General features: G+C 38.9%; 2 protein-coding genes across 2 annotated transcripts in view; one reads left to right on the top strand and one right to left on the bottom strand.

Annotated features, from left to right (window-relative positions):
- CHD7 (chromodomain helicase DNA binding protein 7) overlaps positions 1 to 55,938 on the bottom strand; it is a gene marked incomplete at its 5' end in the record, with an annotated part of 588,463 nt that extends 532,525 nt beyond the window's left edge. The window contains one exon of the mRNA XM_082499229.1: positions 55,756 to 55,938. Within this exon, the coding sequence (XP_082355355.1) occupies positions 55,756 to 55,938 (183 nt within the window). The remainder of the gene's footprint in view (positions 1 to 55,755) is intronic.
- Positions 55,939 to 59,735: 3,797 nt separating this feature from the next.
- TOX (thymocyte selection associated high mobility group box) lies at positions 59,736 to 278,685 on the top strand (the record flags this gene model as incomplete). The annotated part of the gene is made up of 9 exons (XM_082499039.1): positions 59,736 to 59,932; positions 170,925 to 170,990; positions 188,698 to 188,940; positions 233,618 to 233,896; positions 240,304 to 240,534; positions 253,362 to 253,442; positions 266,749 to 267,135; positions 276,206 to 276,357; positions 278,649 to 278,685. The coding sequence occupies exons 1-9, from the start codon at positions 59,831 to 59,833 to the stop codon at positions 278,683 to 278,685; spliced, it is 1,578 nt and encodes a 525-aa protein (XP_082355165.1). The 5' UTR covers positions 59,736 to 59,830.
- Between the last annotated feature and the right edge of the window lie 9,673 nt (positions 278,686 to 288,358).

Below are 288,358 nucleotides of genomic sequence, written 5' to 3'. Positions count from 1 at the left end.
TGTTCATTAACTCCAAGAGGAAAGTATCCTACTCTACACATCCTATCCTAAAGGAAGAAAAAAATAATAATAAAAAAGACTTCTATGCCATAGCCAATGAAGGCAGCTATTACAACAGCACTAGTAAGAGGTGCTTTCCTCCTCTCTCACTAAGCACAATCAACAGCGGGGATTTCTGGATAATCTCTCGGTTTCAGAAAAACAGATTCTTAGTCCATTAATCTACTGTCATCGTTATTGGCAGAAAATTATTTCAGTCCCTACTTGAGAGGGGGAGGGAGAGATTACCATGAAAATACCTTCGCATACAGGTCTTTTTCTTCTTTTTCTTAAACTGGTGATACGATGACATTTGAAGTAAATAACTTGTGTGCCTTTTAGCTGAAAGGTAACATTTCATAACAGACATTAATACTTCAGGTTCTTTGGGGCTAGGTATTAGTAGTTTGGTACCTGGTGGTATTTACAAAAGGTCCCCCTTCTCATTGAAGTGACGTATTTTAAGTGGCTTTTTTAGAAGCATTTGCACTTGATTAAGAGTTATCAGGGTGACCAGATTTGAAGTATTAGGCGGAAACTTGATTTCTTTTGTAAGAAAAACATGGGGAACCACGGTGATTATAGAGCTGCAAGGCTAATTACTGGAAAGATAATCTATCTGGACAGAGAATCGCCCAAAACACATATTGAGTGTAAAATTCCAGTTCCTCTATTATCTGTTTCACAAATTATGAGTCACTGGAACACAACCGATGTGGTCGACCCCAAGGAGACTGCAGAACTCAGCAGGGGTAAGTCAGGTTTCATAAGATATCTTTTAAGATGACATAGTAGGGGAAACAGTAAATAGCTCAGAGAGGAGAAATACAAGTAGAATTGTACGTGGACAATGAGACTCCCCAAAGACACTCAAAAGTCTGTCACCACCAGGTTTTTTTTTCTGACTAACACTGCAGTATATTATAACTCGATACTGGGATGACTTGTAATATGTATTCTTCAGAATAATCATATTTTCCCGAGGTGGCACCCTAGACTCCAAGAAACTAACTGAACACCAGAAAAAATACAACAGAGTGGTGAACTCAGTCAATGCAAAGGGTATTTACTATTGTATTTAATAATGTCAAAATATTTCAGGACACAGTAGTGCTTTCATCCAGTTAGTCTAGAAGTGAGAAAAAACCTTCCAAGTATCTATAAGGTTATTAAAAGAAATGGGAGTTCCTTATATTTGTATGAAGCATTTGAGAATTTACTAAGCATGTCCTCGGTATCTATAAATAGAAATATATATGTAGACTATACATAAATATATAATCTACATATATAAATATACTTGTACACTTATATATACTATTTAGTTTACATCACATATTGAGAAATAATTGATAGTCTAACACTTTTGTTCGATCCCTATGAATCTCACAGACATTAGTATTATTTTCCCAGAAAGTTATAATAGCCAAGAAAAGCAGAACTATCCAGCATATACTTTTTTCTAAACAAATTTTCTCCCAGGAGAAAGTAAAAATGTCCAAATAAGTCTTAGCATTAGTATCTCCCAAAAAAGAGAACTACACATCAAACTGCAAGGTGGAACGGGGTATGTAGAAGGTGAACTCCTTTTCTCAGCACTGACCTTTACATTTAGGTCATAATCACATCCATGATTTTGACAGGATGCTTTCAAAGAATTTTACGGTAGAGGTCAGAATTCTTCACCATTAACACCCAAGGCTACCAGTTACTGTAGCTTTGGCTTCAACCAACAAATAGAGGAGATCCTAGCAACAAAGCATATATTAGTAATGGCACCAGTACTGACACGTACAATTGAAATAGCTATGGAAAAGTACAGCTCTAAATTTATTTAGCAGGGAAAAAAATAGTTTGCACATGCACTTTGATGTGAAATAGAACTCTTCTGAGGTTGTCTTTCCTGGTTCTTTGGCATGTCGTTCTGAAAGACAACCTTTTAAGAAAAAAAAATTATTAATTACAGTGCTACTAGGCACCAGTAGACTTCTCAAAGCAATAATAGTCAGCACTGGAAAACAATCTGTGTTTAAGTATCTCACCAGAAATCGCATTGGACTTCATCCTTATGAATAAATAGTCTTTAAAATGGGAATCATATTCAAAAAAATTAATTGATACAAAGCATATTTGGTTTGTCTGTGTTCAAAGTACTCAACATAACCTGAGTAAGTTAACACTGGAGTAACAAAACACGCAGCCCATGCACAAAGATCTTAAACTCCAGGAGGGAGTAGGTACCATCCCCCACTGCTCCCCCCCATTTTATATTTTCTGAAAAAGCAAAACCTACTAGAAGACATATAAGAGCTACAGTCCTTTCCCAAAGCTAGGTTTCTTTTTTCCCACAGGACTGAGATGCTGGTGCTACAAAAGGTGTTGATGAACACAGAGGTACCAACACTTGTGCATCAGTCTACAATACACAAACCCCATGACAGTCCCTCAATAGTTCTTTCAAGTAATTTACATCACAAATATCAGCAGGTCTTCCACAAAATGACTGAGGGACAAAACCTAGAATATGCACTTGTATTTTTTCTGTACACATAACCAGAAGAAAACAAGGTATATGAAATAAGAAGTAGCATTCTAAGTTTAACTGATTTTTTATTTGATTGTACACGAGAAACATCCTGGGAGAAATATATTGTCCGTGTTTTGTTTTTTTTCCAAAAAGGTCAAGTGGTCTTTGAACAAAAACAGTGCAGAAACAGTTTCACATGACTTTCAAGAAGCTTTGGTAAGTATTTTTTTCCCAGTTGATCTAAACAAGGTATGGCACCAGCATAAGGTATGTTTTTCCCCGAGAAGCTTTCAAGTAGCTTTTCATAGCAGGGCTGTGCAGAACATGAAATGAAACATTAGCAGTCCAAAAAGCCTCTGTTAAGTCAATAAACTTCTTTTCTATGATGCATTTGTTCTTCTCACAGAAAACAGCTCATTCACCATTTTTTTGGTACTTTTGTTGTCTTTCCTACTGTAGATTCAACTGCTTGCAGTCTCCACTTAAGGAAGTATCTCTCACGATGTTCGTCACGGCTGGCTTTTTGTTTGAAATGAATGGTATCATTACTGCTGTACGAAAAAACCCCAAATAAATAAACAAAAATAAAAAGTAACATCACTTCATTGAAATGTCCCCTCTGGATACTTTTCACTTCTCTGCTTAACATTTGTAGATGCCACTTTGTTCACATCTGCCGACGTAATTTTTAACCTCTTTTTCAGCTCAACAGCATTTTCCCACCTTCCCTCATTCAAACATCATTGGCTGGTGAGCCTTCCACACATGCAAGTTTCCAACAGCTAAATTCCTGCGTTACCAGCTGAGAAACCTGCTGATTTGATTTGTCATGAGCACATGGCACATATTCATTTGTATTGAATGTGAATTAAACATGTTCTTATACACACTGCCAAGATTTCAATTTTAATTCAAAAGCACTGTGACTATCAGGGTAAGACTGTAGCTTTAGTTTCAAACGTGTCTCTATAAAATGCAATGGATTTGTCCTTAACTCCTCAACTAATGTATTAACAGTTAACAATTATCCAATGTAGCATACTGATGTCTTCACCCAAACATGTCTTTTATTTTAAATATTCCAAATTCAGACTTCCAAATCTCAGGTTTTTATTGATTCAATTTTGAAAACTTCCAAACACAGGGGAAAAAAATCAGGGGGTATCGGCAGTGTTATAATTAATGCTTATACTTAATAATCTTGACTTAATAAATTACAACTTCCCAACCTTCCTGAGCTTCATCCAGTATCAAAACCACTTTAGGAGGTGGTTTTACAGCTCTTTTGTACACCTCACTATGAAGCAGTGACTAGCAGCCACTTCATCTCCTATTGGAAAGTACAGCAGCCCTACATTCCTCCATAACTGCTCCAAACCGTTCACTCACTTAATAAATTACCTTGCCAAGCTTGCCTCTCGGGCGACTTCTAGGGAACTTCTAGGGACTTTGTATAGAGGTAACCTATCTAACCAGTTGTACTTTGTCTATGAAAGCTCATTTTAGAAAGAATCTGAATGGAAACCTCTGCAGTGTTTATTTGGGCTTCTTATACTGTGAGGTATGAATGTTGTACCTTTTATTTTTTGGACCGAAGAGAGAAGTGTTAATGGTCACAAAAAGAGGAGGCTACTACCATGTAGGACAGTACCTCTACTTCTATGACACTCAAATATGAAGGAGTGTAAGCCTGGCATTGGCGTGCATCAGATTTATTTCTTTTTTAGTGTGATAGAATACCCAATTAGATCTTACAGGCCTCAAGGCGTGATGTAGGAAAAAATTAGCAAGTTTGTTTCTCCGCTTTGTGAAAGCATTTAAACCACAAGTCTTCAAACATTCCCTGATCCTTCTGAAATGTTTTGTGGAAAATCCGCTTGATGCGCACCCACTTTATTTTATCATCTGCTATATTCTAGCTCAAAATGTCTCTTTCTAAATACTTAGTGGGACACCTGATGTGGAAATCTTAGTACAAAGCAGACCATATACACATTACAGTGTCGCACATAGCAGAAGGACTAAGAATTACTACTGTTCATCTTTAAAAAGAATAGTAAGACTTCCGTGTATAACTTCACAGCTGCATACAGCTTTGCCGTGCTTTGTTTCACCTTCATTGGTTAAGAGGGTTGAATAATTTTTATTTCTTGAGGCTTTCCTACTTTGTACGTAGGCTAGAATTTACTGCTGTACATCCACCAAAATCTTTCTCATTAGACATGTTAGAATGCTTCCTCTAAAGTGGAAGCTTTCATGATTTTCTTTGAAAAACCAGGTCTAAGCCTTCTGCACAGATCGTCGTTTGTGTTAGTCACACTTGCAAAAACTCAGTATCGTAGAATCACTTCTTTATCTTTCTTCCTGAGAGCTCTTTATTGGCAAGTCACAACAAACTGTAAAATTTGCTACATTTACCATGAACAGCTTGTGAAACATGTCAACTTTCTCTATAATTTTCACAGGGCTTTAATTATGAATCAATGTGATGTTATGAATAGGGGTATTCATAGCTAATGCTTTCAACATGCAGTAAGCAATATTTCTATTACTTAAACATTGCTCATATCCACAGGCACTTCATTCTGGATTACTTTTTTTGTGAATACCCAGGCATATGCATTTTACTCAATCTAATGGTCAAGTTAAAAATGAAATGATGCATTTTCCATGCAATTTTACATTGCAAATAAGGATGAATTTTCGAACTGGAGAGTTGCGATTCTCCTGGGACTGTTTGTGACTGACACTATATTTTATCTGCACATTGAAACAACACACTTATCAAATGGAAAAGAAGAAGAAAAATTACAAGAGATTTGATCTTCTTTACAGCTTCTAATAGTAAAATACACTGTATGATTAATGAACCTGTCAACTGTAATGGGAAGAATATGTAACAAGTAACTGTGCATTACTTGTTTGCGATTTTTATCTTTTATAAATGCAACCATGTGTAGGATGATAAGATTAACTCTTTGTGCTTTTAAGTGAACATTATATGCAAGAATAATACAACCTCTGCTGTTTCTTGTCTTTCTGTCAGTTCTCAGTCTTAAGAATTTGAATTTTCCCTAATTCCAAAATAACTATATTATTATTTCATTTGGCATATCTACACATCTACTGCTGGATAAATTATTCACAGGGATGAAAGGCAGAAAAGCACACGTAGCTCACCCGTCTCTTTCCATTTAGTTCCTTATACTTTGTATCCTCCAGCTTTTCTGTGTCAAACAAAAGGGTTGTAATCATTTCTTCAGGATTTTTATAGGGCCTACCAAAGGAGAGCCCTGGGCACACTCTGTAACCTGCTTGGCATCGAGGCAGCATGATATGAGGGGTACATGTCCTGCAGGTCTATATGATCTTTGAGACACCATCTATGTCATTGTCTATCCTTATGTTCTATAGTCCAGGTATAACATTGGGAAAAGCATCTTTCGTGTCCCACTCACTGACTCAAAACTTAACGAATCTTAATGTTGTTTAAACTTCGTTGCAGTAGTAAGGCCTTGGCATAGAAGCCAAGTCAGGGATTTCTGGCAGTTTTCTCACCAGCTATTGGGAGTGAATAGGAAGGGCAGAGTTTTTGCATCTAAAACGCAGAAACTTCATCATATGATAGTAGACAGTTATCTCTAAGGAGAACATGAAAAGTAAACGCTTATGAAATTTTCCTGTCCTCAGAACAATGTCCAGTGGCATTAAAATAAGAGGAAATTATTCATTGCCCTTAGTGCTGTGTCTAGTTCTTGACATTCAACTACCTCACTGCCTTTGATTGCCTTGGGTAACTTGTGCCACTGAAAGTAATACACGCACATTCCACATGTACAGAAATTCTGAATTAGAAATATGGGAAATGTTTGCAATTGGAATCAAATCTCAGTCTGTAACTTTGTTATTCACAAAACAAAATTTTCTAATGACCTGATCAGAAAGAAAAAAATTCATAAGGCTTTAATGTACTTGAAAATGGGCACACAATGCATGAAAACAGTCCATTTCCCTTTAATATTTGAGAATTGAGGTTTCAAATTTAAAAATAAAGTTCTAAATTGAAGTACATGGTGAAGTCAGACATGGGGATGGTTGAAAGCATTTCATGTGGTGTGGAAATCGGAAAAATTACCTGTGATTAAATTGTATGTTATTATGAAAATAGATTTGTCACAATATACACCATTTGTTGCAATGCATTATTTATTGTAATGTCATTTCATCAAGTTAGCCTAGTAACATTAACATTCCATATTCACTATTTAAAACATTATTTAAAAACAGTTCTTATTGTTTGCTGTCTTTACATTTTAATGGGGAAAAGTGCTGTCTTTACATTTTAATGGGGAAAAGTCCTATAAAGTGAATTATATGTTCAAGGTACAGTAATATTTATACAGAAAAAAGGTGAAATTTGCCTACTTCGTTAGCCCCATGATACCTCCATGACAGGTCTTTTGGAAACTTTCGCGGTGCAAAATAATCGTGCGATTTTCTGTACAGCTATCCCACGTCTCTTGAATTCAGGCAAGATGTTAAACAGAAGGGAATCATCAAATATGATTTCTACTGGCTATACTTACAGTATTGCAATCCGAAGAAGATTTTACAGTCCTTTAGAAGTCAAAGAAAAACACAGGCCAATTAGGTCCATTACTTAATAAAAAATTAACCATATGATGCAGTCGAGACTGAACTATCCAATGCCATTTTGCCCAAATGAAGTTAAATATGAAAAGACACTTAACACATTTTCAACAAGAGAATGGGTGCCAGAACAGAAAAGGAAATTAGTAGGTTAAAAATAGGCAAGTTTATGTTAAATAAATGCACTGAAGTTCTATACTTAGAATACTAAAGAATTGCAAGAAAAAAATTAACTATTAGAGATGCAGAGAGAATCCACAGGGGAGGAACTGTGGACAGTAAAATGAAGTACTTATCTTGAAAAGGGAATAAAAGCAGTTTTAGGGTGTTGCACATAAAATAAGCTAATGTCTGTAGTCATTAGAACATACTACAACCATTGTCGCTGTTATCATTCTCAAACAATCTATCTTTAAGTGTTGAAACGATAAGTTGACAAGAAACAATCAACACAGATTTTGAGGACGTAACATGTCAAGCCTGTATAATTTTCTCCTGTGAGAGAAAAATTGTTCTTTTGGTTAAGGGAAAGTAATAGATCTAAATTAGTTTGACATTAGTAAAGCTTTTAAACCTGTCTAAACAATATATTAATAAACAAACTAGAGAAACATAGCCCAGATGAAAAGACTACAAGACAGAAAGTAAAAAAAAAAAAAAAATTGGACTCAACAAATTACACTGGGAGGACAAACCAAAGATAATTCGGTAATCACATCTTTTAGAAAAGAAAATTAGTAGAATATGAACACAGCCACAAAGAATTATAAGAGATTTAGAAAGTATAATGTAAAGAAAAAATGAAAAAAATATGATTGGTTAGCCTGAAAAGGGACTTTTCTTGTAATACATATGAAAAAGACAACAATCAATATTCTCTGTATCCAGTGACAGCAGGAGAGGAATTAATTATCTTAATTCGTAACAGGAGACATTTATGCTAGCTATTAAGAAAAGCCAATCTAACTAGTGTTAGAACAGTTCTCTAGTCTTTAGCAGTGAAACACAGTGATTTTAAGTGACCCTTCATTCAAAGTTTTTTTAAAAATAGTATAAGTAAACATCTGTCAGGGATGATTTAGGTTTGAGTCCTCAGCCTGGTAGCAGGAGGAGGAAGTAGATGGTCTCTTCAAGGCAATTTCCAGGCACAATTTTTTTCATTCTCTGAAACTTATTTTTCTTCTAAGTCTAGCTTCTAGCAGGCTTCACATGGCTTCAAAGGAGAGGAAAGTGATCAGAGAGACTGTGAATCCAAGTACCAAAATATGCCCTCTCTTGATACTGTCTCTTACGAAGCAGCAGCTGGAGGATAAGGCAAGTCTTGGACAACCTTGAACAATGACTACACTGTGGTACTGGTACATTAAAGAAGGCAAAGTAGCATAATTCTTCATAGAATAAAGACCTATGAATTCTTCATAGAACAAAGACAATTGACCTTTACCAGCCTACTCATGCTCGCTTTAATTCAAAACAAATTGTCCAGTGCTTATCTAGCTCGCAGGTTTTGGTGCGGAGCTACATTTATATACCATTCCTTGCTGACAGAGTGGCCTCTTACATGGCACCAAGTGCAGTCTGCAGTAAAGGTATTATGTATATCAGGATCACTAACACCAGACCCCATAGCCTCATATAAGATATGAACAACAGAATCTGTGCCCCGTGGTCTAGGTCAATAGGAAGCAGCTCCACAAGTTACAGCCATCCTCTTCTTTCAACAGAACAGGCTGATGCCAGTTGCCTTCACAGGATGTTAAACTTGACAAGATATCAGTGACATGATTTGTCTGCTGTAAATGTCCTGTAGCCAAACTGTCCTCTTCTATGTAAATGCTTAGTGAAAGAAATGTCTCAAACTCTAGACTAAGTGTTGATGTAGCACTTCGAAGGCTGGAGAAATCAGACATTTACCAAGTTGTCTGAGTTGGTAAGTAGCAGTTTATTTTTAGTGCCTTCAGAATTGGCGTGAAATGCCTTCCCTGGCTAGCATTTCTGCTCTGACTATACGAGCAGTCAGTTAATATGTTAACATATTATACTTGCCAAAATAAAACTCCTAAACCGCACCCACTGACATTAATGATAGACTGTGGAAAGGTTATTAATAATCTGAGTTCAAGTTTTGCTACCAACTGTCAAATAAAGTGTTATGCTACTGAATTCATAATACAACACTGGAGTGAGGGAATTCTCTGCATTTAAAAGATTTATCGATGTAACTATATTAGTTTTCCATTGTGTATTTTATGTCAAACAGCATAAAGTTCTATTCTCATTTGTACCATTATTTGCCATTCTGTCTATTATCCCTGGAGGAAAAAAAAAAGGACTATGAACAACATCTAGTTATTCTTTCGGTATTTACACTTCAATATGTAAAGAAATTTTTTTTCCAAGGTCCTCAATTTACATGACCATTTTTCAAGCACTAGCATGTATAGAGCTGATTTTTTTTTCCCTGTGTTTGTTCATAATAAAGTTTACCCCTTAATTCCCAAGTAAAACTGGCTGGATTTTTTTTTTTTTTTTTTTTTGATGAATGGTGTTTAGCTAGAAAATGCAATTTTATAAAAAATGAAGAATTGGGGCAGAAATGCACCAGTTACCAAACATTTAGCTGGGAAATTCTTCAGTGGAATGCTTGACGTCTTAGCTTAGTCACTGAGAGATGAATCTGAATTTTCCATGTGTACCAGCAGCCCTCAGACACTAGCTTGTTCTGAAGTTGACAGTTAATTCTTCTCCAGCTCTCCTCTCCTCCACTTTAGAGACCACTGACCAAAGTGATCATCATTACAATTCAGGGATCACTATGGCACTGAATATTTGTCTTCATAGTTTGGTTTCCTGTTCACCAACTCTTCCATCTTTGGGACTAAGCATACAACCACTACTCTGTGGGGAATTCATTATCTTTTTTACCATCTGACAGTGTCAGTAAATGGGTTTATTTATATTTAGCAATAGGCTTCAGCATTCCTATGATGACTCGATATATTCTGGGAATAAAGCATGATGTTTAAAGAAGTCGCGAGCTATTTTGCGCATTAGAGGAAGGTTACAACAAATATTTTAAGACCCTTGGATTCCATTGGCTCATTCTTCTGTTGCATCAAAACCTTTGTCACTTTATGTTTGTTGTTTTATAGAAGATGTAGGCTAATTAATTGACTAAAGGCATCCTCTTCATTTTTCTCTGCAATTTACAGCTTGTGTCTCTGAGAAACTCCTTTGACGAAGCAACAGTAGACCTCTGTTGCAATTCTAGATACTGAGGCTATTGCAACCCATTTTTCTTATAGACACTCTTGGGAAATCCACCAACGCCTTTCAGAGAGCTGAAGTGCACCAGTTCCAAGAATGTCTCGGGTTTGTTTCTTACATGAAACAAAACCAAGCAGCCTATCCCATCTCCACAGTATGCCAGCAAAAAGGAATCTGTGAAGACATTTGTAAACCAGAACAAAATTAACAGAACATTAGCTAGAACAATGAGGATCCAAAATACTGTGATTTTGCAAAGTTTGTCACTACTAAATAATTTTCAGTACTGCAGCCCAGATGCAATAGGTGAAGGAGAAATCACTGCAGGGAAAATTCAAGCTCGCTAGTTTGGAATGAACCACTATTGCAGAAGATAATCATCATTTAAAAGTCTGCGACAGCATTCTTCACCTACTGCACTACAGACATTGTTAGTACTTGTGGATATTGGCAATTGTTTCATGCAATTACTCATATTACTTTATAAAGTGCTCTGTAACTGCACTCTAGTGATTCTGACAGCGTTTCTGTGTCCCTTGGCTGTTTGAGCGTCTCATTGTATAACCTCGTGATGTTGGTTTTGGAGTAAAGCTGTAAAACTGCAAAATGCACCAGAAATGTTCATGTACTTAAGGTGACTCTGATGAGTTTGTTTAACTTTCAACACATCCCTCTGAATACAAAACTCAGGTCCCACAGCTGAATACTCATCCACAGCCATTATAAATTAACGTATGCCCCTGATGACGGTCAAGGCTACAAATTAAAGCATCAGAGAAAGAAGTTATTTAATTGTTTTAGTAGCCTACTTTTAACCCCTCATTGTCATCTTATTTTCAAATTTATAAAAACATGGGATAAAGCAAGTTCATCATAGACCCATTCAAGAGCAGAACACTGGCACTCAAAGGCCAAAAATCATACCACGGGTAATAAATAAACTTATTGTTAATATAGAACAAGTATTGCTTTCACACCTTCGAAGGGATAAAACCATAAAATGTGAGTTTGAACAAATGGGCAATAAAACACTTCTGAAAAAAAGGTGCGTATAGGCTATATATTGCATATGATGAAGAGATGAGAGCATTCTGGTGCATGAAAATCTCCAGGTGTTTCCTAATTCTCTAAGTGGGCATTTTTGGAGCTTAAGAATTTCACACTTGACAGATGCAACTTCCTAAACCTTCTGGTAACACTGTAGATATACTAGGGAACCCCAAGAGGCAACGCTGGCTTTCGTTTTTCTTCTTTGCGCTTCACGCAAGGTCTTTCAGGTCAGCTGCCTGCTAAGTGCCTCCTCCAGACAGCCTACCAGGTCCGACGTTGTGTACATACAAAATGCAAAAATTATCTGGGGGTGGACAACAGTGTAAAATTGTAAAGGATCGTTATAGTTTCAGAGACACCAACTTTGAGCGGTAGGTTTTTGGTACAAAACACTGTTTAGTTGAATGGTAGTGACTGCTGACAATAGCTACCAAATTAAAACAGCATTACCCTCATTTATTTTTTTTTGCCCTGAGATGAAGATGCACTTTTCTGGAGATTTGATGTTGCAAGAATGGGCCTCTTAGTAAACATTATTCAGTAAAAATAAGGATCGTCACTGATACGGAACCTACCTAGTAGAAGCTCCCAAAAGCATCAAGCTCTTTACTCCACCAATGCAGTTACTCTTTCCTGCTAATGTAAATAGATCATTTGTAGAAGAAAAATCTGTAATTGTTTGGACTTTGGTTACGCTGGTACAGCAAAAAGACTTACAGGTTTGCATTTAAATTAAGGGGGGGGTTGATCCCAAATTTGCCCCTCAGTGGCAGAGACAACAAGAGATCAAGAGGAGAGTAATTTTTCTGTACTCTTCAGCTGAGAGAATATATGTTCCCTAATAAAACATAAACACAGCCCCTACTCTCATACCCTTGCTTTCTGACTTGGAGGCCAAGATGGGCGCACGTTCCAGGTTTGTCACTTAAGAATATTCCTTCACCTTTTTTTTCCAGTTTTATCACCTTCTCCTTTGCTTGTATGGATCCATTTCCTCTCCTCTAGTCAGTCATTTCAGTTTTTAGAGGGGGGTTGTGGGTCAGAATTAATATAGTTTTCAGCTCAGTAAACATAGCAGTTTAGGAATCGAGCAGCTAAAAAGCATTGAGTTCAGTCATAATCGAACCAAAGTCGTAAAAATGTGATCTCTCCAAAACTGTGCTTTGGAATATTGAAAATGCTCACGTTCTGTAGGAGCTATAGCAACGAGAGGACAGCACTTTTGTGACTGCGTTCCTCAGGGCCTTCAGCATTCTAGCAATAGGCCAAACACAGAAAACTGCTGCCGAGTACATCGAAAATATGATTCCCTCATACTAGTGCCTAAAATGTTAATATTTCAAGTAGAAACGGTGGCTGAATAGTAAAACTTTACACCACGCCCTCTTCATTTCTGAAAGTCTTACTCGTGGTAGCTGCATTGGGGAAGCAGGGAGTATGCAGCAAGATCTCTACCCTTTGTAATGTAGATGTCTTTTTAAAGAAGGTGTGATTATATTCTGAATAGGTCAGATTCTGTGCCTGGCATTTCTTCTCTCTTTCCTATGACCTTTTACTAAGTAAGTGGGGTTTCTGCACTCTTTTTGGAACTGTCCATCCATTTGAGGCAGTGAATATGAGAGGCACAGTTTGACCACATCAGAATTATTGCACTGGGTTATCGCAAGGGCAGTAACCACCTACTGCGGGGGGAACTGTTTCCTCCTTAACAGCATGTCTCCAATTCACTTTTAACTTTACTTTGTCTTCTGTTTGTTCATCCACATTTCTAAAGATTTAAATAAATGTGCAGTCACATTTGTTCATGGAAAGTAACAAATGAATAAAACTGCACTGGACAGATTTGAGTTTCACAATGTATGCCGAAACAGATGCCTTCTTTTGAATAGCTCTGGAAAGAATTATTAATATGGACCTTCCTTGGTTATGAAAGAGACAATTAGGAGCTTTAATCCAATCTCTAATATTTCAAAAATGTTATTTTTTATTAGATTTCAGCAGCAAGAATACCATTAGATAGATCACCGGAGTAATAAGCAACATGATGCTGGGTTCCACCCCATCTGTGATATTTTAAACATACAGTTTACCAGTGCCAACCTTCAGATTTCCCGTGGGAACATTTATAAGAATACAAAGCTCAATAGGCAGCACTGATGCTGCATTAAGGATTTCTGTCATTTTCACTACAGAATAAACATGCACTATAAAGTGGCATGTAGGATTTTATTAGTAGAGAACTGTAGTTTGGCTTATACGAAGAATTTGATTCTGTTCAACGCAGCACAGAGCTATCACATTTTCAGAACTTTTTCTGGTACCAAGGCAAAGGAGTGGCAAACACTTAAAACTTTTGTTAATGAACCAGCTTTTAACCCATGGAGAAATAGCTTTAAATATGGTTTATAATCTGTTCAATGAATTTGATAGCTTTAGCTTGGTCCCTACTGGATACTTCTCCATATTTCAAAAACCACTCTGCTTCCCAAATTTGGCACAGCTAGCAATTTTTGGTGATACAAAGCCAAGAACTGAAATCGTAGGGTGTTGGAGATTGGGTTTACGGACTATTGGAGAAGCTGTGAAGAGGAGAATATACAAGGTCTGTCACAGCCATCTGTCCTCACCCAAACAATTTAAGGCACAGAAAAGCTAAGTGATTTGCTCAAAAGGAGCGGGCCTATGCAGGCTGCCATATAGGGATGCTAGAACGAATCCTGACCTGAGAACGTGCACTCAGATAATTCAGCGGAGGACCATACTAAAGCACCATTATACCAGATAAACAATATTCCATATTCATTCTCCCATCAATAGGTCCAAACGCTTTACAGACAGTTCTTCGTGGACGCGCATCATATAGCTACAGTTAAGCCAATGGTTAGACGCTGATACTGGGGTTGTGGCTCAAGAGCTATACTGAAGTCTTACTCCTCAAAGCCATAGACCAAACTGCCAGCACAGTAAAGCACTTCATGACTTTTCTGCGGCTCCTTTGGATCAGTGAGTATCAGAAAATGCTATAGCTCGGTCTGTCGTGAAGAGTGTGCCAAATACAATGTGGTGTGTGAACAAATCCCGAGAAATCTTCAATGATAGAATCAGTGCTGCTCTTGATGGGAAACGTCACTTGAGAAGTGCTCTGGCAGAAGTGTCTCACTCCTGGGGCTAGGATGGAATAAGGACAAGGGTTTGAGAGACAGCAGAGACTATGGTCACTTTAATTACTTTCACTCTTACTTTTTAATGGTTGCATTATGGTTACAAACATGGGCCTTAACTAAATTCTAGCAATTTGTAACAACCCTAGCTCCAGCTCTCATCCTAGTCTCTTGGCTCATGACTACAAGGAGAGAAGTCTCTTAAATCTCTTGTTTGCCTGAAAGCTGGATCTAGTACAACTCCTGACAATGACCTATACATACCACTCATTTGAATGCAGGTCCTGAACAACGGCCACTACCAGCCAGGTTTCATGTTCAGAACAACAGACATCAAAGACTTTGGTTTACTGATGGATGGATGGGCTGGGACTGGGGCTGTGGTTAGTTTTCAGGAGGCCAGAGACTAAAGATCTGAGTCTACCATTACTTCTTTAAAAGACTAAAAGTTCAAATGCAGGCTAGAATAACCAAAAAAAAAAAAGGCTTATTGATTAATGCTTTGACAGGTGTGGGTGGCTCTAGCTTGTTAAGTTGTTAAATTAGGTGAGGGCTTGTGGCAAAATGGATTGAAGAACTGAGTTTGTAGCTGGATTCTTTCAACAGAACTACAAATGTTTCTGATGAGGACTGAGGAAAACATATTCATACAATATCTGCAGCAGGGAGGATTTTCTAGATCAAGGTAGGATTTGATTGGGATGCAAAAAAAAGTTGAAGACCTTGATTTTCTTAGGGCTCTTCTGGGCTAGGAAGAAGGCTGAGCTTAGTAAAGCTGAATAGCTTATCTGGGACGGAGCAAGTATCATGCAGTATAAGACTGGAGTTAGGCTGGGGTTCAGGCAGGTGCCAAATAGCTCTGAAATGCATCACTAGATCTTGAAAATAGACTGTTTTTAAGATGATCGTTCTTACTAACAAATAAAGATCATTCATTCTAAGAGGATTAGAAGATCCTTAATCAGAAGATCATTAATTCTGAGATCACAGGGCTACACCTTTATTTAGGACAAAGTTGATATCAGAGTGAGTGTTTGGGACACCATGTGAGATGAACTATATTTATTGATAGAAACTGATGTGAACTATGTAGAAATTAATTCAGAAGGAAAAGCTCACAAAGAGGCATGAAATACGGTTTTCTTAGATCAATGATAACGCACCTTTGACATAACTGCCAAATTTGGCATCACAAGTGGCCTAGACTTACCCCAGCTGGTCAGAATTGCCCCTTTACTCCTTTTATTGATTCGTCAATGATATCTCCACATATGGACATAATGAAATTTGATGGCAATATGTACAGTGCCTTTCTGGAACAGCAACAATAGCAAAACATTAAATAATGTAAGCCAGAAAAACAGTCATCCATGGCTTAGATTAGGTCTGTCTATCCCTCCTTACAGGAGTTGTAGCTACCCCCTCCTCCCCCAAAGGCTATACATCATTAATGTTGCAGTAAAATTATATAGGGTTAACAAAAGTAATCTGCCACCATGCACCAATATGCAGATAAAATAAAAGACAAAATCACTTCTCTCAGCTATCTGGCCTGCTAATTAATCTTGAATATGTGTATTAGGCATATTTCCATTTTGAAATCCCATTCTATATTTGCAAGCTTTTTTCTCAATGCACAATAGAAAATTGGCTGTGGGTACTGGGCTCATAAAGTAATTTTCTATGTACTTAGGACAACTGTAGTTGGTCTGCCTGTATGTTGCTTCTCTTCTCGCTTCTATTTAGTCTACAGCTAAACTGACTGTTTTTCTTCACATGCAAGTTCTAGTGCTTTCTGCACACTGCTGAATGTGTAATGTCCTGCAGGTTGGCTCCCAGAGTGAAGGCATTTCCCTGGAACACCTCTGGCAAAACCAGCTGGGAGCATTTGTAACAGGAAGGGTCTGAAGGCCATGGTCAGAACCAGGCTTCTGGTGGGCTCGGTTCTCAGCAACCTTGCCCTGTATCCCACACTGCACAGAAATGGATCTAAATTCCCTTTCCTAAAGCCCATTTAAGGATTTGTGCAAAATATTATAGACCCAGAAGACGTACCAGAGTTGGAAGGCCTCCAAAATATGAATTTTTGCCAGGACTGATCTATGGCAAGGATTATCAACTGTTCTGACGCTACCAGTCACTTCCCAAAGCTCACAAATGGACCAGAGCTATATCATGTATTTAAAAGTCAAGAGAAGAGATGGAACTGCAGATGTAGCGAATTGCCATAAAAAGGCAATTACAGCCATTCCCTAAGGAGTTCAGGGCTCCTCTCAAAGTGTCAGCCAGGAGCAGAGACAGCCATAGTACCAACAGGAGCCTCAGCCTCCCCCATGCAGGGGGGATTTGTGTTACACACACACCTATGCACAGATTGGTGAGCATCATATGCATACGATAGAGTCCCAGTTTGGGAACTGTACTTGGTCTGGGCCACATGCACTTTGTGAAAAGTAACTGTAACTATCAAGGGAGAGCAGTATACAACAGCGCTTGCTAGAAAACAAAAGACGAGGACAACGTGAAACTACGTCTCTTTTAAATCTCAATCTAGCAAGGAAACACTGTCCCCGAGCATGGGGAATTATGTGTGACCATGTGCATCGCCGCATAAAAAGCACAGTGAGGAATACAGAAACACACTTTTAATCTGATCTAATAAAACAGGGGTTTACTACAGCAAGAAGGACTTGAACCCTTGATCACTGTGTCCAGCAGGAAAGTGTATGCAAGGGCTGAGTTGTGGTTTGAAGGTAGTAAGTATGCTGATAATTAAAGGGAAGAAGCTTCCTGCATCCAAAGTGAAACTTATCAGGTGCCAATTAAAACTAAACACATTCAACGAATCAAAAACATCAGATTAAGATTTTTCTCTGTTCTCCATTTCAAACCATATACACGATTAGTATTTGGTTTAGGTATAGGGAGTATAGGTAGTCTCTGGTCTCTATTTTGCAGTTATTAAATGGTTCTAAGAAGGACATTGATTTATACTGGTATTATAGATGCAGCTCCTGATGAAACTTATACATATCAGCCACTAGTGAAGTATTTATTTTAAGTATATATTTCAACCTACTCAGAGATCTATCTGAATTTTTTTCAGAAGAGTACATTATACTCAGCACTTTACAGCAAAGTTATAGTTCAGTAGACACAATCGTTGATGTGGAGGTAAGTATTCAAAAGTAAAATAAGCTTTAAAAACATCTTTTCAAGAGTTGCAAGCTGTTTCCTGAAAATTTCTTGAATATGTAGCTATGTTTTCGCCTAATCTCCGTTTTCCCTTGCCTGACACTTGACTCAGAAGGGAGTTGTGGGTGTTTGGTGTTCCAGGAAAGAGCAACTGACAGGCTCTTGACTTTTGTAGCAAGAAAACAAAATTGAATGAACAATTTTGAAACAATTGAATGCTTTTAAAGTGTCAATCTGTAGAAAAAAAAAAAACAACATATATTATAGAATGTGAGTTGTGTTTATTTCAATACTATGCACACATTTTGGATGACCTTAATAATCTACCAGTGATTTAAGTTCTTAGCAGTAACCCTCTTTTTCAGAGTCAGGCTACTCAAACTTTTCAAAACAGACCCAGTAAAGCAAACAAAGTGGAAAAAGTATTAAAGGATATCCTTAGCTTGAAGCATTTTCCTGAATAGAATGAACCTAAAGACGCGCTTGAGGTTTTCCTTGAAATAGGACTTATATCACACCATGCAATCATGGAATCATGGTAAAAGGGTAGAGATATACAAAAAGAGACAAATTTCTACATTATTTAAATTAATGTAATAACCATATCTGCGCTTTAGAAGCATTGAACATTTCACCGTGTTTCAGACTTTCAGTCCACGAGTTTCATTTCTAAGCATATAATTGCATCTCTTTTCTTCATGCCCATCAGCTTATAAAGATTCCATGCCTTCATGAATTTAAAAAAGAAAGTAATGCACTGAAAGGAAGAAGAAATATGCTACATTCCACGCAGAACCTCATGTGTTTTCTACTATAAAACAAATAAGAACTGTATGGTAAACTGAAGGGAAGAGAAAGTTAGGATATAGCAGAAAACCTATAGTTGTGCCCAATGAGAAGAGTGGAGCGGGGCAAGTGACAATGACAGGGATCAGAAGATCACCAGACAGATCCGCAGTGATGAGGCAGGTCCAAGGTGCAGCCATAAAGTCATGTCAGCAAGTAGGGGCCGGGGTCAGAGGTCCCTGGCCAGGCACAGCCACAGCCACAGCACAGCTCAGGTGAGTACCATGGTCCAGGGCCTGAGTTTAAATGCAGTTAAATGCAGTTCCTGAGCAAAGTAGGGGAGGGCCCCGAGGAGGTTTCTGAGGGCTGTTTCCCAGCAGGCTGATGTGGGTCACAGAGCCCAGGAGCGGGAGCTGGTCCTCACACGGGCAGCCAGACTCCTGCCTGCAGGAGAGGCTGCTGAATTTGGGCGCTCAGGTTCCTTGCTGGGTGGATAAGGATGGTTTGGTGCCAAGGGAAGGGATTCACCTAACTACATCAGATGCCTCATCCAATCAAAAGGAAATGCCAATGACTGGATGAGTGTCTTAAGTCTTGCAGAGTAGGCATCTCTCTACAACTCTGAATTAAGACTGCTATATAAAATTGGGACTCACAGCCAGCCTCACGTCTTCTTTTCCCGGAAGGACCCACTTACGTTACTTTATAGCATGGTGGTGTTGGTGGTGCAATCTATCTCATGTCAAATTCTGCCTTACAACCTGATATTTCTTCCTTCATTTCCTTAAAATGTAGGCTATATCCTAACGGTGCCTTTACTGCTGGTTTAGCAGCACATCCCCTCTGCAGTCTAACTCTGGATTCTTAGACCTTGCAGTTTTGGCAGAAACTCTTCAATTTTGGCTGAAGGTCTTCCATTTGGACTGAAGAGAGACGGTAGACCATACTTTCACCTCTACTGCCTTTCTCATGGCCCAGGAGGTAACAGTGCAAGGTTTGAACTCCAGCAGGACACTCTCCCAAGTGAGGGGCAAGTATAAATGAACACCAGCGTGTCTCCTTCCAAAGCAAGGGCTGGAACCACAAAGCAACTGTATGAAAGGTGGTGACCACCATCATGAGTTTAGTTTGAAAAAGTAAAGAACAAGCAAATTTGCCTTGTTAAAAGAGACGGTTCAGTGACGGGGTTAGGAAATCAAAAGTAACAAAGGCACCCGACTCTGAGTGGCAGGAAACGATGAATTCCAGTCGCCAGCTGAGTTCCTTTTTTTACTGGAAAAGTCCAGGAAAACACAATCAGATGGGTGAATTCCGCAGTGAGTTAAACCTTGTGCAGTGTCCCTGACCCAGTGGCTTTCCTTCAGGCATAAATCTTTCACACAACTTTCAGATTATATGTTATTGTAAGAACAGTGACAAAGAAACCTCTTTATGTTACAAACAACTGCTAGGAAAAAAGCCACAAATGAATGATTGGTAATTAATGATATATGTTGAAGCCGATCTAATGAGTGTACAGAGAATGAACTGGGACACTAACAGAAAGGCTTTGGTAGGCCACTTAAAACAAAAGACGACATGTTCCCGAATGCAGGAGCTCACTGGAGACCATCGGAGATGGGCAAAACTACTGCTGTCAAAAGAGCAGAATGAAAGGAGTCGGGCACAGCTGGCGGAAATACACAGTAAAATTTCTTGAGGATAATTTTTAATTATATTACGATGGTCACGAGAGAGAGGCTGAACTCATGTCCTGATGGAAATTGATTACCCTCCACAAGGTGTCCCTAGGAGAGCCTCCAAACTGTGACAATGTTTCCAAAAGACAGTCTGGCTTCTAGTCATAGCAGGTTAGCAATGTCCTGTCCTTCTTGCAGTGTAAAAGCCAATCTAATCAGGTGTGAAGCATTTGATGTATGGAAAAATTAACCAGCATCTAGAGAGAAATCCTGGCACAAGATGAAGAAACCTGGCAGCTGAGACAATAGACCTGGCAAAATTTACAGGAGTTTAATTCCAGTTTTGTTGAAGGTAATTCTTTGCTGCTTTCTATTCTACATAGCCTTTCTTTTATTTTCATTCTAGGCTGTAAATCCAAATAAGTAAGGAAGGTAGTTTGCTGTGTGCCGTGACACCAATCTGCAGGAAAGAACAGAAAGAACTTTCCATTTATTTCTCTCTAAACTCTTTGTTTTAAAAATGCTCCTAAAACTAACTTTACAAGCATCTTTTTATGGAATACAAATAATATGAATTAGAATATCCGAGAGTACACGAATTACGAAGTAAATGCAAAGTAAAGTCTTACTGTAATCAGTAAGTTGTCTCACAAACCAGTGGAAAATAGTATTATTTTTTAATAAAGCCCTTCACTAAAATCAGTGTTTTGCAGACTGGAGGAGAATTGCTGATGGAGTCCAGCAGCTCTTTCATACAATTATTTGTCTAGACAGAGAATGTATGCAATGTTTTCTTTCAAAACAAAAACAAAAACAAGCTTCCACACTTAAGATTTATCTAGCACAGTGTTTCACCCAAAGACACTCTCTCTTAGCTCTTTCTGAAGATCACCCTTTTCTGGCTGTCCTTGGATTTCTTCTACCTTCCTCCTTGAAATGTCTATTGTTTTTGTCTCCTGTCTGCACAAAAGTCTCTCAGGAAAAAGGAAAAGAAATGACACCCATCTCTCTCTCTTCCCAAATTCTTCTCATACATTTCACCTTCCTACATGTAGCCAGAGTTTTGTGAAAGGGTTCCTATTGTTTTACCCACTTTCACCCCAAAAATGTAATTATAGTTTTCCTGACTGACCGGTGGCTGTACCATAGCTCAGCCTTACTGAGATTTTCACATAACTCCTACAATAACAGGCCACATTAAGAAAAAATAACCAACTATTTCTTCATTGCAAAGCTTACCTAGACCAAGGCACTCAATGATGAGCAATTCAGTTTTCCAAACTGAACATCCACACTGTAGACCAGCTTGATTTGTATCCATGTATTTTCCTCCTAGAACAGCATGGTAACCTGCAGTAGTAATTAACATCTTTAGCAGGATGGTTAGAGCTTCACTAGCATCATTTTTCACACTCTGCTGTAGAAGAAGCCGATGTCCTTTCTACAAAAGCAATAATATCAACCCCAAACTTAATTTGCTCAGGTACTGCTATCACAGAAAGAGAATTGCGTTGTACTGTATTGATCCTACACTGGCAGTAATTGCAGCAGCTGGAGCAACCGCTCCTACATGAGGTAAGTGTGCGTCCACATGTGCATGTCATCAACTTCCATTACACAGGAAATGTGGTGGCATATTTATGTCTATATATTGAAGATGTACAGTAATTTGAAGTAGCTTGCTTGTCACTGGGAATATATGTATGCCACTATCACTGGGTACTTGTAGTATAAGAATGCCAAGGCATGGATCCAGCACGGGGCAAAAGTACACAGGAGCAGACAAATATGTGGTAGACAAAAGATGTGGGACAGGTGGGAGGATATTCTGGTAGAGACCTTCTACAAGAAGCGCGGCTCTTATGCAAATTGAGTGCTGAGAAAGCTGAGTATATTGCAATCTGTGCAGCTTCTCTTTTCATAAGCTGGGAAAAAGTTGAGGCAGGACAATTAACAGCGTGATGATATCACAACATCATTTTGACTAATAAGCAGTAATAAGAAATGCTTTCAAAACTGCTGTGAGACAATTTTAATGAAGTTGTGTGAACAGCTGGCTCTGATCCTCTGGCATATTGGCATGTGAGTACACAAGGACATGTGCACCTACTCACGAGCTAGGGACTACTGACATCTGGAAACAAATTCTTCCAAACGACTACAAGTCAGCGGCTAACAAATTCTATACTGACAAGCAAAGTATCAGTCTTGAGGTAACAGAGGTTTGAAGACAATTGTTGATGTGATTTCATTATGAATGCTGAATTTAGTTCACTTTCCCCAAACCAAAAAACAAATTAGCAAATATCTGATTGCTGGGGTGAGGTTCAAAGGCAGGAAATAAGAACGAAGTACAATTCTTTTACTGGACTATACAGTCATGGGCATGGAGATGTGTGACATTCTGATGGGCCAAAATGATGCTATGCTTTGTTTCAGTAGGCATTGAATTAGATTATGTGCTTGCAATGGTTTGGAGGAGAAGCTCTTTTACAATTTATACATTTTCATTGATGTCATGGAATCCTTCTTTTGCTTTTTCTGTTCCTCCTGATTCTGATACATAGACCTGTGGTCTGAACTTCACCTAAATCACAAGATATTTTTGTGAATCTTTTCTTTCTTTCTGCCTGGACCACTATTCCCTTACATTATTGGCTGAGACAGAATGTCCTACCAAAGGTATAGTCACTTCTTCCACAGAAGAAAGAAAATTTCCTCCTTAAGCTCTTCATCTTGACAAAGGAAGACATTGATACTTTTTTTTTTTTTTTTTTTCGATTTGGTGTGCCTCTATTTCATCCCTGCACAGCAACCTTCTCAGATATCACTCTACAAAGAAGTATGGTAGATGCAATTAATTTAAAAGAGACTGGGACCTGCTGCATTTGGGGAGGGGGGGGGGGGGCAATTGTCAGGACAATGAGTCTTAGTCTGTTACACAGGTTACGTTGATTTTTAGTTATTTCAGGCCTGGGATGCTTCGTGAAGTGTTAAATAAGCTGGAGGACCCTGATCAGGTCAGGCAGCAGTTTCCAAGGCCTTTAATAAGAAGCTGTACAGCCACACTGTGAATGAATGAGCGAGAAAGCTATAGGAACAGCGGTAGGGAGTCTGCAAGAATCTCAGAAATCTTGAATTTAACCTGTAGGAAAATCCTGAGATTTGACAGCCAGGAGAAAAGACATTTTGTAGTGAAAAGAAATAGGGTATTGAACCAGCACATGGGGCTTGTGGATAATAATGCCTTCTCTTGCTTGTGCTCTGTATCCTGGACAATGTCATGAAATACAGTTATTGTGTTACCAACAGAAAGTGCCAAGAGGCCATGAAGGGACTTTTTCACTTGATACTGCCACTGGGATTTATAAGTCAACCCCTTATCCCACCTGCACAAGCAAACCCAAATTCCAAGCACATATAAGCCCAATTTTAAGGAGCTTGTGCCTGACAGGTACAATCGAAGGAAGATTCCAAGAGAAGCATGAAAAGAAGTCATAACAGAACAGAGCTTCCTTTCTTTCAAATTTCAACTTTGAATACAGTTTTTTAACCTGAATTTTCCTTGCTTACCCTTTTTACTCCTTCCTCTCCTAAGACTAAATGGGAATCTGTAGCATACCTCAACAGAAGTCAGTAAAATTACATCATACATATGGTTGGTGCAAAAGGGCTTTAAAACTCTACAAACTTCTACAACAGTATTTAATTAACATAAATCATACTTTATTACTGACTACAATGTCTATCCTAAATTTGGTAACAATAACTCAATGATATCTTCACAACTGCATTCATGTGAAGATCATGGCGTGTTAGGCGCACACCACGCAGTGAAGCTCACCAACACGGGAGGGAGGGCAGTGTCAGTCACTACCTTTCATGAAACAAATCAAAAGAAGCACATGCGGAGGCATAGGGCTGGTTTGGTTTGTTTTGTTTATATTTTCTGGGGAGTCAGTTTCTGGATAGAAACTCCTGGCATTTGAAACCTCACTTTCAGAAAACTGGAACTGTTGTTGAGGTACAATGAATTTGTAGCTCCACGAAGGCCTAAACGTGTCAGTCCGTATAAAGCAAAGCTGAGTATTGCCGCATCCTTGATGGAGAGGACCGCTGAATAGCACAGCCACTCCCTGTTGCTAGGATGGTGCTGTGTACAGCTATTTGGGCATGACATGGAGAGCAGAAGAAGGTGGTGCTGTTCCCCTTGTTAATTTTTTCACCTGGATTGTTTGGATCTGGAGGTGTCCTCTGTGCATATTACGTGTTTTGACCTTTTTGTCAGACAGCCGCAGTTCCTTCAGATGCTTGCAGAGCCCCAGAAGAGATAAGGAGCATCTCAGAGCCCCTGTCTTTGCCACACTCCTGCAACACGGGTACACCAGGGTGGGCCAAACAGGGGCAGGCAGCCCCACAGAGCTGAGGAATTATGTGTAAAGAAGCTCGAGCTTACACTGGGTTTGTGCTCTCCAGTCTCCTGCTGTGTGAGCTCCAGAGTGATTTTTAAGGGCTGCTTCATGGGAATTGTGTTGTCATGGCTGGAGTCAAGGTATGCAGCGCTCATCTGTTCGAAGAAACAACAGGGGAGAAATCTCTAGTAGATGAAGCCCTTGAGAGAGTTTCTTTTGACTCTTCCTAGGCTTTTTAGAACTGCGAAATCAAGCTTAATTGGAATTTAAAGACATTATATGGTAGGAATGACTGATGACACTTGATAGTTGAACCTGAATCAAAAGGACAAAACAAGTAATTTCCAGGCAATATTTCAAAACAGGGCATTTAAATATCTTTAAATATTTTCTATAAAATCCCTCGGCTCTTTAGATCGTTATTCAGAATGCATAATAATAGTGTAGTGCCCATTTAAAAGATATGCCAAAAAGTGTTTTTCCATGGAGTTGCAAAAGCTAATGTACTTTTACATCCAAGTACATTCCTAGAGCTAACCAAATGTTGCAAAATGCCCTTTAGTTTAATTGCACGTACAAACATACAGACAAAAAGAGAAAACAACTGAGTTTATTCATTCTCTTTTTCTTCATTATCTTCATCATGGCAGCTGTGGGCAAAAAGATCACATGAGGCTAAAGGGAGCCTGACTTCCTTCATCCCTACTGGTTTCTTTTCACACGTATAAACTATCTTCTAAACTATAAACAAGTAACTTTAAAATAATGCTTTTATTTTTAAATTTTATTTTCAGCCAGCCAGGCAATTTCTGGAAAGTAGTCTAAACACAGAAAATTGTTCTGTAAACTCAGAAATAGCCACACTAATAAAGTGCAGTCATGGTCTACAACTTACATCAGACTTCAACTGACAAAACTCACTTTCAAAAGGCTTAAACAATCATTACAACCTTGATGAGGTACTGACAAAAAGGTAAATAAAAAAGAGGCATCTCCACTGTGGATTATTTCATAAATTCTGTCAGTCCTCTATGAATTGTATGTTCTTCACAGATTACGACTGATCCATGACAGTCCTGCGACTGGCCATTGCAGTTGCAGTATTATGGCTTTAAATGTAATACCGGACATCACCATGAGAAAAGAATACCCCCAGGAGTCGAGGACAGAAGGTAATACAGTGGCTCTTTCAGTGGTGTGGGAGACACGGCAAACTGCTGCATAGCTGAACAGTTCCCCTTTGTTCTCCGTTCAGCTATGGATCCGATTTCTCTGAATTGGGCTTATTACAATAAATATAGATGCACAACATGATTATTTATGGGAAGAAAACAGACAAAAGAGGTTGAGTTGCTGGTACCTAAAACCTCATTTTCTGAGCTTCTCCCCTTGAGGCCCTTTTCATTTGTTGCACCATTGTATTCTCATTGTTGCTCAATGATACAAGCCTAAGCTGTTCATCAATTTACCCACTCCCCCAATCTCTTTCTCTCTCATGTGCGCTTCCTCTCTCTTCCCATGTTAATAGTTCCCCTGAAATCCTATCACTTTGCTGGAGGATTGATGTAAGTCTCCAGCAATTAACATAATTACAAGCCTGATTATCTTCTAATTGCATTATGAGTATTTGGTTATTCACTACACAAATTAGAGAAAATTAAAGAGGAGCAAGATCCTGTGGTGTGGGCGGTATGCTTTCTAAACTGTTATGAGCATCTGAATGCTGTGAGATAACAAGGTGAGGACGTTTTATATTCCTATTGGTTCACAGTTCTTCCTGTCACTGTATAATTTTTTTTCTTCTTTCAACGGTGTTTCATGTCACTGAAAGACGCACTAATATTTCTTCTGTTCATGCAAGTTGACTGACAACGTACAGTAAACTAAAGTAAATGCCATATTCTTCTATATAGATTTGGTAGAGTGAAATCATAGAAATTTGAACAAAAGGCATCTAGACGATAGGCTTCTGTAGTACTGAGAGACATCAATAATTCAAATACATAATTAAGGGATACTGTTTGCGGTGACAGTGGAACGTAACAGTAAACAAACATCAAGAATTACAAGTCCTTGCCTGTCTCTTTCTAGCATTTTCGAGGTTGCTGCATTATTATTTAAATAAGCAGGGATAAGTTTAAACAGTGAGCAATTAATAGAGGGCAATTTTAAACCTGAATAGCACTTTGATGGGGCATAACCAATATAGGACAGGAATCACTTTACTGTCGGCACAATGCCGGCAATGAAAAGGAGTGCTTGAAATGTACAGAATGGAAATTCACAGAGAGAAAATTAAGTAACTGGATATGTTTGAAAATTATATTTTTAAAAGGAAATATACGGAATTTGCCCAAAATATGGAGAGAAAAACTTATGACAGGGAAAGGTAGCAAAGACTTTGCTGCTGGAAAAAAAAAAATATCTCATGCCTCATGCAGGACTAATCACCCTGTTACCTACACTAGATAGCAAGTGAGGTAGGAGGTGGGGAACTCTGTTCAAAGAAAACGAACTGAACTCCCCTGAGCAGCGCTGTGAGCACCCTTTGCTGACTTCCACCCTAAGCAACTGCCTGCTCTTCTCGTGTTTTGGAATAACTCAGTACCTGCCTCGTTATGAGCCAAATCCTGCTAATGTTCTTTGTGGGCACCTTTTTCATCTTATAGACATATTTTAATAGAAGTCAACCTGCCAACAGTCGAAACTGGTGTCCCTGAACAAATTTACAGGATACAGCAACAGTTTAATATCAGTGAATATAACTTTGGCTTCCGTACCAAGCAACCCCTGGTCCCCTCCTGGTCTCAAGATTTCCAGTTAGTGTGACCGGCACCCAGCCACAAGGGAATAAATTGATGGCATTTGCTTATTTTAAAAGGGTCAGCAAACAGCCTTTGGTCAGGAATTTTGCCTTCTGACCTAGGAATTGGATAGTATGAAATTCAAATGTGTGACCTAAGGCTTTGCCGCTGTAAAGCGTCCACTGTGGAAAACCATATCCATTCACATCCTTTCCTTGTACCTGCCTGGTGCATTCAGCTGCATTCCCCTCCGTTTGTCTGGAGACTTAGAAGCTCATGGACATAACTTTCTCAAGCAAGGAATGTGTATACTGCAAAACCCACCGCTATTTGAACGCAAAGAGAAAGTGTAGCTGCGATCTCTTCCCTGTATCTCCTTACATATCACCATATGATTTGGTGTCCAGAATATTCCCAAAGACCTGTCATCGCAAAATTCACTAATAACACTCCTTGTCTCCAAATACCTCCCACTGCTTGAGCCAGTAGTTGCAAAAGTAGAAGTGTGGATCCTAAACAGGGCCACGATCCTACAAGTAGGTCTCACCTAAATAGGCTTACTTCTGGTGGGTGAAGTATCCACTGTAAATGTCCCAAGGGCATCCATGGGTACAGGCTCTACACTCAAACTGAAGTGGTGATACCAAAATATAGTCATTCTCTTTTCTGCTCTCATCAATATTGCATCCCCTGTTTAACACTCTGGTCCTAATTGTGAAGGAGGCTGCAACATCTCCAAGAGTTTTGATTCACCTCATATCTTAGAGCAAAGTAAATTTCAAACTCTGGATACAACTTCTGTTGAGTTCTCTAACCTGATCTCCCATTCAGTACTGTAATTCACAACTGAAGAATTATTATAGGGGACCAAAAGGAGTACCATTATTTTACACAAAGAAGACAACAGCACACATTTTGAAACAATGGCAGCAAATCTCCTGGACTTTACAGGCAGTAAGGCCCATTCCAGGCCTCCTGCTGGACAAGATTAAACTAAACTAAAGCAAGAAAACGTTCAGCCAAGTATCAAAGTCTCCTATGCAGAATTCAACCGGCTTGTTACTACATATATGTCCCAAAGTTTCTCTTAAAACAAAATGAGATCTGTCTTATGCCAACTTCTCTGTTCATACTTCCTTAAGATGGGCAGGAAAGGAATGCCATTTTTCCACATTCTCTATGACATAAAAGTATGTCTTGCTCAGTAGAGCTCTCAAGGTCCATGACTCCTGGACATTTACTGATGAAAGAAGCTGGCCATTATTAAAAAATCAATTTAATACAAATTTAAAGGGGAAAGGTGAGAACAATCTTAATTATGTACCATTCTAGCACAGCCATAAAAAATTCCCTCATCAACAGAAGAATTTTCTTAAATACAAATTGATCACGTATGCATATTTTCATTTGCTGCTCCCAAGGGTGTGTATAAAACTGTCTGGGAACCCATCACCATGTGCTTCAACTGATCCATCTAGACAGAAAATGAAGAGAGAAGCCATACACCATATGACTCCTTAACAGATAATTCAAAACTATTTTTCAAGTGGGTTTAAAATAGATTCAACATGAAATCGAATTTTTGCAAGTAGGTAAAATTTCATGTAACTTTTTAAAGCTGTATAACTTTAATAGCTGTAGACAGTGGGCCAAATTCAGCTTTAATGTAAAACACACTGAATTTAATGAAAAGCTTCATTGAATTTACTGGCAATTTGCCCAGTTGCCACAGGATTCCGTTTTGCACAGTCTTTCACTTTCCTCCCACTGTCTTCTCAAAGCTGTCAGATATACGTATTACAGAAGTTTTCAGAAGTCCAGGACTGGTAATGCAAGTGGATTTAATAGTCTAATATCGAAGAGCACGTGGAGGAAAGCCACCCCGCAATTCTGCCAGGGGAAGTAAACAACAGATCACCATTTTCACTGCTGCCTTTGTAAAAGGCCATTTTTTAAATGTTACAAATACTTTTCCTGAATGGCACCCCTGAAATTTAAACTGAAGACTGGACTCCCAAGTGAAAGAATGAATTGGAAGCAAATAAATGTGGATTTTTTTTCTTGTGCACTAGCACTTTACAGTCCCATTTTGCAAGCAGGTGAGAATTATGAGCATCTGATTATCAACAGAAGACACATATACCTCCTTTGAAAAAATCCTGTGCAGTACCTAGATAAAATTTCCACAACACGGTGTCTCTGAGACCCAAGTAAGTTGCCCAGGTGTGTTCTTTACAAGTTATGTTAGCAATTTCTAAGAGGCAATATTCATGACAGGACAGTCTAGAGCCATCTCAGATTGTTTTACAACAGAAGGCAGAACACGACTTAGGAGACAGGCCATAATACCCTGCCACAGCTCTCCTTACATTTGAAGTGTTATCTTCCTTTTTGATGTGAACCTCCTCCACCACAGTGAAAAGCAAACAAAATATTGTTTCCCTGCTTCATTACTTTAGTAAGAAGGATTGACGACATGCTTAGCTGGCAGGAAAAAATAATTTATTTCTCTGTCACCTTATTTGTTCACCTGCTGCAAGGTAAATAAAAGCTAAGTCACTTTTTATTTATTTAGCTTTTGCAAGACACCCGTACCGACATAGCTAGCATTATCTGTTATATACAACCACTCTATTATACTGATCACAGAAAACAAAAATAGTGCGAGATCATCTATAACAAACTTCACCCTTAATAGTTAATCTTTGTCAAAAACAACACTTCGCCTTTTAGATTGTTGAACACGCCGTAATTTTTTTTCACTCAACACTTTTCCAATTTAAATGTGCTTTGAAAATAACAGTAATTTAACTTATTTCATGTTCAAAATGTACTAGGAAACTAAATGGTCCACATGTAGGAGTTTTCAGTGTCTGGGTTTTATCTGTTGTCAAAGACTGATTACTATTATTAGTAAAATCTCTTTGTCATAACAGTACAAAAAATTTAACCGATAAATATATTTGAAAACGCAGTTAAGAGCCAATTCCCATGTTAATTTCTCAGAGAAATTTCCCGCTAGGGTGTGGCTGAAAGCAGAGAAAGTGAGTAGGGATTGTACAGAGATTACTATGTATTAGCGTAAAGCGTATCTTTTCCTGTGAAGTGAAGAATGGTATAAGCTCCACACTCAAAATGAGAGTATAAATTTGACTCAACAAAGCAGCCTGCCTGCAGGAGCTTGCTCTACTCTCTCATTTCATAGCACAAATAAAATGCTTTTTTACCCTGCCTTTGCAAATAGAGTCAAACATTCTAAGTAAAGTAAAATCTTATATCAAGGGGACGAGCAAAGAATTTACGTTCCAGGAGATTGCCTGATAGCAAAATGAGATGCAGGGTAAGAAGTTGTTAAGACAAGCAGATATAAGGCCACAGAAGTGGGTGCAGAGTGGGGGGTAGTGGGGGTTTGGCTTTTTTGTTGTTGTTGTTTCACATTGGCTTCGGCACATGCAGGACTGAGCTCTTCGTTGTCACTTTGGTGGATGAGGAATTGGCTGTGACGCTCAGCTGCCCTCTGCATGGGTGGACCTGCTGCAGCCCAGTCCCCACCAGCAGCCGGCTTAGTGGGGTGCAAGAAGAATTCTTAGCTGTAAGAAGAAGTTGTCACTGTCTCCACAGATTACAAATACGGGCAACATTCCTCTCTCTGCCATGTGAATTCTGGTACGGACCATCACTTTGCTTACAGTAAATAAAGAGGTTGCTTACTGCCACAGTGTTTGCCTATTGAAATATTACTATTTCAAGAATACATTAACATCTTCGAAATGTCACCCTTTTTATTACCTTCAAATTTGTCAGAACTGTTTTCTAATGAGGATTTCGGAAACGTGCAGAAGCTGTCTGAGAACATGATTACCTTTTACTCCCCTTGAGTTCCTGGGTCTCTGTGCTAGAGCTGGGCTGAGGCTCCATCTTCCAAAGGGTCACACGTGTCAAGAGACGGGAGCACATTCAGTGGGGGAAACTGAAACTACCAGCGAGAGGGAGGGCATTCACCTAAGTGGAAAATCCAGGTTCGAGCCTGTCATGTAAAGCAGACAGAAGAACAAACTGACCTTTGTGCTCTTGTAGTTCACACACAGCCGTGGGTATGCGAAGTTTTATTCAGCTTTAACCAGAAAATCTTTCTTGAAACTGAAGAAGTTGTGTTGAAATTGGTACATTGCTGGGAAAAGAAAAAAAAAGTTGCCATTTCAGCTAACCAACATTTTCACTGAGAGATTCTGACACAGTTCTCATGGTAAATAGATATTTTTAAATTTTTATTATGATTCAGTAATGCTATATTTATGTAGAGTACATTATGTTCTGTGTTTACTTAATCTCAGAAGATATAACAGTAATATATGGAACACTTACGTACAGTGGGAAGACTTTATGTACGCATTTGATATATTAACCTGCTATTGTTGTACGTTTATGGAACAACAATGGAAAAAATATAAAATATTATAACACTTGATCCTCAATGACAATATTATGATAATATATCACATTTTATGTATTCTGAAGAGACTTTTCCTTTCCGTTGTAAACAATCACCAGCTGCCAGGATTTTTTCAAGGTTTCAAGTCTGTTGCACGCTCAACTTGCCAACAGCAGATCCTGCATTTTCCCCACAGTTCTGGGACCATAAAGGCAAGAGACGTTCTTCATATCTTACGAGGCCATACGTACGTGTACACTGTGGAGAGATTTCAGCATCCTTAGCTTTTACCAGCTACGTTCGTTTGCCTGCTGGCCTTGCTATTATTTTGCAGCACCTGAGCAGCAGCCATGACTTCAGTCTCTGCTTTCAAGCTAAATCCAAAATGTAAAGAGCTCTCTCCCAAGTTTCTGTTAGATAAGTATACGAGCTCGTCATCAACTTTTTTAAGACACATTGGATTTTAATGTACCACAGTTCTGGACTTGCTGTGCTGTTTGGGGCTAATAGCAGAGGACAAAAGTAAAGAAAGTAAGAGCTAGTCTCACGTATTCTGCCAGGAGGTCCTTGCACGAGACACCAGGGGCTTTTAAGTGAGAATTTGATGTATTCCTCACACTCATCTCTTCTTTTCTTGTCAGCAGCTGAAGATCTGGCTAGCAGTCTCCAGAGTAGTTCCCTTGGAGAACATTTACAGTGTGACACCAATGAGCTAATAACGGCTGGGAAATAATATCCTGGCATCCACATTTTACCTCATGACTGCAGCAGGTGGCAGTCACTTTTAGGCCATAATTTTCCCTATTTCAGAGGGTTTCTCCAGCAATCTGGGCAGAATTCAACTTTAGAATCGGTAGTACTGAGCTGAAGTTTATTTTCTCTGTTCACTGCATGCTGCTGTTACCAAGTAATTTCCTATAGATTCAACCACGCATCTTGCATTAATGTAAGTTCTAAACCTCTTCAGGCATCTTATTTTTCCACATTTTCCTCATGTCCAGCTGCAAGTTGGAAAGGTTGGCCTGCAAGTGAAAGCCTGGGCAAAGAACTACTGACCCCTTTAAACTCTTTTCTAAATTTTTGTGTTATTTTAACATAAACGATAGCTGAAACTTTTTTTCAGAAGTTTGGATTTTCTGCCTTTTGTTTGGTTTTATCTTGCTTACAGCCTCATTTTCGGTACTTTAGTTGATTTTTGTCACCTTAGTTTAGGATGTTTAGAGCTGCCAAAACCCTGCAGAAAAGGCTTACGTAATCATGGCTGGCTCTTTACAGTTTGGTGAAGAAAGCACAAAAAGTTCTCACTTGTGAGATTCTGTTTTTCTGTTCCACCACTTCAGTGGACATACTTTCTTGCTGTGACACACTTGATCTTTAAGATGTTGAAAGAGATTAGATGAACTCATGGAGGTTATGGCTACCAGAAGCTACTGCTGACGGTACGTGGGCATATCAAATGAAAGACCATACCATACTTGCACTGTTTGTTATAACCTACTTGTACCCTTCGTGGGTTATTTTTAGAGATAAGAGGAAGTGTGTCCCAGTATAGTAATTCTTACAAACTATATTTAATCTCCAGAAATTTCTCTTCTGTATTTTGAAATTAACCAGTGTACTTTCTGTCTGACTAATTAGGCCAACATTCTTTTAAAGGGCATCAGTTTGCTTCATTTTCAAATTTACTTATGGAGAATTATCATCTGATGCAACCACTGCAGTACATTTAGCTGCCTGTTCCCTATCATTTCTTTCAAGTTATTTTGATAAATGGATGTACTGATGTTTGCTAACCACAGAACGTGATTTCAGACAACATCTTTGAGACATAGACCAGGACTATCCACACATGCTACAATTAAAGTGAAAAACACTGCATGGAATTCATTCACCCTCTGCAGAATACAACCTACAGGGACTCTGGGCTACAAAAATATAATGTTATATGGAAACACAAGTCACCAGCCCAATTCGCACCTGCCTCACTCTGGTAAACCACATCCTTTTAACAAGAACAAAACTTCATGGATTCTGCATTTACTGACAACAGCCAGCGATAGCGATTTCCACGCATTCTTTTCTTGTCCTCTAAATTTCAAAGCAATTTTAAAACTGCGTTGCTGCTTTCTTCTAGGTACTGTAGGCCTAAGGGAAACTTAAATAGAAAGATGCAGTGTACCCTCCTCCACCACACCCTCATCCTTATGCCTTTTCCACTCCTCTCCCCCTTCAAGTCAACCTTGCACAAGACTCATTAAATTCACTGGAGTCCATATTTTACTCAGATGTCTTCAAAGCATCCGTCTCTTCTCTCCTCTCCCAGAAATTAGGTTTGCCACTAAAACGTTTGTCTGTATTTTCTAAATCTATCCGTTTGCTTCATTTATCATAGCAATATGACTAACAGTAATCACACTAATATTTTAATAATTAATATTTAACTAATTACATTATCCCTGCTGATTATCCTTTTTAACTTCTCTGTCAAACAACTGCTCTGATGAAATATGTGAACTTAGTGACTTAGAATGAGGCATTATGATACAGTGTAGTCACTAATTTATCTAGATGAAATGGCATTGCAGGGTATCTTGTGTCTTTCCCATTTTGTTGGAGATAACAATGAGGGTTCTGTTAACACAGGACCTTAGGCTCCTTAAATGGCTGCTGGTCCATTACATTTGCAAACACTGCCTAAATGGGGTATGAAATCATATATTCATTTTTTACAGAGACAGTAATGAGGGCAAAAAATAAGCTGAACTTAACCCTACCCAACAGTTAAATTTAGCAGTGGAGTTTCCATCCTAAATACAGGAAATACCATCTTAAAGATAAACACTGAAATATGTTGAAGATGCATATTACACATGAAGTATTTTATTATTAACCTTGCCTGACATCTAGTACACACTTCAGAAAAGCTCTTTTGGGCTCTACTTCATTGATTTTAATGGAAACCAAAGGCCTGTTCTATAAAGCACATATAGAAGGCCATATACCACAATGCGAGTAATTTGGCATACATCCATAAGTCTTGAAAGGAGAGGCACTTAGAAGTGTGAATGTGAATTGCTTTGCAATCTGCAGTGTGGTAATATAGCTGTCAACCATATTTCATGTTGTGCAGGACTATGGATAGAAAACATCTCTGGAAAGACATACTTTTTAAATAGCAGAGACTGAACCACTGACATCCAAATACCCTTTTTTCTATAGGGGTCTAAAAAGTTCTATTAAGAGCTGCAGTAGAAAAGACTACCTTTCATAGAACATGGAAAACTTATCTAAAGTGTGCATGAAAAAAAAAAACGGATAAAATCCTTCTACAGATTATGCAGGTACTATTAAAGAGAGAGAGAGAGAATTCATATACTTGCATACAGCCAGAAATGTGAAAGTTGGTGGTTTTGGTTTGGAGGGTCTGTGAATCCTTATAGGGTTTCAATTCCTCCTAAGTTTGCACCATTGAGTTTTACTTTGGGTTATGGAGTGAAAAAAATAATACTCAAAACAATACCATTCAAGTTACAAAAATGCTCCTTTCTTCAAGATGAAATCATTAAAAACCACAAAGTCTTAGCAGCATTTCTCCCTGAAATTATCTGTTTTATAATATTCTCTGGCTATTTAGCTTCACTGAAAAGTTTAAAAACTTTGGCAAACCCATCTGAGTTCTAGTTTTGTAGCAGATAATGAAGACACGCAAGTGTCTTAATTGCTTCTGCTTTCATTATGAAAGCTTCCCCACCATTTATACGTGGCCACCTAAATCAGACAGCAGTGGATGAATTCATGCATTAGAGTCATCTGGGATCTAAAAAAGATGAATTTGACTTCTGTAGCACAATAACATGATTTATGTTAAACACTTTATTTTGTTGTTCAATTGGGTATCTCACATCACCCTATGATGTGCTATGTGTTCTAAGCGAGCCACCAGATTTCTCTATGGTGCAGTTTCTTCCAATTCTGTAATATCAGGATAACGTTTGCTCAGCTTTGTAAAGATGCTTAGACAATTTAGGATGAATGACTAAAACCCAATTATTACCATTGTGATCTAATAACTGTATGAGCCATATGCAGAAAAAAAAAAAAGGTATAGCGTTCACAGAGCAGGCAATTTAAAATGAAACAAGTTTTAAGCACTCAGAGTCTGGGGTGAGGGGAGGGTTTGAGTTATATACCCAGTAATATTGCATTCAATGCAGTATTGCTGCTTAGATGAAAGTAATCTTTTGAAAAGGTGTTCACCTCTAGAATAAGACTTAGAATGTAATAATCAGTTTAAACTGGTCCAATTAGGGATGTAATCCAAATAACTTTTCTCAAGAAATTATTAAGAATATATCCCTGCACGTTTGGTGTCCTGTAGCTTCTACACATGCAGTATATGTTTCACTTTATTTTAATAACTCCCTGATTTTCAGAAGCAGACTATAATTTAAAAAAAAAAAAAAAGTTTAAAATTTTTAAGACGGAAACCAAAGCTTTTGATAACAGACAAAACCAGGGTCAGTATCAATCTGATTCACTGGCGTTTTCCCAGGCACGAGACATGTTTTCCCCGGGGGTCATGGGGTCCAGGCAAGCTGCATTCTTTCTGCCAGGCACTTTGTAATGTGCAATGAACAGTGTCATTTATTTTCATTTCCTCATACTTAATTGCATGCTTCTTGCTTCCAATATTAAGCCAGAAGGCAGGTGGTAGAAGCAGTAAACTAAACTACTACTAGCTGTCGGAGTTACGGACCATGCTACTCTCCTCTTGAAACAACCCAATTGTTTACAATTCAGCAGAAACTGCTGAACTGGAAAAACGCTTGCTTCCATTGCACGTTCAATAGAGATTTTTCTCTTTTATTCTAAAAAAAAAAGAGAAAATAAAAAAAACTGATACATTGTGTTTAGCAAAAGTAAACAACTGAAATTGATCAACATTTTATCACAGTAATAGGAAGCAACATATCAAGTTATTGTTTTGGTAAATGTACCAAAAAATAATTTTAAGGTGTCGTGGGATGGCTGCTTTAGCCAAGAAACGTGTCAGTGATGCTACTTCAAGAATTCATGAATTCAGTACTAAGCTATTTAAAAATGTAATGATCATGCCTGAATATAGAAATAAGATGTTTATCAGGTATGCAAAATTTAAGCTTATCATATTTGGAATTCAATTATTTCATTCATTGTGGAAGTTTGCATTTCTTTCATTTTTTCCCTATTATAATAAATAAAATAAAGCTTTAGCAAAGATCCCCTTAAAGAACTTCCTTAATTTCATCTTCATGGTGCTTTATTTCTGGTGCATTTTATCAACAGTTATGTCACTTCTACAGACAAATCAGGCTTTATTGGCATATTTATATGTAATGCAAAGTTCCCATGCCCCTCACATTCGTGGATAGCACTTAATAAAGTATAAGAATTTTTTTAATAGTGACACTGTTGTGCCACAGTGTGCTGTTATTGTTGGAATATCCTGCTGAAAAAGATACTGGAAATCATACCATATTGCTGTTAAAAAATGACATAGGGGAAAAAGTAGAGTAACAGTAAATATACTCATGATCATTTAAAAAATATGAGTTCTCACTCCAGTGACTTTTAATTCTACTCAAGTGGTTTTAGATAAAAAGGTCCTGGTTATTCCTGCTGAAATTATCTATCAGTGATAAGCAACAAATACAGGATTTCTACAAATATTATTTGCTTATTTGCATAATAATACAAGTGTTAGTAACATACCTAGCAAAAAATCACTACATCAGAACAAACTCTCCATTTTAGTTCATAAATTTGCCACATTCATTTTCTAATATGTTAATTGATAACGGTCATGGAGAACAGGAGAGGTGCCTGAGGACTGGAGGAAGGCCGACATCACTCCAATCTTCAAAAAAGGCAAGAAGGAGGACCCAGGGAACTACAGACCGGTTAGTCTCACCTCTGTCCCTGGGAAGGTATTGGAGCGACTCATTCTGGATGTCATCTCCAATCACGTTGAGGAACAGGAAGTTATTGGAAGTGGTCAACATGGATTTACCAAGGGTAAATCGTGCTTGACCAATCTGATAGCTTTCTATGATGTTATAACTGGTTGGCTGGATGAGGGGAAAGTCGTGGACGTCATCTACCTTGACTTTAGCAAGGCTTTTGACACTGTCTCCCATGACATCCTCATTAGGAAGCTGAGGAAGTATGGGCTAGATGAGGTGACAGTGAGGTGGATTGAGAGTTGGCTGCGGGACAGGACTCAGAGGGTTGTGATCAGCGGCACAGAGTCTAGTTGGAGGCCTGTAACCAGTGGTGTCCCCCAGGGGTCAATACTCGGTCCTATTTTGTTTAATATATTCATTAATGACCTGGATGAGGGGACAGAGTGTATCCTCAGCAAGTTTGCTGATGATACCAAACTGGGTGGGGTGGCTGACACCCCAGAGGGCCGTGCTGCCATCCAGCGTGACCTGGACAGGCTGGAGAGCTGGGCAGAGAACAACCTAATGAGGTTCAACAAAAGCAAGTGCAAGGTCCTGCACCTGGGGAGGAAGAATGCTAGGCACCAGTACAGGTTAGGGGCTGACCTGCTGGGAGATAGCTTGGAGGAGAAGGATCTGGGGGTTGTGGTAGACAGTAAATTATCCATGGCCCAGCAATGTGCCCTTGTCGCCAAAAAGGCCAATGGAATCCTGGGCTGCATAGGGAAGAGTGTGGCCAGTAGGTCGAGGGAGGTCATTCTCCCCCTCTACTCGGCACTGGTGAGGCCACAACTGGAATACTGTGTCCAGTTTTGGGCTCCCCAGTTCAAGAGGGACAGGGAACTGCTGGAGCGAGTCCAGCGAAGGGCAACTAAGATGATTAAGGGCTTGGAGCACCTCCCTTATGAGGAAAGGCTGAGAGAGCTGGGACTCTTTAGCCTGGAGAAGAGAAGGCTGAGGGGAGACCTTATTATGGCATACAAGTATCTAAAGGGTGGGTTGAAGAAGGATGGAGCCAGGCTCTTTTCATTGGTTCCAAGTGACAGGACGAGGGGCAATGGGCACAAGTTAGAACACAGGAAGTTCCGTTCAAATACACGGAAACAGTTCTTTACGGTGAGGGTGACAGAGTACTGGAACAGGCTGCCCAGGGAGGTTGTGGAGTCCCCTTCCCTGGAGATTTTCAAGACCCGCCTGGATGCAGTCCTGAGTAATGTGCTCTGGGCAATCCTGCTTTAGCAGGAGAGTTGGACTAGATGATCTCTAGAGGTCCCTTCCAACTCTGATAATTCTGTGATTCTGTGTGATTCTGTGATAACTATAATAGTTAGTATATAATTGCTGTGTATCACGAACATATTGCTATTCGCTTTCTGTAAAGCAAATATTTATTTACTTAAAGATTACCGATGCTGTTATTTCAGGATAAATAGCATGTTTCAACTGCCAGAAAGACAAATACATGCAAGTTCAGGCTGAATCCTGCAAATTACTCTACACGGGAGCCTCTGCACCCTGACACTACACCCTCTGGATGCCAGTGGAGCTCTGAGCGAAGGAAGGATCATTTTGCTTGCACAATAAAATGGAATTGTGGAGCTCCATATTAAGAGGAATGAGACATCCCATTTAGAAATAGCAGTAACAGAAGAGCAGGCATACTTTATTAAACAAAAATCTAGTTCCAGTCCCCTGTGTCTGAAGAAAGAACATAGATTAAGAAAACAATATAAGCAGCTGGGCAAAAATTAAGTTATATTTGTTACCTTTCCCACTTCCACCGATCAGGTGTTGAGGAATTTCGTAGCTGAACTCGAATCTCTCTTCTTGTAGGTAATTCTCACCTGCAGTTCTATCACTGATGAATTTGTTTATTTGCATAAGTAATTTTATTTTTCATAAAATCCTGTGGTCCATCCAAAGCATCTTAATTAAACTAAAGATCCAATTGCCCTAAGAAGTGAGTGGGCAAAGGTTAAAGTTTGGAAAGCTACTAAACTGTCTAAAGCATCACATTTTTATTTTCTTGTATGACTTAGCTTTTAAGATATTAAATTCTATTTGTTTTCAGTGAAACTCAGGTTTGCAGACCTAGTTTCCAAAGGTGCTCAGGAACCTCAGTAGATTTCAAAGTCTTCACATAGTCCCATTAAAATCAGTGGAAGTTAAACGTCTTTTGGAAATCCTAATAGGTACTTTTTTCTCCATCCTTCAGCACTAAAATCTCTTAGGAAATATGATTTTTAAGGCCAGAGTTTTAGTAACATTAGAATACCTGGTTTCTAAGTGACAATCCACTTTGTTCTGGCTAACCTTATAATCAGTGCGAAAGGACCAAGAAAACCAGAGGTGGTTTGGACAATTTGGAGTTGCCCGTCACTGTCCATATCCAACCAGAAGAATTAAGAGTAACTGACTCCTTTTTTGCCCCTCACCGAGGTACCTGAAATTAGGTGAGATGCATCAGACCTTATAGACTAAAAATAGAATCATAGAATCATAGAATCATAGAATCAGTGAGGTTGGAAGGGACCTTTAAGATCATCAAGTCCAACCATTAACCTACCCTGATAAAAACACCACCACTCCTAAACCATGTCCCTAAGCACCTCATCTACCCTTTTCTTAAACACCTCCAGGGATGGTGAATCCACCACCTCTCTGGGCAGCTTATTCCAATGTTTAATAACCCTTTCAGTGAAAAAATGCTTCCTAACATCTAATCTAAACCTGCCCTGACATAACTTGAACCCATTTCCTCTTGTCCTATCACTTGTCGCCAGGGAGAAGAGGTCAGCTCCCATCTCTCTAAAACCTCCTTTCAGGTAGTTGTAGAGGGTGATAAGGTCTCCCCTCAGCCTCCTCTTCTCCAGGCTAAACAACCCCAGATCCCTCAGTCGTTCCTCATAAGGTTTGTCCTCCAGACCCTTCACCAGCTTTGTAGCCCTTCTCTGGACACGCTCCAACACCTCAATGTCCTTCTTGTAGTGAGGGGCCCAAAACTGAACACAGTACTCGAGTTGAGGCCTCACCAGTGCCGAGTACAGGGGGATGATTACTTCCCTAGTCCGGCTCACCACACTATTCCTGATGCAGGCCAGGATGGTGTTGGCCTTCTTGGCTGCCTGGGCACACTGCTGGCTCATGCTCAGCCGGTTGTCCACCAACACCCCCAGGTCCTTTTCTGCCAGGCAGCTTTCGAGCCACTCCGCCCCCAGTCTGTAGCGCTGCATGGGGTTGTTGTGACCCAAGTGCAGGACCCGACACTTGGCCTTGTTGAACCTCATACCATTGGCCTCAGCCCATCTGTCCAGCCTGTCCAGATCCCTCTGCAGAGCCAATCTACCCTCAAGCAGATCAACACGCCCCCCCAGTTTAGTGTCGTCTGCGAACTTACTGAGGGAGGATAGGTCCTTTTGGATGTAATTTCAAAAAACTGAATGCCTTTTCCCCTCACTCTGCCCAATATTTTTTGCTCCAACTCCCAACCTTTCTCTCTTGTGATCTGTTGTGGTGGGTTTTGCTTTTTTTTTTTTTTTTTAAGACAGAGGCAATTCCAGAAAAATGGAGAATCCCAAATGAATTTAAGCAAGGCTTTTGAATTCTGAAGAAGGGTTTGAGACGTGCCTCTGCCCTCAGGATTCCCTATTGCCGAGTTCTCGGTAACAGTACTTTTGAATCAAGTTACCGAAGTCCTCCCACATACTGAAAAATGAGTATACGGAGCAACTTCAGTCCTTCACCACTCCAGTAATGTACTGTATTTGAATTAAGTTTTTTAATTAACATAACAAAATTTCTTTTTTTTTGGGGGGGGAAGAGGGGGGAGCCCACCACTTAATAGAATTTCTGGCATCCAACTTAGACACCAAAATTTCTTAACAAGTCCTGGGCAGAGCTAGGAATAGCACATGAAAAGTCAGTGCACTTAGAAGACATTGGAAATACCAAAGGAAAGGGGCTAAAGTCCTTTAATCTATATAATTACACCATGTTAGCATGCACAGGGGGAGATACCTCCTTCTACTTAAAGCATGACAACATACAGTCGTCTTCTAAGCACTTTTTGGATGAACCAAAGGGGAATGAGTCTTTCTTCAGAGACTTTTTCCTCCTGAAGATAGCCAGATGCAGGAGTATTTTCCTGCTTCTTCCCTGCCAAAATTCCCTTTAGGAGAGATAGAGAAAGCAAGATGGTAGTAAAGTGGCTTACATCCCGCAGCAGGAAAGACCCAGGATTCATTGCTTGATTAAACAAACAATATATTAAATTTTAATTTTTTTTTAAAAAAAGAAATACCTAATGGAGCCCAAAAGACAACTAAGCCTTTCTTTCTGTAGAAGAACCCCCCAGTTACTAAGCCCTTAGCAGCCCCTTATCCCTGGATACTCAGGAAACCATTAGTTGGGAAACTTTTTAAAGTGGGAGTGCTGGAGGGCAAAATCTGCACACATATACTTGATAGACCAGTAACAGCTACCAGGCTAGGTTATACAGGTTACTTAAAGAAAAGAATACCTACTTCGTGAATCCCAATAGTGCTTGGACATGACGGAAGAGACCATACTGGTCTGCATGGTTAATGCACGCTTAAGACTGCATTTCTCCTGGCAATGTCCAAAAAAGACGTCTCTCTCTACTTCAGACATTGATAACTCAGGTTGCAAGTGCTCCTGGCCTTACCCTGTAGCTGATTTGGGGTATTTTGAAATTAGGCAAGATACGTACATACAGTACTGAGCATAAAAGTCCATCTGTAGAGTCCAGCTTGACAGGCTTTTGGAAATTAAAGGCCTTTGCCATTGGACTCCACTATTCATATTTTTAAAGCCAATGGAAAGTGTTGATTTGTGCAGACTGAAGACCAAAATTCTCACTGGAAAAATCATACCATTTAGAAAAATTAAGATCCCCCAAAGATATCTTTATTGGACTTCAGCCAAGAAGACTGCTGAACATGAGTACATTACAGCATTAGCAAAGACAGACTGGCCTGCCTGCAACACAGATTGCTATGGGCTAATAAAACAATAATAGCCTCCTAACTGCAAAATCCACTTCTTTATTCCTTGGTGGACTCACTCCATGATTGTTTGACTTCCATTGCGATACTGCATTATGGAAGCATTCCGAGGTGTTAGAGGGCTGGCTAGAACTGAGCACCTCAAACCTAAAAAGAGACATCTAATATTTATATACCGAAATGCCTTTTATGTTGCCATTTGAATCACATTCGGCGCATAATCTCGCAGATCACTCATTCACAGGTCATGTCTATGTATCTATAAATTCCCAAACTGCAGTGTTTGTTTTTCATCTATCCAGATGAATACCCCAAAAAATATCACTTACCCTTTGACATGATAAATGACTCTGTAGGGATTTTATTGCTGAGATGCAATACTCTGGAGAGTCATGCAATTGTGCAATCCAATTAGTGTTTTAGATGGTGCAACATCATTCAGGGAATGAACGGGTAGTGATACTTTACAAATAATATTGTCAGGATTGTCTTTTCCCTACCTCTTCCCTAAACCTCTCCACAGACATAGATGTGCACATATACACTGATACAGACTATGGAAATGACTGTCCTCGATAAGATAATTTCTGATTAGAGAGACCATTGTTTTTGTTGAATATCATTTATAAAGGCTTTTCAAATTTTAGACAAAATCTTTACATAGAGTACACATGATGAGTACATGTTGGTAACGACGAGAAAAATACTTGTAAGCTCTGTCCGTCCGTTCCATTTCAATTTCATTTTTACAAAGGCATTTGAAGCAATGGACTATCTAGTTTGAACTTCTATTTTTATTTCAGTTTTGTCATGTCCAAATTATAAAAGGCAGATCCCAATTCTTTAGGTACAGCAATTTAATTTACCTCCAAAGTTGTATTTATTTTTTTCTAGTTTTTGCTATATTGTTGCTCACAGCTGAAATTGCTCAGTCATAATGAAAACACGCTTACTGCATTCCAAATGCCTGCATAAGTATGCATTTGGGGGATAGTTTCCTTTTATTTAAAGTTATATCTGCAAGGGAAAATATTGGCAAAATATACCATTCTTGAGAGAGTTTTCAGCATAAGTTAAGCAAATAAAAAAAAATCCAGGTGCCTATTCCATTGAGCCCTAATTTGACTAACTCTAGTGTAATTCTGATGTCTAATTTTGCTATCATTTCTGCTCAGGGTTTTGCTCACACCTCCTATGGAAGCTTACCAGGCAGTTTCATAAGAGGGGTGGATATGTTAGGTTATCCTTAAATTTCTTACCCTTACCCCCAGTAAACGGACTCTAAATTAGATAAAGTAACTAGTCTTGGCATACTGTGATGCAGAACTCCACTTTTCAAGCCATTCACCCACTAGAAAAGAGCATGACTTCCCTGAGCTGCGTTATCAGAGCCGTATGTTTTATAAACTGCAAAATGGCGTGTTTATTCTGTTTGGGGTACTTCATTCTTAAATTGGCTCATTCATTCATGCCTAGCAGAAAAAATAGGTTATTGCCTCCTCAGTCAGGAGCACCAATTCAAAAATAATTACACTGTAGCAAAGACCTTGGTGCGCCTTCCAAAAAGTTATCATGAAGTTGTCAATTTTCTTCTTTCTTTATCCCCCCTAAAACCTTTTTTCAGTATTGCAAGCTCATTTACTAGCAAAATATAGCTGAATGGAAGCAAGCATTTATTTTTTATCAACACCTTTGCAGCTAGATCATACTGAGGGAAACTGTACTTATTAAAACATATATTGAACAAAATTCAAGTATTTTTCTGTAATCTTTAAAGTTATATAACTACAAAAGATAATGTCAGTAAAGGAAACATAGACTTGGCTAATTAATTCACCCAATTAAAACAAGGCACATAATTCTCTTTTCATTCCCATTTAGGCCCCTATTCAAAAAAGCACTTAAGAATATCCTGCTCTTTAATGTGCCTACCGTCCTCCTTTAGGCATATGCCCAACAAAATGTTTAAGGATGCACTTAGGCATGTGTTTAAGTGGTCTGCTGAAACCAGATGTTAGTCTAGAAGAGCATGCAAGGGAAAGCATTCATCATCCCTGGGTTGAAGAATCTATTAAAAAATGCTTCTGACTCAAAAAAGAAGCATAGTGAAACAGGGTAAATGTTCATCCCAACTGAAAGGAAAAGGAGAAAATGCTCTCAGAGGCTGACGCAACCTGCTCTCTCTATCACCAAGTCCAAAGCAGTAAGACAAAAGTAAGTCTTATTCACGGGAGTGAATACAGGAATTTACAGCACTTGCGGCACAGTCCTCTTCAGAGCTTCTTGAAATGAATGGTTAAAATCTGCTTTATAAGCTAGGAAGACAGGAAAGGCTGTCATTACACTAGCTGGTATCACATCTAACCTCTACATAATTAAAGCATTTTTTCATATTCACTTTGTTACTTAGAAGACACTGTCTGGTTAGTAAACTCATGATGCAGCATAGACCATTTGTTCATAGCTTTGTTTTTTTTCACTACCACAGCACCATAGCAACCTAAACACCAAATATTTATTTTCTTTCTCAAACACTGCAAGTTATTTTATGAAAATTTTTATGCAAATTGGGCAATGCGTTGACTCACTCTGTTTGTCTCTCTTGTATTTATCTCTAAGGCATCTATCACCATGGCGCCTAAATGCTGTGGTATCTTAGTGTTTGCCAGCTCTGTATATCATAAGAGTGGTATCATCATTTTTGTCCACTTTTACATAGCCTCATTATATAAACCATAAGGAAGTATTAGTTAGGACAGAACAGTCATGGATTAAATGCAAAGAGATGTTTTCTATACTACTATGCACAAATCAGCAGTAAAATTAAAAGTCCTTACTGTTTCCTTCAGTCTTCATTTACTTTGAAAATACAGCTTCTGCTAGAAGGTGCTCTGTTGACGAAGGCTTCTCTGATTTCAGTAAACCCTGGACTCTACTTAAAATCACTTGCATTCTACCCCCTAACCAACTCAGACAACCACACCTGCCCACACAACACCAAACTGCCTTAACGATTTTTTGCAGTACTTAATTCAATTTACTTCCCTCCTTAGAACTCATTCAGACGGCATCTTCCCCCAAAACATACTCATGACACCATTTTAGACCCAGACCAATGTCTTCGCACAAACGAGTGGTGCTGTGGTGAGACCTGGGCTGTGTAAGCAAGCCTGCAGAGCTTCCACGCCGCTGCAAACTACACTAGGGATGAGTAACAGTGACAGCTGTAAAAAATACACCTGCTGCTGATGGTAAAAGTTAAGACCTTTTTTTCCCCTCCTCCTTCTTTAATAACAGTCAAATGGAAAACACAGGAAACTGTAAGTAAACTTTATATTTGAAAATACTAACTTGGGCCAAAACATTGTGACAGTGTATTTGGCTCACCTTCAAATAGAACGATTTTTCTCCCCAAATATTAAATGGAAAAAAGTATAACGAGAAAGAAGTGAAATGGAAAATTGCTAAAGCTGAAGAACATCACACACAGAAAGGCAGTATTTTTTCTAACAGCTCTGAGATGATATGAGAAAGAGAGAAAGGGTGTGGAGGAGGGGGAAAGGGAGGGAGAAGCAAGACAAGAGAACATGAAGCAGACTGAAAAAAGAATGTGAAATAACTGATATTGTTATGGAAAGACTGAAAAAAATTAAGGGGGGGCAAAATCTACAGGGGTACTTTCAATGCCGTAAATATCATCCTGTGGAGTAGATTTTCCATAAAATGCTTAAATGTAATTGGACTGGTCATCATTTAGAAAGCTGGATTTTTCATAGTTCATCTGGCCGTGGGCCAGACTGCCACTATTTTTTTTCCCTATAGCATGTTTTATTCTGTGGGGTTTATCCTACTCCCTGCAATGCTACATCATAGTCAAAATACAATTCTTAGCTGATGTTTCCATTTAAAACCTGTTTTTTTAAACCGTTGATAAGATAGGATTAATATTAGAAGGTAAGACCTTCCAAACATAGAAAAATGGGAAAATGTCTCACTTTGCAGCCGTTACTAAGGATGGCAACAAAGTTTGACCGCTGATATTTGGGGAAGTGAAAGAGTTTAAAATATTACATAAATAAAGCATACTTCATCTTTCTCAATGGAACATATATAGGAAAATACTCTTCTTTAAATTTAATATTCAGATTCTTCACCGATCAACATAAATTTGTACCAACAATGAAATGCAATGCATTTTTAGCACATCCATAAAAGTGATGATTTCTATATATATAGCACCTTACATCTTCAAAGAGTTTGTAAATAGCAACACCTTCATTCTCATCCTGTTTCACTAATGCAAAACCCAAGACTCCTGACATCAGAAATATGTAGAACAAGAGTATTTGGATTTTTCAAAGTTCAACTGATATTAGAGAGATCTAAAATTTCCACTTACTGTATGGGAAACTTTGCCTAGATAAAAACTAGGTCCCTGTGAATTTCCACTCTGTGGAGGTGGGCACAGACATGAAACCTCTTCCTTTGCAGAAAAGAAAGGAACATCACCATTTCTTTTCAGGATTACAAAATTCTTTGTTGACTGAAGTATTTACAATCTCTGCCTCCCAAGATATCCAATAATAACATTGATCAGCTATAAAGGAGCCAGCCAAATCTGCCCATCTCATAACTGACCTTTTTTCTACATTTTAAAGGACTCGAGAAGAAATCGGTGGTTGCATCCTGTATAGCCCACTGTTATGGCATAGCTTAAAATCCTTCCACGTTATATAGGTTCATATGACTGTATATGTCATATTTCAACACATTTTTGAAGTTACTTAATTTGATATACCTTCTTGCAGCTGACCTACTGAAGTTGAGGATTGCTAGCATGACCAGTTGCTATGAGAGTTCAACCCTTTTGTACAAAAGACTGATAACACAGTCACTGGTGTTAAAATCCTGGACAGATTAAATGAAGTTCATTCCCCCTCAGATCTGAAACCTCTTCAAGCTGCCTTTGTAAAGCCAAATAACAAGTCTTTACTCCTTATAATGCTGTTCCGCTTTTCGTTCCCTGTCTTAAAGGAATTTTCGTCCTACTAGTTCTCGTGGGAAATTGTGTTAAAATTCAAGAACCTGACCTTAGGTTGCATTGAATATTACCATTGACTTCAGGCCGTAAAAAAGGAAAACTGTGGAGAAGAGTTATATTCTGTCAGAAAGAATATGGCTCCAAACGCTGGAATCATCCTGACAGCTCTATTTCAGAAGTTAGCCAAGGAGAAAAAAGGGGCCAGGCATCTTGAAAATTACATACACATACCTCACACACATGTATACACGTACAAAGCATGAAGGAGAATAGAGGAGAGAACCTGGAAAGAAACCCTGCCAATTTATCAAGTGGCAGATGAATTATCCCCGAGAGTTTCATAGAAGCAGCAGCCACCCCATTTTAAGGTGAAATTTTATTTCAATCTCAGCTGCGGCATAATCTAGGATCCATCTGTTTCCCCCATTCCCCCTCCCTTCCCCTCGCAGTCCCCCTGCTCCCTTCCCAACTCACATGCCGATATAACTCAGAGGAATCACTTCATCTCCAGTACCACAGGTTTCACGGGCCCTACTGGGTGAGTAGGAATTGCAGGAAGAGGGATGGGATCGATAGGAAAAAAAAAAAGGGAAGTAACATATTTATTTCTATGAGTTTTCATCCCACTCAAAGCTTAGAAACTGTGCACAACTTCTTTCACAATTTTTGGTGTGTTTAAGACTATTTTGAAGACTCTCCCCACCAATAATATTTTAGGGAAAACTAGTGACCGGTGACTGGATCTATGTGAGCTGTCTAGCTCTTACCATTGTTTCCACTCAGTATCCATTCCTATTTATTTTTTTCTGTACGACAGCCCTGCTTCAAGTCCTCAGGATATTACACTACACAGAAAGTAAGTCTTGAAAAAAAAAAAAAAAAGAAAAAAGCATTGGAATTTTCCGATGTTTGGTCTTCCTTAACACCAGCAGCACATTTCACCTCTGAGTTTAGCAAGAGGACTCCTAGGTACAGTTTCATAGTTTCATTATTGGCTTAAGCTAACCTAAGTATGGAGCATGCCAAGAGGCAGGCGCACTCTCCCCACCTTCCCCTCCCTCCTTGCCTCAGACCTAGGTAAATACTCTTCTCCTCTTTTGTCGCTAGTTCTCAGGCTGCCACAGAGTCAGCTGGGTCAAAAAAAAACCCCAAATGATCCACCTGAGATCTGAGCCACGCACTAATTTTCAGGCAGCTCCTGACACAGCTGACCGTGCAGCCATGAGCATCCTCATCCTCCCCAGGGAGGCAGCGGAAAGCTGCAGCTGGAGGAGGGAGGAGAGGAGAGCAGTACCACCATTTGCAGCAGCAGCAGCATAGATTTAAATTTGCTGAAGCTGACTGCAAAACCACACCTTTGTTAAGCTAGGAACAAAAACTCCCAAACAAAGCAAACTGTACAAAAGAACAAAAAGCAGACCTGGACACTTGATTTTGAGTGTTCAAGGAAGACAAACAAATACAGAGATTCTCCTGAATCAGAAACACCAGATGGCACAGAGGCATATTTGAGTATGTTTCCAAAGCAGAACTCGCAATAATACCCTACACCTGGATGCTGTGCCCAGAATTACTCATGACTTACAAGCAGTGCTAATAATTACAGGAGTAGATCCTGTAATTTGCATGTGAGAACATGTGCACCTCTACAAATTTCTTCCCATTAGGGTTAAGGGAGAATTTGCCTGGCTTTTTTGGGAAGCCGCTGGAAGATACACAGTATTACACATGTGCTAAAGCCCAACTTTCAGCTATAGTGATCCCATGAGGTTGATTGCGTTAACACTGCTCGTTTATACCTTTCGACGGCCAGTCAACTCAAGCTTACCATGCTCGACTGTTTGCATCGGAGTGTTAGGAAATCACTTCTATTAAAATCTGAATAACCTTTGCAGCACAGTCAAAACTAAGAGATGCCTTTATATCATCTAAGAGGGGCAAACGGCTGGAGAAGCAGGGCAAACGCACGCCTACGGGCCCAGCCTGACTTTGCTGCTTTAAATTGTGCCAGTGGGCTGATTTGCTTCTGGGCGGGAGGAAAGTAGTGAATTGCCTTTGTGCAATCCCACTCCCCACGAACACCTTAGTCTGATGCAAAGCTACGCAGAGAATGTGAAATGCTACAGAAATATTTCCATTTTTAATGGTTGACAACAGCAACACGAAGTATTTGATTTATATTTCTGCTATGATACTTCAGAAGATCTTATCCTGGAACACTTGTGTCTGCTGACTAATTACATAAGTATTGTTAATTTTGTGTCCTTATTACCCTATGAGTGCGTTCACAAAGTCAGTCCTTTATCTGTGACGCACATCTGAAAAAGAAAAACAAAAATGCACAGAAGCCTGGGGATTTGATTAGTTTCTTCCAAGATATTTAATTGCTATTACAGTCAGAAATATGTAACAGAATAGAATATAATTTTCTTTTTTGAGGGAAAAACTTGGGTTAAACACTAGTGCAAATTCCATGTGATAGCAGTCTCAGGCATTTTAAAAAGCAGAAGATGGCAAGCTAGACTTTCACTGGTTATTTGTAGTTCCTTTTATAAATTTTGGGCACAGAATCAAACTTTAACATTCTACACAGAAAGACAGAATCTTTCTGAAAGATCTTTTACAAATCAGCAAGACTGGAAATAATTTGATAGAAGACTTACCGTGTATGCTCTTTCAGCCATTTCACTAGAAACTCATTTTGGCTTTCTCTGAGGCAGAGATAAACCACAGCTAAGAGACAGTTATTAAATCTTCTTTATACATTCTGTATGAAATATATTAAACTACAAAAATACTATATTCAAATAAGGTTAAGGGTCTGGCTTAAACCCACAAAGACATGGAAATTCAGAAATATTGTGTCTCCCTACCCTTTACTCTCCTCAGTGTGGCTACGCATTGTAGCACAAATGACTTGTGCTCAGATTCCTTAAACCTCTTAAAGGTGCTTTCTACTTGAAGGTTCTTTCAGCTTGCATCCTCTCCATGGGCCCAGGTTAAATTCTGCCCTGAACAGAATTTCAGGTTTTCTATACTTTCATTTTATAATGTCAATAGAAACATAAAAGTGAGAAAAATAAAGTAAAAGTACATAATTGCTAGTCTCAGCAACTGGCTAATTTTAGTTTTTAACACATAACTGACAAATCCCACATTAATGAGAGGGGCAGGCAGATGTAGGACATGCACCACTCTCAGCACGTGTAAACACATGCTTCAGCTCTCTCCCCACCCCATTACAGTTCTACTTATACATATGTAAATACTCATTACATATTTCTTCAGTGAACTAAAAAGGAACCTTGGAGTTGACACTGAATGAAGATTTTGTCCAACAAAATGGCATGGGACCTTCTTCCATGATGGACTTTTTCCCGTTTTCCTGAACACAGCAGCGACCAGTGGGGGTCACACTTTATTCAAAAGAAAGTCAGACTCTTTGCAGACCATTCTTCTGGAGGGACTCTCAGCTTTGAAACCACCTCCTACCCTGTGGTACAGTAGTTTGGGCCTGCTGACCTCTTAGGCAAATTGCAAATTGTGTCTTCTCAAGATAACTTCAAAGCAGGGAAATTCCACTGTGGGGAGGGGGAAGAGTATTTTAGGAGGATGGGTGGTTTTTTGCTACCTTTTACAACTGTGAACAAGTCTTCTTATTCTCTTCTATTTCTAGTTATTTGTTTTTACTTAATTATTGCCAGTGCATTATGCAGTAAGGCAACTGTCTCCATGCAGCTCTTACAAATCTATACGCATTCAACAAATAGAAACTTGATCATTTCAAATATGGCTTGGGGCTTCCCCTCCACATGCTTCATAGCATCTGATTAACATGGATGTTCAACTCTGCTGTACTTACACATGCTACTGAAGCGTCTGTTTTTAAAGATGAACAATCAATACTGACTATTCATTCTCTTCAACTGGTACTCCTGTAAGCAGCTAAAATAAAAAACAGAACAAGGGCCATTCCAATAAGAAAACAGCCTTGATTACCCTCTGATAGCCAGAGTAAAGGCAGATGATTTGGAGGACATCCACAAACATTAATCTTTGCAGTTTGACAGTGATAAGTAAAACATACAAAATCCTCAAACAAATTATCCTCAACAAAATAGTATAAGACTTTAAAATAACAACAATGATGTATTTTTATCTTAAGGACAAGACATTTTTATCGTAGGACAAGACACAGGATTTCAGGCATTAATAGAAATTAAGATATTCCTTAACCAGATAATATTAAACATGTCCCTATAACAGACAAATCTCTATGAAAGAAGAAGAGAAGCAGAAAGTAGTAGCCTTGATCCAGAAAAGGTACTTCTGCCTTATACAGCATAAAAGACAGACATTCAGGAATAGCTCATCCATGAGAAATGGTGATCTCCAATTGCTGCCAAGGTCAGTCAGACCTGTTGTGATATGTTCTGTAAATGCTGACTCTATCACTTATAGTTTTCCAAGGACTTCTTTAACACCTAGAGATTTTTTATTTTTATTGTGGAACAAAGCTATGACACGAAACTGTCAAACTAGAAAGCCCAGAAAAGGATGACAGAGAGTTTTTATTAGATTTGAGGGTGACAGCTCCATTGAGAAAAGAACCGTGTAGTTAGACAAAAGGTGGTCTGAACTTCCTGGAGATCCAGCAGGAAAATGCTGAGATCTCAGCAAAGAAGGAAATTTTGTTCTCAAGCCAGCAGTCCAACAATTTATCACACCCCTTAAAAACTGATGGCGGATGACATGTGGATGATGTATCTGTATCAGCCTATCAGGTGTGAACGGGACTGGATTTATTTGCTTCAACAGGAAGTTCTAATGGGAACTCCCAACACAGTTTTACTACGCCTCAGTCCTGACCTTCTGCACTTCAAATGCCAACTGTGCCCCCTTGTGTGGTACTTTTCTGATGGTAACCATAAGTCCCTAGGGAAATGGATTAAATTCAAACAAGCCATTTTGCTTTTTACTTTCTTTAGTTAAAAAATAAAATAATAATTAAAAAAAAAGATAAGCTGTAATACCTTCTAGCCCTAAAAATAAATTTTTACTCAGCGAACTCTCTACTATATTTATACGTACTTAGAGAGAATAGAGTTTGGATCTCTCTCTCTATTAGCATCTATAATTCTGGGCTTGAAGTGCTAATTAAAAGCACATAAAAGAAGGTACATAGATTACTTTTTAACATAATGGGGTGGGAGTCTCCTGTTGAAAGACCTACCTTGCTTGGAGCTTTAAGAAACATCCAAGGTATTGCTTCACAGAGATCTTGCGAATATAAAGGACAATGAAAACTGCTCTCTAGTAAAAGACATCTGAGCCAGATGAGACAGCAGAGCATAGAAAAAGAGGTTTTAAGTAAGCCTGTAAAGATCTCCTCATGCCAGGAGAGCTCATGCAGGGGAAATTCAGCTCTATTTGGGAGTTTTATCAAAAAAGAGAATTACGACATCATTGTTCTGAACTGAAAACTGATTAATCATCTGCTTGGCATCTGTCTTGGCAAATGAGAATTCCCTTTTCAATGCTATGAAAAAACTGGTGATACAGACTAGTCCTCATTTTGCCACCTGTCTCTGCTTGTGACCAGTCCTCTGTTCAGTCGACACATTCAGTTGATAATATGTACATTTGTAAAATATCTGCAAATATAGATGGGTATTTTTAATGGTATCAAACATTTGTACAGATTTGTTCTCAAGACATCTGTATATGACGCAATCCCCAGATAACATTTATATAACTTTTATGGATCCTCACTTTTTGGAGGAAAAATCAAAATGACTTTAGACAGGTTTTTTATATGCAAAATAAATCATCAAAACCACAATTTTCCTTCAAAAAAAGTTTCTGAAACCGCAGTACAGTCCTCCAGCACACTTCAGAAAAAAATAGCATGAAACCAAAAATTCCCAATCCCTTATACTTCTGGATGTTTCATGACTGATTTAACAAGATAAGTGGAAGAGTGGAAAATTGGCAACCTTAACACTTGGGTATATCTTGCAATTGAACACTAGCATACACCATACTGTGATATATTTTTGAGCCTTCCTGCATACCATGTGGACAGTGTATCTCACATAAAAACACTTGATAAGATAGGAAATATAGGAAGAGGAAAAAAGGAACTTTGTGTTTCCCTTTGTTTCTCTGACCATGAGAAATAATTTGATTCTAAGCCCCAGTGAAATGTTTTTTTTTCAAGACTGGCCTGACTTTAGTATGTCTGCGAGGCCACATTAAATTTGGTAACTTGAATTGAACCAGCTGGCAGTGCCTTTGAAACATATGGGAATGGATCGAAGCTGCAAATATGCAAGGTGAATTTTACATTTTTATATTTCTTTCATGGTTATTTAAGATCTTGATTCTGTGAGATGTCGTGTGCTTGTTTCCTACTGTAGGCAATGGCAGATGAGTGTGGAAGAACCTTTTGTGAGATGCAAAACACAGTTCAGGTTCAGCCCATGTGTCTGTTTCTCTGCTATCTGTTAAATCGTCTGCATATCATTTGTCTGGAATTAGAAGATATGGCAATACTGGGGTTTTCTCTTTGCTTTGTAACAAAGGGAAGTCAGGGGCTTTCCTTAACTAGAAGAGACCTTTACTTTCTTACAGAGATAAGAACAATTTATTTCCGTGCAAGTGTGATAATTTGGAGCTGGTCATTTTCACCACAAACCAATTAAAAAAGACTCGATCAGCGGCTAAAATAATAAAATAGCTGCCTGTTTCATTACAGGTTTGACAAAAGTTGATTTGACACACTATTAGGTAGCATTACAAACTGTCTAAATACTCTGAAACATATATCACTACTATTAAGCTTTGATACCATATTGCAAATATTCCTGTTTAAATACACTGATTTATGCTCACTTGTGAGTGTACACCCAGAATGTCAACACTACTTAAAATAAATCAACTTCTTAAAGGATTTGAGTTCATTCTGATGAAAAGGCCAGAATAATTACTTTGCTTTAAATATTCTGTAATCTTAATATCATTATCTTTTGCATCTTCCCAGATCCAAGTGTCATACCCAGTTTAAGGACATGAAACAGGACATCCACACAAAAGGGATAGGCCCTTCATCCTATTATTATTTAATTAACTACCCTCTAGAAATTGATGAGCGTTAGGCTTTGTTCTGAAAGCTAAATAGTCCTGTGCGTCAGTAAGTAAAGCAAACATTTCAGCAGGAAGGATTTTCTCAGCAAAATCTCACAGCTCCCCTTTTAGATTAATCTGGCCGTCCTGGCTCCCAAAGTACAGCACACAAAACAAGAAGCAAAATTATTTTCCTATCCACCTGTTCTTTAATATGCAAGAGAAAACACTTCTTTAAAGAAGCGCCAACCTCATGGAAAGGGTCTTGCGGCGCCTATGTATAATAAATCATAAGTCATGATCACAGTCTCACATTGCCTTCTTCCTAGGAAAATCAAGAAATCTTCTAATAGATGGTCAGAGATCTTTGTCTGGAGATCCCAAATAAAACTGGGTATAGGCGTGGGAGATTAAAACAAAAAGATGTACAGCTAGATTCCTTTTTAAACTAAGAGACTTTTACCACTCTTTGGCTGAGAACATGTTTTATGCCTGCTGATGGCCCCCAATATACTAGACAGAGCAGCTGGGTGAGACATTAGAGTAGACAAGAAAATGACCTGTCATCTCAAACATACTTACTTGTTCCTTTTCACTCTGGCGGTCTGACCATTGCAGAGCCTCCATGAGAACATGCAAATGGCTGGACTGGTTCAGACCGAGGGTCTGCCCTGCCAATACTCTGCCTCCAACGATGGCTCTAGGTGTCACAGCCCAAACTGAAGGCAAGCGTGTACAATACTTCCCCTCATCACCTAGCCCCATATTTCTACCTCCAGCTATTTTGAGCTCAAAGGAGTTGCTGATCCATTTATGGTTTGTCTATCGAATGACCTCCTTAGGTCTGCAGTCTGCTATGTTAACTTCTTGCATCCACAATGCTGATTGGCACAGAATGTCGCCCGCATTCTCCCTTGCATGGAGAACTTTCATACTACGTAGTCTCACTCCAGCAGACAGCATTTAAAATAACAACTTTTTTAGTATCAGCAGATACAGATCATGTTTCTCAAGGCATTTGTTCCTATTTATACGAGAAAAGCAATGACATGCTTCTCATATGCTGGTATAGGAACCTCTTTCAAGACTATTTTGGAGACATTCACCTGAATGCTGAATGGTTTTAAAAATTCGGTGCCCTTCTGAACAAATGTTCCTTCCTTTTAAGCTTCTAAAATCTGACTCATACCCTTTAATCGGTTGCCACTTTTTTTCCAGAAAAGGCACTTGCATGAGCTAAAGTGGCCAAGTTTGATATACCATTGAATTATCCTGGAAAGGGCCTTGTTTTCTCTGTCCATAGAGGCAGAACCTACAACAGCATTAACATTTGCAGTTCCAGTCTCCACAAATGCATTATCCTGGGAGAACCCCAGAGAAAATGTCCCCTGCAAAACAAAAGAACATTTAACAGATTAATACATATAGCTTTTTAATTTTTATAAACTGTACAGGTAACTGCCACAAATCTCAGGTGTTTTTACCATCTCGATGATTAAATCATCTCTGTAAGTAGCAGCAAAAATTTTATAACCTCTCAGGGCCTGCATCATTAAGTACTGAAAATAACTTGAAGTGCTGTGCAAAGCAAATGGTGTAGTTGTAAACTCGTACAGACTCCGAGGAACTTGAAGCCTTTCTTAAGGCAATAGTCAGTCATATTCCATATAAATAAAAAGCCAAATCTTTATTTTTTTGATCATCAGGTGTTCTATCATTCTGGTATCGACATCTCTGGCTCTGTGCTAGCATCGCTGTACCTGCAAACACCTCTATGCACCCCGCATACGCCGGTGGCCTAGATCAACTCTTCCAGAACCAGTCTATCTCTACCACCTTTCACCACAACAGGCTGAAAACTAATCCGTGGTCCATGAATAACAAGTTTCTCAACAGCAGCTTTTCAATACAGAGCTTGCAATCTGTCTCCCGCTCACTTTGTCAAATTATGGTCCACATATCAGCCATTTGCAGCAGTGATATATCTGTCAAGCGTCAAGTACATTTCTTGCAAAGGGAAGTCTTTTTTAGGATTTTTTAACTTTCAAAATGTCTAATCCCAAACATGCAAAATAATGAGTCAGACGCCAAAAAATCATGAGATTTTTTTTTTAAAATATGTTAATTTCTTTTCCTTTGGTTTCTGGAGCTTTTTCTGGGTCATGTTTTCAAGCTTTTCTCCAAGGCCATAAGGGTTTCAAACATTATTAAAAAGAAAGCAACTGAGATCCTTTTGTAATTGCATGTTTAAGGAAAACATTTATTGCCATCAGACTTAAATTGTGTTGAACTGACAACCAAGAATCTTCAGAGATATTTTTGATCAAATAATCCTGAAAAAGGATTATTGCTTCAAACCTGTTTTCTCTAGAGTTTTTGTTTACATTACTTATGTATATTTTCCAGATAATTAAGCTTTACTGAAAGCAGGTTGTTAGACGCGAAGGAAAGTCATGACTTAACACTATGTTGAAGGACTCTTTACAGGATCAAAATATCTGAGGTACGGGTTATAGATCCTCACACAAATGGTGATTTCTTCACCTGAAATTTGGGATTTTCTCCCCCTTAATACTGATTCCCCCCTTAAAATCTTTACTCTGGATTTTTTTTTTCCCCAGTGATGGGAAGCCAGTTTTGTGTGACAATGTGTACTACAGATCTTCTTAAAAGTTCTTCAGATTCCAGCTGGTTTATGATGGAAATGTTCATGAGTATTTGATAAGCGCAACCATTCCTGTTCATTGTCATCATCTCAGCTTATTTGTGTGGCACTCACTAATTTGTTTTTATTTAAATAGGAAAAGGCATTCCTTTCTTTTCATAATAAAGGTCCTCTGTAGGGCATTTTCTGGGCTGGGTATAGTGTCCTTCCAGTATCCTTTCTCTTCCATCCTTTCCATCCTGATTAAGACTACCAGATACTCGGCAGGAAACCCAGTGGGATTGCTCACGGTGTCTTGAAATCACCCTTTCTTTCGCTGTTTTTGCCTGTTAAACCTTGTTTTGCCCATCAATCCCTCTCCCGCATCCCATCAGATTCCCAACTTTCCATTGTCAGCACCCTGGTCTGCAGCTAATTGTGCTCCTCTTTGTTTTCCCTACCCCATTCCCTTTCCCCTTCCTTCCTCCCCTCTCAGTTTGCCCATCTCCTCAAGTTTCTCTCCTCCATCCTGCTGTGAGGAAGGCTGTGCCTGGTGTCAGGGCTGCCCACAGCATGCCCAGGCCCAAGCACTTTCATGGGTGGTTCTTTTTACTTTTCACTGGTTTCCTGGTTTCTGAGGCCTGCATGTGGGTCAGGGTTTATTCCTGCCACCACACACTCTGGGCGATGGCTTCCACTCAGCTGGGACAGAAGACGGAGGGCTCTCCTGACCCGCCGGGCCCTACTTGCCAGCTCCACCCTGGCCAACCTCACAGATCTTCCAGGGGAGTACAGGGCCTTTGCAAAATGGCTGTGGAGATGGGCCGGGAGCCGGTGGGGACGGGGGAGGGGCTGCTCTCACAGAGGCACCTCAAGGGACCTGCCCGCGGCTGCCCTGGCAGCCTGTGGCTGACCCATCACGGGCCGGCCCCCTCGCTCCCCTGCCGCCGCCGCCGCCACCCTGCCCTCAGCTCCCGGTCCGGGCCTAGGCCGCCGCGGCGGCAGGCCGCGGAGGGGTGCCATAGTAACCGGCGGGAGGCCGGGCGGCACCGGGGGGCCGGGCGGGGAAGGCGGGTGGGAGAGGGCGGGGACGGCGGCGGGATGCCGGGCGCGGCAGCGCCCCCTCTCCGCGACTCCCAGCCCCGTCCCCGGCGGCCGCAAATGGCTCTTCCCTCGCCGGCCCCTTTGTGTGAAGCTCACTCGGAGCAGCGACTCCGTCGGCGGAGCGCGCCGCGTCCGCCGCCGCCGCCGCCGCCGCCCGCCGAGCCGTGCCGAGCCGTGGCGAGCCGAGAGAGCCGGGCGGCGCGGGGCGGCCATTCCAGTGCGGGCGGGCTGCCTCGCCGCTCCCCCCGGGGGTGCGCGGGGGCCCCGGCCGCCGCCGCCGCCGCTGCCGCCTCCCTCCCCGGCCCCGCTCCTCACGGTGGAGGGCAAGCAAAACACCCCAACCCAACCAAATAAATAATAACAATAATAATCTTAAAAAAAAAAAAAAAAAAGAAAAGAACGGGAAAGGAACGGAGGGAGCGAGCGAGCGGGAGGGAGGGAGGGAGAAGCGAACCAACTCCGAGACTCCCATAAAGAGAGGCACACACGGAGGTAGCGCCCCGGTGCCGATGCGTGGGGGAAACAATAACTACTCGAAGTTACCTGCCCTGCCGTAGAAGAAGGAGGGTTTGTTGATTCTCTCGCAGACATCTGCAGACCGGTGCTTTTTTGGAAGAGATTTTTTTTTTTTTTTTTTTTTACCCCCCCTCTCCTCTCTCTCCTCTCTCTCTCTTTACAAACCACAAACGGATGTGAGGCAGGGAAGGTGTTTCTTTGACTACTGAAGTCAGGCACCTCTTTTTTATTCTTCTCGGTCTTGTTGTGTGTTTCCCCCCCCCCGCCCCTCACACACACACACACACACACACACTCACACACACCCCTTTTTGCACCAACAGTAACGACCAAAAAAAGAAAAAAAAAAAAAGAGAGAGAGAAGGAAAGGAGTTTGCTTGATGTTTTAGTGAAATGGACGTAAGATTTTATTCACCACCTCCTCAGCCTGCAGCCGCTCCTGATACGCCTTGTTTGGGACCTTCCCCCTGCCTGGACCCCTACTATTGCAACAAGGTGACTTCGTGTTTTGTGTCGTCCGAGGTGTTTATATCTGTGCTGTCGATGTGTGCGGCGGCGGCGGCGGCGCGTTTGCATGAGCGGGCGCTGCGCTCCGGCGATCCGCGCACCAAGTTCAGCGGGCGAGGCGGAGGGCAGCGGCACTTGCCGGGTTTTGGGGGGGGGGGGGGGGTGCTTGGGGTGCGCGGTGCTGGCCGCCGGGCAGAGGTGCCGCCGGGACACACGCCGTCCCCCCTGCAGGCACCCCCAAATTAAAACCCCGGAGTAGTTTTGGGGGCGGGCGGCTGGAACGGGGGGGGTGTGGGTGGGTAGGGGTGGGTGGGGGAGGCATTTTCCATAACATCTTTCCCTTTCGGAGAAGCGGCGTGGGCAAGGATGTTGGTTGCAGAGGGCTTGAGTTCGCAGGGCTCCTGTGAAGGAGAGGGATCGCGCCCGCCACAAACCGGCAGAAACTCTCTGCCCCGCCGCGTACCCTCCAGTTCATGTGTCAAAGCGGTACTCGGCGGTGCCGGGAGACGTGTGTGTGTGTGTGTGTGTGTGTGTGTGTGTGACGTGTGTATATATATACGCCACTCTGTGTGTATATATATATATATACACACATATACACACCTCTCTATATATGCACAGTAAGGGTGACAAGCCGGTTCAGAACATTGCCTCGACTTTGTCCCGGCTGTGCAACCGCCTTACCAATTTCTCAGTAACTTGGTTAAACCGCTGCCAATAGGGTCAGCGCCTGAGGAGAGCGAAGTTTTGAGGTGCCCCGAGACCCGGGGAAGAGGAATTGGAGAGGGGAGGCTCGCACAAGCCCAAATCCTGGGGTCGGTTGCCAGAGTTTGGTGCTGCGATCCCGGAGCACTCTGCATTACTTTTGCTGCCGAGGAAGGGGGGCGGGGGAGCTGGGGTTGCCTGCATTGTTACTTGCCTCCGTGGCCTGAGCCAGCTGGTGCTTTATGCATGAGCTGCACTTTCTCTGCTGTTACGGAATGGGCTTTGCACATGAATAAAACGCTGGCCCGAGGAAATAATCAGGAAGTGCTACCCAGAGCACTTCTCCAGCAGCACCCCCGCCCGGGGGGGGTGGGGGGTGGGGTGGGGAAGAAAAGCTGTGAGCCGGCGTTTCCCGAACGATGCGTTTAAACCTGTGCCGTGCCCCAAGGGCGTTTGTTTCGAACCCTGCCGTGGAAGTCTGTGGCAGGCTGCTGCGAGTGGCTTTTTATTATTTGGGGGGGGCGGGCTGGCCGCTGGTTCGGGGGGGGGGGGGGTGGCGGCTGGTGGGCGCGGGGCGCGGGTCGCAGTGGCCCGGTGGCCCTGCGGAGGGGCAGCCCCCGCCGGGGCCATCCCGGTTCCGCCGCGCTCGGGCTATTGTCACGGCGGTCTCACGTGTCAGAGAGATGTTCAGAGCCGTCTCTTTCATTCCGGGCAGCTGCCTCGATTCCGAGATAAACGGCAAAATCGCGCGTGTCGGTGCGCGGAGCGGGGGAGGCTGCAGCGCCGGGGTGAAGCCCTCTCAGTTTTCAGGGAAGATTTCCCACATGGTCTCATCTACCAATCACAACAGAAAGGACCAAATTCATCCTGGCTGCATTTCACATATACTCCATGGAGTTATAGAATTCAGGGATAAATCTGGCCCTTTGTGGTGGATGCCTAAGGATATTTCAAGAGAGATCCCAGAGGTATGACTGTTAGCGGTGTTTTGAGTAACTGTATTTTGCAGCGTCTGGCAAACCTGCCCGATAGATCGGAAGTTTGTGCCAGGAGTCAACTTTTTTTTCAGCGGGAAGAGTCCAGTTGTGTAGGAGCCTGTATGTGTGCATTAATTTTTTGTAAGTGCTCTGAGTAATCAGGAGGCTACTGCTACCTTTGCTCTGCCGTTATTTTCTCTATTGTCTGTTTTTGTAAATTGTAACCATAAAGTGTTGCCAAGTGAGAGGCTTGGGCTGATATTAACGACATAAGTACCAAAGTGTCTGAAGACCTATTTGGCAATGAAACTGGACAAACGTTATTAAACCTATCAGTGATTTAAAGCTTCAAAAAGAAGGTAATGACTTGAATACACATTTCACTCATCATTCTTGAGATAGTGGACCAGATTTAATTTAAAAGTTAAATGCTTTGGAAAATCAGGAATTACTTTAATATATTAAATCATTTTCCAATTAAGTTCCTTAAATCATTTTTGGTGGGTTGCACTGCAAATCGAATAAATTAATTTAGAAAGTCGTTTTCAGAATTTCTTTACTAGCTGGTTAAAGCTTCTTTTAAGTCATGCCATGTATGAGGGAGCAAACTGTTCTTTTTAAATGCAAATGAGACACTCATTCTGTAGACAAGTTGCAACTCTTCTATTTCACTTTGCCTGAACTGATAATGTGCTTAAAAGTGCACAGTCATAAGACATATGTTTTATGCTTGGAAAAGACTTAGTAGGAATGTTTCACTAGAAGATACTGAGTATAGGACAAATGTCTTTTTCAGATGTCTTCGCCACTGACCATTGATTACATTAAATGGCCAGAGTAGGTTTGCCGGGCCCCTTGGAGGCGTACATTTACTGAACATTTCATTTTTCACCCCCTTCACTCTCTCCCTTCGCCCAGCATGATTAACATTGCTGTGAAAACTTATCTGACTTGTTCTAAACATGTCGTCATGTTACAGTATTGCTCTGTCATTCATTTTCGTGCTGTGTATATTTAGGGAGTTTGAAGGGCAGGAGGCCTGCAGAATTTTTTGTTCAGTAAGTTTGGTTGAATGTTTCCTCCCAATCTCTCCCTGGGAAAGGAGATGATGGTTGGAGTGTGATGGATCCATGTTCTGGGTGGGAATGGTGGTCTTGATTAGGTCTTTACCTGCAAAACTCATTCAGAACTGGATCTTATTTCTTGTAAAGTTAGTTAAAACTTGCTTTGGATGCTTACTAGTGGATTTGGCCCTTGTTTTCATACCTGGGTTTGGGGGGTTGTTTTTTTTTTTTTTCTTTTTGACAAATATAGAAGAATTTGATTCTTTACGTTTTAAATCTGCTTGGGCCACTGGTAATTTAGAGTATATTCCACAAATACTTAGGCTTTTAAGTTTTCTAATTGTTCTGTTAGTGCTAGTTTTTTTCCTGATCAGATGATTGTTCGTAGCGTATGAGTGAGTTCCCAGGCACAGGCACGGGAGGTATTGACAGGGCATTTCTCTGTAGCCAAAGGAAAATGCAATAATGCAGATTCAAACAGCTGCCCCTTATCTTACAATTTTCAGTTGGCAGGCTTTGTTTCAGAAGACTGCTTAGATCTTTATTTTATAAACCTAAAATAGCATTCTAAGCATCTTAGTTTAATATTTCTCTATCTGCTGTGAAAGCTTATTATACTCTGCATATATTGTTATGCAGGCTTTTCCTTCTTTCTCTTGCATTACCCACAGAGAGAGAAAAGTGAAAGAACAATGCAAACAATGTTGGTTATGACAACTGTGTGAGGTATCTCTTATACAAACAGACAGAATGAACGTTATGCTGCGGTATATAGGTCAGCCTTTGAAATAACATAGTGGAGCTCTTACTCTGGACAGACAGATTTAGAGTTGGGGTTGTACTGTCCGCCTCTTGAAACTTGAAACATAATTGCATTTCAGACATTTACAGGCTAATATGCGTAGTCTGTTCAGTTGAAGTTTATTTTAAGAAACATCATGTTCCTTAATTGAGTTTAATGCTACAAAAGAAATAACTTTGATAATCTGAGTGTCTTAGTTTGACAGAAGAATAGGGTCAGGGACTTCAAACTGCTTGAAGAAGTCAGATCATAAGTTTAAATGTTTATGTAGAGAGCAGTAAGTAACATCCTTGTGGCTTTCTGTATTGAAGTGTCACCTCCAAAGACCCTTTCGATCAGTGCTGTAAGAAGGATTGGTATATTTTCATACTTGCAACTTTACAGTGTTTTCAGATATCTGCTCACATAAAGTGCAGTTATATAATTACAGTTTGACACAGCTGATGACAGGGACGCTGACCCCTGCCAACAGTAGGGAGGAAATAATTGTCTTTACTGCTCCCAATGGTTAGCCTTGCAGAATTATACACCTGTGATTTGCTACCTGGTTCAAAAATACAGGAGCCTACAACTCATCTCTCTTGTATTCACTGGTAGTTGTCAGTGCAGTGGAAAAATACAGCCAGACAGCAGAGGTAGAATGATAGACTGTAGTTGTTTTTGAAAAGAGGAACACAGAGGAAAAAAGAGAGAGGGAAGCAGAACCTTTAAAATGAAAACAGCGGCATGATGTTGGGTAGAAGAGGATAAGGAGATATAATACAGTGCTTTGTAAGCAGGTAACAATCCCGCTTGTAATCAGAATTCCACGGACCAAAAGTGCATATATTTATATACAGTGTTTAAAATAATTTATTGTGTAAGCTTAACCCCACCATAGAGACTACTCTAAGTAAAATGTTCCATGGCTGTTTACAAAGTGTACGTTATTTCCAGTGGCTTGCTTCTATCCACTCTCTATCTGAAACTCAGAAACAGAATTGTGGAAGGCTAGCACTGTGAAGGACAGCTCTAAAGCTCAAATGCTGTGTTAGTGTTTTGGCAGAACTGTAGATTACGCTCATCTAATAGATCACCATTTGCTTATTCTGGGCATTTTTTTTTTCCCTTAGACAACTGCCTTGTCCAGTACTGCATTAGAATCATACTTGAAATTTGTTGGTGCCTCTTAAAGAAAAGATTAAATAGTTACATTAGTGTTGTTGATTTTCAAGTGTTGTTTCAGTTAATTTCAAAAAATACCTCATAGGAAGAAGGGAAATGGACTTTTCTTTCCTGGGTTCCTAGACCTTAGAATGTAGTTTGAGAGTTATAGGCAAGCCTCAAGTGTGCCTGCTTAAATTCCAGTGTTTCAGAAAAGAAGTGATCCCAGTTTTAGTGTAATACAAAAAATGATTTATGTATGTGATTTTGAGAAATCTGTCTCAAAGATGTTCTATAAACCAAAGCATTCACAGTCATTCTTTTTTTTTTTTTTTTTTTTTTTTAATTTCTGCCAAACTTCAGTACCTTGGGAGAAATTATGTTTTATTTTCTTACCAGAGTGACATGTTTCATCTCTAGGGCATTACCCTCAACCAGCCTATCATGAGGTCTTCAGAAAAAAAGTGAAAACTGTAAACTATTAAGAATGCTGAATTAGCTAAATACTACAGTGCATGCAGTACCTTTGGTGTTTACATTAAACCAAAGAGCAGCTGGAGCTGCATTTAAGGACTTAAGGAGCTGATACTGTGGAGGACTGGGAGGTCTCAGCTCCTGTTGAATTCGGTGCCTGTTGGCGACAATCACATTTTACCAGAAGAACTGAGCACCCTCCTGTCCTCAGATTCCTATCTTAGCAGGACTTTTTAGTCTTGCTAACACCGTACCGAAGCATTCGAAAATGGACTATGTTTCAAGCATGACTTTATATTAAGCAGAGAAATGTCCTAATCATGGTAGGATTTAGATCAAACTTCTTGACTATTTAAATCCTGTATTGATGGCAGATACAACAAAACTTAGAAGGTGGAAGTAAAAAGCTTCTTTTGACTGCTCTCTCAGCACAGCTGAAGAGTGACCTGAAAGCACCACTTCTTGTGGTGAGAGGGTAGTCCCTGGATCAATGCAGACCTTGGTTTCTGGAACTGACAGCGGTGGCAATTAGTGGCAGCTTTGTTTATCTTTTTGAAGTGGACACATGCTCTGTGGATGTCTAGCATGGGCTGCATACACTAAAATACTTATTTTAAATGTAGCCTAACCAAATTTAAATGTTTTATTGTTGCAGTTGAACTAGATGATCATTGTAGGTCCCTCCCAACTGAAATAATTCTATTCTATTCTATTCTATTCTATTCTATTCTATTCTATTCTATTCTATTCTATTCTATTCTATTCTATTCTGTCCTATCCTATCCTACTGTTTTAGTTACGCAACTAGGTACTGATTTGCTGCCCAAGGAATGATTTCTCATTAAAAACGCCAAGTTATAAACTGCTCCAAAACATGGTTTATAGCAGAAGCGCCAAATGACTGTTAATTATAGCAGTGCTTCCAAAATACTTTCAGACATGGAATTCATATCAACCTGAATGAGATTGGTCATAACGTTTTTCCCTACTGCATTCAGTTGGAAAATGGCAGCATTGCATTATTCTATGGTTAGGCACAGATTACATAGCATTAGCAGCAGCAACAAGCATTGCCCTTCCACAGCAGCAAGTGCACAGAAAATGATCTCATCTCCCCTTCTCCTGGAATATCTGCATTTTATGTTCATTGGTTGTGATCAGTTTCAGGTTAGTCAGTCAGGGCATCAAATAAAATGTTTAGCTCTTGACTTAGATCTTCAAAGTTAAAATTGCTTTTCAGCAGAGATCTTGGTGCAACCGACATTTGTAATGTCTGTGGTTTTCTTTTGCTTCTTCTATTTGCAGTAAGTAGTTTATTTTTAGCATTTGAATTTCATATGGTTCTACTAATATTTATATCTTATCTTTCAATTGCTCATATGCTAACACTGTTCCTGAACTGTTCATTTAATATTTCTCACTGGGCTGCTATTTGATTTGCCATAGACCCTCGTAGTATGGTTACCTCCCAAGAAACACTGCTTTCTAAGTTGCAAAACATACTTGAATTACATGAGCAACTGACAAATCCAGGTTAGTGGAAATGTCAGAATGTTTTAACATTCACATTCTTGACTGTTAATCGCTCTCTACCAATCAGAAGTGGCATGAGTGGCTTTTTTTCAAAGGTACTGCTGGCTAAGCATGGAAATTGAGCTGCTGTGGTAGTACTTTTGTCTCCTGCTATTGTTATTGATGATTATATGGTCTTAAAGGTTGAATGGAAGTTACTGTAGCTGGTATATATTTTTGTTATATTAAGGAAATCTGCAGTGAACTCCACTTACTTATTCTATATGCAAGAAGAAATCAGAACTCTGAAATCAGACAGTGATAACCTGTACTTAAGGAAGTGGGTCAGTAAGGGAAGTATGGAGTCTGCGATGTGAAGGAAAAGATTTATCCAGACAGTTCCTGTCAGTAGAGTGAGAAGATTATGTGTAAATTCCTATTGTGTCAATGCTACTCTGTATGTATATACACATGTATGTTTCTGCTTCATTATATATTGCTCACTTTGAAGAAAGTGAACTTACTCTGAGAATCCATCATTTCTATCCTGTATTATAAGTAGCTGGCTACGAAGTCATATTCTAGTCGCAGCTGCCAAAAGTGCGTAGGTTTGTGTTCCTGAGTAAGAGAATACATTTGTTTCTTATGTGATCATTGTGTTTGCATCAACCCGAATTAATAATAAATAGTAAAAGGAAAAATAGTGGTGAAAAGGGATGATAACCTTTCAAAAAAGTATCATTTATCATTTGGCAGACACAGTTGTGAACATTAGTCATAGAAACCTGCAGATAGTAGAGGCTTAATATCAAAGCTAATGATTTATTTTATGTTAATGACTTTCTGCTAGGGCATAAAAGACTGCTCATAATGGACTCTCAGTGCTGTGTTCAGTTGCGAAGGCTAATGGGATAATCTTACCCAAAATTAAGCTTTTTGAAGTAAATCATGGTGTTATTTTTCAAGTTAACTCTTGAAACTGTATTGGCAAATGGACTTTTTTAAGAACTGCTTGTAATCTTCATAGGAAAATATAAGGCAAGTTTTTTTTCTTCATTAGCAGTTTTCTTAATTGTGTTGAAAATGTCTGTTTATGTTTTTTTACAGTTCTGAAGAATAATATTCATGATGTGGAAGTCATTCCCTTTGGTGGTTTTGTCATAGTGAAATAAGTTTTTGTGAGGCACAGTTGTTTTTGCAGGTTGAACAAAGGAAAAGAAGAATAATTTTTTTAGTGCCCTAGCCAGTAATTTGCTAAATGGTAGTAAAACTCTTAGTTTTGCATTGAGAAGTTTTAAAATTCATGTTTACAATTAGTTATAACCAACATTATATTTCAATAAGAGATAATTTGCCTACTAAAGTTCACATAATGTGCTAATCATGTCTAGTGGTTAATAAAGGCCTCCTATCTCACTCCCCTGATGGCTATAAAAGGCTATTATGTTCATGGCAGCAGTTCAGGTACAGCTGCTGTGTGTTAATAATGCATCATTGTCCCACTAATAAACACGGCAAAGGTCAGCAACCCTGAGCACCTAAAACACCTATTCTCTTTCCAAAATATTTATTAACACCTTAATGGCGTAGCTATTCATTTTGGTTAGGATTATATCAGTTAATGACCCTCGTGGAATCCTGTGTCTTCAGGTTTTGCAGCCTACATGCTGTTGTGGGCTGTTGCACTCATCTTTCCTCCTAAACATTTATTTTTCATTGCAACTATGTGTTGTTTCTTTAATTTAAGATTAGCATTCCATGGTCACTTTATGATTAACGTACTTTGTTACTTAGTTTGGCAATTTTCTTATTTTTCCTGTATTTAGAGGCTGAATTTTCATTAAGTCACTGTATCGAAATTGTAACTATGTGCTAAAAACTATGTAATTGTGTAACACGTATTCACACGTGCCCACATGCACGCACAGAGATGCGTGTATACATGTATGTATGTGTGAGCAGTACTTCTCTAGGTTTCATATGTAATTTTATACTAGTGACTTAAGTTTTCCTTTTTAGCATAGATTGCTGTATTCATAAAGGTTTTTTAAAATGCATTTTCTACAGACAAAGAACATATTCACATGGGATTTCCATTTTGCCAGGGAAACATGCAAATCAATAGGCCAGCACTTATCTGCATTAAAATTAGCTATACTGTAATTTATGGACGCAGTGATATTGTATTTGTCTTGCATAGCCTCAGATATTCTTTAAGGTAGCCTGGCTATGTGTCCTTAGAGAAAAGCAAAAGTGTTAATTGAACAAAATCTCATTTTCTCATCTTGTAGTATTGCCTTTTGTTTTCTGTTACTCATTTTGAAAACCTGATGTGTTTTTTTGTGCTGTGTGATTTACAAACAAATGTTCAGAGGGCAGAAAAATACCACTACAGTTCCATCAAGAGAAATGAAAAAGCTTAACTAGCTGATGGGTTTCTATTTGGCGTAGCACATAGCTTCAATGACACATTTGTCATGCTTTAAATATATAATACATACAATAAAATATGTACAGGCACAGTTGTGATATATGTAGTGTCTGGCTCCATTGCTATTGTTTGTAGTCTCTACGGTTGTCATACGTTGTTCTTTGCACATCATACCCTTACAGCGGAATTTGACACAATTTCTAGCTTTCAGTCCTGCACCATTTTCGTTGCACAATATACATGAGTTTGACAGGGTGTGTTGAGGACAACTCTGGCAAGCAATTGATATTTTGAAGTGGCAAGCGTTTCAGCAGCTGCCTGCTTGTGAAAAAGGAATGATAAGATATACTGTATTGTTAGTTTCAGGCAAAGCATTAAGGTTTAAGCTCTGTAAAAATGTACACATTATTCGCCAGTGGTGAAGCAAGCCTTTTATGTTTTTTAGAGCTTAGCTCTCTGGCTGATGTGAACTAGAATGACATTGGTTTAATGGTCAGTAAATGAATAGGAGTACTTTGAATTTGAACTGCTGCCAATTTTGCACCGACAAAGAGACTGACAAAAGAAAGATTTTATGTGAAAGCAAAGCACAAGCAATGTTTGGGGAGGTGGGGAGAGGGGTAGAGGAGCCCAACAGAAATATTCTCCACGCAGCCTTGTAATGATACTAAAATTGTTAAAACACATCCATTTTACACGGCTCATCGGCTATGAACCTAAGCGGTTTCGTCTAATGTTCTTTAAAACCTGTTGTATACACATAGTCTTTTAGAATATATTCATATGGAATTTACAGTGTGTTTTTCTAAATACCACACTGTGCCCTGAAGGCCTGTTGGCAGAACATCAGAGTTGTCCACTGCTGGAGTTCCCAAGTCTCTCTCTATCTGGTAGTGGGAAATTGTAGTTTAATCAGTTATGGCACTTTCAGTGTGTAACATTCATTAGTAAGGCAATTTGTCATGACTGTTAATAGTCAGGATGCATCTGCTCTCTCTTCAGTTACGGAGCATGATAAGCAAGAGGGCAAATATTTCAATATCTAGGAATATTAGCATGTTTGAAAACTGTAGTTCAAGGTTAGTGCTCAAAACACAAACAGCAGATTAATAATGACCTATTTATTTTTACTGGTTTTACCTTTACAGATTTCATTTTAAAGCACCCTAATGCTCTTATGAGCTGTACGTTATCTAACTGGGTATTAGAAAGTAAATGTTAACACCTTCAGTGTTTATCAAAGACTTTTCATCTACTGCCGTAAATTCAAAGTTCGGATGTTTTCAAAGAGTTGCAAATGCTTATAATCGAGCCACATCATTTTCCAGTGCATCAGTAATAAATTGTTCACAGTATCATTTTTTGGCAATAGCAGGCCTTTTACCATGTTAGTTTTGTGGCCAGGCAGCTTATAATGTTGTAAAAGATATGCGTTGCCTACCAAATAGACAACACGCAATTAGAAAAATGTTCTCTTCTAGCTAAAAACTGGCTTGTAATCATTGTTCATTGTTCTAAATATGAAAGGTTAAATTGTTTCCTACAACCAAGAAAGGTTAGAGGATTTTTTCACATATATCTGATAACCCTCCTGTCTTACATAATATGATAACTTCACACACAATAGCTTTGTGACACATTTTAATTTTTAATGAAAAGCCCCCCAAATTTTAACATGATGATTTCTTTAGAAGCCGAGCCCAATCTTGGTAAAAATCCGTTCTTGCTAGTAACAAAAGCTGTTACTGTTTAAGTTCCTGTTCAGCAGTTAGTTGGTACGCTTCACTGGATGTTGTCAAAAAGGCTTTTCTCTTGATTGACAACCCCGTAGGAATGTGAATGGAGATTTTAATTGCATATCATGTGTGCATATCAGAGTGAGTGGATTCAGTGACTCTGCTTAGCTCCATATCTCTACAGGTCAGCCATGCCAAAACACTACTTTTTTTTTAATAAGCAATTGATATATTTTCCAAAGAGAGAGAAAAGGGGCATGCAAGTGAAGAATGGACTGTAAAGCAAAAGATTCCAATGAATTTTGGAAGAAAAATGTGTGCAATAAGTTTTCAGAATGTTTTAACACAATTAAGAGGTATTTTGATGATGTAAATTCATTTCAAGTCTAAGTTGGCCAAAGACAGCTAGAGTATATTTTTCTTCTGGCATTTGCTAGCAGAAGTGTGTTTATCTTTTTACTTTTTTGTCCAAGAGTACTTTGAACAAAATCAGTCGAAAAAAAGAAGTAAAGTGAGTGGAAAAATTTACTGAGGCAGTCTGCCCTTGCGTCTTGCACCTTTATAGAAGACACGGGGAAATGATGGGGATTTCTTCATATGTGTGGGAGATAGTGGGCTTTCTCACTCATACTGCATTTGATCCACACTCTTTGGGGAACACTGTTACTTTATGGGGAGATTTATCTAGGTAAGGACTGGCAGAGACCTCAGGTTTGAGTCTGATAAAAATCCCGAGCTTTGATACCAACTGTAATGCAACTTAAATATATTTTTTTTTCTTAAGAACAGTAAATGATACATCATTGCAAAATGACACTGATAAATAGACCTCAACATTTTCCATAGCCAAGAACATTGCAGGTGAAAATGACAAGTCCAAAGATTCGTTATTATGAATAGTAATTAGATTTTATTGTCTCAAATTGGATTCCAGGTTTCGTTTTACATAAGAAACCACAACATTCACTGTATTATTTTTAAAGCTCATAAAGCATTGGCAACTGAAAGCACAGCTACGACACAGTTGTGGGGAACTTTTAGCTGAGTTAGTGTTTTGTGCCTGCACAGGGACATTGAAATCTAAAGGGGGGCGACAGTTGCATTTTTTCTGGGAGGACCCCTGGGAAGGAATTGTTACTTAGTCAAAAAGTTCCTTTCCTGGTTTGTCAGTGCACTGGGATGAAAAGCAAATTGACTGCCTGTTGCGCTTTTACCCTTTGTGTAGGGCCAACTCATACTTTCAGGTTGTATTTGTGTAAAGTGTGGGAATGGAGGATGCCAACCACTTGTTGAATCTTAAGGCTACAACAGCAAGGCATATTACCTTGTCTGACAACATGCGGTTTAACATTGGTATGGAGCCTATTAACTCCTGTGTTGGACTAACACATATCTTGCCCAATTATGTCTTGAACATCAGTAAACCCTTAGGAGTGCTTAAAAACTATGAATACCTTAAAAGAAAACCAACAAGACTTTGCTTTATTTCTGATGAAGCAACCCCCTTCTGACTTAATATATGGCATCAATGGATGGTTGGATCTATTAGGAACTGACACTTCCAGGAATTTTCAGGATTATTGAGTAGAAAATATAGAGAAGTGGGAAATGGCAAAGATAGTAATCTGAATGTATGATGCCCTCTGTACAGTGCTCATTCAAGTCCTATCGGCAAATGCATCAATATGGAGCCATAGCTTTCTGGAGACCCAAAGGTGCTTGTGTTTAGATTTGTCTGAGCTCACACCCGTGAAAGTTTCAGACCTTTGGCACTTTCACTTCTGATAAACCTTTTTTTTTTTTTTTTTTGAGAGAGAGAGAATTTCTAAAATTATTCCTGGTTTTGGGAGCTTTCCATCATAGCTACCAGGTGCACAAGGCTCCCAAAGCCAGGAAAAAATTGTAGGCTTTGAAAGTTGAAACCTTTAAGAAATGAAGAATTTTGAAGTGTTTTCTTCATTGTAGAGGAAAGAAAATATTTAGATTTTGCAACATGGTAAAGCTTGTAACTAAGGTTTTGATAAAAATGAGAGCAGACCTTGAAGCTGTAATTTTGGATTAACTCCAGGGCCATTTTTGTAAATCACCATAGTAGCTCTTGTAATAAAGATGAAAAGATTACAACATTGCTGTCACGAGGACTTAATTTGTTCAGTACTTAGTTAGGTTGTGAAGTCAAACACTTTAAGGCTGGGCGTACCAGATTTGAGGATGTCTTGATTTTGCTCTTTAGTATATTATTATTGGCAGGAATTGATGGAGTGAAACAGCGGATGTGGAATAAGTGATCATGCCATTGCAACTTTATCATTAATGCAGTTACAAATGGCACTGATTGAGGCTTTCAGGCAGCCTTAAATCTGGTGTTTTCCACATTTTGGCCTCTTGACTTTGTAACCCAAATAATATTCTTTCAAAAATATCTTTTTTTCATGTGTTACTGGTACATTGGATGGTATCCATGACATTCATTGCTGTTGTTATCAGGAGTGTTTGAGTCTCTTCAACATTGCTGCACAGCTTTTTCTGCTGCAGAATTAAGTCTTGTTAACAGCATGGAGGGCTTTGTCATGGTGAGTGAGGGGAGGACCAAGTCTTGCTGTGGCTAGGAAAATCTTGAGCTCTCTCTTACCAATCCTTTCCTCCTGTGGGTACTTTGACACAGGCTGTCCTGAGGCATGCTTACATTCTAAAGATTTGGGATCCAGCATGAGATTGCTTGTGTTATTTTTTGTCACAATACCCACATTCTGGGCTGAGGAGCTCAAGCGTAAGTTAAGGCTTTAGTAATTTCAACAGTTTACCTTTGAACAAAAGGCACTTTTCTATGTCAATATCTTTTCTTCTGCTGCGTTTGTAAGATGTGCTGCAAATAATGGAGCTGGTTGAGTTTCCTTAAGTTAAAAATACCACTTGACCTCCAAATACAGATATTGTGACTAAAATTACAGTAATATGTAGTATAGTTAAACCTGCAGTTGTGAAATAAGAGAAACCCTATTGTATGTATCTTTGTTATCATTTATAGATACTATGCTTATAGAACTAATTAAAGTAGCATCTGTTAAATGTGTGTTTATAGTAAACTCTCTAAACCTGTATAAATTATTTTAATTCTAGTAAACCTAGAGGATTTAGTACACAAATCCTTATGGTTTGTCTTATATTATTTTTCTTTGGAACTACAAGGGAGTCCATGTATATAATAATGAAAGCTCAGAGAGAAAATATTTTTGAAATGGAAAAAATATATTATTCAGCTGAATACATTGCCCTTTTAAGAGTGCTCTGATTTCAGAGGACTTTCGCAAACAGAACATTACAGTGGAAATATTAAAGCAGCAGTCTCTTAACTCAGCTTTGGTTTTATTCACTCTTTTCAGAAATTCAAAATGTAAATGTTAATATTTACTGCAGAATAAAATAGGTAAAGTTCTGAATGTAGAAGGTTTTGGTTGGAGGAGAAGACTGCAGACTTTCTAGGAACAAGTTAATTACAACAGAGGCAGCCCTTAACCTGCTGCTTCCTACATGGTTACCTGGGTTTCTAGCAATGTTGGAAGCTCTTTGCTTATATTAGAGCTGTAAGCACATTCTGAAGCAATGGGGCACAGTGATGTACCAGACTTGAAGTTGATTTTCTGCCATTCACTCATCAGAATCTTCCCTTATTTTTACTACTGAGCTTGGAATGGATCCGTACAAAGCTGAAAATAACAGTATTGGAATGCATATTTCTCTATTTATTAGGAGTTAAAAACAGAAGAGTATCACAATCATCAAGTCTTGTTATCCTGGGTCAGGATGAAACATGGGGTGAGGGAACACGGGTTTTCCATCCACTCTGGTAGCTGAGTGTTCGATGAAATGTGGGAAAGGAGGGCAGGGGAAGGAGGCACCTGGTCTTTAAGGAACTCATCTAAGGAAAAGAGCTGGGGCTGTGGTCTCTCAGCACTGGTTTGAGCATGTGTTTGCATTTTACCATAACTGAACATTATTCTCCTGTCAACCAGGAGACTCCTTTCTCCCTTTATGTTTCAAGTATTCTCCCCATACAGACACTGAGCTTTGAAAAGACAGATGAATTGCAACTTTACTCAGAGTAACTGTCACCCGGTGATTAGGAATTTGTGCTAGAACAGAAGAAAACATGAAAATATCCTGTAGAAAATAGATTTTCTGACTGGTCTTGGCCAAAACTGCACACCATTTCCACCAGGGTGGACACCTAAGCTATCTCCAAGGAAAAGCTGACCAGCTTTCTAGGTGAGAAGGGACACCACTGGAGGGTCCTGAAGTCCCTGTTCTGTCAGTGGAGAAGGGAAGGAGGGCATGGAGTGTGCCCAGCCAGACTAACTTTCACCTTCAGTTCTTTGGGGTGGTTCAGAAATGTCTAGTTCAAAGACCTAGTGTGACAGCATGCCTGTTTTAAGGAAAACAGCCAAATTCAGATTTACATGACAGCAGAGCTATTAGGATTAGGACTGATCAACTGAAGTAGTACTGGATGATGTTAAAAGATCCCTGAATGTGCGTTTACAGAAGTTTTTATGGTTCATTATGTTGCTCTTTCTGTGCACTTGCATGACTCTAGGCAATGTTTTCTGGCTCATGGAACAAGCTCCCTGAGCTGCAGGGGCTTCTCTGAGAAGTGCTTTCTGTCTTCAGTCCATGAAATGTCACGTTAGCTATTCCATTGCTGTCTTCTTCTGCAACTTTTCTCGCTCATGTTCCATAGAAGTCCTGACATCCTGCAACGGAGGTTGCCTCTTCAGCAGCTGATTTACCATCTCCTGCCAGGGAGCATCTTTTAAGGAGCTGGAGCCCAAAAATATCAGGAAATCCTTTTGTGACCATTACACTGATGAGGTCACATAAGAGAAATGGGGAGAAGTAGTCCCTCCAAAAATAGATTCTGGTGAGACAAAGAGCAGTCTCCAGCAATGGAGGGAGAGGTCCTTCAACACAAACTTAATGGTGGAGGAGGTCTAGAAAAACACTGGGATGCTATGCCATCTCACATCCCAGTCCTCATTCGACCTCTCTCCCTCATCTCTGATAAAATCACTCTTCTCCACATCTCAACTTGTTATCTCTTAACTTGGATGAGAAACTTGTTCTTCCTCAACAGCAGGTCTTAGTTCAGCCCTTATCTGGTGGTTCAATAACTTATGCCTGTAGCTCTTTAAAAAAAAAAAAAAAAAGTCTACAAGTTTGGAGTACAAGGAGCGGACAGCTCAATTATGTGAGTCCTTTTTCCTTTAGAACCACACCGCAGTACTTTGTAAAGAGAATTTTACTATATGGCTTTTGTTTTTTCCTCTTCTTCTCCACCTTTACAAAATGGTATGGTTGATTGCGTAGCTGAGAAGCTGGCAAATGAATTCCACTGCACAAAAATAGTTAAAAAATATTGCCTTAGGATTATTAACCACATCAGTGCTGGAGTAGTGAAAGGACCTGCTTATACCCACAAAAGCGGGGAAGAGAAAGGTCAGAATTAGAGCTGAAATTCTGTACTTAGTTTGAAATTTCTAGTTATGGCAGCATATTTTGTATATAGGATTATTAGTCTTTGGCAAGCCCTACTGTGTCTAAACACTTTTGGGTGGGCTAAGGATGAAGTTTCAATTTAACTCGGAATTTTCTTGCTTTGTGGTTTTAAACTTTAGATTATAATAACATTTCATGAGCATCAGTTTTTATGGTACAGTTCATTTGTAGAAGATGCTATTTTTACACAGTCCTAGTGCTAATAGAAGTCTGTTGCGTTAGATTTTAAAAGGTGAACTTCACTGTGTTTTTCCTGACAAAGAAATGTATCATCTAGGATACAGAACTGTGACAAGCTGTTTGTGAAATAATTCAACAAATCTTGTATTTTCTTACCATTTTCCCATTATCCTAAAAAGGAATGCAGCCATAAGCAAAACTTTACCCTCTCAGTGCTTTAGTATATGGGCTGAAATACACTGCTGAATATCTTACTACATTCTACATATACTACTTGTATAGGACTGCCAATGTCTGTCACCAGTCCTGTCTTAATACAGTCTCCTGTTCTTAGTATCTTGTGTTTAGACTCAGTGCAGCACAAGTACAAAGCTTCTGTCTTTTTAGTTTTGAATTTTTAATATGTTTTAGCATTTGTAATCATTTCGTTGCAGTACTGAATAGAAATGGACTTTATTTTTATGCAGATACCACTGTATTTGGAAAAGGAACCATTATTTCCTCCCTTGAAAAAGTGTGTACAGTACATTGCGTCCTCTGTTCTGTATGTATCTATGTTTCCAAATCAGTTTGTATCACCTCTGTTATAAAACTCCTTTTCTTCCACCACTACTCTGAAATTGCCTTTCATACTCAGTATAACCTATGAATTGGTCCTGCGAGTGAGTCATTCCAAGGTTGTTGTTCTTCCCTTATAACTACATTTAATATAAAATACTGTGCTCTATGTTATGTCCATCTTGCTCAGATGGAAAAGTGTCTGCTGAGATGGAAAAACAGAATGCAATATCAGAATACATTTAAATGTAATAATGTCTCTAGAATTTTTCTTTTTATGGTACAGAAATAACAGCTCTCCTGCCCTTATCACTGCTTTGGCTTTTAGAGCCTTGTGGTACCAGAGTATTTCAATCACAGGCTTGGCCTTGCAGCTCTTATCCTGGGAAAAACGCCACTGGTGTCCAGAGTAGTTTTGCTTTCCTCATGGACCCTGATTCAGCCCCAGGTCAGCTACATAACCCTGTCTTAGGTACCTCTTTTTCTTACTTTCAGATTTACATCAGCTTTATTGTTCTAGATATCCTGCACATTTCTTGTATTAACAAAATGATACACCTGGGGTTAGTTTTCAGGACTATTGAATTTTATACATACTGCCCCTAAAGAAACCTTAACAAGAATGCTACATGCATTTTCTATTAAATGTTGTTTTTCTTATAAGTACATGTGCATTCCAAGGTCCATCAAACACAAAGATTTTAAAGTATTAAAGCCAGTATTAGCCATCGCAGTTACAACGTCGCATTTTATCTGTCCCTCCTGCAGTTGCAAAACTGTGGCTGAGGTTCATTTGAGTTGCGCTTTCCTCAAAAAGTAATCGGTTAGTTTTACTTTTCCCTGTGTAGTGGATCAATCCAAAAGGTGTTTCTTTAGCAAGAGAGAGGCATGTGCAAGCTGTGAATCTGGGTTAAGAGACAAATGCACAAAGCCACTGATACCCTGCCTCTCTACAATACCACCTGCAAGATTCCCTGCAGGTCTTTTTCCCAGTTATCAGGATAAATAGTGCTGGGGGTTGGAAGGGAACTTCAGTGGCTGAGGGAGACTGTCATGCCAGGAAACTTGTTTTTGTTGTAAAAACATTGCATGGCTTTGCATCCTCATGCTCTCACTTGGGGCTTTCAGAAACGTGTGATGCATGGGAAGCTGTGATGCTCGCACCGTGTGATTCAGGCTGCTGCGTACAGGGGACATCTCCATAAATCCTTGAGGACCAGCTGTTACTACTTAAAAAATTTGCAATGTCTCTTTTAAACTGCCGTTTCAAATTCAAAACCCTCGCATAAGTAGATACAGGTAACTAAAGAATTCGTGTATTTTCCTGATGGAGGAAAGTTGTCCACTGTTGCCTTTGAGCTGTTTCTCGACCCAGTTCTATGTTACAGTTTCGTTGCTGTGATCTACAACAGGCTGTGTGTGTGGCTGAGTGCCGTGGGCCTGGCTGATGTGAATTTATGGGACACTGGCTGTTGTACAGTAGCATCCCGTGCAGACACTTCCATGCCCATACAAGATGCCTTTGTGTAAAGATACTCTGCTTTGAAAGCAGATGGACGTTATTGCTTCCTGGTCCTTCAGAATAAGTTGTCATCTCCATCGGTGAGCTGGTCTGGTTTGCCATGGGACTGCAGGAGGTCTACCAAGCAAAGAGGGGGCAGACTTCACCTTATAGTTGCAAACTTTAAATGGGTTTTAACCAGTTCTGAAATTGTGCCCTAAAATTACAAGGGCATTTTGCAAAATAGTGAATATACTTCAAATTGATGTAGGCGCTAATCTGTCCCCATGTGTACATCTACTTTAGGCATATTTGGGAAACAGCTTATAGGTGCTCTGTTAGTGCAGCTAATTCAAGAATGAAACGTGTCCCAAAACTCACCAGTGGATGTGATTCCAGTGGCGAACAGTTCTACTTAAAAAGAGATTGAATGTGATTTGGTGTTGGCAGCCCTGGCTAACTGAAGTATATAACAACCATTCTAGTTTGCAGTAGCTTTAAGTCTGTCTTTAAAAGTGTTTCAGGCATCATTTTGAAGTAGACATCTGAGAATATGAGATACACAGAAGGAAACGTTTCTGTCTGTCATGAAAAATCTGTATCTAGCTAGAGGCTGCAGTGATTGTGAAGAAGAATGATAGTATCTCAGCTATGCAGTATGCATTTTTGACTGTCAAAATTTGCATGTATTTAATGCATTGAACTGTTTTAAAAACATTGTTCTTAGGATACTTGTCAAAATATTTTCTATAATGGGTGAATTTAAATCTAATTAACATATTCATGTTTTAAACTTATGGGCATTTTTTTGTCCAAAGAAGTGCATAATTTATATTCATATATAAATGTCTGAGATACACTATATTCAGATGTAGTATATAGCTCAGGTTTAAATTGAACTTGGATGATATTCAGTTGTAATACGTCTTACTCATCAATACAAGTTTACACAGTTGTTCATTAATATTCTCCTAAAGGAGTGGATAAATGTTTTATACCTACAACCTATCTCTTATAATTGTTTTTTTTTTTAATGGTGGAATAACAAAATGGAGATAAAGCTCCATTGGATACTTGTTTTTTTGCAAAACTTGATCTGTGTATGTAATACTTATAAATAAAGGTGCAAGAGCAAATAGCCAAGATGTCAGGTAAGACGACATCTATATAAGCTCTCTGCTGAGTTCTGAGTAATCTTTTGTTAGTTCCTCCAATAACTCAGTCTAATCAAATACAGGAACGTAAGCGATATCATGTAATAGCTTTTTGGAATCAATAAATATGCCACGGTTTTGAATTACTAGTGGTGTAGATGTGGCTGATAAGCTCAATTGTTGGAAAACTGATCCCATAAAAGTGAAAAGTGAGATCTTTAAAAAAAATCGGATGAAAGCCAAACCTTTTATGAAACAGGAATAAAGTGTGTCTAAGTTCTACTTTGCATAAATTTGGACAAATAATTAATTATATGATAGAAAGAAATATGCAAGTTTAGCAGTGACATCATTCAGGATCAAGGTTGTTAACTATGGATAAACCAGAATTGTAGGTTAAAGAAATGCAATATCAGTTTTCTGAATCTTCAGAACATCCTCAGAAAACTGCCTTGGTATCGGGATTTAAATTAGAAACTTAGGTGTGATTGTGACAAAGGTCTATGCTGGTTGCTTTCTAAAACTTAAATACAGGTAAAGCTTTGGGATAAGAATCCTCCATAAAACTGGCATGGCCAGTTTAAAAGTAGAGGTAGGTAACAGAGATGATTCCTCAAAGTATCCTTTTCTTTGTTCATCTGGCTTGCCAGTGTGCTTTAGTGTGTCACTCCCAAGCATCTGAAATTAATGTAACATCTTATTAAAAAGATGGTGAAGCTTTTGCATGGTATGCTAAGCTTGTGCTTAACCACTCGTACATGAAATCTATGTTGAGGGCATTCCTAGGTAGGAAAGAGCTTTCTCATGTTGAACGGCAAGAATTGCTAGTGTGTGCTACTGGTCTTTCTTGACTGAAGTTCCTCCTGTGTTAGCCATCCCATTCGTCACTGGGTGTGGGCTGGACTGTGGTTTCTTTGCCCCACTGTTCACTAATGAATTTCAGACTTCTTGACAGACTTTGGTAGCATGGGAAATCTTGTTCAATTTGCATGGCCAAAGTACATTGAATTTCTATATATGATATCCAGCATATTTCAAATGGTATGTTTGTTTATTGAATAAGCTGGTCTTACCTGAGACCTTTGTGGAATTGGGATCTATTCATTTGAGACCTACCTGTGCAACAGGTGCTGATATTTCTGTGGTGTTGGTGTTATGTGCACCGGTGCACGGTGTGGAGGCTGACTGGGAGGGGAGCTGTTGGGATTGAGAGGCTGGTGTGTTGTCAGTGCACTTGTTAACTAACATTTTGATGCTTCCTCCCCCATGGTGTATGTTTTAATGGAAACTCTATGGAGAGTAGCATTTGTAGAGCTGAGATATATTTAATGAAGATAATATATTTTGTAACTTGGGCTGGTTTGGTTCAGTACTCACATTTATTTATATGCTGGTTGCATCCATATTTAGTGCTGTATAAATTAATAACACTATATTTAGTAAATATGAACTATAATCATTGTGCTATTTAATTTGGGTCTAATAAGTACTTGCCAGACTAATGTGTAGTCATGTAGTTGGGCAGATGTACAAAAATGTCATTAACTTGTTTTGATTTGCGGACAGTGATGTATGTGGCAATGTCTGTGAATACTCCTGCTTTTCTTACACCACAGCTACCTCATTTGCCAAATATGGCTATGATCCTTTGTCCATGTTAATTGAGAATGGCATCCTTATTCATCATGTGCAGGGTTTTTTTCAGCCGTTAAAATGCTGTCCAAAGACTACTCAACTGAGGAAAACTGCAGAATAATACAGAGTCCTTGTTTATCTGTTGTTGTAAGCCTTCTGTTTTATCCCATTGTAATGAATGGGAAAAGGAACTCTCACGTCTGAATGCAGTGCTGTTGCTAAAGAGCACAAATTCCTTTTGGAACATCAGCATTAATAATTGGACCAGGACTTGCCTTAGATATTTTCATCAGCAATGACTCTGTTCAATGTTTCTTCTTCTTTTCTTTGACCTTTTGAAAAATAAGTGAAAAATGCATTAAGATAATTTACATTAGTTGTCAAAAACTGTGTTTATTTCTTTGATAATAAAGGTTTCTATTCCTTTATTAAATTTATGTTTATATTTGACATTTTCCAGGGATGCATAAATTCGTATGACAGTTAAAGTCTACATACTCCCAGTACCTAGTGCCAGGTTGAGTTGAATTTGGACACATCACATAAATAAAAGTGGTTTTATGTTTCACCTTCATCTGGTAGGTGAGCACTCCACCTTTTCTTGTGAAACATAATCGGTTTTGACATGGCAAAATTAGATCCTGGCTATTTATTATCTGTTGAAATCAAAAACCATAACTGGGAAAGCATGTGGTAAGTCCATTGGAGCAGCTTGCATGCAGAGAAGAAAAGGGGAGGCATTCCAATTTTATAAGCTCAAGGTGATTTTCTCTAACACCTAGGCTGTTTTAATTAATTACCCTGAAAGATTGAGTAAATTATTATTTGAATACTTTATGGCATTACATGTTAACATTTCAAGGACAAAGTGCTGTACTTAGCTTTTCAACAATGCTTCATCTGTCAGAATATATCTTCTGAATTTATGTAGTATACTGCAGTGTAAAGGGTAGTCAGAACTTGAGTACTATGAATTATTACAAGGAACCTGAGTCAAATATGATCTACTGAAATGGGAGCCCTAATATTTATGGGCACCTGGAAGGGACTTCCAAATTAAGAAAACCACAGATCTTGCTTCTCAAGGATTAAGATTTTTTTAATCTTTTCCTTACACAATTTTTTGCGCTTTTTTTTTTTTTTTTTTTTTTTTTTTTTTACGTGAAAGTATTAACTGAATGCCATTAAAATGTTGGTTGTAATGTGAGTACAGGCTTTGCTGCTAATGGCATGTCCATGAAGTACAGCACTGCATATTTGCAGGGTGAGATGCTGCTTCACTTGCACTGCTTACACAATATGCAGAGCATCTCCCTTTTCTCTTCCTTTATGACTTTCAGTTTTGACACTTTAGCTTTGGGAAGAAGACTTAGGATATGAAACAGGTACCTGCTTGGTGGATGTACCTTCTTGGTGGACATACCTGTATGTTTCGTATAATCTGTTTACATCAGTGGTGTATGTGAAATGTGATAGGTTGTTTAGATGGTGTTTGTCACCAGAACATCAGCTGTACTCCAGCTTTACTGGATCTGTACTCAACAGATATAATCTTTCTTCCACTGGAAGAGCATACAACCTTTTAGTAACTTCATCCTACCATCAGTAGATTAGATTAAATCCCCATTTACTGCATTATATTAATATTTTCAATGGCACACTAATCCAAGAAATAAATGTGTCAGTTTCTATGGCTACCCTGTAATGGGCACAGCCATAAGACAGTGCCTTAAGGCCACATAAAAGACTTAATGTACAGATTGAATAGAAGCACATTATTTATTACTAAGCTATCAAGCTGAGAAAATTTAGTGATCTCATTTTTTAGATTTGCTCATTTGACCTGGGCCAATTTGCTTGGCTGATAATACTGAGTATTTAATACCACAATGTTTTCTCAGTTTTAAGGATGAAGTGATTCACACTAATTTCTTTCAGAACAGTTTTGTGGAATGAATGATTTTTATACTCTTGTGATACTTATTGATAGTTTCTTCCTTTTTTTGTGTGTCTTGAAAATTAAATAAGACTCCCTCATCCTCTGAACACATTAGAATTCAAGTGTATGGCTACACTAAATGAGGCAGACCCTCCTTTTTTCCTCCTCTCACATCTTCCCCCCAAACCCCAAGATATGTTGAGGCATTCTGAGCTGTGAATAACTTACCATGATGTAAGATGGGGTGGCCAAAATGAGTCTCAGGGACTCCTCTGACTCTGGAGAGTATTTGAGGCTGGTGCCAATTGTTCATTCAAAGATGGAGCTCATCAGCTTTGTCCGTGATGGGTTGCCCTTAGTGGAGCACTGGAACTGTAATGTGCTCTTATAATTTCTTATCTGAGGACCCGTATGTGGAGCTTAGTTCTCTGAGGTGTGTGGTACGTATCTCTTCACCTTTTGCCCTGTGATGACTTTAATATGTTGCTCATAGGGTAAGAAAACCAGCCACCTGTGATGTAGCTTAATCCCCACCACAACTCAGCTTCCAGCAGCAGTGATGGTGCTCGCAAGTGACGAGCTGGTGCGGTCCAGGGTATTTCTGTGCTCATTCATACTAGAAGAGGGATCAGTGTCCTTAGAGATGAATTACAGAAGGAAAACACTCAGGAGACCTGTTTGGCTGCAAGCTAACATAAAATGACTGGAGAGCCTGCTGATTAGAGACGGTCTGGGGTCAGACCCATCAAATACTTATCTACGGGATGAGAGATGGTGGGAGCAATGAGGCAGCAAACTGTGAGAGCAGGTTTCTTCTCACAGTGTTTCTCCCCTTTTTGAGAACCTAACGGTGCTTTGGAAAGTGGTGATTATATCATGACCTGAGTGCAGACTAGTGAGTCACCAAATAATGTAACTTTGCTAAAAATTTGTTTCTTGAATATGATTTGAGGAATCTGCAGGTTCTTTCTTTCCTGTACAGAACTTGTAGTTACCACATAATTTTCAAAAGGTTTGTTGAAAGACAAAATTGTTCCTACGAAACATTCTTTTACACTTCCTAAGAGAACTACTAATAACACTTTTAGACTGCAACACTTGCCAAGAGCTGACATTTTCAGAATTTCAGATGTCGATAAAACTGCTTAAAACATTGTAAGGAGGCTGAGTGAAGACAAGAGAGACTTAGCAGAACATATTAGTGGTTTTAACGCGGGTCTACTTAAGCCTTAAAATTTATGTTCTGGAAAAGCCTATTTCCAGTAAGTCAAAATAACCTTCACGACAACTTTTATCAACATAAATGCTAAAGACAAGTGACAGATATGTATAGTATATAGCTCATGTGGAATGCAAACATAAAGTTTTAACTCATTAGCTGGTTACCAAAAAAATACTCTGTCCGTGAAGTAGCACAGACCTAGGAAAGCACAGGGTAACATCTTTGTCACTTCAGGACTAGCATTTACATGTTTTATTCTTACATATTTGCCATTAACCAATGCTACATTTGCTCTTAAGTATGTTTGTCTATTCAGGCACATCTCGCATAACTAACAAATGGTTATTACACAGTCTCACTTGAGGTCAGAATAGCTGATAGGAAAATATCTAGAACTATTTACAGTGTAAATGTTAGAGGAAAGAGGAAGTTTGAGACTTCTGGGCCTGTACAAGTTGAGCAAAAAACCTGTTAACATAGATAGTTTGTGTTATAAACTGCCCCTGCACTGTGAGAGATGTAGTGTTTCCAAACACTAAATTTACTAGAGACATACGTTTTGTCCTTCCTGTGCAGCACCTTTATGCAATGTTTTCTGGTACATGGAAAGTACCTGATGTGCTGAGTACGTCGTTCTGTTGGGGACAAAGGCTTATGCAGCAATGCGGTTAAACTGCTGTAGCTTCTCAAATTTTGTTTTCTGTCTCAAGAGAAAAAAATTCAAGATTTCATCAGCTGCGTATAAAGAGCTAGTCTTTACATTCAGTCCCAGTAAAGTGCCATTATCGGGACAGCCTTTCTGAGAGAGTTCAGGGTACTGTACGAGTCACACGGTCACAGTCATTCTGGCAGTGCTTTTCACAATTAGTTCAGCTGCAGTCTTGTACTTTCTAGGTTAGCAATGTTAGTAAGGGAATGAATGGCAAGGAAAACAATCCCTGTTTAAGCCTTTTGTTTGAAAGAAATGTAACGTTGCTAGCAACAAAATTATTTTCCATGTGGACTAAGACATCTTGTTGTGTTTATTGTATTCTGCAAAATACTGAGCATAGCATTATTATAAGCAAATGAGACTTTCCAAGTAACAAGTGCCCTCTGTTTAAACAAATAATTTTCTATGCAAAGGTTAAACACTGAGAGATTTTTCTTGTTTGAGTCATGCTCATGACTTTGGAAAGTCACCAAGCAAGTATGCTTAAAAAAGAAAATATGAATGGAAAATTCTGAAGCATTTTGCCCTTTTGGTTCCTAAGAGTGAGCTATCGTTTCTCTCCACCGTGGTCATTAATAATGACAGATGTATGTGGTGCAGAGTTCACCTACATTATTGTCAGTAACAGGGATAGAGAGAGAATATTTATTACAGCAGAAGGAGGGAGGGGAAAGACATGATGTTGAACCAGAAGACAAGAGCAGAGTTCAGTGTTTTTCGTTTGGGTGGGGAGGAGGGTTAGCAGAGAGCATACATTAAGGTTTCTTAGAGACTGATGCAGCTCTCATTGAAATCAGTTGAAATACTGCTCCGGGCTGCTGTGAGAGGTGGATTGATTGGATCTTTAATATATTGTGTTTTACAGTACTTCAGTAATGCAGATTTATTTCACCTCAGCAAAAGCTCTTATTGGTTTGGATTTGCAAACAAGCATGGTAACAATCTCATTTTATTTATATATTTTTGTGAACCGGTCAAGCATTAAATCATGTTCATGAAATGATAAAAGGACACTCCCAGCTTGACACCTATTCATTTTGAAAATATGAGCAAGTATAGCTTTAGGTTGTGCACCTGTCTTGTAGCACAACTTGCCAATTTTTCTGATTTTTATTATTACATTGTCTTTTTTAAAGCAAAACAAAACAAAAAACCAAACAAAAATATCAATTTCCTCTCTTATTTTGCTGTGTGAAAAATAAACACAGCAACCCCCAGACTAGTAGGAAGACTGATGAACTGACAATATGTGGGCATCACTGAAGATTATGTACCCATTGGTCTACGTTTCATCCCACCTGTGTTTAGTCATCTAACTGTGTCATCAAGAACACTCTGAAGTCAAGGAAGAGACATAGCATATCCAAAGGGGCCATTTAAATATTAGGAGCCTGAGTCACTGACTGAGCTTGAAAGAATTCAGGCCTTCATTCTGTTTAAAAGTGCATTTCAGGAGATGGGCAGTAAGTCCAAAATTTCATTCAGTAGTGAATGATGTCTGGATAGAAGGTTTGGGAATATGAAAACATGGTGTAATTTATTCATCACCTGAAAAATTAGGTTCTACTTAAGAAATTATTCCCAGATGAACTTACATAGCATGAAAGAGAATTAGCTGGAACTGGGATGCCTGACTTCTTGCACAAGATTGGATCATTGCACCTCTGCCCCCCCCCCCCCCTTTAACCAATGCCAAGTGATCTGTAAATTACCTACTTTAAATATAGCCTGCAACTAGTCACTTTGTCATAGAGTTTTGTTATAATAAGTAGCAATATTAAGTTGCATTGAGTCTGGTGTTTTTTTGATCTACTGACATAGATTTTTGGACCCATGGATTATCCTGTTGATTCCTGTGAGACCTATGGGCTAACACAGAAGTATGAGAAAGTGGAATGTAATGCAATATTTGGGATCATTATTAACAAATTGTTGAAGTATCTGAATGAAAAGGTTCTCATTTGTACACCTGGGTTCCTGTTCTAAGCTACAGATACCCATTATTATGTGGAAGTATATAATCGTGCTAAAAATCATCACAACATGCTTTTAATCATTAAGGTTCATTGACTGTTCTGTAAGGAGAATGTATTAAGCCAAGCCAAGCCATCTCATTCCAGTTAGTGTTTACAGTCTCATTACCTAAAGGTTATAGAACAAAAAAGAGGCTTCATAAAATGCCTTGAGAAGTTAATAAATCCAGGTCTTGAAGGGGTAGAGAATTAGTACATTACTAGAGGAAAATAAAAATCCTAAGGAGCTGTTTACATGATGCTAGCTTTAACTCAATGTGTGATTCCTTCATCAGAATTAAAGCACTGAGGTGCAGGGCAGAAGATTGTCACTTGGTGGCCTGATCATTGAACAAGGGCCTGATTTTCACCATGGTGTTAGCAGACACCTGAAGTGTCCATGCCAGAGGCCCTTTGCATAATAGCCTGCTCAGCAAGCAAAAAAGTTCAATTCTCTGCTTGATTTTTGGCCAAAGGAACAGCCCCAGTGATACTGGAGGACCCTTTTGAGCACCTGACAATAGAAACAAGAGCCACCTTGTAAAGGGAAACTCTTTCTGCTAGTGAAAAAAAATTGCCAACATAACGTCAGTGCTTTTCCTGCTGTTATCTGCTAGTGCTTGCATAGCAGAGGCCCCTGGTGACATTAGCACAGATGTTTGTTCTTCAGCTGGTAACAAAAGGTGTAACTGTTCTGTTGTGCATTAGAAGTGTAGAAGTTTCTCTAAAGGGAACGTGTACCACGGGGCTGATCTTCACCTGCTGTTTTAAGACTTCCACCATCCTTTCTTTGGGCAATGAAATCGACCGTCTAAAAATCCTATTTCATCAGGTTTCTATTAGCTTTATGGGATTTTAGGGGCTGTTGTTTCTAGAATAACTACAATGAAGAAAAGAAATAAGTAACTAAACACCAGCAGATTTATACATTGCTATGTGATTTTCTTTCTGTAATAAAATGACAATACTCATCCTCTTAGACAGAAGGTGCTTCATTTTGTGTGTAAGGTAAACTATCCTGTTTCAACTTCTGTATGTCCTATTATTTTGGGATTTTGGCTTGGCTTTTATAAGAGTATATTATTTAAATTATAACTTTTTAACCTTTTAAACAAGAGCCTGAGACCTACTTCAGACTTTTTCCCCTTTCTCTAGGAAAATAACTTAGATCCTAGCGATCCTTTCCCATGTAGGACTGTCAGTTGAGGTGAATTTTATGTAGCGGCTGTCACTAATATAATTACTTCAGTGTGAGTATTTTTGCAAACTGTAGTAATACATAATTTCTGCCAAATGAATGAGTTTTGAATTTTCTAGTGACTATTTAACAGAGAATAAGAAAAGAAAATGAAATAATTATAGTGCCTCAACCTTTATTAATGACACTGTAAACAACATTATAATTGAAAACAACATTATAATTGAAAACAACATTCAGAATAAATACCAGAAAGGGGCTGCACAGGAAAAATAAGTATGTCTATTATGTAAGATCTTTCTGAGAAAAACTTTTGAACAATCATGAAATGTTGCTTACACTTCATGGCATTTGAAAGAACTGCAAGGTTCTAGAAGTGGAAGAAGAGTGGAGAAACGAACCATGCACTGCAGAGGTTGAATTGTGCTCTGGTGTGTAAGGAAGCAGTAAGAGGAGATCTTGCCTGTGGTACAGGTGAGAAGAGTTGGAGGTCTTGAGTCCCCAGGGTAGATAGATGGAAACATCCTAAAACCTGTCACTGACTGCTGTAGACCTTCTCCTTGTGAACAGTCTCACTAAAAATAGACTGGCGAGTGTGTGGGCTGGCAGATGGATTTGTCTTTCTGTACCCAACAGGGTCTGAGTAGCAAGTGTTAACCCATTCCTCCCTGTGTTGTTATCTGATACGTGGCTCCAGAAAGGACTTCTGCATTCAGTTCTGTAACTTGGTGCCGTACCAGCTCTATCTTCAGGTACCAGGGCAGCAATGAACCTCTGTCTTCTTTTGAGCCTTTTAGCCTGTGTTCAGTGTGTGGTTGAGCCCACCGCTTTTCGTTTATCTCAGTCATGTTTCACAATTTGAAATGTTTGCTTTTCTCTGCTGCTGCTTGACAATGGAAACGTTACTTTCTAAGCTAAGTGAATAATAAAATACCGAGTTGAGAGTTATGGTGGTGATATGAGCAAAGCTCATGATCTACAGTCATTACAGAATCAGCTTTGATATACTGAGCTTTGTCATTTGCATAGTCCTGATAATTTTGGAAACACATGAATCATGATTTCCTTTATTTTTGGAGAAAGATCTAATGTACAGGTAAGTTATCCTCTTTATAGTAAAGAGGCAGTAGAGAGGCCAAGTAATTCTTTGTCTGTATGATGTGTGTACATGTGTTCATATTTTTCTGAACTAAAGAGCAGTCATTTTCTTTAACTGTTGAGTTAAAACCTGCTCTGAGCTGCACTGCCAACTCCTACCAACTTTGCTGCTAGTTCTAAGAGACTATCACAGCGTTTTGCCAAGAGTAGGCATAGTAGAGATAGGACAAGTCCAAAGTAGTGAGCAGATCTTATCTTCAGGAACTTATAGATCAGAATAGATACAGAAGAAGAGGAAAGAGTTATTTGACCTTTTTTATGTTTACTTGGTAAAATTTGTGTACTGACATACATTTACATTGCATTCAATAGGAAGCATCTCCATAGTAATTTAATATATAGAAACACGTATAAACTGTAACCAAACATTGTGTTACATTATGTCTACAAGGGAAAGGTAGTGAGTTCCAATTCTGCAGGAGTCACCTTCTATTAGGGTTTCTTTCTATCCTTATTCTGTATGTCAGATGGATCGCTACATTTAATTAAGCAGTAACAATTGAGGTGCAGATTATTTCCTGGGGATTAATGACCAGCTGGACAGAGTTGATAGCCCAAGGTATTGGATAGATTATGCTGCACAGCCTCATGGATTAAGTATGAGCCCTTAATGTAGAGGTAGTCACTTTGAATAGTGTGAGAGAAAGCATCACATTGAAGATAAAGCCTATATTTTTTATCTTTTGTTCTTTCAGCACCAAGTAGATCGGTACACATCCAGTTCTTGATCATCCCTTTTTCCTGAAATAACCTGTGTTTAAAATGACGCTTTGTTCAGTAAGACAGACCACTCCTTGTTTTAGTTCCATGTTGTCCTGTTGTAGCTGGAATGGACTAAGGAAATGACACAGAGTTTTGTAGAGAGATATTATATCTTTTTTTTCAAAACATCACACAAGGTTTTTGGTGCAAAAGTTATTTGCCAGGTTTATTACAGTTTGCAGGTGGCTTATGAATAATTTTGTCCTTGTTCTGCACTAGGTAATGAATTTAATTTAAGCTTTGTAGACTTCATTTCATTACTTCTTCCAGTACATTTTGACATGGTTGTTTTTCATAACCATGTTGCATCTCAGCTGGAACTATACACATCTAGATTCTTTTTACTGGCCGCCAACATTCGAGGGTCAGATTTTATGGGGAGTCCTTCCATTTTTGTTCATGTTTTTACTTTGCTTGGAGTTTGGGAGAGGAGTCATTTTGAGCATATAAACTGGAGAACCAATGGCAAAATCACTACAAGCTGTTTTGAGCCTGCACACGCTAAACAAGAGAGCATATCTAAGGAGCACCCAAAGACCCAGTTTATACTCTAGGAATCTGTTGGGAGATCCACTCCCCACTTTTCAGTAGATTTCTCTACGAGATTATCCCCATGAGCTGGGGGTCGGTCACACTCAGCTGTCTTTCCATCTTGAAGTCAGGACATGTTCATGGGTCAGCACATGAGTAGAAGGTGAAGCACACATGGTTTTGTATTGTATTGTATTGTATTTTGTTGTATTGTATTGTATTGTATGTAGCCAAAATTAGCCTTCTCCTGTTTGTGGTTGAGTGTACCCAGATAAAACTACTCAGCTCTGGGATTTTCTTCTGGACTGTTTTTTCTCCGTGATGGGCTTGATCATCATCACTTGTCCTGAACCATACTTTCTTATTTATGTACATAGTTAGTTGGTTTTATTGTATTTCTTACTCCTAGGGAGAGCTAGCTGAAGTCTAAGGTTTGCTCATATCATAGTACATGTAATTTTGTGTCTGCTTTCTTGGTACAATTGACAGAAATGGGGGATATAATAAAATGTCAGAATGTTAATAAATACAATTTTTCCATGAGTGCTTCCCTCTCATTCCTTTCGTAATGGAGGTGTACCATCACCATGATACCAAGGCTCAAAATGCAATATGTAAGAGAAGCACATCAATCGCTGTCTGTAAATTAATGATTTTCTTCACCCATCCCTTGATAGAAAATGAAAAATTAATAATGTCCTAAATATGCCATAAAATATTTGCAGCATTTTTCTGGATTGAAAGAAGGAATACAGTATGTAGTAGTCCTTGTGGGCTGGGATCTCTCCTGGCCTTATGCACTTATGTTACTGTGGTAGCAGTGGCATTAAAGGCCTTACACGGTTCAAGCCAGGTTCAGCTGTAATTCTGGCTCTTCCTCTTGCAAGCTGCCTGGGATATCTCACATCCAGGGAGCTCTGGAGACGCTGCCATGGCCAGAACCCTTGGGTCATACCTCCCTCCCCAACTTACTGCTGACCACATTGCCATGAAACGGGGAGCGCCTTGTGCCCCTCTGAGTCTCAGTCTCTGAGCGCCCAAGAGCGGTTGAGAATACCAGTTCTCAGGGCACAAAGCAGTTTATCTTTTATTGTGCTTTCTGTAGAAAACACACTTGAGCCTATGTTACATTTGAGTAATTGGCTGCAAAGCGCAGGCTTCTAAATTGTGAAAACGTGAGAGCCTCCATCTTGCCAAGCAGTAGGGGTTGAACTGCAGGCTGCCAGAGCTGAAAACAAAATACAGCTTGAGTGAATCAGCCAGGATCCTATGCCACGCATAGACCAATATTCAGAAGAAAATTTCATTAAAGAAAAAATTTGAACAATGAAAGGAAAAGGCTTTATGTGGCTATAGCTTTAATGGTCTTCCCCCGTGCTTTTTCTCTTTCCCACATACTAGATTGTAAACCATTCTTTTTTTCTCTAACACATGGCAATTTCATTAACTGAGATCTTAATTTTAGTATGTTAAGTTCATACCTGTTGGAAAAAAAATATTTTTTTAAACCAAAATATTTCTGGTTTCTATGTAAAGTAAACATGGGACCTTACATTATTTACATTAATATAATGATAATTCATATAAATAAAAGAAGCAACCAAGCACATTATTTCTCTGGATAAAAATGGGAGGCAACTTGCTGTACACAGAATCTGAAGTATGCAGAATCTGAAGTATGCTTGTTCAGGCATTAAGAGACCTTATGCAATCATATTTAATTTTCGATGTGAATTTGTGTAACTTGGATTGTCTTTGTACTTTATACTATGCATTTCAACATCTGAAACACATTAGACATATCAGGTGAATGTATTGACTAATTAAAACATTTCTGTCTGAACATTTGGATATTTGGGAATGTTTGAATTTACCATTGAATGAATTAAACATTGCATTATGAAAAGCAAGGTCCAAAGGAATAAAAACTCCTATTTGTAAAACTTGTGGAAGAAAAGAGCTGGGGAGTGGAAGTGTGTGCCAGAGGGTCTTGGCACTTCAGATGAGGATGTGAAGGTGTAACGAAAAAAAAAAGGGAGAGAATAAGTTGCATAGGCATTTCCAGATCTGCATGTCTAATGGGCAAAACTCTCTGGAAAGGACCAGATTTTCTGGCTACAAAGAGTGATCCACTAGCAAAGAAGAGGAAGAAATCAAATAAGTGGGAAGAAATGAAACTTAGATAGGGACTTGGTGCACTGGAAATAAAGAAGAGAAACGGACAGTTAGAAGATAGCTGCTCTGCAGCAATTTTTTGATATACTATCTCCACAAAGCAAGAGAGAAATAATAGAGGGGCCAGGAGCCAGAAACAGCTAGAAATTGCATAAGATGATAGGAAACTGTGAGAAGATACAGACTGCTGGATGATCTGCATCAGCATCTGACAAAGGCATGACATGCAGTTGGACATTCCTCGTTGAAAAGAATCGATGTGCTTGGCACCAGAGAAGCTAAAAGCAATCTGCAGACTAGGGTTCATTTTGGGGCAGGTAATGCTGCCATCTGCTATAGATCCTGTCAAGGTCTGGGAACAAACTCAGAGAAGAGGAGGACATTTCAGTAGAACAGCAATATTGACTGGGTGATCATAAATTGAGTCAATTTAAATTTAATTGAGACTTTTTTTGAAGGAAACTTTGAAAAACCCAGCAAACCAATGAAATTTTACTGCAGAACAAGCTTAAACTACAAAGAAGCTGCATATATTTATGTACACAGTCATGTATATGTACACCTCTGTACACTTACTTTCATGCCTGAATTTAATTTTTCCAATTTGGAAATGGAAAGATCAAGAAGAAAAGAAATCAAACCATGGTTAGAGAATAGTTACAGCCAGGACCAATAAGTAAAATCCAAAGAAGCAGAAAGCAAGGCAGTGTGTTGAGCTGTTATAACCTGGTAAATTGAATTGCTTGGCTTTTTTTCTAAGGTAAGAAAAATATTATGTTGCTACAAGTGAGCATATATTTGAATAAGAGAAGCGTTGCATGGACAGGAATTCTCATTTCCCATTTTGATAGGAGGAGGAAAGTCTTTTGCAGTCTCTTTAAAAGAGATCTCAGGAAAAAGACCTGTGGATTGAAGAATTAAATATAAGAGAAATTATGAAAATTTTGCCGTCAAAGGTGGGCACATTGGATTTTATTTCTAAAGCAGCAGCTAAAAAAGTTTTTAAGTCCTGAGGGACTCTGGGCCTGAGTGAAGAACCAACTCAAGAAGAGCATTGAGACTAAGCGGAGAAGCTATAAGGATTAAAGCCTTATCAGGGAGGTGAAAATGGCCAAAAAGTAAAGCGTGTTAGATTTTGCAAATGATAGTAAGAGAAACAGTCAAGGTTTTTCAACTTTATAAATAAAAACAGGACAAGGAAAGAAGTACAGCAGCTGTGCAGTACAGATAGGTAGAGACTACAAATTTTCTGTAAGCATTTCAATACTTGAACTGAACATTATATTCAGTCGAGAAAAATGATGTTGAGTAGTTGGGAAGAGGTGTATGGATATGGAAATGACAGATGCTGATGTGCAAAATAATCTTAAGCCAGATAAAGGTACTGTACTCAAGGTGATAGGATTCTGAAAGGACTGGTGAAAGAAATCGCAGGACTTAGTGGGTTGGTTTTGAGATCTTATTTAATTTTTCTTATTGAATGCTATGATTAGCCATACAAATAAGAGTGCATTCATTTGCTGGCAACCAGAAATGGAGCAGCGCTGTTTCTACAAAGAGTCACAGCGTATCAAGAAAAGGTATTCGACCCTGATGGTTGAAGTGTCAGGGGTGCTAGAGAAGGATGAACGCATAAAGTCACTTGCACACAGCTAAAGAGCAGAGCTTGCTGCTCTATGCAGGGAGCAGAGCTTATCAGCTGCCGAAGACGGGAGCAACTGGAATAAGTATGAACTGCCAAGATGAATTGTGACAGTAACGACAGCAAATGTCCACAGATTTTTCTGGGCTGAGATTTCTGGTAGAGATAGGTAAAGTGTTATGTTGGACACTGGTGAGATCGCTGATGTCTGATCACCTTCTCTGATCACCTGTATTCATGGGACAATAATTCAGAATGAACCAGGTATAAGGAAGGGCTGTTAGGATGATCACAGGAACCAACAATGGCTATATCTATGTTGACTTAAGTCTAAAGACACCCCAGTTGTCTCTAAGAAGCATATTTTGATCCAGTCCTCAGCAGCAGGGGACATGCCGTTGTGTTCCCGAGCAAGGCAGTGTAGCCCGCCCAGGAGGTGGCTGAGGTGCTACCATGTCTAGATTGAGCCCGATACCCGAATTGGTGGGGCATGCAGGAAATGCTTTGGTTTGTTTAGTCTGCTAAAAAGAAGGATCAGTGAGGCGATTATTTCTCTTCATAATTATCTGAGGGAGAAAATCCCTAGGGAGGGAAAAGAGTGGTTTCAGTCAAAATGTTGGTATAAGAGCAAATGGTTATTGACTGCTGGTGTATAAATTTCCAGCCATCAGAACAAGGACTTTCCAGTACACCCAACCAGCAGGAGTAATGGTGAGCAAATGGCACAGGCCTTGACAGCTGAAACTGAGGTTGTTTGCTTCTGTGCCTCTGTGTTTTCCTGAGTTTTGCCCTACCTCCTCTTCCTTTCTGCAAGCAGTGAACTAGTTAAATTGCTGAGTAACTCTAGAAACAGTGCAAACAAGCAGCAGCTGCACTATTGTTTCCAAATAAACGTATATTTAAATGACCTGGTGAAGGATAAGATTGAAGTGATAAAGTAGTTGGATGGTGAACGTGTACAATAGAAAGTGTTACTGTAGACTGTGTCATTTTTTCCATTCCCAAAGTGTTCTTAATAAGTATTAAAACTAATCAATGACACATGCCTAAAACTGATCTGATACATTTTATCGCCATGATGAGGACCTCAGGGATGTAGGCATGGATTTTAAACTAAGGTAGCTTGCCAGCACATGGATTGAATGATCATGACCATTTCATGGAGGGATAATTAGCTTTTTGCTCTCTTTTGGTTTTAGCTGCTTTTATTATTTTATTTGTATGTCCACCCTTGTGTTCAGAGAGAAACCATGGCTACACAAAATGCTAAGTGAAAACCTTTGTAGTCATTCTGATTTCTAGGTTGTAACGGTGGGCGGCAGGGGTCTTCCAAGAAAGTATCTTCCCCTTCTTTCTCTTGATCGCTTTGAACAGCACAATGAGATAAATCTTCATTTCGAAGGATATTCCAGCACTTTTCATGAGAAGTGGACATAAAGAAAAAGCAACGTATGGTGACAGCAAGTAGCTTCATTCAGAAGGAAAAAATGCATCAAACACAACCACATTCTTAAATTGCGTACTGGTTACAGTGATTTCTAAACAGACAGAAATTAATTTCTTTGGGTTACTGTGGCTGCATTGCATAGACTTGTCCGGCACAAAAAATAGACTATCGTTTTTTCCTGACTCATGTCCCAAGTTAGTCAGACAGATTTATTCTCACAATTATATGTTTTCTCCATATACTTTAGGTTGCTGTGATTTTCATTGGTCTTTAAAAGGAATTGGTTATTTTTTCTTAATGATGAAAATGTTATTTCAGTAAATGCAATTTAATTAAAATAAGAATTTCTGCCAAAGTGTTTAAATAAATACAGTATTCTTTTACAAGTATGAAAGGAGTTACTATTTGCTGTTTCATTTCCTCACTAATATGCTGGCATGTTTGGTTTGAACCTGAGCTTGTGGAAGTTTATTCTTAACCAAAGCAGTTCCTTTTTCATGTAAGTAGGTTAAATGTGAGTTGTAGAGCCCTAGGGCTCTTTTTGTTCAGTTTTAAAGCCCCCTCAAGTGGGCCTCTTTTAGAAACCTGGAATCATATGTTTGTAAGGTTGATCCAAATTACCATTAGAATAGCTCTTTTCAACTTTTTATTTATACAAAGAATCGTAAAAAATGCACCAAACTGACAAGGTATTAAATCAAACTGAATAAAGACAGTTAATTTTCTTTTTGCTCAACAACTATTTTTTTTTAATGGAAACTCTCAAATTGAAAAAAATTGTCTGTAGAGTATGTTAAGGTGCCATGCAGTATAATAAAATGCTATTACTGTCAAAAAGGTACATGATAAAGTGCATTTGCACAAAAGGCACATATTAATGTCAATCATTTTTGGGTGATTTATATACTAACTGCAGTGTTTTAAGAAGATCAATATTCTTTGTTTTGACAACATTTCAGAGCCTTGTACTTTCCTGGCAGTATTAATTTTCTACCCCAGTATGGTACAATAATTTTAGTAATTAGTGAGTGGTCAGTTTGGTGAAAAGATATTCAGTAATAGTACATTTGAATATTACCAGGGAAAAAAAACATAATGCATCTTTGAGTAAGATAAACACAGTAATCTAATTTTTAGTGGAATATCGTGTTATGTAATTAATACAAAGTTCCTAAAGCGGTGATATTTTCACACATCCCCTAAAATGCCTTTTCTATGTATGTATAATAATTACTCCCATCACAATACTATCAAAGTGTCCCCTAAGATATAATAATAGACAGAATTACAATATTTTTTACACATAATTTTCTAATCTGCTTCTCAGAAGCCATCAGAAATACTTTAATGTTTTTCTTTATTTTCTTTCTGTTCCTCCTTTTCAACTTCTCTATGTTTTTCTCTTTTTATCCTTGTTTTATCCTCTTGTTTGTCATCCATTTGTTTTCCTAAAGGTTCTTACGTTATTTTTTTAGTGGTAGAATGGCTAAGCAAAAAAAAAACCAAAAAAAAACCCCAACTGCTATTTCTTCTCTCCTCTTGTGAAGAATTATGGGCTTTTACCTCTACTTGTAAAAAGCCATCTCTCATTCTTACTTGTTTAAGAAGTTACACAGCTCCTGGAGAGCTCAGGTCTGAGAAAGTTGCCTCCACAGAAGAAGAAATACTGGAGGTATTTTTGGAGACCTTCTGGAGAGGTTTCTGAAGAGTTACGCTTTTATGACAATCTGATTTTACCACTGCTTATGTGTAAGGGCCTGGCTCAGCTGTCCTCGCATCCTGTACTTCTAGTTTCTGTAGTTTGCTCAGTATCTGTACCACTAAGGCCATAACTTCAAAAGCTGGGAACAGAGCCGTAGTTTTCAAGGCTTTTCATGACTTTTAGTCATACGGGATTTTATAAACAACTGAGGCACCGTTTGGAAAGCATCTCCATTAATTCCTTATCTAAATAACTGAAGTGTAGTGTAGGAGGTAGCTGCTGTCCAGTGATAAGGTGTTTATGATAATAGCTGTAACAGCTTTGCAGAGGAGAGGTCTGTATTGCATAACTTAACTTTCACTTGCAGCATCCTAGATATCTTGTAAATCTTTACTCCAATAAAACTCATCATAAACTATAGTAAGAGTTATAGAGTTAATTACAGTGAACAATTATGCATTTCTCCCTCACACGTCTCCTCCGTTTAAAAATATTTACAAAGTAGATATCCAAAATACCAAAATGTACATATTTCATCAGAGCCCTGATGGCCGGGCTCAGATTGCCTGCCCTTGGTGTCGTGATGCCTGAAGAACAGGCTAAATCTTGTAGCTTGCAGCTGTTATGCCTGTACATTAACAGGGAAACAGCCGTATTTCAGGTGTTATCTTCAGCACATAAGTTCTCCACATTTAGGGACCCTCACTGTAAGCATTCCTCTTGAGGCTGGGTCAGAGTGGGTCTCGCTGCCTCAGCTGCAGCTACGGAGCCACAACGTAGAAGAGAGGGAGAGGGACCACAGAGAGCAAAGGGAGTCTGTGCGTTCTGGGAAGAAATGTGCTCCTGTGAGCTGAACTTAAGCTCGTGCTCAACAGCAATTTGTGTATTTGGCTAGTGACTTGTGAATGCAACTTCTGCCTATGATGGAAATTTCATGGGTGGAAAATTCATAGAGGAGAGTAACCAGTCATTACAAGTTAAATGTGAGCAAAGTGCTGCTTTTACAGCCCTGAGAACATAGCACAGCTTTCATGAAGCTGTGATGAGTATTGTAGATCCCTACCATGAGTCATGGGCTCAGGATGGGGACAACAAAGGCAGCAGAGTTTGTTTGTAGCGTGATGCTGCTCAGGGATACTCATAGGTTGTGCAGTTTATACCTAGATTACTCATGGTTGTGCCTAATAGCCTGATCTAACTCTACCCTATCGGGCTATTTTCTAAAGTTTTATTTCTCAACCTGGAGGAAGAATAGTTGTAGGATAATCTGTTCATTGTTCATAGTGAGTTTTATAGTGCTTCATATGATACAATGAACTGGTGGTGGTAATTCAAACTTTGAAAATGATTTGGGGGGAAAAAGAAAATATGAATACTTTCCACTGGCAACTAATGCCCTATCTCAAATAATTGGCTTTTATGTTGCAAAACTGGAAATATATCATGAACCATTAAACAATGGCATGCCTTTATAATTTTTCTTAAAATTCTGCTCATCAACTTTCATATGCCTGTGAACAAATGAAAGTTGATGAGGGTATTGCATTGCTAAATGTACTGGATAATATTCTTTTTAAACATCTGATCTGATAAGCAAAAATTCACTACATGGTAAAAGTCAATCACTGTAGAAATGTCTGGTTACAGTTAAAATCTCTGTCTTACATTTAGTTTATTTGTTTAGCTAAAGGAGATTAAAGGCTAAGTTTTAGACATTTTTATGACTGCATTCATGGAAGTTTTTCTTTCTTTTTTCTGTTTGCCATTCTGGCAAACAGAGCACATCCCTAAGAGCACTTACACAACCCTGCACCTGTTCATTTGTGTGGTTGTTGGGAAAAAATGGTTAAATTAGCATTGAACTCTTTGGGAGAGGGTTTTATTTTTAATTTGAGATTGTTTTCCTATGTATAGCAGTCATATTACTTAGATTTCCATACTCCTTTTTGCTGTCACATTATTTCTCAAGGTTATCCACTATCTTCTAGTAGTGCTTATGCCAACCTATTCAGTAATCCAGAAAAGGCTGTGATTTTATTGGATTCTGTAAAAAGAGCTTCCTGATGGCATTGTGATTCCTGGGTGCTGCAGAAGATCCCTGACTTTCTAGTTAGGCTTGTATCTTCTGTCCTTCAGAAGTTCTCCTATTTCAGTCCTTTGCAGGAAATGGGCATTAGATTCTTCTCTTTTAGAGAGGTATAAACACAGTGCCTTATTTTTACCTAGGCTGCAAGTCTTGGCTCTTTTCCTCTAAGGCTGCTACTGATTTTATCTACATTAAAGGCAGTGCTGAGGGTGAACAAGTGATTCATTAGGTCGACTTAGCTGATATGATCAGCAGAATTGTAGACAAAAGTCCTTGTGTTCTAGGTTCAGTACAGTCTGAAAGAACATTTTAAGTTAGGCTCCTTCTCCTCAGGGAAGAAAAACAGTGCTGGAAATTACCTGTAGGAATCATTGTGCTACCACTGAACTGTAGCCACATCTTGTACGATATTAGTACTGTATGATAATCTCATATAAAGACACGGATACCATCATGTGCATTTGAAGTTCACAGTTTGCAGTGCCAAAGCTGAAACTTTTCTGTTCGCTAATATGGACTATTCGTTTTACTAAAATTATTCATGTGAAGGAGTCTGGCTTAGCCCTTGGATTACGAGCTTTGTTAAGTCACACTTTGACAGTATCAGTTTAGCAGTGCTTAAGTAATAAGTACGTGAGGTGATGTTTCAGTGGTTTTCTTTGTTGAGCAGGAAATTAAATCACAATGTTCTGGTGAATTTAGAAAATTTTATTCTGTATTTCTAAAGCGATCAATATGTCTTCAAGTGAAGATGAAATTCTTTTTCATATTCATATAGATGGATTTCTTATTCATATGAAAATTCATAGGCATTCACATTATTCAAGCTTGACAAAACACATATGAGTCCAAGGATCTGCTGTAAGACTTGAAAAGTAGCTTGCCCAGATAGTATCAAGCCCCCATCTCCCTCATGTCTGCAGTTTACTTAATTTGCAGAGACACTAGTTAGTACACTATTTGAAACCTGCTTGCAGGACAAGAGGTTTTAAGATTGAGGCCCCAAACAAATCAAGTTCAGCTGTTAAATTCAATCACCAATTCAAGCAGCAGAGCCTTCATAATCCACTACCCTGCCATCAGGGCAACCATCAATGAAGGACAAAGTATTGAACAAAAAGGAAGAATGTCCCCATTTGAATCATTATTTCATGTAGCTCTGGCATTTTCCTGAGAAGTTATGCAAATTAAAAAGCCGTGATTAGTTTGTATGATTTGAAAGTCAGTGTTGGGAAAGGTAAATGCATTTAGATTGGTTTCATATTACTTGTTCATATTAGACTTTTTTTTTTAGAGTAAACCTTATCAGAAATTAGCTGCCTGAAGAGATATGCAGACACAGAAGAAATTAGTCATCAAAGACAAATGCCAGCCTGAAGCTGACCAGACCTGAGTCTCCATTATCGGGTTTAAAAGGGGCAGCAGACAACTAGAGAAAAAGTTCTTTGAAATGGAGCCCAGGTTCAGCCCGTCAGGGACCGCATTTAGATTTCCTGCGTTTTCTTAAGCATTCTAATTTGACATACTCTTAAAGATGACATGAGGGTGTGATTATATGTAATTCAGCTTCTGTTTTCTTCCTCTGCTTAAGTTTCTAAAAATTTCTCGCTCTAATTTAATTCTATGTATCCTAAATACATCCTCACATATATAGGTAATTTGCAGTGAGTAGTTCTTCAGTTTAATTTAATTTGAGGCGTTCTGTTTACCTTTGTTGTTTTTTGCCTACTCTTTTGTTCACATGCTACTTCACTTTGGGATATTTTATAGCATGAAGAAGGATGTTTTTGCTCGGGAGCAAACTGGGATTGTATGCATGAAGAAAGAGATGCAGTGTATTTCCTCCCATTTAACTGCATGACTAAAAGAAGCAGGGCACATATGGGTGTTTATCCGTTGCACGAGGGTGTATGTGAAAGCCATTGAAGTAGGTGAAAGCAAACTTACAAGAGCCATTGCGTCGCCCCATCCTGTTGGAAGGAACCAGAACTGCCCCACTACAGGGAACGAGAGCATTAAAAAGTTCAAGTCTGCCTCTCACTGATTTCTGTGCTGCTCTCAAACCGTGGGAGAAGCAGAAAGGAGATGCAACTCTTGAGTAAGCATTTCTTTCTTGGGCATTGCACAGCTATACAGTACCCTCCAAATGCAGAGAGAGGCCTTAATTTGAATTCAGTACTCATAAATTGCAGCAAATGTCAAATTCATAAAAAATACTTGGTAAACTTGGAAAAAAGAATAACATTGTCTCTGGTGTGTATTCACAATTTGTAATGAACAGGGGTGTTGATTGCTGTAGGTCTATTCACTCCATTTGCTCCTATAATTACGCCTATTTTAAAAAGACCCAATGTTTTTTCATGAAGCACATGCTAATACGTTAAGGTGCTGGATACCTTATGTGTGGAGTCACTAATTCTGGAAGACAAGAGAAGACAATTACTTAGGTGAAGTATTACCAATATTTTGAAGTCAGTGTAAAGACCCCAGCAGAGTTCAGAAACCTCGACTCAAATTTTAAAAGAGCGCCTCTCCAGCCTCCTGTGCAGGCAAGCTGCCTGCTGCCCGTGGTAATCGGTGGATGGAGCTGGGTTAGTTGGTTTTTAGATATCACAGCTGATAACAGTAAAATTCTCATGCTTGTACTTAATACTTCATGTTGCATGTAATTCTTGTCTTAGCAATGTCATGGATGCTACTTTTTTCAAAATTTAAAGCCATTTATAGTATTCAATACTAACAGACTGAAAACCTGAACTCCATATGTTTTTAAAATAAAACACGGTGAGAGCGAGCAGTTTTCATCGTGCCTTTCATTTGCTGTGCACAGTCCAACATTGCTCTTTTTCTTGTGCTATCATATTTTTGAAAGTATTTTTTGGTTTTGTGGTCATGGTGCTTCTTCCATTTTTAACGTGCTTCTCACTACTTTTTTTTAGACTTTTTCTTTTCTTAGAAATGACTCTCATCTTCCCCTCCCTCTCCTGAAAATATTACTGAGGTCTTTTACTGGAACAATAAGTCTTGCAGTGTCCTCCACTTAGCATAAAGAAGTTAATTAACTTTAGTTTTAGGCGATAAAACTTTGTAATAAATATGTTGATCTAATACTTGCCTGAGTTGCACTATGTAAACCAGAGAAACTTTGAAGTCAACAGAAATATTATCTGAGACAGTGGTAGCTGGGCTTTTTGAGATAACTTGAGACTGAAAATAGCTCATAGTATATCAAAGCAGGAATTATATGAGCTATAACGATAAGATTGCTAGTCGGGAAGCAAGACTATGTGAAATTGAAGGAATATCCTGATATCATTGTATTAGCTTTCATGAATCCCGAATGATATTGTGCATTTTGGTTTCAGCAGTTAAAAGTCTTGTTTGAGTGTATTTATAGACCAAAACTTGTAATGGTTTTTATATGCTAATGAATTTCAGTCTTTTATGTATTCATAAGAAATGTTTATAATTGCGTTAATTACATCTTAAATCATTTATTGCTATTATAATACAGCTATTTGATTAATTATTAAAATAAGCTTTTTGAATACTCAGTTTAAAATAACACTGGCATATCTGTGGAAGTATTTGTATTTTTATCTACTTTTTTGTCATTCTTTTCAATCTTTGATCCGTAATCGTGATGAATGGGCTATTACGCAGTATTCTAATAACCCAAAGACTTCAGAAGTAGAGTTTTTATTTTGTATACTCCTGTTTCAAAGGAGCCTAAAGAAATAATGTCCAAAGTGAGAGACATAAGATTAGAAGTGTTGGACATGTTCTTTCAGGGTCCTCCATGTAAAACTCAGTAACTCAGAAAATGCACAAAAGGAGTGCGTGTTGGCTTAGAGCATTTCTTACAGCTGAGTCCAAGATCATTTGTTACTCCATCTTTGGGAACATTTAGAAGTTCGAACCTGCAGAAACGCTTCTAATGCACGTGACTAAAGACTGTATGCTTGGGACCTACATCATGCTCTTAAGGCTTGAGTTAGAGAGGTCTTAGAGTAAACTCAATAAGGTGACGTTGTGTTGTTACAGATTTTATCCTTCTATAAGCCATTATGCTGGGGTTTTCTTTCAGTTGGTGGTTGTTGAGTTCCATATCTGAGAACTCCAAAGGTTAATCCACAAATACAAACAATCATGTTCCTTCTCTTATTACTACCTACGGATTGATCCATGTGCTTCATATCGTACTGAGGAAGTGCTTGTTCGAACACAGTAATTCATTCTTTAAAGCTGTTTGAGATACATGACACTTAAAGAAAAATGGTCAAAAAATCTCAGTACAAAGCAAACCATGTTATAAAGGCTGCATTGCCAGATATAAGAAAACTGAGTTATTGGTCAGTATAAAAGGAATGAAAACAACAGCCAAAATTATGGTTTATATTTTTTTCTAGTCAGGACAGGCCAATATATTTCCTAGACAAACCAGCTGAGATTCTGCAAGCAGTGCAGCAAGGCTGAGAGAATGGTTATTTTAGAGTGTGTGCAAACCTATACCATGTGCTTCATCAGTTTTTCTCCTGTTTGTTAGCCTAACAAAGGGAACTTTCAGACAAAAGATGCCTTGTTATCTTTATTAATCAAACGTATTAAGAAATGAGAAAGAACACGCGATTGCCCCAGTTTTTATGGAGAGTAGGTGATTGAATATTATTGCGTCTACGTTTCAGTAGAATTAATGTTACTCAGTATCGGAGTATTATGTACTTTAATTTAAACACTGTGGATAAATCCTCTTCAGTCTACAAAGCATTTTTCTTCAAGGCTTCTCTGTGGTTTGTTTGGGTTTTTTTTTTTTTTTTCTGACATCAATAGCAGTTATGTGTATGCAGCAAGAGCAAAACTTGTATCAGTAAAATCCTGTTTGCTCTTTGTTCAGAAAAATAGTGGTCTTTATATGGAAATACTGTACTCGTGCATACACAAATATGTTCCTTACACATACATCCTGTGCAAAAGTATCTTACATCATACTCAGTGGAGGAAGCACTAGTAAAATATTCACTACAGTTCCTTGAAAAGGAAAAATGTTGGTTATTGCAGTTTTGTGTTTTATATATTTCCATGGGATATAAAATGTAGAATTCAGGTCATGTAGCAAAGGTAGGTAGGAAATATTTTAATTCCTAGAGTTTCTCTGGAACTTTTGCTAAACCTGTCCTTTTCTATCTATTTCAAGTTTTTCATGTTACCATGTAAAAAAGAAAATTTATTGTCTGTGATGATGAAATAAAAAGCAAACCAAGATAGAATATCAGTTGTTATGTGCTATATAACATTTCATTTTAGATTTAAACAGCTGATATAGATTTTATTTTGAAAGGCTGACATCCTTCTTGGAACAGGTTATGGAATGTTCACATCATACAAAAATATATATATAACTTTCAGATTCACTGAGGGCTCCCTTACACCTATATAATATTTTTTGTTATGACTGTATCCACTGTAAGTTGGAAAAGTTACATTAAGTATCACTATAAGTATGGGAAATTCTGAATGCCTCTGGGTTTTTGTAAATATTTTGACAGAATTTAATAGTGAAGGGGCGGAATTACTGCAAAGAAAACCAATTGTTAAATATTTAGAAATAAGAGTAAGGTTTAAAAACTGTAACATAAGTTTCTTGATTTAGTGAGCTACGGCTCAGTTTATAGTCAATTTAGTGCACCTTTGTGTTTTCGTACACGGAAACGTGTGTATGTGTCCACGCATGTATATGTAAAATTGAGGCAGTACTGGACATTAATGGCTTGTTCACGACTAGGCAGAGCAGTTCCATGTATGAAATGAGAGTTTTAATGGGAAACACATTAGAAATACTTTTCGTAAGTTTTTTTAAACTGTGGTGTAAAGTACCTCAGAAATGCTTCAATGTGATCTCTGCAATAATGTACAGATTAAAGACACTGATAACTAAGTATGTTCTATTTCCCTGCTTTTTTCAGACAGCGCCAGGATTGCTTGGATACCAGTCTGCCTTGGTCATTTACTCAGATTTTATCTGCGATGGGGTACACTGACTAATAGAGGTTTTCATTCTCAAATCCAAACACATTGTCAATGCATGGAGTTCTCTACTCCGTGTCAAAAAGGGAGAAGGATACATTTTTGAGCATTATACTGAAGAGAAAAGAGTTTTCCGTGAAGAAAACTCACTTTCAGTGAAGAGTTCTCACTCCTCCTGTTTAGTTTTAGCAACTGGACCAGTATTTTGAAGCTTTGTACACATTGAAAAGGTGCCTGTATTGATCAGCTACTTAATTACCATTGATTCTCAGTGTGAGTACATAATCTCATGGCACAGCCGAGTAACAATTGTTAACATTTGACTAATCAATTAACTATTTCAGTATTCATGAAGGCAACAGATAAGACTGATTCTTGTGTGAAAATTAGCAGTGCAGAAGAAATACCAGTTTTCCTTATTTAATAGTAAACATTTAAGTTTCTTCAACTGAAATGTATTAGACATTTTGATTTTCTGTGTCCCGTATATAAATATATCTAATACTCCAATCCTCAGAGGGAGACTATGGCACAGAGGAAATGTTAAACAGCAACATATGCTTACTGTGGTCTTTCCATGTGTTTATAATCTTCATTATTTCACCCTTGTGTTCAAAATCTTGCATCAGTTCAGCATTTCTGATGAAGTAAATTTAGGACTTGTAAGAAATACCACATTGACAGAAATGGAAATTTAGTCTTCCTGCTTATCTGCTAAATGCACGACCACGGGCAGACACAGATGAGAACATCAACATGTTTCTACCAGTGGCGTGGTGGCTCTGGAGAAACTCTGCAAAGGTCTAGATCGTAATTCAGCTCCTTGGCCAACTGCTGCTTGACATGTGTTTAGGGCAGATGACAGATGCTGTTCAGGATGAGTGTTTCTGCAGCTTTGTTGTCTGTCTCTGCAAAGTGGTTTTCTGGGCAGATGTGTATTTCACACATCTCTTTCTGCACTGTGGAAGGGGAGAAGAGCCACGGCTGAGGTCTAGCTGGGGATGCTACAGTGATCTTACTGGGGGGCCTGGTACCACTTTATTGGTGTGAGCTGTGCAGTTGCACACAACGCTGGCTTTGATATGAGAGCTTGTGCTGGCCAGTGCTGATGGGGGCAAAAGCCTCTTATTCCCCTGTCAATTCACAGGAAAACTTCCCTTTCATCTGTTAACCTTTTGGGACTGGTGACCTAGAGATGGATATGCCTGCAGTTTGTTACCGGGTTCTTTATTTAGTTTTTCTTATTAATGAGTTCTGTAATAATGCATTGTGAAAATACTACTACGCTTCAATAACATTGCCCATCTTGAAAGAGTTGCGGGGAAATAGGATTTCAGTGAATTACTAAAAAATATTTTTCTGTTTAGCATAACAATACCTATACTTTGTAGTAAAGCGTAGATACTGGTGATTTTTCAGTACATACAATTTTATCAGTACATACAGCTTGTTTTCCTGAGTATGCTTTAAGAAGCTTTGCATTTCTGAAGTTAAAATTTTAACCATTGTTTAGATTGCCTTGTATCCCCCAGAGTTACCTTCTTTTTAACCATTTCATGATTTAAGGGAGAGGGATTTTTCAAAACAAACCCAAAACAACCAGCCAACAAAACTTCTGTAGAGAAACCGTAGTCAGATTTTTTTTAGCAGAATAAAATGTATTTTGTTGCTTTCACTGGTTAACATTTCTTTAGTTTTCTTGATAAATACTGCCCATAATGTATTCATCCTCAATTTAATATTTCGGTATGTTAAAGTTTACAATGACATAAACATTTTCTTGTCAAGTAGTCCCTGTGTGACTGAGGTCACTAAAAACAAGGGTCCTGATCTCCTTCACAGTTTTGTAAATCAAGGGAATTCTTTTCAAGTCAGTGGAATTAAAGTTGCATGAGATCACAGTGAAGTCCAGGGATATTACTTGTGATCATTAACCTTAATATAGGCTGCAGAACTGGATCCGTCCATGCACAGAAAAGCCATATGCTGAGAGTAATACTCAGAAAGCTCATAGAAGTGATGGATGGATTCTTCAAACTTTAACATGTAATGACTAGTACATACTTAGATGTCAGTGGATGTAGCAGAATATGAGCAGGAATGGCAGACATAGCCAGCTGTCCCATATCCATGCTATATTTGGCCCAGTAGATTTATAATGTGCTCTTGTTCACTGGCACGTCTTCATTCGGCTTCATCAAGTACGAGACACATTGTTCCTGCCTTTACTCACTGGCTTCCTCTTCCTCCAAAAATGAAGAATTCCTGCAGGTGCAGAAATCCGTTCAATGGTGATCTTACAGCAAAAAAATAGGGTTGTGAGGGTTGATATCCAAGGAATTCCAAGCATTTGCAGTAAGTTTTGACTACCACAGTTTCTGATCCTAAACTAATTGATTTAAATAGTAGTGGAAGTTTTGAAATGCAACATCCACAACACATAACTATGTTCCCCCTTAAATAAGGTCCTTTTTTAAGTCATTAAATAATAATTTAGTAAAAATTGAAGCATTTTTGTAAGGTGAAAGATATGATGAAGTAACCAGCTACAGAAAAACACCACCAACAAAAATATAGTTGTTGGGTTTTTTTTTTCCCAAGAACAGTAAACGTGATCCTGAACCACATTATGTTCTAATTCAGAGATCAAGTTCCCAGGGATGTTGGAAAAATGTTTGCTACTTTCCTTTTTGTTGTCCCTGTAGTGGATTTATTAAGGAAGCTTTTTTAACAAAATAATTTTAGGCCTCCATTTTACATTTTATTTTCTGAAACTTTACGGATGAAAGTACTTCTTAAGCATGATCTTGTACACTTATTACTTTTTAACTGGTTAGCAAAAATTGCTGGAATACTTCTATCAATCAGGCTACTTTTCTGAAAAAAGGCTCAGACAAATTTCTATAGTAGGATTGCTAGTTACCATAACACACAAGAGAAAACATGATTTTGAATTTGCTTTAGACCTTAACCTGTTGGCTTATTTATTTTCTCCACGCTGTCAAGCTGTGATTTCTTTTTGCAATGACACTTTTATCTGTTTATTTTGGAATGCTCAGACTTGAAGTGACTAGTTCTTCAAAATTCTCAGTTTTACATTTTAAAATAATTTCTATATCAGTGTAGCTGCAGATGCGAAGTGAGTGTTTTTCTTCTTCAGATTATAAATCTGAATCTCCAGTAATGCTTTCTAGGCATTATTCAGTTGTCCAGCTACATGGAATGTGTAAATATGAAGTAAAAAAAAAGGTGTTATTTACAGTGATTTACCCACTGTAAATAGAAATAGAGTATGTTGAAGAAGAACATACTTCTCCTGTAATCAGAGTTCCCTTCGATGAGGTGTGGAACATGGAGATGGATGCAAAAATGCTGCAAATCACTCCAACCAGGAGCTGTTCAGGTCTCGTTCCCAGGGATCTGACAATGGTTCTCTTGTTGGCTTCTTCGCCAGACCACGTCACCTCTGTGCATCAACCTGGCAAATCCAGGACTGGGGAGCATGTCCCAGGATCACAACAGGGCAGCTTCTTCAACCCCCGCGTTCACGTTACTCTCCCAGTGGAAGCTAGGCCTTCTAGACTCTCCTCTCATCCCTCTGGGGGATGAGGTATACATTATTTTCAGTCTGCTTTTATAATTCTGCTCCTGGAGATAGAGTAATTTTTTTCTGATTGAACTTCTCTCTTCTGTAATTCAGAAATGAAACTGCAGGCACCAAATAATAGAATTCAGTACCTACTTCCACTTCATGTTGTTCTTTGAGCTTTTGCCTTGTATTTCACAGGTAGAACATGTTTCTTTGAGAGGCTTTCAAACTGAGGCAATGTCTAACTGGGGAGTTGGCCACACATTGCATGGGTAGATTGATGAAATATTGGTTAGTCTCCTTTTACAGGGAAGAAGCAGTGGGCTTATAAATATTTAGTTAAGGAAATTGTCCATGTTTTTCTTTCCCAAAAGGCAATGTTCTCAATTTGTGGTCCAGACACCCATCAATGTGGTGACAGCAATATCAGTTTAATTGAGTGAAGGAAAGGAGAGGTGGTATAAGGAGTCCTCTGAAACTTTTGACAGGACGTATGTTGTCCTGCTGCTCGTCTGGATCCTCTGACTTCCCCTTCATCCATGGGATTAGCAGAGTTCAAAGCTACCTTTTCAGGCCAAAGTGGAGCACTGAGTGAGGATGTAGTAGCCAGGTAACACACGCAACTGCCAAATGTGTGGCTGCCACCTTTGCCAAATGTGTGTGATTGGCAGAAGCTACTTATATCTTCAAATCTGTTAATTATTGACAGTTCTGGCAGTGTTGATGGCTGCAGTCCATCTTTTTTTGATAAGCATTATGTAAAAATAATGGATTTTTGCTTTCTGTAGCTTAAGACTCTGCCATGATATTTTTAATACATTCAACTCACTTCTTTTATAATCCCTTAGAAATTTGCACTGAAATAATTAAATCTGTTTTATTTTCCCAATGTGCTACTTATGTATTTCCTCATGGTGTAAAGAATTGTTTGCTAATGCTGCTCTGTGAGCAACTGAGTAACAGAAAATAGAAAAAAAATGGAAAACTCTCCCTTTCTGGAAGAGGGAACATTTATTTACAAAATTTATGTGGAGTCAGGAAACAGAGAAGGAAGAAGCATAATACAGTCCCAAAACAAAGCAGTGTTGTGTAAACTCTAGGACTTACTCAAACAGGTGTCAGGGATCCCAAAACGAGTTCTGCACAGGAGAGAGGAGGTAGAAATATAGGAATACGGGCTGGAATCTAACCCACAATGCCATTGCTTTTGGAATAGTTACACAGTATCCAGTATGTGCATTTTGGTAAATGTGTATTGTGGTAAAAAGAGTGCTTTTAAAATTTAACACTGTTCTGAAAATTAATTGAAACAAGATATATTTATTTCTGTTTTATTTTTTTTCTAGTGTTTCAGTGGGTTTTTTGCAGTTGTTTGTTTATGAGATAATTATTATTCCATTTTAAATGTATTAGTACACATGTAAAGAGCAGTGCATACTTGAAAATAGAAATCTGTTTAAAATTTAGTCAAACATGCTCCACTTTTAACTGGCTCCAGTTTAGTTATAGACATTTTATTAGGAATCTAAAATAAATGCAAACCTCTTTCTGCACATCCAGTTATAGTATTCCTTGAGAAGTCTCAGCTAATAGGTGAAAGTGGAGTCAGGTCAGCTGTAGTAACTGGGTGGTATAAAGTCCACCCTATTACTGAGCAAGCTCCAGATGGAGCTCATGGAACAGCCGTTAAGTCTGGAACTGGAGATAATAGCCACCATAATAAAAGATTTTAAAATTATCTGGATAATAAATCTGATAGATGGGAATGTATACTCAAAAGATACTAAGGCTTCTTCTTGAGTTATCTCAGTCAGTTATTCAGTCTTTCAGCTGAATGCATTCACCTTAGCTATATCATTCAAGGGTGCAACTCATTGATCTGCTTTTATGATTTCTTTACAAAGTGAGAATTTTCTCATTATTCCCTCTGAAAAATAGATCTCCAAAGATGAAGTTTCATGGACCCAGCAAGATTCCTAAGTGTCCAGTGCCAGCAATAAATCTCACCCAAGCACAGACTCACCCCATGGACTATCTGATTAAACACTACAGTCTTCATTCTTCACAGCAGTGGCTGCCTGTCACCTCCTTTTTCTGAATACCTCTGTAGATAGGGATGAGTTGTGCCAGATGAAGCATGAAGGCAGAAAACAGCCAACTGAATGACACGAGACACACTTGGATGTCAACTATCAGCAGCACAAGAAACTCTTTTATGAGTCTGTTTCATCTTTGATGTAACCCAGAGATCTTTCACTCTTTACAAGAATAGTCACAGAAGAGTCAGTGACAATGTATCTTAAACAGATTCATAAAAGATAATGCCAAAACAGAGCATTGCAGTCAGCTGACATACATTCATAGATGCAGTGCAATAACTACTAATTATCACATGAGATAATTTAGGAAACTAGATGTCTGTGTAGTCCAGAGAAACCCATATGTGAATAACAACTCTCAGTAAGCAAGAACCATGTACTAACCATGATGTTTTATCCCTGACCATAGACCTCAGCAATGCATGTTATGAAGGGCTTTAGCCCTAATTCTCGGTGTTTTGCTCAATTTCAGAGACTGAAGCTCTGGAAGGTTGCAGGAATGATCATGATGGCCCTATGAGGGAGACTTAAATGCCTCATGTATGTTCATATCATTACTGCCTAAATTCCCAATGTCTTTTGTAAGGATGTAGGGAAATCTAGGAACACCCTCTGAGCAAGCAAAAATAGCACAAACAGGACGTTACTCAAAAGGATACTTTAACATTCCAAAACTTAATAGTCTTCCGATTGCCAGCACTGTAGGATGCATCCTGGATATTTTTTTTATGGTAAAATGTGACATTTTAGAACTCTTTTAACATTGTACTTGTTCTGGTTAGGCGATGGGAAAAGCAATAGCTATACAAAGTGGGGGCTTCTTCATATTCGTGTTAGAGTTGATAGTCATCCTACTTACAGATCTTTCAACTCAGAAATAACTGAGAGCAAGATATTATTTATTGGCTGTCTACTACATATGGTTGGCATAGGCGACAAACTGATTCTACTATGTCCTTTCAGACAGAGCTAAAAATATGAGTTTTTCACAACTAAAGGAGTTAAATTCTACTGCACGAATATTTTCTGATTCTTTGCCCTTCAGCAGTGAAGGAAACAAAATGCAATGGTCCAGTATATCCAATAATGTATGGATAATGTGACCTGTAAGAGTCTCTTACTCTTTTGGATCAGATATCCTTCTTAAGAGGGTATTATTCATATTATTAAAAGGACAACATCAGAATTTGCTGTGTTTAAGTTATCCTAAAGAAATAGAAACTGATTTGAAAAGCTTGCCAGAGTTCAGCCAGATAAAAGCAGTGGTGGATGAAAAGATAATTTTAAAGAACCTGAATAATTCTTGATTACTGGGAAATGGATCACAAGCTGGAGGACTTCTTTACCTTGTTTATAAAGGTAAACGCCTTGAAGGACGGAGATCCACACGTAGAATTGGAGCAAATGGTGATATGGAGTAGCCAAAACTTACTAAAATTGACCGCAAGGTGCACAATGGAGAATGGAAATCAATGTCTCATGATTTTTGCAAATAAACGAAGATCCTTCCTATGCTCAGACGTAGTGTTTACTTAGGTTTAGTGAACTTTCACATTCAGGTCAAGGTTACATTCCACATACTTCGTATTTCTACCTTTACTTGTCCATGAGTTCATACGGAATCTGTATGACTTCTATCAACAGCAGATCTTAAGTAGTATTTAAGACATTTATGGCCTTAAAAAAAAAAGAAAAAGACTGAATGAAAAGAATGAAACTAATGTAGCAGAGCAACGTCTGTGCTGCAGTATAGTTTCCACATAGTGAAAGTCTGAGTATAGGCATATGAAAGTTGCTTAAAATTTCTTTGTTTCTGTGTATCCACATCAGAGAGTTTTCTGGGTTAAGCCCAGTCCCCAGGGATGGCTATGGTTCGACTTACATACAGCACAAGTTTGTCCTGGCTCAAATGGGCCTCTAGAGGTGGCTCTACTAGACAAAGACTGCTAGAAGGTGGATCATTCTTCCTTTGCTCCCTTTGGCTTGTAGTCATGTCCTCCCAGATGTCCCCTCTAGACTTTGATGGGTAGAAAACCCACAGAAACAACAGAGTGCCCATGTTCCTTTTTGGGGGCAGTTTTCATCAATGCTGCTATAATTTATGCAGGCCCAGTGATCAGTCCTGAGGTTTTAATCCAGTTCTGAATTTAGGATCAGGTTGTCTCTTTGCCTGATTGACAGTCCTTTCCAGTAAGGCTCAGCCTGTTTCAAATACAAAGAAGTTTCAAAATCATTAAGCTACAACAAAGTTTTGTAGAAGTACACTCTGCATTTGAGAAGAGATTTGTTAGCAGTCCCAAAACTAACAAATGCGCTGATGAGGGTGCAAACATGGTATTAGGTTCATGAGAATCCACACAGAGCTGAGCTGCAAGAAATGGTTTTTCAGAAGTTCAGAATTGCTGTGACTTAATTTTGGGGTTTTGTACCGTGTTCTTTTATAGTAAATTGTTGACATTTAACAGTGATGACATTTCCTTTTTTGTAGTCACATATTCAGGAGAGTATATTTATACAAGAAAAAGGAAAATACCGAATCTTTAACAGGTCGTGTGTACTAATATTTTTGACTTTAAAAACCCACAAGTTTTATGGCTCAGTCAATACTTAATCATGAACTTTTAAAATTTACAGGGGAGCGAAGATGAAGCAAATGGCCTGATCTGTGTTTCACTGCTGTTTTTTCACACTAAGGACTTTTCTTTCACGATGAAGTCAGGATCTGATATCTCAGTCACATGGGTTTTGACTACAGGTTACCTAGGAACAGTAGAGCAATTCTAAACATAAGAAAGATGAACTTCGACCTTCTTTGTAGCAGATGGAACATTTTGTGAGCAACTGGTCATGTGTAAATGTTAACTTGTTTGCCTTTCTTAGTAACCAACAAATGAACAACATATGCCTTTATTTTTCATTTTGCAAAGAGTACAGTTCTTTGGGGGGGAGGGGGGGGGAGCGGGTTTTGAAGAGTGTGTTCTTCAAGTACAGTGCACAAAATACTGTGTTCATTAGAACAGAGTAAAACCTGTCTGTGTTGCCTCTGTATCAACTGCACAGCATGTTTGGAAAATTAACATTAACAAACATTACTTATATCTGAGGTTGTCAACATTTAATTAAGAGGGCCCTCTACGTTTTAGGAAGACACTGTTTGCGTATATGTAATAAAAGGTTCAAATTTAAATACTGTACAATTAGTTTCCGTGCAAAAAATGACTTTTGCGGACCCCTACAATAGACAGTTTAAAGAAATAACTATTCTGTGTTTAAATTGTGCTCCTTAGTATTTTAAACAGATGGCAATAGCTTTCCTCTTGATTATAACTTTGAGGCATGCTTTACTAAATGGAATCAGCGGGGTTCATTAAGGTCCCATTTGATGTATCAGTATTATAAAAATACCATGTTAATTATCCTCAAACGTTGCAAGTTACCTCCATTTTCCTGCAATCAGAAGATGAGAGAAACCCTGTGAAGCAAATTAGTCCTAATTGAAAGAGGACTGATTAATATTTAAATAAGGCATTGTGTGAGGGATTCTGCCATGAGAAAAATAGGCTGAACATCTGAATTAATTGCATAGCAGGTTAAATTAAATTTCATATAATGGGTTGGAAGATGAGTTGGCACAGTGCTTTAGCAGGCAGCACAATGGCTGAAATACCAGTCTTTTCTTTCACTCTTGGCTGAATTCCACTGAGGTCCTTGTAGCCCTTACCTCTTTGTTGTCTTTCTTTCAATACAAACAAAGGTACTAACAGAAAATTGCAACCACATTTTAAAAAATGTTAATCCTTTTCGGGAGACAGCACCTGTCTACATTTTCTCCATTTCTCTTCCACCTTGGCTGCAAAACTGGGAAACATTAGTATCTTTTTCCTTGCCAGCTTTAATGAGGATTGATGTCATAAAATGCTAATGGCTGGAATATAGTTAGAACTGTGCTATTAGTGGGTTATCACTGTCTGACATTTTCACTGCACAGGAGCATACATGTGGAGCCTGTTTAAAGTGATTGGGTTACTTAAGGGTCCCTGTTAGGGATATTTAATCCAACATAAATTACTTATGCACTTTGTTAGTGTTCAAAGGAAGAGTGTCACGTTGTACATGCTGGCAGTTTTCCAGTCAAGAGCTGTTAATTACTGTACAGCTAGTGAATACATTTTGTGGCAATGGAAGCCAAAGGGGGGGGAAACTATATCTATATTCCATCTAACTAAAAATGAATAGATGGGAGTACAGGGGAAAAAGTAGACTGAAGTCATTTTCACCCTTAGGAGTTACAATGCCATTTGTTTTCATTTTGAAAATAAAAACAAATGACAGTATGATTCCCTGAGGGGGAAGTACTTTAGCTATAAAGAATCCCTGCCAAAACCAAGCTATTATCTATTTGTATGCTGATAAGAAAAAAGCATGTTCTCCAAAGCTCTAATTCATCTACATCTCTGCAGAGTTCAAGGTTCACTAAGATACTCTTTGCTTATCATATTAAATGCACGTGATAACCAGGAAAATGGCTGATAACTATAGTACGCATTTCTTTTTGACATGCAGTTTAGTATAGTCAAATTACTTTATATTGCCACTCTTATATTAACAAATACTGTTCTTGCCAAGGCTTGTGGGGTTTTAGTGGTGCAGAGGCCCAGTAAATAGCAAGTATCTTTTGATATTATCATGTCGTTCAACTTTGGGAACTAGCCATAAGAAATAACTTTGTGGAGTTAAGCACATTTTTTATATGGAAGCTCATGGATCATGTAACTGTGCTAGGGGAAAAATGCATAGTTCTGTTAGCAAAGTTACTGTATGGTCTACAAATAAAGAGCCTGTTATACCCTTGATCTCTACAAAATGGAAATAAGGTTTGAATATGGCCTAAAGTGATATCTTTATTTCATTTTATTATCTAACTGCAGTGCTACTTATGAAGTTGTCCATATGAAGTTCATAACGAAGATAACTCCGTTTTCTGTCTATATTATTGAAATTGCTAAAGGCACAATATATGCATGATTGTAGTTATGTAAACACTCCATTTCTCAAATGCATCATTTATGAAGCTACAGGGGAAAAGTGGAATGTCTTGCCTTTGCATAATAATCCATCCTACCAAACTTTTTTTTTCTGAGATAAACCCAAAAGTTTTCTTCTGAAGTGTTGTGCTAACACTGTCATTACAGTCGTTATTCATTTGACTAAAATTCTCTTTCCTCCTTGGACATCATCAGACTTTGAGTTTGTGATCTCTAGATATGTACTGAAATACCCAGCTGTCCTTGGCTCTCACCTTTTCCTGGTGAGAGCTGGTCCTCAGGATGGAGAAGTAAATTTGGAGACCGAAGTATGTTTTGTGTTTGAGAACATGGTCAAAGCTATTATTATTTTTCATGTGAGGGCTCTAGATGGCTTGGGTTTGTGTTTGATGCAGATTGTTACCGTCACGAGTCCTAGACATATATAAATAAGAACACACGCATTATATATGCAGCTAGTTTATGTAACCAATGGTTCTGACTAGTGCCCTTTGCTCTGCCTCAACTCTATTGTTAATTTGCAACACCAGCTCCTTGTATTTAATCTTCATACATACAGTAGATCTTCAGGTCAGGGACTTTCTTCAGTGTTAGCACCACACCTTGAATAACTGAATTGATTTGGCTTACTGGTAAGGGTTACTAGAGTAAAACCACTCGATAATGTGTTTTGTGCAATGCTTACGTCCGTAGTAATGCAGACATTTAAGAAACTACATTTTCCATTAAGAATCCCTGAATTGCCACCCAGCCAGTTTGCGTCTTTAGCATCTGAAAATACCCACCCAGGGAGGTGCTCAGTTCTTGTACTGCTTGTAGCCATAAAAGCAGCTATTTCAGTGAAAAACTCAAATTCATCCTACTTAAGGCTGCTCAGGGTTTACAAACTAGATATATTTTATCCATTAATTCCTTTTCAGGCAGAACAAACGTACAATTCCTGAGCAGAGGCCAGAGCCCAAGATCCTTCCTGGTTAACAGCTGTAACCATTAGGAAAGGAGAACCTAACCATCGTCGTTTATGATGATCATTTTGGGTGTCATATCCCATTTCCTTTTGTACGTCGTGACTTCTGCTTTGGAAAGCTCTACTATAGGGTGTGATACAAAAAGCTGGTATAGCCACACCATTACCTTAAATGTACTCAGAAGGAAAAGTTGGATGTCTGTCCATGGGTGGGACTTTTGAGCTGTATACAGGACTTCAAGAGAGATGAATTTTGATTTGATCTCTCAAAATGTTGTTTTTTCTGAATTTCATTCTTCGGTTCCTGACTTTCCTCGTCTATAGGATTGAATAGGCTAACTCGGGTTTTGGGCTTTCACTTTGGGACCTGTATACCTGTCTTTTTCAATACTCAGTTACATTTCCTAAGCATGAATTTGAACATTAAAGCCTAGAATAGAGGCATTTAAAAATGAATAATCAGATTATTTATTTTTATTAAAAGCAGACTTTTTTGTTATATAGTTCTAATTTTCTTATTAAAAAGTCAATCTTTGTAAACAGTATAAAATAATCTAATGAAATAAATGTGACAATGTTCAATATCTCTACTAATTAAAGAAATCATATGAATATGAATCACTGTTCCAAATCGTTGATATGGATTATTTGCTTGGCTGTGAAAACTGAATGATATTTGTACCATTAGTTAATTTGATTATCAAAATATTTCCCCAAACAAAGAATTAGAACATTAGTATTGTTTCTTTAAATACGAAATTGTCATTGTTATTATCTGAAAATCAAATACTTATTTTACAGTGTTTATTGATATTTTTCTCGAATCAATGGTTACAGAGAAGCAAACTATCTACTTTGGTTTTATAATTCTTTCAAATGATATTTTGCTTCAGGTGAAGATTTTTGGTATGGTGAAATACATTCATCAAATAGCAGTTCTTCATTAAAGCCTGTCTTGCCAATGAATGCTTTAAGTTGTAATCCTGTGCCTAATAATTTTCAGTTTAAGGAAATGTGTTAAGATGGGATTCATATTTCAGTTTTGGTCTCTCTCAGCTGTATGCTTTCATGTGGCTCTCAGGGCTGTCTCTGGCAAGGAGGAAGCACCAGGCATGGTGGTAGCCAGGTCATGTTTGAAACTTAGGCAAGACCCAGTTGAACCTGAAAGGATGAAGGGTCTTGCAAGTTTCTTTCTGTAGTCTACCGTACATGTAACAGGTACATAAATTAGGCAGAACCTGCAACACCTAGGAAAGCCTTTTCCTATTTAGACTATTACTGTTCTTTCAGAACGTGATCGCAAAAACTAACTCCATCCGGAGTTCAAATGACAAAGACAGGATATTTTTAATCATTGGTTCTATGTAACTGATTAATATAGTCAGCTCTTATCTCGTGTCAAATACAGATGGTATTGATGACTGTATGTTAATAGAGAAATAAGGAATGGCATCTTAGTAGGTTTTTTTTCCTATTACAAAAATTGCGCTTGACATAATCTGGGAAAAAAGTGAAATGGTGAAATGTGTTAAGCAGAGGGACTGTTGATGGTTGAATTCTTCTTGGAGCTACATGTGAATTATCAGATAAGCTATTCTCCTGTATGAAACTTAAGAAACTCTGGGTGTGTTCAGAGATGAATCACTAGACATCTGGGCAATAAGGTATTAACAGAAAATAAAGAGACATCTGAAGTCTTTCATTGTAAGGCATGAACTGAGTAGGTACTTTCACATTTGGATGTCTGTTCTGAAATCTGTGCCATTACTATTTTAGACACTTATGTCATGAGGTTCCAGCTCTCAGAGCAGTTTTTCTCAGATTTTTTTAAGCAGCAGAGTGGAGACCTAGCATGGAAAGTCTTAGAGGAAAGAACATATGGTGTCAAAGGTGAGGGTGGGGGTCTACATATGTTTCAGTATCTGGAAATTAATAAATCATCACACGTCTTAAAAGGCATCTTCAGAAAAAGTGATGCTTTTACCAGGTGGACCGAATTTGTGTCGAATTAAGCAATGCTTTTTAAATTACCCCAAAATTTAGAGTGGTGTTTCAGGGTTAAATAAAGCTAAAACTCAAAGCAAAGGTTTTACACTGGACTGCATGATCCTTGACACATACTTCCTGCCAACGAAATAAGCCCATGGGGTGTTGCCGCAAGTTTAAACCCGGGTTGTGCTTTACCATGATCAAGCTATTTATCCTCAAATCTCATTTCTCACTATCTTTTTCCTGCCATATAGAATTGCAAGGAAAGCACAGTTGACAATTAAATCATTAAAACATTATCTAGAGTTGATTTAAGGACAACGTGTTGTTTAGAGGATGCAATGTAAATACATTTAAATACAATATACATATGGGAAAAACTTTTTGCTAAGCACACTTGAATCTCCTGATGCCATTCTAATTTTTTCATCGATGATAACACATCAGATTATAAAAAAAGTTTTGATATCTGCATTTTTAATCCAAGAAAACATGAAATCAGCTAAATATGTGTGTTCACCAGTCTTAAAGAGTATTTACACTGTTGTGATTAGTGTATTTTAGAAGTGTTACTATGCAGTTTAAAATAAATTAACAATCTGCTCAAAATCTTTTGGTATGTAGATCAGATGCTCCAATCTGTCATTCACATTGTATATATACACATTTATTTACATATAGGCTTACATACCTTCAGCAACTTTTTTCTTTCAGAATTTGAGCTATAATTTGTCAAACAATATTTCTATGTTTTTTTTTTATTCCATACTATCTTTTTATAGCATTGTAATACTAGCACTTTCTTTTCAAACTTCAGCTTTGAAGGCACTTCCACCAAATGTGTGAATCTCTCTATCTGCAGGATGTCCGTGTTTGTTTCTGAGAGGCTCCAAATTGGTAGCAATCAACTTGAAAGTGTGTAGTAGCTGTCAAATCTCAGAACAGGCTGCGGATGATCTTATGACTGATTTAGCACGTGCTGGGAGCCAAAGTAATACAAAATAATTGGTTGTTTTCCCCTTCCGTGTTTGATGGCTAGGAATCTGATGCTCAAAGACGGTGTCTCAACTGGGGGAATCTGTAAACACTTCCAAACTCCCAGAACTACATGTGTGCTGAGGCTGGTCCCTACTCCATCTCAGAGCAAGTTTGGGGAGCTCACCCTTTGTCTCGCACGCTGTGGTCGCACAGGAAGGAGTCAGTGCACACTCTGGCCAAGTCTCTGGTCTGAAGAGTTTGGTAATCAAGACCACAGTCTAGGTTGGGGGAAATGTCTGGGTGTCAGTTGCTGATCCTTGACCTGACCTAGCTTGCCCTAAAAACACTGTGGGCAGCATGATGTCTCTGGGATTAAGATTCAGCCCTTGACTCTGCCGTGCAACCACCACTGTTTTCCCCATCCTGGTTCAGCAAGCGAGGGAGAGAAAGGGTAGGCGCAGGGAGCACCGGGCTGCCCCAGAGAAGATGCATGGGTGACCAGATGGCACGAGAGGCAGCTCCAGGCATGTCGCTGCTTGCTGTCTGAAGGAAAAGAATCTGACCTGGAGTCGGTCATCTTAGTGATGAGCTCCAGCAAGGCTGTACGGCATGTGGCAGCCCTCCAGCCTAATTCTGGAGTAGCTCCACTAAAATCAGTGGAGTTACAGGTTGAGGTGGAGGTTCAGGCTTCACCTACACTTCCATGATCAGTGGCTTGTGTCTTCATTGTATTTGTTCTTTCAAACACAGTGTTGAATGGCAAAATGAAACTAGACAGAACACAGACAAATCAGGAAAACCTTAAGAGGATAATGGTCTCTGTACTCGCTTTTGCCTGCTGCGTTAGTCTTGGGTCATGGCTTATGAGCTGTGATAGTTTTCTGCGGGGTTTTACTACGAGGAGATTTATGTGTGCAGTTCTTCTGCAAATATATTGCTAATGAGGGTGTGTTAGAATACCTCAAGTTTTGACTCAATCAAAAATTATCCATTATAAGTCACAGTCTCTGTTGGGACAAAGTCATCTTTTATAGCAGTTTATTTTGGCTGGTGATGCTTCCGAGGCTCTTCTGCCTTAAGAGGCCTATGGTTTGGATGTACAGGAGATGGCCTAACTGAAACTTAGCAAACTGTGTGACAGTGTCTTCAGAGCACACTGTTTTAGGCCCACATCGTGCAAAGTGCAGGGCATCTGATGGAAAGTAGGAAAGGGTAGAAGTGGCCAAGGACCAAGCAGACTATCCTTGCTGGTGCTTCCAAAGATGGCTGGTGCAGCCTACAGAGTGGGTAGTCGTGTCTGGAGAGGGAGTGTGGTACAGGAACCAGGTGTGGGTTCATTCTGTGCTTCTGTGGAACATTTGCCACCACTTTAAAATCCCATCCCATGGCAGATGGTTGTCCCCCATCAGGTTTGAACAGAACCTCCCTGACTACAATAAGCTAAGCCTATAATAGCATGTAAATATTTGCCTTGTTGTAAGTGCATATCTGGAGGCTGGACTGTGTTCCAAATAGAAACAAATCCCTAATTTTTGATGAAGGAGAAGAGCAGAAATTCTGCTACCCTTATGGAGCACAGAGAAATGTCTAAAACATTCCACAAAGCATTTTCTTTGTTAAATTGAAGTACACAATGTTGACCCTTTGTAAGAACACCGTTATGCATTTTTAATGTGAGTATTTTGAGCAGTTGAGAAACCACATAATGAATTTCAAGCATTTCACTATGTGTTTGTTCTGGTTTGTGCCCTCACAGTCAAAAGAGGGGAATAATATACCTTAAAAATAATGTTAGTAAGTAGTAAAAAACTTCAGAATGCATGAAGTCACCATCTTTAGAGCAAATACATACTATATTCTAATTATAGCACGTAATACTAGCATTTAATTTCTGCTAAAGGGCTCTGAAAGTACCATCAAATTTTATAGTGAAAACTTGTTCCAATCACTAACATAAATTTACAGACATCTGCAGAGAACTTTCAAGATTTTCAATATCACCGTAAATAAATTTAATTTTAAGATGTCATGTAGGTAGGTTAAATATAATGTTCATTTCCCATTCAGCATTTTCGTATCATCTCCAAATAAGTAACTAATTTTTCTTTGGCATTTCACAAGAAATATCAAAACCACCTCTCCCCTCTCCCTTTCCCCTGCCAAGGTGTAGTGTGACTCGGTTACCTCATTTCTTCCCTACAGGGAAGGGCAGTTTATGCCCTGCAGAAGCAAAGTTGGATGTATACCTTCCTTGGAATGCTGCTGTGCAGCCAGAGCAGGGTAAAGGAGCCACAGAACAAATTACAACCTGGCCAGCAGGTATATAAGGACAAGAGAAGTGGTTATGGCTCTGGTAGCTCACAGGAAGTACAGTAGTTCCTGGAACAGGAGGATATGAGCCTCTAGAACACTAGTCCTGCTCATTATGATCTTAAAAAAACCTCTTTTTTAGTATAAGGTAATGGTTCTTAATCTCTAAACAACAGTAAGTGTTATTATTGAAACTTGCAATAAGTAGAGGGAGTTGAAATTATTTTTAAAAGTAAAGTCCTCTCCATATTTTTAAAAAACCCCAAAGTCTAAATGATTCAAAATATTAAAGCAAGCAGGGCTGGAGTTTGAAACTGTTATTTGGCGTAGATAGACAGCTCCTTAAGGAGCTGCAGCTTTACTTACTGTGCAGAGAAACAATTAAAAAATATCTCTGGGATGTTTGTTTTCTCAGACTGGTAGAATTAGGAGAGCATAATGAAGCCCTTTCCTTTGCAAACTTATGTCACAATGAAAATTTCTTTATTCCCACTATGACAAGAATGTGACTTACTTCCTTTCTCCCTGGGAAAAGTAGAGGGTATGGCAACTGTCCTGAAAACATTTCTTGGTCAGCTTTTATGTGTGAGATTGTTAGTGTTTCCTCCCAACTGGGGGCAAAAGAAAGGAATGGGTAGCAGTTTGCATGAAACTTGCAAGTTGTAAATCAAAGATGGTATTCTTTCTGAAGTGTTTTTACAATTGCGTTATGCTGTGAAGCATTCTATATAATTTAGCCTTTCCCCCACAACAGTAATTACTCTCCCTATCTGTTGGGAGAGATTTCTTTTATAATGCCATCCAGGAATCTGAGTTCTGTAAACTTGGAGTTGCTTTCAATAGCTTTCAGTAACTACCCACAGTGGGCAGGGAGGTTGGAAACATAACTTACCTTTATCCCATTCACTTGAGTAAAACACATTTTACGGATTTCCTTGTGTGGGTGAAGAAGACTCATCATAGGTTAATGTCAAAGCATTGTTGAGGTTGTTTGATTAAAGGAAAATCACAAAGCTAATTTTAGCACATACAGGGGAAGACAGGAAAGGGGAAATAACTAGTTCATTTTAGGGTTACATAGTATCTTGTTTTTCCTGGAAGAAAGGAAGGATGAGGAAGGTGGCTTCCTGTTCTTTACACCAAAAGCTCAGTGCGTGCTTTGCAGCATGTGGCAAGCAGCTTGTACAAAGCTTCTACGCCCCCTCCATATTCAGGTTAAAGGCAAGGGCAAGAAGAGGCTGAGATCTTGGCTCTGTCTTCCAGAGAAGTGGTTGCTGTCTGTACCCAGAACACTTACCTCTTACTGGGGCTACAGGAATCATAGAACCAAAGAACCACAGAACAGTTTGGTTTGGAAGGGACCTTTAAAGATGATCTACTCCAACCCCCCTGCCATGGGCAGGAACACCTCCCACTAGACCAGGTTGCTCAAAGCCCCATCCAGCCTGGCCTCGAACACTATCAGGGATGGGGCATCCACAACTTTTCTGGACAACCTGTTCCAGTTTCTCATCACCCACATCGTAAAAAATTTCTTCCTTATATCCAGTCTAAATTTACTCTCTTTCCATTTAAAACTGTTGCCCCTTGTCCTGTCACTACAGGCCCTGGTAAAAAGCCTTTCTCCATCTCTCTTATAATCCCCCTTTATGTATTGAAAGGCTGCAAAAAGGTGTCCCCAAGGCCTCTCTTCTCCAGGCTGAACAGCTCCAACTTTCTCAACCCATCCCAAGAGCAGAGGGAAGAAGGTGGAGGAGCCACATTCTGCTTTCCAGTCTGCTCCAAGGAAGCACAGCGTCCTTGGTGCTCCTTGCTCTGGCTTGTGACAAAGTTCCTCTGTGCCATTAAGGTTTGTAGTGGAGGCCAAATACATTTTAAAGAAAATGCAAAAGAGAATGTTGCTGCAGGATTGCCAACTTGGACATATTGTTCTGCCTACTGTAGCTAGGCAGATCATCTGATCTGTTGCTTTCATTGTGATGTCTGAATATATCTATGTGTTTTCTCTTCATTTGATTAAATTTTGCAAGCTGTATTCATGTGTATTTTAAATCTGTACTGGATACAACACGGGCAAAATACAGAATAGTTAAATAGTGAGATTCTTCTGATTTTAAGTGAGTACTCTTCAAGTAGATTTACATTGACTTTGCAACGTTTCACAGATTTAGTAAAAAGTGCCAATTATACATGCAGATAAATGAAAAAAAAAATTTGCTTGTCAGGAATGTGAGGTTTGATTTTAATTTTGTCCCACACATTCCTCAGATTTAGTACTACAAAAGAAATTTTGACTGGTTTTTGGTCAGTAATCATTTTTGTGTTGTCTTATACTTTTGACAGTGGTTTGTATGCACTAAGTAAAAGGTAGGGTGAATGGCCTATTTCTGTCTGTTTTCATTACTGTGCTCTTTCTGTGTGCTCCATCTTATTCTCCGTATATGCCTACTGGGACATTAAAGATTCTGTAATTATTTCAATAAGATCAGGGTTATAGATTTTTTGTTCCACTTAGTTGTTTGCTAATAAACCTGCCTCTGTGCTGAAGGCTAACAAATTTCTTATTTAATACTGTACTTTTTTTTGCATGATATATTAGAGAACATTTTAAAAGGTCAAGATTGTGCAACTTACTGTTTTCCCTTGCTGTTGAAACAGTCTCAAAGTAGTACCTTAACTGAAAACTCCAAAGTCATCATCATCCTTTTGAAAACATAAATATTAAAGCTGTTTTGTTTCTTGTTTCAGAATTTGAAGGAAATTGGAACAGTTTGAGATATTGCAGTGCTTAAAGTCTAGAATGGTTTTAGCTGTAGTAGGAAGTATATTTGTGGTCTCGCAAATAAGAATATGCTAAAGGTGGAACATAAATTGGATAAACTGGAGCAATGCAATAATATGTGCTTCACATATCTGCACAGCGTTTTCCCTAATATCAAGTTCTTTGACATCTGTGTTGTAAACCAACATTTTTTAAGCATTTTCACCACACTGTTTCAGCCCAGGGTAGGATGGAGGACTATGTAGGACAGAGGCATTATGTCCTGCCTGCTAACACTTCAGACCCATGCCCAAAGCTGGGACCCAGCTCAACAGCAATGCCATTTTCAAAGCACTTTTCAACATAAGCATCCTGGTGCCTAAAATTATACTTATTCTTATATCCAGAAGTGCTGAGTAAATTATTGTCTTTCTCAGGCCTAACTACTGTGAAATTGTTCTCAAAAGAGACCACCTTTTCCTGATGTCCCTTGTATGTTGAAGAGGCATCCCAGGTATCGAATCCAGATCTGGATTGTGCAGAGGCATTGATTTTCATGGGTTTTTCTGCAGTTGTGCAGCACTTGTCTTAGGAGGCAATCGGCAGTTACTCAGTCCATGCAAGACTCTGATTTATTATTTATTTATTGCCTGCACAAAGCCAAACAATTAACATTAGATCCATCAGTTGTGCAGGGCTAAACCCTTCGTTTCTCAGGCTCGCTAACTGGACGTTTTCTCTGACTTTTGCCTGCTCACAGTGACAGTGTGGCAATTACCTTCTTAAAAGACTGTTTTATCTAATGTACCTATGTAGAAGGCTGTTCCCAATACTGGCCTTATAATTGTCCTGCGTGTATTTTTACTTAAAGTTTTAATGAACACAAGACCTTGTGAACTGGCCTTGTCAAACCTTTTGGAGATTTGTGGCGAGTTTAGCATGCATCATATGCTTTATAGTGTAAGTTGCTATTAGCTCTACTCAACAGCTGAAGCAATTTAGCCAACTGCTCTGCAGATAAATTGCGTCTTTGCACTCTGGTCTTTCCTGAGACCAGCTGCAGTTCTGGGACTTGACCTCAAAAGGAATTTTTTTGCTACTTCTTGAGGCCAAACTTCATACACCCTTGATCTTCAAATCATTAGATGTCCAGTGCTAGCAGACTTCAGGATACGTTAACTTTCTTTTGAGGATTCAAAACTTGGTGTTTCTGTAATGCTTAAGATGTTTCCCATCAAAAACTATGCAACTCCAGTTAGCACTCATCCATACAGAACTGGAGTACTTCTGGAAAGGATGAAGATAAACTGGATGTAACCCAGGAAAAAAAGACAACAAGAATGAAAGATCTAGAATGGTTATTAGCTCTCATGAAGATGAGCGATAATAACCACTCTCAGCTTGTAAAAGGCACAGAGATGAAATGCTGGAACAGGATACATAGAACCATTGTGATAACTCCCTAATTGGAGGGCTTTTTTCTTAAGAATAGGTTTGGTGGTAATCAGTTGAGAGCTGTCTACGTGTACTTAGCTCTGCATCAGTGAAAGCAGTTGGAGATCGTTTGAGTCCTGTATTGCCATTACTTGTGAGCAAACAGCTAAAGGACTGGGGTGTTATGAGCAGTCACATATTTATCTCCTCTATGGTAACATAGGTGCTTAAATCAGGCACTTACTAGGCACACTGATTTCCCCCCTGCGCATGCTCGCGGGGGAAAGGCAGATGTTAGAGCTTTTTAGGATGACCCAGTGCTAGACAACAGCAGGGCTTTTATAGTCTCCAAGGATGCAAATTGCAACTTTTAACACTTGGCTTCCTAACCCTGGCGAAGGTTTTGTCTACCTGACAAAACTCCTGTCATCTCGTATTTGTTACACTCAGCAGCGCAGGTGAGCTGCAACATATCATCCTGGATAACAGATCAGCTTTTGTTGGTAACTTTAATAAAAATCTGTGGCTTAGATATAGATTTGTAGAATTATAAGGTGCTGTTCTCATACATAGACTGAACTCATGTGCACACAGAGACCAAGAAATCAATCACACTGAGAAATTTCTGCATCAGAACTTCTGTGTTGTTCATATAGTCTCAATTTAAAGGTTGCATTTATGGAAAATACTTCGTGTTCCTATGTAAGTTGCTTCCATGGAATATTATTCTCAAATATGTGCGTGTTCTGTTGGGCATGAATTACCTGTTCCAAAATTTAAAGTTTTGCTCTCTCTGTGTTTATTTGTTAATAAAGAACTCCTCAGTAGCACAGATTTCTTTCCTTGAGTTGATATTTGCAGTTTGTGTTGAAAGCCTGATTTTCAGTAAATCACTGAAAATGGGATTTACGTAGTCTGACACTCTGAGTCGTTTCTTTGGCCCCTGATTGTTTCTTAACGCTTCAGGATATTACTCGAGGTGTAAACATGTCAGAATTGGACATGATTTTCCAATACAGGTTTTACTGGTGACTTGTTGCAGAGCTGCTAGCATTCCTTACTCCCTCACTCATACTAGAGCATTTCCTTGCTCTTGCCTACATGGTTCTTACCGACATTACTCTGGCAGTTCATGTGCAGGTGACTTTACATCACGATTGTTTTCCAGCCTGCCACCGTTCATTTATAAAAGCGACGTATACAAAACTGTGTTCAAATGCAGTTCAAATGAGTACTCTTCCCAGATGCTTTCTATAGCTCATCTTCCCCATTTGCTATTTACGACTTCATCAGCTCTTCACATTTCCTCCAAATTTTACTGGGTAGGTGATAGAGATACTGCGTAGCATCGGGTTGAGAACGTCATGCCTCGAAGCATTTCTCTGAATGATATTTCCCTATTTGCAATTTTTTTAGTGCTATGTCAGTTAGTAGGGTTTTGCTGTGTAGTACGGGTTATATTGAGTTTGCACACTATTTAAAAAATGTGGGCTGAAATCTAAAGGATAAGAGAAGTATAACTATATTATGTCAATTCAATCTTTGCTAGTTAGGCTTGTGATGTCATGAAAAAAATAAGATTTTTTGGGGAAGGCCTTTTTTCTATAAAATCAAATTCAATGCCATTAGTTCACCTGCCCTTTTAGTATTTATTGTTGCATCATTTAACAGGCTTTGATGATTTCAGATTCAGGCTAGGGTTAGTCTTGTCTGATCTTATCCTAGTTACGCTTCTGAAATGTTGATATATTATGTTTTTTGTCTGCAGACCACTGGAACTTCTCCAGTCTTTCAAAACTTACTTAAAAAATAAGTCAGGGAAGGGCTCCAAGCTCTCCTGAGCCAATCCTTTCTGAACCCTTGGGTATAAGCTCTCTGATCCAGTGAATTTAATGTGTTTTACTTCACTTTACTTTAGCTGTTTAGTAGCCTACGTAGTTACAAAGGAAATCACAAGGTGTCACAGCAAATGATGAATATATCACATTCTGAAATATGTATTAGATTCACTTATCTTCTGTATCACAACTGATAATCTAATTATCGACTTTGGGGACCAGAGCTGTGCCATTGCCCAGAATTCATTGGTTCATGACTCTATTTAACCATAGCAGAAATGAATTTTTTTCTTCAGACTGCTGGCTTCTGTAATCAATGGTCTGCATTTCTAAACTGCTGATTTGCATTTACTTCTGTAAGCTTCCACATTTTCACTTTTGCCATATATGAAAGAAAAAATTGCTCCAACTACTTCTCCTCTCAGCTCTGATGGCTTTTCACAAAAAAAATATTTCTTTCATGACTGAAGGATTGTGTGGATTTTATAGTCTGATTTTCAGTATTTTTTTGCATTAAAATATCTACTTTGAGTGTCTTTAAAATTATTTGGGAACACTGACTTTTTACAGAGAAAAAAATATACGTCATACTTCTTGCACATTGTAATTGACATTCATTTGTGAACGCTCTAACGTAGGCAATTGCCAGTTTTAGGCAATGACCAAGTTATTTTTGTCTATCACGCTGAGATCTAGTACAGAATGATCTTAAGTTGCTTGGTTTACTTCTTATGTTGGGAATAGATCTGTAATTTTTAGACATCTCAAAAATAATCTATCAGTAGCATCAGAAGTCTACCAGCTTATGTCTTCAGAAACCTGTGTGATTTTCTACATATTTACACGTACTTCTAAGTCATTTTTAGCGGCCTGCTCCTTCTATTTTCTCATCCGTGTTAGCAGCTATAAAAGACCTGATAATGTTGTCAATCAGATACAACTGTCCTGAATTAGCCTGTAAGTCTTAAGCATGTAAATGATACCTTCAATGTGGAGCCCCGCATTGTTGGTTCTCCTGGCTGTCTCTCCTATTTAGGTTTCACTGATAAGTTTCAGTCACGTGAATTGTCATGCCAGCTTTCAGCCCTACCAACTCATGTCAAATTTGCTTTCACCAACACAGAACTGTAGTTTTTAATTTCTCTTTGTTGCTCATAGAATAATTTGTAGCTCACCTTAGTTTTGTTTGTTGTTTGCAATGATTTTACTTTAGGTCTACACTTTATGGCTATGTATTTAGTAGTCCTTTAGCATTGCTTTTAGATGCTCAGTTAAAACTCTTCAGCCTCGTGTTTTGAGGTGCAAGCGGAATTACTTAGAAAAATCAGAACTGTAGAAGTTCAGTCATGAGAACAAAACAGTATTTTACAGGGGCTTTTTTTTGGTTTAACTTGTGGTTGTTATGTAATGAAGAATATATACAGACTCTCTCTCCTTCTCTTCTCTTTGCTTAAAACAGATCAAGGTAAACAGTTGAAGCAGAAGGAAACCAACTGTTTTTCCATTCACCTTATTATTGAGCTGTGGTTAAAAGCACTTCCTTTTTGGTACTATCAAAAGATCTCAACTATAACTTCAGTTGAACCTGGAGAAGAAATAGACTCTTTCAGGGATGGGAAAATACATAGAGACACTTGCTTTTGCCTAATGAAGGCTAAAAAGTATCATGTTAATTGCAATTTGGTAATTTTGCTGAATTACACTTTGTAGTATTCATGGCAGAAAATAGAAATTTTTATTTTTGTTCCTTAGCTTGTGATTTGATGTTGAAATTTTGGTCCTACAAAACACTTCACATCATTGGTTATCTCAGTTTGCAATTTTAGCAATAGTAGTATAAAACAGAAATATGAAAGGAACTGAAAACAGGGAGTGTTTTAGAAACATGAAGTGTGAAGCCCTGCCCCGTTTTAGTTGAGAGCAAAACTTCTGCTGACTTCAGAGAGGCCAAAATTTCACACAAACATTGTAACCAAATAAGAAAGCACAGCCAGCAGAATATTTCTGGGTTATCGTTGCATGCCTCAGGAAGTATTACAAGGCATGAAAATAAAGGATGCATGAATTTAACCACCCGAGAAGTGTAATAATCACCCAGGGGTGGGAGGAAGGGGAGGTTGACTTCTGTTAAAAAAAATGATTTTTTTTCCCCCCCTATAACAAACATCTATTTGTTGACAAATGTGGAGAAGGAAAGGACATCACATAAGACATAGATTTTCACTGGTGCTTGTAATTCCTGAGTTATTCTAGAATGCAGGAGGCACTGGATAAAGTAAATAAAGAGGTGGGACAGTAGGACCTGGGCCCCAAGTCCTCTGCTTCTACGTGCAGTCAACTTTTTTTGGGGCAGCCCATCTTTGGTCTAATTCATCTTGGGGATTTTTTGTTTTCTGTACACAGCTTAAGCAGGGAGGGAGGAAAGTCCCTTGTTCTTCCTTCTCTCTTTCTCCCTCCATCCCCAGGAACTGAGTAACCATTTCAGAGGTCAGTTAGAGGTTATTTCTTGCTATTGATCTTGTCTAATTTCACACACTTATTCAGGCAGTGAGATTAGGAGCTGAGGTGTCCTGAATCACTTTTTTCTTGGTGGAGAAAGAGGTACATTTGTAGAAGAGCTGGGGTGGAGCTAGTGGTGCGAGAGAGGCCAGGTATCTAACGTTCGTTGTGACAAAAATAGGCTTAAAACACCCACTTTCAATCTGACTGCTGAAGTTCATTTGTATAGATAGCTGCCAGTCTCAACAGGCATTGGTGTATGTGGCGAGCATGTGGTTAATCTGAGTTGGTGCATCCAAATGTAGTCATGGTTGCGTAATTTTCTTGTCAGGTTCAAGTGTTACATTTGTAGAACATCTTCTGCAACCACTCCATCATTAGGTTTTAAGAGCCATGTTCTGCATTATACTTTAAAATGTGCATAATCCTTTCATTATTGAGAAAAAATGCCACATCAGTTTAGGAATAGAGGAAAGCAGATACTTAATTTTGAGATGTGCTTGATTTATCATTATTCAGGAAAGCCTTACAGTATTTAATGTATGCAGTATTTAATATCCATAAGTGCTTTCTTGAATAGAGGTGTTTTAAGCACTTGCTTAACAATAAGCACCTGCTTACACACTCAGAAGTGTTTCGTACATATATACATATACACTTAATTTTTATTCTATAAGCAGCCCTGGGGAGAGCATAAAACTGTTTACAGATTTAAAGTCCAGCACACGGATAAGGGATTTTAGGGTTAGGGTTTAATTTGAAAAATACAAATGCAAGTCTAAATTAAATTAAAGTACTGCATTCACATCGTCCTAAGTGATTTGTATGTCTTCACTACTTACTTTACTACTACTTACTACTACTACTACTTACTTTATTTCAGGTTTTAGCATAGAAAGACAACAGCTTTCCTGTTTAGCAAAGAGCAGCCCAAGACCATCATGTTCGATTGTTATGGTTATATTACATCAACTGAAACTACGTATAGAACTGCCTCTGTATTTTCTTACAGATTTCCTCTGATTTCTTCTTTCCCTCTCATAAATAGTCATTTTTAGAAATTGCCACTAACAAATCTCAAAATGTGTTTGCCTGAAGTATTTGAGCACGATGGTTGAACACAAGTTGAGTATTTGAGCTCAAGTCCCAAGGTGAAATTACACAAATTAGTCAACAACTTCCACAAAACGCAGCACGGTTACTTTGTGCGTATGGAAGTAATTAATGAGTAGGTCATCAGAATGAAATGGTTCAGAAAAGACTATTGTAATTTTTGAAAAAAGCTGTCATCAAGGTGAGAAATAGCAATGCTCAGCTGTAATCAGCATTTTCGGTATTGTCCTTAGTAGTAGCATTGAGAGTGTGGGGGCTGGTTTGAAGTTAAATGACTAAACCCTTTAGCCTCACCCTAGTTTTGGTCATGTTTCTGTGTTCTGGTAATTCTCTCATCTAAAGTCACATATTTGCTGCTCAGGTTAGATTTTCAAATTATTTCATTTTAGACGTCTCCCCAGGTTTTGTATTTCTACACATTTTCTACAGTGCATTTTTAGAACATCTGTTTTTATTTAAGAGTTCGTTGGCTATTTACTTCATTAGTACAGGGCAAGTGAAAGCAGTAGGTAAAGAGCTGCCTTTTTATGTCTATGCCTTTCATTGTCATTTTTTTCTTTAAAGTAAAACATTTACATTTTATAATCATAAACATGAAATTGAAGATGAAATCAGTTCTCGAAAGATTAATTCAGCCCTGCTCACAGCTGCGAAGATTGTGGAAATAAATATCATTTTGCCGTAACGTATTCCTGACAAAGGGCATAACAAAAGACTGATTTCTATTCAGAGATAGTGGGTATATTTATTTTGCATGTTGGGGGGAGGGGCTGTGGTCGGCTTCTTGCGACCCTGACCTAGTTTTGTAGCTGCTTATTATTCAGCTATATGTTTGAGAAATCTCTGTAATTTAATTTGGCAACCTCTTCTGCATGTCTGCACCTAGCAGTAGGTGCTCTTAATATTAGTCGTGTCCCATGCTGAATCATATTTATTTAGAAAAAGGAAAATCCTAATGCACTTATAACTCAGAAAGAAACTGTTAATTGTTAGCAGAGAACCGCCTGATTACAGACTGGATGTCTCATCCAGGGCCTTGCCATAATTAGTAACCACTGTTGACATTTAGATTTAAATTGAATTTTCTTCTAATTAAACCCAGAGGGGGTTGATCCTCTCAGATGTACAGGTTAATAAAATTAGTCAGAAACTGTTAAACAGTAAACTGAATTCTCCAAGAGAGCTTTCCCAGTGTATTGTTAGGAATTCTGTAATTAATATTCAAAGGATTCATTAGATTTGGAGTTGTCCTTTTTTGTTTTGGGTTGCATCTGGGTTTGTTGCAGTTATTTCTTTAATTAGGTCTGTTTGCTTTTGATATCTACAGTAATACTAATTTCCATCATGTTTGTGCATGTGTAATTATAAGTGCTGTAGCACCATTCATCCGTACCGTGCAACTGTTATGTGTAATAACAAGCTGCCTTTTTTTCTGGGCACATTCAGTGAATAGTAATCCTAAAAACTAAAAGCAAGTGTGAAATGAATTTCAGGAATATAGCCTAGACTAACTGATGTCTATTTGTCATTGTCATACAAATGTTAAAGCTGCCACAGGGTCGGTTACTTCTTTATTCACCATTGTTTTTTTGCTGATCCTTCCCAGCTTTTTGTTTAAATAGGATTATTTTTCTGATGAAATCTAGATGTTTGTATTTTTCCTATTGCTTTTTCAAGTACCGTCAATTGGATTGAGATCTTAGCCTACATGAAATTAATCTGTGGTTTTGCTTTCTTGTCCTGCTCCAAGATTAAGAAGGTAAAGAGTATGAAAACTATTAAGTATGCATGCCAGGAAATAGCAAGGGCATCAGTGATGTGAGAAAAAGCAGAGTCAGAAGTGTTACAATGAGATATTTGAACATTAAACTTTGCGAATATCAGAATTTTTGCAGAACTGCTCTGTGGGAGTAAAGTTTCTCTAACAAGTATCTCATAGCTGAACTCACTTGTGGTCTTACATAGCTCGTATACAGAGGAAATCCAGTAAAATATTGTTGGGTACTGAGAACAATTTAGTACCAGTACTAAAAACTTAATATCAGTTTTACAAACAAAGATGAAGAATGTATTTTACCATTTAATGAGCCTCACAAAAGTTATGGGTTTGGTTTAAATCAATTTCTGGGCCACTGTAACTTAAAAATAAAGGTTTTAGAGAAACACAAAATGATAAATAAAAATGTATAAGGAATGTTTTCCTGAAAGATATCTCGAAATTCATAAAAGTTGTTCAATACTATTGAATTGAATTTACTCCCAAAAGGAATGTGATTTCTGTCCCTTTCTCCTTAATCATGTAAGCCAAACAAACAAACAAAACATCTAGATGACTTCATTTTTCTTGCTTAGTCGGACTAAATAAATTGAATTAGGTAAAGAATGCTTCTCCCTCAGAATTGGCTTCAGATGGTACAAAACCACCAGAAATGTATGGAACAATTCACTGCACTGGTGTACAGCACCCGCTAAACTCCTCTCTCCTGCAGGATTGGTGTGGGGAAATCACAAGGCAGATCAAACCAGAAGTGGCTGAAATTGTCCGGTCCAGAACAGCAGATTTTAACGCGTTTAGAAATGTTGTTGATCTAAATGAGGCTTTAATAGGAACAGCTTGTGTGGATAACAGTTTTCAGATTCAGGTGCAGTTCTCAAGGAAACATCCAGCTGACAAAAATCTGAGTAAAACAATAAAACGGAAAACAAACCTCTTTAGCCCACAGTCCAATCAGTCTTTACGCCGAAGAGAGACTTAATATCGCTATTGATTTTTCGCGAAAGGTGTCTACTATGGTGATGGGCAGCAGTTCAGCTGAGATCAATAGGTAATTAAACCCCCATGAGAACGCAGTCTTAAACTGAATTAAACTAAACTTTTGCAGTGGCCAAATCACATTATCATGAAAATATACCCCAAAGTCTTAAAAATTATCTGTAATCACCTCGAAGCAGCCATAAACTCAGTCCTAAGTTTGACAACGTAGTAGGTTTATTATACGGAAACTGAGCTTCCATGCATGGATGAGAACATGCCAACCATGGTCCTTTTATGAGACTGGGAGTGTCACTGGTAGACCCTAGTAAGTGATCTTAGATTTTCCCTCAGAATCAAGTACAAGCTTAACCACTGGCCACAATACACATACGAAATTAAAATTTGTTTCTTGTATAATTTTTAGATAATGAATTAGGAATAGCAGGTTTTCAATATCTTGACAGCAAGGCAGAGCTGTTAATGCAAGCAAAAGCAGATGTGTGATCACCGTGCTTTTACTAAACTACATGCGTCTCATTGGTGCCAGCAGGACATCAATAGAGAAAGGAAAGAAAACAGCAGTTGCCAGAGAAGCCAACAGCGTGCCCATCAAGTTTGGCATGAAATACTTCAGGTCACTCAACACTAGTCAGGAAATGTAAAACCCTCCGCGTTTCCAAGTTTACAGACCGTTTCAGCAAAATGCAGAATTAGTAAAGAGCATCAGGCTTGCAATGCATCAAAGGCTTCTGCCAGTTGAGTAAGGAAGGTGGTTGCCCGCAGAGACCGGGCAGCCTGGAACAGGCGTCCAGTTTGGGGTGGTACGACCTGGCCTAGCACGGGGCAGGGTGGCCCATTTGCCCACAGCTCAGCTAGAGGGAAGGCAAGGGTGGGTTGACTGGGCTGGCTTGTGGAAAGCCTAGATCTTTGCTCGCACAGTCACAGCAAATTGCAGATTTCAAGCAGAGAAATATTCTGTTTGCGTGGCCATATGTGAGTGCATGAGGAAATGTGGTGAGATGATGCCAAGGCTTTTTGGAGAAAAATGGGCTAGAAATTGCTAAAGACAAATAGCTGAGGTTCTTTCATGAGCCTTTCACTGGAAACCATCCTTTCTTATTGCTGCCTGTATATGTAGATTTTTGAACCCGTTACAGTGATATAAAGAACAAAGATCAGTTTTCTTACCATTACTCGTTCGTACTGTCTAACAATATAACTTTTTCCTTCTTTCATTTTTCCACACAGTTTTGACAGATGGAAAATTAAATAAGTATTCAGTGCATAAACTTGTTAGACATAGGACTGTTTGCAAAGTAAGCTTTTTTTTTTTTTTATTTGAGACATCATTTGAGATAATTAAGTTCTGAAGGAAGTTGCTTTTTACTGGAAAATCTCCTTCAGTTTATCTGTTCCAGTCAAAAAACACATTCTAAGTAATCTGCCCAAGGATTTTTGTTGTGAAAAAATAATCAGTACTGGCAGTATTCTTTATCATCCAAATAAGGGGGTGAAAAAAGGTGGAAGAAATGTTGACATCACTGAAATTAATTTTTAAATTAAAATTAATCTATTAATAATGCTTCTTAGTGTAAATAGTGCCTATGTTAATGCTTATATTGTGAACTGACAAAGAACAAGCACTATTTTGCACACCAGCTCTTGTATTTCAGATGTGAGTTGTCCGTTCCCCAGGTGCTCCCCGTCAGCTAATATTTTCTGCGTTAGGTAAAATATTTCCTTAACTGCAGATTTTTGCATGAAAACTGAGGAAAGTATTCTATATTTACTCATTGTGTAAAGCTTCCATTTATGTCAGTGGGAGTTCAGTGTATAGCATGAGGACTGTATATTTCTCCGAGTACTTGTAAGAAACATCTCCTTTTAGACACTAATAGATTTGTCACATAGTAATTTGTTTTTCCAGTTGTATGATAGTTCTACCAGTGCAGCAACAAAATGGAAATAATAAAGACAACCTATAATGCTAGATAAATTACATTTGATATACCTTTTGCTTTTTATCCTCAATTTCCCATCACCTGTACATGATGGCTCGCTGTTCAGCCTTTATTTTGTCATTGAACAAATTACTTGTGCAAGTAAGCACGCTGGCCACGGTAGGATTACTTGCATCGGTTAGTTTTCACGGGTAGGAGAGGGCTGCCCAGTGTCGCTGTTGGCCTTTTGTCACAAGGCACTGAGTTCTCCAATGAAGGTGGTGGGGAGATTTTCCTGAGTAATTGGGCTCCAGAGTTCATGCAGGAGAAAATGTAGCGAGTCTGTTCATTCAGGTTTTCTCTGACACAGCTGTGCCCCCTCCTCCAAATAAGTTTTTGTTCAAAATTGCCTGCAAATGGAACGTGTGGAAGAATTGCTCTTCCACTTTATGGACAGGAGGATTTGCCATGGAACTAAGTCTGCAAGCAATGAGGGACTCAATAATGCAAAGTACCTTTGCCTTACTCTATGAATTCAGAGATAATTTTTAGCATTGCATATTAGGAAGGAATTATGGAAGACAGTGGCATTACAGGATTTATTTTTGTAGTCTTAGTAGGTGAATTCTTTGATGCATTTCCATATTCACAGATCCAGTGTTAGATGGAGATTTCCAGAATCACTGAGGTGTCTCAAAGGTTGGTGTTTCTAAATTCATTCAGCTCCCATCAAAGATATTTACCAGCCTGTTATAGTTTGAAGCATCTGCATTTTGGGAAATTCTGGACGTTTATGGAAATTGTTGGAGCAGACCGATAAAATCTTTTGAAACTCATCCATCTAGGAAAACTTTCTGGAACTACAAAGTGGAAAAACCATAGGTATTTTACTGTAAGAATCCCATTGGGACTGTCCCTCATGAAAGAGGGTGAATGATACACATTTGTGCTGTCCAAATATAGAAACAAACATCCAGACATATGGTAAATTTTTCCAACGAATGTAAAAGAAGTTTTATAATACTCTTACTAGTTCTGATAAAGTTACTATTTGAACGTTTTTAAATATCCAATTGCAATATATGAGACGTCTCTATTCTTAACAGAAAAGCAGAGAGGCAAGTTGTGTATGGAGGGGTAATACGCGTTATTGGAATGAATTATCCAATTATAATGGGTAACAGTTTTAAACTGGAAGAGGGTAGGCTTAGATTAGATATTAGGAAGAAATTCTTTACTGTGAGTGTGGTGAGACACTGGAACAGGTTGCCCAGAGAGGTTGTGTATGCCCCATCCCTGGAAGTGTTGAAGGCCAGGCTGGATGGGGCGTTGAACAATCTAGTCTAGTGGGAGGTGTCCCTGCCCATGGCAGGGGGGCTGGAACTAGATGGTCTTTGATGTCCCTTCCAACTCCAACCATTCTATTATTCTATGAATTGGATTAGCTTTCAAAATAGCAGGCTATTCATCAGGTTAATAAAAATTTTCAGGTACAGACCTGTCCTGTTACACGATCATAAATTCAATGATGCTTCCTCTTCTGTGTGCCTGTGCATCAGGTAATTTGAACCTGTTGAGTGTCCCTCCGTTTTTTTCTGCGTTTCAGTGAGAACTGAGAACACTTTTCTTGTCCTCAAGAAGCATTCAGCAGAGGAACAGTTGGAAGAAAAAGAGACGCTTCAGTGGAGAGAGATAAGATCTGCTTATCTGCTTTGATGTGCATGCATGCACACACACACGCGCCTTCATTTCCTTTATGGTTATGTATGTGTATGTGCGCATGCACATGACAAATCGAGATTTTATGTGGAAATGTGTGAAAAAATGTTGCCTTTCTAATCTTGCTATGAGCTAGACCATATGACTATGTTAGAGAGTTGGAAGGAACCTCTGGTGCAAATGTCTGAAATCTGATTTAGCTTTCTAGGCTTCTTGGCTGACAGCACACTGTATTTTGGGAATGTACAAGCCAGTATTTAGTAAGAAAGACATACTAAATGGGAGAAGTTCTGGACACCGCTGCAGCTGAATCCCTCAAGTGTCTATCTGAGAGCTGGGATTTATAAAACCAATGTTCAATGGCTATATCATGCACAGGCTTAAAAGTTACAGGGGTGGGGAGGCAAAATCACGGGGCAGTGTACATGATAGCGCATGCAGGCAATAGTGTGCTATTGCGCATAAGGGTTTGCTGTCAGATATCGATCACTAATGCAGCAGAATATGCCCTATGGCCACCAGTATATGGTTTGAAGGACAGATAGCAGATGTGGCCACAAAAGACAGTGACTGTCCCTGGGGACAATTACAGGTAGAGTGAACAGGCCACAAAAGACAGTGACTGTCCCTGGGGACAATTACAGGTAGAGTGAACAAAATGAGGTGTTTCTGACAGCAGATCGGGGTAGATCACACTGTACTGGCTTTTGGGCGTATTTCCAGGAGCACTCCTGAAGTCAACTGTTGAGGGCTGTGTTTCTGCAAGTTCACGGATGTACATATCGGACATGTAACTATTCAATTTGCAGCTTGGGGATGACTTCCCTACTCTGTTAGAAGGTCTGTACACCTGTCTGGTGAATAAGTGAGAGGTGATGTTAACATGTGGAAAATGGCTTAAGGAAGTAAAATTCAAGAAACAGTCAATTACAGGGGAAGAGAGGATGACAAAACCTCTCGTAACATTCATACTAAACTCACAGTGGGACCAATGCATTTAGGCTGTTTTAAGAACTGGTTGTCATTGGAAAACTGTTGACTAATTCACTAGTAAAACTTTTTTTGCATTAGTATCGTTGTTTGAGTGAAATTCTGTGTGAGAAGGCGTCTTTGATACTTTCGGTGAATGCACGCTTGTGGAATCGATTCCAGGCTCTCTAATAGCCTAACAGTGAGAGCCTGGACACCGGTCTTCCTTCCCAGCAAAGGGGGCAAGCTCAGAGGACTTCATACAAGTCTCACAGTAAAGTAAAACAATACTGAAGGGAATGCGGTTTTGTCTTCATGTACGTTAGGAAGGTTATGCAACCTGGAAATGGGAGAAACTATTTCCTGCTCAGCCTGGGCTTTGGCTCTTTAGTGTGTTGCTCTGCTGTTGCTTTCTGCTTGCTGGCAGTTACCCATGTGCGGTGTATTGCAAGATCATTACGTCACTTGTCATGGTGATGTGTCTGTTCATTACATTTTCATTAACCATATAAATGTTTTATTTCTGCTGCAAAAGCTAATACTAAATACTAGTGGTTAAGATAATTCACCTCCTTGGGCTTTATCATGTACAAAAAATATTTAAATCCTAATGCACGTTGTGATCTCTTAGGTGCTAATAATAACAAAATATGCCACTTGTGATAGTCATGTTCTCACTTCATAATTAAATGAAGTAAATCACTGAAGATTTGAAAAACTGTTTTAGTACTTTATGCAAATTGAATATTGGTTTGAATACTAATTAAGTTGACAAAGAAGCTATAGGAGGCAATTTTGCATTTCTTTCAAGGAAGGATCAAGATATTTGATACTGTTTTCTTTGGTGAGGAATGATAAATGGAAAAAATACATAGTACGGTGATCCCTGATATGGGTGTTGAGAAATGCATACTACATTCTTCAACAGTGAGAATGCAGATATGGTGATACTCAAAAAAGATTTTACAAGTATTTGGAAACCATTAAATATAAGTTATGTCTTTTTCTTATATTTTTGCAATTTAAAATGACAAATTTAAGTCCTCAGAGTCTCCACAAAATGCTGCATGGGAAAGGGTGGGTTTGGGAGAGCTCTTAAAGTCGGTGCAGTGGAGGGGAAAAAAGATAAAGCTTGAGAAAATTGCTGTTGACTGGAATCAAACTACACTAGTTGCTTACAATTGATTGTGTGTTGTTCAACCACAAAGATAAATTAGAACATAGAATACTGCAATAGAAAAGTGGTTTAGATGTCATAGAGACAGTATGACTATTTTTATCTCTGAGTTGTAAACCATAGCTTACACTGGCTGAAATGACATTGAACTGTTTTTCTCTTTGATGATTTACAGCCTGTGTAGCGCATTTGTAGGAGCAGATGTCACGTTTTATGTATTTGAAAGTGTCAACACTGATGACTTATGTCTGAAGATTCTGTGCATGAATCAATAGAATGTAGGGATTTCCATTTCTTAAAAGAGTTTTTTCCGACATAATAAAAAACACATAGTGAATTTTGGTCATTATAATGCTACTCTTGAACTCTCTTTTTTTTTTTTTTTTTTGTCCTGTATTTTACACTACCAGGAGATTGTTATTTTGCAAAATCCACTTCCCTTCTCACCCCATAAGCACAAATAGCTATGGGTAAACTGTCATCTCTTTTACTTAACCTGTTTAATTTGGAAAGTGTACAACACACTTCATTGTCTTTTCAGAAATCAACGTGCAAAAAACTTGAATGAATTGATAAAAGAAAATGCATCAAGGTTATCTTACTAAGAATTATACCAAGCAAATCTAGACAGATCTTATCCCCCCCAACCTTCTCTCATATTTCAGAATGATACTGTCTGAAAAATTTGGGAAAAAGTACTCGTCATCCCATTAGAACAAAAAGTCAAATTTGCATTTAAATGGAAAATATATCAATCATTTAGCATCTGCAAACCTGGAAGGTTTATTTTATTCTTAAAAAAAAAGCCACATAAGACTTTAGTTTGCATATGTGCAACATTCCATGTGTGTGGAGGGGTTTCTTTATGTAGTTGTGTACTCACTTGTGTGACTATATGCACTTTTTTGCATACAAGAAAGTACGAGTTTAATTTAACATTTTTAATTCTGTATGTGGAAAGTCTACCAGTATACATAGGAATCTGTGTGTAGATAAAGGACAGAAAATTGCTTTTTAGAATTTTATTAATACTTCTGTATTAAAAACAATGAGCCAGATTTGATCTGTGCGGGTGTTGGGACACACATCAAAGCTTTGCTTGGAAAATGTCCTTTAAAAAAAAAGGACTTTTTTACATCTTCCTAATTCCACGTGTTCCACCTCGAAAAACCTAAGTTGGAGGGCAACAGAGCCTGAGGTTCAAAAAGATCTTTGAGTTTCTGCAGCAGAATTCCTGTTCCTTATTTTGCACCTCAAGTACCCCCATCCGAGCAGTGCCATCACAGTGAGTGTAAGTAGGGACCTTTTCCTACTTTATACATGTGAGAAGGGCTATTACGGGCCCTGACCTTTGGTTTTGACTCTGTCTGCTCAGCCAGTCCGCTCTGCAGCTGCTTGTGGGTTTGCAGGCTGCGGAGAGCGCTAAGGGATGCTCCTGGAAAGGCAGTACGCTTCTCCGCTTTGGATACACAGAGCAAAAGTCTGAGTATAAAGGAGATATTTCATGTCTAGATCTCAGCTGGTGACTCCTACCTATATTAGTTCATCAAAGAGTTGTCTTCCACAAGGGAGAAATGGAGCGTGGAATTGTGATTTCAGTTTGAACTGAAGGTGGTTAAATTGCATGAGGAAAGATCTGGTGCTTTTAATTTTGGGAGCAAATGTGTTTGTTTTGCAAGCATTGTCATGATACGCACGGAAGCTAAGAGTCTTCCTGATGGGTGATTACTGTATGATGTCACATGTTAATTGCATGAGCACATTTTCTCATTCTCAGCAGCGGTGTGGCTGTGGATTATTGGTGTCAAAAGTGCTGCCGAGCACTGCAGGAGATCAGGGAAAATGATAGAGCATTCCCTCACATTTCCCCGAACCTCTCTATTGCAATTCCGTATAACATTATTATACTGACAGCCTTACAGAAATACGAGTTACAGTAAGGGTACTGCAACAGCTATGCCACAGTGCATTTAATAGCAGTGGTAATTATTACCATGGAGCTCCTGTGTTGTGCTAAGTGTTTAACAGGTTCCTGCCCTGAGGAGCTTGCAGCCTTCATGGTGCTCATGACAGACGGGCAAAAATGTGATGCAGCTTTACACAGAAAGTGTCAAATCCCTACAAGCAGAACACATAAATTGTTTCCTCCACTATGCTAGGCATTCCCCAGTCTGCCTAAGGTGTCTGTCATTAGCTGGGGCTTGATCCTGGCCGAGGTGAGCTTGCACAGTAGCAAGCCCTGAAATAAGACCTAGCTGAAGAATTACCCTTCTGATTCTACACCCGTGTTCCCCAACTTCAGTGCCCCAACACAGATGCTCTTTCTTGATTTTTATATTAAACTTTATAGACATAAGGAACTGTGGGTTCGCGTAGTTTTCTTCAAAAAAAGCTTGTCCTTTTCAATCAAAAATGCCTGCAGAAAAGTTGAATGCTTGGGAACCCAAATGTGGTGCTCTAACGATATTTGGAAGTTAACATTATGGTACTTTGCATCCTTGTTCTCATTGGTGCATTAATCTCAGAACTCAGAAGTCCAAAGTTATCATCATACACTTTCAGTTGTCACCAACCTCGGCTCATACGTGGAGATGTCTGTCAGCTAAGGAAGCCTGTTGCTGTACAGGAGTTGTGAAACTGCATCTCTGTACTGATTTTTCCAGTTAGAAATACTTTTTTTTTTTTTTTTTGCTAGTGGTTGAAGTTTTCTAAAGGGAGATATTACAAAAAAATGGGTAGTTTGGACAAAGCTTTCATTTTCCTTAAGTATGTCTGTGAAAAGATCTCCTCTAGCTTCACAGAATTCCCCAGTAAAGCCATTCAGATTTTTGCACTAAAATACTTGAAAATAATTGTTTAGTGTAGCTGAATAGGGAGTGTTTGAGACTGGGGGGGACAGGATTTACTCTGATTCTGAATATTCCTTTTTCAGTGAGCGTTCTCCATCCTCAGGAAGCTATTTCACAGACCAATTAAATTGAAAGGGTACCGTTGAGTCACCTATTAGCCTATGCCAAAGCTAAAGGTTCACATTCAAAGTTGCAGTGCTCTTCCTTCTTTTCCAAGGAGAGAGAAGACCTTCCAGTGACTCTTGCTAATAAAGCTGAGCATTTCATGATGTTTATTATTACTGTAGAAAACAGAAAAGTGGAATCTCATCAGATTAATGTATGTGGTAACTCCGTACTTGTGCAATCTGATTTTTAGCAGAGCTGGAACTACAATTCAGCTGTCAGCCACGTAGGCACAGAGGGCTTGCAAAGCTATCATTAATATGATCACTAAATTTTTCTCAGACTCACCACCCCTTGAAAATTCTTTTCTTCATCATTTGGCAGATGGTCATATAAAGTATTAAAACATTTCATCTCCCTCTATAGGTTGACCTGCAAAAAAAAAAAAAAAAAAAAAGAACTATTACTTTTTTGAAAGTTAAAATCCACTCAGTAAAGTTTCTTTCCAGTGAAGAAAACTGTGGTTCTAGATTCAGAAGCGGCTTGTTTACTGCTAGGGCTTGAAGGGGGTTATAAATCCTTTCCTCTTCTTTGCCCTGGTTTTATTCATTAATTTATCATAGCTAAGTAACCGAGTAGTATTTTTCTGACAGACTTCTGCACTGTGCAGTGATGAGCTGTTCAATGAACACAGCAAAAATATTTGAGAATGGGTGTTAGTGAAAGATGAATCCTGTCTGGGTCTGCCAGGATGCACCCCCTGTGTATCCTGAACAAGACTACAGAATTCACAAAAGGGGATCATCATGGCTAGCCAACACCATTTATTTACTTCTCAGGGCTTGTCAATGACATTATTCTCATACAATTTAAGCAAATATTGTGATACCAGCTTTTAAAACAGCTATCGGTGATTCTCTTTCTGTAGCACGCTGAATATCGTCGCCAACAAATATGTATCTTGTCTCCTTGACAGCTTTGGACGGTTTGCCTTGCGGTGAGACTAAACCAATAAATTCATTCCCAGCAGTTGCAGAGGCTGTTTAGAAACGAGGATCAAACCATTACATGGGTCTCGTTCAGCGTAGCTGTAGCAGCCAGCGCGTGTGTTAAGCTGGGGAAGTGCATAGCTCATTCTGCCTAATTCTGGCTAGAAGGCAAATGTGTGGCACTGGCAAAAATACAAAGATATTGCTGTAAATGAGCTGATGATTGAATGAGCATGTTGAATTTGGCCAAATTGTAATTTAGTCCTCACAGTCCATTTTCTTTTGGGTCCAGTTTGCACCTTCAGTGGAAAGGTATTTGTGGAAAGAAAATACTATCTTTTCAACACTGCACTTGTATATTCTTGTCATTCCACATTATATTAAAAAAATGGGGTTTGCATTTTTTCATAAAAATAGAGCTGCAAATCCAAAACCTAAGTATTTTACAGTACATAATCAGTTAATTTCAGTCTAAATAAAAAATGTATTAAAAGTGATGAAGAAATGAATTGCATACTTTTCAAATTTTTCTGTACAAAAAAAAAAAAAAGGAACTGAAAATACTATAATAGTTAATGCAAATTTAGACACCCATAAAATTTGTCAAGAGTATGTTCATAAGAAGCTTTTGTTATGGACTCAAATGCTTCCCATATTTTCATTGGCATAGTTATATGAAAAGTTTAAAACTTTTTTATTCAGGATTGAATGTATAGTGTCAAATCCAAGAGTTATTTTGTATTATTGAGTCCCAACATATCAAATTCATGAAATCTTGGGGATGGGAAATGAGCTGATTTACAGGGTTCTGTACCTTATTAAATTTATGTGTACTCTTGTGTTTTTCAGCATGTTTTATTTATACAGGAGAGACCCACTGTCATATTGCTGTTTCAAAAACTTAACATGAAAGCCTGTATTTTCATGATTCAAAGAGAAAAAATATGTAATATTTTTAAATAATTGAATATTTTCATCCCTAGCAGTACTGTGTTTCTGAACAATGAAACTGTCCATTTTCATTGCCCAAACTGCAATTTAGCAGAGAATATTAAGTGGAAAGCAGGTTTAGGTTTTTAGACATCAGAAAACCTACTTCAAAAACTTCATGTTAAAACATTTGTATAATTACATCACGATGCATATTTCCTGGGTGTAATCTCCAGCAGTGAGATGGTGTAAGGGAAAATCCATATTTCGGTGACAGCCTAGAGCACTGCAGAGCCATCCAGGGTGGGTGGCAGGAGGGTCATTTAACTCTACTGCTCTTACTCTAGAGCAGTAGACTAAGCTTCTGGAGCTACACTATCAAAAACCCCAGCATGGGGTGAACAGGTCTGTGGAATGAAACAGATGGTGCCGAGGACCAGGCGTGGGCTTGCTGCGTGTGGCTGGTGTGTTTGTTTTTTGGAGGTGTGTGACTTTGTATTGGCTCAAATTTGGCTGGTCCCGGGGACCTAACACTCATTAAGGGTTGCAGTGCATCTGGCAGTTTTGTTTCATCCAAAAGTAATCTGTTTGTGTGCTTCACAGTACCTTTATGCTGAGAAATTGCTATGAAAGTACACTCCTCATCAGAGTTAAACACCGAAGTAAACAAATCCAGTGCCAGCCTGTGAAGAAGAGCAGTGAGGATGAAGTAGGAGCTAGGGGGAATGGCATTCTTTCTGTGTGCTCAAAAGGTTTGGGAGGAATTCCTGATGCTTTTGCTGGCCTTGCTGCAGACCGCTTTACTTTGTAACCTGCCTTGTAACACCAAATCTTGACTGTGCGCTCTCATGTACAATGACTATGTGGAGACGTACTAATCAACTGTGGGACTTGCAGTGCTGCAGTCGCAAGAAAGATTTGTTGGAGAATAAGTGTTCTTGTTGAAGAATAAGTCTTCCAGCCCATCATTTATTTCACTTGCTGCAGTTTGTTTAAGGACTTGGTTTTTTTAAGAGAAAAACAGAGAGTAGTAAAAATTTTGATTCAGCAGGTTTTTGATAAGTCTTTTGTAATTGTCTAAGCTCTAGTCATTGACTTTCCAACTAAATATTTTATTGATTATTAATGCTTCCTAGAATATCTCTAGCATTTGCTGGATGTTTTTGTTAGCTTATGCTGCACAATCTCGAGAGAGGCGTTGTGTGAGGTGTTGAGAAAACCTAAGCTTACCTAGAGTTTAAAGTGGCAAGGAGTGACAGCAAGAAGAGCTTCTGTCATTATAAGAGCAATCAAAAAATAAAAAAGGAAAATGTGAGGTTGCTGCGGAATTATGATTTAGTGAAAGTGGATGCAGATAAGCCTGGGATCAATGCTACCTTTGCCTCAGTCTAGAGGCCTTTGAGTCTAGAGACAGGATTCAAGGAAGAGAGGATTTACCAGCCGGGGAGGAAGATCAAGTCAGGGATCTCTTGAGAAATTTTGACCAATACAAGTCGATGGGATTAGATAGGGAACATTCAGGACACAAAGAGCTGGCTGGCATCATTGTGAGGCCACTCTCCATTGTCACTGAAGGGTTGTGGAGATTGTGGAAGATGTGCTGGAGGTGTGTGGTGCTTTTGCTAAAGCATTATATTAAATAGCCATGTTACAGTTATGCAGTTTACCTCAAAAATGTTATGCAATAGAGAATCTTATGCTCCATGTCTGTCTTGGAGGTGGAGAACGGCCTATTCAGGCAGCAGGCAAGGTCTGAACTACTAAATAGTCCTTCGTATGTCTACTATGTTGCCACTGTTGTATGTCCATTGTAAAAGAAGGTGGTGGGATGGGAAGCAAAGCTCCTCTCACTCCAGCTGAAATGGAACAGGAGCTGCAGTGATGTTAAGCTGAATAACATAGGTCTATTTGTGTTGCTGCAAAATAGTATTTAATGTTACCCCATTGATCTGGTAGACATAAGAAAGCTTGGAAATGGCACAAACCTTCAGCTCTACGTTTTCTTGCTCTTTTTAGTTTTCATTCTATTTTGAACATTGTTATTTCTCATTTGAAAAAAATGTGTGGAATGATTGTCATTGGTGGTGATGCAGGAAGACAAAAGACAGTTTTCTTCTCATTGACTCTGTTAACCCTACAGGCTCAAAATGGTAGAAATGTTTTGATTGGAAAATTGAGTAAATTTGACAGAAAAGTGTGTACAACTAGCTTTGGATATGTATGCATATACCCAGTAGAGAGCATATATGTATTAGCTCTTTGTGGACTGTATTCTTAACAGCTATGGGGTTTTTGATTTATGGCCAGTTGCCTGCTTAACAACATCTGTAAGCTTTTGACAGAGTTAATTGTACAAATCTCTGACTGAAGTGGATGGTGGTAAAATGTATGATCCTGCCTGAACTAGACAATGTTGAAATCTGTAATTTGAAGCCGAATGTTATAAGCAGAACCCACTGGAAGAGTAAATTGGTCTTGATTTCTTACTTCTGATGAGTTAGCAGTTACATCACAAATATTTTCCCTATGTATACTTGTCAGTATAATTTCCTGGTGAACTAAACTTGTTTCCCCTGCTCTTCACTGTTTGACTATAAATTCTCACCCAGTCCTTTGAGTTTAGTTTCTTATGCCGTCCTTTTCATCTGAACAAATTCTTTGTACACAATCCATTCTCCATGAGTATTAATTTCATTTTCTTCCCCTGCAAATCTGGTTAATCTCCTTTCCATTCGAGGCCTTATCTGAAGTCCATAGAAGTAAATGTGGGAGTCTTTCCAATCATTTAGCATATGCACAAGATGCAGAGATATTTTCTTCTCACTGCTGTAGCATTGAACAGATTCATGATCTAAGAGTACCCTGGTAGCATTTGGCAGCAGATTTGAACACTTCTTGCTAAAAAAAAAAAGTTAAAATATTTTTGTAGATTGGGTGATCCAGATCTAAGGGGCCTTGTCTGCAATCATGCCAACAAAGTTATGTTTAACAAAGTTGGAGATGACTTTTCTTCCATTTCAGCCAATGTTACATCTTCAAACAGAAGAGGTAAAGGAGCACTTCTAGCTGTGATCTGTAGAATAAATTATTGGTAAGTGAAATCAAGCAGAAAGGCTCAGGGGCCATTTTGGAATCAGCTGTCAAAGGGCATGATGCCAGCTGCTTTGCAGACGCCATTATTATTCCTTTGTTCAGGAGACAATCCTTGTCATTGTCAAGTCTCTCCAATCTTTGCTCTGACTTTAATGTTCCTTTTTTTGGAGAATATACTCTAGGTGGCTGCGTTTAATTTAGAGAACATTAGTCTTACAAACCCAAAGTGAAGCTGGCCTAAATCTAAGTGATGTGTGAGGACATAGGTGAGGTGACAGAGGCATCTTCTTTTTTTGTTTCCTAAAATGCTCATGGTATATTACAAGAAATGGTCAACTGCTTTCCCAGTCTCTGGCTGTGCTACGCTCATGACCGGTCCTTGCTCGAGTGACTGCATTGCTTTTTTGCCCATTCTGTACTGTAGGGGGAAGAGAGAGAAGGTCCGAGTTTTACTTTTCGAGTAGCTTGCTTCTTATGTGGGTGATACTGCTTTTCCTTTTATGTCCATTGTAATTTTACTGCTCTTTTATATTACATGTTCCAGTCTCTCACTGAATGTTTTGGTTCACCACTTAAGTGTGTTTGTCCGGCTTTAATTAACCAACCCAAATTCTCAAACATTAGCTGTAATGTACTCACCAGTAATACTTTACAGATGTTCCTGAAGACTAGCAGAATAGATAAATAGACCCATATTAGAAACTGCTAACACCAAAGTAACAGTAGTAAAAGGGGTCTTTTTTTTGCATTTATTTGGCGGCTTTTTCTGACTGTTTGGCACCAGAGATCAAAGAGCTTTCAAAAGACATTTAAAAATAAGTCTTCCACAAAACACTCAAAATAGGGATCAATGTTGTACCTTTATATTATTTTGCTGACATTGGCATAAAGAAGTATTTAACCTAAGACCATACAGGGAAATCAAAACCAGGACCAAGAATGGAATTTCCAATTTTTCACTGTCCAGTGGCAATATTTATCTCTTCAGGAAGAAGGAGCTGAGGTGCTTTTTAAAGCAACCAGAACCAGGTGTATGGCAGTGTAACTCAACAGATCACCTGTGCTTCCACTGAAATATTTAAAATTCTGATAAATACAAACAGCTTTCTGTAAAATATTTGACAGCTTGTAATTTATTCTTAAATTTAAAGTGCACTTACATTTATTGCAGAATATCTAAACTGCATTGGAGGTGATCCATGGCAGGGGTCCAAACAGAATCTGACCAGAGCAAACTACGGCTTTCATATAATCTCTCAGTGAACAACAACAACAAAAGAATATTTCCTCATGATTTTAATCTGAAAGAGGCTTTTTATAGTTCTTGTTTTCTATCAGAACTTTGGGTCCTTTGATGTATTTTTCAAATTCACACACCTAGTGGATCAGAAAATCCTCACTCACTTACTCCTGCTGTATTCTGAGTAGTAAGAGATCTTATTAAGTTGTAATAACTACATATTATATATGCACTGTGCAAATGCACATTTTAGTGTCCATTTTATATTTTGTTATCTGTTGTAGATATAACACATAGGTCATGTGTCTCTTTTATACTTGGATACTTTGGGGCTGTTTTTCTTTAGAAAGAGTTTTAAAGAAAATTCAAAGCTAATGATCTGTTGTTGTGGGAAACTCTACTACCACATTGGAAATCTGCTCTTACAAAATCAAACATATGGTAACATTGCACCATATGTTGATTTTTATATTTAGTAAATGCATAAATATGATATAACCTTTATAAATTTCATTTAATTTTATTTTGACTGATAGGGTTTCATTTTCAAATGGAGCTAACTGTGGGCCTTCCAAAATGTGTCATATTGTTGTATTTCCTGAAAAATCAATGGAAGTTATTAGCACAATGTGAAAAATATTTCCTGTAATTTGAGTGTGTTTATACACACCAACAAAGCTTATGCAGTGATGCATAGAAGGAGAAATGCAGCAGATACAACAGCCGCTGAAATGTGTACCTCTAGTATGCATCTTTTTCTAACTGTAGAATCTTAATGACTGTATGCCAGAGATTTACATGAGAAGTACAGTATGTGAAATCTCAATTTGAATGCCTGGTCTCCTTTTTTCTGTATTTTTCCTTTTGAACTTCTGAACTCATTAAATCATACTAACATTTGCCTTACTGTTACGCTTATTATTAACCTTCTCCTTACCCATGAGCTTTGTTGTTGTTTTTTTTTTCTCCTCCCTCTATAGAACTTACGGAGACACTTTGGCCGTGTCCTACTAGTCCATTTTCAGTGCTATGTTAAGACTTGAAGAACCAAATACGACTCAATGAGTTTCAGTTTTAACTCCTTCTCTGCATGCTTTTTTGTAGAAATTAGTTTTCCAAGGAAATGCAAAGAATTACAAGCCTTCCATTAAGGGATGAAGCATCAAGACTAGTCAAGGACAAATTGGTTAAAAACAATGGCTTAGATAGATCAAGCAAAATAGTTCTCAGTCCCACCATAAAACCACACAATGATTCCTTACTCATTTACTTTACCTGTGTAATGGTTTGCACAAGGATAAATGCTGTAGTAGATACCACAATACCTATTATGCAGATTCCAAACATAAGCAGTCCCCGTGGCTTTCTTCAGAAAATGTTAACCAGATTGGAAGTGGAAAAAATTTCATCTCCTTTCTAACAATTCCTTATCGCATCCTTCAGAATATTTTGCTTAAAATGATAACACATTTTTTATCTTTTTTAATAACTATCTTTGCAACAATTTCTAAGCTATCTCCTACTTTGAACTTTCTTCTACCTAAAACGTACTCACTGCTTGACTTCTGTTTTTATCTGAATATTGGAACAAGTATGGAACATAAGAATATATTGCTGGAGAACAATGGGATGTTCTCCATGCTGATGGAAAGTGGAATGACCAAAAAGGCACATGCAACCTTCATGGCAGCTTTTAGATTTGGTTAAAGACATAACAGATAAACTGCAGAACAGTTAAATATTAATACAGTGCTTCCTGTTCAGCCTTCCAGGCTGAAAATTTTGTAATTGCTTGGATTATTGTAATTCACTGACTGCAAAGTTACAAATAGTTGTTTGTTATCTGTTCGATATGAAATAACGTAATTTCCAAGTGAATTTTCCTTATGAAGAACATCTTTCAACATCCCCTTACAAGTTTTCACAACAATGTTATTTTCCTATATAAGTAATTCTGCATGTTCTGGAGCAACAGGGAAAAATCAGTTCTTTGGCCCCATATGACTTTCCAAGGATGTACCTTCTCTGCATGGTGTTCCTTGTGCTTTAAGAACTCAGGATATGAACTGGGACAGACAGGTAGAAGTATGAATGAAGCACTAACTTGGGTAAGCCTGTAGGGCTGTGAATGTATATCTGTTTTACGTGTGCAATTTGGGCAAGCAGTGGTTTGTGCTTGCAGAAGGTGATCCTGAAAACATAAACTGTGGGGATAGGTTTCTTTTTTTTCTTCCTAGTAGAGCTGGAACATGGATGAGCTCAGTGAAATACTCTGATTTCTTAAGCATGTATTTTCAAATCGGGAAGCTCTGTCAGTCATTAGATACGCTGAGCTTACTGTAGTAATCCTCCTGTAGGTACAGAGTGATGATAGGCAGGAGCTAGTCAACCAGCTGTGATTGTCATTTAATTATAAAAATCTGAGAGACTGAATGTTTGTTGTTTTTTTTTTTTCTCTTGGACTCAGGTAACATAATTCTAACGTAATCTGGGCTTGTCAAATTCTGCTTTACTTTCATTTCACTTCTGCAAACAACTATTTCTACATACCTTCGGTGAGCTACATCCACTAGCTTGAGCAACAGAGATGGATAGCCTGAGGTTGTCCTGCGAGTTTTCATTTTATCATTGTACAAGCACAGCACGGCATGCCAGGTACAACCAGTGTAAGGAGGATTCCAGCATCTCCATCAAACAGTAAGCTCCTGTCAGCAAAAAGATCTTATGCAGTGATACACTAGTTAAATTTGACAAAGAACATAGATTGTGTAAATCATGCTGTTTTCATTGATTATAGTCTGAGAGTGCATTAACCCTCCTTAAGGCCCCAGAAATCACTTTCATAAATGTGAGTAGTACAAGAAAATGTTTAGTGAAGCTTTTCATGGATTAATTCTTTGTTAGAGGATAAAGTATTTTCACACATACAGATATTAAAGCAATAGTTATACTTGGAGATTTTATGGGGTTTTTTGCCTCCACTGAGAATTTAAACAAATTCTATAACTATAACTATAACTATAACTATATATATATAAAACTATATATATATAAAACTATATATAACTATAAAATACTATAACCTCTTGAAGGTTCATTTTCACTTATGTTTTACAGGGACTTACTGACAAGAAGCTTTGAAACATGCCTTGAGTTATGCCAACTATATTAATTAAAGCTGGGGTGAATTTTTTGCATAGAAAAGAGAGGTTCAAGTTTAGAATTAGAAAGTGGTTCCCACAGTTACTTTAGGTTTATCATTGCAAGGGCTCTAAGGAAAGTTGTTTATGATTTAGGGGTTTTTGAAACTGTTTTTTTTCACTTTTAATCTGTATCTTCTGATTAGGTAGTTGGACTTCTGTGTTTTAACATTATTGTGAGAGTTTTTTCCCCTTGAAAAATGAGGCTCCTTTTCTGCTTGAGGAAATATGTGCTTTACTCTGTTTTTGAGCTTCAGGCCCAGTGCCTAATTTTCTTTTTATCGCATTCTTAGTTCCATAGTAAGCAATTTCCTTTGGCTTCACTGAACAGAAATTCTTTGGATATCGTAATTATAAACTATACATTATGACTTCCTACAGTTATTTTTAAAGAGAGAGATTATAGCATGTAGTTTTAGACTGCTTTTATTTTATTGTCTGTAAGTTTATTAATGTTTGTATATGTAGAGACTTCAGCTGATAGACTATCAACTAAAAAAGGGCCAAACATTACATATACTGGAATTCAAAAGCACAGCATAAAGTTGCCAAAATAAAATTGCCAGCACACCTTAATCACGTTTTTATCACCTCATACTTCACTCTAAGAAACATATTTTCAAGCAAATTTTATATGAAACAGATCAAGTCATGTCATGGCTCGGCAAAAACTCATAAATTGGGTGCAAATTATCCTCTAGCAATTCAGAAGTCTGTTTTTCTGCTTAAACATTGTGCTAAATTGTTTCTTCTTTCACTAACAGTCTGCACTAATAAGTAATAGGTTGGATTTGTGGGCAGGGGTGCAATAATTTCACACTGCAGTGCCATCAGCCTGTCCATAGACTGACTGCAACCATGGAAATTCTTCACTGGGAAGACCCTTCATGACTTCTTTTGCCAGTTTGATTCTGCAGGTAGTGCTGTATCAAATGCCTGCATCGATACTGCACAATCCAACCTACTCTTTTTTTATTTCCTACTGTTGGGAAAAGTGTCACATACACAAAACTCTTTCCCCCTGGCAAGAGAATCCTTTAATAGAACAAGCAAAGCCATCCTTGGTCTACTTCTTAATCCCTACCACTGATCTTCAGGAGAAGCAGACAATGGGTATTCTGCTGGAGCTTCATGATGTGTCAGTGGTGCCATTTCAGCTCCTCAGGGATAGGGAGCAGAGAGGACACCTGGTCTTGGAGAAAGGTAGTGCACACTTTACACCATCCCATTCACTTCATGGTGTGCAATGGTTAGGATTTCTCTCACAGCTTTTACACGTCTTAAGTTTGATACATTTATCCTAGAGTCCTTTAGAGTCAGCAAGAAAAAACTGGCACACCATATAGACAGTTCAGCTGGCCTGCTATGGAAACCTGCTTCCGCAGTCAGAAGTTCGGCTTTGACACCCGTCTTCCCTCTGTTTACAACCTTTTGTTTCGCTCCCCCACCAAGACACAGTCTTTCCCGCCCAGGTCTGCTTTCTCTTTTAATTCAGATTGCCCCCTAAGCCTTCTGCAGGTGCTGTGCTTGCATTAGCTGTCATCTGCTTACTTTGGGGATGTAGCATGAACATGTAGGTAGGGGGTTCAGGAAGCCATCGGGGTGACTTTCAGGGTCTGAGAAGTAGTTTCCCCTATAAGTAGCAGGGGAACATTACTCTTCAGGTGCTGCCGGTCTTTGGACAAGACATAAAAGTGCATTTTCAGAGGTACCCAGATGCGAAGTGGAAGGACTGTTCACTAAAATGAGGCTGGAGTAAAACGACAGTGAGTAGTCTTAAAATCACCCATCTTGTTTAACTGAGGTACAGTGACCATTCAGTGAAGTCACTCCAAGCCTCTTCTGTTCATCCTCATTACTTGTCCATCTGGTGAGGATATTTCTAAATTCCTGAATTTTATGCTGCACTGGAAGGTATTTTTGAGCAATGTCCCTATTTCACTACAGAAGTGGCTGTGTTTCACTGGTAATTTACATTTCCATTAGCAAAGTGTGTAAGGCCTGAAGTCTTCTTTTGCATATACCCCTCAGAATGTCTACTGGAGTCAAGGGGCACTGAGCACAGATTAAGGGCAGAATTTAGTCAATATTTGCAAAGCACTTTGGAGTACTTGGGCATGAAAGACATCATATTAGGTAAATATTATTTTCATTCTGAGTTAAATCCTGCAATCTGTACTTCAAATGTTCGGAATTTCTGAGCTGAGGTAGATACGTGCATATAAAAAGATTTTATTTGGACTGGGTTTGCTTGCTTACTTGTTGATCCTAAATGGAATGAAGATGTTTTTTGTTTTGCTTGGCTGAGGGAAAAATAGCAACAGCCCTTCCTACCTCAGTCTCCTTGTTTTCTGTCTGAAAAGTGTAGGCCAGCACAGAAAAGAAAATTAAATTTGAGTTTGTTGATAGTTAGTAAAGAAGGACCAAGTGTCTCATATTTTGACATTTACTAACAGATTTGCCTTTTAAGACATGTTGTTGTTGTTGTGTAAGCCAGACGTAGGCCTGACTGCTTTCATCCACCCTTTCCTAGGAACTGGTACCTCTCAGTAGTCAGGCCGTATTATAGCAATGCCCAGTGGTGACATTACACACCGGGGAAGGCTGTTTGTTTATGTAAAACTTGCATATTAAGCAGTTGAAGCTGATGCTGGTAGTAGCTGTCTACTGGAAAAGTGGAATATGTTCTTCTTCAGCCCACTGATTAAAGAGCAAAGGCATACATTTGTGTTCAGTTATCAGGAAAAAAAAGCCATGTGATTCCTAGTAGCGAAGTCCTGCTGAACCGTATCTCACCACCTTCTTCTAGACATCATAGCTCTCAGCTCAGGCTGGAGAGTTGGAGAGAATCGCCAAGTTCACAAACACACTAAAAAGCACAGTGCCTTCCTCTCTCTTTCCAGGTCTTCTTTTCCTATCTTTACATATCTCTCCTTTTTACACTGTCTGCAGTGAGTATATCATTTATCGGTTAATAAGTTGTCTGACAAGGTAGCCACTTTGTACCTAATTGTTCAGTTTATTTATGTATTATTGATGAGCCCAGACTTGAACTCTGCTTTCCTTAGAGGCTGCTTGATAAATCTGTTAGCTAATCCTATCTAAGACGCTGAATTACCTGCTGTAGTATAATACATGACATTGCTTTTGCTTTGTATTCTTAAAAGGAGCTGGTTATACATTTCCAATGAGCTGTGTTTAACAGTATGAAATAAAATCAGATACCTAATTCACACTGCTCTCTGTATTAACAAAAGATCTTCAGGGATGCACTGTAATGCATAAAATACTTCCTCAGCTTTTAAATCAATGCTCTGACTATTTTAGCTTGTAAGGGCTTACGTAGCTAAAAGAATTTCTGAACTGCAAAATCTTGATTATGAGTAAAACTATTAGACATGTCAAAACACTTAGGTTGTGTATTACTAATATGATCTGAAAATATTGGAAAATTAACCACCTTATACTTTCCAAGGCAGTAGTTACGATTTCAAATGAATGAATAAAACACCAAATTAATTTTCTATCAAAACATGAATCTAATGACAGCACATTTTTGTACTCTGTTATTATTTCTGAACTTTTGACTTGTAGGCGCTGACATAAGGGAAAGTTGGGAGTATTACAAGAACTGTAGAGTGCAGGAAGAAACAGTGATACTGCATGACTAGCTATTTATGAATTGAGCCATTAAGACTCTGGAGCCTGTGCAAAATCCTGGAGCCTCTTAATACTTATCTTAGCAGAATATCACAAAACAGATTGTTGCTGACACCAGAGAGACTATGTGCTGAATGCATGAGCCCATTTATTGGTTTCCCCAAAAAGGAGAACAAAAAGCAAACTGCACCTCAAGTAGAGCTTAATTTCCTGGGCTTGATCAATGCATGTTCTACCCAATGTTAGTCTTGAAATCAATTGAATTCTACCAGCATAGACCCAGACCAGTACCCTGGTACAGGCTCCACCTGTGAAAAGGTGTTTCATTCTGAGTTGCATTCAAATCAAGGACATTTTACTCCATCAACAAATACATGACTATTTCAGCTGGTACTTTGTGTGTCTTTTAATGTGGGAGGGAAGGTGCCAAATATGGTTTTGGTAATGTTTGTGCAGCTGTTGTGTTTTGCTGGGGTTATATATCTGCAAATCAGAGCATGATTTGGCCATTTGATTTTCTCTGTTCCCTCTTTACTTTTTTTTTTTTTTTTTACCTAATAAACACAGAATTAAGTTATTCTAGATTGGGAAAGTTTAGTTTGGAAATGAGTTTTACCATGTTTACCGAGAAAGTTTATTCTCAGTATGTACAGTAGAGACATAATCTTAAGTATGACCATTGAAGCTGCAGATTTCAGTGGGTTGTTCCATAACTTTAAAACTGCTAATATGCATTTGAATCTTCCAAACACAAAGAACATTTTAAAACAAAAATTATTCAAGCCATTTATTTCAAGTTTAATGTGCACTCATTTAATGGTCTTTAGGCATAGAAGATTATGATCATTTTCATCACAGATTTTATCAAATCCGGAGGACAGTGTATTAATAATTCAGTAGCTTATACAGAGAGGTGAGAGAATATAATATGGGGCACTAAAATGATAAGGCATATTTTCCATGAAATTACTGTTATAGAGTACTTCCATTGATTAATAAAATGTCTAAAGAGTCTGACTAGGCTGTGAGATTGCTGAAGTTAAACAATAATTATTGTACAATTGGGTAAAACAGAAGCAGATATTGTGATGCTGTGGGGAAAATGAAACATCAAAAGCTAGTAAGAAGCCATTTTTATATCATAAAAGCATAAAACCAGCTCCATCAAGCTTTAATTACATAGTTATATTATACATTTATTTAAAAATTATTTTAGCTCATTAACAGTTGGTTATAACATAGATCGTTATAATTATAGTAAGATTAGCAAATACTAAGTTTTGCTTCTATTTCGGTGCAGTGAATGCACAGGCTGCACTGTGTGAGTCACAGGATTATCTGTTTAAAAAGCAGCACTTCTCTATTTCAAGGGGTTTGTTGTTAGGTTGGTGTCACAGTCCTGTTCAAAAATGCTGACACTCACTTTGCAGAGACTGGTAGTTTAATGCCAGCCGAGGTGAGGGGAGCAAATGGCCACCTTGTCCGTAACTCCTCTCCTACCGTGGGGTGCAGACTACCTACGTCCCTCTGGGTGGCTGCATGTGGGGAACGACCACCAGTGAATCGCAGTGCTGGTGCAAGCCCAACCTGCCAACAAGGAGTCCGCACCGGAGCTCCTTTCACGGTAAGTGGTGAAAATGAAGCAGTTCCCTCGTGTCTCTGCATGGCCCTTTCCAGCATAACAGAGATCAGCTTGTCTCACTGCATTTGAGGACTTCAGAAGTACACCAGGCTGGAAATGACATAGTCTTGCCAATATTCATTTGACAAAACCATAATTGCCAGGGTTGGGTTGTTTGTTTGTTTTTTTTTTTCCAATTCTTACTTAAGAAGAATTTCTCAGGGCCAGGATGTGGGTTTTGTTCAAAACTGGGAAGACTGATACTAGAAAATAATGTCCTGTGAGGGAGAGCGCTCAGCTAGATGTGAGAGAGACAAATTAAAGTCTACATCATCGAGTATTTTTAGAAAGTTAGCAGCCACAAGAAGTGATGCGGGAAGACTATCCCCCACTCTGTGGCTGTGGTGCACAATTGGTAAATAAGGGAATGACAGAGCAGGACTGAACTAGGGTTTCCCACAGTGTTGCTGTGTGCTTGAACTTCCACGTTCTTCTGGTGAAGGTGTCTTTTTCATCTTTCATGTAAAACATTTAAAAGTCGGTTTCATCATAAGAATCATCTTGGAAATGCTTTATTTGAAAAAACATCCAGCTCTGACTTGGGCCAAAATCTGTGGAGCTTAGATCTTCATCATTTCTCATAGATGGTGTTATTTACCCTGATTATCTGGCAGCTTTCCATGCTACTGTATAGGTCAGGAGAAGCTTTCAGAGGTTTCAGTTATTAAGGGCTGGGAAAAAACAAAGCATTTTCTCAATAAAGTGTGCAGGGAGGAAGAGTTTGATGCATACCCACAGTCTGGATGAACCCAGGCTATAAAGAACCTGTTCAGATTTGCCCATGGCTAGCTAGAGCACTACATTCATTTTGGACGGCATATGAGATGGTGAAAAGCACATCAGTAAAGGGAAGCACTTGAGCGGCTACAAATGAACAAATGTTTGGGAAAAAACATGCTGTCAGAGAAGGTTAAATGAATTTAAAACAGGCTTCCTGAAGAAGAGGACAGAGTATCTGTCTTTAAGTGTGTTCACAAGTGTTATGAAAAGGTAGAAGTCATTGGTCTCAGCAGACTGGAAGGATGGAGAAAGGTCTTAAGACGAAACAGTAAAATTGATGAAGAGTTTCAACTGAAAGGGGAAAATGCATGGAAACACCGTTGCTGGAGTTGTACCCAAGGCAGGACTTGATAATAAGTTTTCACGGATGCCGTGTGAAACCTATTCTGCTCTTATTCAGGGGATGGATTTCCCTGCCCAGGGAGCTTCCTCCCAGCAGTAATGTGACTGCCTCATGCTGATATGCATGGGCTCTTGGAAAGACAACAGCCATAGTGCTGATAATACCAGGTTTGACTAACTTTTGCTATCTGATTTGCTGTGAGGAACGTACAACAGTGATAGATTCAGAGCGTATCGATGGGAAAAGCAGCCGCCAGCACTGAGAGCAGCATTCTTTCCTCAAGCGGGAGGGAGGAGGAGGTGGAACAATTCTTGTCTTTAAAGAGTTTTGGTAAGACAGTGGAAGGTACAACTGTAACTTTATATTGCAGCTCTTTACCTTCAAAACAAAACAAAACAAAAAGAAATATATCTGTGCAGACATATTTTTTCTGTTAGAAGAAACCATATCAAGTGTGTAAAGGAAACACCGTTGCAGGCTCTTTAACAAAAAAGCTGTTATGAGTGCTACTTGACAAAACAGAAACAAAAGATCAAAACAGTCATGGAATAATTTAGTCATAAAATGAACTGTAATCTTGAAGGTCAAATTTTATCTTAAAAGGCGTAGCGAGAACACAGAATTTTTGAGAACTGATAAGTGATTTCATTACATCAAGGAGACATCTTCACTGAAGTCGATAAGAAAAAAAAGTAAAACAACTTTTCCTCTTCTGCTTTTGAGTAATATTTTGAACATTTCTAACCACATCTACTCTTGAATGACCTATTTTGGGACAGAATACTGCAAAATTCTCTACATTGCTCTGTCAGTGCATCTCAGCTTGATCTGTAGACCATCCTAGCAAAGGAGTAAGTCAAGGTACAAGCCTTGTCAAGCATTTGAATCTTTGTTGCAACTATAAATATAAACACTTGAGTTGCTTCAAATTCCTCTTTTGAAGATGCATGGGGCTCCAGCTTCTTATTCCATGCAGGCAGGGAAATAAATGTGCATGACTTTCTTCATGAAAAAAACCTTGTTGAAATTTAAGGAGCTCCTCATATACCAGAGTAACTGGGTGGAAGTAGCATTGTCCGCATGGCTGCCACGGTAGCTGTTTTGGTAAACTACGATTGTGTATCAGCCCTGCAACACCCTTGTCAGTTAACAGATCTCCATGTTTTGCTAAATCCTTGCAATTAGTCATTTTTGTTATCACCCTCTCCAGGTCTGAATTTGTTGTGTCTAATGAGATCCCATCAGACTGTGCTATATAATTTGGTTTACCAGAAATTTAAGCTGGTTTTTCCCATTTGAGTTTGGCACATGCTTCAATATTTTATAGCCGTTCCTGAAAATTTCTGAGCTCTTGGGTCCTATCTCATCACATATTCGAATGGGCGCTTGATTTTAAATACTCTCACACTCTCATCCCCTTCAACGGGATAATTTTAATGCATGTTATGCATGTGCTCGATTGACCTGCTGCATTGGTCTGGAGTGCTTAAGTTCTTAGATGATCAAGCCTTTCAATAACTTTTAAAAATTGGATTTCTAAGTACGCCATGGGTTTTTTTTCCTTACTCTTTTGAACATGAGGCATAGCAGTATGCAGGCAAGATTTTCTAGTTACCTGGCAATCGTTACCTTTAGTTTTTGCTTGTTTTTTAGATTTTGCTTGTGCTTTTGTTGTTAATGTTGTTCTGGCTCGTTTTATTTCTAAGATTCTGCTGTGTAGAAGCAGATGTACTTTCCCACAGGAACTACATATACCCCATTCACTCTATAAATAACATAGTGGGTCAGATTCTGTCCATGGGTCCCTGCACACAGCTCCCACTGTAGTCATGCAAGGAAACGCTTTTGTCCTACTTGTGCAAAACTCATTCACTAGGGTCTATGGAGCCTCTCTTCTGCCATACTGCAACACAGGGGGCTCTGCACGTGGGTATACAAACTATGCCTTTTTTTTAGTCATCTGTTTGGTCTCTGTAGATCCTTTTTATTAAGCTTTTCTGTCTTTTATTACATAATCTACCATTTGAAGTGATGAGGCAGAGATGAATATTGACAAAAATGACTTTGAAACTCGAAGTAAGAAGGGCCTCGTTACCTTACCATTCTACCTGATCCAGATCCTGCCCAAATGGCAATGGCACAATTCCCTTCACCTTCCATGATGCAGGATCAGACCTTGTCATGAAACTGGCCAGGTGTGCTGGGGTTGGAAAATATTACCAGTTTAAACAAATTTCCTCGGCTACTGTGGACAGAAAAAGAAAGGTCTAATCCTAGTTGTTCAAACCTTTCCACCTTATCACCCAATTTTCCCAGTGGGTGGCTACATCTATAATTTAGTGTGGATTGAGTAAAATAATAACAAAAGCACTTGCCGCTTTGATCTCTGAATGTTTATTTAATGAGTGTTCAATATGCAAGAGATAGTTTAGCATAGGAGTCCAGACTACAGTGCGTCGGTTCGGGTTTTATTTTATTTTATTTTATTTTATTTAACACCCAAGGTTAAAAGGAGCAGGAGCCCAGCTGAGAGAGTTCAGAGTTCATCCCTGCATGCTCACTGTCTTCCATTTAAATGTACACAAAGGACTAATACAGTACCCGCTCTCCCCTGGGCTGTCTTTGATACACTCTGCTGTGCCTGGACTCTGCCACTCCTCCTATCAGTCTGATCCTACTTCTATTAGCCCGCTGTGCTCAGCACTGTAACCTCATTCAGCTAGTGCTCTGCATGCAGGCTAACAACTTCAAGGCTCTGTCAGGCATTGACACATGCAGGCTCCAAGCGGGAAGCTAAACACCCCCCTTCACCTCCTCTCCGGTTCCACATTAACCTCTATTAAGTGCGGGAAAAACACAAATGCTGTAGTGCCATCGTTCAGGTTTTAACTACCAGTGTATATTTAGATACTCAGCTGGCTTGCCGCCTCTGAGAACGTACTCGGCAAACTCTCTGGTTCTTCCCCTTTCTCGCAATGAGAGCGATAAACAGGGAGTTAGCTTGGGGAACGCGATGGTAGAAGGTCTGGGTTGGATATTTATGGCACAGGGATAAAAATCTGAAAGAAGACTTTTGACAGCACTGGCTATACTTTTTGAAGCAATAGTATTTGTTATAAATGGAAAATAAGACTGAAATGGCCTCATTCTAGGATAATAAAGCAGAGTATTTTCAAAACTTTGAAAGCCAGGCTGTAGAAAAGACACAGTGCGGTGCCAGTCTGCAAGTCCTATTGCGCTTTGATCCAAGCACGGAATGTATCAAAGTCCATCGGGTGCTGTGGGCAGAGAGAGTTTCATCACTGTTTCTGGCTCTTTCTAAGTACAGGAGATGTCTGACAGCATTTCCTTGTGAAGCAGCACCCTCGCTTCCCGCTCTGGGGCTCGCCGCCAGTGCCCACCCACCTCGTGGCTTGCTCCCACTCTCCGGGGAGCCGTCGAGACCAGGGCAGATTCCTTCCCAACTCCAATATACCTAGCCCACACATCACCGTACTGGGATTAATTAAACACATCATACCCCTTATTCCTGGTTTAGACTCTTTGGACAGCGTGTAAGAAAGTGAAAGCACAGGAAACATAAAGGATTTTCCTAATACTTTACCCCTGAAAACCAGTTACAGAATTAAAATGAGTAACAATAATAATCTTGAGACGTGCCATCTTCTCTCGAATGCTTGGCACATCAAACTTTCTGTGACCTGGAGGGCTCTTAGTGTTCCAGGTGGGACAGGACTTCTCCATGTCCTGCCAGTCTGCAGTAGTCACCTTCCTTCGGCCACACAGGGACATCCAGCTCTGCAAAGAAATTTGACTTCTTTTTGCCATGGTGCTCCATTCAGGCATTTTCACCCAATCTCATAGTCTTCCACAACTCTCCTCTTTTGAAAAACAGTCCTGGGAGAAGGGAGGGAAGACGGCAGAACAGAGACAATCAAAGTCGATAGGACTAGATTGTTTTTTGACAATTTTCCTGTGATAGTCCTTCAGTGAGGTGTCAAGCTCCTTTCCCAGGAAGGACGCCTGTCTGGAATGCATTACTGTAACCTATGTTGGGCAAATTTAAACGTGTTCAGTACAGCATACAAAATGGAGTTCAGGACACAAAATGGAGTTTCAGTTTAATATGACATAACACTCTGCCAAACTGTGTCAAGAAAGGGCTTTTCCATCGTGTAATAATGTTTACAGAGCATCTCTGGTTTTATCTTTAATGGTTGCCGTAACAAGATCAACTGTTTCTTTAGCATAGCCATTTGATGATTTATGTTGTATCCCATCATTATTTTAGTCTCATTTCAACAGCTCTGAGTAAAATAAAATATCACCGTTTGCCATTGAGCAACCTGAGACAATGTCCACTCTTGGCATTTGGTTTCAAATAAACAAAATTACCTAGTTTTAAAGCTTTTTCAGGATTAGTGGCTTTTAGATAAAGTGAGTTACAAATGATATCTATAAGCTGTAAGCACTAAAATCACTAAATCACTCTTTTTAGACAATGTTATTGCAACATTTTCTTAAAATGAAACACAAAAAATTGTGTTGGCGCGCCATCAGAGCAAGGTAAACTGTGGTTAAAAGGTATAGCTAAAGTTTAAATTTAAATCTAGTTCCAGTCCAAGATGGGAGAAATTTGTATTTAGATTATGCGATTAATAACACAGGCTTTGAAGATTGTAACATCCTTTGAAGAAATCGTGATGTCGAGTCCAGGTGGCTTTACCCAGAAGCTGAACTTATTAAATACAGCAACTTTCACCAGTTTGATCATCTCTCCCCTTGCTGCTTCTCCTTTAATCTCCACATTTCAGGACATCGCTGTTGAGATACATTTGTGCACAAAACAGTGTCCGAAGCTGCTCTCGCTCCACATCCTAGCCCCAAGCTTGTTTTGGCATCAAAAGCCATATGGGCTAGTATTCATCATGCTTCCGTGCCTATACTGCAGTTGGACGAGATGTAGTACTATCATACTATGCTGCATTCCAGTATGAACTAGAAGAAGCTCAAAGATCCATGTGCTTGATTATTTTTCTTCTTTTAGCTAATATAACTATGCCTGCAGAACTTAGGGCGCACGCATATATATATATGCATACAAAGAGAAAGCAAATATGCAATTCCATCAGAAGTTGAAAACTGTGGATGAAAAAGGAGCAAAATAAACCCTCACTTCTCTCAACAACATCAACAAAGTGTGCGGTAGTAAGGAGACAGAGATAAAGAAAGGGGTGAAAATTTGTTTTCCCAGATAGCCCAGATGACCCTGGCAATGAAGACAGAGTGACTTGGCATAGAAGGTCACCTGTGGGGAGGGGAGGACACATAGTTAGGCTGGAAGCCTCTCTTAAACCTGTGCATCCCTGTGGCCATTGTCACCTGAACTAGCTACAGGGAGCTAATGCAGGTATGTCGCTGGGCTTATAATCACTGTATACGCACATGCAGTTAGCAGTATGTAAATATGTTTTGTTTCCAGTTATCCTCTTTGGCTTCCAACTCCTTCTAGTATATTCTGCCCTACTGCACCTTCCTTTTTGTCTTCCAAATTCTTCTGTGTGTGTAGGCTATAATGAAGATTCTTTAAGTTGGTGTCACCGTGAGAAATTTTGTTCTCTATTTGTTTTTGTGCAACCTGATAATAATGTCTCTGTCACATAGTCCACCTAGCGTGTTTTTCATTTAAAGAAGGACACAAAGAATGAATAAAAAAATACCATTCTTGCAAGCTTTGCTACTTCACAATCATTATTATAAATGCTGGCAGAGTTGGCTGCAACCTAAGTGGGAAGATGAAAACAGGCTTCCTGGCCATAACTCCATCATATGACTCTGATGTGATGCCGTGCTAATGGGAGACAAAAGCCAGCTTTGGATCCCTCGGTAAATCCATGCCTGATTAAACTTCCTTACCACTCTGGACATTTGCTGAACTCTGTCATAGCTCTTGCATCAGTAACAGTCACCCAGTGTTTATGTAATTATGTTCCTAACTTACATGAGTAAATTGCATTTAATAACAGCACTTGGCTATTTTGTGTGTGTTGGGTGCTGAACATTATAACTTGTCTTACAAAGGGTTATTCTAAGGGAGATTCTAACTGGCCATGCCATTGCGTTGCCTGTATGTTTTATTTATAATAATCATTTAAATAAAGAATATGATGCAATTCTGAATATATATTAAAACCAGATCCCAGTTATATATCTTTTCATATTACAATGCAGTCATATTCTTAGTTTGCTCTCACCCAAACTTCTCATGCAGTTACACTTTAATATGAAAAGAAATGTTGTCAAGAGCAGTTATTATCACACATCAAAATATTGTATTAGCATTCAATTTTAATAGATTAAAATGAAAGATTTTGAAATCTTCCCTTAATGATACTGAAGGATCTTGGAGACACATTGAGAAGGCTTTAGATGAAATGTCATATGATATATATACATCATACGTAGGTTCATAAAAGACAGTTCATTTAACTGCCTGCCTTTGTGTTTCATCTGTTCTGTTTGGATGAATCATCCACAGGTTAAGTGATGCTTGTGCAGTTTCTTTGCTTGAAATCAAGCACAGTGTGTGGCAGGGAAGTTTAGGGAGGACAAGGTTCTTGTAGACCTGGGATGATGAGTAAAATAAGACAATTTTGGAGGCACGGAGTATAATGTGGAAAAAAAATCTGGTGGTTGGAGGCATCTTTGGGTCGTAGCTGTCGATCTTTTGGCTCAGTGACGGATCCGGAAAGGTTGCTTGAACTGCTGTTGCATAAATCACGTCATTTGTAAAGCTGAATTCAAGGTGGACATAGTATGAGTTAAGGTTTCCTGGAGGAGAGTTGTTGAGAGATGTCGTGCTGCAGAGCCTGCATGTTACAAAGCAGTGTAGAAAAAGGTGAAACGATTCAGTGTTCACTTGTGGGGTTTAGGGGCTTGTTTTGGATCTTCTGATACACATGGGGAAAAGAACAACAGTAGAACCTTCCGGTTGATGAAATCGTTGGCATTTTTTTCTCAGTTTATTGTTTCGATGTGGAATAGTCACATTTGGGCAAGGTGGGCACAGATACAATGCACTGCATCGGTGTCTCTGAACTTTGTGTTATCGAAGGCTTGTGCACTGTTTTTTTTTGGCTGTGGTGGGATGTACAGGTCGCCTGTATTCCACACTTCTTTGGTAGTTGGGAAAGGGGATGATGAATAAACAATTCAGCATTGCAGTAAATATTGTTGAGGGAGGATCTTATTAATGCTTATAAATATGTAAAAGGAGGGTGCCAGGTAGATGGGAACAGTCTTTTTTCAGTGGTGCCCAGTGACAGAACAAGAGGTAACGGGCACAAACTTGAACGTAGGAAGTTCCATCTAAACATGAGGAGGGACTTCTTTACTTTGAGGGTGGCAGAGCACTGGAAGAGGCTGCCCAGAGAGGTTGTGGAGTCTCCCACTCTGGAGACATTCAAAACCTACCTGGACGCCGTCCTGTCCAACCTGCTGTAGGTGACCCTGCTCTGGCAGGGGGGTTGGACTAGATGATCTCCAGAGGTCCCTCCCAACGCTGACCATTCTGTGATTCTGTGATTTCGTCTTCTGCTGACCATACCTCCTGTAGGAAGTGCATGTGTATATGCTTCGTCATTCGAGTTAACGGGTGTTTTTCAGGCTCACATCTGAAGTCTTAGGAACTGCCAAGAAGCCATGCACCTCACTGCGCTAGACTGAGGGCAGATAATAATTTATGTAGCTGTAAATGTAGTACAAATACTAACATGGCAACAGTGTTAGTGTCAGCTAATACATTTCCTGCAAATATAAACACTACAAAAAAATAACACATCGCCTCAAATATTATTGAACTACACAAGGTATTACACAATTTCTTACACATACTTCTAACAAGCAGATGCTAAATATTGCAGTGACTAAACTCCGTGCTTGAATATTGAAGAAATTAAGTAATAAATCAAACAGCTGCTGGGTATTTTTAGATGTTAACAGGTCATGCAGATTTTACAGACATTATGCGTCAATATATTTTTCTGAGAATTTACCCTAACAAATTAACCCAAAACATTGCAGAAGGTCATTTCTTATTTAAAGCCAAGCCAAAAGGCCAGGAAGTTTAACTTCAGGTATATTTTTGTTTTTCAGCTTCATTGATACATGCTGACATTAAGCCCACAGACCACAGTAGAACAAAAGCATTTCAGAGCTAAGTAGAGGGCCACAAGCAACAAACAGGAAAGGCTGAAATGCAAGATCCTGTCAGTGGATCTACTGATACTAGTACCACTAGTAGCAAGGCACCGATCAGGAAGGCAGATGATCCAAGAACAACACACAGAATGATGAAAATGTCCAAGATTCATCGAAAAATTACCTTAGGGATTTTTTTCTGTTAATGCAGACTTGGTGATTGCAAGCTTGGGAGCAAGGACAAATTACCAAACATCCAAAAGAGGGAATTATATGAAAGACTAGTATACTTCATAAAGATTCTTAAATCACAGGCTCAAGTGTTATGGAAGGCAAAGCAAATTGAAATAACCCTGGACTGTATCTAGCCTGTACTCAGAAAAGGAAAGAAATTTCTTCATGCTCTTTGCAACTAAATATATGCAACATAATATTTGAATTATAGCCATGTTTGCAAGTTAGTGCAGCAAATATATGAGGGTCATGAGGAAAATTCAAAATCGGAGACTTAAGGAATCATGGAGTCCAAGGCAGATAGGACTGCCGTAATCTCATCCATAGGTTTTCTCCTAAATATATCATGGGATGCATCTTTTCTTAAAAAGATATCTAACATCATTTTAAAATGTCCAAGAAATGATGAGTTTGTTGTTGACATAATGTTTAATTACCTTCTAAAGCAGGAACTTGTATCTTGTTTCAGAACTGAATTTCTCTAACTCCCATTTCTCAACACTAGATCTCATTATGCCACTGTCAGGAAGGCTGACATCTTGCTATCAGACATCTTTCCAGGGTGTAAGTACCAATCGCAGTGATCAAGGCACCTCTCAGCCGTTCGTCTGACAAGCTGAATAAGTTGAGCTCCTGTAGGCCTTGCACTGAGGCGTTTGGTTTCCAACCGCAGGCTGTGAAATCTCTCTTCAGAATTTCACCTGTCCATCTGAGTAGGAGAAACAATGCATTTTTTCCAGTGTCCAAACAATCCAGGCGCTAAAAAAATTTTCTCCAAAACTCTACTTTGAATGCTAATAAATAAGAACATTCTTGAATGAGAAAGCTGAAAGAAATGGCAAGCGTAAACAAGAAATAATAAAGGAACAACCATCTATCCCTGTTTTTTAGGTCTAATCCAACTACCTCTATTCCAGTATCCTCTGTTCCCTATGGCAAATCTGTGCCCATGGCATAATCCGTTCCCTCCCATGAAACTAGGACTTCTAACAGATAGGCTGTGAACATCTATTAAATAGCTCTGGCCAGGAAGGGCAGACTACCAACGCTGTGCCAGGAGCTGGCACTTGTTCATTTCTACTGCTGCTGTTACAGGCGTTGTAGCCTCTGGCAGAGAAAGAGGATGAACAGCTGGAAGCCGAAACCTTTTCAGCTGCCTCAGCAAAAATTGGTAGTGCTATCTGCCAAAGCCACAGTTTGTGACTTTGCCACCTTGGTTTAGTTGAATATACTGTACCTTGCAGGTAGACCATCACGAGAAGCTCAGCACGGATTGAGAAATGTCCATGGGATATTTCACTACCACCTTCTGTAGGAGTAGAGCAAGCTCAATAGTGGGGACTTTTTAAAAATGCCGCCGCATCATCAAAAATAATGGCTTGTTTGCAAAATATGTCACTCTAAGCATTCACGGAAGGGGTCAGGTGAAAGTTATTTCAAACAGACCTCGTAACAGCTGGAAATTTGTGGTTGATGATTGGGGATGGAGATTCCTGCTGTTGTTCATTTCTACTTGAAAGGTTTGAAAAGATTTTCTCTACCTCCTGAGCGGACACTGGGACTATAGTTGCCTTGTTGGCAACTTGAGTGGGCGTGACAAGAGTTCTGTGGGGACGTTTTGCAGATTACATAAGAAATCGGTAGTTTTATACTTCTTTGTGTTAGTACAGGATTAGGCTTCAGTTCTGACAGTTTTTCTCCGTCTAGACCTTCAGATTTCAATCAACTCCTTTTTATCACATTTCTGTTACTTCTTAACTGCAGCTGAGGGGAGAAAAAGAACAACAACAACAACAACAAAGCTTTGTATACATTTCCAGGAATGGTATTTATCAATTACAGAAGGGTATTTTTGCAATTCTGATTATGAACGTTTACTTTATTCACACATTGAACAAACTATCCTCTTAAACCATACCATCAGGAGGTATACTGTTTCATACATTCAGATGTCTGAAAGCTGTCTGGAAATGTATTTTGTACTTTCTGATATGGGAACATTTCAATAGGAGGGAGTTTAATTTGATTTGAAATTTCAGCTCTTGTTGTGCTCAGAAGCTAAAGTTGGAATCCATTAAGATGCATTTTAGTGCAGTTTCTATTCTCATCTTCCTTTTCTCAGTAACTGTGCAATTCACTTAGTACTTCATTACAACCAACAGCAATATGTATACATGGTGCACAACATGAGCCATTTTGTTTTAAAACAGATTGCAGATGAAAGGAAACCATTCATTTCTTGCTTGCTAGCTGTAATTACTAGAGCGCTAATTACTCCAAATCACTGACATCCAGGGTCAATAAGGATGACAACAGGAACATCAAAGACAAGATGCACAGAGGCAATTACAAGTCTCTAAAAGCAGGCTATAATATTATTTTATGGCTACTGGGTTTTTTTTCAGTCAATGGTGAAAAATATTCAAGTTTGCTGAATGTTTACTATTATTTCCTTTGCAGTTTGACGGTGAGAACATGTATATGAGTATGACAGAGCCGAGCCAGGACTATGTGCCAGCCAGCCAGGTGGGTTAATTAATCTTCTCTGCCTTGTTTCAAATTGTAATTAAACAAATTCAAAGAGTTGCATTGCAAATGAGTGGCACTATCAGTAACTGCTGCAATCAGGAATAATCATAATTTATAAACAAAGCATTTAAGCCTTGTTTCCAGTTAATGAGATAGAGCTGATAAAACACCAGAGTTGGCGTTTGTTGAGAGATACTACCTTGTTTCCCCTCCAGAATGCAAGCAGCTGTTTTGCCAGCATGATCTTTCCTAAACAGTTGTTTTACCTTCAGGAAATAAAGTCTTTACAGGTGCAGGTTATTTGTTTATCTGACTGCAGACAAGTTAATCATTATAAGCTACACATGTCACAAATAGCTTTAATTATCACTCGTAGGCCAGTTGTAGTTGAAGAATTGCATTTTTAACACTAATCGTATGGCTGAGGAATGTTGCCAATATTACACGATTAGCAGTAGGTTTAAGGCAATGGCTTGGTCTTCTGTAGCTTGCAGCCTGAAAGGTTTAATGTGATGCGGATTCTTTACAGGTATTTTTGAGTCCTTTCCTTTTTGGGGAACCCTACACACTGACATTAGGTGTATATTTACAAATCTTTCATCTTTCCCCTTGAACCCTCAGATACTATAGATTTCTAAGAATGAACGATTTTAACTACTTCTTAAAAAGTGAAAATAGTTTTGATGGTTTTGGTTTGTCTACCTGTAGCTACATCTATGTGTAAGAGCAAAATTTTCATTTACTTCACATGTTTCGGTCAGTTTAATTCCATGTTAGTAAGCGATGGTGATAGTGGTACAGATCAGTTAGATTGTGTCAGAAATTGCCCTGAATAATCAGACTTGTGGTCTAGGTCATGCGATATCTTCGTCCCAGCAGTGGCTAGTCTGATATACCTCTCTCTGACAGGACCAGAAGGATTATGTGAAGAGCTCTCCTTCGGTGGGAAATGAGTTTGCATGCATAGTAAATGTGTGTAGATGTAATTTAGGAATCAACAGCTTTGGAAAGTGGCAGTACGTTCAAAGCTAGATGTCTCCAAGAAATAGGGTTCTTCAGGTACCCAGGTTCACTGGGGAGCAGGGAAGCAGGATGTTGTATGAGGTGAGCTACATTGTTCAATAAAAAAAAAAATCTTTAAAATGTTCCGCCATGTTGCTTCCCAGACTTCTGTTGAAGTTATTCTAACGCACCTTTAGAGACCGAGTGTACTTTGCGTTTAGGATTTGTGCATGATTGAACTTATTCAGCTAAGAACCCTCCAAGATCCAGAGGTAGTTTAGACTAGAACTGTTTGATTAAAAAATGAAAAATTATATTATTAATTTTTCTCTAACCATTAATCCAGAAACTGTACTGACAAGTTTTAGTATTACTATTAGATTAAAGCAGCCTAGTATCATCTCATTTCTGCCTTAAGGGTTTTGAAGTGCAAGGGCTAATTGAATTTGTTTGAAACAGTAGAAATACAAACTCTGTGAATGATTGCTGTTATAAGGCAGCTGCTACCTTTCGGAGAATCATTATGTCTGTCTTAAGTAGTTTTGAATAAAGAATTGCAAATCCACATTATACATCAGAATTATTTTTCTTCTGTTGATATTTTTGTACTGTGTATGCATGTAGTTTAAATAATTTAATTGGCATATTGAAAAATTAAGAGTATAAGTTTTAATCTTTTATGTGGTTTCTACATGTGCTAACAAGGCCCAGATCCTCAGAGATATTTATGCATCTAACACTCACTGGTTTCAGTGGAAGTAAGGTGCTTAACGTACCTTTAAAGATCTAGGCCTCGATATTTTAAATGCAAATGATTTTGTCTTCAAGGAAAAAAATCTATCAAATGTGACATTTCCAAATTCGAAGATGACAGAAAACCCTGAATGCTTACTAAGGGCTGGAACCACGAAAGAGCTTACAGGCTTAAAATCTCGCTATGGCAAAGCCGAGTTCTTGGGTATCTGGCTCCCGGGTGGAATTCAAACCCAGAGGCAGGTGTCAAAACTTTGTCCTTTGCTGGGGGATCCATGTGGCAAGAGGTAGCTCAACTGCCAGGCGCAATATTTGAAGTTATTACCAAACGCACATCAGTCAAACAGCCTCCTGTGCCTGTCTGAGAGAAGCCATCAGCCTTGGGCTGTCCCACCCTCCTTTCCCTTGCTGTGATTGTCTCCTGGTGTTTATACTGTTGCAGCAGGTTTTTAGGTGAATATATATGAAAGCCTGTAATAATAGCTAAACTGAAAAATGGGAGACAAAACAAGCACGCTAGGAGCAGGAAGCCGGGGGTGTGTTGGAAATCCTGTCTCTCCCGTGTTTAGGGAAGAACTGGGACTGCGAGAGAAGCCTTCCTGAACCTGTTCCTGATGTAGATCGCTGCTAGCCATTACTCAGAGGAACTAAGCAGCTCTCCGTTGACAGTATTGGCAAGGTCTTCACCGACTGTAATGGGGCGCTGTTCCTATCTCAGGTGTAAACGTTTGGTGGTCAACCAAAATTGGTAAACTGACTACCCCTTCATCACCCAATCTGCTTGTTGAAACTGTACAGAATACGATATTCACCCCTCTGAAAACAAAGCATGCCAGATTGTATAGCTTACTGGGGAGGGAAAGGAAGAGGAAAGGATGCGGCTGTATTTTCTGGTCCCTGTTTTCAGGACTTTGTTCTTTTTCCACTTGCTGCTACTGGATATAAAACTAAGAAAGAAGAGATGAGAAAATGTTCTCTCCCAGATGAAAGCCTAGTCACTTAATCCATCGAGTTTTCTCCTGTGTCCTTTTGCACCTGTCCTCCCAAGCCTTGCAGTTGCATGACTTCAGTGGGAGGAGTGCAGGCTCCTTCCCATCCCCAAGAACTTGGTTGCTCCCTTGCAGGATCACAGATGAGGGTTTGAATCCTGTCAGAATCAAGAGAGAATTCATTTCTCCACTTGCCTTGATGGATGCACATCTGTTGACTAAAATATGAATCCTGCATGTTAGGAGATGCACGGTCCTATCAGAAAGTTTATTCGAGCTCTGATCATGCTGACTGAGTCAGACACGAGCATCATTTTCTAATTTCAGTCAGACACAGCTTGTTTGGGAGGTAGGTTGGCGGACTGAATATGCAACACCAAAGACTAAGGGGTTTCCACTAGGCTGTCTTCAGGATGATGTGACTATAGAGGCAGGATTTTTGGGATCCTGATGCATGCTCACATGCTCACGTCCTTGCTTTAGATCTATCCCTGAGAAGTTAGTTTTGCTTGTTTTGCCTTTTCCCTTCTATTTTTTCCTAGAATCCAGCATTTCAAGAAATGTGGGGGCTATAAAACAAACTGTGTTGCAGAAGAAAATAAAATTTAGACATCAGAAAGGTTTCAATTGCTCTGAAAAAGCTGAAATTGCACTTTAGTTTTTCCTGTTTACTGCAAAGTGTTCATATCCAGAAAAACATCACCTTGTATTATTTTAAGGGTTTTAATCAATTTATCCCCTTTAGGCTAACATAAATAAAAGCTCAGCCATTGGACAGGAAAAATATAGTTTTGTTCCTTTTGCTATATAACATCAAACATCTGCATAGCTTGGTAATCCAAGACAAGTTGCCTCTCAGCATCCCTCAACAATTATCATTTCTGTTCAATTTTCAAATCAGTACATGCTTTGGGACTTATAGACTAAGTTGCTAAGTAGCAACATATGGCTCACTACTGTTCCTGTGATGTTGCTGCAAGCAAATAGCATAATTCTATACTTGAAATGATTTTTACAGAAAGCCAGTGCTGGAACTGAGCCAGAAGTGTAAGTATACTGTAAAAATTAATGATATTCTTTTAGACTGTCCCAAAAGGCTGTTTGGCAATGTTGTCTCTGTGTACATTTTATATATACATGTAAGTACTGTATTTTTGGTTATGATATATGCTGTACAGGACTCTGCACTGCAGGCATCTCTTAAATGAGTTATGCCAGCCATATTAACGAACATACATAGTAAAACTACATGACATTTTCACTACTAATTGCACTTCAATCTGAAAATATTTATCATTTTAAAATAAAACTATGCCAACTGCTCTGCATTTCAAATTCTTACAAATATATTGTTTTCTCCCCACACCTATAATTGGAATCTCGGAGATGAATTGTTCTTCATGTAATTCCTCCTCCTGTAATTTGTGGGCTACGCATAGCACAGTGTAAAATTATATTGTTTATTTTACATTTCCTCCTAGTCACAATACAGAATGTAATTCAGGACTGTGTTGCATAGAGTATTGCACACTTTTGTGACCTTCCTGAGGCCTAATAAATGTTAAGGGTAATGAATGCAGCTGCCAAATCCCCTGCACCATCCAAAGGGAAGGGAGGAGAACTGGCCTGGAGCTGATGGTTTGGGGCAGTAAGCCCATTGCCCCAGTGGGAAGAAAAGAGATACCCGAGGCAGAGGAAGGAATGCTGCTTGCACAGAGATGGTGTTTTCCTCCATCCCAGAGCTGTGCCAGGGGAATCTGTAAGAGATATGTGTGCGTGCTCTTTGTTACAGTGGGCACCATGGATGTCAAAACTGTTTCGTCCTTTACAGCTCCAGGGTAAAATGGGATAGAATGGTATCCAACAGAGAGATTTTTCCTGTGATTATGAAAGTAAAGGGTTCCCCTGCCTTTTGTTGCCATATGCACGTGGTCATAGCTTCTCATTTCGTGTTTATACCCTAATTTCTTAGAGTATTAATGGGACAGCTATTATTCCTGTGAAGTAGGGATGGATAAATGCTACATAATAACTGCCCTCCCTTGCTCTGTATTGGTCGTTCCCTGTAGGGAGACTAGAATTTCAGGGTACTGTATCCCATTCCTACCACAAGATATGGCTCTTCTCACTCGTCATTTTTCTAAAGCCAGCATCAGCAGAGCAAAGCAGAAGTTGGCTGCCTTGGAAAGGATTCAGGAAAAGCAGCATTCTTAGATGGAGGATCCCTTGCTGATCCAGTGTAGTCCCATGGGTACATACAGCCTTGAAGTCCAAGGCAATCCTGTCCAAAAGCTGGAAAGCCTTTGCTCATTAGTTGAGAGGCTGCTCCACAGTGAGAGGGCAATGCCAGCTGGTCAGTCTGCAGGCTGCAGTTCAGGGCTGTTTTGGACCATATTCCACCTCCTTCTTCCTGGTCCACTATCTTCTAATTTCAAAAATAGAGTATCCACAGAAGAGAGTCCACTTCTCTTTTTTCTCTGAAGTAGGCTGTAGATGCCACTTTCCAAAACACACACAAAAAAAGGGATGTAGATTTAAATGGCCTCAGGGAAAGAAAAACACTAGGCAGGTCTTCAGGTCCTGAATGACTGGTTAAAGGTAGAGGTAATTTTACTCTACCTTTCCCTTTTGTGTAGAACATAATCTTTTAATGTGACTTAGCATCAGGCACAGAGTCTGGAAAGAATTAAGTCCCTGATAAAAACACATCAACAGTTGCATTAACAAGGCTATGTATATGTTTATAGATATATGTATATAGAATCATAGAATTATTTTAGTTGTAAGGCATCTTTGAGGATCATCTTGTCCAATCCCCTGCCATGGCTAGGGACATCTTTCACTAAATCAAGTTGCTCAAACCCCCATCCAACCTGACCTTGAATACTTCCAACAATGGGGCATCCACAAGTTCTCTGGGCAACCTCTTCCAGTGTCTCACCACTCTTACATTAAAGGATTTCTCTCTGGGTCTAATCCAAATTTACCCTCTCTTAGTTTAAAACCGTTGCCCCTTGTCATGTCACTAGAGGTCTTGGTAAAACGTCTTCGTCTTTCTTATAAGCCCCCTTTATATATTGAAAGGTTGCAGTAAGGTCTCCCTGAATCCGTCTCTTCTCTAGGCTGAACAACCTGAACTCTCCCAGCCTTTCTTCAAAGGAGAGGAGTTCCATCCCTCTGACCGTTTTTGTGGCCCTCATCTGGACCCGTTTCCAACAGGTCCATGTCTGTCTTGTGCTGGGTATCCCAGTGCTGGATGTAGTACTCCAGGTGGGGTTTCATGAGAGCGGAATAGAGGGTCAGAATCACCTCCCTCAGCCTGCTGGTGATGCTTCTTCTGATGCAGCCCAGGATACTATTGGCTTTCTGGGCTGCAAGCGTGCATTGCCGGCTCATGTCCGATTTGTCATCCACCAGTATCCCAAGTCCTTCTCAGCAGGGATGTGTTATATAAGTACGTATGAATGTCTTTAGCTTTAATGCAAAATCTATTCACATGCACTGTGTATGTATTCAAGGATTATTTTCTTTTTTTTTTTGGTAATCAAATGCCTCAACTTTTATAAAAAAAAGTAAAAATTATGGCCTGTTGACCTGTATTTAAGAGCTTTTTCAAATTTCACAGAAAAGACATAACTCAGGTGAAATACCTTTATCTTCCTTTACTCAAATTCATTTTAGTTGGGTTATGTTCAATGAGTATTGAACCTGTACTCTGACCAAAAGAAGAAATGTATATCACAGAATCACAGAATCACGGAATCACGGAGTTTCAGAGTTGGAAGGGACCTCTAGAGATCATCTAGTCCAACTCCCCTGCCAAAGCAGGATTGCCCAGAGCACATTACTCAGGACTGCATCCAGGCGGGTCCTGAAAATCTCCAGAGAAGGGGACTCCACAACCTCCCTGGGCAGTCTGTGCCAGTGCTCTGTCACCCTCACTGTAAAGAAGTGTTTCCGTGTATTTGAACGGAACTTCCTGTGTTCTAACTTGTGCCCATTACCCCTCGTCCTGTTACTGAGCACCATTGAAAAGAGCCGGGCTCCATCCTCCTTCAACCCACCCTTTAGATACTTGTATGCCATAATAAGGTCTCCCCTCAGCCTTCTCTTCTCCAGGCTAAAGAGTCCCAGCTCCCTCAGCCTTTCCTCATAAGGGAGATGCTCCAAGCCCTTAATCATCTTAGTTGCCCTTCGCTGGACTCGCTCCAGCAGTTCCCTGTCCCTCTTGAACTGGGGAGCCCCAAACTGGACACAGTATTCCAGTTCTGGCCTCACCAGAGCAGAGTAGAGGGATATGATCTACTTATCTCTGAAAAATGAGTTACTTCAACATGCCTTTACTTAATGCTTCTTTCATTTAATCCCTATTCTATAGCACATGCTGTAAAAACACTAAAGAGGGCAAAATCTTTTCCCTCAGGATCCTAAGCAAACATACCCATAATTACAGTTGTATAAACAAAAGTGTCCCTCTCCAGCCTTCAAAAATCATTAGCGTGGATCTGTAAAATTGAGATCATATCAGAAACCTCGGCAAGTATAACAAATTTTTCATCCTTCTGTTTGTCTTCTGGCTGTAGAAAACTTGCACTTATATTTTCTTTACAGCCATGAGGGCTAAAAACTTTTTAATGAAAGCAGGGTTGGAGGGTAATTGCCTTGCACCAGAAGTTTGGGGCTTTAGAAGTAAATGTCAGATACTGCTACAGTAATGCTAAATTTGTGAACTTGGCCCTGTTGTGTACACAGTGATCCTCTGCATCAATTAAAAGTATTTTTCTTAAGAGTTGCCAATGGGAGGGAAGTAATGTAAACACTGCATCTTGTCTTAGCTGTGGCATCAGGACGATAGCAACTTCAGCCATAGGCCCCCTATAAATCAATAAAGTAAAAATAACAAAAGCTATTATTTTACCATGAAAAAGGTAAGCAGAAAATCAATCATCAGATGATGAATTCTCTGTCCAAAAGCCAGGAGTATTTTTTCCCATATCACAAGAGAAAAGGCATTGCTTTTTGCTGTGCATGACATGAGAGAACTTTCTGTTTAATGAGCAACCAGTGTAAAATATCCTTCAAAATGTTTCCCTCTACTCCTTCATGTACAACTTTTTTAGCATGTGAAAACAGATTATAGACATCATATATTTTAGTTATGTAGTTTCCTTTCCAGGAAACTCTACAGGTCAGCAGTGTGGATGAATTATGGGACATAACCATGGGAAATGTTAAAGGCAGTATTTTTCAACTGAGCTTCACATAAAATGAACTTTTTCGGTCCATAAAACGTCTGGAAGAATTACGTGAATTTGAACTACAAATTAGACCAATTACTATTATACTGTCCCTTTTGGCAAAGGCTGCCGCAGTAGAGTCAGTTTGACCTGTTGACCTCTGACCGAATAAACCGATAAGATGCCAGGCTTTGATTAATCTAGTTAGTTTTACAAAGTCTGGCATCTCAACAAGCCCAAACTAGTTACTCAAACCAGTCTTCAATGTAACATTCAAATGATCGCTCCGTGGAGTCCCAGAGGTATTCATTACAGACAAAATTGCGCTTGTTGCCTTGCATACAAGCTGAGTTTTCAATGGGAAATGAAAGGCTGCCTGGAAAAATAGGCCACCTAATTAAGTTAAACTACTCTAGCATTTGGCTTGACATCTTCATTACTCAAAATTAAAAAGATGCTTCACTTGAGCACACAAGTTACTATTGTTTATGTTGTTTTCCTCTTAAATTGGCTTCTTACATAGAAGTCTGTTTTTCAGAATTATATCTTGTAATAGCTCGCATATTTCTTGCAGTTTATAAAAATGTCTTAATAGGTACTACACTACTGATAGTTCTTACGACATTAGTACGATTGAGCTTATTACTGAGGTCTCAGCAGTCTCACTGCTTACATGACACTTTATTAATAGAGGGCCAGATCCTGCCAGTTTTACTTGCTTGAATAATTTTTACTCATTCACATACTGAGCCTTCCTCAGTCTCATTACTATAAAGTCTGTGGTCCAAAATCTAGGCGTTAAAGTCAGTGGGACCACTGATAGGAACTGGAGGCTTTCGTATCCCTCAGCTTTCAGCTTTTCCTGCGATTGGCACAGGGCTAAACAAAAGTAAAATCAGAAGAGTTGCAAAGAGTAGCCACGCATCTGTTTTGATCTTCCTTTGCTCAAATGGTGACATTTTACACTAAATCAGACACTTTTCCAGAAATGTCAAGAGCTGTTTAGCAGAGGTATAACACGGATAGGACCCACTGTCCTTCTGAATACTGGAAAGCAGTCCATTGTTCCTGAGCTATTCTAAGTAAAGGAAAGAAAAGGAAAAAAAACAGAAAAGGACTCTGTCCTTCATCATTGTCTGCCCTGGCTACAGCACTATTTCATCTTTAGCTGGCTTTCTCATAAAGGATCTGGAAATTTAGATGGAATATTTGCCCTCTAAACAGCAATACTTAAATGTAAATCTATACTACTGCTATTTTAAGAGCCTTTAAAAATGTAAACATGTGAAGAGCACGCTGTCTTGATTGCTGGTTTAGAGTCTATGATGCTAATGAGGCTTCTGACAGGTTAAATGTGGTGTGTCATCTATATTTTCAAGCAGCAGGATTTCTGAAGATGTGGCTCCTATTTTTTTAAGTTAAATTCTGCTTATTGAATATGCATATTGCTGGTTTTATTACCCAGCGCTTTGTAGTAAGCATAATTTAGGTACGTTTTGCAGAGAGGGTCTCTAAAAAGTATTTTATTTTTAATATGCTTTTTATCTCTAGTGGAAGAAGAATATTTAGCAAATGTAGTGACTAATTTATAGAAGTATATCTTGTAGTGTTAAGTTCAAGATTATAACATAGGCCATACTGCCTGCGGTACAGTATGGACCAAAACCTGTCAAATACGATCCCAAGTTACATTAAGAATCTTAGATGATAACAACAACAACAACTACAACAACAATATAATAATAATAATAATAATGATAATAATAATAATAATAATAATAATAATTTACTCCCATTGTTGCACAGAAAATCTTGTGAATATTCTTCTGTGCCTCCTTTTCCTGCTCTGTAAACATCCTCAAGCAGTAGCTCTGAGGGGACCGAGCTGCTCTACTTGTCTTTAGGAGGAAGCATGGTAGAAACTTGTTGGGGTGAATGTCTCCCCCTCCTTTCAGCATCCCCAAAACACTAGAGAAGCAGGAGCCGTGTTTATGCAGTGGTCCTTCTAAATCCCCCCCAGTGCTGCTCTTTGGAGGTTGCATTATTAGGGACTGTCATGCACTGTGGGGGACCAAGTGCCTTTCTTTTCAGGAGAGAACAGGGAAAAGGGTGTCAAACAACAACCACGCTTGGGTCCCCACCAGGGATGTGCTAAGGAGGGTGGGAGGGTGGGAGAACACAGGTGAGTGGGGCAAGACGCCAGGTTGGAGGTCTAAGGATGCCCCGTGTGTGCCTAGGGCTCTTGAGTTTTCCTAAGAAATTGATCAGTAATTCTAAAAAAAGACTTGCACTTCTATTACAAATTTGCTCAAACTTTCTAAATGGGAAAAGTGCACAGCTGAGTCTTTGTCTGAAGGGAAATGCTTTGATTACTGTATTGGTGTTTCCAAAGCCCAGATCTTGTAATCTTTTCTAATATTTGTGCTTCTGCTTATTATCATCTTTAAAATGTATTTCAATTTAAAACCTTCATTGAAAACACGTTTCCCAGCAAACCACTATAGTATATGTATAAAATTAATGTAATTAATGAAAAGACTCTCAAGAGTGGAATCTTAAAAAAAAAGAGCCTACTGTTTTACATAATTCTGCTAACTTTGAAACTATGATTGTTTTAAATCAATAATATCATTGTCAGCACATTCTCCTTCTTGAAAATAGAATTCATCTGGTACTGAAAATTAATGTTTTGCTTGAGGCTTTGCCCTTTACCTAATGTAAATTAGAGAAATTGATTAACACAATAGAAAAAAGTTATACCTTCCTCTGTAATATATTTTTGATAGCTGTTGCTTGATAAATTAGTGTATTGTGTATTTTTAAATGAATATGATTTATTGCTGTTGTCTACCATATGAAGAAACACAAAAAAATTGTTTGCAGGATCATTGACTTGAACATATCAATGGCACTGTTGGACAATTCTTGCTGAGTGTTAAGATGATTTATGTAACAGACCGAAGGTTTCCACAGTAATGCATTATAGTCTCAAGCTATCAAGCCTTGTTCATGCAGAGACAAAAGAAGCTGAAAAACACTTGCTTCTGAAGGTCTTCTGTTTAGAAATTAGAGATAAGGTTGATCCTATTAAAACTTTTCGAAGTATCTGCTGTCAAATATATTACCCTAACTTTCAAATGTGCATAAGGTACATTGCTCTTTTTCCTCTTCTAATGAGCTCATTGTTTTTACATTACTCTCGATTCATAAGTATTTCAGTTATGTAACAATGTGTTCAATAATAGAAGAGGAGACAGCCTGAAGCATCTATCTTTTAGAAACTGGCAACTTTCCACAGTTCAGATGCAGAAGCCTTGGTGCAAATGAAAAATTAAGACACGCTCTACATAGTTGACAGTACCATTCATTTCATTTGAATTAAATATCTATAGGCAAATTCCCAATTTTAAAGAACTGTTGCTAATACCAGATTCTGTTGAGTATATGCATGGTGACTGATGTAACCACTGAGCACACGAATTAGACTTACTTAATGTATGTTGTCTTCTGTGCTGTGATATAGTAACAGTTCTGCTCTTTCCAGAGGGATTTACATTGGATGTTTGAATGCTTACTACCTCTTCTGATCACTCTGTTTGAGGTGACTCCTCAACCATCAAAACTTTTATCCCATGTGAAAACTAGCTGCCTGGTCAGGCCAGGCCCAAAGAGTTGTGGTGAATGGAGGTGGTGGCCAGTTACAAGTGGTGTTCCCCAAAACTGAGTATTGGGGCCCGTTCTGTTTAATGTCTGTACCAACGATCTGGACAAGGAGATCAAGTACACCCTCAATAAGTTTTCAGACTGTACCAAGTTGGTCAGAAGTATTGATCTGCTTGGGGGTAAGAAGGCTCTACAGAGGGATCTGGACAGGCTTCATCAATGGGCCAAGGCCAATGGTATGAGGTTCAACACGGCCAAGTGCTGGGTCCTGCACTTGAGGCACAACAACCCCATGCAGCACTACAGGCTTGGGGAAGAGTGGCTGGAAAGCTGCCCGGTGGAAAAAGACCTGGAGGTGTTGGTCAACAGCGGGCTGAATATGAGCCAGCAGCATGCCCAGGTGGCCAAGAAGAAAGATAGAATCCTGGCTTGTATCAGAACTAGTGTGGCCAGCAGGACTAGGGAAGTCATTGTCCCTCTACTCAGCACTGGTGAGGCCCCACCTCAAGTACTATATTTAGTTTTGGGCCTCTCACTACAAAAAAGACATTGAGGTGCTGGAGCGTGTCCAGAGAAGGGCAATGAAGCTGGTCAAGGATCTAGAGCACAAGTCTTGTGAGGAGTGGCTAAGGGAACTGGGGTTGTTTAGTCTGGAGAAAAGGAGGGTGAGGGGAGACCTTATTGCTCTCTACAACCACCTGAAAGGAGGTTGTAGCAAGGTGGGGATCGGTCTCTTTTCCCAAGTAACAAGTGATAGGACAAGAGGAAACAGCCTCAAGTTGCACCAGGGGAAAGGTTTAGATTGGATATTAGGAAAAATTCTTTCACTGAAAGGGTTGTCAAGCATTGGAACAGGCTGCCCAGGGAAGTGGTTGAGTCCCCATCTCTGGAAGTATTTAAAAGACGTGTAAATGTGGTGTTTAAAGACATGGTTTATTGGTGGACTTGGCAGTGCTGGGTTAACGGTTGGACCTGATGGTCTTAAAGGTCTTTCCCAACCGAAACAATCCTAGGATTCTGTGATTCTATCATCTCCTTTGGTTTCCCTTCTCTGATTACTTTTTAAATTTCTATTGAAGTTATTTTGAAGCATAAGTAAGTTTTGCTGGCCAATATGCAGTCATCACTGTAGAGTACTTAAGCAAAAGGGCTTTATTTTTATTTCCCTCTTTTCCCCTTTTCCTCAGTTCTTATGCAGCGGATTGTGCAAGCATTTCTCTTATTTTTCTGACAACAATAAGTATCTGGGTTCCTCGAAAATAAAGACTAGAATTTTTTAATGTGTGTTATTAGCACAGCAGGATGATTAGCCCTGATTTGAGATATGTGTTGCTAAAGTAAAGAACTGACCTTTGACATACACCTCACACACACAGAGTTTTGCCCCCCTTCCATAGCTTGTGGCTGGATTTGGCAAGGCTAAGTGGAATAAAAGATAAATTGAAGGGGACCGGCAAGGTTATTGTTCGGGAACAAAAGCTTGGACTTGGGTTGGACAGTGAATCAGGGTTAAGTGTTTTTATCATTTTATTCTAGCAAGCATTTCTCATAAAATTACAGGCTAAGGTGGCATAGATAATGATGTCTCGATCTGAGAGTGGGCATCTCAAAGATCATCTGCTTTATGAAGTTCCATCATTTGAGGCAGAAATGTCACAAATATTTAACCAGAAACATAGAATATTGTCCTTTAGATTTGGGAAGATATAATTGATTCAAACAACTTTTTCATAGTTCATAACAAAATGAAATTAAACCTGTGTCTGTTCAGTGTTATGCACTGGGTTTAATACTAGTACTTTGCAGAGGGCTTTCTCTCCAGAATGTAACAAAAGTCCAGGAAGTTCCCCTAAACTGAAGAGCTGATAAACACCTCATCCACTCCCATAGTCATGACATGAAAACGAAACCACTGGCAAAGTTCCTAGCAGCTCTGTGGTAAAGTAAATAAAGCATTTACTGCTACTCTTTTTTGATTCAAAAGTGAAAAGGCGAGCTTGCTAGTATTTCTGTGCCCAGCAGAAAGAAAAGGAGCTATTCCATGTCTTTCTGAATAGAGAAAGTCCTGCTGATAGCAAAGTCAACTGTGAAGGAAAAAACCCTTGGGGGGGCAGGGGAGACCCTGACTTTTGTCTCCACCCCCAAGAAAAACCTAACAGAGCTGAAGATACAGGTCACCATTTATTATTCATACCTACGAGCTGGGCTTATGAATTGTAAGTGGATACAGGGAGTGTAGCCTTCTCTAATGCTTTCGGTGGTAGATAACTGCTTTAATTAGAAATTCCAGATAAATGGCTTGGGTTGGAAGAAGAGATGCTCTAAGAAAGCCCAGGGGTCAGGACAGGATGACAACTGACCTGGGAGCAGGATCTCTTGCCGCAGGGAAAATCTTGGGCCTGGCCTTGTGCTGGAGTTCCCTAAAGTGTCTTTTCGGGGAAGAAGGTAACAACATGATGTTCCAGGAGAGCCCATTGCCAGCACTGGATCAGTTGCACCAAGGAGACTCGAGACGGTTCCTCAAGTTTCCGAAAGGCAAGGGGAGAGATGTCAGGAAAGTAGGAGTGGGTGTTTGAAGCCTGTAGGTACTATTGGCAGGATAAGCATATGTCCCATTCCTCCCTCCTTCCCTCCATGCTCAATTGCAACAGCCTTGTTTCTGGGATATGTTTGGTTTGCTGCAAATGTATATAGGACATTTGGTTTCTGATGTGCCAGTGTGCCAAGTCATTACAAGCATCTAAACCATGCTCCTGGACAAGACAAACTGGAGTACTGTCATGTCACTGTTCAAGTAACTTCCCTAAGGAAATTATGTCTGTTTGAGTTACATACACACATACTAAGTATGGAAATACCAAATTGGCTGAAAATGTTAGTTGACTAGGGTGCTCTGCAGATGCTTTTAAGTATCTGTCCATACTGTTAGCATGTGGCTTGGATTCTGCCTAGCTTTATGGAAGTAATAAAATAGTTTATCTTAAAAAAAAAAAAAAAAAAGAAAAAAAGAAAAAAACATTACAGGAAGTACTAGTGCTTGAATTATATGTTGTTATGGGGTGTTATTATTGCCTTTGCTACAATAATTCTACTGCTTTTAAGAAGCTTGTTTAAGTATAGTGGACAGTGATGTGGTAGGTGATGTGGGTGTGATCAGATCCACTCTAACTGATTGGCAAGCAATAACCATGGTGCGATTTTTTTTTTTAAATAATCAGAGAGCAACTGTTTATTTAAAATGCTTAGCCCATATAATATATATAGCAATGTTATATAGTTACACGTGACATGACTTGGGTTGTGGCGTTTTATGCCACTAGTGTTTTACCTTCTTTTTAATAAGTGAAGCTAGTGTCCTAATGGCAGTTCAATTGCTCCCACCGTTTTTGAAGTGTTACTAATTAAAGACACATTTGAAATACAGCAAATCAAAGTCTAACTAAGGTAAAAGCCAGGCTATCCACATATGGCATGCAAGAAGGGTGTACAAATAAGACAGGGGATTTGCTGAATGCCCCCGATATTAGGTACAGCCAGCCTGTCAATATTTGGTTTAGGAATATTTGCTTTTAATAGCGAATGTAAAAGTCCCTTCTTGTTAAAGAGGTGGTGAGAGAATACTGTAGACTCTTGTCCTACTCCTGCTTAAGGAAAGTAGGAGGGCAGATGTCTCTTCCTCCTCTAAAAGGTATTGAGACATCTTGGTTCAGCAAAGATGCAGCACAAGGTATTTTCACTGTAGGATAGTGAGAGAGAGAAAGAAAACAAACGTTAACGTTTCTTTCTACCTGCAAAATCATGGGAGAGAAAACACTTTCAAGACCATCAGTCTTTTGGTACAGTAGAAAAGATAGTGTTGAACACGAAATCTTCTCTTTTCACAACTCCTGAATCCCTCCTGGTAGCTGTAGGTTACATGGCTGTAAAATCACCAAGATTACAGCAACCAAATCTAAGTGTACTTGTGTGGGATAGTGCTGGTCCAGAAGAGCATTATGGGTGTTGTCCCCTCCTTCATTTCTGTTCCTCGCTGCTTTGGTATTGTGGTGTTAGACCTTAAGCTCCCTTTAGACACCTTTCTTTTAATCATCAATTTAATAAAATAGTAATTAGCAAATAGTTAGTGTATACAGTGTCCATAATACTTTTATTTGGTTTTTCACAGTTTATGCATTGTAGTTGAGTAAATATGCCATGTTCTCTTTGCTATGTGTAAGTCCCCTCTCCATTTAGTGAGTATATTTTTACTGTATGCATTTAATCCCTTAGAGATGTTTCAGCTGGTGGCTGTATCATGGCTTCTGAAAGCAGGGGCAAATACAACTTACAAATGGCAGTACTCACACCAGCTTCCCATTAAGGAGTGGGCAGGGGCAAGGGGAGTGCAAACTCCTGTGCCAGAGGTGAGAAACACAGCCGGAAAGCATGGGCAGAACCTAAGTCCTCATGGATAAGGATGGTGACATCGCTGCCAGACCTTTTTCTCTCCCTGTCCTGTTGTTTTCATTCTTTGGGATTTTACTTTGGCTTTTGCAGTCCAGCCTCCCTGTTTTATTTCATACTAAGATATTCAGTAACAGAGGTGTAAACCTTGTTGGGAAAAAAACAAAGCAAGTGAAACCATGGCAATGTGCACGAGAGTAAGTTCTTCTGGGTTCAGCAGCAAACATGTAACACTGTTGGTGGTCTGATTTAGGTTTTTATATCCGTGCTCATACAGAGGAGAGTAACCTCAGGCATCAGGGAGGACAGCATTACTATGATGACTAATGAAAAAACCCTTTGTTCGTAATTGGGCATTGATTCTTCCCTTGTCCTTCTGCATGAGTTCATACACCATGCCGTCCTCCATTTGCAAACTCGTGTTGGAGAAAACATTTTCTTCTAAGAGCTGCTCTTTGAAATTATGTCCTCATTTTCGTCTTTCCTGAAGATACTTTGCAGGAGCAGAATGTATTTAAATCCTTGCATTTCCAGAATTAACAAAAGCATCACTCAGAGCAGGGCTGCATTGCTGCAGAGGGGCAGGAAGGGTGGAAGTAGTCTCTGTGCTATAAACCTCGTGACTGTGGGTGTGGGATGTGCAAAGACTGATCACTTGCAAAGATGAGAACTGTGGCTGTTCTCAGAAAAGCAGAGCAGGCTTTCAGGCTGAACCACTGCAACTGATCCCTTTAACTCTTGATTTGGGTGATGTATCTAACCCTGCTCACCTTTTTCCTTTAAGAAATATAAGCACACCCACCCCTATCCCCCAAATGAGCCTACCTGCTGTATGAAGAATGTAGATAAATAATAGCAATTATCCACCTTGGTGAATTACTCTGACTTTGCCTGTGGCTTTTCCTCGGATCAGATTGAGTTGGATGACTTAATGGCAGCGGACAACAAAAGACTAAACAGTTGCTTTGTGGAGTAACTCATTTAGATGACTGACAAAATGTAGATATCGTTGAGTTTCTAGATTAAGAAAGGAAAACTCAGTGGTTTTGAGACACCATAGATGTATTTTTATAAACACAAAGTATATTCATACAAAGTATATACTATTTCTGTATTTATTTGTTTTTCTTTGTAGCAGAACAAATGCATGGCTCTCCTGTAAACCTAAAACCGGTATCTTTCTTCTACACTATATAATTCTTGATCTGAATAGCAGGGAGTCTTATGAACCATTTTGAGCCAATGTTAATTTTATAAATTGCATTCCCTTTTCCACAATTCCCATGAAAAAGGTATTCAGCTAGATGAACACTCTTGGAAAATTTTAATAGGACCCTTGAAATCTGTTTGAATTCAGCTTCTTTAAAAAAAAAATCTCTTTCTAATGGAAGCTGTGAAAGTATCAGAGATTCTTATGCCTCAGAGGCAATTTTTCTTCCATACATAATGGTGAAACTCCACTGTTATAATATATGGGTGTTTAAAATATTCTTTTTGTTAAATTGAAGCTCCTTCTTATAAATATGTGAGTTGGGTTCTTTTTGTTTGTTTTGTGTGACTTTTATTATTGTTATTGATCAGTATTCACATGACACTTTCCGGGTTGTTTTTTTCCAGTCTTTTCCTGGCCCAAGTCTTGAAAGTGAAGATTTTAACATACCTCCTATAACTCCTCCATCATTGCCTGACCACTCCCTGGTGCACTTGAATGAGATAGAGTCTGGGTACCACTCTCTGTGTCATCCCATGAACCACAATGGCCTCCTCCCATTCCACCCACAAAACATGGATCTACCTGAAATCACAGTTTCCAACATGCTCGGCCAAGACGGGACACTGCTTTCCAATTCCCTCTCTGTGGTAAGCGTTTTTAGTCATTCCTTTCTGTTCTGCTTTACGTTGTGAAATAGTGCAAATACAGACCTGTTTGGAATCCTTCGAGGGGCTGGCTCCTGCACCACTCAAGTCATGGAGCAAGCTGGGTTTTACATCACACTCCCTATTTCAAATCCTCCCCCACCAGAGGCGGTGGGGGTTTTACAGCTGAGTTTCTCAAAGTCGGGGTGTTACCCGCCTCCTTGAGTAGAATTACTCCTGTTTTACACGGATGCAAGTAATGACAAAAGGAGTCTCAAGGCTTTGACTTCCACTGGAGCAGGGTTTGGATCCAGATGGCTGTTGTTCTGTGTTTGTCTGATGAGGCTCTTTCCATTCTCATTTGCATGTGCTGAGAGATGTACAAAAATTTAATATCCCCTTTCTTGTTTACCGCACGTTTGGAAAACAGCAAATGTTATTTCTGATTCTAGGCCAAATCTTATAGCCTTTTTACAGTTCCCAGTCCTTAGCCAGCCAGAATCCAATTGAAATGACTGGACGATTTGCTTATAAAGTCTGTCAGATAGTCATTATGGTCATAATCTTGGGAAGCCTGATATTATAAATCACTTCTTTGAATGTTAAATTGCTTGCAACAACTGCAGAGCTACTTTACATGTTACATTTTCAAGTGGGTTCTACAAATAATTAGTATACTTCTTGCATAGCAACTCCAGACAAGACTGTCGTACTGAAGAGGACATCATTTCACATCAATGTACAATTCTAGTCTGAAGAGTTAAAAATCCCATGGAAGAGGATGGGGCCTGGCATTGTGTGGGGCTCACTGGACTTCAGGCACTCTGCTAGATGAGCTGCCCAGGAAGTGCAGATCTGGGCAGGCAGAGTTCTTTCTGGACATCCAAGGGTCTAGGCCTCTCACCGAAGGATCAGAGGCTTAGGGCCCTGTGTCCCAGCTGGGAGGCTCTGCACTTAGGGACTGAGGCCGTTTAGGCTTCCAGCTTGCTAGCTCCCCATCAGATTACCTAAAAAAAATAAAATAAATAAAAATAAAATCAATCCTGAGAGCCTGGGAGCTGAGGCACTATATGGAGGTTTGGGGACTGAGGGATCTAAGCTCAGCTCCCCGTTCAGCCCCTCATACCAACAGCCCCAGAGACAGGGGCCGGGGGCGGGGGGGTGGTGGCTGGAATACAGTTAGTTTACAACAAAAATCTGCTTTGTCACAAGGCTTCCTGGCAGCTTAATTAAAATAAAGCTGCCTTGATTTCGAGGAGCTCTGCATTCCCTCTGAGGATGTCCAACAAGCTGTGCTGCAGGGGGGCTAGTCTTGGCTTCTTGTCTGCTGCTTAGTTGGTTTTGATTTACTACGATGTTGCACGCTTTGTGTTTGAGGTCAGAATCTGACCCCAGGGTTCTGTTCAATAATGGGAGGAGGGGGAGGCAGATTTTCATAGAGAAATATAAATATACTTTGTGGAAATGTTTTGAATTTTGCTTGCGTTTCTACAAAGCTGGTGGCACGCGTTGAGGAGCACGAGCTAAATCTTGCGTGGGGTTCTAAGAATCAGAACTATGAAAGGGCTTGAAGTAAGAGAAAGGCTTGGCACTCTAGTCAAGACAAGCAGTATTTCACTGAACTGACCTCCTGAGCCATGGTTATGGCTTGAAACTATGCATTCTTTTAAGTTCTGGTGTTCCACATTAACCTCTTGCAACAAACTCTGAACAAAGGGCCTCGAGAGTTTGTAGATCATCACAGTGAATTATTGCATCCAGGGCAAATACAGAAAAGCTGAATAATATAACTAGGCAATTTTGCTGCTGTGACTCAGTGAAGACCAGAAAAAAAAAAAAAAAAATCAGACGTCAAGAAAATATGCACTAAATTTTAACAGTAATTTCTGAGGATTCATTCAATAAATAAAGCATGATCCTTGAAGCATCATGGGCTAAGTCAACTGTTATCCCTACCTTGCATGCTCTTTGCACACAAGAGGGCCTCTTAACTAGCAATAGTTTTAACTCAAGATGGCTTGTCTGTCAAGGGGATTAAGCTACATCTCACGTTAGTACAACTGATAGGATGTTAAACTCATGATTTTGTATGGTTCAAACACTGTTTGGCAGTACAGTTCCTCTGATTTGAATTTGATAACTTGAGAGGAATTAACTTGAGGGAGATAATTTAAGTTAATTCTTCAGTGAATTCAGTGACTTCTTCAGTGAATAGAATGGCCCCATTGTCCTTTTGGCTTTCCATTGATGAAGAAAGACAGAGGATTTGGTAGAGATAGCATTCTTTACTCAGCTTTGAAGCTCTTCTTTGTAATCCAGAACCTTTTACATTTTATCTTTAGTATGACTCTTTTCTTTTGCTATTACTCGTCTCTAAGTTTCCTTTTTACTATCTCATCAAACTCTGATCCATTTAACAAGTACTTGCCTAAATCACTTTTATATTGCCTCACATAGAAAATAATGTATAAATTTGTCCAATCTATCTAAACCCTTGGTGTGATATAATTTCTGGTATATCAACTACAGCTTAGTGCATTTGGAAACCATGTATCTCACTTCATTTTTCAGGGCACTAATGAGTATTTTTAGAAAAATTATTCTTAGAAATGAATCTATTGGCTGTTCTCTATCCCTAATTCAGCAAATTTTACTTATATTGGGAAAAATTCAGCTGCAGTGCAATGTGCCTCTGATTGAATTTGGTGTATTTTTTTTTTTTTTTACTTTCAACATCCTTTCTTTTAGCCAGTTTTTAACCCATGTTGGTATTTTAGCCTTGATACCTTCCTTTTTGCCTGTGTTAGAACTAGTGAGTGGTTTTCAGTTGGTGTTTTTATAGACAAAGCATTAATTAATGCTAGCCAAATGAGAGAAGGGAAACACAGTGAGCTCAGAAGCAAAGTAGGAAAATACTTTGTACACTGATTGTAGCATTTGTCTTTCATCTCAACTACCAGGAGTTTTCAGATGAAGATTTCTGTGATTTTGGACAGATTGAAACTTGAGGCTGTACCACTCCTAAAACCCCATCAAAACTCCCCCCATTAGAAGTCCTGGTTTCATACTGTGCAGCACTCCCTCAAAGCTGCAGATGAAATCCCTTTGAGTAAGGATTGCAGGATTTGCCCCAAGCTCTGTAAGAATTCTCCTCTGTGGAAGTGCTTAAACACACACAATAAGAGCCCACTACCAGCTCAGTGAATTCTTATTAGGGATCAGCTTCTCACAGACTTTTTACACGGTGGGAATTCTTTCTGAAAAATTTTACAATGCTGGGAGATGAAAATTTCCCATTGCTATTTACTGTGTCTGATACTTAAATTTGGAATTAGCTGTCTTTGAAGATTATTTTTATTTTTTTGATTGGACTTGCTATTGCACCCCAACTGCTTATTTTTTTTTTTAAAAACAACTAAAATTTTCTCTTTCTCGTTATTCTGCTGTCAGTGTGTTTGTGTATTTCTGTTTTCTGCTTAGGTGACATGCAGCCATACACACGCATGCACACACACACTAATTTATACCGTGCTGTCACATACAGATTTCTTCTGATGCTCATTATATCTGAATGCTGGGGGTTCAGAAGCCTACAGAATTTGTGCAGAATGTGACACACGGTGGTGTGGACACGCAGTCTGGCCCCAGCGTGGTGGGCCACATGTGGGAGGTCTTTAAAGTTGCCCTTCAAAATGGATGACTTCTATTCCTGCTTCCTAAGTGGAATCAATTAGACATAGATAGAGCTGTTTAATGAAGATGTACTGGTGGTCCTGTAGGCATGTTTGTTTCTGTATCATGGAAAAGGGATCCCTTCCTGATTTACTGCAGCTAAGGTAGCCCTTTGTGGGTTTGGTTCCGTTCCAGTTGGGGCTTGATCTGCCAGCACTTCTCTGTATGCACTTATTTTCCTGAAATATTCCAAAGACTGCAAGAAATACTCCTCTAACATTTGCGAATAAATGCGTGTACATAGCATCCTATGAGAATGTGTGTTTATCTGTAAAAATGCTTTTGGATATCTTCTGTAAAATTAGTTTTACTGTGTGTTCATTTTATCAACAAAATTATAGACATTTCAGCTTCTTTAGTATGTCCTATAGATGATTGCTTTTTTTCCCAAGAAACCAAGGTTAAAAATCACAGTGCTGTTTTTACATAGAGGAAAAAAACCTTATTTTTGAAATGCTTTCATCATCTTCTGCTGATCTTTTTGAAAATGTGGTTCATGATGGTACGCTATAGAAAATTTACAAGAAAGAAATAAAAGAGATTTCAGTTTCTTGGAATGCTTCAAATTTCTGGGTTTGAAGTTTAAAGTGGAAAAGATGTTAAAAGGCAATAAAATCAGGGGATTTATTTCCCAAATGCTCTACTTGTGCTGGCAACAAAAGCCAGCATAATGTATATACTTAGGTTTATTGTCATTTTTAGTATACAGTCAAGGCACACTTTGAATTCAAAGGCTACTGTACAACTGTTTTGACAACCACCACATCAGTAGGTAATGTGCAGGACACAGGAAACTGAAGCAAAAATGTTTCTTTAGGTCTATAGGGAGTGCAGTACATCAATGAATTCAGATATATTAGAGCAGCATGAATTTCTAATATGTTGCTCTTATGGAAAAGACCACTGGCATATTGAATAATGCTGCTTTCAAAGCAGAGCAGAAGATGTGATTACAGACAATTTCATTGCTGTTTTTAAAATAAATATTTTCAAAATCTTGAGGTATTTTATTTCATGTAATGCATAAAATATGTAACAGTGGACTAGAGCTAAAGATCTTCTAGGACACCGAAGAGTAGATGATGTCAGCTATAATTATTCAGATGTGGAATAATAGAAGCATTAGTTTAAAATAAAATGCATGTCACAAAGGCCCATGTCCTTATATTAAAAAAAAAAAAAGCAATAAAAAGCTTTTTTTTTTTTGCACACTTTGACAGAAGAATAAAGGCAATGAATAATTATTTAACGTTATGCCCCAATTCATCAAAGCCCGAACAATTACATTATACTTTTTCATGAATTATATTTTTTAGATATGCAGCCCATGAGAGAGTAATACCTTAAACAAAATGTGGCACTGTATAATAGTGAAGAAAGCAGACAGCTGCTTTTTTTTTTTCCTTTTTCATCTCAGGTAGAATGAAGCTAGTATTGCTTATTCACAGTACAGTTGCTAACAAATCCAATACAGCAGATTGTTTTTGTTGTAGCTGGGATGTATTTAAGAGATTTTGTTTAACCAGTTTCATACATATTAGTTAAAATTCAGTATTCATGACTCATCCTGAGGCTGATCTATATGGTTGAATTTTTTTGGCATCTTTAAGCGGTAGTGCAAACTACTGAGTCAAAGAGAAATTTTTTATTTCTGATGAACAAGATGAATAACTTTCATAACAAAAGAAAAGATTTTCCCCTTCTAACCTAAGTGTTGAGATTTGAATCATGCGTGGATACTTTTTTCTAGCCTGTATTGCATGCCAGTAGTAGAAGATACTTTTAGTCTCTGGTGAATACTTCACATTTGTGCCTCATTACCAGGCTCTGGTCTTCGGTTTACATCAAAATTTACTGTTATGCTACACAGACCTGCTGCTACCCCAAATTTTATTGCAGTGAGTTATTGCCATCAGAACCACCAAATCATAAAGCTAAGGTCATTGAACACGTTGTGGTAAAGTATTTATTTTTTCTCTTATTAAGCAACTTTGTATTCTTGCAGGATATTTTTCTTTTCCTTTTTTTTTAAAAAAAAAAAACAACACACCATATTTTACAAGCTGGATTTTCTCACTGAAATCAGTCTTGTGTGGCAAAAGGTTACGATAGTTAGTGTATGTTTTGTCAAAGAGCCTAACTATTGGGATGCACAGCCAAATCTTCAGCTGATGTCAGTTGGCGTAACTTTATTGTCTTCAGTAGAATTATGATGATTTATTCCATCCAGGGCTCTGGGACATCATGTTTATTTTTCCTTACTTCTGATGCCTGCTCCACTCTTCTGTCATCAGAAAGACAATGGAAAGGATATGTAGAAGAGCTGATTAAGATGTAACCTGATCAAGGTTTTATAAATTCCTGCATATTGCACATCTGCTAGTAAAAGTCTCTTGACTGTGCTACAAAAAAGCATTAAAACATGCAATGTCTAGAAATTACAGCTGTATAAAATCAGACTGGAAAGAAAGCACATATTTTTAACAGTGACAGAGATTTACCATTTAAATAATGTGCTGTGGGAGGTGGTTGGTTGTCTCTACCTGAGGACTGAAATCAAGATGGGGCATCTCTCAAAAAGATGTGCTCTATCTGGGACTGATCTAATGAACCCCCTACTGCAGCAGGGGGGCCCAGAACCTTCCCATGGGTCACACTGTCCCTTGGGAGCTCTCGGCAGGAAACGTTAGTCCATGCATACATGGTAGGGGGGCCATCTCTGCTAGCACCTCAACTAGTAGCATCTCTACAATGTTTACCTCCCAAGAGAATATCAGCAGAGTGGAAGAAAGCACGCTGTAAGGACAGGCTATCAATGAACTCTATCTTCTCAAGGTCAGCTAGGACTAGAATTGCTGGGCAAATGTTTGTGGGTAGTGTTTTTCCCAAACTTAGCTTTTTCTGTGGTTTTAAAGTATCTAGTAAAGCTATACTTTCTGTCTGTAAGTACTAAGAACTTACCTTTAAGGTAGAGCAAGTAAATATTTGCTCATTACTGTAGGAAAATATTTGTACACAAATGACCAAAAGTCTTTTTAGAATAATTCCAGGTCTCATTTTTAAAATTGCCAATGAAGCTGTTGATTTACTGTCAATTGGGAAATACAACATTCTGCTTATTTGAATGTGGTTGTTGAGACTCAGTGTGGCTCACATATTTCACAAATTCAGTAGGAAAACAACTTCAGTATAATTTCAAGAAGGAATAACAAGGTGGCGTATTTTATTTTTGAAAACAACCTTCTGTAGAAAATGCTTCAGTGAACTTTTCACAATGGTTACCCATTGTCTGATAGGAATTTATTTGTTACATAAAAAAAGTAAGAGAAAAAAATGTGTAGTGGTATTAATTATTGTTTCCCAGACTTAACCAGATAGGCATAGGCTAAGACATGATGAATGTGGTGCGGAGATAAAGCCTTCAGTTTCGGGTGGTAGATTATACACCACCTCACATGTGAAGTACTCACAAGAGTGATTAATGCATAAGCAGCATCATAGCTGCAAGTGTCAAACAAAACAGATAATAGAGTATGTAAATAGAGAAAACATAACTCTCAGAAAATGACAGAAATTCAGGGGTTTCAGCAGCAGAGATTGTTGACTTTAATCTGCTGCTTTTAACATCACATGTAGTTGTCGAGAACAGCAAGATAATGAAATGTTTCTGAAGACTCAGTCTTTGGCAAAAAAAAAAATCTTAGTTATCTTAAGGCTTATAAATGGAATAGAAGTGAAATGTCTTTCTCAAAAATCTGTGAAGATGCTTTTGTGAAGACAAAAAGGAAGGAGAAGCCCACAGTGCAGATGAAAGGGAGAGTTTTGTGCATCAGGTGGAATAGCCTCTCCTTTCAACTGTTTCATTATTTAAATGCATGAATTTGCATTCCTTGAAACTTGAAAGCAGTTGAGAAGACTGCACACCCTTCATGGATTTGCACTGCATTCATCATCTCATCCCATCTTGTTCAGGGAGTAAAAAGATACGTTGTGTGGACAAAAACAGTGCCACTATGGCATCCACTCTCTTAACTCAAGCTGCTGTTTACACACTGGAAGCTCAGATGTGCTGCAGGACTCTGCTGGAGGCTGGGACACCAGCAACCCAGAGCTTCATGTCCGTGTCACCTTCTGGAGTAGAGTATGAAATCTCCTTGTCTAGTCTTGCCTACGTAGAGTCAGAGTCATAGATATTTAGCAAAATTTTTAATTCACTTTGGGAGAAAAAACACATTCTTGGCTTTCTTGATTTTTCTGAGTTGAAGGAATTTAAAAAGTCCAGTTAATAGTCTCACAAATTTTTTATCTGTTTTAATGGTGTTACAGAACTTTAAGTATCATTGTTACAGTTTTCCACTGACTTTTTGCAGCAGGAAGTATATTACTGAGGAAAGAAACAAATCGACTTGACAGTGTTTTGCGATTTGAAGAAATAATCATCAGTAAAAAATAACAACTCATTCCTTATTTTTATCCTTTGTTCTTGTCCTCTCTCAAGGCAATTAAGAAATGCTTCAAGTGTAAGGATGTCTACTCCTCCCCTGGTCCTTTCAGTAACATAAAGATTCATTTTAGATTGATGTCTACCTCTCTATACAAAGGCTGTACAGAAGCACTATGTAAATGCCCTTTGTCACGTTGGGATTCCCTGGGAGCAGCGCATAAACCCTTAACCTCCACCCTCAGCGTAGTGCTGTACTGCAGCCAACTGTGTTCAACTTAGGAACTCATCTCTGTAGCCTCCCTCACACACCTTTGAACTGCATTTATGGTATGTTGTACATGCTGCTGCCTCTATATTTGGACAATAAAGACATGAAAATGAATGTTCCTAATTAATTTTCCGTGCATATGGTGGATTAATACAATTACAAAAAAAGGACTTAAAAGTATGTAGTGGCAGCAAAAAGCCTCATGGAGTGAGGAACACGCTCGTGCATATCTTTCAGTTACAAAACCCGCAAAAATGAACCCTTTCCATCTGAAGACAGGTGGACAAAGGCATCACAGTTTATCTTATATATTTTCAGTGTGCACCCAACATTCCTGTTTCAACCAACCTGCAGGGAAGGAAAAGAGACAAAGGAGATGTTGCAGGTAGTCACCTGGCAATCCGTGTGCCTGCCCTGACCTGGAGATGATGTGGACTGCAGTGCTCAGGGTACATACATGCGTATACATATATATATGGATACACATATCTATATAAATATGTATATATGGCTCTCTACAACTTCCTGACAGGAGGTTGTAGCGAGGTGGGTGTCGATCTCTTCTCCCAAGTAACAAGTGATAGGGCAAGAGGAAACGGCCTCAAGTTGTGCCAGGGGAGGTTTAGATTGGATATTAGGAAAAAATTCTTTGCTGAAAGGTTGTCGAGCATTGGAACAGGCTGCCCAGGGAAGTGGTTGAGTCCCCATCCCTGGGGGTATTTAAAGGGTGTGTAGATGTAGCGCTGAGGGACATGGTTTAGTGGTGGACTTGGCAATGTTAGGTTAACGGTTGGACTTGGTGATATTAAAGGTTTCTTCCAACTATAATCATTCTATGATTTTATGATATATGAAGGTATGTATGTATGTAAGTATGTATCACATTGTTAATCACTGAAGCCCTCTGCTGGAAAGGAAATGTAAAAGACAGGATGTAGCATCTGCAACATCCCCCTTCTCCACAAACTGTGGATTCACACTGTACGTTAAACAGGGACTGAAACCAGAGCCAAATTATTGATTGTAGATGCAACATATTTAATCAATGTGCTGTACATAGTTGCATCATAGAAATTTTTTACCAGCTCCCTGGGTTATGAGTGAGGTTGCAGTGCCTGACAGTAACTTTATATAATAGGGACTTTTGCTGTCTGAGTTAATAAAGGAAGTAGCCTAGTTGCTAAGGTGAGACACGGCATACCTAATGGATGACAAGATGAGGCTACTCCGTATCCCATCTTCAAAATTCCACTTTGTGACAGTGGTGATATTGGGCTACAGGTGCCTTCCCTTTATCCTTACAAAAAGTTATATTAACTGAAAAAGTGGTTGAAATTAGATGTTCTGGTCCTTTAGCAAAAAAGCCCTGTGCATGGAGGATTTACAGGATCGGGCCCTTGATGAGAATGCAACCCTTTTTTTTTTTTTATTCAGAGATGGGACTTCTTTTTAATACACGTTAAGATTACCTTCATTCACACATAAAGAATTTCAGAGATTAACTCAGTAACTAAGCTTCAGTTTCCTACACATGCCCTAATACTCAAGTGTGGGATCTCAGTTCAATGAATTTTATTACACTCCCCTTTCTTATGAAGTAGCATAAAAAGTGTTTAGTGCAATAGGCTTAGTTCTGATCTGGATATTAAGTGCAGCTTAAGTTGCCTGACAGAAAGTGTATGTGTAAAATAACCACTGGCAAAACTTTTAAAAGTTGAAAATTTTTTTGTTGAAAAAATAAACCTCAGCATTTGGAAAATAATGCTAGTGGCACCCTTTTCTTCTGCAGCACCTTTCTCGTGTCTTGAAGTGCTTTGTAGTCACTAACTAGTAACAGTACATATAGGTATTTGCAGTATCAGTCTCTCATATCTGTTAAGTACTACATTGAAGAATTGAAAGACATTTACTTTATTAAAAACCCAATAACATGTAATTCACAATATACAAATACAGATGAGTCCCAAGTTGAAAAAAGCTGAAAGAGACAGATCTTAAGGTAGAGGAAGAAGATGACTCTACATTGTGGGACCCATAATAACGAAAGTATTACCAGAAGCTGATTTCACGTCTGATGATCAGTAACACAAAGGTGGGCAGCGGTGTGGTGAGAGACAGCTTTCAATATTAGAACTAGCAGAAGTCCTCAAATGTAATAAAGGCAGGAATTAACTGCCGTGTGTTACACGTCTAATACAAAGCAATTATGGTGACTGCTTATAATGGTAGCTGTGCCCTTGGAGCTATCCTGCAACCTGGAAGTGATACAGCAGCCTTATTTAAGAGCCACAGAAAAAATGCAGGAGTTGTTTCAGCTGCCCTTGCGATGCAGTCAGCTCTGGGGAGAAGTGAAGTATCTGTTTAACCACAGAGTTTGATGCTGCACCGCTGCAGACTCCCAGTCCGAAGCCTTACGGGCTGGTTGCATAGCACACGTGTTTCTTCTCACTTGCCATCAGCTTTCATGGATGCAGGGATGGGGGAAACACACAAAAGGAAAGTTTTCTGCCCGGGGCCTGGCCTAGGTAATTTTAGTTGTGGTAGGCTTTGTCGTTTGCGGCCTCTGCCTCTGGACTGCATTTTAGGAGCTCTGTTACTGGCTGGAAGTCTCGGCGGGGTGTTCAGAAATATTCTGGCCTATTGTTGATCCTGTCCAGCTCTAGTAGGGGCTTTCCCAGAGTTTCAACGGAAACAGAGATCGCTCTATAGCAGATGCCTTCATTTGTTCACAAATGGAGAAAATTTAGATTTTAGATTATATCAGATTAAGGGTGTGTCAACAAAAGTGTCAGTAATGATCCACAATCTGCTGTCATCATTCTGAAATGGTTTTCTTTGTAACATTTGGAAAAGTAGTGCAAGCAGTAACAAAACTGAAGAGAAGAATTATCACCTAATGTGCTGTTTTGAAACAATTTTTATTATTTTGATTAAAGACACTATAGCAGAGCTGTGCTACAGGAAAAACTTACCTAAGTAACCTGACCTCTTAGATCCTGGCTCTGTGCAGCCTTAACGCTGTGTTACTTAGTAAATTACAGAATTTGGTCCAGAAGGAACCCTTTGGTCCCTCTCTTAGTCTAGACCAAGGGAGGACTTTGAAAGGTCATCTCCCCGAAAGCAGGATACTGTATATGTTTGTCATTTCTGACAGATGTTTGTCTAACTTATTTTTTAGATAATTCTTCTAATGGCAACTGCACATACTCCTCAGGCAAACTCTGGGTACAGGTCCTCAACCTTAAAAATTCGCCTACTTCATTGTATACATAAAAACCCAGCAGTCAGGGCAGGTTAATGCAGACCATTTAATCTTTTCAGCTGTATTTTATTTATTTTTATTTTTAAAGTGTGCTTATATATGTATATATTTTTATTTATAAAATGTATATTTATCTAAGAATGAATGATAGGTAATAGATGTTGATGGAACAGCTAGGAAGTAAATAATCAAGAGGATGTATATTAACTCAGACTGTTTTGGTTCACAGCTGACTTGACCATTTAAGAAAGAGTAGAAAAATAATCAGCTTTTCCCAAATCTTATTAGCATGTAATCACGATCCAGATTGTATTAGCCCATAACCTACCCTGAGCAAAATAACTCTTCTTGAAGGTTCAGCTATAGTGTGTTATTTTATGAAATTGTTTATGTGCATATTTTCAATATTATATTTATTTATCATCATCCATTACTTAGAAAGTTAGGCTGAAGGAATAGATGTTTATGATGCTTAAGGACTGTCACTGGAAGTAATGGGGTAAAAATAAGCGACGGGTGAAGGTTGGAAAAAAAAACCCTGTAATGTCATCCAAATAGTCTGCCAGGTAGTGTTAAAGCACTGGAACATATACGTATGGGAAAATCCTGCACTGGCTGGGAGATGGGCTGGATGATTTAATAGACCTTTCTTTGAGATGTAATTTCTATAACTGGTTGATACATACACTACTGTTCAGACATTTGGACTCATTTCTTGTTTGTCTGGCAAATTGTTTCTTGTGAAAGGTTATAAATTACAATAAATAGACTTTGTAGAAGATGAGCTACATGATATACTTGGAAAGAGTTTCTCAGATGATACTCAAGACATTAATGCCAAAGTAGAAAAAAACCAATAGAGTCCTAATCCCATGGCTTTGCTTGAGTGCAGTGCTGGGAAGGTGCGTTGCCATAAATAATATTTACATTGAACAGAGTCCTCTATATTCTAACAATAACTTTGGATAGAAAAGTTAAAATAGAGAAACAAATGTTACTTACTTAGAATTTTTCCTCCTGAGTTTGCAACAAAGAATTCACTGATGAAGGAGGGAGGAGGAGAAAGAGGGAAGAGGGAAGGGGAAAGAAGGGAAAGCAAGCATTTATAAAAATGTTGATGTAGTTATAATTAGATCCATTTTAGAACCAAAAGTTTTATGCAGAAACTGACAGAAGGATACACAATAATTATAGTTTGCTGACAAGCTGAATAGAGTTTCCTTTTTTTATCTTATGGTTTTAGGAAACCAAACTGTAAATAAATATGCAGTTTGACAGATTGTAATTGCGATCAGCAAGGCGTCTTTTCATTTAATCAGATGGTGTTATTAAAATGGGGTTACAATTAAACATTTTATAATGTGACGTAGAACTCTATTAAAATTCTCCAGCAAACAGTAATTTGCATTTGATGCTTCTGCAACCCATTTCTATTTGCAGAAACATTATTGGCTGTGACCTTCCAGTGGTTAGGTCACAGTTTGCTGTTCTCTTCCTATTTTGATAAATGATATTAAGTATCCTGTTTCTTTACCTTCATGGTGAAACTTAAAATATTAATTTTGCATTCTTTTATTATATGATTCTTGACCCTTGTCAAAACTGCGGGACATTGGCCAAAGCAGGCTTGCAGCAGAGTAAATGTGGAATTATCTTAGCATAAGTATTCTTAACTTTAGAAATGGTAGATTTGATCAACATTAAGCATATATCGCGTTCACATATAAGTGTTTCAAGACAAAGTAATATGGCTTTTGCAAGATAGAAGTGGCATTCATCGTATTGCTGCACCTAGGATATTATTCCAATTTAACATGAAACAGAGCCTTGGATTTGCCTCTGTCTTTCTTCAGATGTGATCGAGTGATTCCAAAAAATGTAGCAAAATGTTTTTTAGAAAGACCTTGGAGCATGACTACTATGATTCCAAATCTTTTATTCCTGTGTGGAAGTCCACTATTTGTTCCCATAGTTTTGATAACCAAAGTAGGAGAATATGAACAGTTAGAAGTGGTTCAGTATTCTGCCTTGTAAGACTTTTCAGGCTGTAGCTACTCACTGGGACCACCATCCTCTAAGCAGCAGAACAAGGAGAATCATTAGGAGACAATTTTTGAGTCATTCTTCAGGTGCATGCAGACTCCACTAATGAAACTGTGGATAGCAAATGTTTGGAGCTAAGGGAATGAGTGATTTGCATCAGCAAATTACATTTACAAGGGTGAAACAGTCTTTGAAAATCAGATAGCTCCTTTATCTCACCTTTTTACTTCGGTGGATGTTTTTGGAGAAAACATCAGTGGTGTGAGGAAAGGCAACGCTTTCCTTACTGGAAAATAATCAGACAGTGGTTATAAAACTCACATTCTTGTTTTTTGTCGCTAGTAGTAGACACAAGACAGAAAAAGGAGGCAAGGAGAAGAAAAGAGAGGGAAATATAAGTCAAGTGTGCTTTCTTTTGGTGGAAAGTAGAGCTGTATGAATACTTGAGAAGAAGAAAAAATGGAAAGAAAGAATTCGGTTTGACATATTTGTGCATTTATTTTAACTTTGCATTATCCCTGATTTGGAACCTCTTAACTCTTTCCTACTTTTCCTGTACTACCATGCGTTGGTTTCCCCTTGTGCTGTTCAACAAGTACGGTCACTTTAGAGTAGATTTATATGAAGTCTCTAACTCCCTCCTGCAACTCCTTCAGTTTCTTCTCTTCATCTGTGTATATACATGCAACATCTTCCCCTTCTTTTTCCTCCAGATTGCTTTCCTGAGGAACAGATTTCAAAAGGTTTCTCAGAGAAAGAGGTCTTCCACTGTCATGCAATGTGGTGAAAGAAGCATATTGCCAAAATACTTGGAAAAGCAGTGGTCATATAGAAAAAAAATTACCAGATTAGCAAAGGTAATTTTGAAATACTCCTCAACAACAGTTGGATAGAATAAGCAAAAGGTTTGATTTTGTCCTTCCTTTCCACCATCAAAACAGATAGGGCTGTAAGAGGCCTCTGACTGGTCCTCCCTGCACAACACAGGTTTACTGCCCATACAGCTTCAAGTTGAGCTCGAGGTCACCAGCTTCTGGTAGGGGGGTGCTGTAAATGGTTGAGGAAGAGAACTGAAAATACTGCGTGTCACTTAGCATTGCCAATGACAAGCCCAGACATGTAAAGAGGAAAGTGAAGTTAAAAGGTACATAGAAAAAAATGTAACAAGTTTCTCTCCAATGGTAACTGTATTATTTAAAAAATAAATAAAATACAAACCTGTATCTACTGTTCAAAACAGGTAAAAACTAATTTACGTCTTATCTGAGTACAGCTGCTTTTTAAAGAGCACATCACTTGGTATACACAGGTGTGAAAGAGAAGATAATCAGGATCGGAAATGCAGGTTGAACCCATAAAACAAATCCATCTTTGGGCTTTGTAGTGCTATCCATCATTGAAAGTATCTGAGCACTCTATCTTACCTTATAATGTCTTTACTATTTATTTGCAAAATACAAACCTAATTGTGAAATCGTATTCGTGCTGGTGCCCTCTTGGCTGGTATAAGGGTTTCTCAAGAGGAGAAAAGGCCCTAAACAAGGAGGAGGGAAACGCACATAATATTCGTCATTTGCATTCAGCTGAAACCTGATGTTTGTTTTAATAATACAGAGAGAAATGCCTGATCTAGCATACATGTATCTGTCGTTGAATGTCATGTGTTTTAAAAAGATGCAAGTTGCACGGGATATATGGTTTCTTTATTGTGTTTTTTTGCATTTTCAATTGTGTACCATATATTCACATACCACTGCGCATTACGATCAAGCCTGTTTGATTACTTTCATTTTATGCCATAGGATTTTGTCACTCTTGCTGAAAGTTTCGAGACATTTTACTCCAGACTCGTTCTTTTTTTTTCCCCTCAGATTTATTTACTACCTTTAGAAGTAGAAAAGTCCAATTTCAATCATGTTAGAAATAGCTCATTTTAGACAAGTACGTGCTGCTCTGCTTACAAAACATATATGAGTGGAATATGCAATTACCACAACTCAGTTTCCTGCCACAGAAACATTTCAGCATTATAGCATTACAGAAATAGAATGACATGCATAATGAAAGATTTCAAGATTCACCCAAGGCATTTATTCTCTTCACCTTAATGTTCTCAGCAGTAGCAGAGTATCCATTAAAAGGTACGATGAATTATGGTTGCTTAGCAACCGCGAGGAGCTTGTAACAGCACCAAAGAATGAAATGGCTGGTTGATAAAATGAATTTTCTCTGAGCATTAGCCTGTTGAAACTGCCTTTTCTTGTGGAACATAAAGTGCATTTATTTGTCTCATGCATTTTTTATTAGAAAATTATTTGAGTTCCAGGGACTTGAATCGTTTTGCTACAGGAGATATTTGATTTTAATGTGTTGTACTAAAATAAGTAATAAAAGACATTTTCTTCAAAGTAAAGACACCAAACAAACCTAGGTAGCTCCTTTTGAAGTCGGGAATAAAATCTTATATAAGGTATGTCATTACTTATTTCTAATTAAGAGTGACATTAGCTAGGACTTGAATTTTACCTTTGAAGGAAAGTTTGAGACAGTTAGCCCATATGCGGTGAATAAAAGGAGAGATTTGGAATTGATCTCATGGATTCACCATGAGTAAACTACACTTGTCTTCTCTCTTCCCACATGGGATGGTAGCTGTGTCTTGGAGAAGGTCAGAAGTGGTTGCACACTCATACCAACCATTTACTGTCTGCTTGTTTCTGGGCTAAAAATGCATTCATTGTAGGCTTCCATCCAACAGCGAGGACATGTTTCATTTTTCACTGACACTCTCTGGGCATTCAGCAGCAGCCAGAGTTGGATGAGCATTTTTGGCAGAGAAGTTTTTTATTGGAAAATGCCAGAACAGTGAAACCAAAGTAGAGGCAAGGGGAATACATCAGTTGTGATTAATCTTTTATTGGCAATATTTTCTGAGAATTGGGACCGTCTGGTCAGGATGCGAGACAAAGGGAGATCAAAAGAGACAGAGTGAGAGACCTGCTCATTCCAGAATATCCAGAACATCCATCTGGATGTATGAGACCAAAGCTTTGGCTCCTACACAGCATTATTTAGAGCAAGACCTTAACTTTTCGGTTTGTAGCCCATAAGAATGCCCAAATTATTAGTTATTATTAGTCCGCAGTCTTTTAGTCTTTCTTGTGAGACTTAAGACAGTGGCATAATTGCTCTTACACAGTTTACTATATAACTTTTAAAAGGCTTCAGTCCTTACTTTACTGAAGAAAATAGTTCCATTGACTCCCATGCGAAGACCTGGGTGAGTGGGGACCGTAACCCTGCTGCTGCACGGCGAATCAGTAGATCGTGATCTACCGAAAGCGGTGCCCTGGGGTCTCTCTGAGTGCAGACGCAGTCCTTGGTGCAACCTGGAGCTGCTGTTGTGTTTTCTGGCAAAGCAAATGAGGTCATGAGCGAGTGGTTTGCACGCTGGGTCTGAGAGGCAGCTGAGAGGAATGGCCGGGGAGCCAGGGGGGTGGAGATGTCCTTCTTGGCTTAGAAGTGCTTCTCAAATTCTGGACTGGAACTAGAATAAGAAAGCAAATCTAAAAATCAGGATGAGATAAGACAGCTCATTTATGTGCTACCTACCTGGCAGGAAAGATACAGACCGGTAGCATTGAAAAAAAGCTGAAGGGTCTTGCAGTGAGCTGCCTTGTCATGGAACTTGTAGACCTCTATTCCTGTGTCCAGACCAATGCTGGTGCTGCTGAGAGTGCTGCTATTGTGTGCTATTGGTAAAGGACGGGGCTGTTGTGCTTAACAGGATAGCAAACATTGGCAGCCGAACGGAAAACAGATTTTAGTTAAGTTGACAACATGGCAACATTTTTTACAGAGTGTTTTTTACTGCAAATTAAATGCCCTGGGAGATGCATAACTGAAGGCAATAATAGCCTTTCTGGACTAAAATATGATTCTGCGCAAGTGAAAATGAAAGAAAACTCGTATTAAGTGGTAAGATCTTGCCTCTTTAAAGTACGTGCTGATAATCAAACATTAAAAGTGAAACACTGCTCATCTTCTACAAAGGTGCAAATTAAAATTCCGGAGAGAGAGCTTGACTGATTTGTTTAACAAAGAGTTTAATACAGCAGAATCCCACTTGAACATAAAACTATTACACTCACAATAATCCTGTCTAGCTGTTGGGAGATCCAAATTAAAACTCTCACTGATATTTGCTTAAATCTCATAAATTGCACAGAATTAGAGCATATTGAAGTTGTGTATTTACTGTGATCTTACTGTCTAATAGGTTTTTAACAATTTAAAATGATGACTGAAAATAGGTATTTTCCCTTCAGATGATTCAAGTAGTGTATATTTTATTCCTGTATTCTAATTTAATACCCACTTGTTTATTAACTTACTAGTGTCAACACGACAAGGCTATATTGAATGCAGACTAAATGTTCCATTTAAACAGATAATTTATTTTGTTATTAGTATTAAGGTGTTATGAGGAGATTATTCAGTTGAAGCTCCTGGCTTAATAATACTACTTCTCAAGGAGATATTTTCATGCTCATTTACTGTGTTTCATTGTTTCCATTCATACCTATGGAAGAACAGATGTTTGTTTCTTTTCCACTTGTGATTGCGATGATCTAGTAGCAACACTGCTTACTACTTACTGTGTTCTATTCCACTATTCAGTATCCTCTAGAGCATTTAATTTACGGATTTTTTGTATGAAAATCTTAAAATTGTACAGGCACCTGAAATTCATAGCAGTTTAGAAAAGGAACTGCAGTCCTACAGAACATCTCAAATGACTGGCAAGTATTTCAAAATTAGGGTTCCTGACCTCTTTTCTCTGGACCAGCTGCAGTGGCATATTCAAGTCTTTTACGTTGAGTGGGCAAGTAGAAGATTTAAATGTGATTCATCAGTAAGATTCCCCACATTTTAGTTAGGACACATAGCAGATGTTGACTTAAAATAGAATAAATCTAAGGTGATAAAGTTAGGTTAAATATGTGATAAATTAGTAACCTGAGATAGCCAGTAATTTTGCCAGGTTTTGATAGTATGTTAAAAATAATCGTAGCATCCATGGTGCAATCTTTCTTTTGTGAGCCTGATCTAATAAAACAAGAATGTGCACACACACACCTAAGAAGTAATCGTTATTCATGCTTTGTAGAAAAACGTAGAGTTCCATGTTTGCAGTTTGTGCTCCCAGCTACATTATATAAGGAATTAGATTAATTTAATTTATGAAAATGTACAGTTGTGCCAGCTGGAGAATATAGAGTCAATCCTGTCTGTTGTCGCACATCGCCAAGAGTTATTGAACAAGGAACTAACCACTCTTGCAAAGTCCCAGTTGCTATAAAGCAATGAGCAAAATTAAAGCAGTAGAGAAGGCTTATTTTATGAAATGCCCAGACATACGTGGCACCAAAAAAGGACTCAAAGTATACATTTGTGCTTGAACCTAGCAGTAACCACAAAATCGTTGCAGCGCTTTGGTTGTGGCCGTCCTCCAGAAGAACTTGCTATATCAGAGAAACATGTCTAATGCATTTTTGCATGAGTATAATAAAAACAGGGTGTGATTTGACCAAATGCACTGACATAACCACTGCATACTTTTATGTGAATCTGTCAAATGTGGAGCCTGTTGCGTAAGAGCACTCTATTTCTTACAGCTGCCTGAATAAATAATGTACCTAAGCCTCCTCAGAAACAAAGTCAATAACGAGCTGTCTGGTTACATGTACTTTTGTGTGACTTCTGGTTAACTCAAAAAGCCCCAAATATGATATACAGAGCTCTGGAATATGGTGTGGGTTTGAGACACTCTCTGGGGAACCTTTATGTGCATATAAGGTCTTTTTTAATATGTGACAGTTTTATATCAAGGGTAATGATCTTTATATAATAAGTAATCTAAATACAGTCAAACTCATATGAGTGAGCATGGTTTATTTTGTTGAACTGTTTCATAGATCAAATTTTAGAAATGTTTTTTGAAGTTACATTAAAAAGGATATTTTTGCTGTTTTCTGGAATGTAATGTATCTGTCGATTAAAGCGGAAGGCATGTCACTCTGTTTTTTCTGTTGACACATGCTACAGTCTGTTGGGAATGTCATAGTCAAGAAAACCACCTTGTGATATTCTTTTCACTTTGCACAGACATGCCAAGAGATGTTGCATTACTGCATTACTACCCAGAAAATATTGGGAAATTCTTGGTAGCGATCAGAGAGGCAGTGAGTGCTGTTTGGTAGCTAATACATTTTTGCTATTCTCAGTAGTAAATGAAGAATCCTTGAAAAGTTGTATTCTTGGCAACATGTATGCTGATTAAGGGTCTTAATACCTCCCGTTTTAGTCAAAGACAACTTTTTCTCGTATCAGCTTTGCAATTGCTATTTAGGTTCATGCCAAGACCTTTAAAAAGGCTAAAAAACTTGTTGTCGTATAGCCATCAGAAAGAGATATATGGTAGGTAAAAATGTGTAAACAAAATCTCAAGTCTGGTTGAGGGTATGAGTTAAAAACTGACATAATGGCCAGAAGCAGAGGCACAGAAAAATGGCCCATGGCAAGTTTTGTAAAACAGCTATTCCAAAATACAGAAAGTAGTTATGCATGGCGTAAGCTTAATGTCCATTTATCTACTGAGATATTTCCTTTTCTTTTAAAATAGGGTTGGATTTTCATATTTCAGCTTAGTATCGATCTGTATGTGTTGTGTGTCTGTTTTGTGCACACAGTAACAATTATTCATGTAAGTGTCTAAGTTGTCCAGATAGTTAGAGGTGGCATTTCAGGGAGCTAAATGGACATCCAGCTACTAGGAAATCTAAATCATGGTATTCATCTGTACTTGCTCATGTACATGCAGAGTACGAGAATCAGAGTCAAACATGAATTTACAAGTTTAAAGATAGAACTGATTTCTGCCTTCATATTAATATTACAGTCAACAATAGCATAAATACCTATCTGAGAGGAGATATGATTCCTTGGGTGCTAATAGAGAAGGTGAAGTGAAAATCTGTCCTTTCCATTTAAAGATGGAAAAAAATAATGAAGAGCATTTAGTGGTAATAGGAAGGGGAAATATGAGGTCTTTCATGCTTGGTTTCCCAGCCCTGAAACTTCAGGTTTTCAAATGTATGCAATCTGCAAAGCTACTTTTAGTTGAAAAATCATATTAAAATGTTTTCAGAACAGATGTGTATCTCCATCTTTGACCTTACTGCCTACTGCACTAAGTACAGGATGGGGTCATGTCTCTGGTGAAATGCTGGAGGATCCTTCAGAGAAGTCCTCATGCTTCCACAGCATTTCCATGAAATCCACATAGTTCCTCTGACAGGGTCACAGGCCAAAACACAGACAGGTTAAAGTGATTGATGAAAGAAGCCATCAAATTAAGGACTTAATGACTGACAGAGAAAGCTAGTCCTCAGTCTTTTATGGTCATGGATCAGACCCCATCAAAATATTTGGAAAGGCTTGCGATGCTTGTGATGGACATTGGGTAGGACCTTCATTGTGCATGGAAGTGCTTTTATTTTGGGTTTTACATATGCTGGAGAAATTTCTATCTCTGCCTTGTTTTTTCTGTCTGAAATGGGGGAAAAGATGTTTATCTGCTTTACCAGCGCTTCGTAAGTGCTTGGAAGGTGCAGTAGAGTGGTGGAATTAAAAATACAGTACATAAAAAGTCTTTTGTACTTAAAAATCCTGTATTATGTACCCCTTGTACAAATAAATTTTCTGGTTTGCCTTTCCAATTGTAAAGTTAATGCATTTTCTTAACCTTATACCTGTTTTGTTTTGTTTGAGAAAGGAGAAGATATTCTGCTTCTGTATTCTTCCTCACTGCAGAATTTGAGTTGAAGGATTATTTTTATTGTGTCTATTTGAGTAGAAAAAAAAAACCACACCACCAAACAATACAGATATTGTAAAAAAGCTTGTAAATGTATGTCAGTCTCTGCTTCCCAGGTCTTAATCGAGGTTTTCTCATCTTCATTCATTGTCAGTTTTTCCAGAGGAGATTGAGATAAATGCCTTTTATCACCCAACCATTGCAGGTGCATATTCCACTTGGAGGAGGTGGTGTTAAGCATCTGTGTTAGACAGACAGAGTATAAAGGGCCAGAATTTTCCCCTCTCTAAAGAATGGGCTACAAAAACATGCAAATCTTTGCACTATGTCTTTGTGTATCTGTGCTACGCTATGTCTTGGTGTATACCTACACACTCCTGTTTGTGGGCCATCCCTCCTTTCCCTAGGCTGCATGTGGCATCAAGGAAATCCCCATCAAGAGGAGTGCTGGCTTAGGATAAAGTAACTAAAATCCTCCCGGTTGCTGGTGTGGTTCAAGAAAGAAGGCTACAGGTTTATAGCAGGAGCAGAAAGTAGCACAGTCCAAAATGCTTGGGGAGAGGCATAAGAATCAAACGTGCTCATGAAGGAGATCCTTCAAACTGCTTCACGAAGGACAATAGCATAGTGGTGGCCTGCAATGGAGTACTCTAAGCAGCTGGAGGGCTGTCCAAAATCTGACCTGTAATGCTCGTGTGAGACTCATTCCTGATTCCAGAAGATGTGTTGGAATATCTTTTTGCGCAACTCTTAATACCTATGTCTGCTGGGGGAAGTAAACAGTGCTCTCAAGTCTAGGGAAATAAGTTGCGTTTCATTAGTCCTGGAGTTCTTAATTTGGATTTTCTTCTGTTGGTAATATTTCCCTGTACCCCAGAAAGGTGAAATAAGGTGCAATAAGGAACATAAGCAAGTATAAGGGTGTGATACTTCTTTGATTTAGCTTTATTAAAAGTTTCACAACACAAGCTTTATGGGGTATGAGGATGAGGAGGCATTTCATCTCTTTGCTTCCTTTTTAGTTTGACTGAAGAGTTTTGAACCTCAGTCCATACCAGAACTTTGACTTTGGCATCAGAACAAGTTGTTATGTATTGTCGTGGTTGATGGGAGATATTCATGGCTATTTTCCTGCTGTATATAAAGATGTTTTTGTGAAGATTTTACAACTCACGCGGTGAGACCTGCACCCTTTCTTCAGCCCTTGTATGTTATTTACAAGCCCACTAAACTGTGCACACCTAGCTGAAGGAGCAATCCAGGATTGAGAACAGTCACAGACTCATTTGCAAAGACTGGACTTAAGCAGAGCGGCAAGAGGAAGGCTTGTTTTGCTAGAATTGTATCTAGACTTAGCAGCAGCACAGAGTTAGGCAAATTTTGGCTAGTGTTCCCGCCAGGTACAGACTGCTGTGATTTACACTACTTTAATTGTACTAGAGGTAACTTTTCCTGACCTGAAAGTTGTGTGCCGTGTCTTGAATGGGTGAAAATTCCTGTTATGTGCGGTTGACCTTGTGTTGACCCCCAGTAGTTTGTTCTGTTCTGTGCTAATTTATGCTTATCAAGTATTAAAAGTACTGCTTTGGCTTGGGATAGTTCAAGGATTCTTTGTGAGAGGTAGTTTCATAGCAATGTAAAAGACCTGGAGCTTGTTCCAAACTATACATATCAACTGGATCCAACTAGAATCAGATAAACATTTTCTACTGGCATTTCTAATAGAGTTTCTGTCACTTTTAGAAGTTTTTAAACATATTTCCATGGCTTTTTGAAGACTTCTGTGTTGGTTACTTAGTTGGTGATTTCTTTGTTAACATGTGCTAGTGTTCATTTATTCTTTTGGCATCCTTTTTTTATCATTTGCCTGCATGGAGGCAAAGCTTTTTAAAATACACCAGTGAAATGTTAACTAAGAGTAAGATGATCATATTTTAAGGTTATGTTTTCTGGTTCTCACTGAATGCTTACTTGGGAATAAATTGTCAGTGGGATGTTTTAGTTCTACCCATCCATTTTGGCTGGTCTGAGAGCTCCATTTTGTGCAAAATGGCATTTTTAATTTGCAATTAAAAAAACCCTTCCCCTAACCTTCTGTAAGTTTGACTACATGCCCACCCCTCTCTTTCTGCATGCAGAGGAACCTGTCATCCTTCTGTGGGGGATTTCTTACAAATTAAAGGAAGGAGAGCTGGCCTGTAGAGACTGCACAGCAAATACAGAAAGAAAAATTACCTTATAACATTAGTGATGTTAACTCTATTATTCAGGGCTATTCAGAGGACTTTGTTCTTTTGTTTGCAGGCATTCTGATTTCCAAAGTACTTCTACCTCTAATGAAGCCTTATTAAAGCCAGATTAGTTAGATAGAGGCACAACTCCTCCCATTTCAGACTGCAAACACAAAATTGAGCTTGTAAACATACAGACTTGGCCCTTTGAATATCTGGCCCTAAATGTTTCATGGCCCTTATACAGTGCACACTTATAATTGAATTATACTGAGAGGATAACATGTTATTGTGTTGTCTTCTGTAGGGTTCATAGTAATTCTTATCATGTGTTTCCAGAAGACGTTATTTTATTTTATTCCTGGCATTACAGACAAGCCTTTAATGTACTTAATCTTGAAGGGCTCCTTGTGTAAGAGCTACTTGCTCAAGCAAGGACTGTTCAAATGGGTGAAGACAAATCACTCGGGGCTTATTTCTGACATTTAGGCACAACAGCGTGCAAGAAGAAGAAGAAGAAGAAGGAAGGGGAAATGGCTGTACAGTGGCACCGGTCTCAGCAGCTCACAGAGCACTTCCCAGAGTCTTTTTATGCAAATATAGAGCCAGGGTGGTGCCGGACCCTACAGCATTCGTGGCTGTCCACATGTTGGCTTTACTAGCCACCATGTAGGTCGAAGAAGCAGCACGACTGCCTGTGCCTTTTCCAACCCATCCTTCTCATCCTGTGCACTGCCCCAGAGGGGAAGAGAGCAATGCCCCTCCAGATGACGGGACCGTGATCCTGCCATGACCTATGTGGGTATAGGTCTCCATGTACACCTCCCGTGCTGTGTGGCCGTGCAATGGTCACAGCAGGCAGTAACAAAAAAGAGCACGAGATGCCAGGCTTGCACAGCCCCTTGTGAATGGGGCTGGGCAAGTTAGCCCGGGAGGGGACTGGTTAAGATACCCCGTTTACATAGTGAGCCTTTAGCGCTACTGCAGCAGTGCTGCAGAGGAACATGTGAGACTGAGTGTTGGACTTAATGGGAAGTTTGCTGAATGTCACGAGTAAACTGTTCTGTGTGCAATGGGTATTAATTAAAAGCATATGTAAAAGTCAAAGCATTCTGTAGTTGCACATCGATGGGTCTGAGCTGTAGTTAAGCTACTTAAGTAGTAACTAGCAGTGGTGTATATAATACAGTAACAGATTTGCATAACATAAACATTCTGAGTATCAAGTTGTGGCCCATATACTTCTTGTGATATTATCATTACTAATCTTATGGCTTAGCGCTGCATGCTTGACAGGCTACTTATACATTATAATAAACTGTTATTACACAGGCACCCTTGCAGAGTAACCATAGTTACACACACAGTGCACTTGTTTTGGTTAAAGTAAACACAAATATAACGGTTGGGGTCAGTACTGGAGCTTTGTAGGTTAAGAGTTTGCTGCCAGCAGTGAATAAAAGGAATGTATCTAGCAGTTCAAAGTAAAATTCACTCACCCTTTTATGAAGATTGAAACATGCTATTAAAGTAAATTATTACAGTGATTTGTTTTATTTTTGTCTTTGTGATATGATTACTTTGAGTCATCACCATTTTGGTTAGAGAACCTGAAAAAAAATCCTCTTTAGTACCAGCCTCATCATCCCAGTAGAGTAGCTTGACAGTCCATTCTAATGCATTTTTACCAACTTATAAATCATTTTCTGGAGGCTAATGATTTATTACTGCTGTAATGAACTTCAGAGGCATCAATACATTAGTATCCACTTTGAAAAAAAGCCATTGTCAAATCCTATTGGAATGATGATCAGTTTACTATTGTTATTAATGACCCCGATCAACTCTTTGAATCTATGAATAACCCTGTTAGATGACAGAGGTCTTCCATTTGGGCAAAAAATCAATGCATATGTAAAATAAAATTATGTGGCTTTCTGGACCTTTTATCAGTGCCCATGTTCCTCTTGTCTGCAAAGATTTAGAACTCCTTGTAAGTTCACCAAAGCTGGGGTGATATAGGAATCTGAATCCCTGTATACATTTTAAATCCAAAATTAGTCAATGTCTGTGTTTTAGGAGAGACTGCTTGTTGCTTTGTTACCTAATTACTTTCCAGGTGTGGATATATGGTGGCCACTTAATAGACATGCGAGGTCTCAAATGGAATTCTTATTGCTGTATCCTTTATTTTTCCTCTGTGATGGGAGGAGTCTGTAATACAGGGAAGTATGCATTACAGACTGTACTAAGTGCTAGTTCTTAAGTTCCTGAATTATGAGGGGGGAGTCCCTTTCTCTTTGAAATAAAAAATAGACCTCAGTGACTTGACCAAAATAGTAATTACCATGTTAGGTTTTTTTCAGTGTTCGGAGATGTCAGAAATTTGACCTTTGAGGCTTTTAAATCTGACCTTCTTGCTTCTTTCCATTCATTAAGCTACAACCTTTGCTCTCTTGTCATAAAAGATAAATGAAGATTCACACAATCTTTATTTAAGAGAAGATTTATTGTTTACATTAATGTAGATTAAGTAGAAGCAAAACAATTATTTATTGTGCCAATCATGTCTTCTTGAACTTTAAGTTAGTTATCACAGTTCTATAATTACCATTTCCAAATGTTCATTGCAAATTCAAAACGTGAATAGATATCTTTTTAAATGTCTTTGAAGATGTTATTACATTATATGAATAAGTGGAGGAATAGTTCTAGACTTCCATGTAATGATCTAGAGAAAGAAATTAAATTTCAAAATTAAATAGCCAAAATATGGCTTTCTTATATGTTACATTGTATTTAAAGGATTCTTCTGCTCAGCGTTTTCCACTCTGGAAGCAAATGACAGAATTTTCTGTTGCCACAGCAGCACATTCGTTGACACACAAATCAAAATTAAAGACATTTTATCAAAAAACCCCTAGTTGCTCAAATTCATCACTTTGCTCATATATTCTCTGATGAAGAATAGACAGGCAAGACCATACTGGCATTGCAAGAATTTTGTACACTGAGGTAGAAACTTGGGCTTTGCTACTGGTTTTGCTTTTGTTGCCAGTTTTGTTAATATATCCGTCTGAAAGGAAGTTGCTTGAAATTGTTTCTTTAATGCTAGGTTATAACCAACACTGTATGGATTCACAAAGTGACAGGAGGTAAAGAGGCAAGAATACCCTCCAGCACATGTGCGCTACCATGTCCCTTGAGGTCTGGCTGAAACCAACATAAATGTTTTCTCAGATGTCTCAGGGAGAGGGTATATTGCACCCCCAGGAGCGATCACCTCTCTCCCTGCTTCAGGCACAATGATGCCTGAGGGGAACACGGTACCTTCGGAGACGCGTGAAGTCTCTTGCTCTCCCACCATCCATTTGGACCATGACCTGTAGTTGGTTACTTCCCTGTGAAGCTCGGTGATAACCAGAATGTGGCTTCACTTTTGGCACCTAAAGTGTGCTGCTAATGCGCTAGTGTGAAATATATGCAAAACACAATCTTCCAAATAGGCAGGAAAAGCAGCTTTGGACTTACAAGACAGTAAGCATAGTCCTGCTTCTAAACAGAAGTTTCGAGATGGACACCACCAGCAGCAGCTTGGAGTCAAAACCGCAAGGCCTCATTTTGCAGACTATTTTAGACTAATATTAAAGCTAAGCAAAACCATATGCAGCAGTGGAAATCGATGTGTACATTTAAATGTGAGTTATGTTTGGGGATCATCTTGATATGATGTAGCACAGCAGTACATAAGTTTCTGATCCTGACTTTTTGAGGCCTTGGGAGCCAAAATATAGCTTAGCTCCCTGATTCATATGCAGTTCAGCAAGGCTTTGCTTCTTAAGCATGTCAGATGAGATCAAGCTTTGCAAACGCTCACGAGTTTACTAGCCAGACCTGCCGTCTCAGAACTACACTGGAAAACAACCCAAAGCCATGTGCCCTGTATCCACACCTCTGAGAAGGACACACAGGTAGATCGTTGGGGTCAGCCTCCACACTGCAATTTGGGAGGAACAAATTAGTTAGCAGTGGGATAGCAATTAGGTATAGCTTGTTCATTCAGCACTTTTCAGAAAGCTAAGTAGCATGGCACTTATTTCAGTGAACATCTGCTACATAAATTAAATAGTTTTCAGGAGTTATCACAGAAATTGAAAGCTGCGCTCTAATTCCACTTATTGTATTTTACTGTTATTCCTAGTGTAAGTGGTGTCAAAACTGTACTCCAGCAGAAAACAATTCTTGCTTCAAAATGCAGTTATATCATACGTACTGAGTTCTTCATTAAAGTCAGGATTTCCTTTATTTATTAAACATCTGGTTTTCCTTCCATTTAGAATGTGATACAGTTGCATCAGCTTTCATATATCCATGAGTATATATTATTCTATACATAACTGGTCTTAAATATTCTCTTGTATTGATGATCTTCTTAATTAAATTACATTAAGTACTGGAACATTTATCTCTGCCATAGGAAAACACTGTAACTTTGTTGTTACAAGAACTGAAATCATAGAATGTAGATTTAAAGTAGGTTTTTTATTCTCGTTCTTTAAGAAACACTTTTCTTACTTGTTGTAGGAGGCGTGCTTTGCATATCACCAAAATCGTTATGAAAATGTGATGTCTGTACATTATGCAAGTAAATCATTAAGATCAGTATTTCAAAGTATATAGGGAAGCTATAGCCCTGGTTTGGATCCTCTCAACCTCAAAAGAAAGAAAAAATTGCTATTTTATCTGTCCCTGAAGCAGAATCTATGTGCTAAAAAAAAATCACAGACTACTCTAAAGGACCATTCTCAGATGCAGGTCTACATGAATTCATCTTTCTGCAGATTCTGATAGTTGCTGCTGGGTGGGGAGGATTTCCTGTTGTACTTTCTACAATATTAATTACAGTATTTGGATTTGCTAGAGAGCAGTAACGGGAAGATGTCTCTTATTAAATGTCAGTAAAACCAGAACATTTTCTTTAACATCAGTAAAGATTTTCACAGTAGTTACCAGTGGTCCAGTCAGACTTTAGAGATTATCAGATCTGACAACCACTGAGTAAGTGTTGAAATTCCATATAATTCTGCAATACAGTGATGCTCTGATGATTCAGAATTTTAATCTACGTATTCCAAAATTTCAGGCCTAGAATACTGTCATAATATTCATGTTATTTAATAGCATGGAATGAGGTGTTGGGGAAAAAAACCTTAAAAGCAAAATAATTAGAAAATGAGATAAAGCTGGAAAGCATGGCTTGTAGTTTTATGTTGCCACAACTACTCACCTATATTTCAACTGGGGAAGTGAAAAAGTATCCAGTGAATTTTAACACCTTGTAGTGTTTACATTTGCCTTTTGAACATGTTTATTTTTGCTAGTCCTGAAATTACAGAATGAATTAAGGTGAAAAACTTGAGCATCACATTGATAACGTGCTTATCATTCTAAAGTACTTCTACTGTGTTCACTTTACTAACTGTATATGCAAATATATCAAGATTAATTGGTTTCAAGTTTTCTGTTATCTTTTTCTAAAATTAACGAAAGCATTTTGGATGCAAGGACAGCTTGCCAAGCTCCAGACTGAGACAGATAGAGGATGTTAGGTCTCAGTGTAGAAGAAGGAAGAAGGCACTACTTCTTTGGTTCTTTTCATAATGTTGTTTTTTTCTTTTTGTTGTACTTCCGAACTAGTAGTGGTAGTTACTTATATGCAAAATATTTTCATTAAAACATAAGATTTAGCATCTGTTATTTTAAACAGTGCAAAGTACAGTTATTTTTCAGAACATTATAATACCATTGGTATAGTACGATATGGAGCAATCTTTGTCATGTGTCAGTAATTTTCAAACTAAATTATCTCAGAAATACTTTTAAGACATGCCAAGTGTTACTTATTTATGAGCAGTATTTGCTGGTTTGTTTCTTGTATGTCAGCCCTTTTTTCTCTGTTGTGCTCAAATGGGGTTGTTTTAGTTGTCAGAATTTGGCAATTCAACTGGAATTCAGTTAAGAATTCAATTTACTCTTTCTTAGCAAGAATAGAGCCCCACTTACTATCCTAGAGTTTTGTTGACTCTACAATGCTGGCAGAAGTAAAATTTAATAATGTAAGAAGATTAATTGGAGTTATCATGGGGAGCGAATATTCTGTGTATGACTATATGTGAACAATCTATCTTAAAAAACACACTTCTTACGGCAGATGCTGTTTACTCAACTTTGAGACTACAAACAGTCCATTTCAGGTACCGTAAAGGTCAGCCAGAGCATTGCACTGTGCCAAAGCAGCTCAGAATTTTCAAAATAAATCTCTAAATTACCTACATTTAAATATTTAATTTTAAAAAGTGTTAGATAATTTCTTCCCAAATATTACAGACGTGGGGATTGAAATTCTTTAAAATTAACTTTATAAATGCATAGAAGTAGTTAAATTCATGGACTTGATTTTAAGGTTTCCCTAATGGGATGTCGTTTTCACAGAGAGTATCATAGAAGGCACTTGAGGAGTCTTCCTTTTCTCTAACACATGCATATTTTCTATGTATTTTCGTGCAGTTCTCCTTAGAAGCCTAGAATGTAAATGCAATGACAATGTCTTTTTTTGTAGTTAATGATCAAAGTTAACAGAAGTATCTAGGTATGTTTTTCTTTTGCATTCGAAAATGCTTTTATTCTCTTGTCTTCTTAAAACACAAAACAATCAAGCCAAGATTTTTTTACTAATATGGTTTTAAGTGTAGCAACAGAAGTATAATTTGTTGAAATGCCTCTGTCGGTCAATGCAGCATATTTCCTTTATTCTTCAGTGAAAGAGGACACTTGTAAACTCATTCAATTGCTTATCTGTAAACACCACTGGGGCCCTGTTTTGGCTTTACATTCATGAGAAACTCCTCTGCTTTTCTCAGATGGAGAGTTAAGACACTTAAAATGACAATTTCACTTACTGTAAATTACGCTGTACATATGTAGCTTGTCTGTCTGAAAAACATTGTGCTTGACTACTAGAAAGGGTACGCTGCATATTGAAAACAGGAGAAGGAAGGATAATTGAAGGAACTCGACCTATCTAGTGCATTACTCATATCCTCCTCTTTCAAAATGTAACGTAAACAAAGGCTAATGCATAAGCTGAAGTTGACTTTGTTCAGTTTATTTTCTTTCCATATGCTTCTAATTTCCTTATTCCACTAGTCGCTTGTACATCCTTCATCAGTCCTTCATTAGTTATTCAGTCAGATTTTATGTAAACTCAGTCCTGAGATCTATGTACTAAACCTGGGAAGGTAATTATGAAAATTGCCCATGCAGATTGGGTAAAGGCACACATAAATTACCAGTTAGAGGCTTAGCTAGTAGTTTGCTTGCATATTTACCTGAATTGCATTCATAATTGCGGTAATTATGTGAACAGTCATGGATGCACTTTTGCACACACAGCAACTACATTTTAAATTTTCTTCCTGAAGTGAGTAAAATGATTGCTTTGCTGAGAGAAGTAAGAGGGGATAAGGTGAGTTTCTGTACTTACAGCATTCACAATTACTGGTAGAGGATGACCCTGTTCTAGAGTATTAATGAAACTTAAAGAGCTGTGGTAACGCAATGTACAGTTACGCACTGGTTGAATGGTACGCTCGTATGAAGAGCTCACCTGAAGACAGCCTGTGGCATGTGAACAGGACAAAACAGCGTGGATAGGTCTTTCTGTTATTTGATATTCCTCTGTCGTGTCATTTGGAGATTATGTGAATTCTAATCTTTCTGATGGTTAAATATTCTGTTCCATAGCATCTGAGTACTTGCCTGGTCAGGGTAGCTCCCAGGGTTACCTTCTGGCAGTGTAAAAGCTCAGCACGTAGATCCCATCTTAGATTTGGGTACATTTTATTCAATTACATTAATCTGGATTTGACCCATTAATACACTGAAAATTAGAACCGAGGCCTTTGTCTGTCAACAGAGCTGACGTATAGGCAGCAGCAGAGTTTGGGGATTTCAGAACAAGCTTGGTGTGCTCACAGCAGCCTCAAACCTGGGAAATGTAAGCAGTTGTGTTTTGTACTGTATGAATATTATTACTTATCATCATTATCTGGGCAACCTGGTCTAGTGGGAGGTGTCCCTGCCTATGGCAGGGGGGTTGGAACTCGATGATCTTCAAGGTCCTTTCCAACCTAAACCATTCTGTGATGATTCTATGATCAGCTCCAGATAGCAGTAGGTTAGATAGTCCAAAGTAGAGGTTAGAAATAGATTAGTATGACTAGAGCCTCATCCAAATTCCTAGAAAACTTCAGGTTTTCTTTAAAGTGATACTACTATTCGTCTAGACTAAAGCATTTCAACACTTTGATGACCTTGAGAGGCTATGCTGAGAAAACACCAGGGCCGTTTCTTTGAAAGGTTGTCTTCAATACAGACAACATCCCTCTGAATTGCTTATGGATGTCTCTAGCTTGAAAAAAATCTCTTTAAAGCCCAACTTTGTGGTCTCTCAGTAATCTGCTGTGTACCATTCTCTTTCTTCGTCACGAAGACATCATTTCTATAGCTTGAAAGTTCTTGTTTTTCAGGCTTATTTTTCTTAATGTCCTGAGCTCGCGTTCTTTAAATTTCTTCATTCCTTTTTTTTTTTTTTTCCATTGTAGATAGCAATTGGTTCCATAGTGGATTCCATTTAAAAAAAAGATGAAGTACCTTGAGTTTTGCTACTGTCTTTGTCCGGATATGCAAAACAAGTATTTTATCACAGCATATTCATACCACACATTCCTGTATGCTTCTCTGGCATACAGGAAAAGAGTGAAATCGCTGTATAAAAGGTCATAAAACCTCACTTTCCCAGCTGTTGGTTGCTGCTCAGCAATGTTGAAAGTAGATGTTTGTAATATAAAGGAAAAAGGAAGTTTTCTCAGCCTAACCAAGGTTGCTGCTTTATTCTAAAGATGAATGGGACAATAAGAGGCTTCACGATCAAAAAGAGTAGACTGAATAATGAGTTTAAAAAGAAATCATAAGTTGAGATTGCCCAAACTATTCCTTTTCAAGAAGTTACGTCTTTTGCTTTTTTCTCTTAAATTGTTTTAGTAAGTTGATCAAGCTTTGTTATGGAAGGTATGCAACATTTAGAATTATCAAACCAGGAAAATAAAGATATATTCTTAAATCAAAAAGAAGGCTCCCAGGAAGGTTTTCTGTCGCATGTTAATGTAATGGACACTAAGCAAAATAGATTACTAATTTTAATCTTTTGAGACTACTGGATATCTGTTCATCTTTTGCATAGTTGAAAATAAAATAATTGAGATTTTTCTTGTTTTGGAATTATAATATTGGATTTGGCAAGCTGCAGATGGATAATTACACTGGAGATGTTAAATAGGTTTTAGAGACAAAATTGTAAATAATACAATACAGAAGAATGATGGACTTATTAACATATCATTAAATCGCTTTTTCCCTGAGAGCCAAGCATATTTTTCATAACTTACAAAAAGTGTCTTGCCTAGCCGTAACGCATGTGCTTAACATTTGCAAAACCCACAATATTTGACTATGGCATTAGATTTATATTGCAGGGAAAATTATGACAATATAGTTACAGTAAGTTTGTCACTTGATAACAAGATCACATGTATGAAAAACAACCTCTTCTGACTTAAACATTTTGCAGACCTTTTGTTTCAACTTCAATTAGTGCTATCACTCACACTAAGAATTTACAGGGCTGCAACATAACAACAGGAATATTTGGTAAAAGATCCTTTCACTAACATAATTTAAACAGTTCAACTCATTGTTATTAGTCTAAATTATGGGTTTTGCTATGATTTTGTACTTTGTAAAAAGTAGAATCATGTGGGATATGAGGGTTTTTTTCAGGGTTACTGGTATCATCCAGGAAAGGTATGATCTTCTTTATCAAGAAAAATGAACTTAGTGCAGAAATTCACAGAATGCACACCCAAAACCTAGATGACTTTCGTTTTCAGCAAACACAGGTCAATGGCGATCAATGGAGAATGTGCAGTCACAAATCTGTACAGTTTAGTTCCGGGGTGGCAGGGAGTTACAGGAAGATGCGTTTAGTTTAGTACAACTGTTGTATATGGGAATGCAAGAGTTAGCACAATGCCACTGTTTCCATCTGAGACTGAAATGTCTAGAAAAATAGTTTGCTTCAACAGAGGTGGTATTTATCAATGAGTCTTCAGGACTCTGAGCCAGCCGAGTCTCCCTAATCCAGTCATTCCTTAACTTACTCATGTTCAGACTTTGCTTACGATTAATTCTGTAGGAGATTTTGTTGTAGTCACAACGCCATTTGTAAACCACAAGCCCATAGGGCACTATGGCTCCAGGAAATAATTTCAAGGATGTTCCACATCACAGTGCCCAAGAGGAAGAATTGCGGACTAGATCTGCCCAGTTTCAAAGATCCAGCTTCATATCACCTTGGAATGGAAACAAGGTCCGTTAAATGTTTGTGCGGAACAGCAGGAAATCTTGTAACGCTAATGATGAGGATAATGAGATGGTTAGAGCACGTAGCAGACTTAGGTTTTAGTCCTTTCCCTACCGTCTGGATGGCAGAGATTTTCATTTGAGATCTTTCTGCCCTGTGTTTCTGTTCAGTGCCTAAACATGTGGGCAAGACTGGAAGGACACCCTTTCCTCCCTTGCAAAAGCCTTTTTCAGTGAAACAGCATACTTAGATTAAATCTCATTGACAATATTTCAAAAATCTCTCGTTCCAACTGATGTGCTGCAGAGTCCAGCTTTGTGAGGGAATTAGCATTTCTTGGGATGGAGATAAGCTGCAGTTCAGATCCTACAGAGTTTTCCTGTAGAGTTAGGAGTCAAGAGACACCCCAATATTGCACTAATTTGTCAGTTGTCACAGCTGGGTTAGTGTGACTTCCTAACTAGAAAAAAAATTCTGTCTCTTCCCACATGGACATCCCCCACACTTAGGCAGACCCCCTGTCATTGAACTTGAGGAACATGGCTTTTCACATAGGATATTGTACTCAATGAGCAGCAGAACCTTCATTGGGGTTGGCAAATGGAACCGTTATTGAGATAAAAGAGGAACCGCAGAAGGCACAGAAGGACACAAATTAACTGGACATGCATTTCAGCTGAGTCACTTTTGAAAAACTTTTTGCTTGGTCTAGAATATTGACTATTTCATAGTTTTTTTTGACCAGACTTGCCAACTAGAAAGAACTGGCCATTCATTGTCTTTTAACTTCACATGATGGAGAGGGTGAGAAAGGCAGTTCACTATCAAGCTCCAGAATTTGTTGCTCTGTGTGGAAATAATGCAGCTATAAGAAATCGAGGGTTGACCATTTTCAAGAGAAGATGAGAACTGAGGAAAAGCATGAACTAATATGGTATACAGTATAGAGTCACCGAGAATGATCTGCAGTTATAGCTCTTACATTTTCTGTTTCACCTTTCAGTATTTTTTTTCTGTTGTACCTGTCATTAATGAGTGTAGGTCTAGTAGCTTCTGCTTTGGCAGCCATCCCTCACTGAAATTGAGCTCATTAAAACAATATAAGAGCCTGAACGGACTAGAATTCAAAGGGTTAGTTGGCCATTCAAGGTCTCAACATCTTCCTCAAAGACTTTCACAGCTATCAAGTTAGTAAATGACTGCATATGTGTTGCCTTAAGCATATAAATATCGGCATACCCAAATCATTCACATGTAGTCAGTCTCAACATAATAAATACTGTAGTCGAGTCACATGTTGTTCTTTACTAAGTGTAAACATCCTGAAATACCTTTATTTAAACATCCCAGTCTAGTTCTAATATTTCCAATTTATTTCACATTAAACACTTCCTAAATGCTATGCAAGCTGCACTTTCTTTTGAAATATGTAATGGGATTGGAATTGGTTTACTTACATGCAAAGTCCCCCAATCTTCTAAATATTAACATTAACATATTAAAATATTTTAAATATGTATGACAAAATTCAGTGTCAGATTCACTGACATCACTGAGAGACACACAACTATGCACCAGCTACTTCCCTGGTCCTGCGCTGTACTTAGCACACACAGCTCTCGTGTGGCCGTATCCTCTCTTGGCAAATCTGTTGGAAAATTTACAAATCATCTACTGGAGGGCGACACTGATTCAGGAAAGACTCTTCAGACTGTTTTATTAATATAAATGTATTTAATACAACTTCCTTTACTTTGTGGTCAGGGTACCTTTGTCTGTTAAAGAGAGTGAACAACATGTGACAGATAATAATCACATTGCCCAGCTCACTGCAGGAAGATAGTTTGATACTGTTGTGGCGAACATCACAGAAAACAAAAACAGAACAGAACAGAATGGAACAGAATAGCATAGAACAGAACAGAACAGAACAGAGCAGAAGCCAACAAAGGTTACAGCAGTCTCACGCTGGTTACTGTGGTGGTGGTGGTGAGTCACAGGAGCAAAGCACTGCAGAGACGACAGTAGTTGCCTGCATCCCCTTTTCCCTCCTGTCCTACAGCAAGCATAGCTTCACGCTGTTCACAGTATTTCCAAGGATCTAGTTTGTATTCCTAGATTTAATCATTTCACGTCTCTTGGATGGTTCTATTTTTATTGTCTAAAAAAAGGGGAAACAATATTGTCGCTCTCAAACATCTTTCTGACTTCATTTCTTTTGATGAAAGGCTATTGATTCAGGTGTGTTTGAGCAAACCTGTGAATATACTGCTGACTCAGGAGTTCTTCAGCATCACTAAAATAAATGTGAAATGCATGATTGTTTTCCTTATGTAAATAACTGGTGAAATAGAAAATAGTTCTGTTGTTATTTGCAGAAAAAGCAGTGAAGGGATAGTATTGTTATCAGGAGATGCGTGCGAGAATATTTGACTTGTACCTCCTAGATTCCATTTGTCTGCTGTCAACCTATACCTGCTGTTAAGCATTAGGCACTTAAAAAAAAGAGAAAAAGATAACACAAATTATTCACCATTAATTCTTTAAAATGAGTCACTATTAAAAGCTTAATTGTTTGCTGAGAGGGTCCAAATTAGTGGACTTTGCAAGATCAAACAAAATTGAAGATATTTGTCCAAATTAAAATGGAAACATGCATCTAGAATATACCAAATGAACGCGTATGCTCCTGTAATAATAATTTTATTATCTTCAGCTTGCAGGCCAGACTTTTAATTATGACCCTTTATATCAGTGGAAACCATGTATTCAGGATTAAAAACCTATTTCTTTAACTAGTCTAGTTAAAGACTGTGGTTTGATATATTCTATGCTACAACTTTTATAAAAACCAGAGAACACTTCTAATAACACTTTTCTAATTTCATGGTTCAGTGCACAGTCAGTAAAGATTTAAATAATTCAGAAAGAAAGCCTATTCTGTTTCTTTATTAGAAGTTTGAGTCAGGCAAATTCTTTGACATTTAATAGGTTTTTAACCCTTTTAATAACTTCTTATAATGAAATTTATTGGAGGTTGTTTTAAATAAAGGGTTATTATATTAGAGTGAATAGCACTCGGTAGTTTTTTATGATTAGTTTTGAGACCTTGGCCCTGTGTGACTCAAAGGATATTAAAACATAAAGTAGAAAAGAATGTTAATAGTAACCAAATTAACTGTGTACCAAGAAATATAGAAACTCTATATTACTGCATTCTTGTCATTATGTGAGTGTGCTATAAAATTTTGCAGTCAAATTTTGAGTATATAATTGTTTTAAAGGAGCTTAAGATCACTTACAAAACCAGTACTATATAAAACACCCTGAAGTGGTTTAATTTTTAACGGAATGATTTTTGAAAGATTAGAGTAGTAAATTTAATAGTTAGGGTTCTTTTTTAGTTTAGGGTTCTTTTTACATGTGCGATTTCTGCTGTTTAATTTTAAGACTGTTTTCCTAATCAACAGAAATCTTGAATGAACCTTTAATTTTGTCCTGAAAATGCACTGGGCATAGTATATAAAACGCACTCGTGCGCAACACTAAAATATTCCCCAAATACCCACTTACTTTAAAACTTAGTCTTTCATTATGCAGTTAGTTGATACAGAAGAGAATTATAAAAATGAGATGATGAAAACACGCATCTCTTCCTCCGTTAGGTGGTGCTTTGAGTTATTCCTTTTAATGTGATTTGAATGGTTCTCTGTGGTCATTTTACAGTAACCTTAGCTCTCATAACAAATCTTTCTTTAGCACTCATTTTCTTATATATGTGCTAAAAGAAGACTTGGTTGCAGATATGATTTCTACTTTAACTGAATGAAAACAAAGATCTGTGGATCTTTGGGCTTGATCAGCCTTCGTTCACGACAGGATATATGTACCAGTTACCAGTTTTATTCACTCGAATCAGTGGATCCTAACTTCTTGGCAGATTTCAAACTTCTAAATGTTGGGGTCACTTTTTATTTTTCCCTGGTGTACAAATAAAGATGTTCAAGTTATTTCAAGTTTTAAGTTAACTGACTGAATAGCATCACCATGGTGGAAAAAAACACATGTAACTGCATGGTTTCCTTTTAATTCAGTTGCTATTAATCTAGAATCCTAACTACCGACATGCATTGAATAACCGTGAGCTACTACTGCTTGATACCAGTATGAACTGAGGGAAAGGTGTTTAAAATGGACATTTATGTATTTTTAGATACTCTGTTAAGTTTAAACTTGGCTTTGATTGTACAGTGACTATTGCTTGCATTTTGGATCATTAAAAGAATTTATGAATTTTTGGGTTTGCAATTGTTTGTTTTATCATAAATGGTGGGTATGGTCTCCCAAACACAATTCTTTCTCTGTGTGCCAGCTCTCACAAACCTCTCTGGCAACTTAATGTCTTTTCTTCTCTTTTGAAACCTTGACTTGGAGAGTCAAGTGGTTATGTAGGAATTCAATTGTTTTTCTCTCTTTTTTAATGAGCATCTCTGTGTCACTGGAAAACATCTTGCAGATGTGCATTGCTTTATGGTAGAAGACAAACACCTAAACATAAAAACACCTGAAATAACACCACTAAAATTTCTAAGCAAATCTCATGGCTTTTCAGGAGTTTGGCACTATTTGGGCTAGTACTCTGTGTTAAAGTAGCATTACTTGGGAACAGACAAATGCTCAGATTTAATATGGCACAGGTACTGGCACAAGTTGTCCCAGGAATATAGATGAGAATATGACTAATAACAGAAACTCCTTCAGCCTACCAAAAAATGTCTGTGATGCCTGCATCGTGACTAAGGTGGGTGACAACAGTAAAGAAGGAAGCACACTGTGGGTATCTTCATAGATAACACTTAAGATCCTTTGGGCTTTTCTCCCAAAATCTTTGTTTGACTTAATTGATTGACACATAGCTTCATACAGTATGAAAAATTGTTGCTCCCTGACTTACCTTGACCACTTAGGAAGCAAAAAACTGTCAACCACTTCCACAGTGTCCATCAGAAAAGTTCATGAGAGCTCTCGGCTTGTAGAGAACTAAGCAAAAATCACTGTACAACCTGATGGTGGTAATAGAAATAATGGCTGCTATGCCTTGATATGAATGTGCCCGAGGTAGTGAAGTATGTGCTCTCCACTTGCTCCAGTGAGTAAGCACTGTGTATTTCTCCTTATGTTTTAATGTTTCCATCTCCAGTGTATAATCCCTGGTGTTTCTTGCATATGCTTAGACCTGTTGTATTTACTTCAGGTGGTTAAGGCAACTTCTCTTTTTTCTTTTATTTGATGATGACATTTATTATAAATGAATTTAAATAGACAGGGACAATTTGGACTTTTATGGCTTTTGAAAGACATGTTGCATCATGGTTCTTAATTACAACAACAACAAAAAAATAACATGGGAATTATTTTGCTAACAGCACATTCCTTTTGCAACTGCCTGCCTAATGCTTCTTAGAGAAAAATTATTTGCTTCCTAAAGCCACCTTCTGGGACATCAGTTAAGAGTCCTGCAATTTGACTCTTTTTGCATCTTGCATGGGTTAACCAGCTTGTATAAAAAAGACAGATAATTAGGAATTTTTTAATGCTATGTGGTATATCCTGTGAGAGAGGAAGGATTCTCTCTCAACACTGTGTCAGACAAGAATATCTGTATTTTGTGGACTTTGGGGCACAATATTTCAAGAAAGATGAAGGTTATTGGACATAGTCCAGAGGACAGCAGGAAGAATGATCAGAGGTGTAGAAAACACAGCATATGAAAAAAGTCTGTCAATCTTCAGGTTTAGTTGTTTAGTCTAAAGAAGAAAAAACTGAAAGGAAATTCATAATAGCCTTCTAGTGTGTACAACTTTTCTGTAAAGAAGGAGAAAAACATTCCTCATGTCCACTGGGAGCAGAGCAAAAAGTAGTAGGTTTAAATTACAACAAAGAGATTTAGGTGAGACATTACGGGAAAAAGCCCTTTCCACTGTAAGGATAGTTAAGCACAAGAATTGCCTAGGGAGGTTATGAAGAGGTTAGACAAACATCTGTCAGAAATGATTTAGGTATAGCTAATCCTGCTGTGAGATAAAGTGTTGGACTAAATAACCTTTTGAGGTCCCTTCTAGCACTATTTTCTGTGATTCTGTGATTAGGATACTGTACTCACATTGTCCTGCAGTAAGATGCTTCTGCGCAGGGACGATACCACTGTATTCTGCTTTGCATGCTTTGCTTTGGCTTTGCTTTAAGCTGATGGGGACAATGAATGTCTGATGCTTAAAGCACTTTAGCTGTATTCTTACTACCTTAGGAGCTTTGAGCAGGGCGTTCGGAGCTTGTTTTCAGGCAGACAAACCCTGTTCTGTTTTTGCGCTAAACATGTGCCTATTAGAAGAGCTATCGGTACACACCTCGGAATTAGGAGCTTTTATTATGTCTTTTAACTTGCAGTCAAACACTTATATGGGTGGATGCTCAGTTTCTGCTTATAAGTGAAATGCAAACAGAAAAAGAAAAAAAATAGCCGTGAAAAGAAATGTATCATAGCTTCCTTGTTAGTAAAACCAAAATAAAACCAGGCATGTTCTAAAGCTGAATATAACACAAGTTTGAAACATCCTAGAACTGACAGATGGAGAATGATATTAAAGTACCAGATATTATCATTATTACCTCATCAGAGAGAGACCATTGAAGGCCTCAGTTTAAGACTGTCCTTATCCCCCATAACACTCGAACTCTTTAACTTTGTTCTTCCACTTGGCACTCTGCCACCCGGCAGGATTTGTATTCAGCGTTGCATTCGGCAGGAGTGTGTTCGCAATATTGCTTCTGCATACTGAAAATGGCTCCAGCACAGCTACACATTGGTGGGTTTTGCAAAACTCCATCTGGAGGAACAAGGAATAGGAAGCTTCTGATTTTGCAGTAGTTTATAAGAAATTGGTCATACTCTGCATGTTACGTTGACAGAGAGCGTGTCTGATTAAGCGTGCCGCTGTTCTTACAGAGACGAGGTCGTCACGGCATTTGAAACAGGGGTGTACTGTCACGCCACAGCAGTGACCTGGTATGGGTGAACCTGCTCTGGCAGGGGGGTTGGACTAGATGGTCTCCAGAGGTTCCTTCCAACCCTGACCATTCTGTGATTCTGTGACTCAAGTGTGTGGTTTTCACGAGTGGGACTGCTCTGTACCCAACAGGGAAGATGGGACAGTTCTTGGTTTGTTGATCCTTTAAGAACTTGAAGATTCATCATCACATGTTTTCCTCAGTGTAATCTCATAACTTTTCACAGTTACGTGGTTAGCTACCCGTTTTTATGCAAGCAATGAGCAGTTTCCATTTTCTCAGACAATCTCACTTTTTCACTAGGAAGGGGCAGGATTGGGGAAGGCAGGCTCTGCGGCGCGTGGCAGAGAGGCAAACCAGAAGTCGCGTCTGCAGATGCAGAGCCACAGGGATTGTCCTTGCTGAGGGCCACAGCTCTCTGTGGTGGGCTTCACTACCACGTTCTCTGCAAGCAGGGCCCTTAGGTGAGGGTTTCTGGCTTAGCATCTAGAAGGGAACCTGTACTGTCAAACAAACTGTCTCCATGCTGCTTACTCCTGGTTTTGTAAGAGTAGCTTGGTATTCATCCGATTTAAAAATTCAGAAGACAAGCTGAATCCCTACAGAAAGAAAAATACCATTTTTTTCTAAAGCAGCATCTCATTTGCAGTCCTCAGAATTTCACTAGTGAAGGGTATATATATCCACACAGATGTTTTGTACGGGGATACACCCAGTACCATCCAGTCAGTGTCATGTTATCTGAAAACACAGTGTATATTCAGCGCTGGAGCTAAAAGTAAATACAGACTATTTAAAAATATATTTTGTTTAAAGATGACAAACACAGAATGTTCTGCAGTATCTATCTGATAATATTTGAAGATCATATAAAGAAATTTTAATAAGGGAGAGATCGTTTGAATAATAAGTGTATTATATTTTACTTGGGAAAAAGTAATTAAAATCACAACCTTTGCCCTGCTTTCACTGAGCTAGATACTTTGCAAATTTATTCAAAACAAGAGTTGTTAGCAGTTTCAAATAGTGCTTGTTTCCATTCCAGTGTTCAAAAAATCATCAGGACACGTTTTCTTATTAAAAAGCAGTCTTGCCTTTCCAGCCTTTCGGGAGGGGGTTTATTGCCAGCCCTGATCTGGCACCACAAGATGCTGCCCCAGGAAAACTCAAGGGATTTGCAAGCAGGGCGGCGTGAGCTCGGCCCCTGCAGGGCATCGGGCGCCCCGGGAAGGGCACGCACCCATACAGGCAGGGTGACAGGAGGACTTTTGGGAGGCTTTTGCCTCCCTCTCCCCAGCACGCGAGAGACCAGGTGGGTTTCCATCCGCTGCCCACTTGCCCCGCGCCGACCGAGAGGGCCCGGGGCATCCCAGTCTCCCGCTCCCTGTTCCCCAGCTGCTGCTCAGCCCAACAGCTGGATCTGGAGCGAAACAGCTGAGCAGCAGTTACAGCTTCACAGGCACAACTGTTATGATACGGGTTGTCTGCTAGAGGAAAAGATAATGATAGCTTTCAAGGCTAATATGTTTGGCGAGGAGGGGAGCTGGTACTGGAGGGAAGGGAGCAAGAAGTCAGTAGCAATCTTTAAAAATATAAATATCTGCCAGAATTCAAATTTCAGCCTTCGATTGATTTCATACACTGCGCTCTCTCTGCTCCTCTCCTCCGGTGCTTTAGTAGTCATTAAATGAACTTGAACATGTTTGTATCGATAACCCTTTTTTACTAAAAGCTATTAATATCTAAAGCAATATAAATACAGGTGTAATTTTGATGTCATAGTGTCAGAAGCCATTTCAAATACTTTACACTTTTCAGAGACACAAGTGCATGTAAAGTGGTAAGTATGCCATAACTAATGGTATTATTAGTTTGATTTACTGCCAACCAGTGAGCTTTACAAAAATCAATCGCCAACCTCATAAAGTGTATCCCTAAAACTGGTAATTTTTTACACTATCACTAAGAGAAAAGCTGAAGTTACAGGTTTATCTTTCTTATTCTGTGCATTACTGGTGGAAAAGTATCTTGCAGATTGCTCTGATATACAGGAGTGTGTGTATGAGAGAGAGAGAGGTTATAGAAGCCATGAGCTATAAAAAGTTTTTTTAAAAAAAATAAAAATCTGAGTGATCTTTAGACAATTCAGATGACATGTCTAACAAAGACTGTCAGTAGAATAAATGTGGTTACGTTAATATATTGAACCATTAACACATGTCCTTTTCGTAATAGGACTTACACAATGGTAGTTCCAGTCAGATTCCACTCAATACGTACAGCATGTTTGTCTGATGCACAGAAAGACAACTATATCTATTTCATTTCAGCTCTGAATTGACACTTCAATTTTAAATCACCCACAGAACACCTTAGCTGAAATCTGAGCTTCTACCTGATATTCTTTGTCTTTTGTCATGTTTCCTTCCATATGAGTATACTGAAGAGATGTTATAGGCAATCTGCTGTACTGTGTGTGTATGGTACATTTGACCTCTGGACAAGAAAGGAGTTTCATCCTCCAATGCTTTTAATTCTTATCCTTGCAGAGACTGAATTTGTTGCTTGCATTAAAATAGTATGTCTCGTTAATGCTAAGAAGCGGTGACCCACATAGCACAATGGATTCATTTGTCAATCCTGCGACTTCTGAGCTTTCCGTTCATATATGTCTTAGCAGCAAATCAACTCAGAAATCATTTAATCAGTCTATCAACGCATCCTTCTTGTCAGTCGTCTGAATCCTGACAATTCCAGTATCTCATTGGGCAGCACCAGGAAAAATAGACTTGGGCCTAATACTAGATATTAAACCACTGAAAATTGCAGCTTCCAAATTCGCAGCTCAAACCCACAAAAATCCAAAGAAGAAAAGTAGGATCTGGAAATTGTCTTGAATTTTGATGATATTCGTGTTCTGATCTGGGTCTGAACTTCAGAGTGCAAACCTGTCCCTGTTTGTTAGCATTTCTGAAATCCTCTACACGCAGTTACCGAAAGCAGTGCCCTTTTGTTCCCCCTATAAAGAAACAAGCTTTCATCGCTTTTTGCTACTCCCATGGGCTGAGGCTAGAGCCTGAAGAGTTTATAACAGTCAGTGTTATGCAAATGTCAATCATATCCTTATTCTGTTTATTTCCAGTATTTACGTGTTTATTTAAGTACTTGCCATTTCTTTTAAGCCTTATATAGCCAATCAGGCCCACGGAGGTCTCTAAAGAAACAGAGCGCTTTATTAGTGATATGCTTAATACAGTTTTTTTCCTCTTGTAGATGCAAGATTTACGGAGTACAGAAGGAGCCCAGTATAGTTCCCATCCTCAGATGGCAACCATGAGGCCAAGGGTTCAACCTGCAGATATTAGGCAGCCAGGAATGATGCAGCACGGGCAGCTGACTACTATTAACCAGTCCCAGCTCAGTGCACAGCTTGGTTTGAATATGGGCGGAAACAATGTTCCTCACAACTCGCCCTCTCCACCCGGAAGCAAATCTGCAACTCCTTCACCATCCAGTTCAGTCCATGAAGATGAAGGAGAAGATAGCTCTAAGGTAGGCTTAGACGCTAGGATTACTTTGTAAATGGTGGATATTTTTAGGACCTGCTAAATGAATCGTATGGCCACAGTTATTAAGATGATACTTTATACATTGTTGGTGGTTGACTGAAGTGAATAAAGGGTTATGAATACAGAACTTATAGTTTCCAGTCAATTCGTCAGGCAGCTCAAGTAAATGACATCATTCTTCTTCGCAAGAGCAAACTGGAATTCTGTAAAACACTCAAAGGATAGCCATTCCTTTAGGACTTTAATATAAAGGTTGAGTTTTCTCACTTGCATAGAAGGGATGTTTGTTCCCAGTTAAAGATCAAGTTACTGCTATAAAAAGTATGAACAGTCTGTACAATATGCTAGTCTTTGCTACTTGGTCACAGGATGAGTAAACAGAACATCATAGCAACCAGAACAGAAAGATCCTCTACAAACTTTAAAAATCTTACCTCAAAAATCTTGAAGGTCCATTATGCATTTATACTTTGGGAGATGCCAACACTCCATCACGACATATTTAAGCTTCATTTTAGCATCAGTACAGGCATGAGATAATAATAGTCATCTATATAATAAATTTCTTTAGAGGATAAATGTAAATTTTTACAGCAAGTTTTGCATGCAAAACCTCCCAAGCCTCCCAAAATCCTAACACAGACCCCCTCCCCCCCCAAAATGCACAAGTATATTATCTCAATTTTGCAGACACAAAAGCTGAGATGCAAAAAGATTGGGACTTAGCACAAAGTCATCCCATAAACCAGAAATAGAGCATACAGAAATTGAGAACCTCTTTAGCTCTATTTTATGGTCAGTACAAAATAGCAGTCCTGGTACAGCAGTCCTGTAGTATAATGAAGATGTTGTACCGTGGCCATATCTTGTGGGGAAAAGTTGCAGACTTGCAAGGAGTGTGAGGAAAACACATTGTGAGTCACTGAGGAGGTATAATCCAGTCAAGAAATGTAAGTCTGATTTGTTTTCAAATTATATTGTTTTACATGCCTCAAGCTATAAAATAATCATGTAATTGGAGACATATGTTTTGCTACATTCTGAATAAATTCCGATTCAAAAGTTTTATTTCAAGACTTTCTCCTGATTTCACAAACGTTAGGTTTTAAAAATTACTGAATAATTCATACATTTTAAATGAGCATTGCCTTACTGAGGGATACTTTAGAATACAGCTATGTTAAAATAATTCCAGGCAACCTTTACTTTTTCAGAATAATTTATTTGCTAATCCTGTTGCTTTGCTAATATTTTTACATATATTGGTGAGAGCGTGCAAGGTGGTCTAAACTTCTGGAGAAAACAGCCACTCAAATAATTAAGATATCCTTTCTGCTTCTATAAAATATTTCCATTTTTTAACCCATATTTTTAATGCATTTTTTAACTGCAACACTTGGTGCTAGCAGAAGTGTAGGATTGTGTTTTCATGTAGACAGTACTGATCTGAAGCAAATGTTTTCAATAAAGAAACATGAGGAACTGCAGACCAAGTAAAACTTTGTCCTTTCTTTGTGGAAGCCAATTTATATAGTGTTCAACTTTTAACAAGCCAAGTTATTTTGGAAAACTCTCTTTAAAATTCTCTCATGCTCAATCTAAGCAGAAGAAGATGAGAAAAGGCACTATACACAACACAAAACAAAGAAAAATAATTCAGTATGCTGAAGTTGATATGCTGCCTTAAAATTCAATTGTCATAATTTCTCTGCTAAGGGAAATGTCTCAAAGGATATTAAATTTGGTTAATAATGACAGAGGGCTTAAATTCATCTCCACGTAGTATGGTTTAGACTGCAAGCTTGATGGGGGCCAGATTATGCCATACCTGTCTTCTGTGGGATTTCTTAGGTCTTCGTGAAAATGCCCGAAGGTGGCCACCATTGGAGACAGGCAGTGGGCTGGCATCCGTGATGCGATGCGATGGCTCTGCTGTAGTTCCCCTTTGAAAGACAAGAGGGTTTAAATAATCAGCATAAGAAGCTAGTGTACTGTTGTAGTTTATGATTTAAATCCCTCTGCTGTGTTTCTTTCTGTTACTTTGCTCTTCCTGGAAGCTGCCAATGAATTGATACAGATACTTAGAATAAACTGGCTTTCTGTGGGAAGCCTTTTCCCCAGCCACAACAGCATTAAATTTCTCAGAGCTGCTTTAGGGGCTTCTTCTCACTCCGGAAATCCTCTTCCCAGTGAAAGAAGGCACTGGATGGGGACAGGAAGAGATAGACCAGTCGTTCTGTCTCTTGTGAGAACCTCTATCTTTTACTTGAATGTAACCTTGCTAAATTTCGAGTTTACTCTTTGTTTTGTAAACTGTCATGCAGATGTGTGATATTACTTAGTAGATCAGGACCAGAACTCATTAGTCAGTCCTTCAGTAGAAGTGCATGTGTTGCGGTCATGTAGTAGCTGCTGGAGCTCGCCACATTTGAGCAGCTTTGTCAAGTCAGTAAGATGTTCCTGCTGTGAGAACTGTGTAAAAAACAACTCCCTCTGAATTCACCCTATCATTAATAGCAACAGTGGCGTTCTCCCTATTTATTCCATTTTCAAGTGGAAAACCACCTCAGTGTCAAATGACCTCCCTTAATTTATACCAGCTGACCGCCCTAGGGATTTCTCTGGTCCTTTGATAGCAGATTTGGTAGAGAAATCCCTAACAGCTATACCTATTTCTGTCTAGACAAAAAAATACAGAGATCTCCGCTTCCCGTTCATGTTTGTATGAATTTATAGAAAGAGGATGACAGAAGGCATGAACAAATGTGTACATTATATACATTTGGACTAGAAATATAATTGTATCCCTAGCGAACCACTGATCTCCATGCATGGAGGAAATGACCATTTCAGCTCAACGTACATATTCCAAATGCCAGTAATAAGGAAACTTTACAAACTGGTGTAATTGTTCATATACTGAGCTTCTTGGATGTTCCTTCTATGGTAAATATTCAAATTGTTGTAAGCCTTATCCAACATACACAGAACTAATGGCAGCAGCTGCTAAATATTTTTTGGCAATACTCATTCCCATAAAGGCTCTTTCATATAGACCTTTTGGACTTTAAACGTCATATATTCCCTTGCACAAAAAAAGGAGAGGAGCTGCGTTACAGAGAGCTCAGTTGCCCTGCACACACTGTTGCTCTAAAAACAAGACAGCCGAGGTTGCTTGACGCCATAAGATCAGCAACAACAGTAGCATAATTCTAAGGCTGTGTGTATACAGTCAGAAAGGTGCTAGGTCCATGGAAATATGAAATGTAGTCTCAGGCGAAGGATATTGTTTCTGCAAGTGGTATGCATCCCTAAGTCTCCTTAATTCTTCTAAATCTAATCTGCGGGACGATGGTTAGAAGAAAAAAGGGAGAACTTAAAAATCAATACTTGCAAGTAACTATAAAAACATTCTAAACAAAGTGGCCACTTACCACATGCTTTACTCTGACCACCTCCACATTGGAATATTACATTTATGTAATTCTTGCCATAATTCATACTGTTGGATCGTTAAACACGTATTCAGTTATTGCCAAGCATAATTGTGAGCTGCTGGAAGCATTAGTGGTTTGCAAATATGTATTTCTTCATAGATGGATAACAGGGTTTTCTTCCATGCTCATTTGAATATCACTTATGAGAGAATTTCAAATAATGTGTTTTAGAGGGAAGATTGTGGGGGGACTGCAAGTAGCAAGAATTAACTAACAGAAACACGATTACTAAAGAACTGCTGCTGCATATTCTCTTTACGGGGTAGAGGTTTTACAATATTTACTTTATATGATAAAAGTTATAAGTAGAATTCTATGTTGTCTGTTCAGCCTATTATGCAGATGGTGCTTGATTAAAATCTATTTTAAACTACAGCGATTACTGCAAGATAGTGTGCATAAAACAGCTCTCCTAGCTCCATTAAAGGCTTTGGTACTATTGCAGTTTATTTTAAATATGCTTATAGACATTTTCCAGCTTCTCAAGGGGCATTTAGATATCAACGACGTGCCTTACTTGATAGTTTTAAATCCTACACTAGATATTCTTGTGATCTATTATGTGTGCAACATGGTTAATGTACACTTTTTTAAAGTGAAAGATTATTGCTTTCTTGTGATAAATAAGTTAAATACATCACCATAATTAAGCAATAAGCCATGACAGGAGGTGGATTACCATGAGCTAACTACACCTCCAGGGAATTTGAGGCACAAGTCTATGCCTAGCAGAATATATATGGTTTTTATTTTATTTCCCATCTGTCTCTGCTTTGGTGGTTAGAAGTGGAGTGTATGAAACTGATAGACTGATGGGAGCATAAGGTAAGCCATCATCTCAGCCATTTGCAAGGTTATTAGTACTGGAATTCTGGTATTCTTTTTATTTCGTTATTTTCATATAAGACAAACAGAATTTCCCCTGTGAGTACTCTCTTTTTAACAGTGGGTTTTTGAAGTCTCTTGATCATTCAGGGTGGAGAATAAGATTTTAGAGCTGTTCTCAGAACAGCCTACCAGAAGACTTCGTACACAAGTTCCTACAGCCTATCACCTAGTTTAAGGGTAGTTTAAATAATGTGGTAACCTAATATGCAGAGAACTTTTAAATCTCATTGATATAATAATAATAATAATAATGATAATAATGATAATAATAATAATAATAATAATAATTGGCTCTTCTGAAAAGAGGAAAAGCTTGGCAAATAATAGAGGTAAAATTTTAACTGTAGCCCCAATTATCGTCAAGACTCCTTGCTCATAGAGTTTGCACAGAAGAGTTTAGACTGATATTGCCAAATTAACTAGGGAGCCCTAGTTAATTAACATTTAGCTGGTGTTTCTGTGTACCCTGTAGAATGAAATAATAGCAAGAGATTGAAAGTTGGATAACTTAATAGGTAGCATACTGCTGCTTTTTTCCCATATTTTCCAAAACGCTGGCAACAGGTCCCATGGCCGTTAACGTTGTATTAACGATGCATCTATTGTAACATAATGCTCAGGAAACAAGCAACTTCACTTTCAAAATGTGGTTATCACATTATTGTTGTGCTTAGTAAGCCACAGAGATCCACGTTGTTCACTGTAGTCACCTGTGCCCTGTACGACACCATACAGTGATGTATATAAGAAAAATATAAGAGGTTTTTCCTCAAAATGAGAATTTCCAGCTATTTTGCTCATGCCGTTCTGCTGATCTGAACATCTGTGTTCTCCTATGTCACTTGATATGCATTATTAAAAAATAATAAACAAGGATGTGATAAAAGTCATACCTAGTAGATCCTTAGCCTAGAGCATACCTTTTACCCTCTTGATCTTCTCATACTTCAAAACACTTATGATGTGCAGTACTCTGGCCGTGCCAACAAGAGTTGAACTTGATGCCTTTGAACCCTCTGGTAAGATCACACATCATTGCTACAGGTATAGTGAATTAAGTGGCCATATCAAGAGAAGCTGTTCTGCCATAGAGCTCCAATCTGTTGAAGAATCAAGACGGTGTCCCTTTTTGTGCTTGTAAGTCATCTAGGAAAATCGGGTGCTTTGGTGATCAGGGTCTCGGAGCTATTAAGTGGCAAGGTGTAGTTGCGTTTAACAACTTTGCACAAATGCTCATGTGCGGGGTTTTTTCAGGTGGTACACAAATAATGCACATGCACTTTTATTCATATACCGTTTCTCTTTCACTCCTTTCCTCAAACCATTTGCTTTTACACAAGCAGAGGGAAAAATGATGCAGCTAAATCCGGATGGATCAGAACTGATCCTCCAAAGGAGTCTAAACTGTCCATACTGGTAAAACTTTGTTTCTTCAGATTTTAATTAGAAGTTGTGCAGGGGAATGTCTATAAATTGAATTCAGATTATCTTCAAATTCCCTGGAAGGTATCCCATGAGTTGCAGTAGAAATTTATTTGAACACTAGTCTGGGCTAGTTCTGGGAAAGGGTGAGGATAAGGGAAAGGTAGAAATGACAGTGTTCCTGCTGTCTGCAGGTGGTTCATGTGGTTGAACTGGTGGTCGGGCTATAATGAAACTAATTTCATTTGAATTTACTCATTATATGCATGTTATAGCCATTAGCAATAAAACTTAGAAAAGGTGAAAAGATGACCATATGAACTATAAATGAGTTTATAGCAATTAGGTGAAAGCAAAATATAAAGCACTTTGAGGGGAAAAAAATGCCTAATCTGAAATACTGATAATGATTTTTATACATGACTAAGGCAGACAGTCTCAACATTTGGATTATCAAAGATGGCAACTAAAATTCCATTTTTGCCTGCAAAATCCAAAATCTTTGTATCCCAGAAGCTGTAACAGTCGATGGACCGAATTAAAATGGCATATTTTATAGTACTTTTCTAATTTTATTTTACAGGTCAATGGTGGAGAGAAGAGACCTGCTTCAGATATGGGAAAGAAACCCAAAACTCCGAAAAAGAAGAAGAAGAAGGATCCCAATGAGCCGCAGAAGCCTGTGTCTGCCTATGCATTATTCTTTCGAGACACTCAAGCAGCCATCAAAGGCCAAAACCCCAATGCTACTTTTGGTGAAGTCTCTAAAATTGTAGCTTCAATGTGGGACGGCTTAGGAGAAGAACAAAAACAGGTACAAAATGTGCTGTAGCTCAGAGGCTTTGTTTCAGGAAAGTGTTATCAGGGTTATCTAAGCACTGTAGGCAGCTTCTTTTGTTTGCCAGGATGAAACTTGAATATGTGCCATCTCGGGAATATAATTTAAAGAGACTGAGATAAGGAGAGTATTGTTTCATTTCTTCTGTATGAAACCAATACAATTTAATTTTTTTTTTTAGTTTTGGGGTGTGACACAAGCTTTAGGTTTATATTTAGGATTGTTTTATGCTGAAATTGGTGGGCCTAAGATTTTATGACAGCATTGCCCTGTCTGTGACAGTGTGGTGTAAAAGGACCTTGCTGCCAAAAATTATATCTGTGCAGTGGGACCTGACATATATCCAAGCTCCCAGTTGCAGGTGTTTCCATGCCCCAGGATGCCAGAAAGGGAGCTGGGCTCACATCTTCTCCCGACCCACCTGGCTTTTATGAAAGGAATTACAGATGTTTTGATCTAAAGAAATCTACGGTGGACCCCGGCAAATTGACAGTGTTCTGGGGTATCTTCCAGCATACACGCGGGCTGTGGAAATCACATCCCATAGTTACTCCCATTGTCCATGGAAAGGCCTTGGTTTTGCAAAGAGATTGGCAGAGCTGGGTCTGAATCTTTGCAGAAATCCTTCCGAGTCAGGCACATGCCATGTAAAAGTGAGCAACTCTGGAAGCTCATCACGTTCATGTGGGGACAGTTGGCAAATACCATTCATCCTTGCTGTAGCATACCATTGCTTTTCTGTTGTTATTGGTCGCATTTTTACTAACTGCCAACAGAATAGATTGGGTAGATAAAGACGGGGAAACTTGAGGAAGGAAGCAGATATGGAGGGAAAGGATGTGCTGAGTGAGAGTTATATTGGCTGCAGGAGACCTGGGTGGGGGTTGATGTCAGCACAGAGAGGGGAAAAATACTAGGACAAAACTGCATCTCATTCATTCCTACTGAGCATATTATTACTACAAAATTATAGTTAATAAGGCTAAGAATTAAAAGGAAAATTTTGTTATGACTTTTTTGGTAGGCAAAATCATTCAGGCTTGAAAAAAAAAGGTTTACTCTGCTAATAACTGGTAGATCTAGATCCCTGTTAAAGGTAACAGTGTAATACGAATCAAGATTTGGCACTCATTGGCTAACAAAAAAAAAAAAAAGGCTTATTCTGTCTAGTGTTCACCATTGAATAAAGTCAGCATTTGGAAGGTTTAGTTGGAGAAAAGGTAATTTTCTGAACGCAGAGATCAGAGAAGTCACTTGGCCTGTCTCTTTCTTCTCCCTTTTTTAATATGTCCAGCAAAGGCTAAGGTTAGGTCCTAGATCTGACAGGCTGTTTAGACCTTCCCATTGCAGCAGTTCTGTCATGGTTGAACATTACTTTTTGGGACCATGATGATGAGTGTTCACTTTTGACTCAGAAAAAAATACGGACTGTGCTTTTGCTTAAGTTCACAAGCAAGAGGTTTGGATGCCAATCCTCCTTGTCCGACATACCTGCCAGCCACCAGGAGGGACAATGCTAAGCCTCACCAGGAGTAGCCACTGCTCAGCAGACTGCCCAAGCGTGCAAGCAGCAGCCTGCTTTCCCTGCTGTGCTTGGCGGGGAACTCTGGCCACAGCTGAGAAATTATAGACTGTGGTGTCTGGCTTAAATTGGTTCCTATTCCAAAGAAAGGTCCTTGCCCAGAATCACTGCCTGTGTTGGAATCTGGACATCCAAACACGTACCTCAGGAGTGTCCCAGGTAGTTAGATCTGTATCTTGGACCTGTCTCGCTTGCCTGTGGGATTGTGGATCCAAATTGTCCTGAAATGGTGAACGGCAGAGCCCTGGACTTCTCAAGACCCTGTCTCTCTAGTTTATCTTATATCTCTCTAGTGATGACACCAAGCAAAAATTATTTATTTCTCCAGATCTTGTGCTTGGTTTTCTCCACCATTTTTCATAATGACCCTTGATTTGTGGCTGTTGCAGTGGTGCAGTATTTCCTTCCATAATATTCACTCTGCTTACAACGCAGAAAACTTGACTTCATGAATAATAATCCAAGACCAGGCAATGGAGATAAACCTAAAAGACTATAAAATGCACATTTCCTTAGAGCTTGTCACGTTCATAGTACCAGCAGAAAATTGAAGTCTTTCCATAGAATTCTGTTAAGAAAAGTACATAAAACCCTAAATTTCCAGCTTTAACTTGGATTTCCTATTTGTGGTTGAAAGCAATAGTTGAATAAGTCCTACATTGGACAGCAGAACAAAATTTTTTTTCCTTATCTCTGTTGTCCTCAATTTGAGTTGGAACACAGCAGAATAATGTGTTATGGAATCCACATGACACCTCCATGAAAAAATGGCTGCAACTAGATTTTTAAGGCAATTATTCCAAAAGTTTGGGTTAGCATATCTTTGTTGCTCTTTGACTCATTTTGCCTATTCATTATCATCTGTTAAGCACATTGTTAAAACTCCAGGCCCAGGCCCTTTCTAATCTAGCACTGTACAAAAAGAATAAAAGATAGTCCCTATTTAAAAAAATTGGCAATCCTATTTTCTAGAATAAATTTAAACTCATTCTTTATTCCATTAGGGATCTAATAGTACAAAGTAATGATTACAAGACATCTTAACTGACTAGATAGTCTGTATTTTAAAGGCCTAATTTTTCAGATCCAGAGCATTAGTAACTGTTATGAAACCTATGTCTCTGGTAGGAAAATTGGACTCTAAAAATACAAATGATTAATGTAGCATTTGGAATTTGGCATTGAAGAAGCTTCAGAAATTCAAAAATTGTTAAATAAAGAAACAATAACATCATTAGAGGAATGCTTTATTGATAAATTATACTTGCTGAAAAGGATTCAATTATCATAAAGCTTCTGGCTTTTATGTTTTGGAAGCTAATGCTTATTCTGGAATTTAAATAGAATTATGTTTCCAAATTATGTTTCCTGAATTGGAACGCCTTTTACTATTTAAATAGTAAATATAAATGAATCAGAAAGTAGAACATAATGCAGCTATTGAGAAAGAAGAATAACTTCATGTTTTCATGCCAAAATGAAATCTTCTTTGTTCCTATGACCTGAGCCAGCTTTTTCTGAAATGCATAGAATTCTTCTTGTTTATTCCTGAAGATTGAGCACAGAATAAATAAAGTTATCGAAACTCAGTACAGCAATGACCTAAGGGCAGTATATGTATGTCCAAGCCTTTGCAACAAAACTTTGATAACCTGACTTACTAGACTGTAGCTTGAAAGCGTTTGTGCAAGACCCTCATATGTTTTTCAAACTGTGAAGAAACTAGGAAAATGTTGTTTGAGAAAATAGGATTTGAATGACAAAAAGGGAAATGTTATTACAAACTAGACGATAGCGGGTGCCTTACTGAAGTTAGAGGGAGTTATACTTAAAATGGGTCACACTGCTGCTCTTACTGTCAGAGTATTGCAATTTATTAGATTAAAGCAGATACCACTGTACTTGCACCCTCATTTTACCGTGTGAAGACATTTGCATTTTGGGGTTATATGCTATAACTGTTCCCATTAATTTCTGAGCGTACAAGGGCCATTTGCAAACAAGCCTGATGTGTGCCTATGTTTTGTTTGTCCAAACCTATATACACAGAGGAGTCTAGAACCTAAAGGGACTTTAGTGGTCATGGTGGACTTTGTTACGGTTTCTTCTCAAATTCTGAATTGGGTGCAATAGTTACACATGATCAGAAGCATGAACTGTGCATTTTCCTTCATTTTTCACTGTAAAAGTTTTCTAAAACTGTTCAGATTAATAAACCTGTGAATGGAAAGCAGCTGTAGCAGTAGTATGTTGAGGTACGTTCTCCTCAGTGCTGTAGCCATAGCACAGGGATATTTTCAGTGGCTTTTCTAGTTGCTCTCTTACAATCACAAACACTGTTGTCTCCTTAGTCAGTACTATACTTCTGTGTGTCCCGTTTTTATAGCTTCTTTATGTACATCTTTGCCCTTTGCGCACATTTTTACTGCAAAGGGGAGAAAAACAGCCCCCAGGAAAGAGGGTTCAGCATGCTAAATGGTCGAGTCTCCAGCTTTTAGACAGAATGCTGGTTCAAACTGGGTAAAAAGGCTACTTAGGTCATTTTCTGTCCTTAGATGAAAACGGAAAGTCATTTTAAATCAGTACCAGATGTGTGTGTACTAAATGAACCTTAAGTTTCTAATTGGAGTCCTAGTAAAGCTGTAATAGATGTGGCAAATTACAAACAAAATGTTCTTGTTTACATTAGTGTAACTTTAAAACTTCAGCCAAAGACCTTAATAAATGTGCTATTATTCTAAAAATGGAATTGAATGTCTATTCAACATTCAACAAAATTAATCTCTGGTGTAACTTCAGTGACTTAACTAGAATTCTAGCAGGAATGAATTTGGCCTCCTGTGAACAGCTTAGTGTGCATACGTATGTGTGTGTATGTGTTTCTGTTTCTGTGTGTTTACTTAAATGTTGCACTGGCCTTGCAGCGGGAAAAAGGATGGATTCACCTAGGGGATCCAAAACTTAATGATCAGAAGGAGCAGGCGAAGCGACTCTTTGAGTGCTGTAACATATGCCTTCTTTCAGGCTGCATAATTCATACATAGTAATATTAGCTGCAACAGTTCAGCTCAATAGCAACACCTCATTATTTTATCCCTCAGTATTTATTCCTATGTTTGACGCCTCATGAAATTACTGTTAATGTGTTTATATAAGGGCAGATCTGACACAAGTGGGAAGAATTTAATTTCCCACTCATTCTTTCCTGCTGATGTGTCCTCTTCCCCTGGTAGAAGTGGCAAGTGTAAATAGTTAATTTGCTTCAATTATGAGCCTGTCCTGCTAAATTAGAAGCAGCAGGAATATGAAGAGCCAGAATTATACTTATGAGGCAGCTGACAAATCCTCAGAGCTCACAAAATCAAATCATTTACTCCTCATTGGTGCTCAAAGACCCACTAGATAAAAGCTGCAGTTTATTCTTTGACATCTGATGGAACTTGTATTGTATGTTACCAATACTTAAGTAAATTTAAGTCCTTGTGTATTAGTGTCACCGTTTGTGATGCTGCTACCATTTTCACTATAACCCACAATCTTGCAAGGGTTTCTATTTTGTTCACTAAAAATAACCCGGGATGATTTGGGCATGAAAAGATAACAGAGTGTGGTTTGTAAGTTTCTCTTTCAATCACAGGGGCGTTTTCGACGTAGCAGCAAATAATCCAGTGCCAGGACAAATCAGGTAGATCAGGAGGGGCTTTACAAGTAATGCTGGCCAACACTCCATGTCTCCAAATCTTCTCTTGTGACATGAGACACCACAAGTCAGATCAATATGGATCCAAGATCAGTGTTTTAAGAGGCCTTGGCTCTGCCTGGCTTCTGGGGACACCTACCTAGCTCCTCCTCCCTCCTGGGGTGCAATGCCATGGTGCTCTCCCATCGCCTGACGTGACAAATGAGCCATGGGTGGAAGAGCAATGTCATTCCCATTGCACAGCCGTGCATGTGGGTTGCCTGGTGTCAGGACATCAGACACTTCAGAGACTGCAGTGTGGCTCCTGAAATAGCTCCAGAGGATATGCAGACCATCAGGTCAAAGTAGCCAGCAGCATTTTGAAAACATAAAGTTACAGATTTTTCACTCATATATGCTCATATACTCACGCAGATGTTTATCTACCTCTTGTTCCCCCCTTTAAAAAGGATTGGTTTTTTTTATTATCTCCATGCTAATGAAGCAATCTCCAAGGAATAACTTCAACATGCTTGTAAGAGGATGAGAATGTACTTTCAGTTCAGTAGATAAACAACCACGCAAGGTTTGAATTTAGCTTTGTTTTATTTTTGTAAATGAGAATAGGAAGCGAAGGCACATCTGTGTGTGCACACTGCTAAAGTGAATTACAAGCAAAACGGATTCAGGAATAGGCACAACAGAGAGCAACCTTGCACCTCCCCTCCCAGCTACCGGCATGGGCAAAGCCGCTTTTGCCAGTGTCGCACCTCAGGCCTGTTTGGGAGATCCACCATTTCTCTTGACAGGCTTCTGTACTGAAATCGCTTCTCCCCTTTGAAGTTCTAGATGAATGCATAAAGAGTTTAAAACAACTGCTCCTCACGCTGGTGTCTGCTCCTTCTCCCTTCCTCTGCAAGCAGCTGGGCTTAACAAGACGGAACACAAATGGGCCAAGAATGGGCATGCATACATGCAGATACAAACTCATCTCTGTGTGTATATATATGTGCACATATATAAATTTATGTCTTCAGATTGTTCTATTGCCCTGGCTTCTGCAGGCCCAGACCCTGAACCCCTCAGCTCCCACTGACTTCGGAAGTGCAGTGCATTTTCGCTGCAGGACTTCTGGCAGCTGGCACCCACCCAGCACTGGGCCGAGCAGGACCACGCTGTGCACTCAGGATCTCAGGATGGGAAACCTTCCCCCCTGCCGCAAAAAAAAAAAACAAAAAAACCTAACATAGGTCACCCTAGGAGCTGTCACATCTTACTCTGTGTAGGGTAATACAGGCTACCGTCTGCTGGTCTCCTGCCCAGCTCACCTGGCAGCTTGGTCTTCCTGCAGCCTCCCAGGAGCACTGAAGTCATGGGGGACACCAGACATTCCCCTGCCTAGGGTGAATTCCTAATATCTGTTTGCTGCGTACAACAGACACAGCTTCTAGATAAATACCGCATGTGGGTGACGGGTTATGAACACTGATGGTAACTGCACTTCACCTTCTTCTTGTATTTGGAAGGAGCTTGGCCAAAAGGACCCTGGATTCCAAGTACTGCCACAGCAACATGCATAAGTGATAGCCTTAATTTTCTACACATTCTTCTTCTCACCCTTTATCCATACAAGCTCAATAGGAACACAGCTTTAAATCATATGCATACAAAACTGGATTTAGGCCCAATTTTTATGCTCCATTCAGGCTTGCATCCTTTTTTTAAAAAAAAAAAAAGAATACCAGCAAGTGCAAATAATCACCACATAAATCATATGTTTAATGTCATTTGTTTTGTACCCAACTTTCATCCAACATGCTTCTGATAAAATGTACAGTCCCACTCCTGTAAGCTGCAAGCATCAAGCCTATAAGGTCAAATTTAGGCCTGGCACAAATGGCTGCAATTTCCAGTGATCTCCGTCAAGTCTCACTGTTTGTGCTAGAGCTGAATTTGGCCTGTGATCTTTCCTCTGCACGCCAGAAAGACTGAATTCTTTCCCCTAAGCCTCTAATATGTCATCAGTGTCTTTTTCATGCTCTACAGTCAAAGAGACTGCTGAGCCATATAGCTAGCCCTGGGCCTCTTTCTGTTACTGTATGTACCTAGATTAAAAATCAAATGGTAACATATTTCAGTATCCATTAAGCAATTCTGAGGATTTTTTTTTCTGACTGCTGTGGGAATATCTCTGTCCATATCTTAGACGAGTGTGTGCAGCTCTAGGTGCCTTTGCTGAAGTATCAGAAGATTAAAACTAGAGATATGTCTCTCACTTGGAAAAAATACAAGTTTTCTCTATGAGCCTAGGTATGTAGGGCCAGGAATGACAATCTGAATGTGGAATTTAATTCTGGATTGCAGCCTACCATATTTTATCAGATGCCATTCCTGTAAGTGTAGCCCGTGAAAATGACACTCCCATGGGTAATAACACTGCAGAGACCGAAAAGTCAAAATCGGTCATGTTGCTTTTTGATTAGCTATTTTTGCATATACTATTTTGGGGGTTTTATGGAACACTTCCATCAAAACAAATGTGGGCACCTTATTTTTTTTACCTTATTTTAAAAAGACAAATATAGCTTGCTTGCACGTGTCAGCTCTAAGGAGACATCCACAAGATAAACTGAAAGCTTCCCCTTCTTTGTCACCCTCATACCAGCTATTTAGGCAAAGCCAGGGAAGTAGCACGGTTCTTTGTGATGTGCTTTGTCAGCTAGGAGACACAAAGCTTTTTCAGACTACCATGAGGCACAAATTCTGAAAGTCTCTTTTTCTCCTAAGAGCATCAGTCAGTTTAACTCACTGTCTCCGAGTCTCTAGTATCAAAGGGGACTGTAGTCAGTAGTGCCTTCTTCCATTAGCACCTGATAGTCGAAACTGAGGACATGTCTGCAGATGTTTGAGTGCCTGTTTTGGCTCTTGTGATGATGACTGGGGGAGGGAGATCTCTTCCCCTAAGGGAACAAGGGTGCAAGCCACATGGGACAGGGTAGGAGTGCGTTGTGATAATCCTTCAGAAGCAAGTTGAGAGGAAGTTCATTGGGAAAAGCGGACTAATCCGAACAAAAAATTGGCTCGAGGCATTACAGGTATATTTCAGTTACATATATCAGTGATGGGTTTCATATTATCCAACATGTAGAAGAGCACAGGAGACACAAAGCCTGCCTCAAGGAATTTATGATCCAGGAAGACAAGAACCTAAGCAGCAGTTAAAATACATAAGGCAAAACATGACCAGAAGTTGGCACCATAAAACAGAAGCGCAGATATTCTACTGTGGTTTTAATTTCGTAAATCTAGTACTTGTGAGTGCTTGTGGCTAACCGTATAAGCCACAACCCCTCTATCTCCAAAAGAAACTTTGGGGCAGTTGGTTTAAGGATGCATATCACTATTTATAAAAAGAGCTCAGCCCTCGATGTAGGTTGCTGCAGCACTGGTAGCCCACACGTACAGTCAGCCCAGGGAACCTGAGCTAAAGGGTGCCAGTGCAATGGCCTGAGGGTTGGTACCAGGCTGATATGTTCACAGTGGAGGAGCTCAGGGCATTCGTTTTCCCCGGTGGGCTAATTCAAATGCTATTTTATATACTTCTGTGTACAAGGTAGAGTTTGATACTCACTCCTTTTGGAAAGTATCATCTGTATTGCTGGATGCTTTGCTAAACAATGTGAGGGAACTTGAAGTTACCTTACTGAGTGCACTTTGGAAATGTAATTAAATAGTAAACTAAGAACCTGTGTATTGTGCTGTGTAAATTTGCATTCATGAAGCACAGTAGGAAAATAATGCCAGCAGCTTCCATTTGTAGACAAATGAATGTAATCTTGGTGTTTTGGGGTTTCTATAACAAGCTGAAGAGAATAACAATAAATTGAACTGACCCACCCTGCTTGTACAGAAATTATGTTTTTTTTCTGCCAACATTCAATTTCCTCAACTAAAATAGAAAATAAAATATTGTGTAAGGAAACAAATCTGCTGCTGAATCAGAATGGGCCTTTACTGCCTGAATGACAATCAGTTGACATTCAATTATCATGTTAATTGAATTAAAGCAAGCTAGAAACGACTTAATTCCATAAGTATATGCTCCTGTCAAGTTACTTATTTAATAATTGTTGCTTGCTTGACGGAGGAGGGGAAAATGACCTTATAAGAGATTGCTGAGATGTTAAAAATAAAATTAAATAATGCCACTATTCACTACAGATAAGCAACAGATCAGAAGCCTACTTCTTGTTGCAGGAAAAATATTAAATGTGATGTTGGATATGATGTGTTTCCAAATTTGGCACTGTCTTAAGCGTGAAACTCAAAAGAGCTTCAGCCATTTTCTAGAGCACACTTGAATGATGCACAAGCCCTTTTCCTCCCCAAAAGCACTGCAAGGATTCAACTCTGTTATATTTACTACAACACAAAACTATTTAAGCCTGAGGGCTAAAAATTCTCACAGATGCAAAAAAAAAAATAAAAAGAGATTGGGAGTGGCTGCTGACTTGCTCATACCTGTTTGAGGTGCTGCTACAAATGCTGAGGACGCTCCCCACCTGCCCTGCCTTCATAAGCCCCCAGTACAAGTCCAGTCTAGCACAAAGTCAGTGAACTGGTACCCACTGTCAGGGCCACGTTCATTTGCTTTCAGAGAAAAATATTGACAGCCTGACCTTGTTGGTACTCATGAAAATTAACAACTCCCCAGAGAGGCAGAACTAACCCTAATTTTTTGTATAAGCCAGGACCAATCAAAATTTCCAAAACCAATGTGAGGATCATCAACCCACTTGTATGCTGACCTAACAGTGGGCATCTTCAAAAGGACAATAGCATACAGACAGTGAGAGCTCAAGCTGTTGTCCTCCAAGGCCCTTACAAAGATGAAGCAGGGTGAGCTGACCACCCGCCAGGCAAGCCAGCCTGCAGGGACCATTCTGGCCAATGAAAAACATCAAAGCAGACTGGGGTCATCAAAAACCTTTCCCTATCCAGGAAGGACTTTTTTACTATAATGACCTTGTATGACATGGTTAATATTTATATGACTATGGAAGACACAGTGTTCACGTGACTATTATTGGCTCACCAGAAGACCAAATAAAGAGGGCAATACCATATGTACACTGAACATGGTAGACGTATAGGTCGGAAATAATTAAAGAACAGCTGTATGATGACGTTCCTAGGAAGTGGTGATGTTTTAGATGGAGATTTACAGAATTGTTGTTAGCTTCATGTTATTGAGTTAACCTTGTGCAATATGACTACTTGAGGGAAAAGTCAGGTCCCAGAGGACTCTTCCAATATGCTATGACTGTAAGAGCACAGCAGGAGTGTATATTTTTTATATTTGTGTAATGCAAAATAAAACACAATGTGGAAGCAGTAGATACATGATCTTTTGAATATCATTATTCTGTGTGAAATTCTTTGTTCAGCTCTGTTTTTTAAACTGACTATCAGAGGCATTGCAATATACAAAGCGGTATGACTTGGTCTTTGTTCTGTAGGTCAAGCTAAATTCATTTTAGCAGCTAGGAACATATTGTTGACTAATTTTTTATTCATTTTCAAAACAAACGTTACATTTCCCTAATAATCACAAGTGATTACAGCTTAAAAAGCAAACTGCTACCTGTTTTTTTTTTTTGCAAAACAATAGGAGATCAGCCAACACTATATATTTATCTTAATCTGGAGAAATTACAAGGGTGCACAGATAGAGTTGCACAGCTAAAACCAATCTTTTTTCCTCTCTGTCTTTATATTTACAATTTTAGAAGCCTAAGACTTCTCTGTTTCCATTATGATCTTTTGCTTCCCTGGGAAGCAAAATCTTTAATCCTTTTAGGCAGCCTCTGAGTTTTGCCGGCCCGTATCTGAGGATTGTTCTGTCCCTGAAAGCAAAGCCTCAGTGAAACAAAAAGTGTTTCAGGAGCACAATCTTTATAAAAATGATGGTGTACTGGATCCTTGCAGCCAGACACTACCACTCTCACTTTGTAGTCTGCGACTCTTGTCCTCCATGTGCACACTCTGCTGCCAAGTCCTCTTCATTACGGGACTGCTCTGGTTTTACTAGAGCCTTGGAAGATCAAAAGAGATCAGTTTAAAGTTTCATTAAGTTTGCCCTTCTGGGGCGGAGATGTACGTGTGTGGTTTTCAGCTGTGGGATTCAGGAGAACACCCCAAATTTGTCATAAATAGTTTTGCCCATCTTTTACCTTCAAACCAATAGCCCAATTAACTGGACGGTGTGGAGTGGGAAGGTGGATAGTCTTTAATGTCTTCATGGAGGCTTTCCACAGGTGCCCAGGTTGTGCACTTGGCTGCAGAAGTGGGCAGCAGAGACTCAAAGCTGCAGTTCCATTTTGTATAATATTGTGAATCCCAAATGCCACGAACACATGAATTAATCTCTGCCCTGGGCATATGACTTAAAAATTGTGATATATAACAGGAATATAAAAAGGAAAATGTCTTTCCCTTTATTTGTCTCCCTTACTTTAAAATCTTCCGTTTGGATGTTTTTTTAAGCTTTTTCCTGCAACTTGGAAGGCTAGGAGTCAGTCCTGCTTAGTTACATGAAGCCAAGTTGCTTGTATGGCTCCTAAGTCTACCCTTTTAGAAAAAAAAACCAAACATGAAGTGGTGAGAAACTCATGATAATATTTGCAAGGAGAAATTATGACTTGTTCCTGAACCTGTCACTGACTTGGCTGACAGCAAGTCATTAGCTAGGCTCCACAGGTCGGAAACTGGTTCTCCTCCTGAAAACTTTCGACCTTAAATATCTACGTACACTTTTCTAACATCATGTTACTGTAGTGCTATAAGGTTCTGCCTAACCCTGCAGATAATCTTTGGTCTTGAAATCTGGGCAAAATTGAAGCGATTCTCCAAGCTCTTTAATCTATTATGAGATTGTGCACATGCCACATTTAAAATAATTTGGTGAGTTGAGAGAAATGTACAGAAATAGATCCATGCTCCTGAGAAGTTAATTAGACCGATACGGGATCAAGACTGGAATAATGACTAACATTTATTATCCTTAGCAGCTCCATGAAGCTTCTTTGACTGCCCCCAACAGTTTATCCAGGGAAGAGAGAAAGCCTCTTGGCTGGTGGCTTGGTGCCGTCATTTAGCTCAAATGTCTCTCTGCACATTCTCATCTTCCCCAGAGGGTTCTAACTCATGTCACAAGTGGAAGCCAGTGGAGAGGCCCACGCCTGCCTTCCCCTGTCCCAAAAGTACTTTTGCAAGTACTCCCCGTGCTTCACTTTGAACAATTAAACCTGAGATGCTATGAGGGATAGTGTTTTTTCAGTACTGCTGGGTAGTTAAAGGGTGCTTCACAGTTGGAACAATATTTTCTTAAAAATATTTGATGTTTATTATTTCACTCTTTAAGCAATATGAGGAGGAAAGGCTGTTTACTTAGAAAGACTTTATGAAGATGCATGAGACACACCGGTGATATAGAAAAACAAAACCAGATTAATTTACCAATGTGACACTCTTTGTTTTTAGGTATACAAAAAGAAAACTGAAGCTGCCAAGAAGGAATATCTGAAGCAGTTAGCTGCCTACAGAGCAAGCCTTGTATCCAAGGTAACACATAATGTATATACATACACACATATATATAGTGACATATTGCAAACCATTTTCAGCATTTATACGGTGCTGAGCACCATCGTATTTAGTGCAAATAGCCTTGTTTGTTATGACCTTAAACTTAGGTTTAAGGTGCAAATGCTCAATAAACACAGTCATCTCTCCATGAAAAGATATCCTTTCCTTTCTGGTCATAGAGACAGCATTTCTCCAGTTCAGGATTCTAATCACAGTTCAACAGACGAAGGAGATACCGGTAAAAAGACTTCAATAAAACAAACATGCCATGCCAGGCAGTCACTGCTCTACCAGTAAGGGAAAAAAAGACATCTAATACACAAAATACCTGGGTTTGGTTTTGTTTGTTTGTTTTTTTTTTTTAAATAATGTTTTTAACCTTGCAATCACAGTACAGAAAAGGTCAAGCTCAGCTCACATCATAGAAAATTTTCATAAGAAAATGTGAATTTCCATTTTACATCCAGCAAGCAGTTTGTGTGAGCACAGCATAGGTCACCATAGAGGTCTTATACTGGAACACACCAGTGTATCCCCAGTACGCAGCTGGTAGCAGCTTTCTAAATTGATTTCTACAAACATTCTTAGTGCCTCTAATTTTGTAGCAGACTCTTTAAAACTCGTAATAGAATTTAAAATATGCAGAAGAATGTGAAATTATTGCACTGTGTCAATGTGAAAACCAACTGAGCAACTTCAGAATCACAGCAGTTGGAATCACTTGGTTTGGGTCTATCAAAACAAATCCAGATATATTTTGGTTTTACATAAATAAAATTAATTTTAGAAGTAAAGATGGCGGTATGAAGGACTGGCATATATGATGCGAGTAGAACCTTTTATTAGTTTTGGTTTTGGTGTGGTTGGTCCTGCACTGTACTTCTCTTTATATTATATTAATTTGTACACATTTTCAGGGGAAGACTATAGGATTAGCCATACAAGGACCTTTTATGCATCTTTTTATGTTATCTTAGTATTTGGTCAGTGTTTGTTCTGAATTTAAAAGTCTGAAATATGGGTGTTACCTCATTCATGTTGGGATTACGCATTTTCATTTTATAGCTACCATCATAAATACTAGTGCATTTAGTTAAAGTACTTTACAGGGTACCTTTAATTTTTGTCTTAGGGCTGTTTGGTTCTAGAGATACTCATTGCCTTCAGAAAGGGTACCATGTGCACACAAACAATTTTTTTTTAAATAGCTTGCTTGTTGCCAAAGATAGGTCTAAAAAGCCCAAAATATTCCAATATGTTTTGAAGAAATGCATGAAGCCAACTTTTCACTTGTGAAAATAACTTGGATGTCGTTATTCAGAACATCATGGACTGTTTATATAAGACTCTATATAGATTAATTTTGAAATGGCACATATAAAAACCCTGAGATTTTATTTTGTTTTGTTTTGTTTTTTTTTTTTAAGAGAAAAAAGTATATTATGTCATTTTCCGAGGTTTGCTTGTAGAAAAAAAAATAAAAGATTGCTGATCAGTTCAGTGCATGAAGCCATTTGTGCATATATTTAAATTTGTTGTTAGTCAGAAAAGCACTGGAGCATTTTCTTAACTTTTAAGCAATTATTTAAATTCTGCCCATAATGTCATGTTTTCCTCTAGTGTGGAAAGTATCAAAATATAAACTTAATGAAGCCAAGTACTAATTGCTTACTCTCATGAACGTGCTCAATGAATCCAGCAGAGCTGGCATGTAACTAAAGCAAGTCCATTTTGGAATAAGGATGTGAAATACCCAGATGCAATATTATGTCAGTACATTCTAAATTATCATTATTAAATATTTATATAGCACCAGAAGAGTTGTAGTTCTTTAGACAAGCATGTAAGCATGAAGAAATATATATAATATATTATTAAGATTGTTTGGAGTCCGTCTGGCCTTTTATGTCCATGTGTTATATTACCATCCATAAATGCTACTTTTAGAGAACATTATTAAGATTCCAAGACCTCATTCTCAAAAGTGTAGACATGCCAAAAGTAACATACCTTTTCCAAACATGCTTTAATACAATATTAATGATTTGCTCACATGGTATGTTTTCAACTTTATGCCTCACTCTGTGTGAGTCTCATCTCATACGCTTATAATCAGGTGTTCACCCTGGGAGCTCCTGTGTTGTATTTACTGCATGTTGTTTAGCCTTGCTTCTTCATAGGATTTTCTGCGCTGCTCATCCCGTCAGAGTTTTAGTGTAAAGAAATTGCAACAATACTTTGGAGCAGGAAGTTTGTATTGTCCATATTTTCAAACTCAACTGAATCCTTGTAAAATCAGGTTTTCAGTAATTTTGAGTGTCCTGCTTGGGACACCTAGAACTATATTTTTTCAAAGTATTTGACCAATATTACACCCTTCATGTTCATAGCAGAGCTCCAGTGACTTCTGGGTCAGTTGACTAGCAGCTATAAGATGTTCAGCTGTTCTTCACGTCACATCAGGACATCCTCTTGCTATCCAAATGATAGGAGTTACCCAGTTATCAAACTTTCTCCCTTCTCCCCTCCCAGAGGACTCTGCCTGTGGGAAGAGGCAGGCACAAGCAGGCAAGGGTGCTGCTAAGGTCCCCTGTCTCCGGCTCAGCAGATGCCTCACACCTCCCAAAGCAGCTGCTCTACCAGTTTCCTAACTTTTGAACAATGATTCTGCCACTTTTTTTAATGAAGTATTGCCAGTTTTTAAACAACTAGTGAGTGTAGGGCTTGTATGTGAGTGTTTGTGTATGTTTTTCTGCATTTGTATGCAAGTCTTCATTTTTCTAAAAAACAAAGGAATGGACCCATGCCATGTTATACCTGGGTGGCCCAGACTTGGAGTTAAGTTCACTGCACCCATCTTGGCCATTTGAGATGCTGGAATAGTCAGAATAGAAGATTGCAGAGAAATGGGCTAAATCTGCTTTTGCCAGGAGATTTCTTAGCCTCTGCCTGACAGAATAATGAAATTCAGGAACGTTGGTTTCTATCTCAGGCCCTGGGATGGGAGTGGAGTGTCAGGTGGGGATGATGGGCTTCTCCATGATACTCAGCCCTTTGCCCCATTTGGTTGTCTTTTTTTTCCCTTCCCTTCCCTTCCCTTCCCTTCCCTTCCCTTCCCTTCCCTTCCCTTCCCTTCCCTTCCCTTCCCTTCCCTTCCCTTCCCTTCCCTTCCCTTCCCTTCCCTTCCCTTCCCTTCCCTTCCCTTCCCTTCCCTTCCCTTCCCTTCCCTTCCCTTCCCTTCCCTTCCCTTCCCTTCCCTTCCCTTCCCTTCCCTTCCCTTCCCTTCCCTTCCCTTCCCTTCCCTTCCCTTCCCTTCCCTTCCCTTCCCTTCCCTTCCCTTCCCTTCCCTTCCCTTCCCTTCCCTTCCCTTCCCTTCCCTTCCCTTCCCTTCCCTTCCCTTCCCTTCTCTTCCCTTCCCTTCCCTTCCCCCCAACAGCAAATATTTACTTCAGCCAGCCTTTTTCCTAGTCTTTCTTTTATCCTCTGCGTCCTCACTTCTCCTTCATACACTCATAGCTATGGGTGCACAACGAAGGAGACGGGAGATGAACATGAAGGACAGACTACCTGCTCTTCATCATGGAGAGCATCCAGTACTGGGAGAGCCCACATGGAATAATAATAGTCTCACCTGCTTCCTCAGATGATACGCGTTTATAAATTTGAGTGTCATTTCATGGGAAGATGAGATATTAATCTTTGACACAATCTGTCATTGTCCCTACCAGACTTCAAGTCCTTCTTCCATTGCATCTTCAGTAGCGTCACCCAATTTTGGGGGGAGGCATATGGTGCTTTCCTCTGGGTGCACTCTTGACAAAGCTGAGCAGTTCTGGTTGGAGTTTGTCACACACACACACGCACACAGAGGTCACTCACACACCCATTGTGTATAATTTCAGAGTGTGTTATTTGACAAAATCATAACTGAAAAGAATGGAAGAGTCACCAGCAACTTCAGTAATAGGATTGCCAGCCCTTCTCTAGTACACTTTTAAATGCTCTAGGGATGTCTTTATAAAGCAGGGTTACCACCCAGTAAATAAGTTAAACATATGATTGTGTAAATATGTCAGTTATGTATTAATCCCCGTTTAATTTATGAATTTATTTCCTGTATTTTCTCCTTTTTAATAATGACTGAAGTTAATGAGGCTGCTGTTGAGTTTGTTCGTGTGTATAAGAATTGATATGTAAAGTAAAAATCACATTACAAAGCTTTATATCTTCTGCTATGCAGATTGCCATATTGCTTATAGTACTGACTAAGCCTTTGCATTGTAAACAAGTGTCTTTATATTTGCCCTTAGTTGCAACTTTTACTACTATTCAGGACCAGAAATGCAGTCTCTGGTATCTGGTAATTTGTACAGCGTTACATAAAATGCTGTGAATTGCAATTTTACTTTTTCATAAAACAAGCACTTTTTCTAGCTTAACCAGCCTTTTTTCTGGCTGACATTAGAGGTTTTGCTGCATCTTTCAAATATGTATATTTAATGCAGATTTATATGGGTAAATGTTAAATACTTTCATATATATGTGTGCATCGATGTATATTTCTATAACATTATATGCATATTATGTATTTAACATGCATAATATATATGTGCATGTAAGTCACACATGTATGTATGTTAACTATACCAGTACAAGTTTAACTGTTTGAATAGTATAAAGAAGATTTCCCTGTTTTGTTCTCTCTGGCTAAATGAATCTTTAATTTTCCCTGTGTAATGACACAACTTCAAGTTTCATGCAGACGTATTTTAGCCGCTGTGGCTGAAGCTAAAACCTCTCAGCAAGGAGAAAATTATTCAAGTTCAAAATACTCGAGCATATTTCAAAACTCTGACGTTGTATCTAAGTAGAAGTGGTGTCCTCACTTGACATTGCAGCAAACGTGTTGGACATTTTTCAGTTTTGTGGACAGTACAAATCCTTTGGACGTGTAAAATTGCTTCTCAAAATACATGGCAGACGTAGCTTTGCTAGCCCACCACCTTGCAATTCTTAAAAAAACCTAAAAGTCATAACTAGTAAGATTGGCACTGCCTTAATGCCATTAGCCCAGCAATTTGTAACCAGAGAGTTTCCAGGCACCCAAAATATCTGTGTTACATGTGCAGCATTGCCTATGTTGTAATATAATTGAACAGACTAAGGAATTATAGTCTTTTGTGACTGCAGTGAATATACGTGAAAAAGTTTGTGCTATTAGTAGGAAGCAAAATGGAGACCATGTTAAAAAACAAACAAACAAACAAAAAACCAAACCAACCAACCAAACAAAAAACCTCAACCTACACCCTGAAACTCAAACAGTACACTTGGTCTTATTTTCCCATTTCACAAGTGTATACGGTGAGAGCACTTACCCAATATATAAAAAGGCAAAAATATGTCAGCTCTCCCAGATCATGCATCTCCCCACTCCTAAGTAAATCAGATGTGCAAGCGTGTGCTCTCCACAATTTGTTTTCTGTGGACCAATGAATCCCAAATTCATTTCTGCTTAGTGGCCAAGCTTCAGATGTAGGGGAGCACCGTATCCTAGCTCAATCTTCTCTGGAATAAGCAGCTTCTGGGGTTTGGGACATTTCTATTGGAAATAAAATTCTGCATATCTCTTGACACAGTAGAGGACTGAACTGTTGTGTCTCCTGGTCAGTGCTTTAATCAGTTGGCTATCGTGTACAAGGAGAGCAGCATCCCTTCTGCTGCTGGCAGACAGGCACCTGGTTTCCACTTTGTGAGACAACAGATTTCTATATAATATCTAGCCCCAATCCATCCAGATGTTTTGGAATTTCATAAAACAGTTCAGCCTGTTCTCAGTAAAAGCATCATAGAAAGAATAAATAAAAAATATGGTTATGTTTGATGCATGGTTGGTTGGTTGGTTTTTGTTGGGTTTTTTTTTGTAGCTAATAAACTGCTACAAGGCATTTGGCAATGTTTTCCTTAAAACAATACAAAAAAAAAAAAAACCAACAGAATGATGACATGCATGTACAGCTTTTACTTTTTTTCCATTAAACATTAGAATCCCTAGCTGGGAGAACTATAATATAAGGCTTTTACAGCAGGTACTTCATGCTTCTGTGATACCTCGGACTTTCATCCTTTCTGGATTTATTATGATATAGTAAGAATTTTTCAGGGAATTATAAATAAAATTTGGTATGTGCAAGTATGTGATGTATCAGAGTATCTGGTAAGTGAACATATATGTTTATTAAACAACTGTCTAATATGATAATAGCACAAATCCAACCATCTTCTTGTCTATCAAGGAAACCAACTATGTACTGCAGCTGAAAATGTAGAGCAAACTATGTTTAAGTTAATGCCATGAATTTGATTTGAGACTAAATCTTGTGAAGTTTTACATTTAGCAGTGCAAAAACCGAGAGATGCTCTCACATAAGTTCTGCCAAAAATGGCAGAAATGTCTTGAGCTTGAGAGAAGCCAGATTTTGATTTGGAGGGGAACTGTGTTTGTTTTTGAAGCGAGTTAATAAAACTAGATTTCACTATTAGCCTAGTGCTTCCATTTGGGGAATTAAAACACTTGTATCAAATTAAAGTTGCATATCCTTTATCACATGTACTCAGGTTACATTCATAAAACATCCATTTTTACTTACATACCCTGAATGAATCCATGACAATCCCCTGTAGATGATGACAAAATGTATATTTAGATTTGAAGATGTTCTTCTGAGCCACCTCGGCTAATTATAGATGACAACCCATGGCTTACTCCTTTGTTCTGAAACATCAAGAATGTGTCAAAAAGCTTTCTGAACTCTCTAGAGTCCCAGATGTTGTTATTGCAATAGGTGACTGGAATTAACGAAATACGAAACGTCATTTGCTAAGAGCCTCTTGTGACTTAGGTAGGACGGCAGCTGTACTGCAAATATGCATATGAATTCTCCAACAGAGTGAACAGAGTTAAGTCAAAGGAATCTCTAAAGGAGTTAAAGAGCTAAGCAGGAAAGAGAAAACACTGCTGGAGAGAAATCATTCTCTCATAAACAGCTTCACAGGGGTATTATTAAAATGGCTGAGCCCATGTAGGCTAGAAGAAGGGATTCTTCTCAAGGACAGGCTTGAGGTTGGAAATGACCTGAAATGTCAAAAATGTTAAAAAACAGACAGGATTAGGTGAACAAAGAAAAGCTGAGAGAAGGAATAAACAATTCAAGATGTTCCTTCCACCAAAGAGACAGCAAAGACAGCAGATGCAAACTTAAGCTTAGGTAAGCTTTGTAGGAGCTGCATAAATATTCAGCCAATTTCCTTCTATCTACATCTTGAGTGTCACGGTACTGGAGATAACTCACTTAAAGCTGAGTCAGGCCTGCCTAACTTTGATCACAGCCCGGACGTTCCTGGTACCAGCTGACACAATCACTGCTGGTAGCTGAATGTAACCTTCATTCCGGTCATAGAGTCCAAAAATTGGCGAATTCCTCAGCATGGCTCAAGGATGGGCACCAGTTACTAGACAGGCGCATGGCACTGTCATGAAAAGGGACAATGTAGCAGCTATGTCGGTTGCTCACACATATTCATTTAAAACCTGAATCAAGTTAAACTCTTTTCTAGGCTCTGAAATACTCCCATAGTCCATGTTCCTCATCTATGTAGAGGGCATGCCAAACCTCTTTTTCTCATTTAAAGAGAAGCACCTGTTTCTCATTTAAAATGAAACGATGTTACACCACTTTGGCTATGGAAAAAATTCTTCTGAGGTTGGAATAGGTTATTTTTACCCACAAGTAAAGCTGTTTGCATTGGTAGAAAGTTTATGCTGGCCATATTAGCCATAAGGCTCATGTCTTTGCCCTTAAGGACGTCCCTCAGCATGTATTTAAAGGACATGTAGGCATCCAATAGTACCAAGAACATTTACTGAATGTTCTGATTGTACTCAATTTATTTACTGAATATTTTACTATAAAGGAGAGCTAATTGCTGATGTTAATAAAGAAGTACTTTGATAATGTCTGAGCTGTAAATGACTGAAATTATATTGCTCCAGCTGAAAGGCTTTGGTTATTAACTTTTTATGAAACCAACAGAATAAGAAAAAAACCCAAACTTTTTCCTCCGTAAGTAGAACAACTGTGGTTTCTTTGAGACAAGACTGACTGTTTGATTTTATATTCCAAACAGCAATATTAGTTGAGCACTGCTTATTAGAATGAAATTATTGCAAAAGTATTTATTTAATTCCCATATATTATGGTATCATATGCTATAGTAGATAAGCATTCTGAATATAAAACGTATACAGTATGTAAATTGAAGATGTTCATATACATATGTGTATATATAGATGGTCCTACTTGCAACTTTTCTAACAACTGCTGCATTATCATGTTAAAAAAGCAAAATGAAGTTAAGCATAGGCTCTTGTGGTTTCTAGGTATGCTTTTGAAGGAACATAGGTCAAAAGTAGTGCTCATCAATTGGGAATGATTGTCAGCCTCTGTTAGTCAGGTCCTAACTAGTTTTCATGAAAAATGAAATGGACATCTAGACAGTAATACTAAAGTAACAGTGTTGGGCTCTGATCCAAATTCCAATTTAAGTTAATAGGAGGCTTTCCATTAAATTCAGTAGTCTAAGGATCAGAACCTTAGAGTACTGCCTTGTTGAAACATGTCCTCGCTGTACTTTCAATCACATGAATGTTGTTTCTGTTCCAACACAAGTGGGGTTAGAAGACCCAACTGTAGCCAGAAGGCAGCCACAAGTTAGAAAGAGAATCAAACATGAAACCATGTAGTAGGTTTCAACATCTGTTTGGTTACCCAGATCTACAGGTGACAGTTCAAAATGCAACTATAAACTTTCCAATGTGGAAGTAAAACGATATCCCAAAGGAAGCCATGGAAATGCCAGAATGGCATCACTAGGCTGTTGGTGTTTTCTCTGACACCACTAAAATGAGCAGCTGTAGGAGTGGAGTAGATGTTTGGGGGGTAAGGGAAAGTGCAGTGTCACTTTCCTCTAAGGAAGTGACATCCTGCTCTGTGCCTGACTTCAGTCTGTAATAAGAAGGACCGTTAGTCCCAGGGCAGTTCTCCTTAGGGAAGAATAGCACAACTGGATGAGCAACGCTTAACCCCTTAACCTAATTTAATTCTTTAATTTGGCAAATAAGCACAAGGAGTCTTGGCACACAATAGGGGAGCAGAACGCAGATGTAAAAGTTTGCTTTCCTTTAGAAATGCAAGGAAAGGCATGATTTTAGTGTAAAGTCGGGGGAAGAACTTGATCCAGCCTTTCCCAAACTTTGTGCAAAATGATCAACTCTCACCACTTTCTCTGAAGAACATCACTCATCTGTATCATCACACACTTCCTTGAAAGTACCATACAAGTAGAATCATTTTGTGGACTGAGGGTCACGCACCAAGGCTTTCCATAAACTGTACTTGTCAATACTTTTAATTAATATAATTATATTAATGATCATGATAGTTACAGTAGCATTTATTTGGTTTCCTTCCTTTCTCTATTTCTCTTCTACTTTCATTCTATTTCTGTTGGGCTTTCGAAATAGTCTTTTTCTTCATGTTTTGGTAAAAAAATAGATTATTTTAGAAAAAAAAAGGTGGTTTTGTTTTGTGTCCAAAGGGCAGTCATACTTTTTCTGGAGCATTCCGTTGCCTTGGCCTACCTACCTTGTCTTCACTTTCTGGTTTTGGTGTTTTGGTTTGGTTTTGTTTTTTTTTTTTTTTAAATTTAGGCAACAGTATTAGATGATGATGTGAGATGGAGAGGCAGGTCCATAAGAAACCCAACTCCTAGCCTATTAAGAGCTTGAAAGATTTAGAGTAAGGCTGTGAGCTGACTTCAAGAACAAGTAGCATCCACTCAAAGAGCATAAAGGACTGTCAAGAAAAGCTAGTTTGTGGTCCTGGAGTACATTTGCTAATGTTTGTGTACAATATCAATTCATACCATTAACTAAATATAATATTCTGTCACCCTCTAGTGGTGGGTCTACAATACCAAAGTTCTGATAGTAATGATAAAAGATTTTCTTACTGCATGTCTAGTAGAAGACCTTATCACATGTAGGAGAAACTAAGCTTCAAAGTTCGATGGCCTGTGTCTACAGATTTGTAATTTTGGTCTCCAATGCATATATCTGTAAATGACTTGTATCCTATAACTTCATGCCAAAAAATAGCGATGTAAACTGTCTTTGTTGTCTTTGGGCAGATTAATTAACTAAAGACGTGGGGTTTTTAAAATTATTTCTGTGTTTTCTCCTTGCATAAGGCAAGAGCAAATTCACTGAATTCCAGCCTGCAAAGTTAGGGAACATGACTGTCTACTTGAGACCCATATTGGCTGATCAAATTCCTTCTTTCCTAATTCTTAGTAGTACCCATAATAAAAGTCCTTGTCTAAGGCTGTCTGATGCTGTACTGGACAAGTGCAATGCGCATTCTAATCTGTGAAAACAGTTATTGTGTCCAAAATAATAACATAACCTATGCATTATATACACTTCTTGGTGTATTTGACAGTAAAGTGACATAACAAAGCCAAAATATTTGACATCACCTATTCCATTAGCTTCAGCAATACTTACGAAATCTGGGTTTCTGACCCAGCCTTAGAAAAAGCTGAAAGTGCAATATGCTGGAGAATAGCATTTAATGGGTTCATTCATCAAGATTCCCAGTAACTGATAATATTGATATGTTTTACACTGATATTGGACAATTGGGCTTCAGATCACATATGATTTAAAGCGTCCTAAGTAACAGCAAAATACTTGGTTTGAAACTGAAGTGTTGTGCTTTTCATTAGATCAGGAGGTAGTGAAACATACAAAAAGATTATTGATAGCCTGAGACAGCTGGAATGGCCCCTTTTGATCACTTTGCAAACGCTCTTCTCAGAGGAAAGTGAGTGTTATTCATCTCCGGCCCGAGACTGTACAATTCCTCTTAACATAATTTAGTATTTCAAGTATTAAATGATACTAAGCATCTGATATCTCTGCAATTTTATCAGCATGGGCCATGCATTCACTGCCCATGAGTGAACTCAGAATTACCCAATAATTAAGTTGGTTCACTGTATCTTTGTTCAAGAGGTGTATGGCAGCATCTTTGTAGTCACAAATGAAATAGAAGTATGTATCAGTATGCTGCAAAGGCTTTTTGATACTTCCTCACCGGAGGAACTGTTTAACCAATCTACCCTCAGACACTTCAAGAGCAATTATCTCTGCTAGACCAGATAGAGCCTTCATGGAAAGGCAAGTTGTTTTCACGAGGGGACAATGCACGCAGTAAAACTTCATGTTTCTCAAGAAAGAGCACAGCATACACCTCCTGTAATGTGTAAAGAGCCCGGCACACTCTAGAGGAGGGTCCTGACCATGCTGCTAATTAGCAAACCTTCTTCAGAATCTCTGAAATTTTGGCAAACCTGCCAGTCTTTGCTCCCACACTCACGAGAGTGTCCTACAAATACATGGGATGGGAAGAGAGGGGGGAAATATTTCTCATGTCATCATGATCATTAGTTCAGTGTTTTAAAAATAATACCAAAAAATGGCAGATTTTGCACCTACTTTCAGGTTTTATCGTTTAGTATCTGTGGGTTTTTATGCCTGTATCTGAATCTTGCAAACACGCATATAATATTGCACACGTGTACATCCACATGCGAGCAGAGCCGGGCAGATCCACAGAGGCAGAGATTTGCATTCATTTTATCATATTCATTTAATTTCCCTTAGCTTATTGGAGAAAACAAGGTTTTTTGCTAATGGTACTGCCGTTACACTTAGGGAAAATGAAGTTATCTTTCCCATCTTTATCATCGCATATAATAAAGCAATTTCAGTAACGCATGTGTTAGCGGTTTGTTGGTGATGGTACATCCTTCAGAAAGAATACAAATAGACTTCACTGACCCTGGAGTGCTGAGAGTAGCATGAAACTTACTGTGACTTGTAAACTGAGCAAACATGACATGGAGGTCACAGAATAAGGGCATATATGCATCTTTCAGCCCTTGTTTTGACAAAGTGACTTCTCTCTCCAGAGGGACATTTCTGCCATTTTTTTCCAGCATGTTTCACCTTTCACTGGCTATTAATCCCAGTATGACTTAACTGCAAAGTATGATTCCCACCTATAAGCTCATGGGAGTTAATTCTTAAATTTTTTTCATCATTTGTTTGAGCACACAGAGTTAGCACTCAGATCTAAGAAAATAAGGGTATGGAAAACAACTTAATAAACTGAGTTTAAATTAAATGTAACGAGTTCTAAATATTGGAACAAATAATATTATGAAAAATTCACATTCGTTATTGGAATTTTTTTATTACTAGCAGCTTTAGGAAATCAGGGTAGACCATAACATTTTTGAAAATCTGTGCATTTTCTAATATTCTATGCAGTATTCTTCCAGCTTTAGTAAGGTAGTTTCCCTGTGTCTGATGCAGTCTAACACTTATATAGACATCAGTTTTAAACAGAATTTTCAGAACTTTATGAACTGGGTTAAAAAGGAAAGTTTAGCTAAAAGTGAAATTATTCAGAATAATATTATTTTTCTGAATGCATGGCTCATGAAGTACATTTGATAGAAGTGTGGATGGCATCCCAGGATAGAATACTTGAAAATAAAGGTATCGGCACAGCAGCTAGCATATTGATTCAATGCGGTAGAACAACTGTGGATTGGGTTTAGCCACTTCATCATGTTAGCTAACTGATAAAGCACTATTAGCAGTTATCAGCATGTATGGTAAAGGACACTGAAATTCTTATCCCTGCTTTGCAAATGGGAAAATGAGACATGTCAAAGATCACTGCAGACTTTTGCTGGAACCTGCCCTCCTGAATATTTTTTCAACCAGGCCATCAAACTTGACGACAATAGTAGTGGCTGCTTATGTGAACAAACATGACAGGCCTGGTTGTCTTTGTTGTGTAGGTTATTAGGTCAGCGATACCAGCTCCAAGTTTGGAAAAAGCCAAATTGCAGGCTAAACCAGGAAACAAAGGGGCTAAATTATCATTTTATAATGCTGAAGATATTGTAAAGGTATGAGGTAAAAGGGATTAATTATTTTTCTAGTGTAATAACCAGACTCCATGTCAAGGACGATTTGATGGTCCAGGTATGTGTTTTCCCATGGTGAGACTCTCAAAGAAACTTCATGGGGGAGAGCAGCAGCTTTTTGTAGCTTCTAAGTATTGTCTGTTTTTTGTTTTTTCAACAGAGCTACAGCGAACCTGTTGATGTTAAAGCATCCCCACAACCTCAGATGATGAATTCAAAGCAGTCAGTGTTTCATGGGCCTGCCCAGGCTCACTCTGCACTGTACCTCGGTTCCCACTACCACCAACAACCAGGAATGAATCCTCACATCACTGCCATGCATGCCAATATCCCCAGGAACATAGCGCCCAAGCCCAACAACCAAATGCCAGTGACTGTTTCCATAGCAAACATGGCTGTGTCCCCACCGCCGCCTCTTCAGATCAGCCCCCCTCTGCACCAGCATCTCAACATCCAGCAGCACCAGCAAATTTCAATGCAGCAGTCCATTGGAAACCAGCTACCGATGCAGGTCCAGTCTGCTTTACATTCACCTACAATGCAGCAAGTAAGTTTGAGCTTTTCAGTTGTCTGGGGAAATGGGGTTTTTGAGAAAAAAAAAAAAAAAGTCATCCAGAAGTTGACATAGTGAAGGAGATTTAGGGCCGTGGATTAGCTTTAATTTTCCAGAGCTCCAAAACCAGGTTAGTATAGTCTGAAGGCTTAGTCTTTCGAAGGCAAGAACAAATAAATGAGTATACCTAGATGATGGGGAACTTCGGTGGAACGGTTTGTGCTAGCAATGCTATTCATCACATTCTTCTGAGCACTACCCCTGTCTCCCCCCATAATTCAAGAAGTGTCCTTGAAATAGAAGTGTGTCCGGAGATCCATCTGCAAATCTGGGAGTACCCTGAAGTATAAGTGACATGTTAAGTCTTCGGGAGACATATTTTGCAAACAAAAGGCAGGCAGGTCTAGAAAAAGATATGATTGTAGCTTGTGCTGTTATCCTTGTGCTGACTGTGACGTGGAAAAGTCAGAGGGAACACAAAGCAAGGCAGGATGTGTTAAACATGCTAGATTGAATGAACACGAGTATGTTAGTTTATGCTGCATTTGTTACCTCATTTTACTAACTAGACTTACCGTTTTTTTTACTGGAAATAGGTGGCCTGTCCCCAGTATCCCAATATGGTGGCTTTTTTTTTTTTTTTTTTTTGAATAATCTCAGTGGTTTATATCATTGATTCTCAATGCATTTCCTAGGAGTTCAGCATGAATGCAGGCCATCCATGGTACTGTGACTTTTGGGCCCAGGCCTAGGGAAGGTTAGAACAGATTAACTCTGCTGATTTCATGACAGAAAATGTATTTTTATATTGGATGAGACCTGACTATCAATAATAAGATCTTGCTTTACAAAGAGGCATTAGAATGAAAATTTTTTTGATGGAGTTGCAAGAATCCACAAAATGTGTATACACAAAACTTGTCAGTTCTGGTTGATAATACATAGTCATGAACTTGCTGCATGTTTTGAATCTCTATAAATTCACCTTTGCTAACAAGGCATTTGCATTTGCTTTCCAAGCTGGAAACATTTCTTCTCAAGATTGGTCTTTAGAGATGGCAATACGTGAACACAAAACATAGCTTCTGGCTGGGAAAACAATTTAACAGGGAAAGAAAGTTTCAAAAATAGGACCAAAGTGTTTCAGTCTTCCAGGTTCAGATTGTTTGCCAAGTTCAGTGTCATTTGTGCATTACTTGTCCAGTGCAGAGTTACAGAAGATCAAACCCCTTATGTCTTTTCCAGAATCATTGATAGGTATAGTTTAACTGAACAGATTTGAAAATCTGACTTTATTTATTGAATTAATAGTACAGTAGGGGCTAGAAAAAGATGTAATGCAGACATTAGATACTTACATATGTATATATACATCATCATTATTGTATGAATCCAAACACTTAAATGTTATTCCAAACCATTAAATACTAAAAAAAAAGTAAGACGATATGAATCTATGAATCTTCTAATGTTTTATTTAACCAAATTGCACGTTTGTAGCATATGGTGTGCACGTCAATGGCTCGAGAGTACTTTCACTCATCTGTGAGATATGTGGCATGCAGCTGAGTTATTTCTAGCTTGAGAGAAAACACAGGGCACTAGGTTGCAGAAAACAGGTGTCTAGAAGCCAGTATGTAGACCTGTACCATGACGAATCTTTTGCTTTATTAAGTACAAGTATGGTAAAAAATGTTGTACCTCTGTGTTCCTGCTCTCCATTGTTAAACCCATGAAAGGTTAGCTTAATTACTTTGTACCAACTCATATTCCATAGTCAGAAAGGCTGATGCTTATAATGAAGATACCATGGGGGGTATTTCTGAGCTTCACTCAAGGTGATAGTTGCTTGTTTCCTGTTGAAATTCCACACTGCCAATCTTAACTACATTTCTCTTTAAGCACCATGGAACATCTACAAGCCAGTTTATATTTCGTACGCTTCTAGTTTTGTTTCAAAGTAATGCAGCTTCTGAGGTCTGGAAAATCTATGTTATTTCACTGTAGAATATTTGTAATTTTTTTTTTTTTTAGTTTACACAGTTTTTGGATTGAGTTTAAATATAGAATCCATCTCCTTTAAAGGGTGATGTTGGCAAAGACAGAGCAAAAAGTATGTTAAATTTTAGGGCAACAGATGTAATAACAACACCATGATTTGCCATGCCAGAGCAGAACAGTGGTAACCTGACTGCTGTATTAGGTATGACTCTTTCTAGTCATACTCAAGGAATGTTAGAAAACACTATCCCCAGGTTTTCATAGTGCATTAGAGCACAGAGGACAGGTTGGCCACCAGGACACAGATAGCAAGATGTCAAGAAACTGTAATGTGAGGGTAAAGGCCTCCTTCTGACTCAGTTGTCAAAGGACTCTGCTCTTCCCTCTGCTCAAAACTGAGCAAACACTCTGCTGATTACAGAACATGTTAAAGATGAAAAAACATGGTGAGAAGAAAAATGAGCCCTCCAAACGATGACAGCAGCACAGAGTCAACAGCAATGAGGACAAAGAGGTGTAGCACCACCCTGTATCTCCAGCCTGTGGTGAGGAGGGAAGGAGGACTGTGGATGTGAGGTTCAGTCCCCAGCAGCACAGCGCAGACCACTCCGCCGCATAAAAAGACAGCCAAGAAGAATGGGAGAGTATGCAGTCTGATAAGGCAGAAGCTATTTAATTCAACTTTTTTTCAGTTCTTCTTCCCTCAGCTGTTTGATTTCCTTCATGCTAAAGGTATGGCCACCATTAAGCCTTTTCCAAAGACTCCGGCACACATCTGATTTATGTAAGCAGCAAGAACAGAAACTACTTAACACCCCACTCCTTACAACATGACTTGCCACAAGAGAAATTTTCCTTTTTGGAAATCTCACCACTGCTCATTCATTCAATGGTAGCAGGCTCTGGGAATCCCTGCTGTCTACACATCCCCTGCTTTAACACTGTGGCTCTGGGAGATTCGGTCACTCATTTTATCCAGGAGAGGGAGGATGGTTTCTTACCAAAGACTGGCTTGCAGTATATCCAAAGGACTGACTGCCAGCTCCAAGAAAACTCACATAACGATCCAGACCTCAGTCCTGGCAGAGAGAGTTCTCCAAAACTACTCTGCGTGAAATCCACAAACTCTTCTTCTGTGCGTAACTTTGAGGAGGGACAGATGAGAAGTGCTGACCTGGGGAGAGAGTTCTGCCCCCGCTGCTGCCAGGACAATGAGCTGATCTTCATCAGCTCCTCAGGGAACAGCACGTCCTCCTCCACTTCCAGCAGTCCTTGCCTGCATGTGTGCAGCTGCCAAACCAAAAGAGGCTGCCAGCTGGAGAAGGGCAGTCTCCTCCAGGAGTCCACAAAAACTACAGAACGTCAAGAAGATCAGAAGTGTCGGTAGCCAAAAATCTCCAGTGACTGCACAATTTCTGTTATTTTTAAAATCAATTAATTCTGTGGAGTATGCAGCTGATGCAGCGCATCCAAATTGCTCTGAAATGCACAAGGCAAAGTAAAATTTAGGTATTAGCATTTTGGTCATATGCCTAGCATTAGTAAATATTTTTTAATTTCTTTTAAGCAATCTTCTCCAGTTCGAGCTATCTAAATATTTATTTGTAACTTCTGCAAAGTAGACTATTTTGCCTCTATTCCTTTCTGTTCCAGAACAGTTAATGAATAAATTAAATAATGGGCACTACTGTAGACCTTTGGGGTGCTCGTTTACACTGTTAGTCCTTTACACTGTAAAACATGACCACTTAGTTCTTAGACTTAGATTTAAATTAGATCCCGATTTTGATGATATTTAACTTCCAATTCTGAAATATAATGTACTTTTCCATGCTAAAGGAGCCATGCTAAAGTTTTGCTTTGTTAAAGTCTAAATCCCCTGTGCAGCAGTTTTTCTTTCATCCCCTTTTGACACACTGGAAGCATCACAGTAGGTTAGAAGTGTCTGATTTTTCTTCCGTTAAATGCTCACATAAGCATCTTATTCTGTTTTAACTGATACAGAGTTGCTTCTCTCCAGTCTGTTTCTTAGGTTTGACATGATGTTTAAGTTTTACTTAGTTGGGATCAGGTGACCTGAATCTTAACCCTCGTCATTCAGATCAGCACGATTTCTCCAAAGCACAGGCTGAAAAGGTGTCTGAAGCTGCAACCTGTTTTCTCTTGCAAAGTCATTCTTTTCTTTCTCTACTCAGACACTTGTGCTTCTTTCTGAGTGTACCCCCCCTCCAGCCTGTTCTACTGTGCTGTTTTGTGTGGAGGGTCATGAGACCAAGGATTCGCTCCCTCCCAAATGCACCCAGTCCTAGTTAAGGAACCCTTTTAAGTAGCCCTATCAGAAGTATCTCCTTTCCTGCTTAAAATGCTTCACCCAAGCATTGAGTGGGATGGTGAGTCCCATTACAATCTCTGTCCCACTTCGTTTCACACGTAGAGCAAGCAAAACTAGATTCTTAATGTCTAGTAGCCATTGCTGCAAGTGTACGCATAAGAAAGAAGCAGAAGATTAATGTATGTCATATTTTATTTTTTAGTTTTTTTAAATAATAGCTCATTTCAGTCTACTTTTAGGTATTTCTTTTCCTTCAGAAAATAAATGTATACAGCAAGATGATTGCATAGCCTGCCAAAAATAATAGCCTCATTTTTTCTGGTATATATTATATACAGTAAACTCATGGACCTGCTGTATTTGTCCAGATTTCTTCCTCTTTTTTGTTAAGCTTTGTCTTCGAACGAGGTCAAGAGAAAAAAAAAAAATCATTAATATCTGTCAACTTCCTTTATAACCTTAAGGAAAAATCTTTGTATGATATCACACAGACAGATTTTCAATTTCCTTGTGTAATAAACAGATGCTTTAGGATTTGGATGTAATTTAAAGGTTTAAAATATCACATTGAGATTGATGAATAAATCAGTTGTGAAGACAAAAACATTGATGCCTGTTGAAAATACCTCTCCAGACAGGCAGGAAATGAAATTAGTTCCCAGTAAAGTGTGGAGATGAGGATCACTGTTTAGTTCTGCTGCAGGCTTTTTAGGACTTGCTACAGTGGCACAACGAAACTGCTAGGGCTACAGAAATCTAATTAAAGAGCAAATGTCCCTCCTGACATCGAATTAATCTTTATCAAGTTCCCTATTTTTATTTCAATCTGGAACAAGAAAATGAAATTTAAAATTCTAGGCATGTTGCGAAACAGTTGGTGATTTTCTCTTGAGCATTACAATGCAAAAACATTCAGCATTGTTTAATTAGACCTCGAAGCACTCATTTTCTGAGCACTTTTTATTTCATCATTGTTTGTTAAGGGCTTAAATAAATAATACACAAATATTTACTACAAGCCTGTTACAAGGCTGTCTCCCTCTGTTGTACAGATCTATATTTCCAGAGCTTTTTCTGTTGATGAAAAAGCTGAAGTAATTATTGTTTACATTTTAAACATCACCACACTTTATCAGTCCTTCATATTGAGTTCAGGTTTCTTAAATTACTTTGCCTTTACAAGTATGCTTTCCAACACTCACATTGCTGGTATTCCAGTAGCCCTCAACCCCAGTGGGACCGATGAGCTGCAGCAGCTCAGCTGCTTCTGGAGCTGGAGCCGGAGCCCGGCTCAGATACCTCTGCATCACGTTAAAATTCATCACGTGAGCACATCCTAAGAAACAGGCCCCAATCCCAGGCAGTTATAAACTAAACAGACTTGCCAGGCTCAAGATGAAAGTGTCGTTACCCCTTATTTTGCAGGTAGGAGAATAAAGGTCGGGCCGTGGTCCCAACCTTAACATGAGAGGTATCAATTCAGTCCAAGCACAAATGCACGTGTGCTTCGCTGGAAGACAGCCAAAGCAATTTGGCTGTGGTCGCATAGAAAACCTGAGAAAATATGAGAAGTCCCCACCCACTTCCAAGCTTACACTTAAACCACAGGACCATCCTCCTGTATCTAAGCTATTTATTTGTCCTAAGTCCAGAAGAAACAAAACAGATATTGCGCTGATGGTCTCTTCATCTGATTTGGGGAACCGTTCCCTCTTGCTGCATGGGTACTTGAGTCTCTGTGCCTGCTCACTCGCATGCTTTGCTACAGCACTGCTGTAGCTACTGGCCTTATATAGTGTTTTTCTTGTATATATGATTGTTTCATGAAGACCGATAAGAGATCACTCAGGGACTTTGCTACCAAAGGTAAACCTGAGTGCCTGAGGGTAGGATGTGTTTCTGGGGTTAGTTTCCTCTTACAGCTAAATTAGAAAGACTTTGTGGGTGATGTTTTGTATAAAAAAGATGACGGTGATATACAAAACCGATTTTTCTACCTTCTAATTAGGCAAAACTCCAATTAAAGTCTTGGGGAAGTCTGCTCAATTACAGTTTCCCTTGGATTCGTTGCAGGCATGGGGGTTGTTTATGCAGCCTGATGTGCAGGTTCAGAGCCTGGTGCAAAGGCTGGGTACAGAGCGTGGGGGTTGCAGTCACTACGGGTGGGTTTTATTTTACTTTATTAGCAGGGCGGTATATGTTACAGCACCACAAGGTACTGAATTCAGCTCATGAACTTGCCCACTGCTAATGGTCTGTTTCTTGGAGTCATCAGGGACAAAGTGAGGCTTCAGAGAGCATTTAAGGTGCTGAGGTGTGACATGGGATATTCTCCATACGAAAGAGATTATGGAAGAAAGTTGCACTCATTTACAGCCTAGGAAAAATCTGTGGTCAGGATGAGCGGACTGAGGTGACGGTGTACACGAGGGGCGCGGCAGGGCAGAACACCCACGGGACCTCCAGGGAAGAGCTGGAGTATAATGCACCAAGAAAGAGGGATGTGAAGAAGTGGCATGTTATATTTGAAGGAAGCTCATTTCTGGGGATGGAGTGGGCCAGGTGGAAACTGAGAATACTCATTTATCTTTATTAAAGGTAGCGTGGCTGAGTTGTTAAACCTGCAGAAGAAAAACAGCTCTTCTCAAAATTCCTGTCTTAATGAAGGTTGTGTATATGAAGCAATCACACATAGAATCATAGAGTGGTTTGGGTTGGAAAGGACCTTGAAGATTATCGAGTTCCAACCCTCCCTGCCTCTAGTGAGAGGGACACCTCTCACTAGACCAGGTTGCCCAAGGCCACGTCCATCCTGGCCTTGAACACCTCCAGGCATGGGGCCTCAACAACCTCTCTGGGCAACCTGTTCCAGTGCCTTACCACCCTCAAAGTGAAAAACTTCTTCCTAATGTTTAATCTGAACCTGCCCTCTTCCAGTTTAAAGCCATTCCCCCTCGTCCTATCACTACATGCCCTAGTAAAAAGTCCTTCCCCAGCTCTCCTGTAGGCCACCCTAAGGTACTGGAAGGCCTCAATAAGGTCTCCCCGGAGCCTTCTCTTCTCCAGGCTGAACAGCCCCAACTCTTTCAGCCTCTCCTCATAGGAGAGGTGCTCCAGCCCTCGGATCATCCTCGTGGCTCTCCTCTGGACATGCTCCAGCAGGTCCATGTCCTTCTTATGTTGGGGACTCCAGAGCTGGATGCAGTACTCCAGGTGAGGTCTCATGAGAGTGGAGGGGCAGAATCACCTCCTTTGACCTGCTGGCCACACTTCTGATACAGCCCAGGGTACGGTTGGCCTTCTGGGCTGCGATCGCACACTGCTGGCTCATGTTGAGCTTCTCATCAATCAGCACCCCTAGGTCCTTCTCCTCAGGGCTGCTCTCCAGCCATTCCCTGCCCAGCCTGTATTTCTGCATGGGATTGCCCCAACCCAGATGTAGGACCTTGCACTTGGCCTTGTTGAAATGCATGAGGTTGGCTTGGGCCCACCTCTCCAGCCTGCCCAGGTCCCTCTGGATGGTATCCCTCCCCTCCAGCGTGCCTACCTCGCCAAATAGCTTGGTATCATCGGCAAACTTGCTGAGGGTGCCCTTGACCCCACTGTCCATGTCACTGACAAAGATGTTGAACAGTACATAATCCACTACAATTTAAAATTGAAAGCTATGAGGTTTAATCCTGTCTATTCTTTATGTGGACTTTGGCGAGAGGGAGTGGATTTTCAAACTAGATATCTTGGTTCAAGTTCAGTTTCTGATTTCACAGCTACACATCCAGTTAACTGGAGTGGAAATTGTATGCCATTGCCCCAAGAAGTAGTTTGGTCTGCTTTTTTTTCAGCAGACATCAATTGCTTTTGTACAGTGTTCCCATATTTTTTACCCAATGTAGTTCTTCTAACTTTACAGGAACATGATGTACATTTATACAGGGTGAACCAGATACACTAGCCTTGAAATTTCAATTGCTCTCCTGGTTTTGAAACACAGCATTTAAACATCCTCATGTATCAAAAGAGCTAAAAATTATTATGACTTTTCATATGGCAGATATTTCAGGGAGCAGGTTAGATGTCTCTTTGTAACTTCCACTTTTTTTTCTCGTCTTCTTGGTTTCAAAAAGCAAGTTATTCTGTGCTACTTTCACTACATTAGTCCAACAACTGTTAAAAAGCTTTGGTTGAATTTCTGTTTAGTTGAGAGAGAAGTACAAATAAAAGAAGCAGCAGATGGTCCCTTTGTGACTGAATGAAGAAAAAGGGTTTTGAGAACAATATGTGAATAGGTGTAGTCTAATAAAACAGTCAGCCACCTGCTGCCTACATCCTTCAAAAAGATTCTGTTGCATATTCTGGGAGTTAACGACTTGTGTGTGTCCTTACATTTAATCTAAATGGAAGCTCTAAGGAGCAAACAGACCTTTTTACCCCAGTGTTGATTGAGTTGTTCTCTTGGTTCTGAATTGTTTCTGCTCCATCCCTTTTAGTTCCATCCTGTGACTGTGTAATAGCTAACAACATTTTGGCAGTGTTTCATTTCTCAAACCAAAGAAAGATTTTCAAACTTAGAAAGAACCTACACATTTTTCCTCTTTTAAGTTTGATAACCTAAATTACAGCTGGAAAAGAAGTATTCTACCATTGCACAATACACACGACTTGGTTTTGTTAAATGCACCCAATCCGTTACTTCATTTCTGTACGTACTAATGCACTTGCTCTCTCCTCTAGGGATTTACTCTTCAGCCTGATTATCAGAATATCATCAATCCAACATCAACAGCTGCACAAGTTGTTACCCAAGCAATGGAGTACGTTCGTTCAGGGTGCAGAAATCCTCCAGCACAGACTGTGGACTGGAATAATGACTACTGCAGTAATGGGTAAGCAGCCAGTGAATGCCACCTTGTGTTGAGCAACATTTATGACACAAGTATCTGATAGAGAATTTGGAAACATCTTTGTTGCCTGTTTCCCTACAGTGGTTCAAAAGTGCATCTGTGACAGCATTGCATTTATTCAGCAGTTAGACTGTTGTGGCAGAACAAGTTTTCAAGACATACATTCATTAGACATTGTTGTGACGCTATCACAGCACATACGCTTTGGTCTTAGAGAACTTCCATTCGTTAGAAAATCAGAACTGAAATCTTAGAGAGAAGCTGTAGGAAAGAAATGTGAAGATCACTATCTCCTATTTGAGAGACAAATGGCGTGAACTATTTTCTCCAAATACTCCATTGCTGAGGAGACCTTGCCGCCAGTGGAAACAACTAGTCTGGGTGATGAAAACCCACATCAGGGAGATGCAGGGGGGATGCATGGGATACAGGATATGTGGAAGGGAATGGCATGAAGATCACATGATTGTAACCAGGAACAAAACACCATACCTGTAGGAGCTCTGTGCCCCTACCATAAGATCGGTAGCCCCTTCAAACTCTCAACTCCTCTGCAGCATGGCTTTTATGGAGCCACATTACTGTCCCAGGAACTGCCTGGAAACATTTAAGACTCTGAACAGAAGGTATCTTTTGAGTTTTAAATTATAGATACCGTGCCTTGTGAACCTGCCCACCAGCTTGACCTCCCCTTCACCTTGGCATGAATCCCCAAGGCAGACGCAGATAAAAGCTCTTGGTTTCTACCAAAGTGTCAAATCCAGCCCAGACAAATGGACACACAGCAGAACTAAAGACCAGCTTCACCCATTACATTTACTCAGAGAATTTCACTTGCTTTATTGTTTTAAAGTTTTTCTGGAACTTGGACTGGAACCAAACAATAATCTTTTTCTGGTTACTAGTTGAGAATAACACCTTGACTAAAACCTGCTGACACGGAGGCAGGCTTTAACTAGTCTGCACAGCAGCATCACTTTCCCCCATGCTCATGGCTGTTGCCCCATGACTTGCCCACTCGTTCAGCAGAACAGTCTCACTCCCGTGCTGTGCCACCATAACGTCTCGATTTGTGCTGCAGACCCTTGTAGGAGCCTACTCAGCCAACAGACTTTTATACCCACTTAAACTGAGCTCTGAATAGACTGTCCTCTGTCAAACAGGCCATAGCCACCTGTGGCTTTGACTCCTGGTCTCTTCTGGAAAAAGCGATGTGCAATCATTGCCAGCAGTGCCCTCTGGGTGCCCACTGGGCATCAGCAGAAGCTTTCTGTGAGCAGACCCTGTATATACCCTGTAGATATGCCTTTGTGAATCTGTGGGCATGGACTTATCCAATCTTAGCTTTAGCATTGGCATAAATCGACAGTGCAGCGTAGCTTGCTCTGTGCTGCTCCCAGACTCCAAACCAAGTAAGCTGTAAAGCTGTGGAAGAACAGAACTGGTGCCTGGGTTTTGTCAAGCAAGCAGGACTTTAAGAGTCAAGCCTCTCTCCCAGAAAATCTCTGCAGTGTGAACCAAGCCCCATCAGTGATGCTGCTTCTGCTTTAAATGATATATTTTTTCTGACCACTGTCAGAATTCTGTTCCGAATTAGAAACTGGTAAATGACTCCTTTTTGCCCTGAACTGGTATGCTGCAGTTGAAGCTAAAACCCAGCAATAACTGAACGTACAAGCGTGCTAGACAATGCATTGGTGGAAGGTCTCCTGTACAGCCTGATGTCCAGTAGAGAGTTGTTCTAATCGGTTCTGCCAGAAGCATCTGGTGTTCCCTTGCGTGTGCTTACCTGAACCTGCCAACCCAACACATTTTGGCTATGTCTGTACTAGTAAATAAAATAGGCCAGAGATTCCAGCGGCTGGCAGCTGTGTTCATCTAACCAAGCTCTCCTGCCCTCTAAGGAAAGTGGCCACATCATATCAGGCACTTATGGAGTATCGTTCTGAGACCTGTGCTAAACCCTCAGCTGTACTTATGCGGTTTGTGAGAGAGGGGTAGTCAGCGCTACCAACGTGGTAGTGCGGGTGATCCCAAACCAGTGCTTAAGCCCATGTCCCAGTCCTCTTTAGTTTAGAGCCAGATGTGGTCTCGGGGTTGCTACGTGCCACTATGGCACTAGAATTTTTCTTATTATTGCCATGGCAATGCAGTCGTACTTCAGTGATGTGCTTGGACTTAATGGCATGCAGTAGGGTTGTGGGGGTGGGTTTTTGGAAGAATTTGACAAATTTTTTTTAAAAATCACATTTGTTCTTTTTCTCTTTGAACAGCGGCATGCAGAGGGACAAAGCACTCTACCTTACCTGAAAATCTGAAACACCTCTCCTTTCCACTGAGGAATGCAGGGAAGTCTTTTCATCATGGATTGCTTTATGCAGTCAAGGCAGTTCTGCATTTTATTAGGAAATACAAGTTGCTAAGCACTTAGGACTATTTGAGCTTGTGGGTCACCCACTCTGGAAAAAATAGTCTTGCTTCTTTCTTTTTCTCCCCCCCCCCCCCAGTTTTTTCTTTTTCTTTCTCCTTTCCACTCCCACCCTGAGATCCTTTAACGGACATTGCTTTTCTTCTTCCCTGAAGGAAACTTGGACCATTCAGATTTTATGTTGGTTTTTGCTGTGAAGTGCTGCGATAGTAACTGCCTTAGCAACTGTAGATGTCTCGGATAAAAGTCCTGGATTTTCCATTGGTTTTTCATAATGGGTGTTTATATGAAACTACTAAAGACTTTTTAAATGGCTTGATGTAGCAGTCATAGCAAGTTTGTAAATAGCATCTATGTTACACTCTCCTAGAGTATAAAATGTGAATGTTTTTGTAGCTAATTGTAATTGAAACTGGCTCATTCCAGTTTATTGATTTCACAACAAGGGTTAAATTGGCAAACATTCATATTTTTACTTCATTTTTAAGCAACTGACTAATAGTTCTATATTTTCAAAGTATTTGGAGAAAAAAAGAAAAATATTCCCAAATGATATTAATTGAAAATATTGGCTTTGTCTCATGAAATAAACACAAAAACCTAGGAAAAAAACTAATGTTGATAAAGAGCAAACACATTTATTTTGTACTGCCTAAAAAATGCTTCTTTTTTTTAAAGAAAATCACTTTATGTGTACTGGCTAGTAAACGTCATTTAAGTCCTTTTATGTATAAAACTGCCAAATGCTTACCTGATATTTTATTAGATGCAGAAACAGATTGGAGACAGCTAAATTATAACCTTTACATATGGCTATGTATTATTGTTTCTTCATACTGTGTCTGTATTTAATCTTTTTTATGGAACCTGTTGCGCCTATTTATGAAATAATAAATATAGGTGTTTGTAAGTAAATTTGTTAGCATTTTAAAGAGGTTTCTTTGAGGCTTTAACTTTTGCTGGCACAAATTGTTCACAACTGATGTGAATACTTTATTTAGTTTTTACAGTGACATATATAACATCAAACCTGCTTTACTGGCAGAAAATGAAGGTAACCTATACTTATTTCTCTATTTCTTCAGTTGTTAAGGGTAAAAAAAAAAAAGGTATTTTAAGTAATTCCCTTTTTAAAGCATTGTAGCAGGAAGTTGCCCAAAACCAAGACTTGAACCAACAAAACTAACTGAATAAAACTGCATAATGATGCTTCTTGAAAGTTCATCAGTTTTGGTTAATTAGTCAGGTGGAATAAGAATATTACCAACAAAAATATTACCAAATATGCTTCAGCCGTTTTATTACACGTGCAAAAGTTCCTACAGAGTTTTAGGGTGTGTATCACAAACACATCCTAAAGTGAAAGGTAAGTTTAACAGCCACAGGGAAAGTGATTAAAAAAAAGTCCGAAATAAGGTATTTTGTCAATGTTTTGGATCGGATATAGCTCTGAAAATATATTTCTGGAGGATTTAATCCTGGATGCCTGTCCAACTAATGGAGAGTACCACTGATTTGTATTTTCTACGTGAAATAAAGAAATCAACTCAGATAAAATACACATTATGCAGTGCCATTGATTTTCTTCAAAAACAAAACAGAAACAAAGGTATGCTTGCTTTGGAATGATTTCAGGCAATGTACAATCGGAATCACTTGGCATGTAATAACTAATAAATAATGCAGATCAGATGTGATTACTCAAATGACTGTAGCTGAGAGCTCTAATTTTCCTGTCTTGAAACTGTATGAGAACTCGTGATTAAATTCACAGTTTATTGTTTGTCTGTTTAGTACTTTAGAAATATACCAGCACTACTAATTACCCAATGTCTTCTATTTATTATATTATAGTAAACTACATTTTCCACTCATATTAATTCTAAAGAGAGAAGATAATTACTGAGGATGAGAGAAATCAGCTTTGATTTTGACAGGCAGTTTTCCTTTTTCTTTTACAGAAAAGAACTGTGTTATCTCCATTTCTTTTAGAGCAGGTGCGCAGTCACATAAAGTTGTTAATTTCGGTATCCAAGCAGAGTTCAAAATACAAGAAAACTTTAATGTAAATAAAAAAAATACATCATGAATAAAATACTTATTCTGTATGAACCTCTGGCTAGTTGGTGTCTCTCAGTCTGTAAGAAGGGAAACCTGCGGTGTGTTTACTGTGCAGCCCCTTACCTGTCCGGTGATTTGAGTGTGGTTTTGGGACTGAGCTCTGTTTGACTGGGACAGCTATGCTGGAAGAACAGCAGTTTTGACCAGGGTTATATTGAAGCCACATCTTTCCAAAGGAAAGATCCACCTTTGCTGCATAAATGTCAGTTCTTCGTGCCTCACCTGGGGAAAAAGCAATGGTTGCTGGCCAAGGGCAATCTGCTGTTTGTTTTCAGCTGCGTATTGACGGATACAAATTGTCAAAAGATGGGGCCTAAAAGGTTGAGATCCTTTTGTAAGCAGATGAAACTCCATTGGAGTTCATGAAGATATGCCCCATCCTTCGCTGAAGGACTGTGGCTCAGGCACCGCAGTAACACATATACCCAAGTCACTGGTTGTAAGTCACCATCTGTCATAATGATGATAATGAGAAAGCCCACAGGAGCGAAACAACCTGCACATTGAAGCAACACAGAAACAGCAAGTAAATAAGATAAAGACGTCTGTCAAAGTGATAGAAACCAAGGGAAGGAATGTCTTTCATAAACTGAAATTAATATTTTTTAAAAAATTATTTTTAAAAAGTGATAGGCAAAATGCAAGGTTGGCAACATATGCACTCTGCAAGATGCTAATCCCATTTGCTTGCGCCAAGGTAAGGAGGGGTTTTGAAAAGGAAAAGCTCTTCAAATTTACTGCTGCTATCAGTGCACCCCTTTCTGGTGACATGACTCCTGGTCTATCACCAAACTTACAGAAGTTCAACCAGAAATCCCATCCAGCTGCTGCCTCTGACCCAAAGAAGCTCTTCGCAGGGACCTGCTGTAGGCTTTCTTCCCCCCCCGCCCTTCATCCACAGGCAGTAAGCAAGCAATGTATTCATGGAGGGCCCCAGCCATTCACAATGAAACTTAATGTATTCGTGCCCACTTCTCTCTCTCTCACCAAACACGGGTTCCTGATTCCAGTGGTGTATCTGCCAAATACTCCCAGTGAGGCTCCTCTGTAAACAGGAAACCCAATAATAAAAGAGCTCATTACTGGAACGTAAAACACGCTCTTACCACCTTCCTCAACCTTCTGAGACTTCATCTCAACCTGAACTACCATCTCCAAGACTGTATCTGCCTATTTTTTACCCAATCCTGTAAACATGGCAGATCCACAGAGATGTCTTTCTGTGCTCTGGGGAAACAGAGTAGGTAAAAATCCTTATTTTGCGGACACAGTGAGAAGGAGCTAAAGAGCTGTATGTAACCCAAACAGGAGTTACTCCCCAGAACTTCCATTCATAAGTAGATACAGATATAGGTAGAAAGAAAGAAAGAAGGAAAGAAAGAGAAAAAAGAAAGAGAAAGAAAGAGAGAAAGAGAGAAAGAAAGAGAGAAGGAGAGAAAGAGAGGAGAGAAAGAGAGAAAGAGAAAGAAAGAAAGAAAGAAAGAAAGAAAGAAAGAAAGAAAGAAAGAAAGAGAGAGATAGAAAAGAAAGAAAAAAGAAAGCCATTGTCCTGTTAATTATTTACCTGGTGTCTTCAAGTCCTTTTGCATTTAAATATAATATTATATAGCAAGTATAGCAGTGTGCTGGCAGTGCTGCAGGAGGTGCAGAGCACCTCGGAGAACACGAGGTGCTTTGTGTCAGGTCTCACAGACAGCATTTGCTTTCCTTTGCAAAGTCATGTATTTTATTATTACCCAGCAGCACATTAAATCACAACTCAAATGTAGTTCTTATTCCACCGACAAGAGGACAAGTGAGAACAATGACTTGTAACATTTCAGAGTCTGTCACAGTTACTGCCTAATTAGAGAAACCCACTAGCAAACGTGCATCTGCACGGATCCTGTGACTGTCATCATTTCACATTCTATTAAGGGCTTGCTGCGATAGACATTTTACAAAGAAATTTCGTTCAGGCTAATACCAAGCTGGCAAACATGTAATTGGCTAGAAAATAAAATAGGAGAGAGAAAAAAAAAAAAAAAAAAGAGAGAGGAAGGGGAAAAGAAAAGGAAACCTTCCTATTTGGAAAACAAGCTGTGTGCAAAAATCCACAGTATACTGAGGAGAAGATCCTTACCCTCTGACAATTGTGTGTTTACAACGAGTCTGAGCATAATTGCTCTGATGGGCTGTCAAGGAAAAGATTAATTTGGCACAGATTAGTATTGACTTGCTGTTTATTAAGGCTTTTAAACAGCTGTATCTGGCAACATTCCTGTAAGTGCCTGTCATGTCTGAAAATCAGGCTCACACCCGGGTGCTTGCCAGCTGTTGCTAAACAATCTTACCACTTTGAGTATCTTTCTCCAGGCCAAACAGCGAGAGCTAAGTATTGCCAAATGAGTCTCTCTCGTCCTGTCACTTTTCAGGGGTTCTGAGAGCTCAGATGTCGGTTGACGGCTCGATGGCTGAGCTGATAGCAGCTGCCGGCAGCCAGCAGGGTGGTTAGAGAGGTGCTACACCAACCTGTCCCCGTGCCGAGGGGAGGGTGCTGTTCTCGGCCACCTCACCAGCACAGAAAACCACAGCTCGCAACCGCCGTAAGGACAAGGGGTTTTAAACCTCTTAGCGCCCGCCGTCAAAGTTTGGGAGGAGGCAGAACTCCAGAGCGAGTGGTTCATCCCCCCGGGGCTCTGATTGATAAAGCCAACAGGCTCAGAGGGTGTGTGAAAGTACAGTAGACACTATTAATCTTTATAAAATGAGCCAACATTTTCTTCTGTGATTCTCCCCCCCCATCCCCCCCGACTGTTGATAAACAAAAGTCATAAAAGCCACGCACACAAAATGCCCTGGGTCAACGGGAACCTGTAAAAGGAAAGATGTCAGCTGTTATTGTTGTTACGTTACTTAAAACATTTCAGCTTGCATTGTAGGCTTTAGTAGCGAGCTCAGAAGCAAATAATACCAATGGAAAGAAGGACAAACGGCCGCAGCTAAACGCCAATACAAATAGCCATGTGTTACAATTAAAGTTGATTTGGCCTTTCCAATAGAAGTCTGATTTTCTGGGATTAATCTCGACCTTTTCAAGTTGCATCAGGCTGAAATGAGTTGTCAGAACAGATGTGAATTTTGTTTGCAGAGAACAATTGTAATCCAGTAACCCTTAGAACGTCAGGGTTTTCCAGACCGCCAGCCAGCTGAACAGTGAGGATGCGGACGGCAGAGACTGAGCGCACACAGCAGGCAGAACCAGAGGACCCATAGCAATGTCCAGAGGCTGGAAGTTTAGGTCAGAAATTGGAAACGAAGTACTTTTCCTTTTAACTCTGAATTTACCAAGCAGCCCGGTGGATGCACAACCACTTGAAAAAAGATGCTAGATGAAGGATGAATACCTTTTTAAAATGTGTGTTCTTTAGCTAAATCAAAAATATAACCGGGTGATATTCCACTCGCCACTGTTTCACAGCAGGATGGGCACACGTTTTGTAATACAGAAGTCTCTGAAGGCTCCAAGTATCACACATTTCAGGTGCTGCTTTAAACTAGCTTTCTAAGAAGTTTTGCTTTACAATCTGCATGGTTCCAGTATTAAAACAAAAAAGAAAGAAAGAAAGAAAGAAAGAAAGAAAGAAAGAAAGAAAGAAAGAAAGAAAGAAAGAAAGAAAGAAAGAAAGAAAAAAAGAAAAAAGAAAGAAAGAAAGAGAAAGAAAACCTCTAGTGAATATTCAGGTTTCTCACACTTTTAACCTAGAGCTAGAAACTTTCCAGCTCTATGCACAGCATATGTGCTGACCCTGGTGTTCCCAAAGTGCCAAGTTTCAGGGGAAGTAAAGAAGTCTAAAGCCTTTCCAATATGGGTTTGGGATAGGGGGCAGAGGGGCTATCCACCTTACCACACCGGCACAGCAACTGTGGCAATGTAAGCCCTCTTCAGACACAAAACCTGCAGGTTGCTTTTGTAATACCAGCTTTCTTCCCAATGAAACACTTGGATCCATGTTTATGCCATCAGTGCTGTCGGATTGTTAAATACTGAAAATGCGAGAAAGATTTTTCCTGCTGTCTATATAACACATCTTAGATAGCAACATGAAGTTCCAAAGTTCATTCAAAAACATGTCATCACTTGAATAAATAAGGCTATCTGGTGCCCTAATTAGTAGCATAAGCCTTCATGTTTTGATATCTACTTCTGCTCAGAGTTCTAAAATAATGAGCTGAGCCTCTCCACTCCTCTGGCATACAAGCATGCGTTACACGGTTTTGTTAAAGAGATGAATATGAAAGAAGGTAAGTGATGTGCCCAGGGACACAGAGTAATTTAGAGGAAGAGTAGCCGAGATCTGAGAGGTTTGAAAAACAGTCTTCTGCTTTAGTCATAGCTAAAGTTCAACAACTGTGAAGCAGTGCTCAGATCCACGAGGACAGCTTTAACTCAGGTGACATTTTACGATTAATAAATAGGGGGAGGTTTCCAGGTTTTATTTGTCTTCAGCAGTTTTCCACTTTTAAGTCATATGTGTACAGTTGAGTGCTATTTTCAAACTTAATTGTAAACTAACCTTAAAAAGATTAAAATAACAAGAGGGAGATGTCTCAGTAATCTCTGGACTCATGTTTCTGGAATTTTTGATTAAAATTTCAAAGCTTACGAGACTGGAATTTTGACTATACTGTTCATATCCCTCAAACATCTTTATTTCTCTCTCTCTTTTTGCAGAATTTCTCCCTAGAACTCAGCAAAGTCCTTTACATGTCTGACATTCTTCATCAGATTTAATAAAGAACCATATATATACATATATCTGCACACCAAGGAGACTCATGAGACTCACAAGGAGACAGTCATGACAGCTGAATGGGACTGTCCTACATCTGAGTCCTCAGCAGAAGTTGCCCTCTGCAAGCAGGCTGGAAGCAGTTGCACAATGAGGTCCTGGTAGAAAGGTCATGCTTCTGCAGTACATGGGTGATAGATTTTCAAGGCTGAGAATTCCTAAACTCTCAAGAGAGAATTTTTTGAGAACAAATTGATCAGAAGTCAGAAACAGGCTATCCTGTCTTCTTGTACTGTTGTCACCTTTGGACTGGGAAGGAACCTTGGGCCTAGAGGCGGGAGCCTTTCCAAAAGTGGCCCCAGTATGAGGAAAACATTGGCTTACTGGAGTGAATCCAGTGGAGACCTCCACGATGGTCAGGGGGCTGAAGCAGCTGAGAGTGCTGGATCTGATTAGTCTCAAGGAGAGGAATCCAAGGGGAGCTGTTACTGCAGTCTATAACTGCCTAGTGGGTCTTTATAGAGAAGACAGAGCGCAAATCTTTGTGGAGACAGACATCAAAGACAAGAGACAACAGACACCAGACACAAGTTGCAATAAGGAAATTTCTGATTACATATTAGGAAAAAAAATCACCAGGGGGGAGGTTGGAAACACTGAAACAGTAGCCCAGAGAAGCTGTGGGATCTCCATCCTCAGAAATACTCAAAACTCGACTGGGTTGCCCTCAACAGCCCCATCTAAGTTGCATCGGCTTTGGCTGTGGGAATAGGGCAGACCAGCAAATCTCCAGAGATCCCTCCCAATCTATGTTAGTCTGTGATTCTGTTCCACACAAAATCCCCTACACACGAGGCAGAAAGAAGGCCCAGCAGATCGTGGTTACTTGGCCTCATACTGGGAAAGGGAGTGTGAAAGTCTTTGTTGGTGACTTCCTGTTACACACCTCGCGCTACCGTAAATTGTGATATTTTAAACTGAGGTTTCGCAGTCTGGTTTTACATTTACAGAAAAAGCGAAAGTGAACGTCATTTGTATCTGAGTTTCCTGTAGAGGTTTATTTAAATGAACAAAAATCTCCCAAGCAAATCATAAACCCTAACCCACTGCTTGCTTTCCTGAAATGAATTTAGTTTGCATTATTGGGAGTGCAGATTTTATGCAAAAACAAGCAAGAGTGTATTGGTTACCAAAGAAAAGCTAACTGGTTAAAGGTTGGACTCTGGGGAGCAAGGCCTCAGATAAATGAAGGAAAAGATACAGAGCTTGCCTTCATTATTTTATTTTTTTTTAACGTATAGCACTCAAAAGAAGTCTCAGGGGGCTTCAATACGTGACTTTACATTCTAATGCTTTTCCTCCACCAGATGGTTTAGATAAAAACCTATTAGTTTCATTCGTCAAAATGGTTTCATACAAAAAATGTCTATTTTTAACATTTTTGCCTCAAGGCTTGGATTTAACTTTTTTTTTTTTTTGTAGAAGTGGTGGTTTTCACTAGTGTCTAATACTTTAATCATCATAATTCTTACAATCAAATAAGATTCATACCAGAATGTGGTTGATGAGTCCTGTAAAAGAATTTACGTCTGAAAAAGTGCATTAAAATTACTTCATAAATTTGATTTATGCATCTTTTCATACAACCTTTATGTGTTTGCAATTTTCCATGAGCTTAGTTATGATTATTTCAATCTCTGCAAAAGTAGTGTATATGTTCTGCCAAACATAATGATGCAGACCCTTTATCTTCCTTTTTTGTCTTGATGTCATTCCTTCAGAGAATACATTCAGTGTGTGAAAAGTGGAGAGGGTTCAGTACTGGAAACCCTAACTGCCATTACAGGCAAATCCACTCCCATTTTTGGAGGTAGGGAATTCCCCCCAGCAATGAAATTATTGTGGCTCTGCTATGCACAGGCTGAGGGGATGTTAGGAGGGAGTACATGAGTAATTTTAACTCTGTGAGGTCTTTCTTTATTATTCAAAGGGCTCGTTTGGAACCAAGCAGAGCAGGACACAGGAAACTCCAGAATCTCTTCATTAGCACGGTCATCCCAGTTGATCCAGAACAGACACTATCCAGCTATTTTCTCACATTTCAGCAGAGCTCTTCGGGCGCTATGGGGTATTCAGCACCCAGCCCATTGGTCGTACAGAGCACTAGGACCTAACTCTAGCACCCGACGGAGGCACACTGTTAGGAACCTGACCCCACTGGCCTCCCTCTGCAGTCATAGCAGAACGATGCACCTCCAAGGTGCACATTATGTAGGACAAAACCTTCTCTCCTTTGCCTACTTCCCTACAGCACTTGGAGAGCCTAAAAACCAACGTCTGCACTACACTAGGAAGTAATTCCGCCCACTAGGAGTCGATCAGCTGATTGAAGAAGTGCACGGACCGAAGATCCTACAGCTGTACTGCACAAAGTTCAGTGGTTTCACTTAGGACTAAATTTGCTGTCTTCCCCTGCACTTCACCTCATCATCAGTAACTCAGCAATTCACACACCAGAGGTTAGGTAGCTGATCTCAGATTTAGACCCTGACAGGTATTTAGCAAGTTAAATGCATTAACTGTTAACACAGAGATTTAAAACAAACAAATAAACCTTATATATTTTCCTGGATTGAGTACTTCAGCTATTGTGCCAGAAAAA

This window comes from Vanellus vanellus, assembly GCF_965231255.1.
Source record: "Vanellus vanellus genome assembly, chromosome: 2".
In the NCBI taxonomy this organism is placed as follows: domain Eukaryota; kingdom Metazoa; phylum Chordata; class Aves; order Charadriiformes; family Charadriidae; genus Vanellus; species Vanellus vanellus.
Note: the sequence above shows the minus strand (reverse complement) of the source record. Positions and strands in the feature narration are given on the sequence as shown.